We start from the raw sequence: 288,358 nt of genomic DNA, 5'->3' as shown, positions 1-288,358 counted from the left end.
ACTTTCTTGTGTATGTGTGCCATTCTGCCCATCTCCCCCTGTCCCCCTAGTCCCTGGTTGTTACTCACCCTGTTGCTGTTGGCTCAGGTCATGTAGTGCCATGTCTGGAAACCCAACTCCTGCCACCGTCTCCCCAATGATGGTCCCAGGCTGGTCCTCGGTAGGGCTTGTGGGGTTCTGGTTGTCCTCTATACTTGCTCCGGCTACCTCCATTTGGGTCTTGTTTGTGTTTTTGGTTGCCACTTTTAAAATGATTTTGGCCGCCTGACTTGAGGGACTTGCAGGCTGGCGATGCCTTTCGCTGGATTTTTTTATCGCAGTCGTGCCCATCGCAAGTTTTTTCATGTTGGGGTTTAGATTTTTATCGCCGTCCAGAGACTTTTATTGTGGACATTTGACGCGTTGTCGGGAAACTATCGCATGTTACCGCCGTATTGAGAATACGACGTTGACACTGAGTTATTTTCCACGATAGATGGCGATATGAAAGATTGCGTTAACCGATTTTGGCTATGATTAGCGCACGTTCTTGAGAATATCCCCCTAAATGTTACTTTGCACAAGCGCCCCCATTTCTCCCATGCCGTTCAAATTAAACTTAAGGGAGGAGGTCATACAGACGTGAAGAAGGTGGGGGAGGGGGCACCTAGTAGCATATTTATATAAAAGTATTGTGCAGCTCAAGTCACCTTGCTGCACTGTGCTGGGTATGCTCAGACGTGAGTCCCAGGCTCTCCAAATCACTGGAGTCAAGCTATCCAGGCTGAAGAAGGCTGATAGCCAGAAACCGGTCCTTGGATGCTTGATTCCGGTCTAGGAAAGACATGGCTTGGTAGTTCGGGCTGGACTGTTCCCATGAGGCACAGGGTCAAGGCTGATTTGCATATAGCCATTGTCTGACCTAGGGTGGTGTGGAGTGCAAAAAAACGATGGATTTAGGCCCAGATCTTTGTACTGGGGTGAATGTAAGACATTGTTCTGCATTCTGTCCATCAACTGTGTTTTTGGCAATTTTCACCCTGAGTGGGCTGGGTATGCTCAGACGTGAGTCCCAGGCTCTCCACATCACTGGAGTCAAGCTATCCAGGCTGAAGAAGGCTGATAGCCAGAAACCGGTCCTTGGATGCTTGATTCCGGTCTAGGAAAGACATGGCTTGGTAGTTCGGGCTGGACTGTTCCCATGAGGCACAGGGTCAGGCTGATTTGCATATAGCCATTGTCTGACCTAGGGTGGTGTGGAGTGCAAAAAAACGATGGATTTAGGCCCAGATCTTTGTACTGGTGTGCATGTAAGACATTGTTCTGCATTCTGTCCATCAACTGTGTTTTATGCGTGTTACAGGGAAAGGGCAGGAATGCGCAGGGCCTTATTATGAAGGCCTTGAACCGCTGGTACGTCACTTTTTCCCATTTTAATAGTGATGCACCAGTGACACAAGGCCTTCATAAATAAGGACCACAGTATTTATTACAATGCAGGCCATTCCTGCCCTTTCTCCAGCGCAATGTGCAGCCTAGCGCCAATTCAGGCACCCTTGAACCAGGGAGCAAGGGTGCCTGCTTTGCATTCAGGATTTTTTTTGTGCAGGGAGGGGCACCTTCCTGCACAAAAACAATCCGCGGTGGCATATTCCTCTGTCTATGTGTGCTGCTGAATGCAGTACACTTATAAAGAGGAAGTAACAAGGAGAAATGAAGTTACTACTGATTTAACAAGTTACTCAGAGCCACACAAAGTGACCCCGCTTGGCTTGATAAATTGCATTTTAGGGTTTGTGTCGCGCATGCACCATGTTGCGTGGTGCAAACCCTTGATAAATAGGGCCCCTCATGCTTTAAACCAACATTATTTGATGCAATTAATAGAAAAGCTATGTCCAAGGGCCTCTCCTTGAACCGCATACATATTTACTGAAGTGACTATTTCTTTGGCAGAGCAATGCTGCCACCCTGTGTCGTATTTGCAGATAGTCTCTGACAAGCTGCAATAGCAGAAGAAATCAGACCAGGTTATAACGCTAAACATTTGAATTCATTGTTAAAAGGGAATCCTGTAAGTGAAGCCGGGATCAGCGTTTGCTGGGCTGGGGCATCCTGCCCCTACCACTAGTAGGCACACCAGTGCCCAGTCCCAGTGCAATGGTCAGAGGCAACAGCAGCTGCAGGAACCAAAGCGTTATAAATGCTGGCTCCACCCATACTTAAGTAGAATCTGTACATCATTTTACCAGTACTGGTGGTCTCCTTCTTCTTCCTCACGTGCCCACTTCACTTGGATTCAGTACTTGGGACATTAGTGAGCTGTGACTATGCCAACACTATGTCTGAGAGAAAGTGGTACTGGTAGCTTAAAAGATGAGGGGCATGTGTATGAAGGATTTTGGCCGCCTGACTTGAGGGACTTGCAGGCTGGCGATGCCTTTCGCTGGATTTTTTTATCGCAGTCGTGCCCATCGCAAGTTTTTTCATGGTGGGGTTTAGATTTTTATCGCCGTCAAGAGACTTTTATTGTGGACATTTGACGCGTTGTCGGGAAACTATCGCATGTTTCCGCCGTATTGAGAATTCGACGTTGACACTGAGTTATTTATTTTCCACGATAGATGTCGATATGAAAGATTGCGTTAACCGATTTTGCTATGATTAGCACACGTTCTTGAGAATATCCCCCTAAATGTTACTTTGCACAAGCGCCCCCATTTCTCCCATGCCGTTCAAATTAAACTTAAGGGAGGAGGTCATACAGAGGTGAAGAAGGGGTGGGGGGCACCTAGCAGCATATTTATATAAAAGTATTGTGCAGCGCAAGTCACCTTGCTGCACTGTGCTGGGTATGCTCAGACGTGAGTCCCAGGCTCTCCACATCACTGGAGTCAAGCTATCCAGGCTGATGAAGGCTGATAGCCAGAAATCGGTTCTTGGATGCTTGATTCCGGTCTAGGAAAGACATGGCTTGGCAGTTCGGGCTGGACTGTTCCCATGAGGCACAGGGTCAAGGCTGATTTGCATATAGCCATTGTCTGACCTAGGGTGGTGTGGAGTGCAAAAAAACGATGGATTTAGGCCCAGATCTTTGTACTGGTGTGCATGTAAGACATTGTTCTGCATTCTGTCCATCAACTGTGTTTTATGCGTGTTACAGGGAAAGGGCAGGAATGCGCAGGGCCTTATTTATGAAGGCCTTGAACCGCTGGTACGTCACTTTTTCCCATTTTAATAGTGATGCACCAGTGACACAAGGCCTTCATAAATAAGGACCACAGTATTTATTACAATACAGGCCTTTCCTGCCCTTTCTCCAGCGCAATGTGCAGCCTAGCGCCAATTCAGGCACCCTTGAACCAGGGAGCAAGGGTGCCTGCTTTGCATTCAGGATTTTTTTTGTGCAGGGAGGGGCACCTTCCTGCACAAAAACAATCCGCGGTGGCATATTCCTCTGTCTATGTGTGCTGCTGAATGCAGTACACTTATAAAGAGGAAGTAACAAGGAGAAATGAAGTTACTACTGATTTAACAAGTTACTCAGAGCCACACAAAGTGACCCCGCTTGGCTTGATAAATTGCATTTTAGGGTTTGTGACGCGCATGCACCATGTTGCGTGGTGCAAACCCTTGATAAATAGGGCCTCTCATGCTTTAACCACATCGATGCTGATGACAAGCTCAGCTCGTCATCAGGCTTACCCTCCGTGTGCTGATGACAAGCTGAGCTCGTCATGTAACGCGGTATTTCGAAAAATGCCGCACACAGCGGGAAAAGCCGCCGCATCGATGCGGTTAAACCAACATTATTTGATGCAATTAATAGAAAAGCTATGTCCAAGGGCCTCTCCTTGAACCGCATACATATTTACTGAAGTGACTATTTCTTTGACAGAGCAATGCTGCCACCGTGTGTCGTATTTGCAGATAGTCTCTGACAAGCTGCAATAGCAGAAGAAATCAGACCAGGTTATAACGCTAAACATTTGAATTCATTGTTAAAAGGGAATCCTGTAAGTGAAGCCGGGATCAGCGTTTGCTGGGCTGGGGCATCCTGCCCCTACCACTAGTAGGCACACCAGTGCCCAGTCCCAGTGCAATGGTCAGAGGCAACAGCAGCTGCAGGAACCAAAGCGTTATAAATGCTGGCTCCACCCATACTTACTGTAGAATCTGTACATCATTTTACCAGTACTGGTGGTCTCCTTCTTCTGCCTCACGTGCCCACTTCACTTGGATTCAGTACTTGGGACATTAGTGAACTGTGACTATGCCAACACTATGTCTGAGAGAAAGTGGTAGTGGTAGCTTAAAAGATGAGGGTCATGTGTATGAAGGAGTTTGGGTTGATCTTGCATCACGCACCTTGGTACATGCACGACGCAAACCCAAAATGCAATTTATGAAGCCTCGCAAAGCCACATTACCCGGCCCTGAGTGGCTTCATAAATTAGGTGTAACTCAACACAGTGCAAATCGCTGCGTTGCTCTGCCCAGGGAAGGTGTTCCACGGGCATTGCAGGGGTAATCCCACGCAACTTCAATGGTTTTCATACATTCCAAAATTTACCAGAACTGGTTAACCTGGGATGCACCAAAAAGATGCACTTTCCCAGGAGAGGCATAAAGAGGAGAAATATCTTTATTTATTTGCAGAGTTTTATACAGCGCCAACAAGATCCTTGCGGATATCAGAGCGCTTTACACACAGATGGGATACAGAAACGAAGGAATAATAATTAAACAAATCATTTAGTGCAAGGATGCGCAAAAGTTCAACAATAGGGTCAGGCAAGGTAGTAACAGTGAATAGGTGTTCAGGCTGGACATAGTCATGCGATGAGAGATAATGAGTCGTGAGATTACTTTAGTCAGTATTCAAGTGTGTTTAGATAAGAGGAGTGATTTTACTTCTTTTTTGAAGGATGCCGTGGATGAGATGAGTCTGATTTCTGGAGGGAGGACATTCCAGATCCTGGGTGCCATCCCTGAGAAGGAACGTTTATATGTTTTTTTCTTATGGAATCTTTGAGGTTTCAGAAGAAGATTTTCTGTGCTTCTTGTGGTTCTTGAGCCACCCGAGATTGTCAGTTTGCGAGCGAGGTAACTTGGTGAGTTGTGGTGTATAGCCTTGTGTGTCATACATGCGATTTTCAGGTGTATTCTAGCTTTGTATGGCAGCCAGTTCAAGGATTTTAGGTCGAGGGTGATGTGAGATCGTTTTTTGGAGCCAGTGATGAGTCTTGCTGCAGCATTAATAGAGGCTCTTAGGGGTGCAGTTGTCGATATAGGAGGCTACAGAGGGCAACACTTCCATAATCTACTCGAGGGATAACTAGGGCTTGGACTGCAGTCCTGAAGTCATTGGCTGGGAGGAATGGTTTCAGCTTCCTCAGTGTGTTGATTTGGAAATTAGCTCCCTTTGTTGCAATGCTGATATGATGCTGCATATTGAGATTGCAGTCGAGGGTTATGCCTAAAGATTTCGCTGAGTCCACAATGGTAGGTTGCACATTGAATGCAGTGAGATGATTCGGATATATGACGTTACAACGCGTTATTTTACAACGCAGACCGTTACATCGCAATTTTTACAACGCAGGATCCATTACAATGCATGCCATTACAACGCATGTCATTACATAGCAGATACTATTACAACGCATGCCATTACAACGTAAGTATAGGTAAGTATATCTTTTTTAAAATAATGTATTTTAGTTAATTTAATTAATTTAATTTAATTAATTTAATTTTATTAATTTAAAAAAAGTAATTAATTTAATTTAATTTAATTATTCTAATTTAATTAATATTAAAATTGTAATTAATTTAATTTATTTAATTTAATTTAACTAATGTAATTTAATTATTTTATAAATTGAAAATAATATAATTTAATATATTATAATACATTTAATTTAAATAATTTTAAAATAATAATTAATATAATTTAATTTAATTTAATTAATGTAATTTAATTAATTTATTAATTGTAAATAATATAATTAATTTAATTTAATATAATTTAATTAATTTAAGTAATTTAATTTATTTAAAGTCGTGTTTTTAAAAAACGTGAACACTAAAAATACCCCTGTACCCCAAAAACCAAAACCCAGCCCTAAAACCTAAAAATTCCCCTGTACCCCAAAAACCAAACCCAGCCCTAAAACCTAAAAATACCCCTGTACCCCAAAAACCAAACCCAGCCCTAAAACCTAAAAATACCCCTGTACCCCAAAAACCAAACCCAGCCCTAAAACCTAAAAATACCCCTGTACCCCAAAAACCAAACCTAGCCCTAAAACCTAAAAATACCTCTGTACCCCATAACCCAAACCTAGCCCTGAACCCTAAAAATACCCCTGTACCCTCACAAACCAAACCCAGCCCTAAAACCTAAAAATACCCCTGTACCCCAAAAACCAAACCTAGCCCTAAAACCTAAAAATACCCCTATACCCCAAAAACCAAACCTAGCCCTGAACCCTAAAAATACCCCTGTACCCCAAAAAACAAACCCAGCCCTAAAACCTAAAAATACCCCTGTACCCCATAACCCAAACCTAGCCCTGAACCCTAAAAATACCCCTGTACCACAAAAACCAAACCCAGCCCTAAAACCCAAAAAATACCCAAACACCCCAGAACATATACCTCAGTACCCCAAAACATATACTCCTATACTCATACTAATTTTTTTTAAATTACTTAAATTAATATATTTAATTTATTTTATAAAAATACATAAATTAATATATTTATTTATTTTTAATATTAATTAAATAAATTAAATAATGTAAAATAAATTATAAAATAAAATTATATACTTACCTATACTTACGTTGTAATGGCATGCGTTGTAATAGCATCTGCTATGTAATGACTCGCGTTGTAAAGGCATGCATTGTAATGGATCCTGCGTTGTAAAAGTTGCGATGTAATGGTAGTGCGTTGTAAAAGTTGCGTTGTAACGGGTGTTTCCCGATGATTCAGCCAAGCCTGAGTGGTGTGGACTTTGGCGGGAGGTGCTATTATTAAAAATTCAGTTTTTAGAGCGTTAAGTTTGAGATGATTTTCTGCCAGCCAAGTCTTTGTGTTCCTAAGCGTTGTGTTGAGTAGTTTGATGTCTTCAGGGGTGTGTATTTTAAGGTAGAGTTGGGTATCATCCGCGTACATGTGAAAGTGCACATTGGATGCTTGAAGGAGTGCGGTGAGTGGGTCCATGACTAGGTTGAACAGTGTCAGGGATAGGGCGGATCCTTGTGGGACACCTAGTGATACAGGAACGGGTGTGGACATAGTATTGTTAATCTTGAATTTCTGAGTCTGATTATGTAGAAAGGAGGTAAACCACTTGAGTACTGTCCCTGATAGACACATTCTGAGACTCAACAGATCGATTAAGTTCTCGTGTTTGACCGTATCAAAGACTGATAAGAAGTCGAGTAGGATCAGGAGGCAAGCACCATTCTGAACAAGAATTTGAAGCACGTCATCAATTATGTGTGTCATGACTGATTCCGTACTGTGGCCAGATTGGAAGCCTGATTGGTGTGAGTTGAGGAGGTCAAAGTGCTCGATGTGTTTTGTCAGTTGGAAGAGTACACATATTTCTAACAGTTTGGCCAGGGTAGGGATATTGGAGATAGGGCGATAGTTGTTCAGATCTGTAGGGTCTGCTGTGGGTTTCTTTAGTATCGGCGATACTTGTCCCACTTTGAGGGAGTCCGGGATGCATCCTTGTTGAAGTGAGCTATTAATGATATTGGTCCAGAGCGGGAGGAGTAGTGGGATGAAGTCTTTTACGGCATTTGCGGGTAGAAAATCAGTTAGGTGATTGGAGGGCTTCAATGTGCTGAGAATCTTGCCTATAGATTCCTCAGAGTAGGTTTCGAAGGAAGACCACGTAGCATTGTTTTTTAGAATGAGGGGCATTTTGCTGTGGGGGCTAGAGTATAGGCTTAGATCGGTGAGGAGGTCTTTCTTGATGTTGTCTGTCTTTAGATTAAAGAAAGTAGAGAATTCTTCACAAGTCAGTAGTGTGCTAGAATTGTTTTGTAGTCGTTGAAGTTCATCCTTGGATTGAGTTTTGATAAGCTCAAACTGTTTTTTTGATCGGTTTCTGGCTTGGTCAAGCTGGCGGCTAAAGAAATCTGCTTTCGAGCGTTTGATTTTTCTGAAGTAAGCGTTTCTTTTTTTCTTTAGTGTTTTGAGGTGCATAACTGAAGGGACTGATTTCCAATTGCATTCTGCCAATCTCATAGCTCGTCTGTCTTCGTTGAGCAGCCCGTCGTCCGACAGTTTAGAGTTTTTAGAGGAAACTCTCTTTAATTGAAGGTGGGCAACCTCGTTGATAATGGAGGTCATCGACTTGAGGTAGTGGTCAGTGAGGACCTGTATGTCAGAGGCGCTGGTAGGGGATATGAGAAGATTGTAGCTGGGAGAAGGTAATGAATTGGGATAGAATTTCTTCAGGTCTCTCTTCCAGAGCTTTGGTTTGGTGGGTTGAAACGGGTTAGATTTAACGTTTTCATTGATGAAGAATGTGATAATGTGGTGGTCAGACCAGTCACAGAGTTGGATTGAATCGAGTTGAATGGAGTCGTCTTTGGAAAGGATTAGATCCTGGAGAGAGCCTTTATCGTGAGTAGGGCTGTTGCAGAATTGGGTGAGGTCTAGCGCACTAAGGAAGTTTTTGAGACTAGTGACCACCGAGTCGTTGTGAGCAGTCCAGTGGAGGTTGAAATCGCCAAGGAATATTTGTGTGTGTTGCCGTCCAGAATTTGTTGAGATCATGTCCATGAGGTATTCAGTAAAGGTGAGGTTGTCCCCTGGTGGGTGGTAGATAATATGTAAGGAGCAAACAGGATTGCCATCGCTGTTGATGTCGAGGCAGAAGTGTTCACAGGAGGAGAATAAAGGGGATATGGCTCTAGTTACAGAGAGGCTGCACCTGTGAATACATGCGATTCCACCCGTGTCTTGCCACTCCTATCCAGTCTGATGATGTGGTAATTAGGGGGTACAAAAATTACAATGAGTGGCGAGGAAGATTCTGTTAACCATGTATCGGTCAAGTCTAGGTCAGGGGTGGTGGGTGACATTTGAAAGTGGTGGGGCGCAAAGTGATTTGCATACAGCACCGTAGCGAGCGAGCGCAGCGAGCGAGCCCGAACCCCAAAAGGAGGGTTTGGGGGGATAACCTCCTCCCCCAAGAAAATTTTGAAAAAAAAGAAGAAAAATCGTGCATTTTCAAGCAAATTTGAGAAAGCAGGAAGGATTAATAAAGCAATTGTGAAAGTGCAGTTATGACATTAATAGATGGCATAACATAGGTAGCTGCTTATTCAGTATAACCACAGAGCTTCATACATTCCGTCCTATTACGCTCAGGTGCTGAATTCAGACTATAAGACTTTCATGGAAATCTCAGCTCTAAGAGTAGAAGAAGTTGCACAGCCTTCACAAAGCATTGGGAACCACAGCCCACACAGCTCTCACAGCCCACACAGCTCTCGCAGCCCACACAGCTCTCACAGCCCACACAGCTCTCTCAGCCCACACAGCTCTCACAGCCCACACAGCTCTCACAGCCCACACAGCTCTCTCAGCCCACACAGCTCTCTCAGCCCACACAGCTCTCACAGCCCACACAGCTCTCACAGCCCACACAGCTCTCTCAGCCCACACAGCTCTCTCAGCCCACACAGCTCTCTCAGCCCACACAGCTCTCTCAGCCCACACAGCTCTCACAGCCCACACAGCTCACAGCTCTCACAGGCCTCACAGCTCTCACAGCCCTCACAGCTCTCACAGCCCACACAGCCCACACAGCCCACACAGCTCTCACAGCCCACACAGCTCTCTCAGCCCACACAGCTCTCACAGCCCACACAGCTCACAGCCCACACAGCTCTCTCAGCCCACACAGCTCTCTCAGCCCACACAGCTCTCACAGCCCACACAGCTCTCACAGCCCACACAGCTCTCTCAGACCACACAGCTCTCTCAGCCCACACAGCTCTCTCAGCCCACACAGCTCTCTCAGCCCACACAGCTCTCACAGCCCACACAGCTCTCACAGCCCACACAGCTCTCTCAGCCCACACAGCTCTCACAGCCCACACAGCTCTCACAGCCCACACAGCTCTCACAGCCCACACAGCTCTCTCAGCCCACACAGCTCTCACAGCCCACACAGCTCTCACAGCCCACACAGCTCTCTCAGCCCACACAGCTCTCTCAGCCCACACAGCTCTCACAGCCCACACAGCTCTCACAGCCCACACAGCTCTCTCAGCCCACACAGCTCTCTCAGCCCACACAGCTCTCTCAGCCCACACAGCTCTCTCAGCCCACACAGCTCTCACAGCCCACACAGCTCACAGCTCTCACAGGCCTCACAGCTCTCACAGCCCTCACAGCTCTCACAGCCCACACAGCTCTCTCAGCCCACACAGCTCTCAAAGCCCACACAGCTCTCTCAGCCCACACAGCTCTCACAGCCCACACAGCTCTCACAGCCCACACAGCTCTCACAGCCCACACAGCCCACACAGCCCACACAGCTCTCACAGCCCACACTGCTCTCACAGCCCACACTGCTCTCACAGCCCACACTGCTCTCACAGCCCACAGCTCTCACAGCCCACACAGCCCACATAGCCCACACAGCCCACACAGCCCTCACAGCCCACACACTCCTCACAGCCCACACAACCCTCACAGCCCACACAACCCTCACAGCCCACACTGCCCTCACAGCTCTCACAGCTCTCACAGCCCACACTGCTCTCACAGCCCACACTGCTCTCACAGCCCACACTGCTCTCACAGCCCACACTGCTCTCACAGCCCACAGCTCTCACAGCCTACACAGCCCACATAGCCCACACAGCCCTCACAGCCCACACACTCCTCACATCCCACACAACCCTCACAGCCCAAACAACCCTCACAGCCCACACTGCCCTCACAGCTCTCACAGCTCTCACAGCCCACACTGCTCTCTCAGCCCACACAGCTCTCAGCTCACACAGCTCTCTCAGCCCACACAGCCCACACAGCCCTCACAGCCCTCACAGCCCACACTGCTCTCTCAGCCCACACAGCTCTCAGCTCACACAGCTCTCTCAGCCCACACAGCCCACATAGCCCTCACAGCCCTCACAGCCCACACTGCTCTCACAGCCCACAGCCCTCAAAGCCCACACAGCCCTCCCAGCTCTCACAGCTCTCACAGCCCACACTGCTCTCACAGCCCACACTGCTCTCACAGCCCACACAGCTCTCACAGCCCACACAGCCCTCACAGCCCACACAGCCCTCACAGCCCACACTGCCCTCACAGCTCTCACAGCTCTCACAGCCCACACTGCTCTCTCAGCCCACACAGCTCTCAGCTCACACAGCTCTCTCAGCCCACACAGCCCACACAGCTCTCACAGCCCACACAGCCCACACAGCCCTCACAGCCCACACAGCCCTCACAGCCCACACTGCCCTCACAGCTCTCACAGCTCTCACAGCCCACACTGCTCTCTCAGCCCACACAGCTCTCAGCTCACACAGCTCTCTCAGCCCACACAGCCCACACAGATCTCACAGCCCACACAGCCCACACAGCCCACACAGCTCTCAGCCCACACAGCCCACACAGCTCTCACAGCCCACACAGCTCTCAGCCCACACAGCTCTCACAGCCTACTGCTCTCACAGCCCACACTGCTCTCACAGCCCACACTGCTCTCACAGCCCACACAGCTCTCACAGCCCACACAGCTCTCACAGCCCACACAGCTCTCACAGCCCTCACAGCCCACACAGCCCTCACAGCCCTCACAGCCCTCACAGCCCACACAGCCCTCACAGCCCTCACAGCTCTCACAGCTCTCTCAGCCCACACAGCTCTCTCAGCCCACACAGCTCTCTCAGCCCACACAGCCCACACAGCCCTCACTGCTCTCACAGCTCTCACAGCCCACACTGCTCTCACAGCCCACACTGCTCTCGCAGCCCACACTGCTCTCACAGCCCACACTGCTCTCACAGCCCACACAGCCCACACAGCTCTCACAGCCCACACAGCTCTCTCAGCCCACACAGCTCTCTCAGCCCACACAACTCTCTCAGCCCACACAGCTCTCTCAGCCCACACAGCTCTCTCAGCCCACAGAGCTCTCTCAGCCCACACAGCTCTCAGCCCACACAGCCCACACAGCTCTCACAGCCCACACTGCTCTCACAGCCCACACTGCTCTCACAGCCCACACTGCTCTCACAGCCCACAGCTCTCACAGCCCACACAGCTCTCACAGCCCACACAGCCCACATAGCCCTCACAGCCCTCACAGCCCTCACAGCCCACACAGCCCACACAGCCCACACAGCCCTCACAGCCCACACTGCCCTCACAGCCCACACTGCCCTCACAGCCCACACTGCCCTCACAGCCCACACAGCCCCACAGCCCACACAGCCCACACAGCTCTCAGCCCACACAGCCCACACAGCTCTCACAGCCCACACAGCTCTCAGCCCACATAGCTCTCACAGCCCACACAGCCCTCACAGCCCACACAGCCCTCACAGCTCTCACAGCTCTCACAGCCCACACTGCTCTCACAGCCCACACTGCTCTCACAGCCCACACAGCTCTCACAGCCCACACAGCTCACAACCCACTGCTCTCACAGCCCACACTGCTCTCACAGCCCACAGCCCTCACAGCCCACACAGCCCTCACAGCTGTGGACCCCGGAAACACTATATTATATGTGCCCCACATGTATATAACCATATATATATACATATATAAATAAGCATCTGCAGCCTACTAAACACCAGAGCTGAATCATGCTGTAAAGAATTTCTACCATACATGAAAAAACATGCATTAGAAATATGAGGAACAACAACAAAGTTTGTTTTAGAACTGTTTTAACCCCTTCGAAGCTAATGACGAGCTGGGCTCGTCATGGCGCTTACCTGCCGTGCGCTGATGACAAGGCCAGCTCGTCATGAAATAATGTAAAACAATCATCTGCAGCGCAGGACGGGGAAACGCCTAGCAGCCATGTGGTTAATGCTCAGAAAGCAGTAGAAATTCTTATAAAACACTGAAAGCATAGGAAGCTCCCAGGCTGCATTGCAAACCCCCAGTCTAAAAAGACTGAAAAGCTAACCTGCAGCTGTATGCAATAAACTGACACTGTGCCTTTAAGGCACCCATGATCCCCAGCTTCCCATCATGCCTCAGGGGTGATAGTTAGGTCAGTTGTTCTTTGCGGAGACTGAAAAAAGCATGAAACAATTAGATTAACAATATCTCCAAGTTAAAGTCGTCCTTTGCCCGGGGAGGCGGGAGGGTTGCTTATGACTTTGATGAGGATACCCCTGGAAGAGAACTAGGATTACAGGTAAGTAACTAATCCTTCTCTTCCAGGGGATCCTCATCAATAGTCATAAGCATTACAATAGAATAACGAGCCTCACCTCATCACCCTGCGGGCAAAGGATCAATAAAAACAGTATATCATCCATAAGCCTAGACAAAACTAAGCTCGAGCAGGCAGCAGGCTACCCAAATAGATTGCCTGCCCTACTTGAGTAGGACAGTAATGCCTTGTAAAGGTATGAACTGGTCTCCAGGTTGCAGCCTTGCAAATCTCTGACATAGGGACATCATGTAAGAAAGCTACTGTGGCTGCTTTCCCCCTAGTAGAGTGTGCTTTAGGTGTCAACAGAAAGGGCTTGCCCGCTAGCTGATAAGCCAATTTGATACAGGAGACGATCCATCTGGAGATGGATCGTTTGGCAGCTGGAAAACCTGTTCTCATGGAACCATAATTGACAAAAAGCTGATCCATCTTCCTAATACTCTTAATGTTTTCCAAATAAAAGGTAAGCACTCTTTTGAGATCCAAAGAATGCAGCGACCGCTCAGCCGGGGTCGTGGGGTTTGGAAAAAAGGATGGAAGAGAAATAGACTGATTAATATGAAAATCAGACACAACCTTTGGTAAGAAAGGTGGATGTGTTCTTAATACTACCCTGTTGTGGTGGAAAACAGTGTAAGGCTCTTTTGTACACAACAATTGGATTTAGCTTACTCTGCGCGATGATGTGATAGCAACTAAGAAAGCAGCCTTCCAAGATAAATGTTGTAACGTTGCTTTGTAGATGGGCTCAAAAAGAGCTCCCATCAACTTGGATAATACTAGGTTCAACTCCCAGGGAGGAGAAGGATTTCAAACAGGGGGGTAGACTTTCTTTAACCCCTGGAGGAAGTCCTTAACCACTTGAACCTGGAAGAAAGACATTTGGTTCGGCGATTTCCTATACGCCACAATGGCTGACAAGTGCACTCTAATGGACGCATACTTCAAACCAGATGCTGCTAAGAAAAGAAGGTATGGAAGAATAACATCCTCCTGCCCTTTAGTAGGGTCAAGATGATGCTCCGTACACCAAATATAAAACCTCTTCCACTTGAACGCATATGACGCTCTTGAGGAGGGCCTCTTAGCTTCCTTTAAAATGTGCATACAATCAGGCGGCACATTCAGAAGTCCATACTGCAGGACTTCTGGAGCCATGCTGTCAAGTTCAGAGAGGGAAGGTTGGGATGTAGAATCCTCCCGCTCATCTTTCTCAACAGGTCCGGCCTGCAAGGTAGACGTCTGTGTGGACACACAGACAGATGAAGAAGATCCGGGTACCACCACTGCCGTGGCCAGTCCGGAGCTATTTGGATCATCTCCATGTCCGATCTGAGGAGCTTGGAAACCACCTTCGGAATCAGAGACAGGGGAGGAAATGCGTAGGAAAATGTCCCTGACCAATCCATCAAGAGTGCATTCCCCTGCGTCCCTGGGCGGTGGAATCTGGACGCGAAGGCGTGGCATTTTCTGTTTTCGTCGTCTGCAAACAAGTCTATAGTTGGACGACCACTGCAGCATGAAAAATGGGACCCCCTCAAGGAATTAATTTACGACCAAGGAACAGAGGGGAAGAGAGAAATTTGTTCTAGGAAGTTGTTCCTTCAGTGGTCATATGTATCTATAGGCAGTATACATCAAATAATTTAAGAAAGGTGACAGAATTATATAACCGTGTTTACTTTATCATAGTTTTTATTTTCATTTAATTAAGTTTTTTTCATTTCAGTTTGTCATATACAAAATACATGATTCATCATAAATACATTTTTCAAACTCGAATTTTTTACTTTTTAGAACACACATTATTAAGAACTTGAGACCCCCGCACATGGTCGGTCGACGCGCGTTTCGGTGGATGAACCACCTTCCTCAGGACCTTTTTTTCTCTTGTGGGTCAAAGATATCAGGGGACAAGAAAATGTAGGCCGATATGAGTTCCTTGTGTGTTCAGTTGCTAGATTTATTAGGACCGGATACTTGTTAAGAGACACCAATTCGCATTGCTAGACAGGGTTCAATTACTCCAACCTGTTCAGAGACGGTTATCTGTTCTCCAGGGAGTCAATTAAAAACTTTTAGTGGCTGATGATGTCCTCTGTGGTACAAAACCAATCGATACGATATGGTCTCAACAGTTACGGTGTCTTGATAGTAGCACAGATGAGGAGATCATTCCTTTGTTTAGCTAGAGATGTGCCGCCATTCTCCAGACCGGGAGTAAAGATATTACTTATTTCAATTTGATAAATAACCCCGTTCTTTATACTGCATCCATCTGCGCAAACGTGGTCTCGGAGTCAACATGGAGGTCGGCTTTGACCCACAAGAGAAAAAAAGGTCCTGAGGAAGGTGGTTCATCCACCGAAACGCGCGTCGACCGACCATGTGCGGGGGTCTCAAGTTCTTCTGGGACCCTAGAATTTGACAACTTAAGAACTTGTCAATCAATACGTAGTTTCTCCCTTTTTTCCCCTTTTGGTAGTGTGGTTGTGGTATGCATGTGTGTATGTTTGTAAATTGAGTAGAGTACTGAAATATCAGGTGGCCTTCTTAAAAATTAATTATTTATTATAAATTGTGTATAAAAAATCTTTTTCTACTACTGGTGTGTTATTAATAATGTGTGTTCTAAAAAGTAAAAAATTCGAGTTTGAAAAATGTATTTATGATGAATCATGTATTTTGTATATGACAAACTGAAATGAAAAAACTTAATTAAATGAAAATAAAAACTATGATAAAGTAAACACGGTTATATAATTCTGTCACCTTTCTTAAATTATTTGATGTATACTGCCTATAGATACATATAGTTGGACGACCGCAACAATGAAAAAGTTCTGCCACTACCTCGTCGTTTAGCACTGTCTGGTTTATCTTCGAAGTGCCTGCTGAGTGCGTCTGCCTTGATGTTTAGCTCGCCTGGAAGGTGCACTGCTACCAGCGAGAGGTTCTGAGCGAGGAGACAGTGCCAGATCGCCTGGGACTCCAGAGAGAGAGGGCGAGATCGTGTGCCCCCTTGTTTGTTCAGGTAGAACATGGTGGTCATATTGTCTGTCTGCACCAAGACCGAGTTGGCTTTGATTGCAGGGAGAAAGGCTTTGAGAGCGAGATGCACCGCTTGGAGCTCCAGCATGTTGATGTGGAAGGTCTGTTCTTGAGCCGACCACCGACCTTGTATTTGAAGGCACCCCATGTGTGCCCCCCAGCCTTGAAGAGACGCGTCCGTCACTATTGACTGAGTCGGGAGAGGTTGGTGAAAAGGAACTCCAACCAACAGATTTTGAGGTCGGGTCCACCACTTGATGAAAATCTTCGCTGCCTGGGAAAGACTGATCCGGTCTTTCCAGCGTCTTGTCGATTGGTCCCACTGGTCCTCCAGAGACTGTTGCAAAGGACGCATCCTCAGCCTGGCGTGTGGTATAAGAAAGATGAAGGACGCCATGGAACCCAGCAGGGAGGCTACCTGACGGACTGTTGGACTTCGGGTCTGGAGCAGAATCCTGCACTTCTGTTGCATCGAAAAAAGTCTCTCCTCCGAAGGAAACGCTCTTCCCAAGCATGTGTCCAGAACGGAGCCTAGGTAGTGGTTGGACTGGGTTGGCTGTTAGACTGACTTTTCCATGTTGACATGGAGGCCGAGATTCTGCAATTGTAGCAGGCAAAGGCGTAAGTCGCTCTCTACTTGTAGAGGAGATGGACCTTTTAGGAGCCAGTCGTCTAGGTACGGATAGACGAAGAGCCCCTTTTTGTGAAGAAAAGCTGCCACCACTGCCATGCATTTGGTGAAGACTCATGGTGCTGATTTGAGCCTGAAGGGTACTGGTAGTGTTTGTTGCCGACCACAAACCTCAAGTACTTGCGATGATGCGGTGCAATTGGAATATGAAAGTATGCAGCTTGCAGATCCACCGAACACATCCAATTGCCTTCCTCGACATGTGGACATATTTGGTGAAGAGCCAACATGCGAAACTTCTCTTTGACTATGACCTTGTTTAGTAGACGAAGGTCTAAGATGGGACGGAACTTGTGCTCCTGATCCTTTTTGGGGACAAGAAAGTATCTGGAGTAGACTCCCTTTCCTCTTTGTGAGGGAGATACTTCTTCTATAGCTTGTTTTTGAAGAAGAACCTTCACCTCTCTCCGGAGCAGATCTAACTGGTGAGGACGAGATTTCTTTGGAGGAATGTTCTTTGGGGCGCACGGAAACAAAGTGTGTATCCATTGCACAGTATATTCAGCACCCAAAGATCTTTTGTGATGCTGCACCACTCTGCCAGATGTTGTGAAGCACTTCCTCCCACTGGAGTGGGCAACGGCGCCAGAGGAAGGCACTGCTCATGACTTCCCCCCTCTTGTTGATGTAGAGGATTGTTGTAGCTGACCTTCTCTACCTCAGTTGGATTTTCCCCCTCGAAACTGAGTCTTGCCCTGATTCTTGTTTTGGGACCACTGAGAGGTTTGAACCCTCTGTTGAGCCCCTCTGCCCTTGTTGGTCTTAAAACGGCGCTTGAACTCCTTTTTCTTTTCCAAACTGACTGCTTTGACTGTTTCTTGCTCAGCTTTCATTCTACTCATCTCTTTGTCAGTGTGTTCACCGAAGAGAGAGGAACCAGAAAAAGGAAGGTTTAAGATGCGTTGTTGTGCATCGGGCTTGAGGCCTGTCAGGCACAACCAAGACGACCTTCTGGCGCAAATTCCATGGGCATACGAATGTGCCGCAAGGGCTGCGCCGTCCACAACCAGACAGCCTTCTGTCATTGTCTCTTCAAAGTCCTTCTGGTCTTCTTTCGGCAGTTTGGACTTGAAGCGCTCCATGGAGTCCCATAAGGCTCTATCATATCAATCAATCACAAAATTTGTAAAGCGCGCTACTCACCGGTGAGGGTCTCAAGGCGCTGAGGAGGGGGGGACGCTACTGCTCGAACAGCCAGGTCTTGAGTTGTTTCCTGAAGGAGAGATGGTCCTGGGTCAGCCGAAGGTGGGTGGGGAGGGAGTTCCATGTCTGGCCGCCAGGTAGGGGAAGGATCTTCCTCCGATGGTGGGTTTCCGAGCTCGAGGGACGGATGCGAAGGCGAGAACGGCAGATCGGAGCTGACGGGTGGGTGTGTAGAAAGTGAGGCGGCTGTTGAGGTAATTTGGGCCTGTGTCGTGTAGAGCCTTGTGTGCGTGTGTGAGGAGTCGGAACGTGATGCTCTAGTTGACTGGGAGCCAGTGCAGGTCTCTCAGGTGGGTAGAGATGTGGCTGCAGCGAGGGATGTTTAGGATGAGTCGTGCTAAGGCATTCTGGATGCGCTGCAGTCTTTTCTGGAGCTTGGCTGTGGTTCCCGAGTAGAGGGTGTTCCCGTAGTCCAGGCGGCTGGTGGCGAGGGCCTGGGTGGCCGTCTTTCTGGTGTCGGTGGGGATCCAACGGAAGATCTTGCAAAGCATGCGCAGGGTGTTGAAGCAGGAAGACGAGACGGCGTTAACTTGCTTGGTCATAGTGAGGGAGGAGTCCATGATGAAGCCCAGGTTGCGTGTGTGGGAGAGTAGGGTCTGCTATCCTATGGTCACCCCAGATTTTTGCTTTTTGTTTCACTGGTTTACGACTTAATGTAGCTGTGGGCCTTCCATTCAGACCCACAGCCTGCTGTTCTCTCTCTAAATTTATGCCAAGGCACATTAGGTGCCTTACCAATTGGAACATGGATCACCTTGTGAGCCCCTGTACAGTGTACCCTAGGTACCCAGGGCATAGGTGCATCCAAGGCCTACCAGGGGCTGCAGCATGTATTGTGCCACCCCTGGCCTGGCCTTATTATTTGACACAACTGGCTGATCACTCAGCTGGGGCAAGGTGGTGTAATCACCCTTTGCTTTAGGTATACTATCTCTATATCTAACACATACAAGGACACACAGTAACCTATAAGTCACTCCTATGGCAGGCCTTATCAATCCTGGAGGCAGAGTGCTTGGTTATGTGTGAGATGGTGCTCTAGCATGAGCTGAGCCTGTCTGCAGCTTTCGGAACCATGTCCTTTAGCTGTTTCCTGATAGCGTCATACCATATACTCTTAAGTGCATTATGAACCTCGCGGTTAAATGCTAGCTCTGGTTTGACATTATCAAAACATGTCGAGTAAGGTGTCATACGAATTGGAATACTACCCGCTTGCCAATTCTGGTGACGGGGGTAGCATTCCACCCTTCTAGAGGGACACATCATGTACAGAACCTGAACCACGGTTGAAGTTAAACAGAGCCTCAGCATCACAAAATGGATGCTGCCACCACAGACATAAGTCTGACCTCCTGCTGCTGGGAGTCCTTCCAGCGAGGGAGGCATGGACAAAGGGTTTCCTGCCTTGGGAGGTGCTAGCACCACCCCAGACATGATTTTGTGTATCTGGCTAGGTAGGGTTGAATAGAATCAGACATGCCCGGGGCACACAAGGTGTCCCTGTGCATAGGCCAGTTCAAACCGGTGCTGGGGCACTCCAGCCCCAGCTCTGGCGCAAAACTGAACAAAGGAAAGGGGGTGTAACCATCCCCCTTCCTGGTCCCACCCATAGGAGGGACCTAGTAGGTAGTCCAGCCCCTAGAATTAGTTTAAAAGTAGGAGCTGAGTCCCAAGATGGCAGATTACCCTGAAATTCGACTACAAGAAGAGGAAACTCTGGACCTTCGACGTTCTGATGCTCAGAAGACTGAAGAATCTCCCTTGTGGCCAAGGAGTGGCCACCCTGTGAACACAGGCACCATCCAGCTATCACGGACTGCTTTGCCGCCACTTCCTGAGCCCAGAGCCTGACGAGAACCAGACTCCCAGACATCTAACAGCCCGATCCACAGTCCCTGCTAAGCTGAGACGAGTGGAGGCGACCTGAGACGTGGGACCGGACCTCTTGAAACGTCCACAAGAAGCTGACTGCGCAGCCCCTGAGGTATCCTCATCGCTGTGCTTGGGGTCTTGAGAAGCCCCACCACCGAGCTACATTTGCACCAAGGACCAGCCCTCCAACTCTCACGAGATCTGCGTGGGGCCCTTCTGCTTTGTTCCACTCGACGCGCCTATCCGGTTACTAGTGGCCATTTTGGCGACCAAACGACAACTTTGGTTGCTCCAGACTGGCCCTTGCTGCTCCCAAAAGCAGCAACCCCTCTGACCTTGCTGGTTAGAGTGAGAAGCCTTCTCTGTTTCCTGCGTGGCTTGCATTAGCCAAGGCCTGTTTTCTCCGATCAAGAAGCCGACACCGCCATCAACTAGAGCCTTCGTGGGACAGCTCGTGAGTGACTCCTGGTCGTCGTCATCGTCGCCTAGTCCACGCTGCTGAAGAGACAAGCTTCATGAGATCACCTGTTGGCACCCGACAATGCCTGGTTCCTTCCTGGTTCCATGGCGGTCACTGGCTAGTGGCTGTGAACATTGTCCCCTCTGCTTTCAGGTCTTCACCTCTTCAGATCCAACCTTGGATCCACCGGAACTCTTCACATCAGGTTGCCTGCAGCATCAACACTCCAAGGCTCCAACCGGACTCCTGCAGAATCCCGACACACTTTGGCACCACTGCACCTGCTTCCTGTGGGTGAGGTAACGCTGGCACTCCGATGCCTCCGAGTAGCTTAACACTCCTAGTCTCCAGATTCCAGAGGGTTAAGTCCTAGATTGACCGGAAGATTTCCTACTTTCACCTTTTAAACTTTTACGCATCCATTGACTTCAATGTAACTTGCTTCTAACTTTGCGCACTGCAAACCAGAACCCGTGAACCTCCGAGATCCTAACTTGCAGCAGTCCAGCATAGCCCCAGCGATTCCCAAGGCCCTAGGCCTTACTTCCTTTCGACTCGTGGTACTTATAAAACTTCCTTAGTATATGGTTTTAGGGGCCACCCGGGCCTATCCATATTTGTGCTACTTTTGTATATTATCAAGTGAATTGTTTTAACGTGTTTGCTCCTGTGCTCATAAAGAGTTCAGAGGACTATTGTAGTAATAAATACATATATATTTTGAATATATATCCTGTGTGGTGTCCTTTCACTTGGTGTTCAAGGGGGTTACATATGGTAATACAGCTGGCTTCAAATGCCAAAAGAGTTTAGCCTAAGACTGCTTTGTCCACGCTACCACTAGGATAGCTGGTCTATAAGGTTGACTTACAACCAATCTCCATAAGGGTTGTTTGGACTGATACAAGGTGGTCATTAGAACTAGTGAACATCATATATCAGGCCAACTTCTCACATTGGTGGGCAGCGGTTGGGATTTGAGCCTGCTGTTGTTTTACCATTGTAATCTTTGCCAATACCTTGTGAAAGATCATACAGGTACCTATAGGTACATATAAAAAACAAGATAGTATATTTAAGTTCTACTGGACTTAGTGTTGTACAGGATAGGGCTTAGCACACCCTGACTACAACTACTAGAGAGGGTTCAGTAGGTGAACATATAGAGTAGGTAAATTACAACACATCCACCTCACTAGAGCAAATGGCTGGCACAGAAGGAACCAGTGGGATTCCAAATGTGGAAGGTGACCAACCCCAGGCACCATCCAGATTTGCTTTTCTCACCTTTCAGGAGTTGAAAAATTTGTGTTCAACAAGGAAGCTGAAACAAGGGCCCAACCCTACCACTCAGCAACTCCTAGAGCTCTTGGAACAGTCTGAGGCTAAGGGTGATGAAGAGGTCCTGACTCCAACAGAAGATGCTAGGGACCCCCTTGTCCTAATTGAGGATGATGACAGTAGTCACCATGATGATGATGATGATTCGGATCAGATAGGGGAGGTGTCTGATGGAGGAAGGTGTAGCCAGGGTACAGTCAGGGGGCTTAGTCAGGCTAACCTAAGTCACCTCGGAGCTGAAGATGGGCCAGTCCCATTCAGGCCTCCAAGTAGACTTAACCAGGGGTATAGGAGGAACAGGAATCACTCAAGTGACTCCCAGCACTCCAATGGCTCTAATGGCTCTAGAGTCCCTACTCAGAGAGGGATGACTTCCCCTCAGAGGAGAGAACATGAGGCCAAAATAAAAGAAGCTGCTCTTAGGATACAAAGACAGGAACTTGAGGTTGCCCTGGCCAAAGAGAAGCTTGCTCATGCTAGAGAGCATAGAGAGAGTGGGTTAGAACCCACTGGTGGCAGCAATATCCCTAGGGATAAAGATAGGTTCTATGATAATAGAAACCTAAGCAAGATTGTGCCCGCCCACAAGGCAGGGGAGGACATCCACAAGTGGATAACTGCTTTGGAGAGGGCCTGCAAAGTACAGCAGGTACCCCAAAGTCAGTGGGCAGCAATCTTATGGCTCTCCTTTTCAGAAAAAGGTAGAGACAAGCTCCTCACAGTTAGTGATGAGGATGCTAACAACTGCTCTGTCCTGAAGAGTGCTCTGATTGATGGGTTTGGCTTAAACCACTGAACAATATAGGTTGTTGTTCAGAGAGACCCAGAAGACACAGACTCAGGGCTGGACTGACTTTGTTGATTGCCACTAAAGCTCTGGAGGGCTGGTTACTGGGAAGTAAAGTCACTGACTATACAGGATTGTACAATCTTTTAATGAGAGAACAGATTCTAAATAATTGTCAGAACCAGCAGTTGCATCAACACCTGATTGACTCAGATCTGACCTCTCCCCAAGAATTGGGAAAGAAGGTAGACAAATGGGTTAGAACCAGGGTTAAGTAGAAAAACCAGAGCCAAGGGGGTGATCAGAAGAAAGCAGACCAGAAGGGTGGGGATCAGAAACCAAAAGAACAGAAGTCTTCGACAGGGCCCCAACAAACCACGGGGGGGGGTCCCAAACTTCCAAAAAGAAGAAGAAGACTGATGGCCAAAGGAAACCATGGTGTTCTACATGTAAGAACACTAGTCACTGGACCAGTGATTGTAGAAAAACTGGAGCCCCTACCACTGCAGCCCCTAAGGCACCTGCACCCCCTAGCACAGTAAGCAGTGGTAGTTCCCAAACCAAGGGTGTAGTAGGGTTAACCCTGGGTACTGAGGTGGGTTCTGACCTAGTCAGGATCCCCACACAGGCTGTCTTGATCTGTGATGTGGGCATAGCCATGACCACTACTGTGAGTCCCAGTAACCTGGGCAAGTACAGGCAGACACCTTTAATCAATGATAAAATGGCTCAAGCCTATAGGAACACCTGTGCCAGTGTCACCATGGTGACACCAGCATTTGTGGACCCTGGACAGATTGTACTAGGTGGCAATTACCTAGTGACCAACGCCAGCAATGTCACTACTACACATAGTGTGGCTGTTGTTAATTACTCCTGGGGAGGGGTAACTGGCCTAAAAAGGGTTGTGGTAAGTGCAGACCTCCCAGTTGAATGTTTGTTGGGCAATGACCTAGAATCCTCACTATGGTCAGAAGTGGAGTACAGGACTCATGCTGAGATGTTAGGGATTTCATCACATGTCCTTGCTGTCACCAGGTCACAGGCCAAAAAGTGCCTCACTGAACCTCAGGTCTTGGATCCTGGAACAATGGACCAAGCACCTACCAAGAGAAAGATTAGAGGGTTAAAGGCAGTGCCTTCCCTCCTCCTCCAAGTGATGGTCAGCCTTCACATGAAGCTGATTGTGAGACCCCTGAAGGAACTGTCCCAGAAGAGCTTGAACCTGACCAGGCTAAGTTTCTTGGGGCATGGGGACCTTCAAGGGCAGACTTGAGGCAGACACAGTTAGACTGCCCCTCTCTTGAACCCCTCAGACAGCAAGCTGCTGCTGAGGTTGCTGGGAATGCTCAAGGTACCCATAAAGTATATTGGGATGATGGGCTCCTTTATTCAGAGGGTAGAGACCCCAAGCCTGGTACAGCCAGGAGGTTGGTCATACCTCTGAAATGTAGGGGCTTCCTTCTAACCTTGGCCCATGATATTCCCTTAGCATGACACCTAGGCCAGAACAAGACTTGGGACAGGCTAGTCCCTCACTTTCACTGGCCTCACATGTCTGAAGATACCAAGGGGTTTTGTTGCTCCTGTGTGACCTGCCAAGCCAGTGGCAAAGCAGGTGGCACAACAAAGGCCCCCTTGATACCACTACCTGTGGTGGGGGTACCCTTTGAAAGAGTGGGAATTGATATTGTTGGACCAATGGATCCTCCGACAGCATCTGGGCACAGATTTATACTGATGGTAGTGGATCATGCCACCAGGTATCCAGAGGCTATTCCCCTAAGGACCACAACAGCACCTGTTGTGGCAAGAGCCCTCCTGGGAGTATTCTCAAGAGTGGGCTTTCCAAATGAGGTAATATCTGACAGGGGTGCAAACTTCATGTCAGGATACTTAACAGCAATGTGGAAGGAGTGTGGTGTTAACTACAAATTCACCACTCCTTATCATCCACAGTGTAATGGCCATGTTGAAAGATTTAACAAGACCATGAAGGGTATGATCAAAGGGTTACCTGAAAAGCTTAGGCGAAGATGGGACATCCTTCTACCCTGCCTTCTGTTTGCTTACAGAGAGGTTCCACAGAAGGGGGTTGGCTACAGCCCTTTTGAGCTTCTGTTTGGGCATCCTGTAAGGGGACCCCTATGTCTAGTGAAGGAAGGATGGGAGTTACCTCTCAAACAACCTAAACAAGATATAGTGGACTATGTACTTGGTCTCCGCTCCAGGATGGCTGAGTACATGAAGAAGGCCACTAAAAACCTTGAGGTTAGCCAGGAACTCCAAAAAGCCTGGCATGACCAAAAGGCTGTATTGATTGAATATCAGTCAGGACAGAAGGTGTGGGTGTTGGAGCCAGTGGCCCCAGCAGCACTCCAAGACAAATGGTCTGGACCCCACACAATTGTCGAAAAGAAGGGAGAGGTTACCTACTTGGTGGACCTAGGCACTCCCAGGAGCCCCCACGGGGTACTCCATGTCAACAGACCAAAGGCATATGTCGACAGGGAAGACATGGGCTTGCTCATGGCTACAGATGAGGGGCAGGAGGAAGAGAGTGACCCTCTCCCAGGCCTGCTGTCTCAGAACCCTGAGGATGGGTCAGTTGATGGTGTGGCCTTAGGTGGCAGCCTCACTGACCAACAGCAAAATGACTGCAGGCAAGTCTTACAGTCATTCAGACATATGTTCTCATTGACACCCAGTCAGACTAACTGGTGTACCCATGTGGTGGACACTGGTGACAGTGTTCCTGTGAAAAGCAAGATTTACAGGCAACCTGACCTCGTCAGGGACTGTATAAAGACTGAGGTGCAGAAAATGCTGGAGTTAGGTGTCATTGAGCCTTCAGAGAGCCCCTGGGCTAGCCCAGTGGTTCTGGTCCCCAAACCTCACACCCAAGATGGCAAGAGAGAGATGAGGTTCTGTGTGGAGTACAGAGGACTCAATGCTGTCACCAGGACAGATGAACACCCAATTCCAAGGGCAGATGAGCTCATTGATAGACTGGCTTCTTGTAAGTTTTTGAGCACATTTGATTTGACAGCAGGCTATTGGCAAATCAGGTTAGCTGAGGAGTCTAAGGCCAAGACAGCATTCTCAACCCCAGGAGGTCATTACCAATTTGTGATGATGCCCTTTGGTCTGAAGAATGCACCTGCAACTTTTCAAAGGTTGGTGAACCAAGTCCTTACTGGGTTGGATGACATTTGTGCAGCATATCTAGATGATATAGCTGTCTTTAGCTCCACCTGGGAGGATCCCCTGATCCACCTGAGGAAAGTACTCGAGGCTCTGCAAAAGGCAGGCCTCACTATCAAGGCTACTAAGTGCCAGGTAGGGCAAAGTAAAGTTGTATACCTCGGGGAGACAGCCCAGAAGGATGTCTGGAGTACCGACCGGACGTGCGGGGCTCCATGTACCTGAGCTGTGGCCAAGTGGGGTGGAGCGTTTCTCTCCTACAACTTTGGTAGGAGAATGATGTACTGCCAAAATACCCAAGTGATAGTTTTCTCATGTTTTCACTTTTACTGAGCAGTCAAGATTAAGGTCCTGAAGAAAGCAGCAGGATACCTTAGAGGATCCATAATTCAGTCTGCAGAAACATGTTGACCATATACAAGGATTAGTGGCTATTTGGTAAAACCACTAGCATCGCACGCTTTTTTATTATATTGGGAATAGAAAGATGTATATTAAAATTGTTTGTCCATTCTATTACCCAATTTTATCTGTTCACATCACAGTTCACACCCTTTCACTCTTAAACATGCACTGCTCTTGAGTTGTCTATCCACACCCTGACATATGAGAACAACAAAAGGTTTCCATTTCCATCATTAACATTGGCTTGAAACCTACCTTCCCGGTGTGAAGGAAACCCAAATGATGAACAGGGCGCCCAAGATCGACAACTGATGGTGTTTTTCCACACAGGAAAGATGCTTATTATCTAAGTAGTTTAGGTCTACCTCCAGATCCCAGACACATACTCGAGCCAACTAATTAACTGACCCACTGCTACTTTCTGTTGTGATAGGGCTCAGCACACCCTGACTACAACTACTAGAGAGGGTTCAGTAGGTGAACACATAGAGTAGGTAGATTGCAACACATCCACCTCACTAGAGCAAATGGCTGGCACAGAAGGAACCAGTGGGATTCCAACTGTGTAAGGTGACCAACCCCAGGCACCATCCCGATTTGCTTTTCTCACCTTTCAGAAGTTGAGTTATTTGTGTTCAACAAGGAAGCTGAAACAAGGATCCAACCCTACCACTCAGCAACTCCTAGAGCTCTTGGAACAGTCAGAGGCTCTAAAAACCTCTGAGCCAGTCCCTAAGGATGATGAAGAGGTCCTGACTCCAACAGAAGATGCTAGGGACCCCCCTGTCCTCATTGAGGATGATGACAGTAGTCACCATGATGATGATGATGATGATGATGATTCAGATCAGAGAGGGGAAGAGTCTGATGGAGGAAGGTATAGCCAGGGTACAGTCAGGAGGCTTAGCCAGGCTAACCTAAGTAACCTCGGAGCTGAAGATGGGCCAGTCCCATTCAGGCCTCCAAGTAGACTTAACAGGTGTATAGGAGGAACAGGAATCACTCAAGTGACTCCCAGCACTCCAATGCCTCTAATGACTCTAGAGTGCCTTCTCAGAGAGGGATGACTTCCCCTCAGAGGAGAGAACATGAGGCCAAAATGAAAGAAGCTTCTCTTAGGATACAAAGACAGGAACTTGAGGTTGTATGTATGTATTTGAGCTTATATAGCGCACAGCTACCCACAAAGGGTTTCCCGGCGCTTGCTTAGGGAACCCGTCCTGGTATACCCCTGTGAGATAACCCCGGCAGGGTATCCACAAGGTGAAAGCCAGGCATCCCGCCGCGAGGGGCCGTTGTGGAGATTAAGCAAGCTATTGCCCAGAGTCGCAGAGTGTGAACCCATGAGTTGAGAAGGTACCGGAGCGAGAATTATCGAGTCCGTGGAATTTTTTGAGCCCAAGACCCGCCGAGGCAGGGAATTGAACCCTGGTCCAGGGCCGATCTCAGCTTCCGGGTCTGCCGCCTCTAACCCCTGAGCCACACTTCTCCACATATAGGAGGTTGCCCTGGCCAAAGAGAAGCTTTCTCATGCTAGAGAGCATAGAGAGAGTGGGTTAGAACCCACTGGTGGCAGCAATATCCCTAGGGATAAGGATAGGTCCTATGATAATAGAAACCTAAGCAAGATTGTGCCCCCCTACAAGGCAGGGGATGACATCTACACGTGGATAACTGCTTTGGAGAGGGCCTGCAAAGTACAGCAGGTTCCCCAAAGTCAGTGGGCAGCAATCTTATGGCTCTCCTTTTCAGAAAAAGGTAGAGACAAGCTCCTCACAGTTAGTGATGAGGATGCTAACAACTACTCTGTCCTGAAGAGTGCTCTGATTGATGGGTTTGGCTTAACCACTGAACAATATAGGTTGTTGTTCAGAGAGACCCAGAAGACACAGACTCAGGACTGGACTGATTTTGTTGATTGTGCCACTAAGGCTCTGGAGGGCTGGTTACTGGGAAGTAAAGTCACTGACTATACAGGATTGTACAATCTTTTAATGAGAGAACAGATTCTAAATAATTGTCAGAACCAGCGGTTGCATCAACACCTGATTGACTCCGATCTGACCTCTCCCCAAGAATTGGGAAAGAAGGCAGACAAATGGGTTAGAACCAGGGTTAAGCAGAAAACCAGGGCCAATGGGGTGATCAGAAGAAAGCAGACCAGAAGGGTGGGGAGCAGAAACCAAAAGACCAGAAGTCTTCCACAGGGCCCCAAAAAACCAAAGCTCAATGTACCCATAAAGTATATTGGGATGATGGCCTCCATTATTCAGAGGGTAGAGACCCCAAGCGAGCTACAGCCAGGAGGTTGGTCATAACTCTGAAATTTAGGGGCTTCCTTCTAACCTTGGCCCATGATATTCCCTTAGCAGGACACCTAGGCCAGAACAAGACTTGGGACAGGCTTGTCCCTCACTTTCACTTGTGGAAAATTAATACGGTTTGGTAAACATTATCTGCGCCATCTTGCCTTTTTCCCCCGATGCCACACTTTTTGTCGTGCACACCCGCCATTTTAGGTGCCTTGGTCAGAACCGCACTCTGCACGCCACTGACCCCTAGCACGGCTCTTCGCCCTCACAAGCACATCCCCCGCACGCTGACAGCCCCCGCTCTCACATGTCTTAGGTCATAAACCCCTCTTCCACGCAGCTCTGCCTCGGAACCCCATCCTGTCCCCAGCGCGACACTTCCCTCCATCCCTTTCATGGTCCCGGCTCCCTTGATAACACCCCTCTTTCCTTTGTGCCCGTTTGTCTCACTCGTTCCCAAGCCGCCACCTGGCCCTGCGGATACTGTCATTGCCCCCTTCCTCCTGTACAGTAGGAAACACCCCCCCCCATCAAAGGATCCTTGAGCTGATCAAAGCCCCCACCCCATGAGATCCGATCAACCTCACACATTCCGTGAATCGGCGGAATGTCCAGCTGCGCGATAATTATCATCTGTTGTGACCGGGGTGGGGACTTCAACTGTAAATGTGTGTGGGAAGGAGCCTGAAGCGGGGATTCCGAGGATGTCTTTCCGTACATCAAAGGGTTGACAGAGATGTGTTTTATGCAATAAAGTAATAAATCTGTGTATAAGAGGCCAGGCCTCAGAGATGCAGTTAGAGCACCTCGTGACGATACTTGCTGTCCGAACTGATGTGTTCTCCTCCGGAGAGAATAAACCCTTGTTTCCAGCCTTCCAGTCTCCAGCGCCTGCCTCTTCATTGATTAATATTTTGTGGGTTAAAGAGGCGACACCGCCGGGCAACACTTAAGGATCTTTGTTTATTGGTTGCTTCCTACCTTTTTACAATTGGCGTCCCAAACGTGGGGCCCATCAGCGACACGTGGATCCAGTGGGAGAGGTCCTGACGACAGAGTGAACGACTGCAACGATCGGGAGAGCTCCTGCCCAATAGACCCTCGTCTGGCAGCCGATCATCCGAACTTCACTGGTTCCGAATTGACCTCTCTCGAGTGATCTACGGTCCTGACTGGGAACCCTCAGGAGTGCCGTGGCAATATCGGAGATTGGAGGACGATCGGGCGCTGGACGCGGAAGACGAGAAACAGCCCATGTGGTCCGGGTAAGGTCGTGTAAACACGACGAATTGCGAAATGATTGTTTGATTGTTTGGAAAATACTAGTATTACTCTTTGTTGATTCGTTTGGAGATTCGCTGTCTGCAAACGGAGAAACAATAGGCTCTCCCTTTGCAAGCAGTGAAGGATAGGTAACGCAGACTTTCGTCCCCATTGTAATCCATCGTGCCTATCTTTCTCCCCCACTGATTGATTGTTTGAACCCGAACTACGGTTCGTGGATTGTTCTCTGGAGATTTCCTTCTCCACCACTGATTAATTGATTGAACCCGAACTACCGTTCGCGGATTGTTTTCTGGAGATTCTCTATCTACAAACAGGAAAGAACAGATTCCCTCTTTGCAGATGGTGAAAGGGTAGGTAACGCAGACCTTTGCGGGCCTACTTATTCTCCCCACTGATTGATTGACTCATTGACTGATTGATTGATTGTAAGGGTAGCTTCCTGTTTTATTGTCAGAATAGATTTTGCTTTTGAGACATTCACTATTTGCAAACAACGTAGAATAGCAATATTCTGTCTAGTCTTTGCAGGTAGTGAAGGATAGGTAACACGGACCTTTGTCCCCATAGTGATCTGTCATGCCTATCTTCTCCTCACTGATTGGTAGCTGGTTCAACCCGGACCGTTTATTAGAGGTGGACCATCTAGCTCCGCTGGAAGGCACCCCTAATAAAGACATGTTCACAAAATATGGATTAGTTACCATAGCCTATAGTAAGCTGTGGCATAAGTATACCAAAGAAAACCAAGAGAAACAGTGGCCACTGATAGGATCCTTCGACCTTGATAAAATAGAAACGTTAGAAATAGCCCTTTGTAGTAGTAAGACAACGCCTATCATGCTCGACAGTCTCGGTATATGGCGCAAAGAAGCAATGCAACGAAAGGAAAGAGACGAAGTCAGAGTAGGTAAAGAAACGCGACAGACAAATACCTCCGCATCTGGTAGGCCAAAGGAAGGGATAGCGGCGACACGGTTCCAAGGAGTAAACACAGGAAGGGAACGGTGTAAAGGGGTATACCGACAGGACAATCCCAAGACACAACGACCCGAAAGTAATCCCCCGACACTACGCACAGGACGAACAGACTTAGGGCAAAACCAATGTGCTTTTTGTAAATATTCCGGACACTGGAAAGCCCAATGCCCGACTCTACTGAACACGGGTAAGAACAGAGGGCCGACAGAAATAACAGGCCGGCAGAAAGGGAAAAGGCGTGAGACAAAGACGAATCACACTGACACGGACAGGCCGGATAGAACCACCACGTTTGATTACGCCCGATGGCACAGATTTCGCCAGACAGATTTCAGCAACATGTTTGAGTTCTCATAGGTCGAACAGCGCTAAGACGGGAAACCCAGTCAAGCTCTAGGTTACCCGGTGACGAACCCCGTACTACCGCTACTGTTCCCGAACACAAAAGCCACCCTTTCGGATAACATACAGAAACAACACACAGAGTAGTTTCGGACAGATTAGTACACATTCCATTAATGAACTCAAACTTTGAGCGCAATGGGACTGATTACTCTCTGCTGCCCCCACTCTGTGGACAAAAGCAATTACAGGCCTGCATAGACAACCCCCCGTTCAGGAAAACTGTTCTTGTGGACACCCCACCCCCCCATTACCCAGGCATAAATACCTACCCCCACTGCAGTGAGATTCTCGTAGTAAAAAGATTCAAGGAAGCCAAGTCTCTGTCATATAATTTAAGATTTAATTCCAGTAAAGTAACACCATACTAATAGGAGCAATACAATACATATTACACCCACTCCGGAAGTTCCCAAAATGCAACAGGTCACCGGTCACGCCCATCCGGAAGGTGAAACACTCAGCACGTGTGGGGCGGGGTCCTGCCGACAGCCAGCAATCACGGAGGTCGCCGGTGGGATGCCCAGGAGGCACCATGGGCCCGGCATGTCCCATCCTCTTCTCCCTGGTGGTCTAGCGGTTAGGATTCCTGGTTTTTCACCGCCGCGGTCCAGGCCACGAGTAGGGAGGGGGCGGATGCAGATGACCCCCTCCCTCATATCTCCTGGTCCGGCGATCTCAAATACCTCCGCTGAAAAATTGGTGCAGGGTGGGCTGGGAGAGGGAGGCGGCGCGAACGAGCCTCCCTCGCCTCCCCAGGTGGAGGTTTCCCAGCCCCGGCCCGGCGCAGAAATCCTCCAGCCGGGCGACGACCCTACTTGCGCAGCACAGAACATGGAATGGCTGGCCACCCTACTTGCGCAGCACAGAACATGGAATGGCTGGCCACCCTACTTGCGCAGCACCGGACACAGAATGGCCAGCAACCATACTTGCGCAGCACGAGACATATGATGGCCCTCAAGTGTACTGGTGGAGGCACCACAGCTGCACCCTAGCGCCCCGAGCTGAATGTCCTGCTCCTACGGCACAGTTCCATTTTTTTTCGCCCTAAGAAGTCTATGTAACTAGGACGCTTGCCCACCTGGGCACGAGTCCCCACCTCCGACAGCATCTCCACGACCTTGAAGATTCTACAAGAGTCCCAGGAGCCCTCGGCCCCTACAGGCTTCCGGTGGGGAACGACTGCTTTGATCACTAACGACGTAGCCACAAGATGGTGGTGCTCTCGTGTCAGCGCCAGCTTCAGTCTGAACCATCCAGAAAGATTGTGGGCTAACAAATTCGAGCAAGTTCTGGCTGAACCTCAACGTGACCCGGTAGGGGAAATTTTGCTTCCCTCCCCCTTTTTTTTGATTGATGGTCCACATTGCCTGCCCCTTCTGTTAGCACAAGTCTTTTTGAACTACCGAAAGGGACTCTGGTCCAACCGCCGGTTGTTGGAGACATTTTGTCCCTGATGCTGCTTCCGGACTAACCCGGCCTCGCCCAAAATGGCGCCGGTGTCAACAGGAACTCACGAACACCTCGTGGTGTTTTTAGCTAATAAGACTTGATGTTCTGAAATATGTATATGATCCTTTGTACACTTGACGAAAAAGTGGGAGGGTTCACTTGGCGAACATGTAAAAGGATCCCGTTAAAATGTTGTTTTCAATGTACGATTTATTATGATATTACTCTAACTGATACATAACGTCGCTTATGACACACGCCCACGGTATGCATATAGGAAATTTGATTACAACTAGTCTGACTATGCTTCCAATAATGAAATGAATGCCCCCTGATCCCTCACTATTGATAGATGTTTTTAGTTTCCTGCAAATAACTAATAAAAGCTTTTAAAATGTTTTTAATACTGCAAAATAGCCCCCCGCCCCTACTGTACGCGCTTCAGCCAACGCCGTGTCCGGCCGAATACGATTACACTCTCATATATACATGCTGAACAATTGTGCAAATAAAGGTTTCTCAAACTATGAACAGGTATCGTATACTTTTGTAAATGTGGGATCAGCGGGAGGGTTTTCTGTGCGATCTGTTTTGTTCTCTTTTTAAGGTTACTAGAAAATGGTTGCTCAGCCCCGGATTGATGATCGAATCTAAGGCACGATACGCTGCCACCAAGTGTGCGACTGGCTCAGGAACAAACGCATGGGGAAAGGACCTCGACTTCTGAAAACGGGTAAAGTAAAGCGGTATGAACGATAAAATGTTATAAGGGTATAGTACTCGAAGGTACTAGGGAACAGGGTTGGCTGAAGAGCTGGTATGCCTTAGGACATCGCAGCATTGGAAATGATTTAAGGATCCCGATAGCTAGTTACATCTACAAACTAGGTACCTCGCGCTAAGCGCCTCTGATTTCTAACGTTTCCCTATACAAGGCCTATAATGCCACACTCGGACCGTCTCCCTCATGATCAACTTATCGGGCGCCATCCTTACCACACTACCCCCCCCCCCCCCCTGGCTGCAGAAACCAAGACCCCAGGGATTACATCCCGAGGAGATAAGATGAGTATATGGTAAGTAAAGGACTTTCGTGCCCGTACATTTGATATGCGCGAATGCTGTCCCCCTCTCCCCTCCCCTCTTTTCCTCCCCCTACAGGTTACATTGGAATCACGACTGGGGTATAATGAAGATCTGAAGCCACGCCATGTCTGATACATGAAGCGGACTAACGCTGCAAGGTGGCACCTAAGGACACCCACGAACTACTCTTGCAACGAAAAGGGCCAATAGTTGTATGATGTGATGGGACGTGATCACCCCTAACCCGTGTTGCGTGAATGAGCACATGTCACGTATGTCTGAAACTATGAGAAAATGCTTTCTAATGCGACTGAAGCATTGACCTAACTAGGCAAAGGACCGAGAGTGCGAGAAGTGCGACACAATGGTGCCTTATACTCAATACATGTCCCTTTGTACCCGGCTTAATGCCCGTCCGTCCCAAACTGCATGCTTTCTAAATTCTAACACAGACCCGTAATGTCTCATGTTGTGTAATGCGCTGAATAGCCAATCCTAGTACACGGCCACTCTCCATGTCTCACGTGTACTGTTTAGCCTATTGTTGCATCTCTCTCTCTCTCTCTCTCTCTCTCTCTCTCTCTCTCTCTCCCTCTCTCTCTCTCTCTCTCTCTCTCTCTCTCTCTCCTCCACACTCTCACTCTTCCTAACGACTGGCACCTAATTGGCAAACCACCATCCATGGTGCCCCACCCAATTGGCTCCAAATACCGCAAGTATTTGCACAAATTTGTCTTAATAAAAATCACATTGATGCCATGTTACTACCTCTCCTTTCTGCTAAATATTGATAAAAAAAAAAAAAAAATAGATTGGCAAAAAGGGAAAGGACAGGTAAGACGACTGAGGTTCCCTAATCTGACCAGTAATCAGGGAATCACATGTCAGTGGCTTTTATGATAAAAATGCCTCAGGTAAACGCGACCCTCCCCGTCCCGAATTGTCTCAATGCCCAAACAGTGAAAGTGATCGAAGCATCCCCGACTTCCCAGAGCACCCCCAGTTTTTTAATGAAGTAGCTAGGTTGTGAGAGACTATGTGGAAAGTGGAATGATGTTTGCGAAGTTAAGATTAGATCGAAATGAAGAAATTGTTGCAGTAAACCCTGTTGAAAGTAAAATGTTTAGCTGAAAGATAGGATGCATCGATATAATGGAAAAATTGTTTAGCCCATGTTCATTCCTCAGAAAGATATCTATCAGGCCATGGTGATAGCACGTTGCACTTTTTCGTAAAATACAGAGCCCTGAAGAGCGGTATAGCTTTGCAAGACTCGTACTAGAAAAGCGGGTCTCTGCCAGAGGAACTGATGTGACGGTAATAAACAAATGCAATGAATAGGTATCAGACCTCGTACCACGACAATGAATGTAATACCAACAAAATGCCAACGAAATAGTTACGATGGAAAGTTGTAGGGAATCCAGCAAACCTATCATCAATTATTTATACGTTGGTTGTAAACCCCAATGCAACGGATGTTTCCCCAGTTGCTTGGAGTTGGGAGAGAAATAGACTTATGTGATTACCTTCCTCTGCCAGTTCTCTAAAGACTGTCTTTTCAAAACTCATTTAAGGGTACCACTGTCGGAGGAGAGAGAGACCGGATGTGGGAGCACGCGGCCTGACTGCAGATCGCGGAACACCTGCGACATCGACCAAGGCGGGACTGCAACAGTAAAGAGTCGCAGGACGAGGCACTGTTTCCGACAAAATGAAAAGAAAGGGCTGACCTGATACCCCTGCTCGATGATCGACATGTGCCGAAACGTCCCCGCCCTCTGAGCACGGCCATGGGCCCACCTACCTGAAATTTTCCGTCCCCTTGGTCTGTTCCCGATCTGGCCCTGCTCCATCCCCTCTTCCCCCGACCTACCACAAGGACTACCCACACACCCCCTTCTTCCACCTGAACTCTTTGACAATCGACTTGAAAAAGAGCAAAAACTGCAGTCCGATTGAATAGGGTTTTGTTGCAAACTAAATTGAAACTTGGGTGCCCTGTCTAAGGTACCCATGAAAAGAACAGTTAGGACACAGGGCGACAAAGGACCTTTTTGACCAGAAAAACGAGGAAAAGGTCATGCCCTGCAACGCAGGACCCGGAATAGAGCTGAACGCATAGCTCCACCGCCGGTGCTCAACAGTGCCAACAGAAGACGACAAAGAATGCTGAGAACTCACTAATAATGGTCCACGACAATAAGACACTGGAAAAAGCAACACCCCTCCTCTTCGAACAGTGACACCCCTGATTATCGTTTTTACTACGTCTCATTTCTCTCCCAGCCACCATTGTATCGATTATGCTCCAACCGAGTATGAAATGAACTTACATATGTAATAACCTATCAGTTCATATTCCGAATGACTATAAGCATCTATGAAATGTACCCAACGCTATCACTACAGGATCATTTTTTTTGTCCGACATTGCATTACTATGACTTTCCTGCAACAAGCTTAACGATGGGCCCGCCTCCTAAGATGAAAGATCTTAAATGTAATGTTTATGCACAGTTCCTTCGCCTAGGTTCCTACTTCTTTACTTATGACTGCCGCAGTAGACATAGATAGGAAATAGGCCAGCAAGATGTCTTGTGAATGTTAAAGGGAGGACTGTGGAAAATTAATACGGTTTGGTAAACATTATCTGCGCCATCTTGCCTTTTTCCCCCGATGCCACACTTTTTGTCGTGCACACCCGCCATTTTAGGTGCCTTGGTCAGAACCGCACTCTGCACGCCACTGACCCCTAGCACGGCTCTTCGCCCTCACAAGCACATCCCCCGCACGCTGACAGCCCCCGCTCTCACATGTCTTAGGTCATAAACCCCTCTTCCACGCAGCTCTGCCTCGGAACCCCATCCTGTCCCCAGCGCAACACTTCCCTCCATCCCTTTCATGGTCCCGGATCCCTTGATAACACCCCTCTTTCCTTTGTGCCCGTTTGTCTCACTCGTTCCCAAGCCGCCACCTGGCCCTGCGGATACTGTCATTGCCCCCTTCCTCCTGTACAGTAGGAAACACCCCCCCATCAAAGGATCCTTGAGCTGATCAAAGCCCCCACCCCATGAGATCCGATCAACCTCACACATTCCGTGAATCGGCGGAATGTCCAGCTGCGCGATAATCATCATCTGTTGTGACCGGGGTGGGGACTTCAACTGTAAATGTGTGTGGGAACGAGCCTGAAGCGGGGATTCCGAGGATGTCTTTCCGTACATCAAAGGGTTGACAGAGATGTGTTTTATGCAATAAAGTAATAAATCTGTGTATAAGAGGCCAGGCCTCAGAGATGCAGTTAGAGCACCTCGTGACGATACTTGCTGTCCGAACTGATGTGTTCTCCTCCGGAGAGAATAAACCCTTGTTTCCAGCCTTCCAGTCTCCAGCGCCTGCCTCTTCATTGATTAATATTTTGTGGGTTAAAGAGGCGACACCGCCGGGCAACACTTAAGGATCTTTGTTTATTGGTTGCTTCCTACCTTTTTACACACTGGCCTCACATGTCTGAAGATACCAAGGAGTTTTGTCTCTCCTGTGTGACCTGCCAAGCCAGTGGCAAAGCAGGTGGCACAACAAAGGCCCCTGTGATACCACTACCTGTGGAGGGGGTACCCTTTGAAAGAGTGGGAATTGATATTTTTGGACCAATGGATTCTCCCACAGCATCTGGGCACAGATTTATACTGGTGGTAGTGGATCATGCCACCAGGTATCTAGAGGCTATTCCCCTAAGGACCACAACAGCACCTGTTGTGGCAAGAACCCTCCTGGGAGTATTCTCAAGAGTGGGCTTTCCAAAGGAGGTAATATCTGACATGGGTGCAAATTTCATGTCAGTCTACTTAACAGCAATGTGGAAGGAGTGTGGTGTTAACTACAAATTCACCACTCCTTATCATCCACAGTGTAAGGGCTTTGTTGAAAGATTTAACAAGACCATGAAGGGTATGATCAAAGGGTTACCTGGAAAGCTTAGGCGAAGATGGGACATCCTTCTACCCTGCCTTCTGTTTGCTTACAGAGAGGTTCCACAGAAGGGGGTTGGCTACAGTCCTTTTGAGCTTCTGTTTGGGCATCCTGTAAGGGGACCCCTATGTCTAGTGAAGGAAGGAAGGGAGTTACCTCTCAAACAACCTAAACAAGATATAGTGGACTATGTACTTGGTCTCAGCTCCAGGATGGCTGAGTACATGAAGAAGGCCACTAAAAACCTTGAGGCTAGCCAGGAACTCCAAAAAGCCTGGCATGACCAAAAGACTGTCTTGATTGAATATCAGCCACGACAGAAGGTGTGGGTGTTGGAGCCAGTGGCCCCAGCAGTACTCCAAGACAAATGGTCTCGACCCACACAATTGTCGAAAAGAAGGGAGAGGTTACCTACTTGGTGGACCTAGGCACTCCCAGGAGCCCCCACAGGGTGCTCCATGTCAACAGACTAAAGGCATATGTCGACAGGGAAGACATGGGCTTGCTCATGGCTACAGATGAGGGGCAGGAGGAAGAGAGAGACCCTCTCCCAGGCCTGCTGTCTCAGAACCCTGAGGATGGGTCAGTTGATGGTGTGGCCTTAGGTGGCAGCCTCACTGACCAACAGCAAAATGACTGCAGGCAAGTCTTACAGTCATTTAGACATATGTTCTCATTGACACCCAGTCAGACTACCTGGTGTACCCATGTGGTGGACACTGGTGACAGTCTTCCTGTGAAAAGCAAGATTTACAGGCAACCTGACCTCGTCAGGGACTGTATAAAGACTGAGGTGCAGAAAATGCTGGAGTTAGGTGTCATTGAGCCTTCAGAGAGCCCCTGGGCTAGCCCAGTGGTTCTGGTCCCCAAACCTCACACCCAAGATGGCAAGAGAGAGATTAGGTTCTGTGTGGATTACAGAGGACTCACTGCTGTCACCAGGACAGATGCACACCCAATTCCAAGGGCAGATGAGCTCATTGATAGACTGGCTTCTGCTAATTTTTTGAACACATTTGAATTGACAGCAGGCTATTGGCAAATCAGGTTAGCTGAGGAGTCTAAGGCCAAGACAGCATTCTCAACCCCAGGAGGTCATTACCAATTTGTGGTGATGCCCTTTGGTCTGAAGAATGCACCTGCCACTTTTCAAAGGTTGGTGAACCAAGTCCTTACTGGGTTGGATGACATTTATGCAGCATATCTAGATGATATTGCTGTCTTTAGTGTCAGGTCCAGGAGTCCTTAGGATCTTACGATGCTCTATGGGGTCCACCTCTCGACAGCCCCTGGGTCTGACTGAGAACAGACACACAGGAATGATCGAGCGAGGGATTTTCAGGAGGGGTAGGAAGGGAGCTGCTTGGAGGGGAAGCTGAAACGAGAACAAGGCACCAAGAGACAAGCACAGACTTATAAGTATAACACACAGCTAAGTAACACTTCACCCCCACCCTATTGTGAAGTGAAGGCGGTATACCTGGAGAGGAATAAATGGTTGGCTTTGCCTGGCAATCAGAATAGTTGAACTGGTAGCTCAATCTAAAACACAAGAACCATGTGGTCAGTTTTCCTCTTTGATTTACTTGAACCAATAACACCTGTAGTGATTCACATACCAACGTAAAGGTCTAATATGGCTTCAACAGGGGTCAATATGGTAGGTAGCCAGCCAGGCGAAGCTCATAAGCCCCTGTTGCACAAAATAAAGAAAGGAAGACAATAGTTATTGTCCAATGCCCCGGAAATGCAACGCCTGGTTACCTCACCAGACATATACACGATGCAGCTTAAGTGAGCCACACATAAAGTTCCTGGTCCTTAAGTAAACTTATATTCTGCAACCAAATAATGCTGAATACTTCCTTAGCTTGACAATACTCCCAAGGTTAGTTGAGCACTTCTTGGCAATCAAAGTCACATACACGTAAATCCAAAATTCCCATACTCCGGTGGGAACTTGGGCAAGGAAACAGACATTTGAAACGAAATTACTCCTTAAATCAGGTAAGTGAGTCTTTCAAAGGAGCAGAGGAGGAAACTCCCCTGAACACTTATGCTCTCCCGGCCATCCGATCATTCAGAAAAGAACAGATGAACCCGCTATGAAAACGGCGGACTTCAAAGGAGTTTCAAGAAAGGAGCCTCAGCCGAGGGCTCCTCCGGAATGGAAGGCACTGCAAAGCGCAACAACACCAGAAGCAGCAGAGCGCTCCGACTGTACTCACCAGCCAGGATCTTCAAAATACACAAAGGATACGCTGGAACGCTCGGAACAGCCTTACCGTCTAACCACGAAACCAGAATCAACGGCGGGCGCTGTTGTTTCCACTCCGGTAATGTTCCTTACGCGTGTGACGTCATCAACACGGGCGTCGCACGCTGAACCTGGAAACATGGGAATTGTAGTTGCAGTTACCGCAAGGCGTCTCAAGGCAGGGTTCGAGACTAGACCCCGCCGTGAAACCTGACAGTACATCCCTCTCCCGAAGAACACTGACAGAGACATGGTTTGTTCGGGAAGCGGTGATGGAACTGCTTTACATATTTGGGTGCATGAACATTTGAGGTAGGCTCCCAGGAGTTTTCTTCATTACCAAAACCCTTCCATGCAACCAAATACCACAATCTGGTGCGGTATATTTTAGAGTCTACAATTCCTTTCACCTCATATTCTTCTTCGTTATCCACAGCGACCTCTGCAGGAACAAATTTTCTGTGTGTTCGCGTGGGTTTCACCAAAGAAACGTGAAAGGCAGGATGGATGCGCAAGGAGGATGGCAGAGCCAGTTTAACCACCACTGGATTGATCAGTTTGATAATCTTGTACGGGCCTATGTATTTGGGATTGAAAACACTATAACGTTTAAAGCGTATGTTCTTGGTGGATAACCAAACGTAATCACCCATTTTGTATACAGGCCCTGCTTGTCTGTGCTTTTCCCCATAGGCCTTGTACCTCGCCTTGGCCTGTCTTAACTGACTCTTGACATGCTGCTATGTCTTGCGAATGGTCTGTAGTCTTTCCTGTACTTCGGGGACAGGGGTGGCTGAGGCAGGATGGTGAAAAGGCAAAAAATTAGGATGAAACCCATATGTGCTGAAATACGGAGCCGTCTTGGTGGAACCATGTACTGCACTGTTATATGCTATTTCAGCTAGCCATAATCTGTCTACCCAATCTTCCTTAGTGACCTCCACATAACATCGCAAGTACTGCTTTAGAGTCTGATTGACCCTTTCAGTTTGCCCATCGGTTTGGGGATGGAAACTCGTAGATGTGCTAAATGTTATTCCTAAGGCCTTACACCATGTCTTCCAGAACCTTGCTGTAAACTGACTGCCTCTATCTGAAATTATCATTCTGGGTAATCCATGTAACCTCACTATGTTGGTGAGAATTAATCTGGCTAACAAACTAGCAGAAGGAACCTGTTTACAGGCGATGAAATGAGCCATTTTGGTTAAGTAATCGACCACTACCAGGATGGCGGTGCACCCTTGATCTCTCGGCATGCCCACCACAAAGTCCATTGAAATGTTTTCCCAAGGCAACTCAGGAGTGGGAAGTGGTTGTAGCAATCCTGCTTGTCTGGAGTGTTGGACCTTCATTTGACTACAAACAGGACACTCAGTCACCCACTCAGCCACGTCCTTCCTAATGTTAGGCCACCAGAATTGTCTTTGTACTCGTTCTAGTGTCTTGCTGATTCTGTTGTGGCCCGCACACGGTGCACTGTGGCACCACTGGAACACTTGTTTTCTTAATGCTTGGATGGGCAGCAACAGCTGTTTCTGTCTCATCGGAAGACCCTGAACCATCTTCCACTCCTTGTGTTCACATAACCATTTCTTCCATTCATCTTTCTGGATATTTCTGATAACACTTCTGAGAAACATCTGGGTACAGGTGACGCCTATCACCTTCTTCGGGTTGATGATGGACTCCTCTCGTACTTCAGTTGGTTCCGTTTTGGTGAACTGCCTCGATAATGCGTCCGCCTTTCGGTTATCCTTTCCTGGTCGGTATGTGACAATGAAGTCGAAGTCCGCGAAATGCATCATCCAACGCATTTGCCGAGGTGTTAAATGGCGGGCCGCAGCCATGTATTGCAGATTACGGTGGTCGGTATACACAGTTACTACATGTCTCGCTCCCATTAAGTGATGTCTCCATTCCAGAAAAGCGGTTCTTATTGCCAACAACTCTTTTTCGGCTATTACATAGTTCTGCTCCGCCGAATTCAGAGTGCGAGAGAGGTAAGCTACGGGATGTAACTGGCCGGTATCTGAGTGACGTTGGGACAATACTGCTCCTACAGCAGAATCGGAAGCGTCCGCTTCTACGATAAAAGGTTTACTGGGATCAGCGTGCACCAGCACAGGAGCAGAAACAAAAGCCTTCTTCAGGTCATCGAAACCCCTCTGCGCATCCTCCGTCCAGTCAAAGGGCACCTTCTTTTTTAACAACCTCGTCATTGGGGATGCCATAGCCGAAAAATTTTCAATGAACCGACGATAAAAGTTCGCAAACCCAATGAAACATTGAATGTCCCTTACGGTTTTTGGTATGGGCCAATTCTTCACTGCCAGGATCTTTCTCTCAGACATTTCCTGACCATTTGGTGTGAGCATTACTCCTAGAAACTCCACCGAGGTAGTGTTAAACTCGCACTTGCTGAGTTTGCAGTACAGACGATGTTCCATTAATGTCCTCAAAACAGCCTTCACATGTTCCACATGTTGTTCTGTGTTGTTGGAATAGATCAGTATGTCGTCTATATAAACTACAACGAAGCGATCTAAATAGTTCTTGAGTACGTCATCCAGGAAAAACTGGAAGGCGGCAGGCGCATTACAGAGCCCGAAGGGCATTACCAGGTACTCGTAGAGTCCAAAACGGGTCTTAATGGCCGTCTTCCATTCGTCGCCTGAACGCATCCGAACCAGGTGATAAGCGCCCTTGAGATCCAGCCTCGTGAAAACCACCGCATCTTTAACTTGTTCCAACAACACGTTGATGAGGGGAAGTGGATATTTATTCTTGACTGTAATGGCGTTCAAAGCCCTGTAGTCTGCACAAGCGCGAAGTTCTCCATTAGCTTTCGGGATGAAGAACAACGGGGAGGCCGCTGGGAATTTGGATTCTCTAATAAACCCGATCTTCAAAAGCTTGTCTAAGTATTCACGGAGGTGTACTGTTTCCGGTTCAGTAAGCGCATACACACGCCCCGCTGGGATCTTAGCTCCTGGAATCAGGTCAATTTGACAGTCGTAGGACCGGTGCGGTGGTAGAGTTTCTGCCTTTCTTTCACTGAACACCTCCGCCAATTCACGATACTCGAATGGTAGTTCTACATCCTGTTCGATAGCGGTGGCTATGTGATGTATGCTAGCTAAACCAGAAGCAGGACCTGATTTCACAGGATAACAGTTTTGTTGACAGTAGTCCGACGTGAATTGTAGGGTTTGACCTTCCCAATCTATGATTGGGTTGTGTCTACGCAACCATGGAAGACCCAGAATCACCCCGTACTGAGGTGCATGAATGATGTTAAAAAACAACCTTTCCTGATGTTCAGCACCCATCGTCAAACCAAGCTCCCTGGTCTGCAATCGGATGGGACCCGAATCCAACTTTCTACCATCCACGGCATACACTGCTTCTGGAGTCTCTTTTTCTTCTAGAGCAAGTCCTAAACCAATAGCCTTGGCATGATCCATAAAACAACCTGTTGCTCCAGAATCCAACATAGCTCTTATCGCTAACGTCTTCTTTTGTACTTCCAACCCAACATCTACAAAAAAATGTAGACCTTCCTGTCTCTCATCTCCATCCAATGAAGGGATAATGAACTTACTTGAAGGAATCCCTTCATCCACCTTCAAGCCTTCTCGTTTCCCGACCCTTGTTCAGAGGCCACCACAGACACCTTCTTGTAATCGGTCCTTGTTCTGTTTCTATTAGGGCATTCCCGAATGAAGTGCCCTTTCCGGCCACAATATAGACACCAGCCCTTCTTTCGTCTATATTCCCTTACGATCACTGAGGCGATGATCCAGTCTCAGAACCAGGCTGATCATGTCTTCGCAGGTACTGGGCTGAGGATCGATCTGTGCAAGTACATCTTTCATCTCCTCTGTGAGGCCGGTATAGAAAATGGCGTGTCTTTTTTCTTCAGGCCAATCGGTTTCCGCTATGAGCCTTCTAAAATCGTTGAGGTATGCTATCAAATCTCTATTACCCTGTTTCAGGCCTAACAACTCCCTGTCTGCTGACAGTGTAGCTGATCTGCGGTTGAAAGTCTTCTCAAAATCAGAACGAAAGGCTTCCCAGTCTCTTAAAAAGGGGTCATCTCTTTTCACTAATGGCACTGCCCATTGCGCAGCATCTCCTGCTAGGTATGAGATGAGAAAAGCCACCCTGGCGTGATTGGTGTTAAATACCTTGGGCTTACAGGAAAAATGTAACAACACCTGTGTAAGAAATACCTGCACCTTACTACTATCCCCATGGAAACGTTCTGGGGGGGCCAGGGGTATCGGGGCGGGAACTTCTACTACAACGGAAGATGCCTGCTGAGTACCAGCACTGAAGGGATTACGACTCAACCTATCCACCTGAGCCTGCAATGCAGCAGTCTCCGTTCTAGATGCTTGTAACTCAGTTTGGACCAGCGCCAAGGCTGCCAAGATATCATCCATAGTGGACATTGTATCGTAAAATCGGGAGGACTAAATTTCTTGGGCCGTTGATTCTGTCAGGTCCAGGAGTCCTCAGGATCTTACGATGCTCTATGGGGTCCACCTCTCGACAGCCCCTGGGTCTGACTGAGAACAGACACACAGGAATGATCGAGCAAGGGATTTTCAGGAGGGGTGGGAAGGGAGCTGCTGGGAGGGGAAGCTGAAACGAGAACAAGGCACCATGAGACAAGCACAGACTTATAAGTATAACACACAGCTAAGTAACACTTCACCCCCACCCTATTGTGAAGTGAAGGCGGTATACCTGGAGAGGAATAAATGGTTGGCTTTGCCTGGCAATCAGAATAGTTGAACTGGTAGCTCAATCTAAAACACAAGAACCATGTGGTCAGTTTTCCTCTTTGATTTACTTGAACCAATAACACCTGTAGTGATTCACATACCAACGTAAAGGTCTAATATGGCTTCAACAGGGGTCAATATGGTAGGTAGCCAGCCAGGCGAAGCTCATAAGCCCCTGTTGCACAAAATAAAGAAAGGAAGACAATAGTTATTGTCCAATGCCCCGGAAATGCAACGCCTGGTTACCTCACCAGACATATACACGATGCAGCTTAAGTGAGCCACACATAAAGTTCCTGGTCCTTAAGTAAACTTATATTCTGCAACCAAATAATGCTGAATACTTCCTTAGCTTGACAATACTCCCAAGGTTAGTTGAGCACTTCTTGGCAATCAAAGTCACATACACGTAAATCCCAAATTCCCATACTCCGGTGGGAACTTGGGCAAGGAAACAGACATTTGAAACGAAATTACTCCTTAAATCAGGTAAGTGAGTCTTTCAAAGGAGCAGAGGAGGAAACTCCCCTGAACACTTATGCTCTCCCATCCATCCGATCATTCAGAAAAGAACAGATGAACCCGCTATGAAAACGGCGGACTTCAAAGGAGTTTCAAGAAAGGAGCCTCAGCCGAGGGCTCCTCCGGAATGGAAGGCACTGCAAAGCACAACAACACCAGAAGCAGCAGAGCGCTCCGACTGTACTCACCAGCCAGGATCTTCAAAATACACAAAGGATACGCTGGAACGCTCGGAACAGCCTTACCGTCTAACCACGAATCCAGAATCAACGGCGGGCGCTGTTGTTTCCACTCCTGTAATGTTCCTTACGCGTGTGACGTCATCAACACGGGCGTCGCACGCTGAACCTGGAAACATGGGAATTGTAGTTGCAGTTACCGCAAGGCGTCTCAAGGCAGGGTTCGAGACTAGACCCCGCCGTGAAACCTGACACTTTAGCTCCACCTGGGAGGATCCCCTGATCCACCTGAGGAAAGTACTCGAGGCTCTGCAAAAGGCAGGCCTCACTATCAAGGCTACTAAGTGCCAGGTAGGGCAAAGTAAAGTTGTATACCTCGGGGAGACAGCCCAGAAGGATGTCTGGAGTACCGACCGGACGTGCGGGGCTCCATGTACCTGAGCTGTGGCCAGGTGGGGTGGAGCGTTTCTCTCCTACAACTTTGGTAGGAGAATGATGTACTGCCAAAATACCCAAGTGATAGTTTTCTCATGTTTTCACTTTTACTGAGAAGTCACGATTAAGGTCCTGAAGAAAGCAGCAGGATACCTTAGAGGATCCATAATTCAGTCTGCAGAAACATGTTGACCATATACAAGGATTAGTGGCTATTTGGTAAAACCACTAGCATCGCACGCTTTTTTATTATATTGGGAATAGAAAGATGTATATTAAAATTGTTTGTCCATTCTATTACCCAATTTTATCTGTTCACATCACAGTTCACACCCTTTCACTCTTACACATGCACTGCTCTTGAGTTGTCTATCCACACCCTGACATATGAGAACAACAAAAGGTTTCCATTTCCATCATTAACATTGGCTTGAAACCTACCTTCCCGGTGTGAAGGAAACCCAAATGATGAACAGGGCGCCCAAGATCGACAACTGATGGTGTTTTTCCACACAGGAAAGATGCTTATTATCTAAGTAGTTTAGGTCTACCTCCAGATCCCAGACACATACTCGAGCCAACTAATTAACTGACCCACTGCTACTTTCTGTTGTGATAGGGCTTAGCACACCCTGACTACAACTACTAGATAGGGTTCAGTAGGTGAACACATAGAGTTAACCTACTGAAGAGTAGGTAGATTGCAACACATCCACCTCACTAGAGCAAATGGCTGGCACAGAAGGAACCAGTGGGATTCCAACTGTGTAAGGTGACCAACCCCAGGCACCATCCCGATTTGCTTTTCTCACCTTTCAGAAGTTGAGAAATTTGTGTTCAACAAGGAAGCTGAAACAAGGGTCCAACCCTACCACTCAGCAACTCCTAGAGCTCTTGGAACAGTCAGAGGCTCTAAAAACCTCTGAGCCAGTCCCTAAGGATGATGAAGAGGTCCTGACTCCAACAGAAGATGCTAGGGACCCCCTGTCCTCATTGAGGATGATGACAGTAGTCACCATGATGATGATGATGATGATGATGATTCAGATCAGAGAGGGGAAGAGTCTGATGGAGGAAGGTATAGCCAGGGTACAGTCAGGAGGCTTAGCCAGGCTAACCTAAGTAACCTCGGAGCTGAAGATGGGCCAGTCCCATTCAGGCCTCCAAGTAGACTTAACCAGGTGTATAGGAGGAACAGGAATCACTCAAGTGACTCCCAGCACTCCAATGCCTCTAATGACTCTAGAGTGCCTACTCAGAGAGGGATGACTTCCCTCCATAGGAGAGAACATGAGGCCAAAATGAAAGAAGCTTCTCTTAGGATACAAAGACAGGAACTTGAGGTTGCCCTGGCCAAAGAGAAGCTTTCTCATGCTAGAGAGCATAGAGAGAGTGGGTTAGAACCCACTGGTGGCAGCAATATCCCTAGGGATAAGGATAGGTCCTATGATAATAGAAACCTAAGCAAGATTGTGCCCCCCTACAAGGCAGGAGATGACATCTACACGTGGATAACTGCTTTGGAGAGGGCCTGCAAAGTACAGCAGGCTCCCCAAAGTCAGTGGGCAGCAATCTTAAGGCTCTCCTTTTCAGAAAAAGGTAGAGACAAGCTCCTCACAGTTAGTGATGAGGATGCTAACAACTACTCTGTCCTGAAGAGTGCTCTGATTGATGGGTTTGGCTTAACCACTGAACAATATAGGTTGTTGTTCAGTGAGACCCAGAAGACACAGACTCAGGACTGGACTGATTTTGTTGATTGTGCCACTAAGGCTCTGGAGGGCTGGTTACTGGGAAGTAAAGTCACTGACTATACAGGATTGTACAATCTTTTAATGAGAGAACAGATTCTAAATAATTGTCAGAACCAGCAGTTGCATCAACACCTGATTGACTCCGATCTGACCTCTCCCCAAGAATTGGGAAAGAAGGCAGACAAATGGGTTAGAACCAGGGTTAAGCAGAAAACCAGGGCCAATGGGGTGATCAGAAGAAAGCAGACCAGAAGGGTGGGGAGCAGAAACCAAAAGACCAGAAGTCTTCTACAGGGCCCCAACAAACCAATGCTCAATGTACCCATAAAGTATATTGGGATGATGGGCTCCATTATTCAGAGGGTAGAGACCCCAAGCCAGCTACAGCCAGGAGGTTGGTCATAACTCTGAAATTTAGGGGCTTCCTTCTAACCTTGGCCCATGATATTCCCTTAGCAGGACACCTAGGCCAGAACAAGACTTGGGACAGGCTTGTCCCTCACTTTCACTGGCCTCACATGTCTGAAGATACCAAGGAGTTTTGTCTCTCCTGTGTGACCTGCCAAGCCAGTGGCAAAGCAGGTGGCACAACAAAGGCCCCTGTGATACCACTACCTGTGGAGGGGGTACCCTTTGAAAGAGTGGGAATTGATATTTTTGGACCAATGGATTCTCCCACAGCATCTGGGCACAGATTTATACTGGTGGTAGTGGATCATGCCACCAGGTATCCAGAGGCTATTCCCCTAAGGACCACAACAGCACCTGTTGTGGCAAGAACCCTCCTGGGAGTATTCTCAAGAGTGGGCTTTCCAAAGGAGGTAATATCTGACATGGGTGCAAACTTCATGCCAGGATACTTAACAGCAATGTGGAAGGAGTGTGGTGTTATCTACAAATTCACCACTCCTTATCATCCACAGTGTAAGGGCTTTGTTGAAAGATTTAACAAGACCATGAAGGGTATGATCAAAGGGTTACCTGAAAAGCTTAGGCGAAGATGGGACATCCTTCTACCCTGCCTTCTGTTTGCTTACAGAGAGGTTCCACAGAAGGGGGTTGGCTACAGTCCTTTTGAGCGTCTGTTTGGGCATCCTGTAAGGGGACCCCTATGTCTAGTGAAGGAAGGAAGGGAGTTACCTCTCAAACAACCTAAACAAGATATAGTGGACTATGTACTTGGTCTCAGCTCCAGGATGGCTGAGTACATGAAGAAGGCCACTAAAAACCTTGAGGCTAGCCAGGAACTCCAAAAAGCCTGGCATGACCAAAAGACTGTCTTGATTGAATATCAGCCACAACAGAAGGTGTGGGTGTTGGAGCCAGTGGCCCCAGCAGTACTCCAAGACAAATGGTCTCGACCCACACAATTGTTGAAAAGAAGGGAGAGGTTACCTACTTGGTGGACCTAGGCACTCCCAGGAGCCCCCACAGGGTGCTCCATGTCAACAGACTAAAGGCATATGTCGACAGGGAAGACATGGGCTTGCTCATGGCTACAGATGAGGGGCAGGAGGAAGAAAGTGACCCTCTCCCAGACCTGCTGTCTCAGAACCCTGAGGATGGGTCAGGTGATGGTGTGGCCTTAGGTGGCAGCCTCACTGACCAACAGCAAAATGACTGCAGGCAAGTCTTACAGTCATTCAGACATATGTTCTCATTGACACCCAGTCAGACTACCTGGTGTACCCATGTGGTGGACACTGGTGACAGTCTTCCTGTGAAAAGCAAGATTTACAGGCAACCTGACCTCGTCAGGGACAGTATAAAGACTGAGGTGCAGAAAATGCTGGAGTTAGGTGTAATTGAGCCTTCAGAGAGCCCCTGGGCTAGCCCAGTGGTCCTGGTCCCTAAACCTCACACCCAAGATGGCAAGAGAGAGATTAGGTTCTGTGTGGATTACAGAGGACTCAATGCTGTCACCAGGACAGATGCACACCCAATTCCAAGGGCAGATGAGCTCATTGATAGACTGGCTTCTGCTAAGTTTTTTAAAACATTTGAATTGACAGCAGGCTATTGGCAAATCAGGTTAGCTGAGGAGTCTAAGGCCAAGACAGCATTCTCAACCCCAGGAGGTCATTACCAATTTGTGGTGATGCCCTTTGGTCTGAAGAATGCACCTGCCACTTTTCAAAGGTTGGTGAACCAAGTCCTTACTGGGTTGGATGACATTTATGCAGCATATCTAGATCATATTGCTGTCTTTAGCTCCACCTGGGAGGATCACCTGATCCACCTGAGGAAAGTACTCGAGGCTCTGCAAAAGGCAGGCCTCACTATCAAGGCTACTAAGTGCCAGATAGGGCAGAGTAAAGTTGTATACCTGGGCCACCTTGTAGGTGGAGGACAAGTTCAACCACTGGAGAGTAAGATCCAGACCATCAAGGACAGAGCTCCTCCAACTACCCAGACTCAGGTCGGACCTTTCTTAGGCCTGACTGGGTACTACAGAAAGTTTGTTAAGAACTATGGGTCCATTGTGACTCCTCTTAATGACTTGACATCCAAGAAGATGCCCAAAAAGGTTCAGTGGACCGGAAACTGTCAAAAGGCATTTGATGACCTGAAGCAGGCCATGTGCTCTGCACCTATCTTAAAGAGTCCTGACTACTCCAGAGAGTTCATTGTCCAAACAGATGCTTCTGAGTTGGGTGGGGGGGAGCTGTGCTTTCACAACTTAATGTATATGATCAAGACCAGCCCATTGCTTTCATTAGCAGAAGGCTGACCCCTAGAGAGAAACGTTGGTCAGCCATTGAGAGGGAGTCCTTAGCTGTGGTGTGGGCCCTGAAGAAGTTGAAAGAAGTTGAGACCATACTTATTTGGAACTCACTTCAAGATTCCTCTTGTGACTAAATCAGATGAAGGGTGAAAACCCCAAACTACTCAGGTGGTCCATTTCCCTACAGGGGATGGACTTTACAGTGGAGCACTGCCCAGGGACTGACCATGGAAATGCAGATGGTCTCTCCAGGTACTTCCACTTAGAGCAAGAAGACACAACTGGTCAAGGTTAGTCTATTGTCTCTGTGTTTGGGGGGGGGGGGTTGTGTAGGAGAGTAGGGTCTGCTATCCTATGGTCACACCAGATTTTTGCTTTTTGCTTCACTGGTTTACGACTTAATGTGGCTGTGGGCCTGCCAATCAGACCCACAGCCTGCTGTTCTCTCTCTAAATTTATGCCAAGGCACATTTGGTGCCTTACCAATTGGAACATGGATCACCTTGTGAGCCCCTGTACAGTGTACCCTAGGCACCCAGGGCATAGGTGCATCCAAGGCCTACCAGGGGCTGCAGTACACATTGTGCCACCCCTGGCCTGGCCTTACTATTTGACACAACTGGCTGATCACTCAGCTGGGGCAAGGTGGTGCACTCACCCTTTGCTTTAGGTATAGTATCTCTATACCTAACACATAAAAGGACTCACAGTAACCTATAAGTCACTCCTATGGCAGGCCTTATCAATCCTGGAGGCAGAGTGCTTGGTTATGTGTGAGATGGTGCTCTAGCATGAGCTGAGCCTGTCTGCAGCTTTCGGAACCATGTCCTTTCACTGTTTCCTGATAGCGTCATACCATATACTCTTAAGTGCATTATGAACCTCGCGGTTAAATGCTAACTCTGGTTTGACATTATCAAAACATATCGAGTAAGGGGTAATACAAAATGGAATACTACCCCCTCGCAAATTCTGGCGACGGGAGTAGCATTCCACCCTTCTAGAGGGACACGACATGTACAGAACCTGAACCACGGTTAAAGTTAAACAGAGCCTCAGCATCACAAAATGGATGCTGCCACCACAGACACAAGTCTGACCTCCTGCTGCTGGGAGTCCTTCCAGCGAGGGAGGCTTGGACAAATGGTTTCCTGCCTTGGGAGGTGCTAGCACCACCCCAGACAGGATTTTGTGTATCTGGCTAGGTAGGGCTGAATAGAATCAGACATGCGGAGGAGTGTGGCTCAATGGTTAGAGCGGCAGACCCTAATGCAGAGTTCTGGTCCGGGACCAGGGTTCAATTCCCGTCTCGGCGGATCTTGGACTCAATTTCCTCAGACCTGACAATTCTCGCCTCGGTGCCTATTCTAATCATGGGCCCCATGCTGCAATTCTGGACAATAGCTTGCTTAACCTCCACACCGGTCCAAACAGCGCTAGGATGCCTGGCTTCACCCTGGGGGTGCCCAGGAGTGGACACTTCACAGGGAAAGCCAGGAAGGGTTCCACAGCGGTATGAGTAATAGCGCCAGGAAACCGCTTGGTGGCAATGCGCTCTACAAATACCTTGACATTTACATTTACATTTACATTTACATTTACATGCCCGGAGCACACAAGGTGTCCCCGTGCATAGGCCAGTTCAAACCGGTGCTGGGGTACTCCAGCCCCAGCTCTGGCGGGAAACTGGACAAAGGAAAGGGGGTGTAACCACCCCCCTTCCTGGTCCCACCCATAGGAGGGACCTAGTAGGTAGTCCAGCCCCTAGAATTAGTTTAAAAATGGGAGCTGAGTCCGAAGACGGCAGATTACCCTGAAATTCGACTACAAGAAGATGAAACTCTGGACCTTCGACGTTCTGCTGCTCAGAAGACTGAAGAATCTCCCCTGTGGCCAAGGAGTGGCCACCCTGTGAACACAGGCACCATCCAGCTATCAACGACTGCTTTGCCGCCACCTCCTGCCGGAGCCCGAGCCCAGAGCCTGACAAGAACGAGACTCCCAGACATCTAACAGCCCGATCCACAGTCCCTGCTAAGCTGAGACGAGTGGAGGCGACCTGAGACGTGGGACTGGACCTCTTGAAATGTCCACGAAAAGCTGACTGCGCAGCCCCTGAGGTATCCTCATCGCTGTGCTTGGGGTCTTGAGAAGCCCCACCACCGAGCTACATTTGCACCAAGGACCAGCCCTCCAACTCTCACGAGATCTGCGTGGGGCCCTTCTGCTTTGTTCCACTCGACGCGTCTATCCGGTTACTAGTCCATTGGCTAGTGGCCATTTTGGCGACCAAACGACAACTTTGCATGGCTGGTCTCCTTGCTCCAGATTGGCCCTTGCTGCTCCCAAAAGCAGCAACCCCTCTGACCTTGCTGGTTAGAGTGAGAAGCCTTCTCTGGTTCCTGCGTGGCTTGCATTAGCCAAGGCCTGTTTGCTCTGATCAAGAAGCTGACACCTCCATCAACTAGAGCCTTCGTGTGAAAGCTGGTGAGTGACTCCTGGTCGTAGTCATCGTCGCCTAGTCAACGCTGCTGAAGAGACCAGCTTCACAAGATCACCTATTGGCACCCGACAACGCCTGGTTCCTTCCTGGTTCCACGCCGGTCACTGCCTAGTGGCTGTGAACATTGTCCCCTCTGCTTTCAGGTCTTCACCTCTTCAGATCCACCCTTGGATCAACCGGAACTCTTCACATCAGGTTGCCTGTAGCATCAATACTCCAAGGCTCCAACGGGACTCCTGCAGAATCCCGACACATTTTGGCACCACTGCACCCGCTTCCTGTGGGTGAGGTAATGCTGGCACTCCGGTGCCCCCGAGTAGCTTAACACTCCTAGTGTCCAGATTCCAAAGGGGTAAGTCCTAAATTGACCGGAAGATTTCCTACCTTCACCTTTTAAACTTTTACGCATCCATTGACTTCAATGTAACTTGCTTCTAACTTTGCGCACTGCAAACCAGATCCTGTGGGCCTCCTAGTTCCTAACTTGCGTTAGTCCAGCATAGCCCCAGCGATTCCCAAGGCCCTAGGCCTTACTTCCTTTCGACTCGTGGTACTTATACCACTTCTTTAGTATATGGTTTTAGGGGACACCCGGGCCTATCCATATTTGTGCTACTTTTGTATATTATCAAGTGAATTGTTTTAACGTGTTTGCTCCTGTGCTCATAAAGAGTTCAGGGGACTATTTGTAGTAATAAATACATATATTTTTTGAATATATATCCTGTGTGGTGTCCTTTCACTTGGTGTTCAAGGGGGTTACATATGGTAATACAGCTGGCTTCACATGCCAAAAGAGTTTAGCCTAAGACTGCTTTGTCCACGCTACCACTAGGATAGCTGGTTTATAAGGTTGACTTACAACCAATCACCATAAGGGTTGTTTGGACTGATACAAGGTGGTCACTAGAACTAGTGAACATCATATATCAGGCCAACTTCTCACAGAGTGCGTGGTCCGTTGGTTTGGGTGTGGTGCCCAGGGCAGGGGGCCACCAGGAGCTGTCCCAGGCAGAGGGAGATGGTCCTAGGTTGAGGACTTCTGTTTTGTCTGAGTTCAGCTTCAGGCGGCTGGTCTTCATCCATTCTGCGACGTATTTCATTCCTGCCTGGAGGTTGGCTTTGGCGGTGGCGGGGTCGTTGGTGAGGGAGAGGATCAGCTGGGTGTTGTCGGCGTAGGATATGATGTTGAGGTTGTGTGGCGGGCGATGGCTGCGAGAGGGCTCATGTAGACGTTGAAGAGGGTGGGGCTGAGCGAGGATCCTTGCGGGACAACGCAGATGACTTCGGAGGCCACAGATCGGAACTGGGGGAGGCGGACTCTCTGCGTTCTTCCGGTGAGGAACGAGATGATCCATTTCAGGGATGCTCCTCGGATTCTGGTGTTGCTGAGGCGCTGTATCAGGGTGCGGTGGCAGACGGTGTCGAAGGCCACTGAGAGGTCCAGGAGGATGAGGGCCACTGTTTCCCCGTTGTCGAGCAGGGACCTGATGTTGTCGGTGGCTGCGATGAGGGCGGTCTCGGTGCTGTGGTTTGCTCTGAAGTCGGACTGTGAGGGGTCGAGGGACCCGTTGGTTTCGAGGAAGGCGGAGAGTTGTCTTGTTGACGGTCTTCTCAATGACTTTGGCTGGAAAGGGGAGGAGCGAGATGGGGTAGAAATTCTTTAGGTTCGTGGGGTCCGCGGTGAGTTTCTTCAGGAGGGCACTCAGTTCGGCCTGTTTTCAGCTCTCCGGGAAGGTGGCGGATTCGAAGGAGCTGTTGATGATGAGCCGAGTTGGGGTGCGATGTTGTTGTCGACGTGGTGTGGGCAGGGGTCGGTGGGTGAGCCGGAGTGGATGGTGTCTTTCAGGCCGGTGGTGTCTTTGGTGTTGACAGGGGTCCAGGAGCAGAGGGTGGTGGTGGCGGGTTTCAGTTCGGTGGTGGGATGCGTGGTCGTTGTGGTTGGAGTGCCGAAGATGTTGTGTATGTCGGTGATCTTGCGGTGGAAGAACGAGGTGAGAGAGTCGCAGAGGTCTTGCAAGGGTTTGATGTCGTTGTTGCTTGCTCTGGGGTTGGAGAGCTCTTTGGCGATGTTGAAGAGTTCCTTGCTGTTGTGGGTGTTGTTGTCCAGTCGTTCTTTGAAAGCTGTCTTCTTGGTGGTGCAGATCAGCTGGTGGTGTTTGCGGGTGGCGTTCTTGAGGGCTTCCATTTTTTCTGTTGTCTGGTTGTGGCGCCAGGCTTTCTCGAGGGTGCAGCAGGTTTTCTTGGAGTTCTTGAGGTCGTTGGTAAACCAAGAGGCTTTCCGGCTGCCGGTCTGCTGGGAGGCCTCTTCAGAGGTGCGAGTTCGTCAGCGCAGTCGGTGAGCCACTGTGTGAGGTTGCGGGCTGCTTCGTCGGGGTCCGGTGTGTTGGTGGGCAGGTTCTGGCTGAGGGTGGTGGTGAGCTGGTCGGTGGTGATCTTGCTCCAGTTTCTGCGGGGAGCCTGCTGCAGGTGCTGGTGGGTTGTGGTTCTCCTGAAGTTGAAGTGGATACAGCTGTGGTCAGTCCAGTGTAGTCCGGTGGAGTGGCTGAAGGCGATGTGCTTGCTGGAGGAGAAGACCGTGTCAAGCGGGTGGCCGGCGTAGTGGGTTGGGGTGTTCACCAGTTGCTTGAGTTCGAGGTTGGCGAGGTTGTCCATCAGGGCGGCGGTGTTGCAGTCCTTGTTGGTCTCCAGGTGGAAGTTGAGGTCCCCTAGGAGGATGTAGTCTGTGGAGGTGAGGGCGTGCTGACTGACCAGGTCTGCGATGGCTTCGCTGAATTAAGTGCGTGGTCCCGGGGGCCTGTAGATGAGAGTGCCCCTGAGGGTGGTCTTGGGGTCGATGTGTATCTGGAAGTGAAGGTGCTCGGCGGCGGTGAGGGTGTCGTCTGAGTTGGTCGTGATGCGGCTGGTGTTTCTGTGGACGATGCAATGCCTCCTCCGGTTTGGTTGACGCAGTTCTTCTGGGTGATCTTGTAGCCATCCGGGATGGCTATGGCGATGTCGGGGCTGAGGAGGCGTTCATCCAGGTTTCTGTGAGGAAGGCGACGTCTGTTGATGTTGTGTCCAGGAGGTTCCAGAGTTCACGGCGTGCCTGTGGACGGAGCGGGTGTTGAGCAGGATGCACTTGAGGTGGTTGTTGCTGGTGCTTGGCTTGGTGGGTGCGGTGACGGTACGGAGGCAGGTGAATTTGCAGGCTTGGCAGGTGAAGGGTCCGTGGGTCCGCTTCGGGGTGGCGCGGTAGCAGGCGGGCTTTCGGTCGGCGTTGAGTCCGTGGAGGGTGGCGGCATCGTAAGACTGTCGGATGGGCTGGCGACGTTGAGGGCCAGTAGTCCTGGTGCTGGGCGCGGTCCAGGCGCCGACGGGCGCAGACGGACTTGCCTTTGGCAAGCCTTCGGCGCACAATCGGCACGCCTGCTGCGCGTACACGCGGGCTCCATATGAGGCCAAGTGAGAGGGAGGGGCAGCTGGGAGGCGGGAGCGGGGTGGCCAATTGGGATTTACAGAAAAAAAGGGGGGGCGGGGCAGCGAGGGAGGGGCGGCAGGAAGCGGGGGGCGCAGCAGGGGGTACAATACCACTGGGCAAAGAACTGATACCAGACCAGGAGGTACAACGAGAATTCACAGAAAAGAGGGCAGCGGAGTCACGAAGAGCGGTGGGGAATCACAGGAGGGCAGGAACACACACGGAGGGCAGGAATCACAGGAAGAGCAGGAAAAACACAAGGCGGACAGGAATCACAAGAAGGGCAGGAATCACAAGGAGGGCAACAGCGAGACAAGAGAACGAGCAGCAGTGAGGGCGCCGAGGTCAGGGGCGAGCCAAAGGCGCTGGGGCAGAGACGCGCTACAGCTGGGGAGCTGTGCAGTGTAGGGGGTGTCATATCTACCCAACAGTGCAGCTGCACTGGAGACCTTCAGTGTAGAAGAGACCCCACGAGATCTGTGACCTGCTGTCGTTATCTGGTGGGACTGAGGAGGTAGCAGTGACCAAGCGTGTTTTTCGTGCTGCTGCTACGATCACTGAGTCTGCAGGAGGGTCAGTCTTGATAAAGACCGGGTCAGAGGTAGCTGGCTTGTACTTTTTCTGGATGCGAGCCGGCACCGCTTTAATGGTCACTGGAGCCAGGAATATGTCTTTGACAGGGTCCATAATCCCTGGAACCAATGGCAGCAAAGGGCGTGAAGCAGACTTCTGGTGAATCACTGTTGTAGTGACTTGTTGAATAGACAGTTCAATGTTGAGCTTCTGAGTTCCTCTTTGCAGGACATCATGGAAAGTGTTGATGTCATCAACCGGTGAGATCCTAGAGATAGGACTATCCGAAAGTGTGGGAGAATAATCCCTTTTGGAAGATTGGGTAGAGGAGGTAGAAGAAGTTGATGGCGTTCTTTTACTCCTGCGATGAGCACTGTGCCTCCTATCGCGTGATCTTCCTGAATGTTCCTACCTTCTGGCGGAACGAGATCTAGTAGGCCTCCTCACAGGCCACCTTTCAGCTTGAAATCTGTGCCTGGGGGGGCTGCGTCTGTCCACTTCTTCAACTAGTCTCTGAAGAGGAGACCTGTGTGTAGGACTGGCGTAATCTTGCATCCGCCTCGTAGCCCCCAAATGTGAGGATGAGCGGCGGGAGGCTGATTCCGTCACTAGAATCACCGATTCTCCTCTGGATCTCCCTGAAGCGGAGTCCCCCGACGTCAACCCAGCCCGCTCATGATGCTTCGACGTCGGATGTTCTGATGTCGAATACCTCAACGGTGAGCGGTGCGAGGATCGTGATTTCTCGACATCGAGCAGCGATGTGAAGCCGATGACGGAGCCCTCGACGCCGAACGCCGCTGGGGCGACGGTGGAGCAGTCAATCCCGACGCCGAGTGTCTACGCGATGACGGCGGATGGGTATTGGACACCCTTGAGGCCGAACACCTACGCGACATCGACGGAGACCTCCTCCTCTACGCCGATCGAGGTCTGGTTGTCAACGGCGGAGGATTCTGTGCTCTCTGTGACGGCAGAGGTGAGCCTCTCCTCGACGCCGAATGTCGTGACGACGACGGCGGCGGAGGGTCTCTGCTCCTCAATGCCGATCGTCGCCAGGTTGACGACGGTGGAGCGGGCACACTTCTCGACGCCAATCGTCACCTGGTTGACGACGGCGGCGGATGTGTGATGGTCCTCGACGCTGATCGTCACTGGGTTGATGATGGCAGAGGGGTCTTGGTCCTCGACGCCGATCGTCGCCGGGTTGACGACGGCGGAAGGGTCTTGGTCCTCGACACCTATTGACGCCGAGTTGACGATGGCGGAGGGTCTTGAATTCTAGACGTCGACGACGTACCTGAATCTCTTCTTCTCGACGGCGAGCCCACCGTCGAAAGTTGTTTTTTACATAAATGACCCACCGGTAGTTCTTTCTTCAGCGCCGAGCCCGACGCTGAAGCTGAAGTGTGAAGACTTGTCCTTTGAAGGTGTTCTAGCCCTCTTGGAGCCCTTCTTTACCGGAGACCTTCCTCTGGAAGACCTTTGGGCTAGGCCATAGATGCAAATCCTCTCCCTGTCCTTCAGAGTTCTTCCTGTCAGGGTTTTGCAGTGAGGACAGGCCTTTGGGTCATGTTCTTCAGGCAGACAAAGAATACAGGCTTCATGGCTGTCTGTCTTGGCCTTCTTGTTGCCACAAGAAGGGCAGTTGTCAAAAAGGGAAGGCATTTCAAAGCAGAAAATACCCACCAAACTGTCAATAAAAGACAGATTCTTACTTGACAAAGTGTAAAAACTGTGAAAAGCGAAGTAAATTTCTGTCAGAAAAACAGAAATTAGTGGAGCTGTGTTGCCAGGACCCTTCCTGAAGGAGCCGGAAAGAACAACTGACCTAACTGTCACTCCTGAGGCATGAAGGGAAGCTGGGGGTCATGGGTGCCTTAAAGGCACGGTGTCAGTTTATTGCATACAGCTGCAGGTTAGCTTTTCAGTCTTTTTAGACTGGGGATTTGCAATGCAGCCCTGGGAGCTTCCTATGCTTTCAGTGTTTTATAAGAATTTCTACAGCTTTCTGAGCATTAAAACAGTTCTAAAACAAACTTTGTTGTTGTTTCTCATATTTCTAATGCATGTTTTTTCATGTATGGTGGAAATTCTTTACAGCATGATTCAGCTCTGGTGTTTAGTAGGCTGCAAATGCTTATTTTTTATATATATATATGTATATATATATATATATATATATATATATATATATGGTTATATATATGTGGGGCACATATAATATAGTGTTTCCGGGGTCCTGCGCATGGGTGGGAATATTCTAATGCTTATGACTATTGGTGAGGATCCTCTGGAAGAGAACTCTTCTCCTCTTTCTGTGAGTGCTGCATTCAGCAGCACACATGGACGGAATATGCCGCTCAGGATTGGTTTTGTGCAGGAAAATGCCCCTTCCTGCACAAAAACAATCCTGCATGCTACACAGGCACCCTTGCACCAGAATGCAAGGGTGCCTGCATTGGTGCTAGGCAGCCAAAATGGCACCAGCACAAGGACAAGGAAAGGAAGGCGTCATAGTCTTTTAAATAATGCACATTCCAGCTCTTTCCCTGTGATGCAGCACAGCCGTGGCTTTTTCACAATACTAGACTCGAGAGCTCATCCGCGAGTCATATGTTGGCGCATATCGTTACCCATGAATAATACTCTTTCTCGTAAAGATAATCTCTACAGCAAGAAGAGTAAGAGCAACATAACTTCAGGGCCACTGGAATTATGCGATTCTGTAGCTGCAGCACTTTCTGCATGAGTTTGGATTTCAGTATTGACAATTTATCTTCTGATGCATAATCTTTAGATTTTAACAAAAAATTGCTTCTAGCTCAAACGGATCAACAGTTATTAAAAACGTGCGACGTGTTGGCAGACCCTTTGCAAAGGCTGACTGATCACCTTTTAAATGCTTATTTGCTCTATTTGGAAGCTAAACTGGTAGTAATGATGTGAAAACATTTGCCTCTACGTTGTTAAGATGAGAAAAAATTGGAAAATAAATAGTACTATCACAAAATGTGCTGCATTACGCCGCATAATGTTATTTCATGCCACATACTTTAGTGAACCCTGCTGCATAATTTGGTCCTTCACAGCCGCAGAATTCCAGTGGACATGTTTTCATTTGGCTTCTTAATGAAAGCTAATTTTAGGAAATCTACATAAATCAATATGTGCGTGTGTGTGTGTACATACATATATAAACACATACACAGTGTGTGTATATATGTGTGTATATAGATTAAAATATGAATATACACACACACACACACCGTGCCAGATTTATCATAGTATTGCATTGCCCTTGCGCCACGCAAGGAGGCCCAAGGGTGATACAAAACTAGATACAGATTTATCAATCTACACAACCCAGCACAAATCGCTGCCTTGCGTTACTCTGCCCCAGGGAGGTGTGCCATGGGTGTTCCTACACATCCACCCTTGGATTTTGGTGCAATCCCAGATTTAGCATTAGTCTGTTAAAATGCTACACCTCTTCAGGAGAGGTTTAACAAAGAGAAATAACTTTATTTCTCCTCTTTTTTCCCCTCTTTCTACAGTGGAAAATCCCTTTCAGTATTATTTTTGTGAAGAAGCCTGCAGCGCAGGTACCCTTGCACGCAAAGGTGTCTGTGTTGGCGCAAGGGAGCCAAAGGTTTGCCAGCACAAGGAAAGGACAGGAATGCGCCGTATGATGTTAAATACAGCGTTTTCCTGTTTTTTCACGCAGCGCAATGCAGCAAGCCATCTTGCTGTGTGAAGCTTGATAGATATTGCCCAATAACCATACATTTCTGTGGAGTTCCAAACTATAACTGCCTACTGGCGACCACCTGAAGGTAATATATATACACCTTAGGCAATTATAGTTAAGACAGTGTTTCCATTAAAAAAGCGTTTTTTGACTTGACTATATCTCCCCAAAAAGTGTCATACTGAGTCTTGTTGTGCATGAAAGGTTTTGGGATGATCAAAGAAGTGGGGGCTGAGAACAAATGGTCTCAATAAAGTGCTTTTTCCAATGTTAATTCCCATAGGACTTTCAAACATGCTTGTAGCCCGAACTGCTGAATGGAATTACATGTAATTTGGCTGATAGGTAAATTTATTTACGCAGATTGTGCAGGGTTTATGAAATCCCCGAGGACCGCCACCCACAGGAGCTACCACGTCCCCAGGGCACGTAACAATATGACCGCCTCGAGGCAAACCTTTATAATGAATGCAGGGTCCCCCGTGGCCCCTGCCAGTCCCTGGGACAGCCACCTCTCTGGTGCAACTCATAGTAAAATAATGCAGGCAGGCCTCCACACTGCCCCAAGGACCACCACCTCATCGGGACTGTGGGACTGTTAACAAAATGTATGTGGGTGGGCCCACGCCGCCACCCTCTCCATCCCCCATAGTCCAGAGGTCCACCACCTCCTGATCGGTTGTGGACCCTCGGGACCACCACCATGTCATCAGTGATGTCACTGATCATGTCACGAGTGATGTAATATCTGAGGTCATAAACAGTGCATTTTGGCGATGTAAATTAACACTATAACTGCTAAATTTCACTGGTTTTGTACAAGTGAAATGTGAGGCTAACTATAACGTCCTTGTAACCTTTGGTGTTTCAGTGTGTGTATTTTTAATATTTGAACATATATATATATATATATATATATATATATATATATATATATATATATATATATATATATATATATATATATATATACTAGCAGCCCGTCCCGACATTGTCCGGGTATGAATTGCTGCCGGCCAGTAGTATATTGTTTTGTAGGATTTTGTTCTGATAGCATTTCTTATCTGTAACAGGCCTGTAAAAAACGCTCCGATTCACAGTGCCCTGCTGATGCACTTAAGAGTGCGCGTTCAGTAGTGTGTGAACTCGAGTTTCCCTACTTTATTTTTCTTTGCAATATTATATAGCGCGAACTCGACAACATGGCATGAGCACAATTTACATTACAGAAGAACACATTCATTTGTGGTAGGCTCGGGGAGACAAAGCGTTTTGCCTGGAATCACAGGATGTTGAGCTGATGCCGAGATTCTAACGTAGCTCCCCAGCTCTAAAGTTCGCAATTCTAGAACTTGTGGAGGGAGGTGAGTCTAAAAGTGTATGTCGGTGCTGGCCACCAATGAGAGAGACCTGTGCATTTTTCAAATCTGTGGCTAAAAAATATGAGTATGTTGCTGGAGATGTGGGCCGCCGTGCCACCAATGTACATACCGGGGGAGGGTAAACACCCATTATTCCGCAACTTTCTTTCCGCATACCATCACTCCGCATACTTTCATTACGAAAGTACCATGACTCCGCGATGCCATTATAACACATAGCATTACATTTTATATGCTTTTACCACACATACATTTACAACGAAATTCGTCGTTTTTAACGTTTGGATAAGGTAAGTATGGGTATAGGGGTATATGTTTTGGGGCACTGAGGTACATGTTTTGGGGTGTTTGGGTATTTTAAGGGTTCAGATATAGTTTTGGTTTATGGGGTACAGGGGTAGTTTTAGGGTTTAGGGATAGGTATGGGTTTTGGGGTACAGGGGTATTTTTAGGGTTCAGGGCCAGGTTTGGGTTTTGGGGTATAGGAGTATTTTAAGGGTTCGGGGCTAGGTTTGGGTTTTGGGGTACAGGGGTATTTTTAGGGTTCAGGGCTAGGTTTGGGTTTTGGGGTACAGTGGTATTTATAGGGTACAGGGCTAGGTTTGGGTTTTGGGGTACAGGGGTATTTATAGGGTACAGGGCTAGGTTTGGGTTTTGGGGTACAGGGTATATTGATAGGGTTAAGATGGGTTAGTGTTTAAGGGTGTTGGGGTATTTTAAGGAGTAAGGGTGGGTTATGATTATGGAGTGCAGGGGTATTTAAAGGGAGCAGGGTGTTGTGATTGGTGCTGTGGTTCCTGAGATTACCCGCCACAAAGGGTTGGGCTCTCTCTTTATTATATTACAGGGTTATTTTTAGGGTTCAGGGCTAGGTTTGGGTTTTGGGGTACAGGGGTATTTTTAGGGTTCAGGGGTAGGTTTGGGGTTTGGGGTACAGGGGTATTTTAAGGGTTCAGGGCTAGGTTTGGGTTTTGGGGTGCAGGGGTATTTTAGGATTCAGGGGTAGGTTTGGGTTTTGGGGTACAGTGGTATTTTTAGGGTTCAGGGCTAGGTTTGGGTTTTGGGGTACAGGGGTATTTTTAGGGTTCAGGGCTAGGTTTGGGTTTTGGGGTACAGGGGTATTTTTAGGGTTCAGGGGTAGGTTTGAGTTTTGAGATACAGGGGTATTTATAGGGTACAGGTTTGGGTTTTGGGGTACAGGGTATATTGATAGGGTTAAGATGGGTTAGTGTTTAAGGGTGTTGGGGTATTTTAAGGAGTAAGGGTGGGTTATGATTAGGGAGTGCAGGGGTATTTAAAGGGAGCAGGGTGGGATTAGCACACAATATGAGACATGGCATGAAGGGCGGAACGTACCACACGCCCCCAGCACACGCCCACAGCACAATGCAGACACACCCACCAGGAATACTTTGCTGGCACGGTTCTTTTACCTTTTAAATGTATATGGTGGGCGTCTGCATAGCCTATGTCGTTCTGCAGGAACTGCCTTTTCCAACGCTGTATTGGGTGTTGTGATTGGTGCTGTGGGTCCTGAGATTACCCGCCTCAAAGGTTTGGGCTCTCTCTTTATTATATTAGTACTAGCAGCCTGACCCGACCTTGTTCGGGAGCAATCAGGCTTCCCAGACCCCCGCCCGCTCCGACATTGTGCAGCAGCCTGGCCGCCCGCCCTGACATTGTCAAGCAGCTCGGGCCCCTGCCCGCACCCCGCGTGCAATGAGGCTTACCGGACTCCCGCCCACCCCAACATTGTGCAGCAGCCCGGCCCCCGCCCGCCCTGACATTGTAAAGCAGCTCGGGCCCCTGCCCGCCCCGCCCCCCACCGACCCCGACCCCCGCCTGCCCGGAGCCTTACCTCAGCCGCCGCTGCTCCTCCACGCTCCTCATTTCACCGCTCCGCCGCTCCTCGCCGCTTACCGCTCCTCCCACCTGTCCGCCGGTCCTCACCACCATTCTGCCATTCGTCACTGCTCCTCCCCCGCGCCATGTCCGTCGCTACTCTTCCGCTCCTGCACGCCGCTCCTCCCTGATGTCACCACGCAGGTCGCGGCCGGCGCTACTTGCAAGGGACTACTTTTTTTTTATCGTCAATTTTTTAGATAACGCATATTTGTTTTATTTATATAGCCTATGTCCATCTGCACACCCTGACGATTACAATGATGTATCGGGTGTGTGGATTGGTGCTGTGGTTCCCGAGTTTACCCACCTCAAAGTTGCAAAGTTCTTCCTTTATTATAGTAGTATATATATATATATACATATATATATATATATATATACTAGCAGCACGTCCCGACAGATCTAGTGGTAGATTAGCCACTAAACTATATTTCCTTCTGGATGTTAAAGTGATGTTTAAGTGAACTGCACCAAAACAAATGGCTGAATGTTAGAATGCCCACAATGGGAACAAGAGGCCTAGACTTTCAATTGATAATCTGGAAACCTGGAAATTATCCCAACAGGGTTATTTTTGCTTCCCAAAAATCAAATGGAAATTTGGGCAAGCAATCCTGACAGATGATAAATACTTGACTCCATGGTCCGGAAGCTGAAAGGAGCTGGTCTTTGCCCAGGCCTCATTTCTGAACTAACTGCTTACCAGAATTGACTACTCACCAGAACTAACTACTTACCAGAATCAGGTATATCTTCGTATGTGTACTCTCCCTGCTCGATGTTTGAGACCAAAGCAACAAAGGTTGACAGCTGTGAAATCCAGAAAGAGCAGAGAACCCAGTGACCCTCTACAGACACTCCTTGTACCTGAGAGTCTGTCTGCTTTGAACTCTGCTTCTGACTGTGTACAGGGTACAGGTGGAGTGGGATCCATGTTATCCTGAAGATTTCTGCAACATCTGCAGCGACAAAAGTCTGGCAAAACTCATAGACGGGATTCCAACTAGCAGTGGGAGTTGAATATTTTCCTATCACGCCTCATGAGTTCTCTGTTCGAACCTATTAATGAGGCTTCTCTACAACTTATTTCATAGAAAAATGCTTTCGTGTGGTCATAGCATAGGCACACAGGGTCAGCAAGCTTTATTTCTTCACAAACTATATACAGAATTCCATAAAAACAGGGTAGTCATGAGAGCACATTCCAAATGTCTGCCTAAAGAATTTCAGACTTTCAAGTAAATCAGACTATTATTACTCCTACAGTTTTATCAGAACACCTCATCTCTGGCAGAAAGATCTCTTGACACACTCAAAGTTAGGATATTTCTAAAGTCCTAACTTTACAAGACTAGGCATATTAGGAAATCACAAAAACGTTGCAATATATGAGCCTTTAGGTACAGGATTAAATATATCCAAACATTCACTGGTCAGATGGCTAGTTTCATGTATTATTTTATGGTACCAAAAAGCAAATAAATACTTACCTGAAAGGCTGAAAGCCCATTTTAACTGAGGAAAAGCAGACACAGCTCTATTGCTCCGAAACATCCCCATTATTGAAATATGAAAGGGAGCTACATGTAGGTCTGTCTACACCTTTACAAGACACTACAATCTTGATTCAGATTCCAGAGCAGATGCCCAAGTGGAACAAGCCTCTTTGAGGAATGTCTTTGCTTAGCATTTCATAGGGTTCATTTTGTGTCCCTTCTCCCGCAGGTATTGGCAGGGCTTAGCGACTTATCATTATCAATTGTGAAGAAGAAGAAGGAAAGGTTTAGTACATGTAATCACAGTTCTGCTTCAGTGGAATATTAATTGAAATCATAGGCAACCCCCTTCCTCCCTGGCGGACGAGATAAATATGATTATTCTCCTATGTATCACTGATAATCACTGTAAAAAACAAAACTGAGGTAACTGCCACCTGTAAAGCATGACGGGATACTGGAAGTTGTGCGGCCCTTAAAGGTGCAGTATGGGTCTTCTAATCTACCCTAACTGTCACCAATATGGCTACATTTTCTCTTTTCATTTCCTTTAAAAAATGGTTTCTGAAAGAAGTTTTTCTTTTGCAATGTCACATCATTTTTTCAGACTTTTCAGTGCTTAAGTACATTTTCTTTTTTTTTTTAAAGTAAATGAATGGAAATGGCTAATATAGCCTGTTTTATTAGGCCGATAACATTTTTATGTCGTCCAAAAATTTCAGCCCTCCGAAGTAAGGTGAAGACGATATACAGACATATATATTATGTAGGAGTGCTCCGCGATCTTGCACATGGGTGGGACTATTCAGTGCTTGTGATTATCAATGGAGACTCACTTGAAGAAAAACCTATGTAACGGACAAGAGTGCTAGGGTGTAAGACTTCCAAAGGTCCGAAATAAACACACTTCCTATACACAGCCTTGCATCTTCCAGGACTAGTAGACTTAATTGATTATAACAGTTAAACCAACCCTACCCAAGCATACATTTTTAGGTCCTGAAACTTGCTTTGCACTGCGCAACAGTGCTTGCGCAGCACGAGACCTTTAGTAAGTCAAAAACGGGGAAATCAAGCTGACCTAGGAATCGCACACGCTCGTGCGTGTGCGTTTCTTTTTCTGCTACCCCATTGGTCTTTGCGTGCATCTTATGCTAAAAGACTGCACACAATTGGCCAGAGGAGGGCGCATTGCTCCTCCCACAGCCTATTGGTGTCTATTACGCGCGTAATAGACACCAATAGGCCATGGCTCGCAGTCAAGCGCGCACCCCACTTGCAGGCTTCTTCTTTATTTTTGGATCCATTTCACACGGAAGCAACAAAACCCAAAAGACTAGGAGTAAACACCAAATCTATTTTCTTTGCCAGTGCTTGTTTCCTCTGGAAGGTGTAGTAACTTCTAATAACCGCATTTCACTGTTCTGTTTCGGACTAGATATTGTTTTTTTGGCCGCACTTTGTAGGTTTTCATTGACCTTCTTGTTTTTTACTGTACAAAGTTACTCATTTTATCACCAGATGAATTGCGAAAGGCCGCCCATTAAAACCTTTTGTTTATGCCTGTGGTTTGCAGTTTAGACAAGAAATTCTCCCTTGAGTCCTCAACCCACTGAGGTATCCCACTGTGAGCTCCCTCTGCACTCTGACACTCGTATTCCCGGAGTAGTAATAGAAAAGCAAGACTACAAGAACCACAATGCTCTGCCGGACCGTCAATCAGAGTTCCGATTTTCATAGACGCTCGAGAACAGCTTTGTGGCATGGATGCCCGGGCTCTGGGGCAGGCCCAGGCAAATGACCCATTTGGCTGCTGTTGGTGTAGTAAAATCCAGACATTTTCAGATTTCAACTGGCCCCTCGGGACTCCGGGGCCCCGGTGCCACTGCACCTGCCTCCCCACTTAATAAAAATAAAACAAGGGCTCGAGGCCTTGAATGGCCGCGTGCTGTGGGCAGCTCTCTCAGTGGCACCAGCCTTACCAGCTCCCAACCCAGTGCCATGTGTGGCTGGTACCCCACAACAGATGCCCCGAGGTGGGTAACGGCAGCCGCTGTGCCAATGGGAGCCCGGGCTTGTGATAGGAAGTCGGGGATCAGACGTTTGTGGGTGAGTGGGCTTCCCTCTGGCTCCACACAGGCCTCGTGACTCTTACTGCAAAATAATAACAATCGTAATAATAATAAGAGTATGCCTGACGACCCGCTTCCGAGGGCAGTAACACTTGCCTGGTTTGAGCAGCTTTGCCAGGGCTGCGCGTGGCTGCCAGCCTGGACTGGCTACCAGTGTGGCTTGACCCTCACTAGTCATTCATTGACGTGGCCAGTGTGATTAGCTATCCGGCAGGTGAGCCTGCCACGTGACCAAGTGACTTTGCAAATCTAGCAGATGTCATGCATGTGAGTCTGGCATGTGATGCCATTGTAGCAGATGTCATGCATGTGAGCCTGGCATGTGATGCCAGGGTAGCAGATGTCATGTATGTGAGCCTGGTACGTGATGCCAGTGTGGCAAATAACTTGTATGTGAGCCTTGCATGGGATGCCAGTTTGGCAGATATCATGCATGTGAGCCTGGCATGTGATGCCAGTGTGGCAGATAACATGTATGTGAGCCTGGCATGTGATGCCAGGGTAGCAGATATCATGCATATGAGCCTGGCATGTGATGCCAGTGTGGCAGATAACATGTATGTGAGCCTTGCATGTGATGCCAGTGTAGCAGATATCATACATGTGAGCCTGGCATGTGATGCCATTGTGGCAGATAACATGTATGTGAGCCTGGCATGTGGGTCCAGTGTAGCAGATATCATGCATATGAGCCTGGCATGCGTGCCAGTGTGGCAGATAACATGTATGTGAGCCTGGAATGTGATGCCAGGGTAGCAGATATCATGTATGTGAGCCTGGCACGTGATGCCAGTGTGGCAGATAACATGTATGTGAGCCTTGCATGTGATGCCAGTGTAACAGATATCATGCATGTGAGCCTGGCATGTGATGCCATTGTAGCAGATGTCATGCATGTGAGCCTGGCATGAGATGCCAGGGTAGCAGATGTCATGTATGTGAGCCTGGTACGTGATGCCAGTGTAGCAAATAACTTGTATGTGAGCCTTGCATGGGATGCCAGTTTGGCAGATATCATGCATGTGAGCCTGGCATGTGATGCCAGTGTGGCAGATAACATGTATGTGAGCCTGGCATGTGATGCCAGGGTAGCAGATATCATGCATATGAGCCTGGCATGTGATGCCAGTGTGGCAGATAACATGTATGTGAGCCTTGCATGTGATGCCAGTGTAGCAGATATCATACATGTGAGCCTGGCATGTGATGCCATTGTGGCAGATAACATGTATGTGAGCCTGGCATGTGGGTCCAGTGTAGCAGATATCATGCATATGAGCCTGGCATGCGTGCCAGTGTGGCAGATAACATGTATGTGAGCCTGGAATGTGATGCCAGGGTAGCAGATATCATGTATGTGAGCCTGGCACGTGATGCCAGTGTGGCAGATAACATGTATGTGAGCCTTGCATGTGATGCCAGTGTAACAGATATCATGCATGTGAGCCTGGCATGTGATGCCAGTGTGGCAGATAACATGTATGTGAGCCTGGCATGTGATGCCAGTGTGACAGACATCATGGCATGTGAGCCTGGCACGTGATCCCAGTGTGGCAGATATTTTTTAATTTTTAATTATTTATTGCAATTTTATATAGTGTGAACTTTACCCAAAGGTGTCAGAGCGCTTTACGTAAGAACCAGTTGAAAAACGTAAAGCCTTAGGATTACATGCGTTACATAAAAGATGCACACAGACAAAGAATGTTAATCTGCTGGCCTTCAGGAAGGAACTGAAGTCCTGGTTGTTTGTCCAATAGTTTTTGCTGTCTGTTCATCTGCTCCTGATTTCTGCATCGGGTTTTGAAGTGCCGGGACACTCCTCGGAGTAGCTGAGCACTATATAAGACCGATTTTAACATAACATAACATAACAAAAAATTGCACATGTACAAGATGTAAAGTCACACAAGGAGGAGATACAAATAGAAAGAAACATTATAAATGTACAAGGAGTAAAGTCACTCAAGGAAGAGATACAAATGGATATACTCTAAGAGTCACATAGGAATGGTAGAAAGTACAAAGGTCTACTGCATATACTAGTGATTAGAGCTATCTCTATATACATAGGGCAGGGATATGACTGGATATACTCTAAGAGTCACGTAGGAATGGTAGATAGTACAAAGGTCTACTGCATATACTAGTGGTTAGAGTTATCTCTATATACATAGGGAAGGGAGAGACATGGATATACTCTAAGAGTCACATAGGAATGGTATATAGTACAAAGGTCTACTGCATATACTAGTGATTAGAGTTATCTCTATATACATAGGGCAGGGATATGACTGGATATACTCTAAGAGTCACATAGGAATGGTATATAGTACAAAGGTCTACTGCATATACTAGTGATTAGAGTTACCTCTATATACATAGGGAAGGGATACAAATGGATATACTCTAAGAGTCACATAGGAATGGTAGATAGTGCAAAGGTCTACTGCGTATACCAGGGAATTGAGTTATCTCTATATACATATATACACATAGTTGATTTTCTCAGGTAAAGACCAGAAAAAAAAAATAAAAGCAGGAGAGCAGAGTTCCATTAAGTGGGGTCGGGGGATCGTCAAGGGGGAAACGAGGGAAAAGGGTAAAGGACGAGGGAATGGACAAGATGGCGGGTCAGAGTTCAGAGAATAGTAGCCGAGAGAAGCAGCAAAATGGCGGCCAGGACAAAAAAAAAAGTAAAGAGGTCCATGAGAGTCCGTGCTGGTTTGTTGAATGTCGGTCACTGACGCTTCTCGTTCGGCCGCTTTATAAATCAAGAGTTGGATGTACCGCGGTTCTGCTGCCACGAGCTACAGCTTGAAGGAGGCTTTCCCACTGTTGCCACGCCGCGCTCTCTACCGTGGCTAGAGAGCTCACCGGACCATCAGCCATGCACCGCACACACTCCCTGCTTGCCCGGGAGCCCCCGTTACCTGCTGCACGTTGGGGTGCCTCAGCCGCTGCAGCAGTACCATCTCCTTGACGATCTTGTAGGAGGCCAGCCGGTAGTAGTCCCGGCCCGCCCCGTACTGCCGCATGCAGCTCTCCATGTCGTGCCCGCCCAGGCCCACGGTCTTGAGCGCCGCTGTCATTTCGCCCTCGGATCCGGGGACGTTTGCCATGTCGGTGCGGGCAGCGTTTCTGGCAGGTCCACGAGCAGCAGCTCCGAGTCGCTGAAGTAGAGAGAAGTCTCCTTCGCTCTCCTCAGTGTTGGCCTGCTCCTTCGTGTCCGCCATTGCATGACCACACTTACTCCTGCAGAGCAGCGGGACGGACATGAAACAAGGAGACAACTTCTTGTCATGCACTGTAGCCGCACCTCCACTGGTTCCCTAGGCTCGCTTTCTCTTCCAGTAGCACCCCCCATCCCGCACAGCGCCTCACAGTGTAGGCGCTTTGGTGCCCCCTAAGATAAGCACGAACAACTGAAGCAGTTTAAACCAAACCAGATACCCCAGAAACGCCTCCTTGCACGCGGCTCCCGCTTGCTGAGGCTCCAGGAGAAAATAATGGGTTTTCGAGAATCTCGCGGTAAGAGGCCACACGCTCTTTATTTGTGGCCCCACCTCTCAGCCTTTATAGCTTCCTGACTGTGGCACGGATGAGCGGTGCCCTCTCCCCCTGCAGGGCAGTCCCTGCCCCCCCCAACCGCAGATGTTCAGCACAGATACCCCGAAGGAGTTTTCTGGGAGGCGGCCTGGGAGTTCAGAAGCTGTTATAATAATTTAAACAAGCATTTGCAATGCAATAAGTCTCGCATTATTAAAGTTTGAGCTATTGGCATTGCTAAATAATGCAACACCAATAGCTCAAACTTTAATAATGTGAGACCTATTGCATTGCAAATGCTTGTTGACCTGAGTGGTCAGATTTGATACTGAAACAAAATTGCACTGCCTCATGTTTATTGACAAAAGCCAAGCTGCTCTGTGGTTTCTGTGCTCCTCTTTGGGGTTGGGCCTGGGTGGGCTTGGCAGTAAGAGCTGAAATGTTCTTTTGGGGGATTTTCTGCTCTTAGCACAGAAAGGTCGCCGCCATTTATGTCTCCGATCATTCCCACTGACCCTATGACACATGCGCCAAGATATTCAAAGTATTCACTTTTACTAACACTCCCACCTTCATAAACAACAGTTTACAAATCAATACGTTTAGATTGGTTGGTGTTTCTTACTGTAAGAAATCAGGGGCTATGTTAATCCCATGTTCAAATTCCTGCAGGGAAATCAGGTTGTCGTTATTCAGGTCTGCCTCTTTCATAATCTGCAAGAAAAAACAGGGTATGGAATTCAAGAAAAATGTATTTTGCCAGACCTAAATGCTATAAATTGTGTAGCTCCCAAGTTATTATATGTCATATATAGTAAAAGCAATGTGTTAGTGAATCGGGCCCTTTTATTGCAATATAATATTACATAAGAGTCATATTCTCATCAGAAATCATTTTTAATTGTTTGCTTGGAGTTCCTCTTCGGATCAAGTAAAAAGGAAAACATAGGATATGCTCAATTCTCTTTGAGCCCTGTTTCACAAAGCTCTGCACTTTTCCCTCCAGGAACCAGATTTGCAAGCCAAGCAGCCTTTCCTACAATCCTATATGTGATATCTACTCATTAACAGGCACATGCATCAAAGCTTTTTGTCAGTGCAAACGGTGGCCCCTTTTAAATTTAGAAGTTCTGTGCTTTGATGTTGAGTCGGGATTGGGGTAATGAAGATAGAACCAGGCAACAAGAGGATCTGCTGGTCCATGTGGTGATCTGGGCAGTGGGAGAGCAGAGTAATCCTCCCTAGCATCTGTCCTGCTCTCTCTTGCCCTAGCTCCGCTACAGAAGGCAGGAGCCTGGTGTGAATAGCTATGTTTATCATCCATAGCACCAAAGCTGCTTATGTAATGCTGCTGGGACAAGAAACACACTGGGCTGGGAATGAGAGAGAGGGATCATGGATCTTGGAAAGCCCTCTTTCCTTATAATCTTTCCTTCAGTTCAGATCTCTAAAATAGAGGTCACAAAGGTAACACAAGAGGATGTAAAGGCAGAATGAACAGTAGCACCTGACAGGTCATGGATGCCTGGAGACGCTATGTATGAAGCATGTACCGTAACCACTTAGCATGCAGGTTGACATTGCAAAATTCAGAAATTCGTAAATGCAAATATATCGTCAACGCCTCGTCAGGAGTAGTAAGCGCTATGTAAATACAATACAATATTTATTGATACTTTATGAAGTACATTGGGTAAAATTGGAGAAGAAAATAAGTTGCATACAGGCAGCAATATGTCACCAAACAGAAGTAATGAATTTAGGCGCCCATAATGATGTATTACCCCTGGAGAGCCTCAGTGGGTACGTCATGTAAGTACAGGTTTAAAAAATATTTTTGTTACATGGAGAAGGGGTGGTGAAGTGGTCGGTCCAGTCCAGATGTGCTGTGTTCTTGTACTGAATTAAGTATTGTTAGACCTGGCATCATTGGCGTGAGTCTCTCTTCCATTTTTGACGGATTGCCTCCTCTGTTTTGATATGTTTTTGCTGGACTTGTGCTTTGGGCACTGTGCCACTGCTAATCGTTGCCACAGTGCTAGTGCTCTCTATGTTGAATTAATGTACTAATTGGTTATTCCATGATTGGGTTATTTGATTTATCTGTCAGCCCCTAGAACCGTGCACCATATGTGCCCAGGGCTTGTAAATCAAATGCTGCTGGTGAGCTTGCAGCACTGGTTGTGCCACCCACAGAAGCAGCTTGTAAAGTGTGTCTCAGGCCTGCCATTGCAAGGCCTGTGTGCAGTCTAGCACTACCATGTCGACTTGGCCAAGTGCATCCACTTGCCAGTCCCTACACCTTCCCTTTGCTTCATATTAGACACCCCTATGGTAGGCCCAAGGGCAGGGTGCATTGTAAGTATACGATAGGACATGCTCTGATGTGTGTAGCATGTTCTGATAGTGAATTACAGCCATTTTCATTTTTCATTATTGAAGGCTACCTGTTCTCATAGGCCAGAATGGGCAGTTAGATTATTACATTCTTATAATCCTAACTGACTCAGGGAACATGGTAGAAATTTGAATTTAGTATGCCTGAACTCAGAATAATAAAATACATCTTTTAAGGAGGTTTATTTTAATATTCTGTGTTTGCAAATACTATTTTTAGAAAGCAGGTATTTGCTTGTCTAACCATCCAGGTCTGCCTCTGCTGGGTTGTGTATTCCTTGTCTGGGTTTGTGAGTGACAGGGCTGGGGGATTCCAGGAGACAGGCTGGGGCAGTCCGGTGGTGAATAGAGAGATCTGCATCTAGATGGGAGAGAGGAGTTGCACCTGGGACCTGAATAGGGCTGGGCCTTCCCCCTACAATGCTGGCTCCACCCCCTGTGGCTTGTCTGATGTCTCTGCCCTGCACTGTGAAAGGAGAGGAGGAACCAAGTCAACAGAGTGATCCAGAGCTGTATCTTCCCTCCCCTGTGCTGGCTCCACCTCCTGTGGCGCGGCTGATGTCTCTGCCCTGCACAGTGAAAGGAAGAAGAGAGCCATGTAAACAAAGTGCTCAGGAACTGGTTTGGACTAGGCAGAGGCCTCTCTTCCTTCAGAGAACAAATGATTTTGGGGTATAAATATTGGGACCCTGATCCCAAGAAATTAGATCACTTCTGGAACAAGAAACCTTTCTGCCAAGGAGAAGAACCAAGGAAGCTGCAGGAGTTTGGACTGCCCCTCTGCCAGTGTGCTGTTTGTGAGGTTGGCCTGCAGTGGTTGCTTCATTGCCAAGGGAAAGGAGAAGTAATTTTGTAAGGACTTTAATCTACAGAATATTCTCCAAGGGCTTGAACTGTGCTTGCCGCCTGCTGAAGTCTCAGGGACAAAAGACTTCACCTCCAGCTCCCTCCTGAATTTACTTGCTGGGAATTCTGACTCCAGACACGTGCGTGCCGCTGCGAGCTGGAAGCGCGAAGCATCGAGAAGAAGCGTGTCGCCGCCACAGCTGAAATCATTGCAAGGCCAGAGAAGTGAGCCTTCGCCGCATCTCCCTGGAAGCGATTGTTCATCAAAGCTGTCTGCTGTCGCATCACCGGAGAAGCGTGACACCATTGTGAGAGTTGCCATTGAATCACCGGAGAAGCGTGTCGCAGGGCCTGTCGCGGCTCCAGAGTACAGAGCCGTCGCAAGGCTGCCAGGGTGTCATCGCATCATCATCGCATCGCCGCATCAAGGGCGCCATCTTCTCGCATCGCAACTGGATCGTCACATTGCATCGCATCAAGGCGCCATCTTGTGCACCGCAACGGGCCCGCAGGCCGAGAATCTACGCATCACCTCCGCACCGGTAAGGCTCACCACGAGTCCCCTACTCTGCGCAAGCATTGAGGAAGGACTCAACCGTTCCCCCGGGTCACGGAACCGACACATCTCCCATTTTGAAAGTCTTTTGTTCCCTTCTAAGCAATCTTAAGTGTAGTATTGTGGATTTTTGTTGTTTGTGATCTTGTGTTAAGTCTATATAAAGAATATGTATTTTTATAAAAACCTGTGTTGTGTCCATCTGTAGTGTTTTCACTGTATTACTGTGTATACTCACAAATGCTTAACACACTGCATCTGAGATAAGCCTGTCTGCTCGTGCCAAGCTACAAAGGGGGTGAGCAGGGGTTATTAAGGAGTGTAATCCCCTTATCCTGACTTAGAAGTAAGGGCCCCTATTTGGACAAAGGTGAATGCCATTGCCAACTAGAGACCCCCAGATCTAACAAGTATGATGCCATTACGATTTCTTTTTATTGATTTTGAAAACACAGAAGAAAAGTACAGTCGACAGTGTGGTATAGCAGGTATACATTTTTCCATACAGAGCCAATGTGACACATGTCATGAGGTCTATAATATGGAAGTCAAGCACGCAAATTCAGTGAGAATAATTATGAGATATGAGATGTACTATCATGTTCATATAAGCAGCTGATAGACTGTCGCTACAAAAGGTTGCTAACAGCAGAGTACAAAGTTCCCCGGGGAGCGTGTGACAGTGTGGAGCAAGGAGTTGGTATTGTCAATACCGTGGATACCAATGAAGGGTTCCCTAGTCGGAACTTAGAGAGCCTCACACACCCAAAGTAAGAGGCGTGAAACACACCCTTACTGGAGGGTGTCCGGTGTCATCATCGACTCACTGCCCCTCGTCAGACCGGCGCTGCAATGTCTGACGGAGTCCCCAAAGGTACTCTTTTGACGGGGTTCTTTTGTTCCTTGCCGATGGTTGGTGTAGATGAGGATGAAGAAAGGTGTAGTCAGTGTAATAGTGAGTGAAAGTAATAAAAAAGGTAATCAGTCCACTTTCAACTTTAATAACGTGGCTGATTCCTTAATTAAAAGGGGTGGGAGGGGAGTTTAGAGACCGTAAAGCTATACAGAACAATAACTCTACCCCCTAGTGTGGTCAACATGTTTCTCGCCAAGAGGCGATTCGTCAGGACCTCAGAAAAGTACTACACAAAAACAAATGTGGACTCAATACTCAATCTCTATGAAGAAAGCAAATACAACCTCACTGGGTCGGAGGACAAGAGGGCCAAGGGGTCCTGCTCTATTTAGGCGACCCTAAAAGGATTAAAATAGGGCCTCGCAGCATGCTCCCGTGAGGCCAGCGTTATAAGGTTGGGTGCACCTTGACGGAGACACTGGAACGGCGGAACACCTACCCCTCACGCTCGCGGCACCTGGTCAGGGTGCGGAGCAGCTGGTGACATGCGAAGGTGGGAGGGGGCGTCTTTTCCAGGGGGGTACAGCGGGATTTGTTTTATCCATGGAATCTGTGATAGGAGAAAGGTAAGAGCAGCACAGGCGGGATCTACTAGCGAGGAAAAAGTAATGCAGCGCACAATACCTATGTGGAGGGGGGATGTCAGTATAGGGAAATAAGTAGCAGTAGTCGCTGGGTCTTCATGGACGAAGGTCGTCATTACTAGTGTGTTACACAAACTACGAGAAACGAGTGCCCCATCCCAGGCCTCAACTGGCCATGCAAGGTGAGGGTACGCTTGGCACGGAGAATCGCGAAAGAGGCGAAACATGAGCGTATTTGGGGGTTCGGGGAGCTCCGTGATTAGATGTAGGATATTGTGTACCTTCTCCCAGAATTGGTGTAGGGTTGGGCAGGACCAAAGCATATGTCACAAATCTATGCCAGGAGCTGGCATCTGGGACAGCTAGCTCCTGCTTGGGGGAAAATTGGTTTCTTTGGGCTAGGGTGAGGTGGGCGCAGTGTAACATAAAAAATTGAAGATTCTGGCAGCGAGAGTTGCAGGACAACTGGCGTGGAAACTGCAAGGCTATTTCCCATTCCTTATTGTGTTACATGCGACCAAACTCCTCCTTCCACCTATGTCGGAGAGTGTTGAGGGAAAGCATGGTGAACTCGTGTATGGCTTTATACAGCCAAGTAATTAAATGACGACCAGGATCCATCATTAAAATCCTCTGCAATACAGGGTGTGTTACAATGAGAGATATTGACCTGCTGTGTGGATCAAGCGTTCTGTCCAGAGGGTCAGGTTGAGCCTCGTATAGAACTAGGGAAATTTGGGAATACCAACCAGGTGCAGTGCAGGGGCATGCGCTGTAGATTTCAGGGACATGCAGTGTATGCCGCTCTTGCAGATGTGAGCCAAAGCTACTTGTATAGGTGATGAGGTGGGGTAGTATTTTAGGAAGTAGGACGTGATGGAATGCTTGGGGTCATCACGCTATCTGCATTGCAGATCTCCCCAACGTATCTCCCATCAGTCCACGGCTATACCCACTGCAATTGTGCAATGAGATAATACGCATCGAAAGATGGGGCCTTCAACCCTCCTCGGTCCCGCAGGAGCTGTCATTTGCAAAGTGCTACACAACGCCGTCCGTTGCCCCAGATAAGATAACCCAGCAGGGAATCGAGCTCTTGGAAGAAGAATTGAGGCAGGATCACAGCAAGGTTAGTAAAGTGGTAAAGGTGGCGAGGCAGTAAAATAATTTTTGCCAGGGCATGAGGTAAAGAGTGCCAGAGTTGCATTTGTGCCTTGATGCCTTGCAGTGATACCCGGAGTTTCCCATTGAATACATCCAAGGAGGTGTGGTAAAGACGGATCCCCAAGTAACGAGTGGGGGTACCCTGCCAGTGTAACGTGGTATTCACCGAAGATAGTTAGTCAGGGTGAAGGGAATGTATCGCTGATTTGTCCGAATTCACCTGGAGTCCTGCGGCTGTTGCAAACTTATCAAGTGTTGTGCTTAGATGGGTAAGATCTGATGTTATGTCCTTTAAATAGAGGAGGAGGTACTTGATGTACAGGGACACACTTGCGTCCTATCTTCCCCCGGTCAGTGCCCTCATGCCGTAAGCGGATGGCAAGGGGCTCCACAGCGAGGGCGAAGAGCAATGGGGAAAGAAGACAGCTCTGTCTTGTTCTTCTGCCCACTGTAAAAGGGGCAGAGATGAGGTGACCCAGGCGGACACTGAAAGTCAGACTGGTGTAAAGAAGTCGAGTGAATGCAAGGAGCTGGGTACCAACACCAAATTGAGTCAGGACCTCGAAAAGCAAACCCCACATTAGTGAATCTAATGCCTTCTCCTGGTCTAATATCAGACAAGTCGCTCTCGGATAACACCCTCTAACTTGATCCTGTATGCGGAACAGCCGGCAAATATTTCTACATATATCTAGGAAAGCATGGAATAATCATAATCCTTACTTGCAGAGGTCCACATACTGTACAATACTTGGCAGGAAAAGGCTAAACAGACCTCAGCACATTACATACCGTTTATTTTCAAAAACCTTTTTACTTGAATGTAGTATTATATTAGACAAAAGCTAGACACATACAACGTTTAGATGTACATTTTGAACGCAATTGGACTCTGGCAGACCTGAATGCAATGTGAAGCACAGAAGTAAATAGATGTGCCGGGGACAAAAATCTATGCAATGTAAAACAATGTATAATAAATAAAACTTCTCTTTAAAAGAGTGACAAGGGACCCTGTATGAGATGTTTTTATCTCCAGAATACAGTGTTAGTGTTTGGGGCTACTGTACATATACTTTTTGGTATTGTCCGTATAAGGGTCTTTTTAGAGCAAGAGCAGCAGTAATAAGAAAACATATTTTACAACTGTCCTACATTGCTCTCCATAGTTTCTTGTGTCTGTGCGACAGGTCCTCTTTATTATGCTAATCAATGTGGATTGTTTAGACCCAGGGGACTGGTTTCTTGGGTCTTCGTCTGGACTGGGGTCTATACTGGCTTTGTAATGCACAATGGGTGAAACTCTTCCTGAGCTGCAAGGATTCACAATGGGCGCTCGCGAGTCTCTTTCTAAATCATACATCCCTTATTTCCTGGTGTGACAACTAAGGTTGACTTCCAGTATGATGTTTCTCTCCATCACTCTCCCAAACTGATGTGCCAACTAAGGTTGACTTCCGGTATGATGTTTCTCTCCATCACTCTCTCAAGCTGATGCCCCAACTAAGGTTGACTTCCAATATGATGTTTCTCTCCATCATTCTCTCAAACTGATGCGCCAACTAAGGTTGACTTCTGGTATGATGTTTCTCTCCATCACTCTCTCAAGCGGATGCGCCAACTAAGGTTGACTTCCGGTATGATGTTTCTCTCCATCACTCTCTCAAGCTGATGCGCCAACTAAGGTTGACTTCCGGTATGTTGTTTCTCTCCATCACTCTCTCAAGCTGATGGGCCAACTAAGGTTGACTTCCGGTATGATGTTTCTCTCCATTACTCAAGCTGATGCGCCAACTAAGGTTGACTTCCGGTATGTTGTTTCTCTCCGTCACTGTCTCAAGCTGATGCAAAAAATAAGGTTGACTTCTGGTATGTTGTTTCTCTCCATCACTCTCTCAAGCTGATGTGACAACTAAGGTTGACTTCCAGTATGATGTTTTTCTCTATCACTCTCTCAATCTGATGCGACAACGAAGGTTGACTTCCAGTATGATGTTTCTCTCCATCGCTCTCTCAAGCTGATGCAACAACTAAGTTTGACTTCCAGTATGATGTTTCTGTCCATTGCTCTCTCAAACTTCCTCCCTTTAGAACTCTTTTCTTTGAACTCTATCCTTGAGTTGGACCTCAGTAACTTCTGAAGACTCGCTTCATCTGACAACGTTTGGTCTAAAATGGTGGGAACATTACTGTCACTTGTTTTGACTCTCTGATGGTTTCCATTACTCTCCTCTCTTGCTCATGTCGTGCAATGAAGCACATACCAGTGGTGCTATGCCAGAACAAAAGTGATAAATAAACGTAATAAAATTCAAAACGAACCTCTCCCGAGAACTTTTAATTGTTTGTAAACCCTGTTTAGAAACAAAAAAAAACCTGTTTCCGGTGATCTTTTGGAACCAATTCTATCGAACCCAATGAACAAGTGTTTGTATCTCCTGAATAACTGCGGAATAATGTTTACGAACATTGGCAGAGGTAAGAAGGTGTAGGCCAGGCTTATTTTATGTACAATTTCTGCAGTCAGAATCTGTTTGTTATATGGTGGACAGATTCACTTCAACTGCAATTAAACTATGAAACATGGTGGGCAAATAATGCAGAGTACCCATATGATTCATGGAAATGATCAAGTGTAACTGTACTTCATGTTTTTTTATTATGTATTATGTATTTTTTCGGTAATTGCTTTATTGAGCTGATCAGACGTCATAGGATTTATACCCATGTGTCTCTCCTTTTTTAAAAATGCCCAAAATCACTTTATGATCTTCCCTGTCATGATTTTAGGGGTGTGTGCTAGTTGAGCTGCCTACATAATATTGGGCTTACTCCCACAGCCTTTACGTTTGTAAGTTTGTTGATAGAATCTTCCCCAACTCTCTGCACAAAGTCACTTTATGACCAAAATCATAGAATGTTGCTGTATTGCTGGAGTGATTGCATTATGTATTGATGGATTTTAGACTATATACTTGTTTAATTCATTTATGGTAAGTTTTAAAATCATATAATGTGATTTTTAAATCTCAAATGACATTTTGTATTCTTTTATGGTTTTTTAAACTGAATAAAGATTAATGGACGATGAACTGCAGAATGATTTTTACAAATGTTTGCAGAGATGACAGAGGGAAGATGAGCAAACATCGCTTTGGTATTGGAAACTGTTACTTGGTGCTGCTTGTGTGGCGTTTTGTAGATGCCGTGAGGCTTGGCATCGCACTGTGGCTGTGTGTTCCTAATAGTTGCGGATATTAGAACTAGCTTCCAAGGAAGAAAAAAATGTTGCCTTCAGATAAGTCTGCACTATTTTTTGTTTGGAACAAAATCAGTTTTTCTTAAGGTTTTTGAGATTGGACTAGGGGACATTCTTTAAGTTTGTATCTTTGAAAGCTTGAGAACATTAATAGCTGTGATGCATGAAGACAATACAAACAAGCTTGACAAAGCCAATCACTCTGGCTTGCATTTTAAGTTATAAGCTGAATTCATATGCTTTGGCAATGAGTGCTGGTAGCTGGTATTTATATAGGTCAGAGGTACATATTCACAAGGGAATGTCAAAGCATGGTGTTTAGCAAACATTGCTAACGCCATGCTCTGCCATTCTGAAAATGCAGGGATGGGCGTGTTTACAAATATACGGTGCAACCCCTGAGTTTTGTACCTGCGCTGGCGCTAAATTACGCTGCCTAGCACCAACGCAGGCCCCCTTGCACAGTAGTGCAAGGGGGCCTGCATGGCGGGAATGGTTGTTTATGTGCAGGAAGGTGTCCTTTCATGCACATAAACAATCCAGAATGGTGATTTGTAACTTCTATGTGTGCTGCACAATGCAGCACACATCGAAGTTGCAAATCATCATTTTTTTAAATGATTGTTTATGTACAGGAAGGGACACCTGCGTGCACATGAACAATCCTTCATGGCAATTTGCTGTTTCTATTTGTGCTGCACAAGGCAGCACACAGAAACAGCACAAACAAGGAGAAATTAAGCATTTCTCCTCTTTTTGCCATGTTAACACCAGGTTTTCCCTGGTCTTAATTTTGGCGCTGCTCTTTTTTATGCCACCCTTGTAAATAGGGGGCAGTGTCTCTCGGAAAACTCAGATTCATTGGTTCCTAATATTTTTGATATATTTGTTCCAGGCTTTTTTCCATGTACACGAATTGTAGCACTTATTGTTGCAATGATAAAATATTTGAACCTCTTCACCCATCAGTTTCAATCTTTTGTGAACTTTATCTTGCCGTATTTCTACAGCATCTCAAACTCTCTTCTGTCCAGCCGTTGTTGATGTTAGCTTTTCTTTCGGATTAGTTTGGCATATGACACAGATTCTTTGTTGAAGGAGTCACCAGATTTTGTAGTTAGCAACATTCTGTTAGGAGGTGAAGATCATCTCCTACCACCAGCTTCTCTAATGCTTACAAATATAATTCAACGGAAAACCAGAAACAGAAACAATATTAAAATGAATTACCAATGTGACGGCTGAAACTCATCCTTATAGAGCCGAGCATTTTGGAAAGTGGGGGAAGGGTTGCTCTAAGGAGTTATTTTCTGTCTCTATAAGACCACTTGATCCCCTAAACTTATGTTTCAAAGCAGTAATTAATTCAGTTCTGCTGGGCTTCCCCCTTGACCGTAATAATCATTAACCCGTTGACCACGGCGCGAATTCCGCCGATGTGCTGACATTTTAATCAGTGGGTGGGGTTTGGACGGCCCCTGGCTATCCCCCGCACACGCCCACCATCATGTGGGACGGCCGGGGGCCATCCTCAGCATGGAACGGGTTAATATAACATGAAAAGCGACTATGCCAGTTGAAAAATAGGACAGCTTCCCACAACCAATGGAAAGGATTGGAGGACTTATCTCTTGTCACTGAATGTGCCAGCTGCAAGTAGACATGAACGGACAGGAAATTTAATGGGCAAAGTCAAGGCTTGGCCTTTGATATGGTTATGCCAAGTAGGGCCTGAAGTGAAAGCACTGAAGAAAGCCTTTCATCAATGGCACCCTCACCACCAATTCTCAGAACTAGGATAGGACTAGAAGCTCTGAACAGGAGAGCCAAATTCCATCTTGAGCAAATGTAATGTAAAAGGCATTTCTAAAATGCACTGCTACTCCGAAGAGTGTCCTGTGGCTCTGCACTATCAATGGGGAGAACTGAAAGACCAGAGAGAAACCATATTAGTCATTCAGAAAAACCCATGTTTTCAACTTTCTCCGGAACTGAGGGGGGTGGAGGGGGCGGGGTGGATTTCCAAAGTGAGTTTATTCAAAAGAGAGGAACCTGCTTTCCATTCTGGAACTTCAAATACGAGGGATTTGGGACAGAAAAAAGTTGGCTGAGCACAGACACCAGGAGGAAGCATAAAAATTAATTCTTGCCCTCAGGTACCCTGCGCCTGACTGATGCAGAGCTCTGTGGATCAATAGCAAGGTCTTGAAGATAATCCTCTTCCTAACAGGAAGCCAATGCAGCTCTCTAAGATATGGGGAAGCCAGAGTTCTCAGAGCCAAGCTGAGAAGCGTTTAGGCTGCAGCATCCTGGACCACCTGCAACTTACTGATCAAGTAATCAGGTAGGCTCAGGTACAGTGCATTGCCATAGTCAAGTCTAGATGTTATCAGAGCGTGAACTACCAGTTTCCTAGCTGAGAGGGACAGAAAATGGAGAAACTTCCTGAGCACTCACAGCAGACCAAAGCAAGTCCCTACTACTGCATTAACCTAACCTGTGCCAGCAAGGAGAGCCCACCATGAAACTTAATGTCTAGATTATTAACTGAGCTAGTATGGCTTAGTGGTGGGGCAGCATTCTCCGCCCAAAAGACTGCCACAGCTCCTCCAATTTTGTACCAAAGAAAAGTAGCTTCATTTTGGCTGCATTAAACTTAAGCTAATGGTGAGAAAGCCACCGAAAAAAACATCAGACAAACAAGTTCTGAAGTTTCCGCCAGGGAATATTTCATCCTTGCTTCAGGAGAAAAGTCAATGGGAGTCATCCACATTTAAACTATTTTTGCACCTAGAGTCTCAGCCAAGCACAACAGAGGAGTGAGGTAAATATTGAATAATCATGCCAAAAGAGGAGGGAGAAGGAGGTTCTAAAGATCAGGTCGTCCTCCTAAGAATACATGTAAAAAGGAAGCCAATATCTGGGTTCGGGGACCTGTCTTGTGTGAAGGCTACCTAACAAAAGTATGTTGGTGTAGCTTTTAAGAAAGAAAAAATGTTCTTTCTTGTTTTCCCCTCACTCACCGGAGTTTCCTCACGGTGACATTCTTCATCATCGGGGTCATCCCAGTTCTCTACGAAAAGGGGCGTGCTACGACTTGCGAACTACGTAGGAGCACTGTTAAGGTGAAGGACTATGTGTGGTATGAGAAGAGTGGAGTGGATGTGTGTGTGAGTGTTAAAAATACCGTGCTAGTGGGCCTCAATGTTTTATTCTGCTCCTAGACCGGTATGTTAAAAGTGGGGTTTATACTGTGTACCAACCAGTGATGTGGGTAGGTTCAGTATATGGTCAACATGTTTCACGCTACCCCTAGCGTTTCGTCAGGACCATACAGGGACCAGCCCTGTATAATGCCACTCCTACAAAACCTAGATTTAGGATTTGAAGAATATATTAGTGCAAAGAATATTTACAGTGAATGACGCCATTCCAACTTGGTACAGGCGCAGATGTATTGTTCAATGGTGTACATTTGTTGGTGCTTAATGGCACATCATGGTCTCTTAGGGGGGCGGTATCGCCTCGATGGAAACAAGAATATATACACAGTATAAACCCCACTTTTAACATACCGGTCTAGGAGCAGAATAAAACATTGAGGCCCACTAGCACGGTATTTTTAACACTCACACACGCATCCACTCCACTCTTCTCACACCACACATAGTCCTTCACCTTAACAGTGCTCCTACGTAGTTCGCAAGTCGTAGCACGCCCCTTTTCGTAGAGAACTGGGATGACCCCGATGATGAAGCATGTCACCGTGAGGAAACTCCGGTGAGTGAGGGGAAAACAAGAAAGAAAATTTTTTCTTTCTTAAAAGTTACACCAACATACTTTTGTTAGGTAGCCTTCACACAAGACAGGTCCCCGAACCCAGATATTGGCTTCCTTTTTACATATATTGAATAATGTCGGGCTCAAGGCGGGTTCTGTAGCACACCCACCTGTAGATCACAAGGCCTGAAGCAAACTGTGGACACCACGCCTCTTACCCTCCACCTTCCAGGAGAGAATCCAGCCATTTCCACCCCTGCCGCTGATCCCAAACTTCTGGAGACGTGCCAGGAGTGTAGAGTGGGGTACTGTGTTGAATGCTGCTGACAAATACAGCTTAATCAGCGCAACCCTGCCCCAACATCTAGAGAACCCTGATGTAATTGACCACCTCAACCAAGGCCGTCTTCGTGCGCAGCCTGGGAGGAAACCTGATTGACTTGGATGCAGCAAATCATTACTTTCCAGGTAGTGGGATAGCTGCTGATTGACATGCTTTTCCAAAACTTTTTAAAGGGCCGGAAGTAACAAGATAGGCCTATAATTAGATGGATCCATGACAAATGCTTGGGGCTTCTGCACAACTTTAGACTGCTTTCAGTCCCTGGGTACTGTAGCTGAAGAGAGCGAGGCATTTAGGAGATTGTTGGCCAAAGGTTTAATAACATCTGCTTTTAGCGCAAGAAGGCTTGTGGGGCTTGGGTCCATGGGAGAGCCTGATTTAAGATAGCAAATTGCTGATAGTTATTCTTTCAAAGAGATTGGATCAAACCTATCCAGTGAGAGGGTCAAATCATAAGTTTGGCTAGGCTGCTGATTGTCCCCCATTCTCTCCTCCACCAGCAAAGGAGGGGGGAGACGAGCTTGGATGTTGGCAATCTTATCCTGGAAGTCGTAAGCAAGTTGTTCACACCATTCCACGGAGGGTACCTGATGTCCTACACAGGCCACTGGGAACAAAAAGGAATCCACTATTTTAAAAACTATCTTGACTTATTATCAGAAATTAAAATTCTATTCTCGAAATAGGATTTTTTGCCATTTGACCTCTTTATGATACATTTTTAAACCCACTCTATACCTGGCTTTAGCTATTTGGGCTACATGACACCCACCACTGTTTTTCCAGGTATTTATACTCAGTCTAGACCTCTTTGAGGGAGTCTGTGTAGCACGGAAAGGAAGGCTTAACTCGACACGACTGCTGTGGCAGTTTGGGAGCTAAATCATGGCTATTAGAGCCAAACCAGGTATCCAGGATGCCAAAATCGGTGTCCACATCACCTATGAGAATCGGCCTTTTCACCTCCAACGTCCTACAGAAAGCCTCTGGTTAAATTTATGAAAAGTTCTCGAGCAAAGACTTTGGGATCGTTTGCAGACAGGCAAGACAGGAACTGCTGCAAATGTGGAAGGACTGATGGTGGGAAGAAATGGGTCAGGAATAGTTTATGAGATGAGGTCTATCCTGCTCTTCACTTAAACCAAGGAATTCGAAGTGACCTATAAAGGCCAGTTGGCTGGCCTCCTGGTAAAGCCACAGGGAGACGAAAAGACTGCAGAAGTGTTCCATTCTGTTTGGGAGAACCAGCTGTGGGAGGGACCAGAAGTGACTTTTACAGCATCTTCAAAATGCTTACAGCAAGCCATGGGGTCCTGTTAAACAACACTATATTATTGGTATAACTCATTTTGGATGATTTCTTAGATGTCTCTGTGGCCTTTCAATTTGATGTCATTTTGGCCAGCCACAACCAATGCATCTACAATGCGTATTAAGCATCTTCGAGCCTGCCAATGACTAAGCACTAGCACTTTAACATTGGGGGTCTACTTCTTTGTGTGGTCTTAACTTGCTTTGGATGGTCTGTTATATGTCTCAGATGCCTTTTAATTAGATGTTATTTTGGCCAGCTGCAACCAATGCATCTATTATGAGTGCTAACACCTTGAGATGGCTGATGATTAAGCACTAGTACTTTACCAATGGAGCGACACCATGTTTATTTGGCCTCTCTCAGCATTCTGTTCTGTTTTTCTTAAAACAAACCATCAGAAAGATAAAAAGACAAACAAACCTGGAATAATAGGACGCTTTTTCCCACCACCACGTATTTACTTCTGGGTATCACCATGCCTCATATTGCATTCATGGGAAGGAAATATCTGTGCAAACACAACGGATGATGGACGGAGCGCAGAAACTTTTCAGACACTCACCCCCAGTCACAGATCTGGTTTGAATCAATCATCTTTATTTAGCTCACTTCGCCACCCCAGTTCAGACCTGGCCATATGCAAATCAGTATTGGCCGTGCCTCTTGGGAACAGTCCAGCCTGAACTGCCAAGCCATGTCTTCCCTGGACCGGAAACCAGCATCTTGGGACCGGATTCATAATTCTCATCAGCCAGGCTATCTTGAATCCAGTGGCCAAGTGAGCAAGGGACTCACGTCTGAGCATACCCTGCCAACTTAAGGCGAACAAAGCAAACACAAAGAGCTGATGGACGGAGCGCTGAAACTTTTCAGGGACAGTCACCCACCCTAAACAGGGCAAAGCTGCGGTCCTTGTCGTCTGGCAGTCAGATGGCAGACAGGCTGATCTGTCTAGGGTTTCTGCTATCAGAGTTACCAAAAGCTTCACGGCAATAGGGGGTAGGGAAACCAAGAGGTTGACACATAGGGTGACACTTTGTTTTTATCTCTCTTTTTTTACTTCTGTTGTTATTTTTTATTAGTTATTGTATTATTTTAGGTATGTATTGTATATGGTTTTGATTAACTTGTACAATAAATAAAATTATTCATCAGACTGTTCACTTAGAACATTGATATTGCTGACACAGGTATCAAAGATGGTTTTCGACACTAGTGTGCTGGCAAATTAGTTCCCAGAGTCTAATACCCCCGTTAACAGACACTGTGATCCGCATGTTACATAATTTAATTACTGCAAAGCCAATTAATTAACCCAAAATCAGAGGATCAGTAAGTTGAATAACTAATGAAGCCCTCTCTGGAAAACAAGTTATAATGAGGACAGTGTCATAGAAAGGTGACTTTGCATAGCTTGTAGTGCATACCTGTTGAACCGCAAAGTCCAATATTTCCACAGGTGTGTCATTCCTGTTTGTCACACGCTGGATCAGAGAATGAATGTCGTCTTTTTCAATGGAACCACTGTCATTAAAATCTATTTCGAGGAAGACACCAATGACAGTGATGAAAAAGTACCCGTCACAGCAGCAGAATCTGATGCACGTAAAACAGATAGGCTATAAGTCTTAAGCTCAAAGTGTCTTGATTTGACCTTTATGTCAGTATAAAAGTCATGGTAAGATAATTGTAAGCCTAATAAAACTCTTCAATGTACATTGGCCTAAACTTGTACATATCAACATCATGCAATATTTTTTTTTTATGCAGCTACATTTGTGCGTCCATGGTAATAAACATGTTTGCACAGTAACAATTGTGTGTAATGCACAAGTACACAGTAATAGAAGTATATTTCTACAGAACAAAAATGCTTCTACGGTATGACAAATCTGCAGAAACATTAATAGTAGTATGTGCACACAAGAATCTATGTAGACAACATAAAACACAAATGTCCAAACTGTACTATACTGTGTACTGCATGGCACATGCCTGTAGATTGAAGCAACATAAAATACCCAACACGGGTGCATGCACAGGGGTTTCTTGATCCTATTGACAAATAACATGGCTGGGCTTACCCAAGCTAAGGGTACTTATTGTTTCGACCTTAATAGGATGACAGACTGTGTGCACTCGCCAGGATTTGAGTCTGTGCCCATGGTGTTCAAACAGGGATCACTGTAGTGGATGCACCTGTGCTCTGAACCATCAGACCCAGAGTAGTACACACGTACTCAGTGACATAGCTGTTTCAAGATATATTTGTGCTCAGTAATAGAAATGGGGCCTCATAGTAAACATGGATAATAATTAACACTACACCACAGCTTGTGACAAATAAGGAAGAAATGGTTACTTACTGCAATCACTTGGCCTTCACCAAACCCACCATACACCACCACGCCCACCTCTACCCTCGTAGAAGCTGGGACATGGTCACCGAAGAACAGCTCACCACTGCCCTCAGCGAAACCCCTACCCTGACTCCAACACAGTGGCAGGCAACCTACACTGATGGATCTCAGAATGTGCCAACACTTTGTCTCCACTGAAGAAAGCCCCAAGCAAGTGACATTCCAAGAAATTCAGCTGTTCTCTCCCGCCCTTCATAACTCCAGTTTGAGAAGAGATGGAGGAGCAGCAAGACCTTGGAAGATCAGTCAGCCTTCAAGACATCTGTCACCGCACACCACCACCTCATCAGAACAACGAAAAAAGCATTCCTAAAAGAGAGCATCAACCCCAACGCACTCAACAACAAGGCACTCTTTGTCATGGTAAAAGAATTCACCAGATCCACAACAGAGACAGCAGACGTCCCACCACCTAAGAACTCGGCAACAACCTCGGCACCTACTTCCATCTCAAGATCAGGGAGATATACGACAGCTTTGACAGTTTCATACCCTAGTCCCTTTCACCCCACCCACAAAAACCGCACCCTATGGCGCCGGACTCCAACAGACTCTACTCAGCTAGACCCCTCTCACAGAGAATGACACCCTCAAGATGATGAGGAGCGTCCCCTGCCCGCATCACGTCTTCAACAGAGCAGGCACCACCATCGCCACCGAACTCTGCTTCACCATCAACTGCTCCTTCAACTCCTCCACCTTCCTGGAAGACTGAAAACATGCAGAGATCAACCCCTTCTAAAGAAACCCTCTGCTGACCCAATGTACCTAAAGAACTTCAGACCAATCTCGCTTCTCGCCTTCCACCCCAAGGTCATCGAGAAGGCCCTCAACGCCCAACTGTCCAAGTTCATCGAAGCGAACTACATCCTGGACCTCTGCCAACCCGGCTCTCGAAGCAACCACAGCACCGAGACTGCCCTCCTCACTGTCACAGATGTTGTCCGTGCCTTCCTCAACTAAGGCAAAACTGCAACCCTCATCTCCCTGGACCTATCGGCCACCTTCAATACCGTCTCTCACCGCACCCTATGCACAAAACTCCACAACTCTGGCATCTGCGACAAAGCCCTGGAATGGATCCTCTCCTTCTTCACCGGCCGAACACAGAGTCAGACTACCTCTGTCCCTCTTGGAAACCACAGAGATCAGCTGTGGAGTGCATTCTGAGGCACACATAGAAGGAGAAAAAACCCATCAATAATTGTTTTTGTGCAGGACGCTGTTTTTCCCCGCACAAAAACTATTATCCGCGCAACGCAGGCACCCTTGCAAGGGTGCCTGCGTTGGCGCTAGGCAGCCAGTTGTGCGCTGCGCAGGGGAAAGTACAGGCATCCTATTGCTGTAAATATGACACATCACTGCACTTTCCTAATAATGAAGTGCGGCGCAGCAAGATGGCTTGCAGTGCCACGCTACATTATTTTCTTGTAAATATGCCCCTAAGAAAGAGCAAAAAAGGAGGATAAATAAAGGTATTTCTTCTCCTTGTTGCACCACTTCAATGCCTCCCTTGGGGAGGCTTTAGAATCTGACACATTCCCAGGTTTATGATACCTTGTAAATCTAGGAATGTGTCAGATTCCATGAGTGTTGTGTGGGAACACCCACAGCAACACTCATGGAGCCACTTTCACGCAGAGTAACACGTGAAAGGAGGCCATATTTACAAGGCCATGAAAAGTCACTCATAATGTCTTTGCACGGCCTTGTAAATGGGGGCTAGCAAAGAGCGCCACCGGAGCAACAAAAAAAGTGATGCAACGCGCTTGTAAATATGTCCCCGTGTTTGTATGACATGGAGGAAGGTTGTCACCTTACTAAGCATGAGCGGGGAGAAGGTTAATTCTGCCTGAGCTACGATAAGCAGGGAAATAATCATGAAAAACTTTAGTAGAATGTATTACTAACTACCAAGTGAAGCAGACGAAATACAGCTTTTTGAATCTGAATAAACTCAGAAACACTAGAGGACTTACCAAATATACGGAATGCGTACTGAAGTTTAACATCGAAAGATGCCTGCTTACTAAACACAGAGGCCATTTCTAGAAAATGTTCAAAGGTAAAGAACCCATCCTCATCAGAGAAGATCTTACATATTCTGTCGCGGTAAGGGTTTACCTGAGAGCAAAGCAAATGTGAAAGGTTAATACTTTTCCCAAATTCTATTTCCACCCTCACATATTTACCACTACAATCCTTCTTGCCCATCTCACTGTTTACCCCTTCTCCATCTATGTCCATAGCAGCAGAAATGCCCCTGTTCTTCAGGGCAGTTATCATGAATTCTACTCCTCCTTGTAAATGCGGCGCACCATGGGTGGCGGAGCAGCGGCGCAAAATAACTGGCGCATCCCTGGGGATGCGCCAGTTATCATAAATCTGCCCCTTCATGTTTAGTTGTTCCTCCATTTCTTTTCAGGCTGTTTCTCTCTTCAGCGTGACTGCCATTCAGTGCCACAGTCTGTGTGTTATGCCCGTAAACATATAAAATTGGTAACTCTCAAATGGCTAATTAAGTTTGCAGTAAGAATAACACGCAGAAAAGGGAATAATTCTGCTTGGCGCAAGATTATGAAAAATTATGAGAGGGGAGTAACCCAGCACTTAGCGCTATTTATTTTCTTAGCACAAAATGCACCCTTTCGTCCAAAACTGACCTGTGGATGCATTTGTTTACAACAAAATGTGTAATTTTGTAATTTTCTGAAATTTTGTGTAAAAAAAGTAACACATAATTGCCGAAACACGGACAGCAGCCACTTATTCGAAGTGCATTGTTCTTTTGCTCCTGTGGTCGAATTTTGCGAAAAATATGAATAGGTATAATTGGGTAATTTTCGATCATTTTTGTGTCTAAAGAGTAACACAAAATTACCAAAATTACTCCAAATACATAATGGAAATTCCGCCCAACCCTAGTTTTTGTTTCTAATTCAATTGTGGAATCTTGTAGCCATATCGGGTACTGCACAAAGGCTGACACCACCTTTATTGATTCTGTAAGATTTTTTGACCATTTTCCTTAAAACCTAAATTCCGTATCTCTTGTTCCTCTATTCTATTTTTTACTTTTTTGGGTCTTTTTGCTTGTTTAATTCCTCTTGGTTTCCTTGGTTGGGAAATGTATTGCATTGTGATCTTCATCTTAATGTTGTTTCGTACTGCTGGAGTATAGCACACCTTTCTCTTGGGAAGCACCTAATCTTTGTGCCATAGCTAGCAGGTGTTGAACTGGGTTGTGGCATAATCTGGTTGTGTTTATTAAGTTGGTAGTTGTAACTCTCTCAAATAACAGCCCATTTTCTGTCCAATACTGGTGGGAGAAAATGAATTTCCTCAGTGCATTACTTCTAGACATATTCCAGGTTTTCAGAGACAGAATATTGTACCGCTAGAAGTCATTTTACACACAACTTTGAAAGGCTAATAGAACTGAAGCAGTTTGCACATTTCAGAGTGACTCTTAGGTAGACACTGAGTTGGCCGTATGTCAGGCTAGTGGCCAGGACCAGCGCTTCATTAAAGCAAGAGTGTCTAACTGCAAGACTTGGCTCTAAAAACAAACTTGTTGCTAAGTGAGGAACCTTGTGTTTCATAAATGAAATGGAGCTGCTTGTGGCTTTGTAAGGGCCTGCACCAATATCCACTTTCTTACTGTAACGTAGTGACATGAGAGACTTGTAGTTAATTGGGCAGCAAGGCCGGATCAGATTTAGCTGTATGACAGGCCACTATGTCCTAAAAGTCAAATGTCAGCTTAATGTTTGGTGAAAGCAGTGCTTAATTTGATCTGGTGGTTTCCTGTGCTCAGCAGCGGCACTTAAATTGCTGAAATCTGCACGTATGACAGCTGCCACATGGTGGCTCTGTTTGAGCAATTTAAAGATGAGCAGAAAAACAGTTGTTTGTTAATTCAGTATACATTAAAAAACAATTAGTACCTGCCACCCAAGCCACTCTTAAAGCTTTTGCGGCCTTGAACAGTCTGAATTGTCACACTTGTAGCAGTGTGATGGTTAGTAGTTGTGTAAGTACAGTGCCAATGTGTGGTGCAAACTGCGGTGGCCTCTTGACGAGGGCCCGGCACTTATTTGTTTTACAAATTAAGCACTGCTGGTTGAACTTTACCTACATTATACTAAGTCTAGAATCCCTTGGCCCGAAACAGAAAAAAATATTGGACAGTTTAATCTATTGAAACAAAGCCTTTTTTCCGTACCCCATTCTTAAAGAATATTGCAACTGGCCTTTTTACGCGTAAACTCAATGTGGCTATGATACACAGGGGCATATTATCAAGGGGGTTTATCTCCGCTTTTTTTTTATTTTAAAAGCCAAGAAAGCGGAGATAAAATTATCTCCCTATTACCTAGCTGTCGCTAACACCAGTTAGCGACATGCTAGTAGGAGATAGCGACCATCTTGGGCCCGCTTTGCATGTCAGTGATATTTATCACTAATGACATGCAAAGTGGGCGTGCCAAGATGTTAGTGACTGGAAACAGTCGCTAACATCGCTATCTCCTATTACCAACTTTTGGAGATATTCGCGCTAAGCGCAAATATCTCCAAAAGCTAACGCCTGCCCTGAGCAGTTCTTAGCCATGTTATCCAATGGGAGGTGGATAACATGGCTAAGAGCATTAGCTCGGTGATGCATGAATATCGCTGACTTTTCAGCGATATTCATGCATTGCGGCCGATTTCTATCGCTTAGGGGATATACCTTGATAATAGCAAGGTTCCTAAGCGATAAAAATCGCAGCAGCTCAGCGATAAAAATATCGCCGCTAAACCAACATAGCGGTAATTATCACTAGTTGTTGGTAATATGCCCCTCAGTTTATTGCACAATAAAATGTACAAAACCACTTGTTTCTCTGTATTTGAACGTAATGCTTTATTAATAACTGTTTAAATGCAATGAAATAATTGAAGAATAAAGTAATTACTTTAGGATGATCAACTAAATGGAAGTGCTTTTGATCTGTTTATTTAACTAAGCATTATTATTTCTCGACGCGAGGTCTCCTCTCGATGTTTTATTTCAAGATGAATCAGTAGCATGTCAGGTTCAGCTCCGAAAGGCCAGCAGGTGCATCTACTGTGCAGTCAGTAGCATGGCATGCACAAATGTGAGAGAGCTGTAGGGCTGTCTCAGGGTCCGTCACATGTCCGGCTCTGAGCTGTTCATTATAAGTGGTGGTGTCCTTCCATGTAAGCCGGCGTATCCAGACGCAGTAGTTCCGGGACCAGCGGCACCGATCGCAGTTTCACCGGTGCATGTATGCACCCAGTGAAAATGCTGGAAGAGCAACACAGGGGTTGCAGGCAGGCACACAGCCCTGCTCCCATCCTACCCCTGCAGCAATGTGGGGGGGGGGAGGGGGCAAACAGCACTCTCCTGACCTATCTCTACCCTGCCCTGACCGGCCATCCAAACCCCTAGCCCTAGGCCTTCACCAGCCCTCCGGGAAACTTTCCACTCTTGTTAAACATCTGGAAAACATCGGATTAGTATCTGGAAGTGGGAAAAACCAATGAAAAAGTAGATGTGCCTGTGTTTGTGTGTTTTTCAGTAGTCCAGAATCAAATCTAGGGGCTTATTTACAAGCCCCTTCTGCTGCCGGTGCATCACTTTTTCACATTGTACAAGTGATGCACTGTTGGTGCGAAGGGCTTGTAAATAAGGCCCCTAGTTGCCAGATTTAGGAGTAAGAATATTGACTGTAATTCCCTGCTATCCCCGAACTGGAGGGCAAGACAAGGCATTGGTGGCTTTGTTGCACCCCTAAGTGCCTTTGGCCATTTGATCTGAATCTTAAGAAGACATTTTATTTATTGTGATTTTACTATGAACTGGGGGCCTCATTCACAATGATTTTGTGTAGGCAGCGCTGCAAGTGTTTATGCTGTGCCTTCCTACACCAAATTGAAAGGGCAGAAATGCACCGTATTTACAAGATACATTTCACTACTTTCCTTTTAGCCAGCGCTGGTGCACAATTTGGAGCCTAGCGCCCACGCAGGCACCTTTGCACTATGGTGTAAGGGTTTCTGCGTTGTTGGCAGGAATGTTTTGTGCAGGAAGGGATGCCTTCCTGCACAAAAACAATCCATGGAGGCGTTTTCCTCTTTCTATGTGTGCTGCATAGAAAGAGCACATATAGAAAGAGGAGAAAACGAGGAGAAATAAACATATTTCTCCTCGTTACACCTCTCCTGGGGAGGTGCATAGTTTTGACGCATTCCCAGGTTGACAGATCCTTGTAGATCTGGGAATGCATCAAAACCCATGGGCGCTGCATGGAACACCCACCGCAACACCTATGGAACACCCACAGCAACACCCACCATGGAACACCCACCGCAACACCCATGGAACACCCACCGCAACACCCATGGAACACCTACCGCAACACCCATGGAACACCCACCGCAACACCCATGGGACACCCACCGCAACACCCATGGGACACCCACCGCAACACCCATGGAACACCCACCGCAACACCCATGGAACCCCCACCGCAACACCGATGGAACACCCACCGCAACACCCATGGAACACCCACCGCAACACCCATGGAACACCCACCGCAACACCGATGGAACACCCACCGCAACACCCATGGGACACCCACCGCAACACCCATGGAACACCCACCGCAACACCCATGGGACACCCACCGCAACACCCATGGAACACCCACCGCAACACCCATGGAACACCCACCGCAACACCCATGGAACACCCACCGCAACACCCATGGAACACCCACCGCAACACCCATGGGACACCCACCGCAACACCCATGGAACACCCACCACAACACCCATGGGACACCCACCGCAACACCCATGGAACACCCACCGCAACACCCATGGAACACCCACCGCAACACCCATGGAACACCCACCGCAACACCCATGGAACACCCACCACAACACCCATGGGACACCCACCGCAACACCCATGGGACACCCACCGCAACACCCATGGAACACCCACCGCAACACCCATGGGACACCCACCGCAACACCCATGGAACACCCACCGCAACACCCATGGGACACCCACCGCAACACCCATGGAACACCCACTGCAACACCCATGGAACACCCACCGCAACACCCATGGAACACCCACCGCAACACCCATGGGACACCCACCGCAACACCCATGGGACACCCACCGCAACACCCATGGAACACCCACCGCAACACCCATGGAACACCCACCGCAACACCGATGGAACACCCACCGCAACACCCATGGGACACCCACCGCAACACCCATGGAACACCCACCGCAACACCCATGGGACACCCACCGCGACACCCATGGAACACCCACCGCAACACCCATGGAACACCTCCATGATGCAGTGTAAGGCAGCGAAGCGTCATGCTTCAATGGCGTGAGAGAGGCGACCCACTTTCCTGACGGATTTGGATACTGAGTTCCATATGTTATGTTATGATATGTTATAAATCATTTATAAAAGCGCAACATACACCGGGTAGGTTTCTTGGCGCTAGGGAGCGGGGCACTACGAAAAGAACTGAAATTAGGTGAGGTAGACGGACGTCAATAGCCATGTTTTAAGCTGTTTCCTAAATTGTAGATGACTATCTATGAGTCGAATAGACTGGTGAAAGCTACTCATGCAGACCTTTTCTGAAGTGAGGAGGTAACAATAGTATTTATTAACTTCGGATCCATCAGGATCCCTAGATGGGCCAATCGATCCATTTCAAAGTAGTCAAGTACAGGACACTGTGGGTTAGGTAATCTGTTTTGTATGAACATCTTGTGTCCATTGGACGCCATTTCCTGGAGGATGACATTAGCTTGATGCCTCCATGTTTGTAAGTGTTAGGAGAAGTTTTCACGTGGGTGTACATTTTTTAATTACACCACAGACTTCTTTCCCCAATAAAGCTTTCAATGAGTTTTAGGCAGAGTCTTTTGTGAAAGAAAAAGCTGAAACTTGATGAATTTCACAAAACATGCACACATTTCCCCTTAATGCATTGTCAGATCATATTTTTATTAATGCATACGAGCCGGGCAAGTCATGACTGGACATGTGATTGTCGAGAAAACTAAACTAACTAGTATTCCCTGTCACACCTTTTCGTCAGTGATGTATGTATGGATTGTTTTGTCTGGATGGCACAGAACACTGCCCCTAGTTTCTACAATCATTTTATCTGAGTGGTACACTGAACTGCTTCATTTTATGAAATACAGCATGGGTGTACTGTATCTGCCCACTGTGTGTTTCTCTCTACCTGCCCCTCTCTGTGTCTCCCTACCCTTCCTCAACTCGTTCTCTTTCTCTATGTACCTCTATGTCTTACTCACGTTTTCTCGCCTTCTTTCTCTTTCTCATTGCTTCACTCTCAATACCATTTCTCTCTTTCCCTCTTCTTTCCAGCTCCATGAAAAGACCATGCCATTGTATTGCATTTTTTCAATGTTAAATTGGAGAGGTAAGATCAGGCTATTAGTAAATATATACTAAGCTTCTACATTTCAAGTGTACATGACGTCTTGCCATACGTACCCGCAATCCTGGTACAGTGCAGATCTGCTCTGCAGTTAGTTTAGCCTCCCTAAAGTTTGCTCCCATAGGTAATATCTTAATGAACACCTTATGGACACTGAAAAGAAAAAAAGAATAATGCTGCAGAATATTTACACGTACAGAAAAGCATATGAGGCTTAAAATGCAATATAGTAAGGTTAGGCATTGCCTGCAGTGCATGCGACTGAGGGCTTCTCTGGCTTCATCACCACACATTTAGAATTTTAAAACAGCAATCTCATTTTTTAAATAATACTCCACGTTATGGGGAGGACCATCACACATGATGCAGCCAGTGAAGAAGATGGAGTGTTGTCTGTGTGGAGTGAGATGGTTGACGCAGACATAGCGTGTGTCATAGCAACAGGATGTCTGGGCAGCCCCCCCTGACAGTAATAAAAACAAGCATTTGAAATTCAATCGGTCTCACCTTTGGAACCGTATAAGTATTTAGCTATGCAGCACATTATACTGGATACTGCAACATCTACTGTTCTTTAACATGGAATTCTTTCCCAAGTTGGGGGTTGCCTAAAGCAACATATTTAAGGGGAGAATGAAAAATAAAAAAGGTATTGTTTTCTTTCACATGTTCAAAATGTCGAGGGTCACTGGTGATGGAATGTATCAGATAGGGCAAGCTGAGAGTGGGCGTGAGAGAGTGTGCGTCTGTGAGGGTGAAACTGTGTGAGAAGGGAGGGATGTCCGAAAGCATGTGCAAGAGAAATGTGTGTGTGAGTATAAATTGGGTGCGTGGGTTTCAGAGAAAATGTGTGCATGAGAATGTGTTTGATAAACAACTTAAGAAGCATTATATTTCAGTCCCTTTAAAAGCCCAGTTTGCTCTAAGAGAGGCCTGAAGTTTTCTGAAATGTGTCAGCCCGTTTCTCGGTTATTCCACACCCAAGGTTAGCAGACCCCACTATAAATCTAGAAGACCCCAAATAAACCTTTTATGAATTTTCCAAAATAAAGTTGGTAAGTGATTGGAAGAGATCAATGGCGCAGCACGAGACTGCTATTTACAGTCTCTGAGGCCAGAGGTCCAGATTTTATTAAAAAAAGGAGCCGCTTTAAGACAAATGGACCCACCGGAGAGCACAGATGAGTACAGGACACTAAGGGTAAAGGGCAGGCCGAACAACACCCCTACGGGATGTGCACATTCATAACAGTACCGTGACACCCCCACTCCAATCTGCCTCCAACGCCCTGAAGCCACTGTGTTTAACAACTGCTAACCCATATGGACTGGAGACATAGCGACAACATAAACCTGCACCCTAACACCGATATGTTATCTGCAAGATTAGAGTTTATTTTCAACTTCTTTCTGCGTCAGCGTTTCAGTGCATCACAATATTAAAAAATACATCCCTTCCACAGTTCAATGAACAGAAGCACACTAGGTTACAATATAAGGTAAGTACACAATTCAACATTCTCTATAAGATACTAGGCCTGGGCACTAAGGTATAAGGTGGTAAATTGTTTAGAGGAGATGATATGTGAATGAAGGGTAATAGACTGGTAGGCTGAGAGCCCTCTCGGCTCTCGAAAACTTTCTCCAAAGGTTTAAGGGGGCATATTACCAAGGGCCATTATCGCCGCCTTAGCGGGACTTTTCCCTGCTAAAGCGGCGATAATTTTATCGCCCTATTACCTAGCAGTCGCTAACACTAGTTAGTGACAGCTAGTAGGAGATAGCGATCATCTTGGGGCCCACTTTGCATGTCAGCGATATTTATCGCTAATGACATGCAAAGTGGGCGTGCCAAGATGTTAGCGACTGGAAACAGTCGCTAATATCGCTATCTCCAATTATCAACAAAGCCTTACTTTTGGAAATATTCGCGCAAAAGCGCGAATATCTCCAAAAGCTAACGCCTGCCCAGAGCAGTTCTTAGCCATGTTATCCAATGGAAGGTGGATAACATGGCTAAGAGCATTGTCACGATAATGCATGAATATCGGGGATTTATAAGCGATATTCATGCATTTCGCAGGATTTTTACCGCTTTTGAGATAAACCTTGATAATATCGAGGTATCTCAGCGGTAAAAATCGTCGGAGCGCTGCGATGTAATTTTAGCCGCTAATCATGCATAGCAAAAATTATCGCTATTGCTTGGTAATATGCCCCTAGGACATTAATGTTGCATGGAGGATGCCATGTCTTAACTCCGAAATGGGGTATCATATTTTGGACCCATCGTTGGCAAGAAGAGACACAAATGAAAGAAAATTCCTTCTACAACAGAATTAGCACATCTTCGCCCCAAGATTAGTGTTTTATTTTGGGCACTGAAGTAATCTGGAGCCACAGAATGTGTGACTGGGCAGGTCAGCAAACTTATTCAGGGTACAGCATTGTGGTTTTTATTAATGTTCAGGAAAAGTGTGAGATTCGCATTTCTGCAAACTTGACACTTCTCAGTCCTTCATTATTCCACCACTCCTTAATCTGAATCCTTTGAGCTGTTCTAAGATCATATGATTTGTGCATTTGTCTGTCTAGCCATGCCCTTAGTTTATTAGGGTAGCTCTCAATTCTTTTTTATAGGGCTTAGGTTTCTTCTGTGTACAATTTCTTTTTTAGGTTTCGCCCTGGCCGTAGCACCTGCGAAGCAGGTGCTCCGCCCAGGGCGAAATCTTATGATCCTACAGTATAGGGCTTCGTCCCGCCTCTGTCTTCCATTGGCTAGCTCCATAAATGGAGGCTAGCCATTGGAAGATATTGGCTGTCAATCATGCTTTCCCCTTGAAAACGCGATTCGGGGGCGTTTCTGACTCTTTTTTTAAGTCCCGCCCCTTGTTGCCATGTGTCCCGGGCCGCACCGTGACGTCATTCCCCGGGCCGCGCTGTGATTGACTGCCGGCCCGGGACCTGACTTGTTTTTTTTCATCTTGCAATGTACTAGTTTCCCGCAGCTGTAAAAAGACATTACTGTTTAGATGCATGTAACTAATCTCTGTTTTCGACCCAAGGAAGGATGGAAGGTGGAGCCGGTCTTACCAGATTCGAGCTCATGATTTACTGATCACCACAGATGCCGGCTTCTTTCTCCTGGTTGCCTGCTCAGACCTCTTTCTCTTGTTTAATATTTCACTTCCCGCTCCCCCCCCGCCATCCCCCTTGATGTGCTGTGTTGTGAGCCAGCTGCAAGGCAGAGGGAGAGTGGAGTACCTACCCACTCCTCCGCTCCCTGCGAGCAAACGTGACTGGTGTCTGAGAGAGGGCTGGCCGCCCCCAGCGCCAGCCCATGCCCCAGCGAAGTGAGTGAGAGCGGCTACGGCGACTGCATTGGGTGCGGGCACAAGCGGAGGTCACCCGCGACGGAGAAGTGCCCCGACTGTTGAAGAGGCCAGCATCTGCGGCAACAGGTGAATTGAAATGTGCGCATAACTCAGCCTTAAGTGAGCAACCCAAAGAATTGCGCCAACACCTCCCCACCCCCGCCCAGTGTGTGTAATGTGAGGCTGCGGCGGCGGGGTGGAAGAGAGACAAGGCTGCGGCCGAGTGGAGCGACACCCGCACCCCCTGCTTTTGCCCGGGAGGAGTAAATGCCGGCTGCAAGGGGCGGGAAGGCTCTATAAATGAAAGTGACTTACCGCATCGAAGCGGAGTCCTCCCGTTGTGCCCCGGGAAGCAGCCGTGCATGTAGCTGCCACTGACTGAGAAAGAGCTTCCTGAAGTGCAGCCGCCTACGTGGATTGAAAAGAGGTCCCCCCTCCTCGAACACTAAACGTGAAGTGTGGCCCCCCCAGCATGGCCGGGGAAATAAAAATAATAAAAAGACTCACCATGCCAAAGAGGCTAGGTCCACAGCCGGGGCAGAGGTGCTGAAGCCGGCTACGGCAATTGGGGCGTGGGTGCATCCCAGAACCTGCACCCCAGAACCAAGACACAAAGAGCAACTCACCTGCATTCATGGACATGGCGTTTTTCGCCTAGAAACAAGGTGCAGACTGCATGTAGAGACTCATGTCCCTGAGTCAAGACACATGCAGGATGTGGGGCTCTGCTCTTGTGTCCTTAGAGTTTTGGCCCGGGAATCAAGACATTCATCAGCAGGGCTGTTTGCATTACGAATGTAGACTCCAGCATAAAGTGGGGGGCTGCAGTCATGTATCCAGAGTTCGCACCTCCGAATCGTAGAAAAATGTAGGTTTCTCAGCAGTCGCAACCAAGAAGGCTTTGCTCCAAATTAAGAAGCAGAGTGCACTTTTCTGAGCCGTTAATCAAAAGTTTTGGCTCAGATTCGAGGCAAGGATAGGTGGACTGGGCCGGCAGGTATTTAGCAGAAGATACAGATGTGCACCCACAATTAAAAACACCTCACTACAAGTCCCAGAATGCATTGTGCAGTTCACTAAAAGCATGCATGCCATGGGGCCACTTGGCAGGTAGGGGACCCATCTCGAAGTCAGAGAGCAGGGTCACTGTAAACCCGACTTTTGTCAGCCAGAGACTGGCCTCGCACATCACAAACCCACTCAGGGGCAGTTAGAGTGACCAGAAGTCTGTAAGGCACCAATTCCCCTACGTAGGGTTTCAGATAGCAAATCAGTGCATTCTGGTAGCTGCAGTCGTCGTCTGCTTCGCCCCAATAGAGTTACATTAATAATTCTGAAACGTAGATCGCAGCGTTGTACTGCATTAGAAATGGCAGTAAAGACCTCTGTAAAAGCACATAACATAAAATACCCGAGATCGCGATGTCATGATACACGGAGCGAGCAGCCCACTTTTCTGGGGGTGCCCTTGGGAGGGTGTGGGGGGGGGGGCAGAACCGTGATCAAAGCGATCTGAAAGGTGTCTAAGGAAAGGTAAATTAACTCCCTATCTAAGGCCGGGCCGGGTCTGACCACTGGGCATTAACAGCAGGGACTGTGAAATACAGCTAATGGCCCAGAGTGGGGAGGAGGAGATGGGGGCTTGAGAAGAGATTATCAAAGTACGCTCCGCAAACGGCCTTCCCACCGTTAAACCTTTGAGGAGCTACCAAAGCCAGGCCCCCTCCTGCTGTGTGCTAATGGAAAAAGCCCTCTCCAGCCGCACGACGTTCCCTGAGCCTGCCCCGCATTGAGGTGCGACAACCACAAGCCCCTACCCGTCCGTGTGCCCCCAGACCCCACTGTGGCTCTGCTGCAGGCCCCCAGTCACGGAGGTGGAGAGGGCACCTCCGGGAAGCCCTGTCTCAGCCGTCCTCCCATCGTATTTGCTTTTACTTACCAACCATGTGCAAAGCCACCATTACCGCCAAGATTGAGTGCTTTGTGGGCAGGCCTGGTGGAAATACACTAACTTTACACTTCCCGAGAGGTCAACGCTTCTGGTTGCACCTCGTGTTTCAAACAGTCTTTGTAAAGTGCTGTGCTGCACCCGGGAACCGGGTGTGCGCTATATGAGACACCTTAGATGCATTACAATATAGAGGGTGACGTACATAAGCTGAGACGGGGGTAGGGGGGTTCGGAATCTGAACACGCCGGGGTAACGTGGATGCAATGCAGCCACAAGGCGCATGTTCATGGGAACTAGAAAAACATGTGCATCTTATTCTTGACACCAAGTTGCACGAATGTTTGACGCTCCATTGCTTGCACGTGTGCAAATTAAATAGGCAGCCTCTGATTTCCTAACCATGCGCTTTCCCGGACTTGGCGCTTGTAGCTGCGACTTAGGCTGCCCGGTGGCACGAGCGTGAGGGTTGGGGGGCAAAGGGGAGAAATGTCACAGCCTCGCAGAGGAAGGAATGCAGCCCAGGGCTTCTCCGGAGCTGCCCAAGAGGAGCGTTTATTTGTAAAATAGGAAAGTAATCCGCCGCCTGAGCCAGTGCCATGGTGCTCACGGTGTTTTGGCTTGATTTGAATGTAACTTTTTTTTCGCCTGGTAGTTGTGCGGACCAGCCTTGGTTCCCTGGCTTGTTTACCTAGCTGGCTTTGGTTTGCCTCCGTGTTTTCACAAGTGGTGAATGGTCTGGAAAGGGGATAGCTGGGATGCGGAGTGCGGCTGAAAGAAAGAAAGGCCTTTTTTCCCCTCTTGGACTCTGTACTTAGGTATTTGAATTTCAAGGCAGGAAATTCTGTGGGGGTTGGGGGATTGGAATGCGCACATTCTGCAGCGCCATATTTTCGGGGTAGATTATCCTTTGCCTGGTGTTGTTATTTGCATGTAAATGAATCCAGGTCACCTCACCTCTGTAGGACAGTAGCTGAAGGGCGTTTTTGACATGAACCTGTCACGTTGCTTCTAGATGCTAGAATAATTGAAAAAAAATAAAGACTCAAACGTGTTAAGGTTTTTTTATTGTTTTAGAAGGCTTTATTGAAAAAACTGATGACAATCAATTTTTATTAATCATTGCAATGTGTGGCTCTGTGTGTGTGTGTGTGTGTGTGTGGCTGTGTGTGTGTCTCTCTGTGTGTGTGTCTCTCTGTGTGTGTGTGTCTGTGTGTGTGTGGGTGTCTCTGTGAGTGTGTCTCTGTGTGTGGCTCTGTGTGTGTGTGTGTCTCTGTGTGTGGCTCTGTGTCTCTGTGTGTGGCTCTGTGTGTGTGTGTGTGTGTGGCTCTGTGTGTGTGTGTGTGTGGCTCTGTGTGTGTGTGGGTGCAAATGCAATAGGTCTCGCATTTGTGAGAGATTAAGCTATTGGCATTGTAAATGACAATGCCATTTATTTATCTGTTTTCAAGACCAACACAAATAAAAATGTTGTCATTTACAATGCCAATAGCTCTAACTTTTGCAAAGGCGAGACCGTTGCATTGTAAATGCTTGTTTAATTACATGCGCCATATTTTCATAATGTGTTCATCTTTCAGGATTGGTATTGGGCTACTGGTTTCTAACAGAGTATTTTTCTGTGTTCTGCAAGAAAAAACTGAACACCTCTTTCTTGGTATACTTTGAAGGCCAAACCTCAAATTCTCAACAATTTGGTTAATTCAACACTGCCCTGCCCTGAAACTAGGCTCACAGCCATTCTTGGAAGGACACAATTTCTGCGCTCGTTTATGTTCCTGGCGATGTCAAATTTTCATTATCTTATCTTCCCATCTTTGGTTTTTCCTACCTACTCTTGTAAGTGCAGTATGGCTACTGCTTGGGTATGGATAATGCCTGAAAAGCCATTTTCTGTGCACATTGCTACTGACTGCGCCAGCTTCAGTTTTTCACTTTGGAGATCTTCACATCCCTCTGCTAAGGCTTCGCCATGCTCTAAAATGGCCTAAACGCGATTGGTTGGGGGCAGACCATCCTTACCCTGGCAAGCAACTACAATTCCCCATCTCCTGGCTTGCTCCCAAAGCAGCACCATAATTTGGTAAACATTGTTTTAAGTCCCCTGACCGCTATGTGGCTGGACTGTTAGACCCACAATTTTTTTAATTGCTCAAAAAACATTTCCAGAACTTTACTCTTAGCCATTCTATTGGGGGCGGAAGTGACAATTGGTGGAAATTCACAGGCTGAGAGACTGTATTTTGGTTATTATTGGTGGATAAACAGCCATTTTGGATTTAAATTTTCTTCCCAGCTTCAGTCTGGTCTGATGGCACCTCTTCTCCCCTGATGGGTCCAGCCCTCTTTCCCTCTCTTCTAGAAATAACACAGCTACCGTGATGACTCTGAACTTGCGGTGCAATCTCATAGAAGTAGAAAATGTGCTTCTAGATAGCTTACACAACACAACACTTGGGGCTAGATGTAGGTGGCTTTATGTCGGTAAAGCCGAAATTCAGTAAATTTCAGCCTTACCGACCGGTATTTAGCCCTGTTCGATGTAGGTATTACCGAATGCCATCGGTAATAACGAATCGGTAAATTAAAGGGAAACAGTTACCGATTCCTTATTTACCGATCGGTCAACACCAAAACATCAAAATACAGAATCAGTAAATAATGAATCGGTTAAATGGGTTCTATGCTCCTGAGGCGGAAGCCGGGAGACGCTGCATTTTAAAGTGTGTAACTTGTGTTTTTATACCTTACCTGCTGCTATTTGCTGACTTGCACATCGAGGGCTCCGTGCAGCGGATCCATCGCTCACGTGACGCCCTCCCAACGGCTGGCCACGCCCACCTCCAGGCCACGCCCCCTTCCCGCCCTTCTTAAGCGCCAGCTAGCGAGCGCTCATTTGGTTCTATGCTCCTGAGGCGGAAGCCGGGAGACGCTGCATTTTAAAGTGTGTAACTTGTGTTTTTATACCTTACCTGCTGCTATTTGCTGACTTGCACATCGAGGGCTCCGTGCAGCGGATCCATCGCTCACGTGACGCCCTCCCAACGGCTGGCCACGCCCACCTCCAGGCCACGCCCCCTTCCCGCCCTTCTTAAGCGCCAGCTAGCGAGCGCTCATTTGGTTCTATGCTCCTGAGGCGGAAGCCGGGAGACGCTGCATTTTAAAGTGTGTAACTTGTGTTTTTATACCTTACCTGCTGCTATTTGCTGACTTGCACATCGAGGGCTCCGTGCAGCGGATCCATCGCTCACGTGACGCCCTCCCAACGGCTGGCCACGCCCACCTCCAGGCCACGCCCCCTTCCCGCCCTTACGGCCGCCTTTATCTATGTGTCAATATAGAACGCGCAGCGGACGAGCGCAGCGGGAGCGCCGACTTCGCGCCGAAGTCGCGCATAAGTCAAGCCCGTCTGCGCCCGTCCGCGGCCGAACGGGGCAAGGGGCACGACGCTATGCCCAAATTATATCATATTCCTCCAAAGACCTTATCGCCCTCCAAGGCACCTGGCCACTTCCGGACCCTGTCCGTAGACTCGTCGATTCATTGGGCCTTGCCCCCACCCTCCCTGCACTGCCGCACTCCCCGCCGCAATCTCCCCTCCCACCCTGCCTCCCCTGCCCTGACCCACCCCCCTCCACCCCAGCTCTGTCCGTTATTCTACTCAATACCAGGTCGGCGGTCAAGCATCACCACGAGCTGTTCGTCCTACTCGATACCGAGAAACCTGACCTACTGCTCTTGACCGAGACCTGGTATTGCGATACCTCCCTTCCCGCTCTCCTGGCCACCCTTCCACCGTCTTACGTGGCCCTACGTGCCGATCGACCGGCCGGCAGGGCGGGCGGTGGGGTCGCACTAATTACTAGGTCAGACCTGCACTTCCAGTTACTTCCCTCTCCCCCTATTTCCCCTGTCGACTTCCTGGTGGCCCGTTCCCTCCAGACCGCCCCTCCCATCACTTGTCTCCTCATGTACCGCCCCCCTCAGCCCTCGCCTTCATTTCTACCTGCCTTCCAAGACCTGCTGGCAAATCTGGCGGTCAACTTTGCCTCGGTTTTGGTGCTGGGGGATTTTAATTACTGGCCCTCAGACCCACACGAGTGCTCCGCCTCAAAAGAATTTACCGAATCTCTGTCTTCCCTCAACTTTGTCCCACACATTTCTGTCCCCACTCATTCTCACGGGCACACACTTGATCAGGTCTGGGCTCTTAACCTCCCTCTGGCTTCGGTGGCGGTCTCCCCTTGCCCTTGGTCCGATCATGCCCTCATCTCTTTCACCATCCCCCACAACTCATCCCCCAAAACCCCGCTTGCCAAAAACACCTGGGCGCGGAACTGGAACAGGTTGGATCTCCCCTCCCTGACCTCCCTGCTTCACAATTCCATCCCCCCCCTCTCTGGCTTATCATCGGCCTCACAGGCCAAGGCCATTAACACCTGGCTGGCTGGAGCCTGTGACTCAGAGGCCCCCTTACGACGCATCTCCATCCGCCGGCTTAAGGACTCTAACCGATGGTTTAACGACCATCTAAAAGAACTTAAGCTGAGCGTTCGGAGGGCGGAGAGGCAGTGGAGGAAGAACTACTGCCCGTTATTAAAAACCCACTTTCTGACACTGTTGGCTGATTACAAATCAGCAATTCTAGCTGCTAAGACCGACTACTTCTCTACGAGAATAATGTCGGCCGCCAACAAACCCAGGGCTATTTTTGACATCGTAAACGACCTGGCGTTCTCAGATCGAGCCTCGCCCCAAATCCCTCCTTCCCAGCTTCTCTGCGACCAATTAAACAACTACTTCGTGGATAAGATCACCAATATCAAGGCCAATATCCCTCTACCCTCGCCTACCTTCGTCGATCCCTCCCCCCCCCCAGTTCAAAATCATCTCACTGTCATCCCTCCCCTCACTCAGGAATCCTTTCTGTCGATTCTTCCCAAAGTTAAATCTGGGTCACCGGCGGATGTCTGCCCTGCTCGCATCCTACAGCAAATCTATTCTAGCTGCCCTGATCCCCCGATTGCCTTCCTCAACAGCGCCTTGGCACAGGGTGTGGTGCCCCCGGTACTAAAAGCAGCCACCATAGTACCCCTGCTGAAGAAACCCGGCTCGGACCCTTCTATCTCGTCCAACTTTCGCCCCATCTCCCTGCTGCCCTTTCTGGGCAAGGTGATGGAACGCCATGTTACCGCGGCTCTGAGCACCCACATTGAGGCGAATGGGGGGCTGGCTTCTCGTCAGGCAGGATTCCGCCCCAGGCACTCAACAGAATCGGTCGTAGTCGCCGTCCTAGACAACCTCAGAAAGGGCATGGATGACAACAACCACCAGGCACTGGTCCTCCTCGATCTTTCCGCCGCCTTTGACACGGTGGACCATACCATCCTACTCACCCGTGTCAAGGCGGCTGGCATCGGGGGATCAGCCCTTGTCTGGCTCTCCTCCTTTCTGAGGGACCGCACCCAGGCGGTCCGTCTAGGCGACTTCACCTCCACTCCCCTCCCTGTCACTTGTGGTGTTCCCCAGGGTTCCTCTCTCTCCCCTCTTCTCTTCAACCTTTATATCTTTCCTCTCATCTTTGCTCTCCAGCAGTTGGAGGTCACCGTCTTTAACTACGCGGATGACCTCCAGCTCATCTTTGATCTGTCCCCCTCTTCTCTCTCGGTCTCCAATTTCCAGTCTACTATGACATTCATCAGGGACTGGATGAATCACAACCACCTTAAACTGAACCCTGATAAAACTGAGCTGGTTCTCACTGGTGGTTCGTCCAGTCCCTGGAACTCTCTTTTCTGGCCCCCCTCTCTTGGCCCTGCACCCTCCCCCTCCACCACTGTCAAAACACTGGGTGTAAAAATGAACAATCAGCTCACTCTTCACTCTCACATCAGCTCCGTGGTCTCCTCCTGTTTCCTCACTCTTCGAACTATCCGCTCTGTCTCCCGTTTCTTCACCCCTCAGGCCCTCAAGACCATCATGGCCGCCCTGGTAATCTCGCGTTTGGACTACGCCAACGCTCTTTTCCATGGCATCCCTGCCTATAGTTTGCGTAGACTCCAAGCCATCCAGAACCAGGCGGCCAGACTGATATTTGGCCTCCCACGTTATCACCACTCCACCCCCCTCCTAAAGAAACTCCACTGGCTCCCCGTGAAACAACGTTCCCTCTTCAAAATCGGGTGCATGGTTTTCCAGGCCCGTCAGGGCACTGCCCCTGCTTTCATCACTTCACTTATCAAACCCTACGTCCCCGCAAGAAATCTCCGGTCCTCCTCCAAGTCCCTTCTCCTGATCCCCCGTTTCTCGCGCAAAAAATGGGGTGGATCCAATTTCTCTACTCTGGCCCCTTCCTTTTGGAACTCTCTCCCTGATAACCTCCGCTCCGCAACTCAGTACCTTTCTTTCCGTGGAGACTTGAAAACTTTCCTATTTAGCCAGGCTTTCCCCGCCTAAATTTTCTCCCCGGTCTTCCTTCCCCTCAGCCACTGAACCTTCAGCGCCAAGAAACCGCAAGGTGTATGCTGCGCTTTACAAGCATTTTAAATTAGAAATTAGAAATTAAAATTCAGTAATGCGATGTAGCAAAATTCGGTAATACGATCCGCTTATTACCACTGACCCAGAGCAGGTGGTAATCAGGTGCAGTGCATAAAAACAGCCCCAAAATGCAACAGTGTGAACACAATGGCGGCCCTCTACGTCATAGCAAGGCGGCTACATGTGCGAGCAGCAGGACTGAGGGTTTGGAGACGGGAAGAGCGTGTGCACAGACTGCGTGTCACACTGTTCCAAATGACTGAGCCAGAAATCCAGGACAGGTGCACGCTACACCCACACACCATCCTTGACCTGATACGGGACCTGCAACCATACCAGGAGCATCAGACACCAAGGGAGCGCGCAATACCCACCCATGTACAGGTACTCTGTTGCCTGCACCTCCGGGCATCAGGAAGTTACCAGAGTGTGAAAGCCGCAGCAGGTGGTGTGTCACAGAGCTGCATGTCCCGTTTCTTCAACTCCTTTCTGGACGCCATGATGCAGAGAGTGCATCACTACATACGTTTCCCCAGCACACAGGCGGAGCTGCAGCAGACCAAGCTGGATTTCTACCAAAAGGCACACTTCCCACATGTAATAGGCTGCATTGATGGGACTCACGTACCAATCTGCCCACCTGCAGCTACAGAATACATATACCGCAACCGCAAATCCACTCACTCCATCAACGTGCAGGTGATATGTGATGCAAACTTCATCATTACTGACATTGTGGCCAAATTCCCAGGGAGTACCCACGACTCCTACATATTCAGGAACAGTGGGATCTATACACGTCTGGCTGCTGGTGAATTCGGAGAAGCATACCTACTAGGTAAATCAATGTGACACACCCTGATGTATACCTTGGATTAATGTATCGGTGACCCAAATTAATGGCACTTTCTTTCCCATTTAGGTGACAGCGCATATGACCTCCGGTCATTCATACTAACTCCATACCTCAACCCATCCTCCCCAAGGGAGAGGAGATACAATGTGGCACATAAAAGCACGTGCAACGTTGTGGAGTGCACCTTTGGACTGCTAAAAAGCAGGTTCCGTCGCCTCCACAAAAGTGGAGGGGCAAGTCATCTGCTGCAAAATAATAGCAACGTGTGCAATGCTGTATAACCTTGCCACAAAGAAACGAACAGCAGTGGAACTAACTGACTCTGAGGACGTGGATGGGAACAATCCACTGCCAGATCCCTGCGCAGCTGGTGTGCCAGCAGCACCGGATGGGAGACACAGACTGGCTGAGATAACACGCAACTATTTCTGAGTCAGTAATGAGCCATAGCCAATTACTGTATTTGAATGATGGTGTTTAATGACCAGTGCACACCACCAAGATATGAAACAGTCTCCATACACCCATGGGTTACATCACCCATAAATGTACAACCATGGCTGGCTCTATTTTTTGCGCCCACGTGCTGCACTGCCACGTTCCTTGACCCCACTGTCTGCACTGCCAGTATGTTCCTGGGCAGCGCTGTGGCGTTCGCTGCACCTCCTGGTCTCGGTGGAAGAGGGAGTAATGCTACTACGGCTAGTAGCCTCCTCACTGACACCACCCCTCCTCTGCTGTAGTGGCCACCTTCTCAGTTTTCAGCAGTTCAAGTGCTGAGGGCATTGTGACCATCCCCATAGCCACATCGCGACTACAGTGTGCCATCTCATCCTGCATGGCAATAGAGCGTCTGCACATGAGGGAGGTAGCAGTGGATAGGCGGTTCACCGCGTTGGTGTTTGCATCCAGTCTCTGCCTCTCCATGCGCCTAGACAGGCGGTCCTCCTCAAACTTGCTGCAGAGCTGCCTCACAGCCGACGCCACATCACTCATGCCCTCAGACATGGTGTTGTTAATTGCACTGATGCCTTTTTCGATGCGATGCATGTGCGCATTTATGTGTGACATCTCCCGCTGCACTGACCGCAATGCTCTCCATTGCAGGCGCTGGACCTTCAGCATGTTGCCTTCCAGCCCAGCAAACACACTGTCACCTTGGCCCGGGATTTGAGGACTGGCTGCCCTTGCCCTGCGGCGCCTGGAGGATGTGTGGGCGCGCTCTGATGGGGACTCTGATCTTTCCCTGTTGCCGTCCTCCGCCACTGTTGACTGTTGGCCCCCTGTGCTCTCCTCCGACGACACCTCCATTTGCTGGAGAGTGGCCAAATATGCCTCCTGCCTGACTGTGGTGGTGGTGTTGATTGTGGCAGTGGTGATGGTGTTGGTGATGGCAGCGTTGTCTGGAGCTATGGTGATGGGGGGGATGGAGACGTTGCTAGTGGAGGTGGTGGGGTTGTGTGCCCTGCAGGCGACTGCTCCTCCTCCTGTTGTCTCCCCTCTGGCCTGGGTGCCTTCCCTCTGCTCCCCTCTGCTGCACTGCGAGATACCTCGCCTGTAAAGACAGAATGTAGATAGACTCACTTATCTGGCAGCATTTGCATTGCATTAAACATTATGCCTGCCAGTCACACTGACTGTCCTCTGCCTGCTAATTGCTGTCACATGACTTTGGGTTTGCTAGACTGACTGTTCTTAACATGTGTTACTTATGACTACATCTCCCATAATGCATTGCAGGTTATGAGTGAAACATGGACTGGAGTGGGAGTCCCTATGCCTCTCTGGGGATTGGGGTTGGAGAGTAGGGTGCACAGCATGCTGTGCATGAAGCTTACCTTGTTTGCTGGCAGCTCTGGCAGAGCTGTCTGCATCACCGATCCCACTCACACTCTCCGGCTGGAGGGTGGACTCAACCATGAGCTCCAGGGCTGTTGGTGCAGGTGCTCTGCTCCTCCCTCCACCAGTTTTGCTAGCCTGCCTCTGCCTCTTCGCTATCCTCGCCTTCGCAGTCTTCCTCAGTTCATACCACCTTTTCTTTATGTCCTCAATGGAGCGCTGGGTGACCCCAATGACATTAATCTTGCTCTGAATCACAAGCCAGATCTGTCTCTTCTGCCATTCTGGGACATGGAGGGACTGCTTCCCAAATAGCTTCTCATGGTCCTTGGTGACTTCTTCAATGAGGACCTCCAGCTCCTTTTGAATAAACTATTGTTTTTGTTTTTTTTCACCTCCATCCTTCTGTGTTGCTCCTGGCTCCTCTGCTCAGTTACCTGCCTCACAGTCAGCTCCAGGTTCAGTGCAGGTGCCTGGGTATGGCCACTTCCTGTTTGGGAGATAATTGGGATGCACAGGATTGGCTGATTCAACAAATTCCGAATTTTTAAATTACCGAATTGGTATTTACCGATTCGGTATTGGATTCAGTATTTACGAATCGGTATTGGGGTTTCGGTATTTTTTTTATACCGAAACCTTCCGAATCGCTATTTTTTACCGAATTATACCGATTCAGGATTTTTAATGAATCTTTACGTACATCGGAGATACCGATTCCTTAATACTGAATCGGTAAAATTCGGTATTAAGGAATCAGTATTTCACGTTTACCTACATCTAGCTCTGACGCTGCTAAGAATTATTCCAAAGTCGGATCACACCACCCTTCCATAGTTCTTCCTCTAGAAGCTCTTACTGATTTCAAGTGAACCGCCTGTCCACTGCTACCTCCCTCATGTGCAGACGCTCTATTGCCATGCAGGAGGAGATGACACACTGTAGTCGGGATGTGGCTAGGGGGATGGTCACAATGACCTCAGCACTTGAACTGCTGCAAACCCAGAAGGTGGCCACTACAGGAAAGGGGGGGGGGAGTGAGGAGCCGTAGTAGCATTATGCCCTCTCCCACTGAGACCAGAGGCGCAGCGAACGCCACAGTGCTGCCCGGGAACATAATGGCAGTGCAGAAAGTGGGGCCAAGGTACGTGGCAGTGCAGCCTGTTGGCGCAAAAAATAGAGTCAGCCATGGTTGTACATTTATGGGTGATGTAACCCATGGGTGCATGGAGACTGTTTCATATCTTGGTGGTGTGCACTGGTCATTAAACACCATCATTCAAATACAGTAACTGACTATGTCTCCTTACTCACTCAGAATTAGTTACGTGTTATCTCAGCCCGTCTGTGTCTCCCATCCGGTGCTGCTGCCACACCGGCTGCGCAGGGCTCTGGCAGTGGATTGTCCTCACCCTCGTCCTCAGAGTCAGTTAGTTCCACTGCTGTTCCTTTCTTTGTGGCAAGGTTATGCAGCATTGCACATGTTGCTATTATTTTGCAGCAGATGATGGGGCGGTACTGACGTGCAAATCCACTTTTGTGGAGGCAACAGAACCTGATTTTTAGCAGTCCAAAGGCACGCTCCACAACGTTGCACCTGCTTTTATGTGCCACATTGTATCTCCTCTCCCTTGGGGTGGATGGGATGAGGTATGGAGTTAGTATGAATGACCAGAGGGCATTTGCGCTGTCACCTAAATGGGAAAGAAAGTGCCATTAATTTGGGTCACCAATACGTTAATCCAGGGTGTGTCACATTGATTTACCTAGTAGGTATCCTTCTCCGAATTCACCAGCAGCCAGACGTGTATAGATCCCACTGTCCTGAATATGTAGGCATTGTGGGTACTCCCTGGGAATTTGGCTACAATGTCAGTAATGATGAAGTTTGCACCACATATCACCTGCACGTTGATGGAGTGAGTGGATTTGCGGTTGCAGTATATGTATTCTGTAGCTGCAGGTGGGCAGATTGGTATGTGAGTCCCATCAATGCAGCCTATTACATGTGGAAAGGTTGCCTTTTGGTAGAAATCCAGCTTGGTCTGCGGCAGCTCTGCCTGTGTGCTGGGGAAGCGTATGTAGTGATGCATTCTCTGCATCATGGCGTCCAGAAAGGAGTTAAAGAAACGGGTCAGGCAGCTCTCTGACACACCACCTGCTGCGTCTATCCCACTCTGGTAACTTCCTGATGCCCGGAGGTGCAGGCAACAGAGTACCTGCACATGGGTGGGTATAGCGAGCGCCCTTGGTGTCTGATGCTCCAGTCATGGTTTCAGGTCCCGCATCAGGTCAAGGATGGTGTGTGGGTGTAGCCTGTACCTGTCATGGATTTCTGGCACAGTCATTTGGAACAGTGTGACACGCAGTCTGTACACACGCTCTTCCCGTCTCCAAACCCTCAGTCCTGCTGCTCGCAAACGTAGCCGCCTTGCTGTGACGTAGAGGGCCGCCATTGTGTTCACACTGTTGCATTTTGGGGCTGTTTTTATGCACTGCACCTGATTACCACCTGCTCTGGGTCAGTGGTAATTACCGATTCTTTAATACCGAATTTGTACAAATTCGGTATTACCAAATTTTGCTACATCGCATTACCTACTTTTTACCGATTCAGTATTTTGAGGTTTCGGTGTTGCCCGATCGGTAAATAAGGAATCGGTAACTGTTTCCCTTTAATTTACCGATTCGTTATTACCGATGGCATTCGGTAATAGCTACATCGCACAGGGCGAAATACTGATCGGTAACGCTGAAATTTACTGAATTTCGGCTTTACCGACTGGTATTTAGCCACCTACATCTAGCCCTAAATGCTTTAAGTGGCAAGCAGTTTGGCATCTAAACACAACCAAGACAAACATCACACAGAGTCTAATTTAAATGAGTGTGGTGAAGGTACGCATCTCCGTCTCATGGCGTTAGCCCTACTTTCTGGAATACGCTGAAAAATCTCAATGGCTGGAACAGCCAGAGCGAAACATGCGTCAGCAGACTAGTCATGCACCTTTTAGTTTTGAGTCAGGGTATTGACCTATTTGGATCTCAGAAATAAGTTTGAATGAAAAAGTGGTATGGATCCCACAAACAATCCATAAAAAATAGGCTAAAATCACCACTTGTCCGAAGTTTAAATCAATCTAATCCCACGGAGTATGAAGGTCACTCCCAGGGAGGTGTAAGCACCCCCCTGCAGCTTTGCAATACCATTACCCATTAGTGGTTGTGCTGCCCTGATTGCCAGCTAAAGACCCTTTACACTGCTCAAGACAGAGACCCTCTTCAAACTGCGAAAAGCTCAAATGCCATAATCACACCTATGAGAAACTCCACTTAATTTATAGACTTCCAGAATCTGTGATCCAACACCCCCCCCCCCACACAAAAAAAAAAACTGGAAGAGCACGACTGGCACAAGATTAAACGGAGAGTCAGCGAACGCTGAGCTTCACTAGAAATTCCTTTGAAGGCTCACGACTCAAGATCAATTCCCATCAAAAGCAGATGAAGGCGCCTGCAGCCTTTGTCTCAAAAAGAGATACCAACTGCTGCCCCAGATGCACTGCTGAGAACAAGTCCGAGTTACTGTGGCGATTACAGGAGGGCAAGAACGAATTTCCAAACGTGTACGGTGCTAAGAGCTATGAAAATATCCCCTAATTGTTCCAATTGTAAAGTTGAGGCGTAGTAAACCACAAAGAAGCGCCAGCCATTCCCAATGGGGTCGCAAATTAAAAGTGCCTCATGAATATTGATGAGGCATGCAATTTGCGACCCCATTGGCAATCGCAAATAGGGTCTCAGACACTGTTGTACATGGCATTTTGCGACTCGCAAATTATGACTCGCAATTGAGTGCAATTTGTGAGTTGCTAAATGTCATGGTCGTACAATTGGCCCAAAGTCTACAATACAATGGAGGAGGACTACTCTGCCTCCAGATAACCAGGTGGGGAGACTAGTTCAGGGTCACCTAATCTTATGAATCCATAATGATGTCTCTAAGGAGCTCTCAGTTGGCAATTTAGGTGATCCTTTGGGATTAGGGCGTACCACAAAATGTGCCAAAAATAGAAAAAAACAGGGAAACTTCCATAATAACAGAAGAAGGAATGATGGTGATGGAGCAGCTGCGTAGGTGGGCGTGGATGTTTATTTTTGCAATCATTCTGTCAGTGTGAGGAAAGGAGAACAAAACAGAGGGGAAGAGGCTCCCTCAGAGGAAGACACTACAAACTCATTCATGCACTCATTCAGCCAATCACACGTCAACAACACCCATCTATAATCCATTCATCCACCTACACTCATGCAGTTATATATTTACCTAACCACATCCATACGTTTACATATCCATGTGTAAACATTTATGTATTTATCCAAGAATCCACCAACACCCATGCATTCATCCTTACACAACCACTCATCTGATGCTTTCACTGATGCCATATTCTAGTATTCTCTCTTTGATTCAGATAGCACGTTTCTTTATTATATGGTACAGAGCGAGCTGTTAGATTAATAGAATTTGTGTTTTCTAGATACAAATCAATCATTGATTTTCTCATTCGCCAGCACCATGGGGCCTTCAGAGTAAATTGTTCCTGACAGTAACAGTAAATACTCATCATTCAACTCAGCTTTAAAATAGGATTGCCTATGGTCCCATCCTAAGCACAGGTCTAATGGTCCATCAGGCTTATCAATAAAAGAATTACTCACTGACAGATATCCTTCTTGTTCAGAAACGTCAGCTCCTACAATAAAATAAAGTATAAATGCGTTATGATATACATAGATCTCTCTTTGACAACATTCACCTCACCATAGGCCGAACATTGACCATTTGACAGCTGTATTATTCTACATACATTATTTATTTTAAGGCCTGTTTGTTTGACAGAGTGTAGTGATGACCGTTTTTGGTGTTAAAGGCCTGCACCTCAAACCAAGGTTAGACACATCTCCCCTACTGCTGGCCAATGGCTAGCTAAGTTTCAAATGCAACTGACGAATGCCTCGCTTTTAGCACCTTCAGCGCGGCGCGAATTTTCGCTCTGTGCTGAAGGTTCTATGAAACGGGCATGGCCGTGACGGAACGGTTCCGTCATAAGCACAGCCCAACCGGTGCTCGTGATGGAACCGTTCCGTCACAAGCATCCAAGGGGTTAAAAGTAGATCACCCTTGTATCAAGGTGCGTGGCAGGGCTTCCAGTGCTGCCTCTCGCACTTACTCCACATCTCTGTTTGACCAACTTCTGCAGTAGTGTCTTGTTACTTACCAGTAAACTTCATTACCCCGATTAGCATCCTCCTCGTCTCAGTCTTTAAAAAGTGAGGCAGTCCTGCCTCCAACCAGCCAATCAAAACGCCAGAAACACAATGCCAAAGGTCACATAGACCCCTCCCTCCCACCCACCGTCATCAACAAGTCCCAGACACAAACACAGTAGGAGGGAAGGAGGGAAAAGGACTGGGACAAGGAGGACCCTAATCGGGATAATGAAGATTACCCCCTCATGGGTCCTCCTCGTCATAGTCCTTACAAAGTGAGGAACTCACAAGCAGAGAACCAGGAAGAAAAACACAGGACACCAGGGATCCATGCCAAAAGTACAAAACTTTAATCAAACAAATCATCAATGAACAGCAGCGTTCAGAACGCCAACAGCATAACATTCAACAGACACATGCAAAACATCAAGTTGATAATGCCGAACAAAAGTGCGATGGGACTGCCAAGTGGCCCCTCTATAAATATCCTGGATAGAGACCCCCGCCACCTCAGCCCAGGAAGCGGACACAGAACGTGTCGAACAACCCTGAGACGGAGAAGGCAAACCCACAGACTTATAGGATTGGCAGACCGCCAATCGCACCCATCGACTGAACGTAGAAGTGGAAACCTTCATCCCCTTAGCCACACCCCCACAGGAGACAAAATGGGCAGGAGAAAGCCGAAACCCCAGCGAACGTTGAAGTAAACCTGAAGAGCCCTTTGAACACCCAAAGAAGAAGGAACAAGGGAACCCCCTTCCTGTATGCAAATCAGGAAGTATCACCTCCTGCTGCAAATGGAACTTGTAAGAAACCTTAGGCAGAAAAGCTGGATCAAGCAGCAAAACAACCTGGATGTATGACGTTACAATGCATACTATTACAATGCATGGCTTTACAACGCATTTTTTACAACGCAAATACTTTTACAACGCATGTTTTTACAACGAATACTATTACAACGCGAGATAGTGTTAATAATAGTAAAGTGCTATTACAACGAAATCATTTACAACGCATGCCTTTACAATGCAAAAATAACGGTATTTTTTTTTTTTTTTTTTAAATAAAACCTGGCACGAGATACAGGGAAACTAGGGGTTTTGGGTGGGGAAGTGTCTTAAAATGTTGAGAAAAACTGAACGTTAATTTAAAGAAATGCAAGGATTTTATTAAATTAATACTCGGGTATTTAAATTAATACCCGAGTATTAAAAATTCATACTCATGTAATCGTAACTGATGAAAATTTTACACAGGCAACGAAATTACAAATATAATAAACTTAAAATATATTACTATGAAAGAAAATAATTATTCGTAAACACAAACATTATACATACACATAGTGGCCATTTTAAACTGTGTAGTTCCTAAATGGATTGGTGTCAGTACAACGCGGATTTTTACATCGCATTCCGTTACAACGTACCCCAAAACCCAAACCCTGCCCTAAAACCTAAAAACACCCCTGTACCCCAAAACCCAAACCCTGCCCTAAAACCTAAAAAACACCCCTGTACCCCAAAACCCAAACCCTGCCCTAAAACCTAAAAACACCCCTGTACCCCAAAACCCAAACCCTGCCCTAAAACCTAAATACACCCCTATACCCCAAAACCCAAACCCTGCCCTAAAACCTAAAAATACCCAAACACCCCAAAACATATACCTCAGTACCCCAAAACATATACTCCTATACTCATACTTATTTAAAAAATTACTTACATTAATAAATTTAATTTATGATATTTAAAAACATAAATATATATTTTTATTTATTTTTATTTATAATTAATAATAATTAAATCAATTATATAATATTAAATAAAATAAAAAAAATTATATACTTACCAATACTTACGATGTAATGGTATGCGTTGTAATACCATCTGCTATGTAATGCCATGCGTTGTAATGGCATCCGATGTAATGGATCCTGCGTTGTAATAGCTGCGTTGTAACAGCATTACGACGTAAAAGTTGCGTTGTAAGAGATACACACCTTCCTAAATATGTCCTACAACTCTTTCCATGAAAATAATAACACAAGACTACTTTCAAAATGGATGCCAAAACGGAACTAAAAAGTGAAAACAACATCTCTTTAAACGAAGTTTTAAATTATAACTTTCCACAGTAATAATTTGTATTACAAAAAATAATACCAACGCTGTGTTTCTAAAAAATAACAATGACAGTGACTAAAACTTATAAATACGAGCCAGACACCATTTTTAAATCAGTTGATTCTCAACTCCCAGAGTGACCAGACGCAAAAAGCTGACCCTCTGACCTCTTCATCAAGATAAGACCCGAATCGATTTCAGGAGCATTATTTTTTGTAATACAAGTGAGTTAGTAAAACTAATGTTAGAAATGTTTTCTAGAAACATTTAAAACGCTGCCCCTAATAAGTTTGTTTTTCCAATTTAAAGCAAATAATATAGCACCAAGATATTACTATAATTATGGATACATATATCCATAAATAAAAAGCCCTACATATTTAAAGCAGACTAACATCTAAATAAAATTGTTTATTAATTAACATTATTTTCAATGAAATAAACATATATTATTTTTCACACATCACAAAATGTTACATTTTTTTCTATACTCGAACTACTATAAAGTGTGAAGAATAAGCCAAGTAAAAATAAATTGGATTTTACTACAGAAGCCACACTCCTCTTCAAGAATAATTTGAAGGTACTTTTCTAATTTTTTAAAATGACAATTCTAAATAAATGAAACGAAAATACATTTTCTAATCCACATATATTTAATCTGATTTTCACAGAGAAATTCTATTTCGATAAAATAAAAAAATACTTTCTTCTTTGAAAATTGAAACGTCGACTTTTAAAGAAGGTAAATATTTTATTATTACCATAACTGCATTTTTAAAATGCAGTCATTAATGAATAAAAGATTCAGAACAAAGAACTCCATGAAGGTGCAGCAGTAAGGAAAGTGTGAGATGGTGTAGGGGTAAGAATAACTATTCTAACTCCAGGAATGTGCAACAGTAGGAAAAGTGTTGGATAGTGTTGTGGTAACAAATACTATTCTTACTCCATGAAGGTGCAGTAGTAGAGAAAGTGTGGGATGGTGTAGAGGTAAGCATTACCATTCTAACTCCAGGAAGGTGCAGCAGTAGGGAAAGTGTGGGATGGGGTAGAGATAAGCATTACTATTCTAACTCCAGGAAGGTGCAGCAGTAGGGAAACTGTGGGATGGTGTAGTGGTAAGAATTACTATTCTAACTCCAGGAAGGTGCAGCAGTAGGGAAAGTGTGGGATGGTATAGGGGTAAGAATTACTATTCGAACTCCAGGAAGCTGCAGCAGTAGGGAAAGTGTGGGGTAGTGTAGGGGTAAGAATTGCTATTCTAACTCCAGGAAGGTGCAGCAGTAGGGAAAGTGTGGTATGGTATAGGGGTAAGAATTACTATTCTAAGTCAAATAACATGTAGCAGTAGGGAAACTGCGGGATAGTGTACGGTAATAATTACTTTTCAAACTCCAGGAAAGTGCAGCTGCAATGAAATTGTAGAATGGTGTAGGGGTAACAATTTCTATTATAACTCCAGAAAGGTGAAGTAGTAGAGAAAGTGTGGGATGGTGTTGGGGTAACAATTACTATTCTAACTCTATGGAGCTGCAGTGCCAGGGAAAATGTAGTATAGTATATAGGTACCGAGAAGTAAAATGTAACTTATTCACAAAAATGTTGATATTTTTTACTGTATCACAAACAATGAAATAAAAAATTTCATTTCAATTTCTTTGTCATTTTTTCAGAAACTCCCATAAATATTCTCAACATCTAATCAAAAGAGAAATCCCAGAAGACCAAACAACAAAAAAGACCAGCAAAAAACGAGAAACTAGACCAGAAATCAGAGCCCAAAAATAACATCTTAATCAAAAGGTATTGTAAAAGAAAACTCACAAATTGGAAAAAAATTCTATAAGCAAAACTTCCAAAAACATAATCAAGAAAGCAACATCAGTACATAAAGTGTGGGATACTGTAGGGGTAACAATTAATAATCTATCTTCAGGTTAGTGCAACAATAGAAAAAGTGTAGAATGGTACAGAGGTATCAATTACTATTCTAACTCCAGAAAAGTGCAACAGTAGGAAAAGTGTGGGATAGTATAGGTGTAAAAATTACTTTTCTCACTTCTGAAAGGTGCAACAGTATAAAAAGTGTGGGATGGTATAGCAGTAAGAATTACTAATCTAACTCCAGAAAAGTGCAGCAGTAGAAAAGTGTGGGATAGTATAAGGGTAAAAATGTATTTTCTAACTTCTGAAAGGTGCAACAGTAGAGAAAATGTGGGATGGTATAGGGGTAATAATTACTATTCCAACTCAAGGAAGGTACAGCAGTAGGAAAAGTGTGAGAAAGTGTAGGGGTAACAAATACTACTCTTACTCCATGAAGGTGCAGCATTAAGGAAAGTGTGGGATGGTGTAGGAGTAAAAATAAATATTCTAACTCCATGAAGGTGCAGCAGTAGGGAAAGTGTGAGATAGTGTAGGGGTAACAATTACTATTCTTACTCCATAAAGTTACATTAGTAGGGAAAGTGTAGGATGGTGTAGGGGTAAGAATTACTATTCCAACTCGAGGAAGGTGCAGCAGTAGGGAAAGTGTGGGATAGTGTAGTGGTAAGAATTACTATTCTAACTCCAGGAAGATGCAGCAGTACGGAAAGTGTTGGATGGTGTAGGGGTAAGAATTACTATTCTAACTCCAGAAAGGTGCAGCATTAGGGAAAGTGTGGGATACTATAGGGGTAACATTAACTAATCTATGTTGAAGAAGGTGCAGCAGTCTAGTCAAGTTGGTAGGTACTGAAAATTAAAATGTTAGTTATGCACAGAAATGTAGACATTTTTCACTGTAGCACAATCATTGAAATACAAAATTACATTTCCTTTTCTTTTTCAATTTTTCAGATACTCACATAAATCATCCCAACCCCAAATCAAAAGACGAATCCCAGAAGACCAGACAACAAAAAAGACCAGCCAAAAACCAGAAATAAGACAAGAAACCAGACCAAGAAAATAGCACAGAAATAAAAAGGTAAATAAAATGAAAACTCAAAAGTAGAAAAAATAACATTAGTCAAATCTTAAATACCATATTCCAGAAAGCTGCAACAGAACAGAAAATGTGGGATAGAGTAGGGGTAACAATTAGTAATCTATCTCCAGGTTGGTGCAATTAGAGTGAAACTATCGTATGGTATCTAGGTATCAATTACTATTCTAATTTCAGGAAATAGCAGCAACAGGAAAAGTGTGAAATGATGTAGAGTGAACAAGTTACTATTCTAACTCCATGAAGGTGCAGCAGTAGACAAAGTGTAGGATGCTGTTAGGGTAATAATTACTATTCTAACTCCAGGAAGGTACAGCAGTAGGGAAAGTGTGGGATAGTGTAGGGGTAAGAATTACTATTCTAAATCCAGGAAGGTGCAGCAGTAGGGAAAGTGTGGGATGGTGTAGAGGTAAGAATTACTAATCTAACTCCAGTAAAGTGCAGCAGTAGGGAAAGTGTGGGATGGTGTAGGGGGAACATTAACTAATCTAAGTTGAAGAAGGTGCAGCAGTAGGGAAAGTCTAGTCAAGTTGGTAGGTACCGTAAATTAAAATGTTAGTTATGCACAGAAATGTAGACATTTTTTCACTGTATAACAATCATTGAAATACAAAATTACATTTCCTTTTCTTTTTCATTTTTTAGATACTCACATAAATCTTCACTACACCAAATCAAAAGGGAAAACCAAGAAGAACAAACTACAAAAAAGAACTGCAAATAACAAGAAACTCAACCAGAAACCACACCAAGAAGCAAGCACCTAAATCAAAAGGTATATACATTTTACACTCCAAATTAGAAAAATAAACAAAAGGCAAAACTTCTAAAAACATTTTTTAGAAAACTGCAACTTTACAGAAAGTAAGGGCTAGTGTATGGATAAAAGTTACTAATCTATCACTAGGTTGGTACAACAATAGAGAAAGTGTCGGATTGAAGTGAGGAATCAAATTCTATTGTAACTCCAAGAAAGAACAGCATCAGAAAAAGAGTGATATGATGTAAATTGAACCAATTACTATTCAAAGTCCAAGAAGGTACAGAAGTAGGGAAAGTGAGGGATAGCATAGGTGAAACAATTACTAATCAAACTTCAGGAAAGTGCAGCAGTATTGAAACAGTTGGATAGTGTAGTGTATCAATTACTACTTTTACTACAGGAATTTACAACAGTTGTCAAAGTGTGGAATACTGTAAGAGTAAAAAGTACTATTCTAACTCCTGGAAGGTAAAGCAAAAGGGAAAGTGTGTGATAGTGTAGGGGCAGAATTTACTATTCTAACTCATTAGAGGTGAAAAGTGAAATTGGAGGATAGTATAAGCCCTGCATTTACTATTCTAAAACCAAGAAAGTGCAGCACTTAGGAAAACGTACATTATTGTTCTCTCTTATTTCTCATTTTAATCTAGATATTAAAGTGAAACATTTTTTCTTCACAGATAATGTGTGCTCAGGAAACAGCTTCCTACATAAAATCCAGAAAAGCAAACTACTTAAACATGCAGGATACATATATTGTAAAGAAAGGATAAGTTTTCCAAGAAATCATTGGAGGTGTGTGCAATACTACTCATCCCATTGCAGCAGCAGAGCGGTTACCCTTGAAGATATCATTATTAAAACAACTGATCATAACCACTTTGCCTCTGCAATGGAGATGGATGTATGAGATTAAAGAACTTGCAAGCACCTCCAATGATTCTACAGGATCCATTTTAAGAGAGGTTGCACAGCATGTCCCCAATCATGTTGCTAGTAATATGCCTATAATTCCTAATCTGAGGCGAATTATACAAAGACAAAAGCAGGCAAGTAACACACAAACCACAACACCTCATACCTTTTCTGACATTGTTATTCCACATGAACTCACTATTTCTTTTGCTGATGAACCCTTCCTTCTCCATGACAACGAAAACCCTCAAAAACGTATTCTAATTTTTAGTACACCCCGCAACCTTGTTAAGTTAGAAAATAGTGAAATTTGGATGATGAATGGGACGTTTAAAAGTACACCCCATCCTTTCACCCAAATTTACACTATACACGCTAAAATTAACCATAATGTGATCCCCTTAGTATATAGTTTCTGCAACCTACACTGAACTTTTATCAGTTAATAAAAATACAACAACCAAAGTCCTAGGAAAATAATTGTTGATTTTGAATTGAGCATGATCAATGTGATCAGTAAAACGTACACGGATACCAAATTCAGGGGTGTTTTTTCCATATTTCCCAGGCATTCTGGCGTAAGTTACAGAAAACATCCCTGGTTGCAGAATACTCAACAGATAGCAAACTACAAGTTGAATTAAAAAAATTAACAGCACTTTGTTTTGTTTCTCCCGAAAGTGTAGATGAGTACTACACTGTCATTACAGAATCAAATTATTACAATGTAAATGAAGGCAAATTAGCACCCATTCTAAATTATTTTGAAGACACATGGATTAGGCGCCTAAGCAGATCAGGTCGCAGGAGAAAGCCACGTTTCCATGTGGAGTGGTGGAACTGTTACCCAAGCTGTTTAGAGGGAGAAGCTAAAACAAATAATGCCATTGAGGGATGGCATAACTCCTTCAACCACACAATTGGAAAACCACACCCTAATTTCTACTCTTTTTTGGAAACTTTGAAGAAGGAGCAAAGTTTCCAGGAAATGAGACTTTCACAAACATTAGCTGGTAGTCTAAACCCACGAGTTACACATACAACCAAGGAAATGTCTGAGAGACTATTGGGTATAATGCAACAGTTTTCGTTGTCTGTGGCTCTAGACTACCTTGAAAATGTTGCTAACATTCTAAGCTTCTAAATAACTTTTTCACCTTACTTTCCTGCTTTGCCCTAAATTTAATCAAACACTAATTACAATTGGCAATAACATTTTTCAAAAACATTTTTATTAATTTTATGTCGAGTCAGCCTAATTTTTTTTTTCCTTAAGTCTTTTTGTCCTCCTTTTTCCATCTTTATAAAACTAATGTTTGCAACATCAAAAATCCCCAAACAAAAAAGAATTTTTTAAACAAACAAAAAATTGTAATTTTTTTTACAAACAGAAAATCCATTTGAATTTTGCATCCATCTGAAAGCATAATTATTTTCTAAATAAAATGCATTTTTACAAAAAAAACAATATCTGCTATACTTTGTTCAAAAAAGTAATATCTTTAAAAAGCTTCTTAAAATAACCATGTATTTTTCAATTATATTTTGGTTATATACGCTATATTTTTTCGAAATCCTAAACTTTTTTGAAAACCAAAAATTTCTTAATAACAAATACCTTTTTTTCAATCAATTTATTAGACCTCCCTTGAAATTTTTCATCTCCATATGTTAATGCAACAAAAAATATCTTTTCGAAAATCTATTTCAACTTTTTTTTTCTTTCTTAAATTTTCCAATAAAAATACAACTATAGAAAGAAGACAAAAAAACACACAATTATTCTTCTTTTTTGTAAAAACCAAAAATAATCCTTCTCGATAAACATCCAGATGAAGACCTCGATAAAGAAAAAACAAAGGGCCCCATTACGATATCGGGCGGATTGCCTCCGCCAGGCCACCCAGCAATCCGCCCGACAACCACTCTCGTGTTCCCCTCCGCCTGATTAGGATGGCGGAGGGGACAGCGGCGGACGGAAAGACCGTCTGCCACTTTACCGCCGCGGTCGGCTTACGACCGCGGCGGTAATAGATTAATATGGTGGCGGTGTCCAATGGACACCGCCAGCCATATTACAATTGCAAAAAGCAGAGGCCTTTCCTTGGCGGCAATGCCGCCATGGAAAGGCATGCGGTAATTGCTGCGGGGCCCCCTGCAGGGCCCCCAGGTTGGCGCCACTCTCTGGGGGGCACATTGGGGGTACCTATGGTACCCCCCCACATTTGCATATGCAAAGCGGCAGGCACTGCGCGGTGCCTGCCGCTTTGCATATGCAAATGCAAAAGAGCATTTTTTACATTGTGGCGGGCGGTGCAGAGTGCACCGCCCACCACAATGCAAACACTACAGGATGTGCCCGCCACTGTGGCGGGCACATCCTAATTCCCCCCACGGGACCCCCGCCCTTATGGCAGGCGGTCCCGTTCTACGATAGGGTGGCGGGCGGACAATGTCCGCCCGCCATCCTAATGGGGCCCCTAGTCTTTTGGACTCCTTGTTATTTCATTATATTGATCCATCTTCTTGTTTTTTCTAAAACATAGTGCAGAAATATGACAGTACTATTATTACTACCAAAATAAAGTACTACCTCCTAGCAGAACATTTTCTCACTATGTCACCCTATCTATTAACCAATTTAATTCTATAATGAGCTTAAAATATTTTGAAATAGATACAAACCAACCTACAAATTAAGCATATTCTCCCTATCTCAACCTCTACCAAATTGAACAATTATTCCCTCCTACCAAATCATAATCTGTCTCTATCAGCTATAAACCTTTTTTTAAATAACACAAACAAAAAAATGATATATCCAAGAAGTGTTGGTAACCAAAATTACAGTAATAAGTAAAAGAAGCTTTTTTCAAAAGATGATTAACAACATTTCTTATTATTTTTTTGTGCAAAAACAGCAAGAAATTTTTAGATAAATGCATTTTTAAATACAGCTTTCAGAAAACAAATTCATTAAATATAACATTTACATCACATTCCTTTACCTTTTTTAAAGAAATAAAATCTAATCACAAATTACTTTTCTCTTTAAGTTTTTGCGACCCGACATAGGCATACTCTAATAACACGATCGGCGACATGCTGTTTAACAATATTTACTTTTCATACTTAACACCTTAGCTGCGTGTAAACATTTCTCCCCAGTGCTGCGCTGTCCATTAGAACTAGTGCTGAATGGACGTTCAATGGTCGTGCGCAGCACTGGGGAGGTAGCGCTGCTGACGACCATTGGCCGTCAGCAGCACTTAAGGGGTTAAACCGCAACCTCTCCTTATCCTTTCTTTACAATATATGTATTCTTTTTTAACTAAACATGTATTAATTTAAATAAAATTGTTTCCTACCTGGACGTAGATCAGCTTCCAGCTGCTTCCTCCATCGATGCTCTTCAAAATGGCCGCTTACGTTCACATTTACGTGCTTACGTCATCGAAAGCTTCAAAGATTAAAAAAGGACTATTTTTTCATTATTAAATGAAAGATTTATTTATTGTAAATAATATTAAATTACATTAAAATACAGTAAAATATGTGAACATTTCTAATTATAAAGGCTATTTTTATATATTTTTGAAATAAAAAAATAATAAAACGCAACTATGTTGTCTTTATTTTTATTAATGTATTTATTCATTCAATACATCTTTTAAATAAATAATTACTTGTAAATTTATGTAATATTATTCTTACCTTGATACTTATTCCATTTCCTTTCTATAGATCTCCTTTCTTCTTCTTTAACACCTTCCTTTTAATTTCCGCGGGACAACCAGCTTCAACTATAGAAATAAATAAAGGACAATTTTACCCATTGGATACAATGCAAAATCGTGGGAACTTTTTTAATTCAATATGTAAAATTAAATTTATCTACTATTAAATTAAGTTAAAAATATATATATTGTAAATTTCACTTTCAATAAATTCTAAATATAAAGTAATACATTTTTAAAATTTTCAGATTTTAAAAATACCTTTACACTACATTTTTTCAATTAACATACACAATAAAATATTTCTCTCACATTTTTCATGAATTTATAAATTTACCCAAAATATTTATTAACAAAAATACTAGAGTATTAATTATCTTAAATAATAGTTACTTTAATTTAAAAACATTTTTTAAAGTCTATTTAATTATTTTTAATTCCCTTTTTTAAAAAAAACATTTTGTTTACTCACTCGTAAACAATTTCTAACCTAAATAAAAAAATTCCATGACAATATAAAAATAAATACTGTTTTTTAAATAGTAATACTAAAGTATTCATTCAATATACGTGTGTATTTGTATCATTTGATAATATTTAATACCAGATTGTTTTACAATATTATTAACACTTTCATGCATTTTTTCAATATTAATACTCCTTTATTTTATACACTGCAGTATTTTTTCCATTTAATTATATTTAATACCTGAATTAAATAACAATATTTTATCCACACTCTTAAAACTATATGTTAGAAAAAATAACAATTTCAATTTACATGACAATATAAATTCTCTTTTTTAAATTAATAAAACAAAAAGAATTAATTTTAAATTCTATAGTATTTTTTCTATTTATTAATTTAATAAAAAATATAAAAATATAACCAACTTCATTTACTAAAAATAGTATTAATACTCTTTTTTAAATTATTAATACTAAAGTATTATTTTTTTAAACGTGAGTATTTTTTGCATTTATTATTTTTTTTAATTAATTAAACAACTTCAGTTAATAAAAATATTTTTTATCAAAAAATATAATAAATCACTAACATAACTTTTAAATATAAAATGTTAATAAAATATAATAAAATAAATATAATACATATTAATTGCGTTGTAAAGGTACTTGCGTTGTAAAGGTACTTGCGTTGTAAAAGCATGCGTTGTAAAAGCATGCGTTGTAAACCCACTTGCGTTGTAAAAGTTTTGTTGTAATGGTAGTACGTTGTAAAAGTTGCGTTGTAAAGGTTGTTCACCTGCCAGGGAAAAAGCCACTTTAGCGGACAACCACAACAAGTCTGCCTCCAACAAGGGCTCAAAAGGGGGCAACTGAAGACCCTACAAAACAGTAGGCAAATCCCAAGAAGGCACAATCACAGTAGAGACCGGACGGCAAAGCCTAAAGCTCTAAAGAAGCTGACTAACCAAAGAGACAAAAACCGCCAAGGAAGCCCACCGGACCCTGACAAACACGAATCGCCGCCCAATGAGCAGACAATGTGGAAGGGGAAAGGTCCTTCAAAAAACCACCCCGGAGAAAATGCAGCACAGAAGCAGGATCCCCAATCACAGGATCCACACCATACGAAGAACACCAAGAGACAAAAGAGCCCCAATGTCGACAATAGCATTTAAAGGTTGAAGGCCGACGTGACAACTGGATGTCACGACCAACACAGAAGAACAACCCAAAGACTCCAATTTCAAACGCTCAAGAGCCAGGCCATCAGTTACAAATGACGAAGACAGCGCAAACACGGGAGTGGAAACTGAAGCGGAGCTGGAACCAAAGGAAGCCAGACAAACTGGCCCCCGCCAGCCACAACAGGAGAGGAAAGCAAAAGGGGCGTACCCCAAAGGGAGCAATCAACAGGGCAGACGCCCTCTCCACCCGAATCTTCTGCAGCACCCTCGGGAGGAGGGGAATAGGAGGGAAGGCATACAGAAGGCCCAAAGGCCAGGGAATCGAAAAAGCATCCACCGCCCAAGCCTGAGGACACACCACCTCCGAACAAAACCGGGGGAGAAGAGTGTTGTGAGGGGAGGCAAAGAGATCATTCCAGGGACTCCCAAACTGACGACAAAGGTCCTGAAACAGAGAGATGGGATAGAACAAGGGAGGGAAAGTTGCGGCTCAGAGTGTCCGCATGAAAAATCAACTGTGCCAGAATGTACACAGCTCTCAAGGCCAACAGGTGAGATTCCGTCCAAGCACAAATCATGAAGGCCAGCAGATTCAGAGACACGCTCTTGGTTTCCGCCTGAGGGTTCAAGTAACAACGAGCCACCTGATTGTCGGTACGAACCAACAGATTCGTCCCTTGGAGATGAACCTGAAAGAACTTCACCGCCTCCCAGATGGCTGCCAACTCCCGCCAGTCGAGGAATGGGCGCTGTCCCTCTGAGACCACTGGCCGTGGGGGCTGGACTCTGTGTGAAAACCCCCAGCACCGGAACGACCCGGGGATAGGACATCAGGAAAGCTCCCTGCCCCAGCCCAGCACATGCAAGGGGAGCGTCCTGACCCAGGAGCGCAGCCAATCAGAGCGCCAGTACGGCCGCGCAGAGACAAAGAGTAGAATAAACAATTTCAAGACCTTTGACAAAATAGTTTTGAACAACTCACAGCACCACAACACATCCTGCAACAACTTGAACCAGCATCAGGATACAGGGAGCACCAGTGTTCCGACCGCCGTCGGAGCAAGAAAAAAACAGGCATGGCTCTGGGTGGGAGGGGTTTATGTGACCTTTGGCTTTATATTTCTGGCGTTTTCATTGGCTGGTTGGATGCGGGGCTGCCTCACTTTCTAAGGACTGGGACGAGGAGGCCCCATGAGTGGGTAATGTCCTATTTAGCAAGCTCAATCCACGGTTTTAGGACAACTATACAGGATAAATGTGCACACAATTAATCTAAATGGAACTCGTTTACATTGTGGGGCTTAATTTGAAAATGTGACATGATGTGGTCCTCTGGGATCTGTACTGCACATCCCTTGTCTACACCCTGCCCTTGGCATCTCTTTAACTGCAAAAGCGGAACTTTCCACACACGCTCCAATTCCTTTAACTGACTGGTGTGCAAATGAAATTACTAAACCAGTCGTAACCAAGGTACTGGAGACTAAATGTATCACTTTGTATGGCAAGTTTACTCGAAAACTTAAGGCTGCAAGGTTTTTGTGTATAGAATTAAACAGATAATAAAAACATGGCAGATATAGAAACTAAAACATGCCATTCAATTTAAATAAAAATGCAAGAGTGACCAAATTGATACTATCACTTAGAGCTGCTTTTATAAAGAGAATAGTAAAATGGATACTAGAGAGAAGGAGTTCACAATTACCATTTTCAAATGTAGTAAAAACAAAGTAAATGTGCAAGAAAGATGCCTTGGCAATATCCATACCAGTAAAACACCCTCCATCAGATTTGAGGAAAAGTCCAGTTCTTGTCAGTGAAGATTTCATTTCAGAGCCTAGACTTAAATCAGGTGGATCCCAAATTATGTTCAATGTTGAACTCTTGTTTCTTAGTTTCCTGTTAATCCACAGTGATTAATGAAGGTTCTGACCTCTACAACCCACACTGATGCAGACTTTATCTTTTACAATTCAGCATTTTTCAGATCCGAAGTCATGACCATTCCCAGGCCCAATCTGTCACTCAGCCTTGAAAGAAATTTGTCCTGAATAAACTGATAAGGCTTTCTTACTGGATCGTTTTGCTGGCATTGGTGATAGTAAAGTTCCCATCCATCCTTTCCTCCCTTTTTTCATTCCTCTCATTTCACCCAAGACATTTCACTACCTTGTAGTATAGTTTGATATGACTTTGTTACCTGTGAGATTCTTCTGTGTCGATCTGTTGAATTGTTGCTCTTGTTCCAATTTCTTTAGATTTAGATATCCTCACTCTACCCAGCTCTTCCCTGAATCTCGCAATCATAGGCTTCCATTCATGAATCAAGGTAAACATACTGTTTACGTGCGTGCTCGAGAGCCCGACGGCAAGATGGCCGCCACATCGTGAGGCTCTGCTGGCCGAAGTTTTATATCTGTTATTTATCTGTCCCCTGAGAGGCCATCGGCACCTACTGACTACAGCTGTATTCCTGCTACCACTAGGGAGCAATGTGGGAGCTCTACTTTTATCACCCCGACCCTGCTTTTTTGCCTTCTGGGCGGCCTGGTGATGGCTGGCAGCGGGGCTTGCCTTATGGGTGCGGCATACCGAAAGGGAATGTCAACCCTGGATCTGCGGCGCGCCTCTGTAGGCTGTTCCTAGGTCCTCAAAGTCTGCTTGGACTCTCCTGGCTGTCCATTGCTGTTTGGGCATTGGCTGGGTGGGTGCTGGTGCCGGCGCATGGCTTTTGCTCTCACCACGGCTTCTGGGCACACCTGGGCGCTGGCTCCTTGCAGCCTCTGGCATAGGCTGTTCCCTGCAGGCCACTCTGCGGTCCTGGGGGCAGCGGCGTGTTGAGAGCCCACTCCTGGCAAGTGCCACTGAGCGCTTGAAGCGGGTAGCCACTGAATTGTCATTGCTGCAGGGCTGCGGACCACCATGAGATGGCCCCTAGAAGGGCGGTGGTCCCCAGACATTGGGTGAAGGGCCTGACCCATCAGCTCTGCTTCCATTGACTGATTGCATTTAACAGACAATCCTTTTAGTGAAACCTGCTTGAGTGGGGTGCTGTGAAGGGGGCTTATTGTATTTTATCTATGTGAGGCCTGAAGTTCGACGCCTGCTTGTACTTGTTCTCAGGCCCATAGACCCAACCTTGCCATTGTGCTGCGGTGCAACACTTCACTGCACATTGGGGAGGCCCGTGGTCCCATCTATATCATTGATCTCTGGTAGGTGCATCCACACATTGAGGGTTGGTTCGCTCCCCTGGTTGTGCCCCTGTGAAAGTTCTCCCTAGTGTTGGGTGCACTGAATGACGCAACTGCATTGAGGCTGAGACGACGGGGACTGAGGGACGGGCTGACACATTTGGCACCACTGAAAGAGGATACCTGGCCCCTTGGCTGTGCAACCGATTGGGACCCATGCAACCCTGCTGGTGCCCCCTGGAATGGCTTGGTGGGGTGAGGAGGGGCTAAATATATCTTTAGCTTCTGAATTGAGGATTATGTGACTTCACTCACCAGCATGTGCCAGTGGGAGGGGGCTGCCACTCCACTTAGAACGTCATGGAAGTTGGCCCTTCGGTGGCTGGCTGCTCGCACCTCCACCTGCTGGACTCTTTCCGGGGGTGTGGCAGGACCGGACATTGCTGTCCACCTTCTTGGCTCCACTTGAATGGCCTGACAACACTCATCTGTTTACTATCCCTTGGTGGAGGAAGCAAGATGAGTAAGACGGACACAAAGCAGTCCAAGCTCTACTTTGAGCAGCGCAGACAGACAAGGGGTGAACTTCACACCTGAGAATTCTCAACTTGACCCACCTGAGGAGAACCTGTCCAAAGCCAACCAACCGCGAAATGTTTTTAGATCTCAAGCATAGCCTCACCACTGTAGACTGAAAAATAGATTCACTGGCAGACAGACTAGACCGCCACAAGGAAAAGGTGGACGGTCACAGGGGTAGCCGGGATCACATCAAACAGCGGATGTTGGATCTTGATGATGGCCACCACACGATGCAGGAAAAACTCCTACAGATGTAAAGAGTGCTGGAGCTCATTCACAGTAAAAATGAAGATTTGGAGGTGCGATCCAGGCAAAACAACCTGCATGTTAATGGAATCCACTGATATGGGTTGAATGCTTCACTCGCTTTTCGGGTAAGCCAAGTCTACTCTACTAGTGGTCGAGAGGGCACATAGATCTCCGAGTCCAAGGCCTGCGTCAGGCACTCTTGTCTGACCCATTATAACTCAATTACACAACTACAGGGATGGGATATCGCCTGAGGCTGGCACGAGACAAGAAACACCTCCAATACCAGGTAATGGAGTAACTCTTTTTCTGGACTACACACTTGCCCTTCTGACAGACAGGCACAACTTTGCACCTGTCAAGCGCTCACTGCTGAAAACCAATGCCTCTTACTCACTGATCTACCCTGCCAAGCAGAGGATTTCTCACGGAGGCAAGACCCACTTTTTTCACTGATTCCAAATCGGCCACTAAATTTGCTAAGACCTTACTGACTATCACCGGCGACAACAAGACTGTGAATCGACATGCCTCAAATGGTGAACTCAGATTCAACGACTAATGACTTCTGTAGGAGAGTAGGGTCTGCTTCCTATGGTCACCCCCACTTTTTGCTGGGATTCTCTGGTTTTTCGACTTTAGTGTGGCTGTGGGCCTGCTAATCAGACCCACAGCCCAGCTGTTTTCTCTCTAAATTGATACCATGTACTTTAGGTACATACCAGATTGGTTACTGGGTCGCCCTTATGAGCCCCTGTATAGTGTACTATAGGTACCCAGGACATAGATGCACCTTAGGCCTACCAGGGGCTGCAGCCAGTATTGTGCCACCCCTGTTTTGCCTTTCAAACTGACACCACAGGTCTGTTCACACAGCCTGGGTAAGGTGGTGTAATCACCCCTTACTTAGATATAGTATACCTATATCTACATTTATATATTAACACATATACACCTAAAAGACACTCCTATGGTAGGCCTCAACAATCCTGGGGGCAGAGTGCTTGGTTTTATGCGAGAGGGTGCCCTAGCATGAGCTGAGCCCCTCTGCAGCTTTTGGAACCATCTCCTTATAGCTGTTCTATGATATAGCCATACCATATACTCTTGAGTGCATTATAATCCTTACGGTTAATGCTAACTTTGGTTTGGCTTTATCGAAACATGTTGTGTAAGGTGTCAAACACTTTGGAATACTACCCCACCACCAGTTGTGGCGGTGGGGGTAGCATTCGACCCTTCTAGAGGGAGAAGACATGTAGTTACTGCTTTACCCGGTTAAAGTTAAACAGAGCCTCAGCATCACAAAATGGAGGCTGCTGCCACAGACACAAGTTGGACCTCCTGCTGCTGGACGAAACTCCGGCAGGGGAGGCCTGAAAAATAGATTTCCTGTCCAGGGAGGAGCTGGCATCTCCGCAGACAGGGGTTTTGTGTATTGGGGCAGGGAGGGCTGCATTTAGTGAATGCTTCTAGACACTGCCTGGGGCACACAAGGTGCTCCATGCATAGCCCAGTTCAAACCGGTTGCTGGGGCACACAGCCCTAGCTCTGGCGCAAAACACTGGACAAAGGGAAAGGGGTGTAACCACCCCCTTCTCAGGTCCACGTATAGGAGGGACCTAGCCAGGTAGTCCAGCCCCCACCCTTATTATAAGTATAGGAGCTGTGTCCCTAGGACTTCAGATTACCCTGGACGAATCTTTGAAAGACATAACCTGGACCTTCGACATTCCATTCTGACTGGAAGATGGACGATATCTCCCTTGTGGTCAAGGAGTGACCACCCTGTTCAAACAGGCACCAACAGCAACTTTGCCGGTCTGCATTTTCGAGGCTCCCGCCGGATCCCAAAGAATCTGCGACACAGGAACTGGACTTCCAGACTTCTCTGAACCGACCCACATCCACAGCAAAGCTGAGACACATGGCGGACACGAGAGACGTGGGACCGGAACTCCTGGACATCCTGCATTTTGCAAGCTGCACTCATTCAACGGGGTATCTAAAAGTTGTGCTTTAGGGTGCTTGAAGTCCCAGCCCCGAGCACCATTTGCACCGAAGCCCAGGCCCCCACACTCCGCGAGTGTTCCGTGGGCCCCCCTTTTGCATTTGAGCTTGACGCGTCTTCCCGGTTCCTAGTCCGTTGGCTAGTGAGCCCCCTGAAGACCTTTCTTTCAACTTAACTTGCTTTTCTGGTTGCTCTAGGCTTGCTTCAGCTTCCCCAAAAAGGAGAAGCGCCACAGACCTTGCTGGTCTGCAACAGAGCCAATCTTGACATCCTGCGTGGGTTGCAGTTGTCAAGGCTTGTTGGGTCCAATCCGGATACCAACACCGCAGTCAACTATATCCGTTATGGGAAAGCTCGAATCCAGCGCCTGGTCATCATCGATGCCTCCTGGACCTCGTGGCTGTAGAGACAAGTTTGACTACTTCACCTGAAATCACCCGACCGCCTGGTTCATTCCTGGCTCCTTCCTGGTCACTGGCTAGTGACCCAGACTCTGTCCCTTCTGCTTTCAGGTTCTTCAGATCTCTGATCCACCTTGGGGTCCACCCGGACACTTTTCCTCTGGTCGCCTGCAGCACTTCTTTGCAGCTCTACATAGAAAATGATTACGAAACCCGACACAAAAAGACACCTATGCACTCGGCTTCCCTGGGTGAGGTAACACGAGTACTCTGGTGCTCCCGTGGGTCTTGACTCTCGAAGTGTCCTAGTTTAAAAGGGTTCCATCCTAGTCCATCCGGAAGTGTCCTTAAATTGTATATTTTTAACTTTTACAATCTCCATAGAAAGCCAATGGTAACCAATGGCTGTGTTTAGACACTGCTCACGTCTCCCGTGGGCCTCCTACTTCCTAACCTTTGGTCAATTAGAGTAGCCCCAGCGATTCCACAGGCCCCAGGCCTGCTGTCTAACTCTCTCGTAGTACTTATACCACTTTCTTACTATATGGTTTGTGAGTCCCCTAGGGCATAACGCATACTGTCCAACTTATCGTATAATAACTGTGTGACTTGTATTTTATATTTACCTCTGACCTCATAAAGAGTGCAGAGAGGTTGTGTTTAGATTAAATACATATATATTTGATATATACCTTGTATGGTGTCCTTTTATTTGGTACTCAAGGAATTATAAATGGTAAAACAACTTGCTTAACTCGCCTACTGAAGTCTTAGCTTGAAGACTGCTGGTTCATGCTATCACTAGGATAGCTTTCTAAAAGGTTGACTTCACAACCACCATCAATAAGTGTTTATTAGACTGGTGCAAGGTGCCCACTAGAACTAGTGGACATCATATGCCAGGCTAACTTCTCACAACTTCTACTTGGCATCTCTCTTTTACTAGAGCCCTCCCCCTCACTGGGGCCTGCCCCTGGGTAGGCTGACCTATCAGGATGTGCTGGGCCTCTCTAAAGCTCCACTTCAGCCACCAGACTACCCAGCCTTAGCCGGGCACTGCAGGGCCTCAAGGCCCCCCTACTGGCGCCATGTTTTTGATATTCTGTTCTAGGATTTGTGTGGGGTTGGTTCAATCAGGTCTGGTTCGATTGAGGGCTAACATGGGAGGTTACGTGGGATCTTTTTCTCTGTTCAATGCACTGTTTGTTCTGTTGTTGCTTCCTTCTCCCTCCCCTCCTGCACTCACTGTGGTCCTGAGGTCATTACACCCCGGATTAGACAGTCTTGTGTCCGGTGCTATCATTGTATTGATGTGCTTCTAGATGCGTACAGTCAAATGCTTAACTTGGAATGTTAGAGGATTGAACAATGCATGCAAAGCCAGATATGTTTCTGCATATTTACTGAGTCATAAGCAGGTTTCTGGACCAGGGTCAGCGGACTCGATAATTCTCTCGCCTCGGTGCCCACTCTGATCAGCGTTCACACTCGGCAACTCTGGGCATTAGCTTGCCTCATCTTCACTAACGGCCCCACCAGACCGCCGGGGATGCCTGGTCTCACCCTGGAGATACCCATTAAGGGACCATCTCTCAGGGAAGCCAGGAAGGGTTTCGCAGCGGTCGAAGCGCCTTGGGACCCTCCGGGTAAGTAGTGAGCTATATAAATGCCTATACATACATACATACATACATAATATAGATATATGTATGCTCAGAGAACTGCGCCTTACTGATGCCACTAAATCATGACTACACGTGGGCTGGATTACAGAATGGCATGTGTCCCTATATTCCAATTACCCAAATAGGGTGACAATAGTTATCTGCAAAAGACTGCCTTGGTGCTCACGATGAGTGATCAGGGACCCTCAAGGTTGCTATGTACTATTAGCAGGCACACTGTGCGATCGCCTTCTCCATCTCATATCAATTCATGGTCCCAAATTCTATTGCCCTGATCTCTTCTCAGAAGTCTGCTGACTGGTGGGCATGCTGGGTCCTGGTACCCTGTTGTGGAGTGGGGATTACAATGTGGTAATGGACCCGATCGCTAGTTGCCACAGCACTACCAGTGCGCCGCACCCAGGAGCTGCTTCATTGCTGTGATTGCCTGTGACTGACAATTGCCTGATAGATCTGTGGCGAGCCACACAGGGCTCTGACAGGGAGGGTAGGTACTTGTGTTACCACCACGCACAACATATGGTCCCGAATAGACTTTTGGCTTAGCATTCAGGATGTTGAGTCTTGGACGTTTAGAGGAGATCATTTAGTACATACAATGTCTGATCATGCCACAGTTCTACAGCAGCTTTGCCTCCCTGCGGCTACATTCAGGGCCTTCACCTAGCGGCTTCCGCATGGGGCTCTTAGAGGTCAGGTTTTTCGCAAGGAGATCAGGGAGGCCGTAGTCGACTACTTCACGCACAACAAAGCCTCAGCACAATGCCCCTCTATAGGCTGGGAGGTGTTCAAGGGGTTACCAGATGAGTCTGTATAGCAAAAGAGACACAAATATATAAATCGCTGTGTAAGGACCTTTCTGAACTTGAGGCTGAGATACGTGCTCTTGAGCGCTGGTACTTTGCCTGCTTCACTCAATCCATATTAGCCAAAATTAGGTCTAGACTAGACCGTTTTGAGAAGGTGACAGGGAGTGTGGTGTATTTTCTAGGCCACAAGACTTGGGCCCAGAGATACGATGAGGGGGACAGAGCAAGCAAGATGCTAGCTAACCTCCTCCACAAACACTGAGACATTATTGAATCAGTTAATCACCAGGAACAATCGCATGTAATGTAGGAACAGAAGCGGTCCAGCGGGTGATGTTTTCTTTCTTCTCTTTGCTCTACACTTCCTTCCTGAGGCCTTTGCCAACTAATTTGACTTGATCCAACTCCTGTGGATTAAGGGGGGGATAGGTGATTTTGAAATTAATCATTTACTGTAGAAGGCATAGTTCAAACTATTAAAGAGTTACCTGGGGACAAAGCTCCTTGGCTGTTTCGCCTCCCTGCCGCCTTCTACGAAGGGCATGCGTCAGAACTGGCACCTGCTTGAGATGTATGCAGAGGCATTCGAGATGGGCTTGCTTCCCGCTTTCTTGCATGAGGCGTTGATTGTCGCTATCCTCAAGCCTGATTGGGACCTGCGTCGGTGTGAGTCCTACTGCTCGCTCTCTATGACACACATCTACAACAAAATACTCACAAAGTTAATAGCTGCTCATCTCCCACCACTTCTACCCTTAACCACTTGGTCTGACCAACCTGAGTTCAAGCCGGGTAGATCCACGGCCCACAATCTGCCAATGTTTTTGCTATTGTGCAGATGACTGACCTGATTTGTAGAGCTGCAGCTGTTTTCTTGGACGCCACTAAGACTTTTGACATGCTCAAAAGGACATACCTGTTTTCCCAACTGGCTCGCCTGGACGTCAGCCCAAAGTTTCTCTGATTCATTGGTCTCTTATTATCATCAGCCGATGGTGTGATTTCAGACCCATTCTCACTGACGAGGGGCACATGTCATGGTTGTCCACTCTCTCCCGTTTTATTTGTAATTGCTATGGAGCCTCTTGCAGCAAGACTGTATCAACATCATACCCAGAGGGATCTGATCTTTGCTCCTTGGGCTGTACTAGTATCCATGTATGCTGACGATGTCACACTATATGTAAGCAATCTGCTAGGCAACGTAGACACTCTGATCCAAGAATTCATTGGCTTTGGAGGCCTTTCAGGTATCATGATTAATTGGGCTAAATCTATTATATTTTCACTTACACATCTGACTGAAGAGTATACTACTGAGGTCCCCTTATGTTGGGCTAGTGAGCCAGTTAATTTTTTAGGTGTCTGGCTAAGCAGAGACCTTGACAAATTGTGGCGTACACATTATGGGCGAGCACTTACTTGGCTGGAAGATCGCGTGGAGAAATTGTTTAGACTGACACTTTCCCTAATGGGCAGGTTAGCCTTTGCAAAAATGGTGATATGTCCTAAATTTGTAGATTTATTTGTGAATCCTCCTCTTCCACAGGCACTTGCTTTCCTCCAGAAACTGTGCTCCTGCCTTGTTTCACTTGCTTGGGCTGATAGGCCCCCTAGAGCCAAGTGGGAACTGCTTACGCTTCCCTTTCAACAAATAACTTACCATCAGCTGAGGACTGCACTGCGAGCACAGCACAGCTCTTTTCCACAAGCCTCCAAGGCATTACATGTGTTGGAACTGATACTTATCACGCCCTCTTCAGGCCACCTAATCACGAACCTGTATGCAATGATGCAGGCGCCAACGTGCAGACCCCAGGCTCAAACGCAATGTGCAGAGGTTCTGGGTTCCCCGATCACAGACGCTCAATGGATGTACTGATGCACACAAACATGATCCCCCTCCCCCAATTACAGTTTGCGCTTGCTTCACTTTAAATGTATACACAGACTACACTACTCCCCCTTGTGCCTACATGCCATGGGACTGCACGTAGATGCACACTGTATACGCTGAATGTTACCCCACGCTGACTTTCTTCATCTTGCTTGGAGCTGCCCTGGAATACATGCATACTGGGTGGAGGTCTTTGACAATATTACAACTATAGTTAGATATTCTGTTGAATGTTTTCCACTGCTTGCTTTATTGGGCTATGTTAAGACTGTTCCGGGCGATGAGCGCAAACAGGTGGCAATGATGCTTCTTCTGGCAAAAAGACGGGTGGCTATGTGCTGGGGTAGACGTTGATTGCGGCTAACATTCAAATGGCTTTGTGACGCAGCATACTGCCAAGAACAACTTCAAACTTATTGGGACCTTATGCCGGCGAGCTTCTGCCCTCAGGATATTTGGTCTCCACTAACATCCTATTTACCTGCAATGGCTGTCAGTCCAACAACACCTACGCCCCCTTGAACTGCCAAGCAAGACTGTGTTGCTGGCAGTAGATGTATAATACTGATATATATGTTCAGATGGTGCTTGACCTAGGTCGTCCTGTCTATTCGATTTCGTAGTTTATAAAATGAGTGCTCTCCCTCCTTCTAGCCTCCTCTTCCCCCCTCCCTTTTCCTCCTCCCATTCCAATCTTTTCACCTCCTACCCCCCTCCTTTTTCTTAAGCCTTCCCCCTCTACTATAGCTGCATTGCTTGCATGGCTATGTAGCTCCATATTTGCTATGTAGCACAGCTGAAGACGCCCACAGGCCCATGTTGTACCCTTTCCTGTTGAGCTGTCTTTGTATGTTGAATTTTTGCAAATACCAATAAATGAAAACAAAAAAACAAAAAAACACATCCCACTTACAATTAATTTTTCTGGTACATAAATATCTTAGGATCGTACTTAAAGATTCTGAATTGTTGCCCTTCTCTCCTTAACACGTGGAAACACCATGTCTTAGTTTCATGCAAGTAGTTGGCTGACAGATAAGCAATGACTATTATAGTGTGAATGTAATGCCCTGTATCTCCAGTCACATTCTTCAAAGGAGACTGCCTCCACGGCCACCAACTGAATGCTCTGCCTGAAGACAATGTCCCTTAGATTGCCACTTGTCTGAACTGGACTGTTGCCAAAATGATTGGCTTTCCTTTGTTTTCACACCAGGGCCACTGGCAGTCTCTGCCCTACTGCAACAAATTCAGAAGAAGTGTTCTATGAAGCAAGGAAAGCTACAAGAACAGATGCAAAAAGCACAGGAAATGGTGGAGAAGTTGTCAGTAGTACTACAAGCACTGTCAATACATCTGGGTTGAATTCTGATGTTGAGCGAGCATTATTGACTTTGCCCCTTATTGTTATTAGGAGTCCAGTCACAGGATGAGAGAAACCATGAAGTGCATTGAACAGCAACAGTGAACTAGCATAAGTATGAAAAATAGCCGTTAGAAACATTTGGCGTTGCTGGAGCCCAAGGATGGAGTAGGATCTTTTTCAGGTACCTCAGGGCAATCAGAGGTTACTGGGAGGAGATTGTGCGAATCCGAGCAGTTTGCTGGCAGGTCAATTTAAAACACAGAAGATGTTGGTAGGCCACTTTCCTGGCAGGCAACACATGAAAAGGTCTGTCTTGACAGTGAAACGATATCACTGTTGAAAGAAATTGAGGTTATTAGCCATGACCCACTTTAACCAATAACCGCAATCCTTATCAGGGTGAATCAGTAAAGTCGCTAAATTAATTTGAGTTCAACCCCCTGGTAGCTATGACACAGAGCAGACAGGATTAACTTAGAGGCGAAGTGTAAAGTATTTATGCAGTACCAACACAGTATAAAGCCAAAACAAATCACAAAAAATCCCACACTAATATAGAAAATAGAGAATATTTTAATAAATAAAATTACACCAAAGGGACAACAATCCAATATGGGAAACAAGAGTTATGAATGTTTCATTTTGAAATATGTCAATAGTGCCAAAAAATCTAACCATGGTCATCTAATTGTGCTTGGGTGACAGCGATGGAGCGCAGGTCAGATACAGGAAAAGGTTCAATCCAGTCAGAAGAATTACCTTCAGACTTAGTTCCCTGAAATGGAAGTAAAAAATCATTGCCGGGTAGCCATTGAACGAGGTCTCGGTGAAGCCATTGGCTCTTAGAGGGAAAGCTCAGTGTGGGAAATAAATGAATTTCATACCTAGTAAAGTTCTCTCGCTGGCGACATCTTTTTTGTGCCTTCACTTTGCTAGGTCAAGATTTCTATCTTCGGACTTATCCACTTTTTTGGATTTCAGATTCTTCCAGCAGCGCAATGCCTCAGGCTGTAGACAAACAGGGCTCCATTAATCTGATTTCCATCTCTGCAAGGTACAGCTGAATCGAATTTGTTGCTGCTCAGAGCGGAAGCAACCTGAAACTTTGGCCCAGCGGCAATGCACCTTAGTCAGATGCCTAGGAGGTTGGTCCTGGCCCACCGGAGGTCTTTGAAGCCAAAACATTTTCAAGTCCCAGGTTTTATGCAACCTTAGGTGTACACACTGAAACCAATCGAAGGTCCAGGATCCTTGAACCACAATACAGTACAATACATTTGTAACGCTCACAGCTTCCTAAAAATGTGTCCCAGCGCTAGCAAAGAGAATATCCACTTAGTTCAAAAGCTTAAAACGCTTCTTTTTGACTCTGCAATAACTTTCTCCTAAGTCTGTTTCTGAAACAGACTTAGAAGAAGGTTATTGCAGAGTCAAAAAGAAGCGTTTTAAGCTTTTTCCTGAAAACCATTTCAGATGGACAACTTCTCAAGGCCAGTGGTAAGGCATTCCCGGTCTAGCTGTCAGGTTGGCAAAGGAACAAGCACCTCTTCTGGATTTAGTAATACGACGGGTTTGAAACAACTTAAGGTTATGTGAACCAAGGGATTGCACCTGGAAGGATATTTTGAACCAGTGCCTAAGATAGAGAGGCCGCTAAGCATTGAAAACTTGAAAGCAAAAGTGAAGGCCTTAAGTTGGATCCTTCTATTGATCAGCAACCAGTGAAGCTGATGCAAATGATTTATTATAGCGCACCAGGGAGGGAGTTTCAGGATATATCGGGCAGAAGTGTTTTGAATAATCGGAGGTTGTTGAATAAGAAAGGAAGGGAGCTCGAGGTACAGACTACTAGAAAAGTCCACTTTAGAAGTAATCAAGGCATGTACAATGGTTTTCTGCTGTTCCACTGGAATAAAATACATCATATGTCTCAGAGATCTAACATTCAAGAAACAGGAACAAGACAGCCATTTTATCTGAGATTTAAAGGTGAGCTCAGCATCAAATGCTACCCCTAAATTCTGACCAGAGAGGAAGGAGAAGGGGGATTACCCATCTCTAACTGCCACCAAAGGTTGGAGTCAGGTATAGATTTAGAACCAAAAAAGAGAATCTCAGTCTTATCTGAGTTAAACTTCAAAACATTGGTATTCATCCACTCTAAGACAGATCTGAGACACAATTGAAAAGAGCTCAGTGATGAAGTAACATTTTTGTGAAATGCCTAAAACAGCTGAGTATCGCCAGCGTGCGGAACTACTCTAACTCCAAAAGATTCAACAGTATTAGACAAGGGTGACATATATACATTAAAAAGGGTAGGGCTAAGAGACTAACCCTGTGGAACACCGCAAATCAAAGGCTTTGCTACAGATGTAAATGGAGAGAGAAAGACCGCCTGTTTGCAGTTGCTGACAAAGGACTTAAACCAAGACAAGGCACGGTCAGTAACGCCCATGACTTCCAGTCTCTCAAGCAAAATAGCATGAGAAACCGTATCAAATGCTGCTGAGAGATCTAGCAGCATTAACACACCTGGGAATTTCAGTCAAGGTTGCTTATGATATGCTCAGAAACCTCAAGAAGAGCGCTCTCAGTACTATAACCATGATGAAAACCTGATTGCGAGCCATGTCGTAGAAGGTTTTCCTCCAAAATATGAGTGAGCTATCTGTTAAAACATCTTTCTACTAGCTTTTCCAAAGTGTGCAGAAGAAAGATGGGCCTGAAATTGCTGGAAATCTTAGGGTCGGCGGAAGGCTTCTTGAGTAAGGGAAGTAGCAGGGCCTGATTCCATCCAGTGGGGACCCTGGCCTGAGCAAGACATTCAGTGAGCAAGTTGTTCACCAAGAGGTTAATCACTGATACTGCCCTTTTAAGAATAGTTAGGCATGGGTCAAGTGGAGATCCCGATTTACAATTGACAAGGTCATTAGCACATGTTTCAAAGGAAATGGAAGAAAAACAAGACAAAGGTGGAGCAGAGGGAAGGGAAGGAAAGCCTTAAGAAGCTATGGAAGGCTGAAGAAAAGAATAGTAAATAACCAGAAATTTATCATGAAAAAACAGAGTGTTCTGCACAAAGTTTCATTGAAGGAGTAAGCATATTTTTAGCCGTCAGTGGAAAAAGAAAGGCGTTGATCACCTTAAAAAATTCTTTGGGAGAATTATCTGCCTCAGAGATTGACAGAGCAATGAAAGCTTTATGAGCCATGTACATGGCTTCATGATATTTCTTGAGAGCATCCGGATGGGTTGCCTTGGTTTCTACATCATAATTAGTTCTCCAGTGTCTCTACAGCTTCTTACAGCTAGATTGAAGAAGTTTTAAAGAATCGGAGATCCAGGGGCCGAAGGCTTAAGTTGCTTAGCATAGTACAATTTCTTGGGGGCAAAAGTGTCAATAGCCTTCTCTACCAAAACATTGAAAAGCTCTGCACTTTTTTTTGGGGGGGCAGGGGGATTTACAGAGTGCAAACTAGACCCGAAGGTATCAGAGCGCTTTACATGAGCACTAGTTGCGTTAAAGATGGACACATTCATTTTTGTTAGGCATGGGGAGATTAAGGGCCTGATAACGATGACGGTGATACCGACAGCCCATCGGTGGGGGTCCCACTGCTATAGTGATACTGTATATCGCTTGCCACATTAGGATGGCGGGAGGAGGCCTGGCAGTCGGGGAAACCAACCACCACGCAACCAACAGGCTCAAGGAGCCCGTCGGAGAGGGCGTTGCAGCCCTACAACAGTGGTGGTGCCTACCTGGCACCGCCGGAGGGATTACAATGTCCCTTTCCGCCTGCCTTTTCATGGCGGAACATCATCAAGGCCTAAGGAGTGCCCTGAAGGCCCAGTGCCCTTAGCCTTTCCGGGAGGATGGAATGTGGCTCTGTATTAAAAGCTTAATCTTGAGTCATGAAATTTAATCCATAGATATTATATTCATATCAAATCTTGATTTGGAAACGAATAGAAATGAGAGGGGAACGCCTCCGATGCATTTCGGGCTGGTGGCCCTTTATCAAGGAGCGCTGAAAGGGAGACAAAGAATGCCGTGAGGGCAGAGGTCTGACTGAAAGAGTGACCATTAAATGTTATCAGTGCCGATCAATTGTGTGGGCGGAATAAAATAAGGGATGGTGAGAGGAGTGAATGGGTCGGGTAGCGTCAGCGCGTGATGAGGGTAAAGGCAAGTGAGGGAGTAAGGTCACAATGCTGCCGGCACAAGCAGTGCGGTTAAACACTTACTTCTTTACAAAGGTGGTAAACCTCGCATGATTCGTGTAAGTCCGGGCGGGACGCCTAAACTGTGTGAGGACGCGGGGGAGTTAAGAAGGGGCAGGTGGATATAAGAGTAAAAGAAGGACTAACAGTGAAGGGTGTCAGGAATCAAGGTCTAACGTGGGGGCCATCTTGGGAAGGTGTGAGAGAGCAGGCAAGAGCAATGCATATCAGGTAGAATACAGTAGAGTACATAATGTAGCACGAAAAAAGACAATTAAAGATAACAACTAAATTCAATGCGGTCAAAGCGTTCTAGAAACTGTTTCCAAGAAAGAAGGCACTGACATACGTAAATTCCTTCTTCAAAGAGAATTGGAATGGATATACCGTCTCCATACGCTTAAGCCACACGGTCTCAATGACCGCATTGAATTTAGTTGTTATCTTTAATTGTCTTTTTTCGTGCTACATTATGTACTCTACTGTATTCTACCTGATATGCATTGCTCTTGCCTGCTCTCTCACACCTTCCCAAGATGGCCCCCACATTAGACCTTGATTCCTGACACCCTTCACTGTTAGTCCTTCTTTTACTCTTATACCCACCTGCCCCTTCTTAACTTCCCCGCGTCCTCACACAGTTTAGGCGTCCCGCCCGGACTTACACGAATCATGCGAGGTTTACCACCTTTGTAAAGAAGTAAGTGTTTAACCGCACCGCTTGTGCCGGCAGCATTGTGACCTTACTCCCTCACTTGCCTTTACCCTCGTCACGCGCTGACGCTACCCGACCCATTCACTCATCTCACCATCCCTTATTTTATTCCGCCCACACAATTGATCGGCACTGATAACATTTAATGGTCACTCTTTCAGTCAGACCTCTGCCCTCACGGCATTCTTTGTCTCCCTTTCAGCGCTCCTTGATAAAGGGCCACCAGCCCGAAATGCATCGGAAGCGTTCCCCTCTCATTTCTATTAGTTTCCAAATCAAGATTTGATATGAATATAATATCTATGGATTAAATTTCATGACTCAAGATTAAACTTCTTCAAACCGACATCAACTCTCTTTGAATCATTGTTTGAACTTCACCGTAGTGCCTCCATTGGGGATGTATTTGCATCACGATGCTTACACTTCTTACCATTAATTAAACGTGCTTCGACGGAAACACGACCCACGAGTGCACACGAACCCATACTACCTTATCTTCATTTTTTTGAAGTCACAGTACCCTAAACCGCTGTGCCCCTCCAAACCTATATCATCTGTATTAAAAGCCACACGAAGATGTGATAAAATCAGCACAGCTGTTCGGCCCACATCCAGGAGTCATCTCAGATGTTCTGTGACTACTAGGGGGGAATTCAGTGCTGTGCCCTGCCCTGATACCCAACTATGATGGATGCAGAGAGTTTTGGACTTCGACAGAGGTTGAGGTTCCGTAATGATCGTAAGTGGTGTTTTTGACTCGCACGAATATGGTCGAGTCTGATATCTATGAACCGCAAATGACGAGTTTAGTGGGTGTACGCGGTTTCGCTGTGCTAGCCTAAACCGTTCGTTTGTTTCGTGGGTTTCTCTATCTGTACCCACGGGTTCCATCTTAGATACGGCATCCATTTTGTTTCTTGCCCTCAACTAGCCAGCGAACGGACGCTGTCCGCTTCGCGACCCTGGGATTCCCAAGACTTTTGCGGAAGACACGTTTCCTTTGAAAGTGTCTTTATGATGAGGGGATGACACTGTAAGGCAGATGGCCCCGCTCGAGGCTCATCTTGCCGTGCCGGTTCATTGTCTTAGTCGTGCATCTCATTAGGCACGTCCCTTTGATGCCTGCAGCTCGTGTTTCCCGATACCACCCCCTTTTACACCCTTTCCGATCTCCCCACTGTTTCTGTCTTCCTCTGCACCTGTTTCTGTTCCTTCTTCGATCTGTTTACTGCCAATTGGAATGTACTAATGGTGGGAAGATGGGTTTTTACAGTTGGGAACCACCAAATGTTTCCGTACTTATGTTCCGGGCCCTGAATACATGAAAGCAACCCCTTCTGGTGATTACGATGGGAACCAAGTTGTAAACCTTTGTGTATCATGTTAACCTATGGGAGAAATGTCTATAAAAGGAGCGACCTACAGTAGCAATTCGAATCAGGCTCCGTGAACCTACATGCTATGTACTTCTCGTGACTTCTGTGTTCCCTGCAGTAAATAAACCTCGAATCTTTGACGCCGAAGGAAGTGTCCCGTGTCTCTGTCATTTGTACGCCGGAACAGGTTACCCACAAAGGTTTCAGGTGTTGTCCCCTGGCACCGCTGGGTCTTAGAATAAACCCAGTCCTTCAGTTGGCGCCCAATATGGGGCTGCATCAGTGGTACCGGTCCAAGCTCGACGATCGTGAGGAACTTCGTGTGAAATCTCCGAGGGAAGGTGCACCCCGCTTCATCGATCCTGTTGTCGAAACAAGTGGCCCGACGACTTTTCCCGCGAAGATTCCCGCCTCCTGACGGCTGCGACGGACTGCTGCCCTGACTGTAGACCTGTTTTGGCGCCTGGCGTAGACCTTGGTACAGCGAGACGACTTGACGGGCCTTCCTGGTGACGCCATCGATCTTTGAGTTAAGTATTTGTGGGTCGCTCCCAGAGTCCTTAGTTGTGGGTGCTTAGTTGTTGCATGGTTCCATTGCATTTGTGGTTCTTAGTACTTGGTTCTTTGTTGTGATATTTGACGTCTGCAGTCGCCAAAAACCGAGGGTTTTTGCTCTTTGCAGGGACTTGGTAAATCCCGTAACCCTTGAAGTTTGTGAAACTCGGCTAGTGTGCAAGATGCCTGGTCGCAGTACTTTGTTTAGTTGTTTTAGACGTTGCGGTACGGATTCCCGACTGGAGGATTCGTGTCCGATACCTCCGGTTGGAACTCCAACTTATGAGCTCTATAGTAAGCACGGGTTAGGTCCGATTACCTTCAATGAATATTGGATTCGCTATACTAAAAAGGATGGTGTCCTTAGTTGGCCACCTCATGGTAGTTTCGAGACCCCGATTTTAGATAACCTTGAGGCCAAATTGTTTAAAAGAAAATCAAGGCCGGCCATGTTTGATGCCTTTCGGTTGTGGCATAAAGAAGCCAAACAAAAAGAAATCAGACTGTTCAAACGTAATCAGAGAGATGGAGTTGCTACCACGGTAAGAAAAGCAGAGCAGTTTCAGCGAGATAAGGAGGAAAAGGAAAAGGAAGTTTTCGATAGACTTCAGCGCATGTCTGTAGATAAATGTTATCCCGCTTTACCGACGGGTACGGATAAGAAAGAGGAATCAGTTGAGGACCCCGTACTATCCTATCTTTTGAAGTCACCACCTCCGTACGCACAGGGTACCACAGTTCCTGTGGTTCCTCCTGTACCTGCTCTTGTACCTGCTCCTGTACCTGTTCCTCAACCTGTTCCCGTTCTTCCGACTGTTCCTGCACCCTTGCCTACTTCTGTTCCTACTGCTCCTCCGTTTGTACTTCCTCATACTCCTGCTCCCGCTGCTGCTCCTGTTCTACTTACTTCTGCTGTTTCTTCTGTTCCCGATTCTTCTCTTGTTAGTCCCCTAAGTTATACTTCTCCATCTACCCGACGTCGTACTCCCTTAGTTGCTGCTAACTTTTTCAATTCTCTTGGACCTATTTCTGAGTCCGCTGGTTTGGACGGTCCTCAAAGACGTAGTCAGCTTCCCGGTAATAGGGAACGTGCCGCACTGTATAATATGGCGATGGCTTGGATGAAATACCCCATTAGGAATCCTCCACGTTCGGTATTGAATACGTTTTGTCAATTCAATATACCGACACAAAGATACGTTTTTGAGGAAATATGCAAGGTATTACGTGACCAAATATCGGCTGATGCATCTGACGATGTATTGACTGCTTTGACTAATCTACAGCTCCAGTTTTCGAGTGGAATGATAGCAGATTCTAATGTTCGACGTGCTGTTAAGCAGTTGTTATCTTTTCGTCCCTCTATAATGCCTCGAGCATTGTTCGTAGAAGACATTGAGGGGCCGCTAGAAGCACCTGGTCAGTATCCCATGCGTGAAGTTCCACCAGTGTGGATGCCAGGTGATGCTACTCAAGCTCCACCGATCTTGCCACATTTCCGGAGGGTGTGGATCCATCTTCCATGGAAACGATCAGAAGTTTTGCAGGTAAAGCAATCTTTGCCTGACCCTCGCAAAAATCCTGCAGGGTATTATAAAGAATTATCGCAGCTCGTAGATGCTACGATAATGAATCTTGCCGATATCGATATGCTGTTTGGCAATGTCGTACCGCAACCGGTATGGGCAAAGATTCGTCAGGAAAATCATGCAAACGAATTAGGGGTGATTGGGCTGCTCTTATAGCGGCTGATGGTTTGCAAGTTGGTGGTGCTAAACCTGAACAGTTGATTGCTAATCTCCCTCAGAGAATAATTACCCTAATGAAAACACTTATGCCAGCTATGAAGGTGAATTGGGATAAGTTGTCCGCTTGCAAACAGAAGAAGGACAAGAGTGTCTCTGATTTCTTTACGAGATTTGAGGAGGCATTCATCGATCACAGTGGTCAGGATATGGGTACCGAGGGTGGTCAGAGGTTGTTTGTGGACAAATTTGTCTCTAACTTGTTGCCTGACTTGAGCAACAAATTGAAAAATTCTGAGAGTGCGTGGGCTGTCTCTACTTCTGCTCAAATATTGGCTATGGCACAGTATTATGAGAATAGGGAGAAAGAAGAAAATGACCGCACCGATAAAAAGACGAAAGAACTCAAAACTAAAGTGTTGTTGCAGCAGGCGTATCCTCCGCATTCGAATCAGAATGATTCGCAACAGCGTAATCGATCGCAGTCTCAGTCTAATAGATCGCAATCTCGAAATGACTCCTCTTCGCAGAGATCTTCGTTGGGGTACAATCAGTGTGCCTATTGTAGAAATGAGGGTCATTTGAAATTTGATTGTCCAGTCTTACGTGATCGAAATAGTGGCAGTGCATCTAGAGAAGGTTGTAGTGGTCCGCAACAGGCATCACGTGGTAGGGGTCGGGGTGCTCAAAACGATCGTTCAGATAATTCGTCAGATTCAAACAATTGTTTTGATCAACGTGGATCATCGCAAGGAAGATCTGCGCAGTACAATGTAGATGATTATTACGTCGATCAGGGAACTGACGACGGTAATTACTAGGACAGCCATAGACAAGGAGAGGGAGTAGTATCAGTTCTGGTTGATAAGAGAGGGCCTTACGTCGCAGTTGCCACCTCGGGCGTCGTTGAGCCTTTTCTGTTGGACACTGGTGCAGCGAAAAGTTCTATCATGCGTTCAAAACTCCCTGGCGCACCTTTGTCTGGCTTAACAAATGTTTCCGTTGGATTCTCTGGCGCCCCCGTTAGCAATCCAGTTTCGCGCCCTTTGCCTCTTACCATTGGGCCTCGTGAGCTGAAAGCTCCTTTGATTTGGACCACTGGTTGTGGTGAAAATCTTTTGGGCCTGGATTTGCTAAAACATCTGTATGCGACTTTGTATTGTTCTCCTGCGGGAGTAAAGCTTACTTTGGGTGAGAGAGTTATCTCTCCAATGTACTTGTCTCTCGATAAGCTTCCACCGGAATTGAGTTCTCTTCCTGCATCTTTGTGGGCAACAGGTCCCAATGACGTGGGCCTGCTTGACATCTCCCCTTATGTTGTTCACTTGAAGTCTAACGTGCGATTGCCACGTATTCCCCAGTATCGTATCTCTCTTGACGGTGAACGAGCATTGTTAGCGATCATCTATGACTTGATCGAGAAAGATGTCATTGAGGAGACTCGGGGAAACGTGTGCAACAGCCCTGCACTGCCCATTTTGAAACGTACCGACCCTTCGAAACCACCTGTTTATCGTTTTGTTATCGATTTACGGGAGGTGAATAAAATCGTGATTCCTCAGTTCCCTGTGGTGCCTGACATTACGGCTCTACTGACTCTGATTCCAGCTTCTGCATCTTGGTTTTCAGTGATCGATCTGAAGAATGCGTTCTTCAGCATTCCGATTGCTGAAGAGAGTAGAGACCTTTTCGGTTTCTCTCTTGGAGGCCGCAGTTTCCGGTTTAAACGTGCTCCTCAGGGCTACTGTGAGAGTCCATCGATATACAGTCAAGCCTTGAAGGGCCAACTCGATGCATTTGTGTTGCCGGTTGGTGCAGCCTTGATCCAATACGTCGACGACCTATTGGTGGCCGCAGACACTCAGGACATTTGCAAAATTGCTACAGTGTCATTGTTGCAACATCTCTGTGACTTACATCACAAGGTGTCACCTTCTAAACTACAATATTGTTGTCAAGAAGTAACCTATCTAGGTCACTTATTGTCAAAGGAGGGAAGAAGGTTGACCCCGGAGAGAATTGCAGTGATTGCGCGAATGACTGTGCCAACGACTCAGAGAGATGTGCGTGCCTTCCTAGGTATCACGTCATACTGCAGGCAGTGGATTCCAAATTTTTCATTGCTAGCGAAACCATTGGTAGCTCTTACGTGCAAGGATGTTCCAACTCCTTTACCATGGACGGAAGAATGTCAGAAAAGTTTTTCTGAATTGCGTGACGCGTTGTGTTCGGCTCCTGTGTTAGGTACCCCTGACTACAGCAAGCCGTTTACATTATACGTTCACGAGAGGGAAGGTTGTGCGTTGAGTGTCTTGACGCAACCTTTTGGTGGTAAGCAGCGTCCATGTGCATATTTTTCCTCGACCTTGGACCCGGTAGCTAGAGCATTGCCGAGTTGTTTGAGAGCAACAGCGGCAGCTGCGGTGTCCATCCGACAATCTGCAGGATTGGTCATGGATAATATGCTTACGGTGATGGTTCCGCATGCAGTTGACACTCTTTTGAATCGTACAAAAACCCAACACTTGACGAGTGCGAGGTTGTCTGGGTATGAGTTGACGCTGTTGGCAAGTCATATTCAGATAAAACGTTGTAATGTCCTGAACCCGGCGACTTTATTGCCAATTAGTATGGAATCAGATGAAGTAGCACCTCATGATTGCTACTTACGGACTGAGGAGGAAACAAAAGGTCGTGTGGACCTTAAAAACACTCCTTTGGAAGATCCCGATGGGACCTTGTATGTGGATGGTTCGTGTTTTAAACTGCCGAATGGTGATGTGACGACTGCGTATGCCGTGGTAACTTTGAATACTGTTGTGGAGACTGCGAGATTGAATCAGAATTCTGCCCAAGCTGCAGAGCTGATCGCTTTGACTAGAGCGTGTGTGTTGTCGAAAGGAAAACGGGTGAATGTGTTTACCGACAGCCAATATGCTTTTGGCGTCGCCCATAGTTTTGGACGATTGTGGAGAGAGAGAGGTTTTATGACGTCGCATGGCACTAAGATTCAGCATGGACAGCTTGTGAATGATCTTTTGGACGCACTTACATTCCCTAAGCAGGTAGCGATTGTTAAATGTAGTGCGCATCGTAAGGTGACAGATGATGTTGGTCGTGGTAATGCGTTTGCGGATGAGACTGCTAAGGAGACTGCCCGGAACCTTAGCACTAGAATGTATGTGACGAGTTCGGTTAGGTGGCCTACAGAGACTGGTATGTGTGAGGATACTATCGAGAGTGTGAAAGCGATACAGAATGAGGCCACTGAGACTGAAAAGACGAAGTGGAAAGAGAGTACGGGAAAGTTGGATGCAAATGGTTGTTGGGTTGATTTGTCGGAGCATAAGAGATGGATGTTGCCAGATGCGTATGTGCTAGCTGTTGTGACGATGGCACACGGGTTAGCGCATATTAGTGCGAAAGGTATCTGTAAGTTGTTGTCCCCTGTGTGGAAGAATGACGGTATTACTAAGAGTGCTGAGAGATTGGTCAAGAATTGCATGATATGTATGATGTACAATCCTGGTAAGGGAACCCCTACACCTCCTGGCCATTTTGCTCCCCCTTCATGTCCCTTTGAGGTCATCCAGCTAGACTTCATCCATATGGAGCGATGCAATAACCTGAAGTACGTTTTAGTGGTGGTTTGCGCATTCTCCCGATGGATTGAAGCCTACCCTCTCAAAGACAATACTGCTCTGTCCACTGCGAAAATCCTACTGAATGAATACTTTCCTCGGTATGGAATGCCACGGATTGTATGGTCTGATAACGGAAGTGAGTTTGTGGGGAGTGTGATGAAGAATGTGTGTAAGGGCCTTGGAATTACTCAAAAATTCCACAGCGCCAATCATCCCCAGTCAGCAGGTTTAGTTGAAGGGTATAATGGCACCCTTAAACTAAAACTAGCGAAGATTCAGGCTACGACTGGTCTTTCGTGGCCTGACGCTTTGCCTCTAGCTCTGTTGTCACCAAGGGCGACTGTACACTCCCGAGTAGGGCTCAGTCCCTATGAAATAGTGTTCGGCCATCCTGCGAATGTTTGGGGGGTCCCTAGACCGAGTGTGTTTTCTGATCTTGAATACCCAATGTTGATCGATTATCTTCATGATCTGACTGCTAAACTGAGGTTAATTCACCAACAGGTCTTTGAAGCACTGCCGACGCAGACGGAGGGTCCAGGCCACCAGCTCCAGCCCAGAGACTGGGTGGTGACGCGGAATTTTGGACGCAAAATAAATCTTGAGCCCCGCTTTACTGGACCCTACCAAGTTCTTCTCGCCACAAGGACTGCTGTCCGTTTGGAAGGTCAAAAGCACTGGGTGCATGCTACCCATACTAAAAAGGTACCTATACCTTTACCAGCGGACTCGTGGGTGAGGAAGGGCATTGCCTCGTCTGAAACTGAATCATTGCAGACCTTTGTACCTTTTAGAGACGCTCAGCTTGTTGGAGAATCCTCAGTGCAGCAGAACGACATTGTTGAACATTTGCCATCACAAGATTCAAGATCTGAACAATTGACTGATCAACAGAACTCTGTTCCCTCATCGGATCCATTGTTTGACGAACAGACACGTCCTGGGAGAAGCCGCTACTTTTTGCGATCTAATACCAAGGACAAATAAAAGTTTTTGTTTCTGTCCCTCGACATCTACGTTACCTCCTTCGTCACGATCAGTCTAAACACACGTACAACTGTGATTTTTGTAAATATTGAGTTTTTTTCCATACATGTGTTTTTGCTTCCACAGCTGAGAGACTTTGTACATATTTGTGAATTAGGATACCTTGCATCCAGGTGAGCCGTAGGGCCGCGCGTGTACTTCCTTCTGGTTAGTAGGTCTAGACACTAGGTCAAAGACCGTCGGTTCCTGGGAACTCCTGGGGATTGACTACTGCTACACAGAACAAAGTGCGTCAAGAAACGTTGCGGACGGTTTTAGAGGATGGCGTTTTCAAAGCTGATGGACTTGGAAAAAGCTCAGGCGCAAAGATTCAAACTGCAACAGATTACTCGTACAAAATGCTTTATGCTTCAGGTGTTCCTTTTGTTTCTAATTGTTTCTTCGTTATTGGCGGGTGGGGTGTATTATATGATACAGTACTTCCTACCTTCTGCCATACCTACTCCTACTTCTGAACCTAAAACTATCTCCACTGTGTCCCCTCATTCCTTCCATATCCTACCCCAACACGAACAGGCTAGACGTGCGGAATTCAGAAATAATTCTTTCATTCAGCTCCTTCATCAGCATCAGTTGGTGGTTAATACTACTAATGTTGGGTGTGTGGGTTAATGCCACATACCACGGATAAAGGAATTCCATATCTGGTCCTTCCTTATAGTTCCCAGGGTTCAGCTCGAGCATTACAAACAATGTTTCGCAGTGCACTAGATTCCTACCCCAATCGAGAGCCACGTCCTCCGCACTTTGGTCCCGGTCCGTACCACAAGCCTTTGGCCATAGCGATCGCTGATTTAGATAGGGATATCTATGAGCCGTCGCTCATTCACGAGGAGGAGGTGCGAGCCTATAGGGATCTGAGTGAGGCTGAGTATAGTGCGCTCGTGGGTGAAAGACAGCTTAAAAGCTCGTCTCCAATATGGATCGTACCCCACCTTGGTAATTTCTGTCTAAAAGGTCGTGGCCGAAGCCCGAGAGCTCATCTTGGAGAGAGTGCTTGCTCAGAGACGTATGTCCTGCCGATGCTCTCTTCCCCTGTGTTTCTGACTGCCAAGGGTACGTACTTTGTCTGTCATGATCATGCGTATACGTGGTTGCCCTCCGACTTTGCGGGCATATGTTATTTTGCAAATTTGTTGCCTTCGACGTTTATCGTTGATGCAGACTACCACAAGACTAGAGTTGTGAGGGGCGTGATTAGCGAAGAGGACACTGCCGGTCAAGAGGCAGGAGACTTTTTCAAGGGTTTCTTTCCGTTTTGGGGGCCTATGGTTAATAGTAGGAACCTGAGACAGTTGACTCGAGTAGTGGAATCGACGGCTAATATCACTGCCAGTGCCCTTGGTAATATCACTGCAGAACTTCAGGCGGACAGGCTTATGACGCTACAAAACCGTATGGTTTTAGACGTTGTTTTAGCAGATCGAGGTGGAGTATGTAAAGTGATCCATTCGAGCTGCTGTATTTTCATTCCAGATAACGCTCCGACTGTCTATCAAGCCATCTCAAAGTTGCATAAGATCTCTGAGTCCATACACGTGGACGTAGGGGATTGGACGCTACTTGGGTGGTTTTGGGGCCTAATGTCGACTTGGGGTTGGAAAATTCTGATGATCATCGGAGTGGTTGTAGCATTTCTGTTCACGTGTTGCCTTTGTGTGCAGTGTGGTCCTGACTTATGTGGCCTCTGTGCTACAACGTGTATGAGACAACCGCCTGTTACCAAAGGAGCTCAGATGGATAGAATTATGCTGCAGCAACATCTAGATGGTCTGATGAATATCGAATATGATTCCGACTAGTGCTTGCCTACATGAGGGCAAAAGGAGCGTCTGAGGTTCCGTAACGATCGTAAGTGGTGTTTTTGACTCGCACGAATATGGTCGAGTCTGATATCTATGAACCGCAAATGACGAGTTTAGTGGGTGTACGCGGTTTCGCTGTGCTAGCCTAAACCGTTTGTTTGTTTCGTGGGTTTCTCTATCTGTACCCACGGGTTCCATCTTAGATACGGCATCCATTTTGTTTCTTGCCCTCAAGTAGCCAGCGAACGGACGCTGTCCGCTTCGCGACCCTGGGATTCCCAAGACTTTTGCGGAAGACACGTTTCCTTTGAAAGTGTCTTTATGATGAGGGGATGACACTGTAAGGCAGATGGCCCCGCTCGAGGCTCATCTTGCCGTGCCGGTTCATTGTCTTAGTCGTGCATCTCATTAGGCACGTCCCTTTGATGCCTGCAGCTCGTGTTTCCCGATACCACCCCCTTTTACACCCTTTCCGATCTCCCCACTGTTTCTGTCTTCCTCTGCACCTGTTTCTGTTCCTTCTTCGATCTGTTTACTGCCAATTGGAATGTACTAATGGTGGGAAGATGGGTTTTTACAGTTGGGACCCACCAAATGTTTCCGTACTTATGTCCGGGCCCTGAATACATGAAAGCAACCCCTTCTGGTGATTACGATGGGAACCAAGTTGTAAACCTTTGTGTATCATGTTAACCTATGAGAGAAATGTGTATAAAAGGAGCGACCTACAGTAGCAATTCGAATCAGGCTCCGTGAACCTACATGCTATGTACTTCTCGTGACTTCTGTGTTCCCTGCAGTAAATAAACCTCGAATCTTTGACGCCGAAGGAAGTGTCCCGTGTCTCTGTCATTTGTACGCCGGAACAGGTTACCCACGAAGGTTTCAGGTGTTGTCCCCTGGCACCGCTGGGTCTTAGAATAAACCCAGTCCTTCAGTGTGGTAACCTGTGAGTTTATGTGCTTCTCCCAAATCTTGGAGAAGAGGGGCAGTATTGAAACTGGTCTAAAATTAGCCCAATTGGTGGGGTCGAAGTAAGGCTTTTTTATAAGCTTGTGGGGTCAGTCCCTGCCATACTGAGGAATTGAGCAGTTCAACCACCATTTGAAGAAGATCTGGGTCCTAGAGAGTGAGTTTTGATTGAGGGAATCACTACGGTAATCCTAGTGTCCTCCCACATCTCACACTAAAATCCAGTTTGGGGCAGAAGCAGTACCTACAATAAACCCAGACGCAAATGTCTGCTAGAACAAAGCAGGGTTTTCCAACAACCAGACAGTAAATTACACAAGAACAGAATTAGGATACTGTTCCCCGCCCTTTCGTGTGCACCCACAGTGTTATATGTAAACTTAGCAGACCTATGAGGCAGGATTTGACATTCAGGCAGGATTTGACACTAATGTCAAAAAAGATGCTCCTAGCCCCACTTTCCATATTCTGTCAGGCTTAGAGGGGTCATCTCTCCCATTTAAGTCAGCCTATTACTTGCTCCTTTGAGGCACTTCAAATCTTTTCCACACCTATTTAAATGCTAAATTCTTTGTGGCCGAAGTGGGAGAGCAAATGTAAATTTGGCTTCTAGGAACTTCACCCCCAGCTATGCCACTGATTGCAGAGCCTGTCAGAAAACCAAGCTTTAGGTCCCAACCAAGGTCAGAGTAGTGCTACAATTCCATTGCCAGAGTGGCACATCTAAATACTCCACTCTGACATCCTCTTTGGGAACAGTTTAACAGAGCAGCGGCTCTGCTGCTGCATACAGGCCAACATTTTTTAGCAAGTTAGTGGGAGATTTTAAAAAGAAATCGGGGGAATGTATTTTGTCCATTCACTTATATTGAAGCAGAGCTAATGCTAGGAGGGAGACACATAAAATAAAGCAATTTTTGGCATTGCCTAAATGGGGCCTGTTGGCACGCATGTCTGCTAACACTGCACCTCGTCTCATGGCTTTATGCGTATCTGTGCCAACCTTTGTGAGAGGTTCTGGAAATCAATGAAAGAAAATAAATAAGTCCCATAACTCACTACTGGTGATTACAGGCCCATCTAAACCACCAATGTCTGGAAAATCAAAGCCATTTTCCATACGTCCAACCCTGTTTTCATGACCTCACTCACTGGTAAATTTAACCTCAGGGCTTTAAGTGGGTCAGGTACAGCCGGCGCTGTCAGAAAAAGAGGTCCTGAGATGGGTCCCTATTGGGCTCTCCATTTCTGCACTTACCCTCAAAGTGAGAAAAACAAATCTTAACTCTACACCCAAGTCACCCATCACTGCCTTTGGTGTAACTTCAAAGAGACTCATTTTAGTTCTTTCAGTCTCATCAGTTCAGAACTGAATCATTCAATATGCTACCCAACAAAGCGACAATTGTTGCTTATTTATCTTATGCAACTAACAACCATTGACAATAGTCCAGGCTTGTTGTTGGTGTAATGTCACTTGTATTATATATGCCGTGTAGACAGCATATTGGAAAGGAAAGGAGGAATGATATGTCACGCAGAAGGGGCTGAGATGAGCTTTCTTTGTCCCTCTTTCTGCGCTCGCCACAGACACACCTCAGGTAGGACGTGGACAAACTCTGCCCTGGGAGGCGGCGGAGGCGAGCACCCTCAAGATGGCGCCTCAAAAGTGAACAACGGCCCTGGACTGTGCCGTGAGGCCTGAGACCTGCGAAGACACTGTGGCCGAGTTCAGAGGGGCTGCGGGGGAAGAAGAGAGGCCGGCGCGGTGACCTTGGGGATATAGCTAGCGCACCCTGGACAGTAAGGAGTTAGTAGACGGATTGAGGCCTGGACCCGGAGATCTGAGGGCGGTGAACTTATCCAGTTTCCATGATCATTACTTAGTGGGGCCCAGTTTGGAAAACGCAAGCTTTGCCACAGTCTGTTAACGTTTTAGTGAATTAGAGACTCAAGTGTGCCGCCGTGAGCTAGCGATGAACTGCCTGACCATAGTGCCTGACCCTGACGTGGCGGCTGTGTTCTGACTCTCAGCCATTAAAACATTATGTATAATAGCTTTGTGTTTAACAGGTTGGCAACACTTGGGTATAATTCACTGATTTAAAAAGTGGCCAATTTTGCTCAGTCTTTGCCTGTAACCCTTACACTCCTTACCTCTTTTTCAAGCACGTTTTTTCCAGGTACGGTACAGGATTGTGCCCTACTGTTATTGTTTTTCAATTTTGTGAATTACTACAAAATAAACACCTGTGTCCGGCTGGATACAGAAGAAAATATAGATTCCTATTATGGCCTATATTCTATTCTTTGCATGATAATTTAAATGCTAAGGACCACTGTTTCCTATTTAAAGATTGATACCCACGGTCCTAAGCAAACTGACTGGGTTCCCTGGTTCCATTAAAAATACTGACTCTAAGCGTGCGGAGAACGAGTCCAAGGAAAGTGCCCTGGGTATTACGCCTGCCCTTCAGCATGCTGCTTGCCCGCACCACCATACGGCCTCTACTTCTATTGACATCTCCAACTCAGTGATTCCTCCAGACCCAGGACCACCACCCTTGAGTGCAACACTACCTGAACACCTGGCTGAACAATGGCAAGAATTTCCTGCTCTGTAAATATGCAATATATAATTGTCCAAGCCTAATCGCTGTTAAAATGTAACGCTGAGTGAATTTTCAATTTGTACATATATAATGTAACCACTAGTATATGTAGTAGACCTTTGTACTTACTACCCATCCTATGTGATTTTTGAGTTTATATGCTTGTATCTCTTCCTTCCGTGACTTTACAACTTGTACATTTGCAATTTTTTCGGTTGGTATCTCTTATGTAACTCATGTAATCCAAAGTCCTTATGTAACGCAACTGATTCTTTTGTAAGCGCTCTGACACCTTCAGGTAATGTTTACGCTATATAAAATTGCATTAAATAAATAAATAAATATATCTGGATGCTATGACAGAAGCAGTAAAACACTAGTGGGTAGCCCACTATGCAAAGCACTGATTTTCAATTGAAGTGTTTTTAAACTACAGCCTTAATTACATCGACCACGCCACTTTAACGCCTTAAACCGCCGCGATTTTTCCGCCGCAGGGTGGGCGTTCTAAAGGGTGGGTGGGCTCCGTCGGCCATTGGCCGACGGCAGCACTAGCCAGGCAGCACGGAACAGGTTAAGAGTCCCCCCACCCAACCCAGTTTTTTCACTCCACCCAACCCAGTTTTTTCACTCCACCTAAAGCCCTGTCTAACCTGGTACTCTCGGAGTTCGCCTGCTGTCAGGTACCTGCTCGTCTTCACGTCCTCTACTCTCGATGAGATCGCCTGCCCCATATTATGTACGGTATCTGCGTTCCCTTCGTTTGAAAGGTGATTTATAACACACTTGGCAAACACGACGTCGTCTAGCCTTAAAAACATAAACATGGCGGCCAAATACAGTGAGCGTCACGCGGCTTTGATCCAGAAAGAGGCTCGCAACGCACGTAGACGCTAGAGGGCGAAGAACGTCAGTTTCGGAGCCGTCAGAAGTCCGTCCTGCCGTTGCTATGGTTATCAACGCTTGCCTGACTCCGGAATGAGTGCAGGGGACGGAGCGGGCTGGAGCTCTCCTCGAGTTCTGTTAATCCCGGTGTGCGGGACTCCCGGCGGGCGGCTTGAGACTTCTGCAGCCGGCCCTGCCAGAGGCCGCTTCGGGAACTGCTTCTTGGCGTGAAAACTGCCAGTAGCTTCCCGGGCTAAAGCATGGTCCACGAAGAATCCTAAAAATCCCCAGATTTAAGGTGGGATGGCCTTTGCTGCATTTCCGTTGTAAACAATGCTGCACAATGTCTCTTTCGTGAGAAAATGTAAGAAAGTTAACTAAGCAGGAAGTTCGTTAATCATTGTAAATTTGTTATATTTATTTATATATTTTTATTTTTTTTGTACATTCCTTTCTTGCTGGTTTTATATTGTTTTCCTTTTGCCTGCTGTGTTTTGATTCTGTGCCCTGCTATTTTTGTACGTTACATTTCTGTCATGTAACGTAACTCGTTCTATTGTACAGTGCTCTGACACCTTCGGGTAAAGTCCGCTCTTTATAAAAATGCATAAAATAAATAGGCTAAGATCCTGTTTTCTCTAATCCTTTGCATTCTAGTAAGAATGCTTTGGAAGCCTGACGTCTGGCTGTGACTCAGCTTGAGGTCCTGAGAGAACCTCGAGCCCATAACGAGCCGAGCCTTCACGTGACTTCCCCTGCCAACCTAACTTTAGCCAGAATGTGGCATTCCGGCAAAAGCTGCCTATTTTGGAATTGGGGAACCAGGTGCGAGTCTCGATGTCAGCTCTCCATATTATGATTCTTGGCAAATCAGTTAGCCTCCCCGTGCCTTTCAAAAATTAACGTGATCTGGTGTAATATAACTGACTTTCACATAAAGTTCTCCAATACCTTTAGGATTGAGTTGGTGCTGCATAAAAACTGCAAACGAATGCAGAAAAAGTTAAAAGAAAGCGTTTACATGAAACGGAAATGCCACTATGTAGCTGATTCGTACAAAGTGAAACCAGAAAACCTAGATGAATGTGTGATTTTAGGCAACTATTCAGTGATACTCTTCCTTTTGTTCTTATTTCGCCTAATAAAGCACTTTCAAATATGTGCGTTCAGAATACTAGTTAAGGTACAACACTTTTCAGATCAAGAGCTATACAGCAAATTGGGGAACACAGGGAGACCACTGCTGCACTCTATTCACTTTAGGGGCTACCGAAAATACAGGACATATCCTGTTCTTCTGTCCAGCATATGCCCGGGCAAGGAAGAAATGCAACTCACTGGGATTTAGGAAGCACCAACATTCATTGAGGGTGCTGACAGCACTGTACCATACGTAATATTTGCCTTACCCCGATATTTGTTTGTAGTTGGATTTTTAGGAAATAAAATGGGGCTAAAGCTGTGATGTTGCAATGAACAACGTACTTATAACTGGGAAAGCACTTTGAATTGCATAAAACAATCAGTTATTTTAATAATACTATAAAAGTTTTAGCTGATTTAAAAAATGTATACACAGGGGGATGCACTGGAATGCTTAGTGACCAGTTTATATTGTTTTATCCTGAGATCGATGCTCATTTTACCGAGAATATTTTATATATATATTGCTTGATGCATTTTAGATCATGTGGTAGTTGTTATCTCCGTGCACTCCTTTTATTAGGAATTGATTTTATATAAACAGTTTTGTTTGGCGCAATCCTTGTCGCACTGTGCCTTGCAGCGCCTTGAATTGATAAGAGAGAATATGATGGAAAGATCACGAAGGTTGCGCTCATTCAACATGAAACTACAGGGTTTCTTCACTTATTTAAGTGTCTTCCAAGTAGAGATTCAAACATTGGTTTAAGTCATCCACTTATTTTATTCATTTCAAATTGATGTCATTATCAACTCTTTTTACAGATTCATTGTAATCGTGAGAAATTCATTTACATTACTTCATGCCCAATGCATTTCGGGTTAAGCAGAGCAACCCTTCGTCAGGGGCCTGTGAATAGAAACATACAGGACCTTAACATTCAGAAAAGCAAACCAAGTATTCATATAATCACAAAGTAAAAATACTTAATGTAATGTATAACATGTGCCATTAAAAACCAGCATAACGGACATGAGTTAAACTAAACATATCATTGTTGTGTGGAAACGATAATGGTAACTGGTAAAAAGGTATGGTGCACGAGTGGGAAACTAAATCAAGCTAACGGTATAGAGCAAATTATCAATCGACATCTGGTCTTTAATCAAAGACGAACCTGATTTACAAAATCTGTACAGTCACCAAATAACTTTTGCCTATAAGAGATCAAGAAATCTGAAGGAGTTTCTCACTATCAAAAAAGAGATCAAAACACAACATAAAGGAATGTCTAAATGCTTAAATTGCATACACTGCAATAATGTCATAACAGGAAAAACTTTCATGCATCCTACAAAAGGCTACAAAATTGACTTACAGTACACTGGAACTTGTGACTCTAAAAATCTGATTTATGCCATCAAATGCCCATGTGGCAAAATATACGTTGGTCAAACTGAAAGGAAGATTAAAATAAGAATGTCTGAGCATAAAAGTAACACCCGGACTAAAAACATGAAATCTGCTGTGGCCACACATTGGCTAGAATCCAACCATCAAATAGCTCAATTGAAATTTACCATTCTGGTGATACTCCCACAGCGCTGCGACATGGACCCCGTTAAACAGCGCTTACAGGCTGAATTTTTTTGGATCAAGAAATTAAATACTCTTCAACCGACAGGGATTAATGACAGAATTGAATTTTCATGCTTTCTTTGATATCGTTGCTCATCATTGGATCTTGAGGCCCTTTTCTGCCCTCACTTAATTCTATCATTTAGCTGAATGAATGTACACCCAATTCAGGTTCCATCATTTTTTTTTCTTCATTTATGAGTAGTATTGCCTGTATTCTTTATCACATGTTGTCTATATGTATTCATTATATTTTCGTTTTTTACATGTTTCCCTCACATTCAGTTAATTCACTCATTCCCCTCTATTGTTGCAGACTCTTTTATCAGGTTACCTCATCCCCACACTTGCCTTCCATGTTATTTGTCCTCCCATTTGTATTCCTTGACAACAACGTGTTCGTACCCTGTCATTTGACTGCATACTCTACGGCACTGTTTACTTTTTGGTTCATCACCAACGTGACCTGAAACCATCCTATCAGCATGCAGTTCACATTGCTTTTCAGTCCGTATGGTCTCCATACCGCTACTTAATTCCTTTACTTTTTCTTTTCCACGTCGATTTATATATGTAGACCACAAACCACCCTTTATTCTTTTTGAATTAGCGTATTCGAATTTCTTCCAAATCCGTATACTTTTTCATTGCGTCATCACGTGACCAGACAACTGCACAATAAGTAGCCTCGTGATTGGCTCTCATTGTACTCGATCGGTTCCGAGCCAGGAACGCCGTGAGAATCCCGCGTTACTTCTTCAAGTAAGTTTGATATCCCGCTTCTTGACCCCGGTTTCCTTTCCCTCACCAGTCTTTGTTCCACACCTTTTGCATCAGCTTACTCAGCCCCTGTATGTTTCTTTCCGTATTTAGGAGTCTGCTCTATTCCGTTAGCTTGATTTAGTTTCCCACTCGTGCACCATACCTTTTTACCAGTTACCATTATCGTTTCCACACAACAATGATATGTTTAGTTTAACTCATGTCCGTTATGCTGGTTTTTCATTGACACATGTTATACATTACATTAAGTATTTTTACTTTGTGATTATATGAATACTTGGTTTGCTTTTCTGAATGTTAAGGTCCTGTATGTTTCTATTCACAGGCCACTAACAAAGGGTTTCTCCGCTTAACCCGAAATGCATTGGGCATGAAGTAATGTAAATTAATTTCTCATGATTACAATGAATCTGTAAAAAGAGTCAATAATGACATCAATTTGAAATGAATAAAATAATCGGATGCCTTAAACCAATGTTTGAATCTCTACTTGGAAGACACTTAAATAAGTGAAGAAACCCTGTAGTTTCATGTTGAATGAGCGCAACCTTCGTGATCTTTCCATCACATTCTCTCTTAGCATTTTAGATCGTATCATGCGGGTATTCAACACATGTATATAACTATCAAGTATAGGAAATTGAATATCTTGTGAATATTTTGTATTGCTATGAAACTTTTAGGGCCTATGGCCGAAATAAAGGTTTTCAAGAGATAATAGTTATACAAAAGCTATTGTGTTTGATTTAATAGGCTGTAATTTTGCTCTATAATATTCAGGGCAAGGGCTTTAAGTGGGTCGGGTCTCACAGGTGCTGAGCACCAGCAGTCTTTTAAAAGGGGTCTCGAAACAGGTCTCAATCAGGCTCTGTTTGGCCTGGCAAAGGCGGTCTGTTTTTTTAGGGGTCCCTAGACACGGAATCTGTGCATTCTTTCTTGCCCGGAACTCACCTGCCTCCACGAATTGGTCCATGGGACTGCAACGGTGTTCTTGCTGCGCTAGCTGCACCGCACCTTCGGCATTCAGGATGCAGGCATTGGGGGACTCCTAATCCCAGCATTCCCCTTGGGCGCCCACTAACAGTGTAACCAACCAAGCTCCAGGAGGCGCTTAAAAACGATCCAGGGCTCCAGCAGCACGGGTCCCTAGACACAAAATCTGTGCATTCTTTCTTGCCTGGAACTCACCTGCCTCAACGAATCAGTCCACGGGACTGCAACGGTGTTCTTGCTGCGCTAGCTGCCCGCACCTTCGGCATCCAGGACGCGGGCATTGGGGGACTACTAATCCCAAAACTTCCATTGGGTGCCCACTAACAGCGTCACCATCAAGCGCCAGGAGGTGCTTAAAAATGCTCCAGGGCTACCGCAGCGCGGGTCCCTAGACACGGAATATGTGCATTCTTTCTTGCCCGGAACTCACCTGCCTGTACGAATCAGTCCACGGGACTGCAACGGTGTTCCTGCTGCGCTAGCTGCCCCGCACCATCGGCATCTAGGACGCGGGCATTGGGGGGCTACTAATCCCAGCACTTCCTTGGGGCGCCCACTAACAGAGTCACCATCAAGCACCAGGAGGCGCTTAAAAACGCTCCAGGGCTACCGCAGTGCGGGACGCGCGCAGGCGAAGCCTGGGCCCATCCGCACCCGTCGAAGCCAGGAGGAGGCTGGGCCACCCCTCTTTCTTCGGTTGCCAAGTATCCTCAAGGACTTGGTCAGTGGACTTCGTATTTTAAACACTGCCCGTAAGACATTTACTTTGAGTATTGTATCACATTGATAACTATCAGTCATGAGCAAGGGTAAACGTAAGGGGGTAGGGGGTCCAGGGGTTGTAACATTAGATGCATTTCTTATGCGGGCTGAGTCTGTTCTAATCCACGAAATCGAGCTCACCCAAAGGAGACTCTCTCTGGATCCCCGTTGAGCCTCCACCGAAATAACCCTAGTAGGCCCTTGATTTATCTCGGATCCACCTACTGATTGTATGTTGCAAGTAGTCCCAACGTCCCCAGTACCTATAGCCAACGATACATCCAACCCAGTTAGTGTCCCTACCCCCATTCTTTCCCCACTGATAAAGATCCGCACATGACAGCAAAGATCAGCGCAGTCAAAGGTAAGGGAGGGTGTCAACATAGCAAAGAAAAACTGGTGCACTGCCCCTATCGACACTTCAGGCCAGAAAAGTGGCTAAAACAAAAGGGGCGGCCCGCGGTAACAAAGGCTGCTCTTCTGTGGCCGTAGACACAAGTACCTCCAGTCCACCAGACAAGAGTGCACAGGTCCAATCCCGACGGGTGTCTAGTGATTTTGAAGACCGCATCCTAGCCAAATTTGAAGAAAAACTCACAGCAATGCTTGACCCTTTAATAACCAAACTGTCAAGCATTGACACAAGATTGAATAAAATTGAGCAACACCTTTTTCTTCCAACACCAACCCCATGTAGTTGAACCCTTAGTGGCGCTAACGAATCTGCATTGGTAACAGTGCACTCAACACAATTGCCCACTACCGGTGTTGGTGTTAGTACAAACACTGATGCGCATGCTTCCTCTGCAAATCCCCGCATAACCCTTGACACTGCAGCAAAGGCTGGCCCTATGGGGAACTAACTGGGGGTAAAGAAAGAGGGGCGCTCCGGGGTGGTATGGAGAGCCCTTGTGATTCCCTTAATTTACCACCAGAAGCTACACCATACACTGTTATACTCACCAACGTGCCTCCCTTACAATCAGACACCAGGGAGCACTGGTTATCACTCAGGAATAAGGCCCTCGACTTGTTAAACAACATAACAGGGCTGGGTAGCCATTATTTCCAGGAACTCAAATTGATGTGTAGCATTCCATGGATAGGGAAATCGATGAAAACCAGTAGAGATGACTGTGTTGTGTTGAACTTTGGGTCCCCCATGATTGTGAAAACAATCCTAGATATGGCTGGGACAAGGCATTTGACTAGGGATGGCATTAGCATATTACCATTGGGCTTTTTCTATCGAAGCGTCCCTATGCAAATATCTGGGAGGGGTGATCATGGGACACACCCCAAGTTCAGGATATGTATGATTTTAATGATCCAATTCTCAACAGATTTGAGATTTTTTCAAATCTGGAAGAAAATGACTGACTGGGTCGTCTATCCGCTTCTAAAAAGACCTCACCCCGAGTGGTAGAGTTAGGTGCCGACAACGTTGTACCAGGCCGCACCACAAGCGAGGTTTCACTACCCCATATATCAAAAGGGTTACAATTTGGTATAAACCTAGGTTCGCCTGGAGGTGATAGAGAACTTGTCTGTGGCATGGCACACACAGGTAATTTTAATACCAATGAGGTTGAATCATCTGTGGCAAGGTGTAGCCCAAGTCCTCCGCCAAGAAACAGTGGCCCCAATAACGATACAGTTGGCTCAAAACTAGCTTCTTGGAATATCGCTGGGCTTGTAAACAAAACTGCCTCTATCGAATGGTCTACATTCATCGAGGAGCAAGACATTTTATTCTTTCAAGAGCCGTGGGCCGTGGACCAGGTATTTCACCCTGGTTATATCAATTTCTCTAAAGCCGCTGAACAGGGACAGCGGGGCAGACCCAAAGGGGGTCTGACAACCTGGGATAGGCAGTGTCACCAACATAAGTCTGAGGAGATTTACATTGACTGTAGGGACATTCTTACTATTAGGTTACACCAGGAAAATTCCCTTGATCTGCTACTTATTAATGTTTATTTTAGGGGCCTGCCAGGAGGGAAAGCCTCGAATACAGTAGCACTTTTAGATGCTTTTTTAACAAAACTGAGAGGTCAGAGTAATATACTTCTAGCTGGTGATTTTAATTGTACATTCGAACCCCTGGATTTTCAGGATATGAATCTTAGTACAGAGGAGGACGAACAGTGGTCGATACCTCCGTTGGAACTTCCTGCAATAAAAAGGTGGTCAAGTGCAGCACTCCAATTAAAAGTATTTTGCCTGGAACAAGGGGTGAGAGCGGCCAACGGGAGAACCAGATCTGATAAATTTTGGTTGCTCACATTTAAAAGTGGGCAACGTACTAGTCGCATAGACTATTTTATGCTCAATAAGGAGTTTTGGCCTAATTTATTAGATATGGTGGTCTGCGACCGACCAGAATGTGACCATAATCCTTTAATACTTTCTTTATGTTATTTGCATCAAAATGGCAGAGAAGGGATGGTATCACCCGTAGATTTTGTAGAGGCCCAAAAGACCAACGACACACGACGTGCCAAATGGGCAAACGTGGCTAACAAAATAGAGCTTGTGAATCAAATGAATAGGTTGGTAGCTAACGCCATAGTCACTCTCCAAGCTGATGCTGCACAGGAAGTACAAAATTTTAAAGATGTGCAGGTTCATGAGCACCTTTTTAGTAAGCTTAAAAGCTTTTTTATTACTAAAAATAAAAAACAACAAAAATTCCATGCCACAAAGCTGCCACCTGGTATAATTCCTTTTGCCGTACTGTTTATAGGACCCTAGCAGCAGCAATTAGGACAAAAAAATAGGGAATCCATAAGAGAGAATAGGTCTGCATACAAGGCAGCACAATCCAAGGCCAAAAGGGACTGGGATGAACAACATTGGGCGGATCTTCTTAAAGCATGTTCTGGGAGAGACATGACGGCTTTTTGGCATTTGGTGAAGTGGGGGAGTGGGCCTCTAAGTAAAGTACCTACGAATCATGTGGAGCCAGAACAGTGGGTTTTACATTATAAGGGCCAGTTCGCATGCGATTTAGATGCTCACAACACGTTTGTAATGCCGTCTCCCATCCCAACTTTACATATAACAAAGAAAGAAGTGGAAAATGCTCTTCTCCTGGTCCCAAAAGGCAGGGCTCCCGGGCCTGACTGCATCACCGCCGACTTGTTCCTGCAAGATTTAGACACCTTGGCATTATATATTCAGCTCCTAGTGAACGCCATCGCCAAGGGAGCAGTGATGCCCGGCTCTTGGGCAGGAGCAGTAATATTGCCTATTTTTAAAAAAGGGGATCGGTCGATACCGGGAAATTACAGGCCCATAGCCTTATTGACTGCATCCAAAAGGTGTTTGCAAGGGTTGTACTTGGTAGAATCCAGGCTTGGATGGAGGAATATGACATCTTTTCACATCTCCAGGCAGGGTTTCGCCTAGTACAAGCACAATAGACCTGGTCTTAAGGTTTATTCTTATATATTGGCGCACTGTAATCCTAGGGAGAGGCACCATCTATGCCGCCTTTGTGGACCTCAAGTTATGTTATGTTATGTTATGTTATTCGGAATTTATAGAGCGCGAACTGCCTCTCCGAAAGGAGCATCCTGGCGCTAAGGAGCGAGGGAGTCAACAGAAGTGAGAACTAGATGGCAGCCAATACATATACATCTGACAAGTTAAATATCCAGGCTTTACGTTGTTTACGAAAAGGGGCTTCTCGATCTAATAGTCTTAGCTCCTGTGGCATAGCATTCCATGCCTTGGAAGCCAGGACACTAAGGGTTTTTCCCCCTTTGGTCTTGTAGTGAAAAGTGGGAGTGTTGATTAAGTTACCACCTGCTGATCTCAGAACTCTAGTGGGGTTATAGCGCGAGCATCTTTTTGAGAGTTACTTAGGGCCAATAATATTTAGTGCTCTAAAAGAGGTCAGTAATATTTTTAAAAGAATCCTTTTATGGAGAGGAAGCCAATGCAATTTCCTGAGGGTCGCAGATGCCGAAGATTTCCTAGGCAGTTTTAATACTAGGCATGCAGCTGCGTGTTGGACGCTTTATAGTTTTTTTAGCGTCAGCTTTTTTACTCCTGCCATCAGGCCATAGCAATAATCGAGGCAGGAGAGTATAAGAGCAACAGCCACAGACTTTCTTGAGTCAGTGGGAAGAAAATCAAAGAATTTTTTCAATGATTTGATGATATTAAAACAGCTACCTGCTACACTCCTTACTTGGTGGTCAAAGGATAGAGATGAATCAAAAAGAATGCCCAGGTTTCTGGCCTTTTCTACTGAACTGGGAGGTGGAGTGGCCCCCTTAGGCCACCATTTACTGGGGCTGAAGTTGACATTTTTCCCAAGGGGCAGTATTTCTGTTTTACTCGAATTGCATTTAAGATGATTGTCATTCATCCATTGGAAGACCTCAGTAAGGCAATTCTAAAAATTTAGTTCAGCCCTTGTGGAATTTATATCGAGGGATACAATCAATTGGGTATCATCAGCATATGATGTTACCAGTATCCCATAGGATTCAATTAAATAGATAAGGGCGCCATATAAATATTAAAGAGTAAAGGGCTCAGGATGGAGCCCTGGGGAACTCCAGAGGTGACACTTTTCTCCTTCGAGAGAAAAGGCCCCAGTGAAATAGTTTGAGTTCTCTCTGACAGGAAAGATCTTAAGTTAAGGGCCCCATCTGTTATTCCACTCATTTGCAATCTATCAATAAGGATTTTATGGGAGATGGTATTGAACGCCGCTGATAAGTCAAGTAAAATCAGGACGGCGTCTTTCCCTTCATCCTGTAAATTTTTGATGGAATCGGTTAGTTCCATAAGGGCCGTTTCCGTGGAATGCTTTGGTCGGAAGCCTGATTATTGGGGATGTAGGATATTATGTGTTACCACAAAGTCCGTCAGTTCTTGATGAACCATATGTTCGGTTATTTTACCGAGGACTGGGAGAAGGGATATGGGACGAAGGTTAGAAAGGTCTGAAGGGTTTTTATTTTGCTTTTTCATCAGAGGTTTGACTATGGCTTTTCCCAGTCCACTGGCACAATCCCGGAACTGAGTGAATCATTAACTATTTGATTTATAATGGGATTCACAACATCAACTATCTGATGAAAAATGAATGGGGGACAGGCATCAGATGGTGATCCTGATTTACAGGCCATAAAAACTTCATGGGTTTGTGCGAGGGTTACAGGCTTAAACATACTGATGGTATTCAGCACGGGTGGGGCAGAGTCATTTACACTCTTTGTGGTGGAATACGCAGTGGGTGAAAATTCGTCCTGTATAAGTTCTATTTTTTCCTCAAAATAGTCAGCGATTTGATCGCAAAGACTTTGGGACGGGGGGATTTCTTGTTTTAAGGCAGTTGGCTGGGTGAAAGACTTTACTATGGAGAAGACTTTTTTTGTCTTTGTTGGGCTTCCCGAATTATTTTTGTATAGTAATCCCTTTTAGCGATGTGTGGGACCAAGTCTGCATTTGACTTTGTCCCACGCACCAAGAAGTGGCATACCCTCTTAAAGCTAGGCATGCCACTGGATATTCTGGCGCTAGTGATTAAACTACATACTGACAATTACGCTCAGGTGAGATGGGATGTGGGGGGCAGCAGTACAGACAAGTTTCCGGTTCAGATGGGGGTGAGGCAGGGGTGCGTCTTAGCACCCACCCTCTTCTCAATGTATATTAATGGGGTAGTGCAATATTTTGAGGATTTCCCCACAGATGCTCCATTTTTAGCTGGGACCAAGATCTCGTTACTAATGTTCGCCAATGACACTCTTATCCTTTTCAAAGACGAGACAGGTCCTTCAACGTGCCTTCACAAGATTCGAGGAGTTTTGTGAGTTTTGTGAGGACCACGAGTTAATAGTCAACGTTGATAAAACAAAGTATATGGTCCTACACAACTCCAAAAAAGTAATCCGGATGTTAGAATGAAGTAAGGTGTCTTGGAGCAAACAGAGATTTTTTCATTTTTGGGGGTAACTATAGATAGAAAACAAAGTTGGAAGCCACAAATAGATTGCCTTAATGTTAGGCATGCCCAACCTATGGGTGCTTTGCTCAAGGAGCATAGACTTTCACAAACAAAACCCATAGCTCCTGTGCTACAGATTTACAATACTAAAATTGGCGCATTAATTCTATACGGGGCAGAGCTGTGGGGATATGCCAATCTGGATTCTCTAGTGGTGGCCCAGAATAAATTCCTACGGTCCATAATTGGCCTTCCCCAGTCCACTCCATTAGTACCCCTTTATTTGGATTTGGGATGCCATTCATTCAGGGACGTGGCACATTATAGGTCAGTAGCATATTGGAGGAGGCTTTGTGTGACTCCTGAGCTTTCAAATTACGCCCGGGCTCTTTTAGAAATTAGGGATCTAGATGTAAATAGGAAAATCAAGTTGTTCAGGTGTGTCAAAAATATACTCTGCGAATTGGGGATGAGCCGCTTGTGGACCTCCCCAGACGGAAGTGTATTTCCAACTAAAATCGAAGTAAAGGCAGCCTATTGGAACCTGAGACTTACGAAGCGCTTTCCCACTCTGTCTAATGCTTTCCTCAATATCATGCACGAGCCAAAATATGAGCGGTACTGGGATCTAATTTCCTCGACTCGAGACAGGAAACTATTCCATCAGTTCAGAGTGGGAACACTCTTTACTAATGTCTTTACTTCTAAATGGTGTGACACAAACATTAGCAATTGCCCCTTTTGTCTGGACATGACTGACATGTTAGGTCATATTTTCTTTGTCTGTCCAGCCTAACGTAAACCAAGATCCAGTTGGTTGAAACCTGTATGTGCTAACCTGGGTACTAGATCCAACAGCGGATGGGCCAACTGTAACTGCTACCGCAAAGTTTCTGGGTTGGGTGTGGGTGATCCGATGGAACGAAAGGTGGCATAGGTAATTGTCTCTGTTATGTTCTGTGGATCTGTGTGATCAAACTAGCACTTTGCACTGTATGATGCTGTAATGATGTCTTTCTCATAAACCTAAAGCTCGAAGGCTGACTTTGTATGTATCCATTTTTATATGATGAATATCCAGGGTGCTCGTTCTTATTTAAGTTAATATATAAAATCCCTGTCTTAGAAATATATTGGATTTTAAATTCTTATCTGCCCTCCACGTTAATGTTGTCTTAACTTTTGTGATTTTCTTTCAAAATCGAAATAAAGTTTATGAATTGAATTGAATTAATTATACTATAAAGGTTTTAGCTGATTTAAAAAATGTATACATAGGGGGATGCACTGGAATGCTTAGTGACCAGTTTATATTGTTTTATCCTGAGATTGATGCTCATTTTACCGAGAATATTTTATATATATATATATATATATATTGCTTGATGCATTTTAGATCATATCATGCGGGTGTTCAACACATGTATAAAACTGTCAAGTACAGGAAATTGAATATCTTGTGAATATTTTGTATTGCTATGAAACTTTTAGGGCCTTTGGCCGAAATAAAGTATTTCAAGAGATAATAGTTCTACAAAAGCTATTGTGTTTGATTTAATAGGCTGTAATTTTGCTCTATAATAATCAGGGCAAGGGCTTTAAGTGGGTCGGGTCTCACTGGTGCTGAGCACCAGCAGTATTTTAAAAGGGGTCTCGAAACAGGTCTCTATCGGGCTCTGTTTGGCCTGGCACAGGCGGTTTGTTTTATTAGGTACTGCAGTGACAGCAGGCACATTGATGTGCGCATGCTCACACTGCTCACTAGTGGAGAAGTTACAACATGACGACATGCCAGGTGAGCGTTGTGGGGGAAGGGAAATCCAGAGAGAAAATTACTCTTTTTAAAGGATTTCCCTTCTCTTTTTGAAACTCAGGAGCATCATGGTGTCACCAGGACTTTAAGTGGAAGCTATTTCAATTTTCTATACAATCCATAGTTGCTGCTTATTTATCTTATGCAACTAACAACCATTGACAAAGCAGTAGTCCTGACTTGTTGTAGGAATTATGTTACTTGTTGTATCATATATCTAGATGCAATGACAGAAACAGCAAAACACAAGTGGGCGGCATAATATGCTAAGCACAGATTTGTAGCTGACATGGTTTTCAGCCACGCCCCTGAGTGTGGATGGTGCAGGAATGTGAGATATTTAACAAGCTCTAGGGTTTATCGTGAGATGAATGTCGGATTAAAATCTGTGGAGGCCCCAAAGCAGTCGAAATTTCCGTTCGCAAATTATCTCTCAATACCCAATGCATGAGATTTGTTTGCAAACTAACAGCTGCCAGAAGATGAGCGTTTAAGAGGCAAACAGTTATGTGAATCTAAATGTACATTAAAACAGTATTTTCTTAAAGTTTTTGTTTGTTTGAGTTCATTTTCTTTCTATCTTTTGGAAGCAATTATTTAAGAAAGCTTGATTTGTAATTTTCTTTCAAAATCAAATCCATATTATTTTGATCTGTTGTCGCCGGCCCCCTAAAAGGAGTGGGGCCAATAGGCTGGTGCCTACATTGCCTATTTGGTAATTCGGAACTGCGTGAGGCATGCAACAGTTTTAACGTGTTATGCCTTCTGAGATGAGTGAGTCTTAGTAAATGAGATTTTATATGGAGATAATTCAGACATGTCAGATGAGGATTTAGGACAATTTTCCTAATGTATTGTTGGTGTAAATCCAGGAACCAATAAAACTATTTACAAACCATGCGCATGACAAATATTGTGTTATATTCCAAAGCATAACCAGTAATTAATGCAAAATTGCATCTTTTACTTGGCTCACACTTGGGTTGTTGTGATTGCGTAGCAATTTATGCTGGAGGATGTACCATTAGTACAACTTTCATGTAAGACTTTGCTATCTTACCTTGGTGCTTTGGCAGAATGCTTAGCATTACTTTAAAACAGTGCTTCCATAACATTTTAGAACCATGACCCAATTTGTAGAACAGCAACTTTTCATAACCCACCCAGCTTTAATGGACATGAGGTGTGTTTAGAAAATGTCTACAGGCATGCAGTTTTACTGAGTTTTACTGATAAAACTATATTGTGCACAAATCATAGTGTGTGTGGAAAGCGGGTTTCAGTGAATATCATTTGTGCACCACAAAGTAAAGTACCATGATTTTTTTATGATCCTACTAAAATCAGATTGCAAAAAAGTGCTTCATTTTTTCTTTGCTAACTGCTGATTGTGTACAGTTCATTTACAAGTATTTACATTTTGTAGTGTTACAACAATGACATCCTACAGCCTTTCCTTTCACAGTCCCTGAACCCCAGCAAGATAGTCATATAATTACCATATTTCAACACGTTTTTAGTCAAATGGTAAGTGACAAAAGTTTCCCCATCCTATATTGAACCTGACTTTACAGTGTTTACTTGCACAAGCATCTGCCCTACATCTTTTCCAATCAGTGACTAGTAACCTGATGCTTGAACTTCATATGAATGATGCAGAGTTGCATTGAAATGTGTAGAAGCCTAAGATTTTCGACCTTAATATAGTTGTAATTGTTATAAAATATATATATATATATATTGCGATGTTACAGATATGTTAAGACCTAATATCACAGATAAGAATGTAGTTTTTTTGTACATAATATATTTTTTATTGTATGCAATATCTAATATTTTTTGGGGAAGATTTTATTATGATAAGTTATTACAAATTTACTAAGTTTTCAATTCTTTTTGGTACAGTTTATTTTTTGGGATAATATATGTAAATATTTATAATTTATTTTTATGTATTGGTGGGTGTTGAGCTTGTCGGGAAGTAGGGTGAGAAGTGTGTTAAATTGTTTAATGACATTTTTTTTCTCCTATTTTAGTATATTTGTAATGTTTTAATTTTCTTTTATTTTGTAAATATTAAATATGTTTGCTTTTTATATTATATTTTTGTGTTAATTGCATATGCATGGAATGTTGGAATGTAAACCAACTCTGTGTTTACAGGGTTTATCTGCTGGGAGTGGCCATTTACAATGCTATGCAATTATACACTAGGATATCAGTAATTATAGTTAGGATGTACTATACAGGCATGCTTACTCATCTTTACTCTGTTAATTTTCTTACAGCAAGGTCCCAGGCCCTGAAGGTATACCAGCTGACAAACTTAAATCTGATCTTAGTTCTTGGGTTCCCAATTTAACTTCTGCCTACAAACCTGGATCCAGGGGATGGTACAGACGTTGTGGAAAACTGCCATAACTGTTCTTCACATGAAAGGCCCACAGAACGATCCCGCCAACTATCGATTTCCCTGCTCGATACAGTGTGGAAAATGCATACAAAGCTTTTACACACTTAGACAATTAGATGTGTGATAATGGCATCCTCAATGCTTCACAGGCAGGTTTTAGAAGAGACCAAGGAACAGTTGATCAAAAAATTAAGCTATTTAACATCAGCATGAAATATGCCAGTGTTTAAAAAAAAAAAATAATAATAATAATAATTGTCTTTGATTTTTATCAATCTCAAAATGGCCTTCAACACCATAAAGCCTTAATTGCTTTGGCAGCCACAACAATCCCTCGGTTACCCAGAAAAAATGGTATCTGCAATTATACTCCTGTACAATAATAGTACATCTTCGGTCGGACATGGCCTGAGTGGAAAAACAAATGGCTTTGATATCAATGTTTGGGTCAGGCAGGGGTAAGATGTGGCCCCAGCTCTGTTTAATATTTTTACTAACAGTTTACAGTTACCTGAAGGCCCTAAACTTCGATGTGCCAGTCTGAGGGTGCCCAAAAACTGCAATCCTGCTTTTTTGCTAACGACGCAGCGCTTCTGTCCTGTACTGAATTGGCCATGCATAAACTCTTGAAGCCATTAGAATGTTATTTGTGATTTAAAGAATTTAAAGATTGACACTGCAAAAATGAAATACTTAATCTTAAAGACAGTACTATGCTGAAGAGGTCCTTCAAAATCTATTGCTTTTATTTAGATCAAGTAGAACACTATGATTATCATGGAGTGTGAGGGGAGGATTTCTGTCCTCGAGGATCGTATGAATCTAGCCTCGGGGGAGGCCAAGAAAGCAGCAAAGAAGAGGATCTCTATGGAGAACAAGCTGGAGGAGCTCGAAAATCACTCACGAAGATTGAATTTAAGGATTGTGGGGGTTCCGTAAGGAACAGAAGGCTCTGATACTGTCCAGTGGGTCAACTCCTTCATCCAGAAATCAGTTCTACCCGATTTTGAAGGAGACCTGACCATAACTAGGGCCCATCGAGTTCCAGCACAGAGGTTCGCAAATTCAACATTCCCAAGAACTATTTTACTGAACTTTGCAGATTACAGGATCAAGGAAAGGATTCTTTCAAAGGCCTATCAGCAACGCCAATTTGCAGTGACTGAAACTACAAAATGTAGGATCTTTTCCGATATGACAGCGGCAGCTGCAAAAAGAAGGAAACAATTCGTAAAACTTCTGCAGTTATTCAAAGCAAACGGTGCTCAAGCCTCGATTGCTCAGCAATCAAAGCTGAAAGTTTTGGTCAGGGGGAAGTTTTTCTTATTTTCAGATTTAGATGAGGCGCAGTCTCTCTTGAAGGAGATATCAGGGGGTAGGGAGTGAAATGGAGGGAGAGGAATTTTCCTTTTTTTTTCTTTTTGTGCGTTCACCTTCTTCTTCTTCCCCTTTCCCCTCCCAGCCCAATGGTTTTTTTCTCTTCGTCTTCTCCTGGTATCTTGTGGGCATCTTGCTGGGAAGGAAGAGGCATAGGTTGAGCTAGCGTTCTATAAAAGGGGAAAAAAATCTTTTTTGTAAAAAACAGGGTGGGTCCAGTCAGACGGGTCACTCAGGGTGTAGGAAGAAGACACCCAGTTGAGAAGGAAGGGAGGGAGGAATGTGGTCAGCGTGGAAGTACAGGGTGTTACCACATTCCTGGGGTGGGGGGGCGCAGGGGGAGGGAAATGCAGTAAAAAGGTACATAAGCAATGGATGTAATAGTTATTTTCTCAGTATTTGGTACTTAACAAGGACAAGACACTTCATTCAAGATGAATCATGATATATGTAAGATACTGTCAATCAATGCTAATGGTATATTGAACAAACAAAAGTATGGGGCTCTCTTGAAATGGGCAATCTCACTAAATCCTCAAGTAGTCTACTTTCAAGAGACACATCTGAAAACGAACGACCCTAATTTATATATTCCGAGATATTTTAGTCAAGGTGTTTTTTCATCTGCAGGGGTTGCCCAGAGAGGGGTAGCAATTTATTTCTCTAGGAATCTACCCTGGGAGTTTATTCAGACCAAAAGGGACTCCAAAGGAAGGTGGCTTTGGGTTACAGTTAAACTTCATGGGAAGGCTCTAAATTTTGTGAACTATTACGGCCCAATTCTTGATGATGTTTCTGCTTTGAAAGAAATTTATGAGGCGTTAAGAGGTGTCCCAGGACAAATTATTTGTGGAGGGGATTTTAATTTTATCCAAGACCTGAAAAGGGACACTTCAAATAAAAATAAAAAACAGTTGAAGCCCAGAACTAAAGGCTCTCTCGAAGCATTCGTAGTTGAATACCAACTAAGGGATCCCTGGCGCTCCAAGAATGTAGAGAGGCAGCTGTACACATGTTATTCTCATCGTTTCCGGACTGCATCCAGAATAGATTTTTTCTTGATATCAAGATCTCTGCAGATCTCAAATAATCTGATTGGATGCAATCCTTTCTCCGATCATGGCAGAATCGAATTGGATCTCGTTCTGGGAGGGACCGATAGGGAGCGCCCAAGATGGCAGTTAGATCGTACTTTGCTTCAAGATCAAACCTGGGTATCTGGATTTAGATCATGGATTGTGGAATATTTTGAAATAAATCAAGATTCAGCTGAACCCTTCTCAGTCTGGGGCGGGTTTAAAGCAGCAGCACGGGGCAAGATAATCGCTTTCACAAGCGCCCAGGCGAAGGAAAGGAAACTAAAAATAGCTAAATTACAATCTACTGTCGAGGAGCAGTATTTATTACAGCTTCAGTCTCAACCAAACCATTTGGAACAAGCTAAAGCATGCTTAAGGGATTTTTTTATTCTCGAAGAAATAAATAACTCAAAAACTTTCCAGCAAAAAATCTATGAAGACAGTCAGATGGTTGGGAAATTACTAGCCAACTCTGCAAGAAAAAAACAGGAGTCTTCCCATATACTGAAAATTCAGGACCCTCTGAGTGGGATCGAAGTGGTAGAAAATGAGAAGATCTCTGGGATTTTCCTAGACCACTTTAAGAGAATCTATTCCACAAACTACCAGGTAGAGGAAGAAAAGATTCATGAGTATTTCTCGAATTTAGAGATTCCTAAAATCTCGGAATTTCGGAAGACACAAATAGATAGGGAATTAACTGTTTCAGAAATTCGTACAAGTGTTAAGGCAACCGCTGGGGCAAAGGCTTGTGGCCAGGATGTATATAAAGTATTTCTTGCGGAATTAGAACAACCTCTATTAAAATTATTTAACCATATTAAATTAGGAGGTACCGTTCCCGGGGTTTTCAAAGAATCGACAATTATATGCTTTATAAAAAAAGACAAAAAAAGGATGATGTAAATTCATACAGGCCAATCAGCCTTTTGAACTCTGATTATAACATTTTTATGAAGATATGGGCAGAAAGATTTGTTCTGGCAGCTCAGGAAGTAATCCATTAAGACCAGACCGGGTGTATAGCAGGACGTTATATGGCCACAAACACGGAATATCTAATTCAGGCATTGGACTATCTGAACACCAATTTGGTGCCAGCTTGTATTTTAATGGTCGATGCCGAAAAGGCATTCGACCTGGTGAACTGGGACGCCCTATTTTATTCTCTCGGCCAATTTGGATTCCCGGTTCAAATAATTAAGATGTTACATAATATATATTCTGGAGCCTCTGCTCAGGTAATAATTAATGCACAACAGGCCGGGAGGATCAACATAACTAGGGGCATTAAGCAGGGCTGTCCCTTATCTCCCTTGCTTTTTACCTTTTTTATTGAGCCCTTGGTGGCAAGGATTAGGGATAATGCAACTATCACGCCCCCCATCATCGGCATGTCTAAACTAAAACTATTTGCCGATGATATTATTCTTTATCTTGCTCCTGAAAAGGAGGTAGTTGAGAACTTACTGAAAGAGTTTAAAGCCTATGAAAAGATTGGGGGATATAAGATAAATGCTAAAAAAACTGAAGTCCTTGCTTTAAACACAGATACAGGATTTCTCCCTAATTTCTTGCAAGTTCAAGCCGCGAGAAGAGACCCAATAAGATATCTGGGTATTTTTGTAACTGCAGAGTATCATATGCTTTTAGTTCTAAATTACATTAGAATGAAAAATAAAATCAAGCATATGTTAGATAAATGGCTCTTGCTACCTTTGACAGTGATTGGTAGGGTGTCAATAGTTAAAATGTCAGTTCTGCCTCTACTTATATTTTTGTTCACTAATGTACCGATAAAAAATAATCTGTCTTTTTTTAAAGAATTAGAAACAATGTTAAGAGGATTTATCTGGGGTAATAAAACTCCTAGAATTAAGCTCCCGGCGGTTCAACTCTCAATAGATCAAGGAGGGTTAGCGTTACCCCACTTAAAAACATACTACGAAGCTGCTTTTTTTGATATAGTGGCAGGTCTTTTGAGGGTGTATCAGACAAGAGACAATTTTTTTTTGGAGAAGATGGTTCAAGAAGCAGGTTCTCAAATCCCAATTTTTTTAAAGACTGCTAAACTTCCCAAAAAATCGATGTATAAGACGTTGAAAGAATATACAACGCGCTTATTGCTGCTTTTTAAAAAACATGGTTCTGATGGTTCCCAATATCTAAGTTTGTCCGAATGTAGTAAAATAGGCCTTCCGTTAAGTTTGTCGAAGATTAAAAATGGGATTTGTGTGGGTTTCGGGAATTGAGAGACTTGTTAGTCCAAAATAGGGTTGTTAGTTGGCAAGAGGTGACAACTAGAACCAACATTTTAAGGCGACCGTCCTTTTTTGAATATCTTCAGGTTATTCATTTTATTAAAAAGGAAGTAAGTGGTCTGTTGAATACCCCTAATAACTTACTAAATAACCTTTATGGAAGGAAGAGCAGCGGGATAGGGCAGTGGTATAAATTGCTCCATTGCTCTTGTCAAACCCCACTCATTGTTAAACATTTGAATAAAGTAAGTCTCTCGACCCAGTGCTTTTTTTCCTTGAAAGATTGGGAGGCCCTCTGCTTACTGGGAAACAAATCCTTGCGCGCTGCCAACTATAAGAGGATGGCCTTCCTGTCTCGTTGGCTAGCCTATTATACGCCTGAGGCTATGGAAAGAATGTTTCCTGGAACAGAAAACAAGTGTTTTAGATGCTTAGCACACGGCCAGGGAGGATGGCATCATATCTTTTTGCCTGCCCGATGTTGGAGTCTTTCTGGAAAGAGATATTCGCGGAAATTGAATTGGCCATTGGAAAATCATTTCCGCCTACGGTAGAAGTAGCCTTGTTTGGCATAAGCAAGGATAGAAGCAATATCAATAAATCGGAAGAGGTATTTATATTTATATCATGTGCGGTCGCTCGTTCTTTAATTCTACAAAACTGGAAATCAAGGGAAATTCCATCACAGATAAAATGGTTCAATAAGATGAGGGGAACCTGTCTCTTTGAAAAAGCATATGCGGGCAGAATAGGTTGTATTAGGAGATTTGAAAGGAATTGGAAATATTTTGGGGATTTGGAACAACTGAAGGAGGGAGGAGCAGCAAAAGAAGGATGAAGATAAGGAAAGGGTCAATACATTTGACTGCACTAGCACATTTTTTAGATATCACTTTATCATAGTTTTTTGCACATGCAGTAGCACTTTATTGCAGGTTTTTGCACTTTTTTTGCAGTGTCACTTTATAAATTGCGGATTTTGCACAGACCCTTCTTGATAAAATTGTTGTTTGTATTCCTTTTTTGTGCTTGATGAATCTCTTCCCCCTTTCCTAATTCTCATGTCTGATATATATATATGTATATAGATTTCTTTCTTTCTTTTTTTTTTTTCCTTTTTTTTATTTTTAATGTTTTTTAAGTCTGTTTAATCATTGAAATGATTATTGAAAAAGAAAATTGAAAAGATACGTTGTACCATTGATCATCCATTGCTATGTTCAATAAAAAATTTATTAAAAAAAAAAAAGATTATCATGGAATGTGGCTTGACTCAAAGGTGCCTTGGTCGTTCCACATGTTAAAAAGTGAGGCCATGCTGAGCCAAAACGCTGGCGGAGTCCTCAGCTTAGCTAAAAACCAGGGCCGTAAATTGATGGGTCCCGCTCTTGTGGCATATCGAGTGCAAGCTCTTGCTGCAGGGGTTTATGGAGCAGAGCTGTGGGGCTATAAAAAGGCCAAGGGGTTTGCATGGTCAGAGAATCGTTTTTTTACATCATCTACTTCTCCTTGGCCCAGTGAACCGAATGGACGCTTTGAGGCATGAGCTGGTCCTTATGCCTATTGAGCAGCATAGTAGAATATGGACACAACCTGTGTTGAGGATTTATACAAACATTATGCAGGAAATCTGGTCGCAAGCTAGCAAAACTAACCTGATACAATCATGTGACAACTGCTTTGATTGCCATATGTTGTGCCAAATGCTGTTTGGAACCAGATAGGATGACCACAGAAAGCGGCAGGATTGTAAAGGTAAGGTTTTGGCTTCACATTCTCCACAATCGGAAAGGGAAAAAGATAGCCCAGCTCTGGATTCTCAAACCCAACTCAACTTTCGACTGTACTTGCACATGCTTTATCCAGCTCTTAAAAGATCTTTATTTATCAAATTTAGACTAGGTACGCTGCTGGTCAAACTGCATGCTAAGACCATTTAAAAAGGAGGAAGTATTTTGTCCACCTGCGGATGCAAGTTTTGGGGGATATAATTTGTAATGCATTTTTTGTTGTTTTGCGCCTTTTCCCTGAAGGCTAGAAGAGTCTACCTCCATCCGATTTTTATTGCTCATGGTATAGGACACTGTAAGGATTCCTTGACTTTATGCATGTGCACAGACTGAGCTAATCTTTAAACGGCTATCCCTGCGTATGTATGCATGTGTGTGTGTGTGTGTATATATATATATATATATATATATATCTATATATATATATATATATATATATAAAAACAAAGTTGCCCTTGTGGGAAGCTACACACTGTCGGACTCGCACCAACATCGGCGGCGGCAGTGTAAGCAGCAGGCGCCATGCATTCCAATTGCTATACGCGTTTCGAGCTGTCCATCGCTCTTGTTCACTGGCACGAGTAAGCAGGAAACAGGTTTTGAAGAACTATTTATTTAAGTAATATGAGTCCTGCCCCAGTGGGCGTGTTAACGGCATGCTGGTCGTGGTAGTCCTATTATGCTGCCAAAGACTCGAAGTTCTCTTCCCAAGTGGCCCCAGTCCTGCCACTCAATATAATAAGTAATCCCTGTAGGGAGGAAGTCTGTGGGCACCCCGCTACTCAACACCGCCAATATCTCCACAAGTGAGCCTCCAACAGTTCCAAGGAGTGCCGGTGTTTACCAGCCATCAGGAGACACCATCCGGTGTCGGAGCTTCCCGCTGCCGAGCAGACCGCTAAATTTAAAAAAAACAAAGTTGCCCTTGTGGGAAGCTACACACTGTCGGACTCGCACCAACATCGCAGGCGGCAGTGTTAGCAGCAGGCACCACGCATTCCAATTGCCATACGCGTTTCGAGCTGTCCATCGCTCTTGTTCACTGGCACGAGTAAGCATAAAGTAGGTGTTGTCATTTGTTGTTGACAGGAAATTGATATTTTTGTATACTGGAAGCACTTTATTGGTAATTTAACATTTTATCGGACCTCTGCAAGAATCACTTGCATCTTTGTAGCACTGATCTCTTAATTACTAGTTTTTGGATACGTTTTATAAAGCATTTTAATTGCGGCTTTTCCTATAATTAATTAGACAGCACTTCAGCTGGTTGTTGTCAATGCAGGTCAAAACTGATTTGCAAATGGCTGGATCCAAACTGGGGTGGCGTGGTGAACAAAAAAACAATGGTTTAAACCCAGATCTGTTAATGGGGCTGAGTGTTTGATTTGTTCAGCATTCCATCATTTTGTTCTTTTTACTGTTTCTGCTCCTAGTCTTGTGTGCCTGCATCTGTCTCGGATTGCATGTCTGTGTTGGGTGACAGTTGGACTTTGTGTATTCCCTCTAGACAGCCACACCCAATGGGAGCTTAGGTGGGACTTGATGGGCTATCTGTGTCCTGATGGGCCATCCTGGACAGGATGGGAGGGAAGAGCTGGACCCAGCCTCACACTTACACCTGAATAGGCTGTGTCCTGTCCCCACACAAAGGGCTGCATTACCCACGGTAGTGAGTCTGAAGCCAGGGCAGAAAGAAAGGACTTCAAAGCACTTCAAAGACCCATCTTTGAAGCTCCCCCGCCACTTCAGAGGCATGACTGGGTATAAGAACTGGACCTCAAACCCCACCACTTCACTACACTCCTGGGGCTCTGTATACTCTGTCAGGAAGAAGGACTGCTGTGCTGCTGAAGGATTGACACTAAGCTGGACTGCTGCTCTGGAACAACTGCTGTATTGCTGTGCTAACTTTCTGCCTGCTGCCCTGTTTGCCTGGGTGAGAAGGACTGAACCTGGATAATTGGATTGCCTCCTGATCTGAAGCCTGAAGGGACATAAGACTTTCAACCCACCTAATTCTGAATCTGGACTTTGCCATCTGTCAGCCTGCCCAGCCAAGTGATACCACTCCAGTTTTGGACCCTTGGAAGTGGGTCTAAGGTGTTGCTCCAGCAGAACCAGTGCATCAGCATTGCTGTAGAGATCAGCACTGGCTCATCGCCATCACTGTGAGGGTCAGCACAGCCACGTCGCTGCTGTTGTGCTGATCGGAACTGACACATCGCCTTCGTTGCATGAATCAAAGTCAACGGATCACCGCTGTTGCGCAGATTGAACTGGTGCATTGCCATCGCTGCACGAATCTGACCCAATGCATTGCCTGGCCTGCACCTCGCATCTTCCTCATCGACAGGATCCTCAATGTAGATTCATTTCTAACCCTACCTGGTCCCTGTAGTTGGCCTGAGTTCCATCGTGGTCGGCCTAAACTTTTGACTTTGCCCCCCACCAGCACAACTAGATATCCCTTATTGTCGCTTTGTGCTTTTTGACTCTATTGTCACTTAAATCTTTTTTTAAAAATCTCTCTAGTTCTACGTATTGAATTTGTTGTTTTGGTGTCAAATAATTTATTAAAATGTACTCTATCTTTCTAAATTGATTTGGGATTTTTCTTATGTGGTGTTGCATTTTATTACTTTAAACATTGTCTCTAAGTTAAGCCTGACTGCTTTTTTGTTTCAAGCTACCCAGGTATTAACACAGATTATTTTAGCGACTTTTTGTGGTGCATCCTGCAAAGGATTGTGGCTGTTGCTTTTGCTTGACCAGGGCGCCCCCGCGCCACTCTCCCACCAATCACCCACCAATCACCCAACAACCCAATTTCTCAATTTTCCTTGTCTCAACAATGTCATTTGGCTTAGTTATTTTCCATGGAATCAGTAAATCATAACTGTTACTGATGGTGTAAATGGCTTTTAGAAACTGTATTAATCGTCTCTAGTTCAATTTCTTTAAAAAATGGAGTCCATAACAATCAATATAAAATGTAAATATCATGTACCACTTTTTGAGAATGGCTTTATATTGTTGTGAACAAAGGGGGATCATCAGTAGACAAAGGTAATTGGTCCTGCTTCAAGTTTGATGAAGTATTTAGCTTTGAAGAGTCTCTGTGTGAAGAAGGTACTGGCTCTTGTTGATAGTTTCCATACAGTGAACAAGGATTATATTGACACTGTGAGCTCCCCCATTACCATCATTATGGCCGATGCATCATGGTGGGACATGTGAGAAAATACCAGCTGTCATACTTTAGTTGGACAGTATTTTCCAACTAGGCTGCTATTTTTTGAGTAGGACACTATCATTCCTTGTTTATTATGTTTTTTGTACTTTATATAGCGCTTAGTGACTCCATTTACTAACAGGACTACTGAGGATTAGTATCTCAGTACTAACACTTATCACCAGAGCTTCTGTTCTTTCTAATGTTATCTGTAACCGTTGTAGGAAGAGGCCTTCTTAAGATCCCTACACTTTGTTCCAATCAGATACTAATCTGTTTCGATAGGTCATGGGAACGTAAGTGTCTTCTAGTCAATGCTGAAGTAACAGATTTGCGAAGTAGAAAATATATAAAGCTTCATTGATTTAGCTCATAGGAGCTGCAAATATTTGTTTAGCTCTTAAGAGCGTAAATATTTCCACATCTGCTACTGACCTCTCACATGACATAAAAAATGACTTCACTGAAGACATCACTTGTGACATCACATATATTTTGAAGAGCATCAATGATGAACTTTTGACAGCTGCAAATATTTCCGCATTTTCGCATCCTTCTGCTGACGATATTCATCCTTTTGTTTTTGCACTGACCTCTTGCTGTTGTCAATAATTCTTCAGCCTTATATCTACAGCTAATGTGTATGGCATGGTCCCCAAAATTATTGGAGTCACACCTAATAGATTTCATAAGTGCTAAATAAAACTGCTTTTCTTTTGGAAAAATTGGTTATTAGCCTAAGGCTTCAGCCCTCCGCAATTATTATTTTTATTATTATTGTTATTATTATTATTATTATTATTGTTATTATTATTATTATTTTTATTATTAATAGGATTTGTAATGCGCAACAAATCATCCCCACAGGGATCTCTCGGCATCCTTGGCTGCACAGTATCGGTAGCTTATGACGGAGTAGCAATTAGAACAGCCAAGTGTTAAGCTGCTTCTTAAACTGCACCAGAGTTTTGCAGGCTTGTATCTCATCCGGTAGACTGTTCCAATGGAAGGGGGTAAGATGAGAGAATGCAGGCCCACCCATTTTGACTTTACTAATTTTGCAGGGACAGAGCAATTTCCGATTGCTCAATCTAAGTTGGTGTACAGGGACAATGACGTATGTTCATTTGGATAGAAGTGCTAGGAGTCAAACAGTCCTGTCAGATCTCACAAGTGATTTTTCAGAGCACTACTCTAATCAATTTTCTTTTCAATAAGTTAGAAACCAATAAAACTAACGCAAATCGGTACAGTTAATTGCATTCATGTCACCACTGATAGCACATTGCATGGATTTATTACGTTCAGTCATCCAGTGCCAAATCGCAGTTTTACCACCATTTATATCAAATCTTCCCATGTTTCTATGGACTGTCTTGCCACATAAATAGGTCCTTCTTGTTGAGCACCCGAGCCCACCCCATGTGCCACTCAGCCAGTACAGAGGCGTTAGCAGATCTCCATTTCCATGCATTGTCCCTCTTGGCGACCAATATTGCAACTCCTGTGAAGACACACTCCAGTCTCGGGCTTTCCAGCCACCCCAACAGGGCGACCATGGAGGAAAGTACCAGTGAAATGTCTAGGACCTGTGCCTGCTTTCATTCTATTTTACTCCAGTCATGGACCGTTGCTGGACACAACCACACCACATGGGCAAAGAAACTGCTCCTGGCAACGTACATCAGAAGCAGTTAGCTTGGGGATTCGTACCAGTTGGTGGAGTCGCAGTTGGGTCATATAGTTTAAGTGCAAGTATCTAAGCTGAATTTGCCTCCGGTGTGTTTACTTAGGCCAGGCCAGCCTCCCGGGAATTAGCTATCTCCAATCAGTGTCATTCAGCTCGCCAAGCCAGACCTCCCATCTTTGCTTCTTTGCTTCTAGTGTACTGGTCCGATGTATTAATGACTAGGGATCGATATACCTGTGAGTTTACACCTTTAGTTAACTTACTGGTCAACAGCTTTGCCTCCAGAGAGCTGATGTCAGGGATTGCAGTGTCTGGGGTAATACTATCCCCTAACTCATGCTGCAGTTGTAAGTACTTATGGAACTGAGTACGGTAGAGATGATACAGATCTGCAGCTCCTGGAACTTTTGTAAGTGACTACCAGACCTGAAATCCCTGAGATGAGTGATTACTATCTTGTCCCAGCTTGAAAACCAATCCAGCCGTCCTGCATGGAGCAGCCGCCTCCCTTTCCGGAGGGTAGGGGGGGGCGACATCAGTGTCTGCTTGTGAACCCAACCTGTAAGGTGGAGTGCTGTCCCCTAATTGAGGAAGATTCTAGAGTGAGAACTGGGAGAGTCTGAGGGATTGTTTCTCCATATAGAACTGTCATCCTGTCAAGTCCCTCCAACTCCCCTTTATAAGCTGGATCGTCCTTTAAGCCCATCATTAATCACTGTCGCCTGTTAAGCTATATAGTAGCACTGCAAGTCTGTCATTCCCGTACCTCCGTAGTAGCAGCATTCCCGGCAATTAGTACAGGCGATCCTAAGGTGCTCAACTACTCATAGGTACAAAAAGATGATGGAGGTGAGGTTTTGGAACCACCTTTTTTCAGATTGGGAAAGAAAAATTTTGAAATGCATAACTAAAGCTCGGCAAGATCATCATCTTGAAGAGGCTACCCACCACAGGACATATAGAGGAAGGCTCAGCCACCTCTGGAGATCTTTTTCATATTGGTGACCAAGGAAGTCAAATTGAGATTCCATGTCAACTCAGGATGTAGCAAAATGTGGATACCCAAGTATTGGAAAGTCAAACGGTGTATTGGTACACCCAAGACACATAACGGGAAGGACTTGGCTCTACTCACTTGGAAAGTCAAGGCTGCCTCAAAAATATCATGAATTTCCATAAAACGTGGACTGGTATTTTGGGGGTCCATTAGGAAGAGCTAGACCTCATCTACAAACAAGGCTATGCATTTATCAGGGACATTGTCACACGGCATTCCCTACCAGGGCTTCAGAGCTATGGCGAAGAGGAAATGGGAAAGAGGACAGCCCTGCTGGGTACCCTTTCTGATTGGAAAGGGGGGGGGAAAGGATCCATTAATTTGCACCTACGCCACTTGCTTTTAGTGCAAAAGCCCAACATTCTTTCGGAAGTAGGGTCCCAGTCTCACCCATCCTAAAACCATGGTTAGGAAATAGCACTCTACAGTTGCAAAAAGGCCTTTTCAAAGTCTATTATGAGCAGGGCAGAGGGTCCTCGAAGACTGTGTGCTTGGGAGAGAACCATTTGACTGTACAAATGGAATGTCGGGTGCCATGAGCTAGCACGAAGCCAAAATGATCAGAGCGGATCAGGTAGCGTTGGGTCCATTACAGCTTGGGGCCCGGGTCTTGACGAACAGTTTTATATTGGCATTGATCAATGAGATTGGCCGATTGGAGACTCATCTATCTGGTGGCTGACCCAGCTTAAGAATCACCATGATCATGGCTTTATCAAACTCCAGGGGAAAGGCGCCTGTTGCCACTGGTAATACTCAACAGGGAACCTGTCGGGCCTTAAGGTTTACCATCCATTCCTTCAAGTGTAATTGGCTGATCCAGGTTGCTAGCTAGCGACTGGAGGGGGATCTGAGGCAGTGGGTTGTCCTTGAGCAAGGGCACATTGGCGCCTACAGAGTTGTGGTCTGTGCTCATACAAGGCTTGATAGTAGTTTGCAAAAGCCTGCACAATATCCGAGGTATCGGTCTTCAACTGCCCCTCATCCATCATGATGGCGGATCCACCCTAGATGCAATCTCTCTACTGGTCAACTAATATAGGAGCTTCCCTGTCTTGCGTACAAGCTCTTAGACCTGCCTTATGGACGCTCTCCAACATTTTCGAGCCTCCTCCAGCGAAATTTCTCACCCTTGTTCTAGCCACTATGAGGTGATGGTTGATCTCCCCAGAGGGTGCTAACAGCACTTGCCGTTCCAGGGCTAAAATTTGGGTCTCCATAGTCGTGATTTTCTCCAATTTCTTCTTCTCACCACCCTGAATATACCCTTTTACAAGACCCCTACTCGTGAGTTTGCTGCCTCCCAAAGGGTTCCGGTCAAGCTCACTGTATCGCAATTAATCTCAAAGTAGGCTTGGAGCTCAGATTCCACATTGTTGGAGCAGTCCCTGTCCATCAAATACCATGCATTAGGATGCCACATGGGGCACTGGGTGGGTGCTGACCACCATAAGCACATCGGAAGCGGAGCGTGATCGGAGATCCCCCCCAGTACCCCCCACCCTCCTCCATCGGCAGAATATCAGCCATGCAACACTTGGGGGACGTCCTTTGCCAGCAGCAGCAGTAGGTCAGTGCACAACATTTTCTTGTGAGCTGCCGATGTGTGGGTGTATGCAGAGTCCTTGGGGTGCCATACTATATTTGCATCACGGAGCCCAAGGGAGTTAGTCCAGGTGACAAGGTTCATAGATCGGACCATCTCCCCGTTGAGTCACTCTGGGCCCAGGACCGCGTTAAAGTCCCCTCTTATAGTGGTGGGAGTGTCAGAAGGAGTTTTGTCTCTGTGTCTAGTGGGGGGAGAGCAGCTGGTTCAGCATACAGACCAACACAAAGTTCCATAGTTTGCCTTCGAGTGAACCCTCCATCCCTATGTATCTCCCTTGGGTGCCTCTGTGCAATAAGAGAACCACCCCCATGGGAGCCTCAGGGTATACCGCTGTGGGTACACTTATCATATCCGAATCGCTGAAGGAAGAGGCAGTGCCCACCCAGGAGAACCGTTTCTTGTAACATAAGAACAGAGGGCTGGAAACGTTCTGCCTAATGGACTACTGCAGACTGTTTGATGCGGTCCAGCAGGCCATTCACATTCTAGGACAGTATGTTAACCTCTGTCATGGAGGGGTTATGTGCGGTATATTGTGTGTTGGGGCTGCGGAGCTGTGCTTGATGCCTTGAGTGTGCTGTGTGTTTGCCACATCCAGGATTATGTCCCTGAGGGAGCTGCACATGCAACTGTGGTGTCCTTGACTTATTTAACAGCTGATAACCCACTTAACTTCCACTCCCGCGACCCATATGTCTGCCCCTGAAGCATCTGTTGCCCTAAAACAAAGTATTATAAAGACCTCAACCAAAACAAAATGGAGACCTCCCCTGCTACAGGATGCATACCAGACATTTATTCACTTTGTTCTTACTGTACTGTATCTAATTAACACCCCCTGCCAATGGAGGTGATCTACCACCAGCTGAAGTGGACTGGGAGGAGGTCCCTGGACCAGCGGCCTATGGCCTTCCTCCACCGCAAAGCACAGTGGCAAGTTATCACTGGGGACCCAGGACCACAGACACCCCTCCAGGAAGCGCTCTGTCAGAAGATTCTGGAATTAAATCCCATGAACCGTAGATTATTCCTACATAATGTATTTGGACACACTTTGCAAAGCCTGCTGTGGCAGGGGCAAATTGCTGCACTGCTTTTGGAGGGAAGTCCCATCATCCTACACTAAATATTTGATTTCGGCTTCAGTGACTCGACTTGCAACACGCCTGAGAACTTGATGTAGCCAGGAGACAGCAACCTTAACTTTGCTTACTCTGGCCTACACTGCGTCGCATGAATCCTGGATTGCGAGATCAGGTTGCATAGGATTTCGGTGCGACACAGGAGGGTTGCGGGCGGTTCCTCTGTTCCTTGAGGCTATCGTCATGAACCGGTCCATCCTGGTCTGCGTGGACACAGGAGGCAAGGGTTTATCCCTCTTCATCTCATCAACCGGTTATCCAGCCCTCAGGCAGACCCAAACGGACCATTGCCCGCTTACCTCGAGAAGCAGCAGTAGCAGCTGGGTCTAGGGCAATGGCGGGAATGGCTCTGGTGTTACCAGGTCGGTGTCCCCCATCCAATGAGGATGATTTTGCAACAATCACATTCATCTTTAGGCAAAAGAAACACCTTTAAATTGTATTCCTAGCACTGAAAAGAGCACCTGCGAGAGGGGGATATCACGGCCATTGTCAGAAAATCAGAGTTTGAATGAGGAAAGGGAAGTCTGAACTTTTATTATCACTTGCTTTCAACACACACAGGAGACACAATGCATATTTTCGTGTGTACTTAAAAGAAAGCACATTGAAATGTGTATTATTATGTTTCCAGCTGTTTCGCTTCTATGTTTTATCATACCTGTCTCTGCTTTACTGTCTATTTTATAATAGTATTCTGTGAGCAGTAAGAGCGACTTCTTTTAAACATCGATTAGGGCGAGCCACAAACCAACGGGGTGAGCTGAGCCAGTGGTCTACGCTTGGCTCCAAGACCCTATGCGCAAGCCGAGCCTTGAAAATACAGACCAGTAAACCATGCAGCAAACGTCATGTAAACATATGATACTCTCTTAAAAAATCAAAAAGGTGTATTGCTTTAATCTGCAGAAGCTTGTCACCTAGTACATCCGATTATATCACTGCACTTGGAGGTAACTTTGAAAGGTAATAGTTTTTAAACATGAACTTAGAAACATTCCCCCAACCCCTGCGCTAACAATGCCTTTAGTGAACCAAGAACCTAGTCACATACTATGTGCACCCTATCTGTGGTTTAGATTCTTAATACACATGAAATCAACCATATGACGGGTTTTGTACTCCTTTTATCCTGAACTCACAGTCCCAGGTGGTCTCAAGCGCTGTAATAAAAATAAAAGGAGTCTCGCTGAAATGAAATATTCCTGTTGGATGAAAACCTTTTGGTTAAGCAGGGACACTGGCATTGTTCCCAGGTGTTCTACTTTCACGATGTACAATTTAACAACTCAAGGGTATATTTGTCTCTCCAGTTCTAACATCAAATGTTAATGCTTTGTCTTTGGCCATGAGATTAGAGCAGTGGTCTTCAAACTTTTTAATGCTACTCTCCCACCAATATTAAACAAATCATCAAGGCCCCCCTCAGAATTTTTCACAATTATCCTATTAAATTGGCAAAGTGTAAATATGTCTAGACTTTTAAACATTGCTTGGAGTTCACACAGTTTTAAAAAATGCAATCAAATACATGATTGCCAAACATACTATTCTGGTCTGACAGGCCTTACTAACGTGTAAGCATATCCACAGTGTCATTATTTGAAATGGGGGGTGGGGGTTTTGAAGAATATTTGGAGTCCCTTCCCTTTTGACACATACTTCCAGCCAGGATATAAATGACAACAGTTGTTAGTGATGGGCCATTACAGAGCAGTGTAAACCTGCTTTCTGAAAACGAAGCACTGTTATCAGCATAATGCTTCTTTAGGCTAGAGCCTAGTGCCCCCCTCGCCCCTAGAATCACTTGAGGCCACCATTAGGATTAGGATGGTCTGACCCCAGTTTAAAGACTCCTGGGCTAGAGATTGGGGAGCAGCAGAAGCCACACGGAAGATTATCTTGTTTTAGGCTCAAGGTTCCAAAGGTCCCTCGTTCAGAGCAAAGGGGTTGGCTCTAGTTTCCAGACCTTCTAAAAACTGCATGCAATGTAAACATTCATCTTTTAATAGCGCTTAGTACCAGAAAGCTTCATAGTGTTCCAGATGTTGCTACATAGGGCTATTTAGGAGTAGTAGTGTAACGTCATTTGTCCCGGCTAATACTTAGAGGGATCCAGGATTAGCTCTCAGCTGAGACCACAGTTAAACCTATTCGTTTGACCTCCTCTCCAAAGTAAAAGTGTTTTGCCTGTTGATAAATGTTCTTTTTACCCACATGCAGTTAAAGTTCTTTAACCGCATGCGCGCTAGCGGGTTTTCCCGCTGCGCGCGGAAATGTGAAAATCACGGGTAACGTGACAAAGCCAGCTCGTCATGCGTGCAGCGCAGGTAACGTCCATGACAAGCTGGCTTTGTCATCCGCATCGAAGGGGTTAGGGCTTAGGAAGAGCCCATGATTTGCTTGCTTTGCATGTGACTGAATGGTTCTCACGTTTAAGTTTTGACTCCATTAACTAGCAAACCTTTCGGAAGAGAGTGAGCCTGAGGCCCACTTAAGTGCATTTGATTTTGGTTTTTGTATATATTCTGTAGATATGGCTCATACACCGTGGTTGCATAAAGCAGCTCTTATTTTGTTTGTGTGTGTAGTAACTGTGCTTAATGTCTTCAATAAAAGTGTGGTGCAGGATTTTTAGGTCTCGTGACCTATCGATGCGCGCAAGCGCATCGAGCGTAGCGAGAATTCATGTCGGCGAAAACATCTTCAAACCAAAGGGCTTTCAGCCCCGCGGTTTTCATGCAGTGCCCGTCAACATGCACGCGCATCGCATGCAAGCCCAGCCCAGTCCTCCCCTCATTCACGCCCACCCACCAGGCTCTCCCGCCCCCATCAGGCTTCTCTCCCAATCCGCATGCAAGCCCAGCCCAGTCCTCCCCTCATTCACGCCCACCCACCAGGCTCTCCCGCCCCCATCAGGCTTCTCTCCCAATCCGCATGCAAGCCCAGCCCAGTCCTCCCCTCATTCACGCCCACCCACCAGGCTCTCCCGCCCCCATCAGGCTTCTCTCCCAATCCGCATGCAAGCCCAGCCCAGTCCTCCCCTCATTCACGCCCACCCACCAGGCTCTCCCGCCCCCATCAGGCTTCTCTCCCAATCCGCCTGCCTCCCCTCGCGCATTCACGCCTCCCACCAGGCTTTCCCGCCCCCATCCGGCGTTTCATTTTTTTGTTTCTGGTGCACGTCGCGTTTCTCCTGTCCGAGTGCTCGTTTTGGCTTCCCAGGTCCCAGTTTATTGATCGCCTGTTTTTCCGTTTATCCTGCCCCCTTATCAGTTATTGTGCAGTGCAGCGTCCTGGGAGCTTGTTTGTCTGATCCCCGCTGCGTGGTATGTGCCGTCCGGGACTCCTCTGGCCGAGTCTGTAATGTGAGCTTCCAGGGGTGATTTTGCCAGGGCCTCCTTCCGGTCTGTTAAGCCCTCTTCACCTGCACTTCCGCCCAGCCCGCTGTGTACTGGAAGCCGCTGCTCACTGTCGCGATGCAGGCCGCTGATCTCTTCCAATCGCGCTATGCGTTCCCGTCGTCGGTTCGTTCCTGGATATCTGGTGCATCAAGCAGGCATGCATTCCTGAATCAACACTGCATGACCCAGTTTGTGGTAATTGTACCCACTTTGAATTCTCCCAGCTCTGCCCAGAAGAGAAACTTTTTCCTTTCAAACTGATTTGCCCAGTGCAGTTCTATTCACTTTAATCCTAAATGTGAATTCCTGCTTGCATACAATAATATTGTATTTGTGCACACAAACGAAATGGATGTGTTCCTAAAAAGCAGGGAATACATACATGAAATAAATGCACATTTGAATCGTTCATTAAGGATAAAAGCATATTTGGAAATTAATTTGCCAGAGTGCCTGTGTCAACCAGGGAGGCCTTGAGGACAAATAGCTGGGCTTTCAGAAACTTGATCCCAAACACGACTTGCTCATAATATGAATGTCTCTTTTTATGAGTGCCTAAGTTCATTGTGTTTTGTGGCTCACCCTCAACCCCCCACTCACCCTCACTCACCCTCAACCCCTCACCCTCACTCACCCTCAACCCCTCCCCCTCACCCTCACTCACCCTCACTCACTCACTCACCCTCACTCACCCTCACTCACCCTCAACCCCTCACTCACCCTCACTCACCCTCACTCACCCTCACTCACCCTCACTCACCCTCACTCATCCTCACTCATCCTCACTCATCCTCACTCACCCTCAACCCCTCACCCTCACCCACCCTCAACCCCTCACCCTAACTCACACTCACTCCTCACTCACCCTCACTCATCCTCACTCACCCTCAACGCCTCACCCTCACCCTCACCCACCCTCAACACCTCACCCAAACTCACACTCACCCTCACTCACCCTCACGCTCACTCACTCTCACTCACCCTCAACCCCTCAATCACCCTCAACACCTCACTCACCCTCAACACCTCACTCACCCTCAACACCTCACCCTCAACACCTCACCATCACTCACCCTCAACACCTCACTCACCCTCAACTCCTCACTCACCCTCAACACCTCACTCACCCTCACTCTCACTCATCCTTACTCACCCTCAACACCTCACCCTCATCTACGCAACGCCACTCATCTACTAAAAGACACTCAACTACGCAACGCCACTCAACTACGCAATGCCACTCAACTATGCAACGCCACTCAACTATGCAACGCCACTCAACTACGCAACGACACTCAACTACGCAACGACACTCACACATGCAACGCCACTCACACATGCAACACCACTCACACATGCAACGCCACTAAACAACGCAACACCACTCAACTACGCAACGCCACTCAACTACGCACACATGCAACGCCACTGCCACATGCAACGCCACTCACACTGCCAACGCCACTCACACTGCCAACGCCACTCACACTGCCAACGCCACTCACACAGGCAACGCCACTCACACAGGCAACACAAATCACACAGCCAACGCCTCACACACAGGCAACACCTCTCACACACGCAACGCCACTCACACACGCAACGCCACTCACACACGCAACGCCACTCACACACGCAACGCCACTCACACACGCAACGCCACTCACACACGCAACGCCACTCACACACGCAACGCCACTCACACACACAACGCCACTCACACACAAACAACACTCACGTTGCCAATAGATCGCGCAGTACGACAGGTGGAACTATTACAATGGCAAATAACAATGCCTTTCACTGTTGTTATCATTTAGAATACATAAAGGGCTTTGTCATTTACACAACCAATAGCTCAAACTTTCCTACTGCGAGACCTATTGGCAACGCCAGTGCTTGTTTTGTTAGGAAATGCTGGGGTTGCTGAGTCCCCAAGCTGCCTAGACTTGATTCCAAATCCAGTTTGTGTCTCCACTACCTTCTCTTCATGTCATCTTTGTCTCACTAGTGCGGGTTCTTCATCTCTTCTCTCTGTTGTGACCGTTGTCCTACCTTTTGCCGTTCATACTCCCTTTTCTATCTTTGTCTCGCAGGCTCCGTCAAAGTCTAATGATGGAAAAATAATTTCCGTTTTGGCAAAATTAAGGGCCAGATGTAGGAGACCAAATACCGGTTGGTAACGGCCGATTTCGGCTGTTACCGACCGGTATTTGGGTTTTGTAAATTTACAGAATTGGTAAAATGCCGAAACGGTAAATTTACCGATTCTGTAAATCAAGATGTAGGTGGCACAGTAAACATTGCCACAGGCCCCTAAGGATTCGTTATGTACCATGTAATACTATTGCATGGTAAATAACGAATTCCTGTGTACATGCACATCTGTGCATTACACCTGTGCCATGTGGCACACAGACATGCCCTAAGGGCATGTTTGTGTGTCACATGGCACACAAGCCAGAAACCGGGGCGCAACAGGGTGTCAAAGTAACACCCTGTCCCCCTTGGCAATTTGGTATTTTTACCGATTTGGTTATTACCGAATCGGTATTTGCCATTGATTGATGGGGTTCTCCATTAGAGGTCTGGAGAGAACACTGCTCCCAGGTGTGCTCTGCTATCGTCCACTGGGATCAGCACCCTCTCTATCAGACTTTCTTGACCTAATATATGATTTATCCAACACTCACTCTAAGCTGCTGGTCCTGGGGGACTTCAACTTATTGGAGGGGGGTTCCACTGGATGGGGCGTTCACAACACTTTGCCAGGCCTTTGGTGACATTCAGCTGCAGCAACTGGTCTGCTCAGCGACTCCTAAGGGCGGTCATGTCCTGGACTTGATTTTTGCTGACTCTCAATTAGCAGTGATCACCGATACCTTGTGCCAATGCTGGACGGACCACGCACTTGTGGCCTTTTCCCTTCGTATAGGTGATTACTCCTCTGAGACAGCCGGGGTAGGAGTGGCGAAACTGGGTAGACCCTGGTCTCGATTACTCAGCTTATCTCCTCTGCCTTCTCTACTACCAGACAATTAATGTCTGAGTAATTCAGTGGAGGAAAGCTACTTGACTTTGTGCTGGTCGATTACTAACATGCTGGACAAGGTGGCCCCTTTTCGTAAGTCTCGTGGGAGAGTGAACCGGGCTTCTCCCTGGTACACGGAAGAGCTTCGACTGCTGAAGTTGAGCTGTAAGCGTGCTGAGAGGGCTTGGAGGAAGCAATATTCACCATCAGCAAAGGCCTCGTTCAGGCTCGCATTGCAGGGCTACAAAGCGCAGATTAAGCATGCTAAGGCGGCCTTTTTGGAATCCACCTTGAATCAGGCGCCCAATAAATCGCAAGCACTGTTTAAAATCGTCAGGGACATGTCCCACCCTATATGCGTGGCTAATACGGTCCCCGCATCGCAGGCCCTGTGCGATTCCCTGGCGGGTGCTTTTGAAGAGAAAACTGCTAAGATCTTGGAGGGCTTAAAACATCCCTTGCCCAATACTCTCGGTCTGGGAGCTCCGGTTAGCCCGCTCAGTCGATCCCGGCCAGTTGGCTCTTGTCCTGGCTTGGGAGCTCCGAACGGGTTATCCAGTCGACCCCAGCCGACCGGATCGTGCCTTCTAACAGCAGCTCTTGTCCTGGGAGCTCCGGTTGACCTGTCCAGTCGACCCCAGACAGGTGCCTTCGGCCCTGGTCTGGGAGCTCCGGACGGCTCATCCAGTCGACCCCAGTTGAGTACTCCTGCCTTTAGTTTGGGAGCTCCGGTTTTTCTCTCCAGTCGACCCCTACTAAAATCTTTTCCTCGTTCCTCTTTGGAGGAATTCTGCAGTTTGGCTAACACGGTGCCTCTGGTTCTCCGCGTGATCCACTGCCTCCCAAATTTTGGAAGGCTTTTCAGGCGGAACTCTTTCAACCGTTGCACTCCATCTGCCTCCAGTCTCTGGAGTTGGCATCCGTCCCCGAGTGTTGGAAGTTAGCAGTAGTGTCACCTCTGCTTAAGAAGCCAACGCTGGACCCGACTTGCCTGTCCAACTATCGGCCAATTTCTTTGCTCCCCTTTCCTATTAAAATCATGGAAAAATGGGTGACCCACTCGCTTTCAGGTTTCCTGGAAAACATCGGTTGGTTCGATGAGGCACAGTTTGGCTTCCGCTCCGGGCACGGGACGGAGTCCGTGCTGGTAACCGTACTGAACAACCTCCGCTTGCGTGTCGACAGTGGTCGGGCAACCTTTTTAGGGCTGCTCGACATGTCAGCCGCGTTCGATACGGTTTGCCATCGAAACCTTATCAGGAGACTTGAAGAGTGTGGGGTCACAGAGGACGCAAGAGACTGGCTCATATCCTATCTTGACAGTCGGCAACAGCTGGTTTCGCTTCCTCCATTTTGTTCTGAGCCAAGTAAAGTAGGGCAGGGGGTGCCACAGGGCTCGGCCATCAGCCCAATACTTTTCAATCTGTACCTCCGCCCCCTGGTCCAGCTTATAAAATCTTTTGGGGTCTCGGCTTTTAACTATGCCGATGACACCCAGCTGGTCTTTTCCTTGGAGGGCAATAATGCGGTCTCGCTGGAGACATTCCATCGCTGCATGGCAGCCACAGCGGATTGGTTACGGGCCAACTCCTTACAATTTAACAGCGCTAAGACTGAGGTCCTCTACTGTTCCACAGATCGGATCTCGCGGGCACTTCCAGAGAACTTTTGGCCTGCCTCCTTCCCCGAGCCAGTTTCGGCTGCGTCATCTGCTCGCAACTTGGGGGTGATCTTCGGCCCAAATTTACAGCTTGACATGCACGTCAATAAAACCACGTCTACGTGCATGATGCTGTTACGCATGTTGCGTAAAGTTCTGCCTCTTATCCCCGCCCATGCCAGGCCGGAAGTAGTTCGCAGTACTATACTAAGTCGCTTAGACTATTGTAACGCGCTACTTCTGGAGACCCCAAAAAATCTGGTGGGGAAGTTACGAGTGCAGAAAATGGCCGCCAAGTTGGCTCTCTCTAGTCCTAGGTCTAGCTCTTCTACCCTAGCTTTAAGAGAGTTACACTGGCTCCCGGTACATCTGAGAGTGCTGTACAAAGCCGCTTGTTTAGTGTTTAAAGCTGTACATCATCTGGGCCCGATACCTCTGCAGCATATGTTCACCTGGTACTCTGCCCCGCGACTTCTCCGCTCCTCTTCTGCGCATTTGCTGGTAGTCCCGAGGTTTCAGAGAGTCAGGATGGGTGGCCGCTCATTCAGTGTGGCAGCGGCCAAACTTTGGAATTCCCTGCTTCTCTCCTTGAGAAGCCACAGCAATTACCTTCCGTTCCGGAAAGCGTTAAAAACGCACTTGTTTCCTAAAATTGCTGTGTAAGTGAATAGTGCTGTCGCTCAAGTTCAAGCGCCAGGATGCCCTCTGGGTGACAGGAATGCGCTCTATAAATATACTAAATAAATAAATAAATAAATAAATTCCTGTGGGTTTCACGGCCCATAGGAATCAATGGCAAATACCGATTCGGTAATTACCGAATCGGTAAATACCGAATCCCACCAATTCGGTATTTGTTACCGAATAATTATCTACATCAGATTTACCCAATTCATGAATACCGAATAGGAAAAATTCGGTATTTATGAATCGGTAAATCTGATTTACCGACATCTAGCCCTAAGTTATTGAGATTTACGAGCATACAACTGTTGTTTAAGCGCTACCAGTATTGATGTAGGAAGGTAAAATCATTTTTTGACAAGGACAACAGCCAGTGGGAGAGTAGGGGCCACCTTGGAGTGATTTGCCCAAGACTGATTCTTTTGAAAGGAAGGTGGGGCTGGTGAGGGCTAGTCACTTGTACCTCCGTCAACTTTTTCGTATTGTCCAAGTAGTCTGAGTGCCCCTGAACAAGAGCCAGTAGCACACACTTTACATGTGTTCAGTACACATTGCTTTGCATTGCAGATCTGGACTGGTTCATATGCACACGAGCTGGAGGATGACCACACGTTGAGTTCAACAGTTGTTGGCGGGTTCTGCGTGTGGTCCACACTTTGCAGCTCTGAATCCCACCACCGACAACTCATTTAATTAATTGAAGGTCGATCAAATCCCTATTGTGAACACTAATGTAGTAAGAGCTCTGCAAAACTATTTGTATACTAATCTTCATTCCAGTGGAACACGTCTCATGTGCCAGGCCTGATTCTACATGAAGCAGCTCTGATTTTATAAAGAATCAATCCTTTACTCCTAATAATCGTATAGTGTTTTTGCAGCACGAACAGATTGTTTTGGCCAGAATGAGAGGCACGATTAAGTCCCTATCAGGGGCACAGATCCTACTTCTTTACTGATGCCTTTGATGTCCTCTGTAATCCCATGTGGAAGGTCTCGAGTCATGGGTTGGTGGTGTTTTGGGCAGGTATACCTAGCCAATTTCAGTGTTATTCCTCCAATCGATCTACTTTTGTTTGAAATAATGGTGTAGATGAGATGTAATATCACTAAATATTGAACCAATTACTGCAATAACTTGTTTGCAATTTACGCAGTGTTATCTATTGCTTTATGTTGGCAGTTGAAAACAAATTTCTTTCCTTTTCCTCTTGAGTGCATTCATTCTTTATTTTGTCCTTTTTTTCTGACTTCTCTCCTCCTACCTGTCACTGACTTCCATCTCACTCTTCTCGTTTTAGCTGCTATAGGTAAATTCCGGCTAGCATGTCGCGGCGACGTATAGAAGAAGCCCTGTGTATATCCAAGGAGCTAGAGAGCGGAGGGGAGAGTGCGGACGAGTATGTATCCGATGAGGACGTCTTCGACAAAGTTTCAGAACTCTTTGTCCGGTGCCACATACCTCTCCCTAAAGATAAGCACAGTATTTACAGCGTACAATTCTCCCCCGACGGAAAGCAGCTTGCTGTTGGCTTTGGAAATGGTGGCATCCAGGTAAGGAGACTTTGGCATTGCAAAAGATAGGGAATTGAAGGGAATATTCAACATATAATTGAGGTTGGTCTAAAAAGAGATAGATCAAAATGATGTATCCGCTTAGAAGCTGAGACGCTTACAGGGTGCACTTTGGTACATACTGGCAACACTCATACAATTCTAAAAACAATCCAACAAATGGAAACATTGTACTATTGTGTTTCTGTGTACTTGTCAATGTGCCCTGCTACTGTTGGAGTACTCGTCCTCCAGTTCATTTAAATGTGGTACTACTTCAATAGATGTACGTACGTATTGTGTGAATTAAACCTAATTATAGCTTTGAATAAAGACTGAGCCAACAAACTTAGACGGAGACCACTGTCCTACTTGAACTAGCTAGATCTATAAATGTTGCTAAGAGGCACTGGGCATATTCATAGCTCCTCTCAAAGTTGTGAAGGTTTGCCAAACTTCTGTAATCAGAAGGTGAACCTTGCTTTTTGTACCCACTAAAGAGACTCCCTTCATTGTGGCCTGCAGAGGACGCGGTTTCTATGCCTGTGTCTGCCCACTTGTAGATCTGCGTGTCGAGTAATGAGGCAGTGCCACCTGCACATAGCACACAAGGTTGCCTTTAGTTGCTCCCTGGACGGGAACCCTTTTGCATCCTGTAAGTTTACCTTCCAGTGAGAAGGGACGGAGTCGTCCTTACCTTCCCCTCCTGCTCTCATGGGACACCTCATGATCTCTTCTTGCCAATCACAATTGACCTCATCTAAGGGGCCATGGGGGTGTTTACTTCTCAAGAAAAGCAGAAAAGCTACCTCTTTGTTTGTCATCCAGGTTCTCAAAGGTTCTGCCTGCATCTTGGCTGAGGAGGCAGCAAAGAACATTAATTCATCAGCACCTAGTATTGAAGGTGGTTGCTCCTGGCGTTGACTTGGGAATTGGCAGTTGAGCTTTTGTTATTGGTGTGGTTTTCTGGTTGGCTTGTTACGTCACTCACACCGTATGAGGTTCCCTGGTAACTGCTCAATTCTGCTAATCTTATTTGATCACTCTTCTATTATACTGTGAAGTCTGCCATAATTGTGCTGGCGTTATGCCACTGACCCCTTTGAGGGATATACAAATTGTTGCCATCATATGGGGGATTTAAACGGGAAATTGAGTATCTGATTTGCTACAATATTAAAGTACATTTACTTTTGAATATTTTGAATATCAAGCTTGTTTAAACCAACTGAATTTATTGGCATTTAGAATTTTTAAATGCTGTTGAATTTTTATGCCTTAAAATTAATGGATTTGTGATTAAATCAAGCTACTTCCATTTGACCACTTCTAGGGTCTGCCTCTTCGTCATTTCACCTACGCAGAGAGTTGGTGGTGTGGAGTGTTGAGGAAGTGGGGTTTTTGTTATTTAGGGTGTGTTGAAGAATTGCATGTTGTAAATGAACTATTATAAATTGCAGTCAAAGGTTAAATATAATGAATGAATATTATATACAGATCTGTACATTAAAAATAGATGATCACATAAGGTAGGTTGTGCATAAAATTGTAAAACTGTGTCATGACGTAACACAGATGACTAGCGACTATCTACAAAAGCAGTTTAGTCAAGGCTATGCAGTGTTGTATAACAAAGGAAGGCCATTCTAGAGCACATTACACAATATAAAGAGGGCTTCAAAAAATGTTTCATGTGTGTTACATCTGTGTTTCAGATTGTGAACGTGGAAGAGATGAACATAAAACACACTTTGTTCTCTGGCCATAGAGCCAGCCATGCTGTCACTGCATTAAGCTTTCATCCAAGAAGTCGAAAAAGCCTGTTGGTTGCCGCAGGGGCAGATGGGATTGTGTCCATATACGACATTGAGGCCGATATGAATGTTGCGTCTCTGCCAGGTGGGTCAGAAACACGTTTATTCGCTTTAGCTTGTTGTTTAAAGGTATGCACTTTCAGATTTCTCATAGGCCATAAACTATTGAGACATTGTTTTCAAGAGAAATCATACAAGCTTTTTGGTTATTAACATTATAAACCAGGTCCACTGCCGCCACACCTACCACATTTACAGCAACTCTTTTAATCGCCTCTCATCCATTGGGCAATTTAGAATCTTACAACATGACCCACATGCTGCACCACCAACCCCAAATCCCACACCTTCCACCCTAAGGAGACGCAAAAAGAATAAGCAACATTCCACTCTTCACAACTTTGCATCTCCATGTTTTCTACACATTAAGGTTCTCTACAAAAACAACACAGCTCACCAAATCACCCTCCACCACAATCTCCACCACCTACACACAGAGACCCATCAAAATGCTTTCTTAGCCTGTTGGACGAGGAACACGATCCAGAACAACTACACTATTGCTATCCTCCTGCAGATAATACTATTACTAAGGACACACTTGCTACAAGCCCACAAAATACTGCTCACTGTTCTGCAAAACAAAGTCACGCCATCACCAAAGCACATTCTATAAACTGCCTTCTAATAAATGCTCAATCCCTATCCATAAACAAGTCTCACATCTACGACCTTCTCACTGACACACAACCTGACATAATCTTCATAAGTGAATCATGGTTGGCAGATGATGTGGCTCCAATCTTGAATAAAGCTGCTCGTCTAGGCTATCAAGCTATCACTGAAAATCGTATAGGTAAAAGAGGAGGTGGTCTTGTTGTTGTGTTCAAGCAAACCTTAAATATCGCTAAAGCTGACGACGTCTCCATACCAGGTTGTGAGTTCCTCTTCACTAGATGTATACCCAAAACCACCTTCCTCCTGTAGCTTTTTGCTCCTTTACAGACCACCACTTAGCAATGCAACATTCCCAGACACACTTCTAGACACTGTTACAAACCTGATAACAATACACTCCAACCTATGCATTTTGGGTAACCTCAACATTTGATTTGACAAACCAAATATGCCCCATCCAAAAACAATCTTCAACAGCCTAGATGCACTTAACCTACATCAGATCATCCACAAACCAACCCATTGCGGGATACATCCTAGATGGCCTTTTTACAAGTCCAGAACTAGTTACCTTTCAAAGAATGACTCCAGTAACATGGTCAGAACCACCATTTGCTTGCTTTCCAACATAAAACAACAAAGCAACGCACTTAAAACCACCTTACATTCATCCACCTAGTGACTGAGGAACAAACACAATTTGGAACACTTACAAACACAGCTAACATTCAGTACAGATCTAGACACAAACTCTGTTCAAAAACTATGAGTGGCTACAGGAAGCTTTTGATATCCTAATACCTCAAAGAATGACACAACCGAACAAAAAAAAAATAGGCACCCTGGAGAAATCCAGAGATAAATCCGTAAATTAGAAAGCTGCAGCGTACCTAGCTCAAGACAAACTTTGCCTACAGACATTTAACAGATTATACAAGTCAGTGACCAAAAAAGCTAAAAAAAGATACTATTCAGACAGAAATCGAAATGCTAAATGTGCAAATAAAGAATTCTATCAAATTCTCACCGAATTTCGTAAACCAAATTGCCTAGAAGGAGCTCATTCCATTACTCAAGATTTCACAGACAAACTGGCAAATCATTACATGACCAAAGCAAACACCTTGGACTCCTATTTAAAACAACCAGCAGCACCAAGCTTTTTCCAAAACAGCAAATCCAAGAGTATGCTAACCCAGCCAATCCATTCCTTCCAACACATTTCACATAACGAATTTATGGACCTGGTCAAAGCATGCAGGCCTGCCTGCAGCCCTTCTGCCCCTTGTCCACTACAAACCTTCAAGAGAATTCTTCTAACTACCTCTGCTGCCCCACTGGTAAGAAGAATCATCAACAATCCCTTAACTATAGGAAAATTGCCAGAAGAACTTAATAAAGTCTTACATACACCCATTACTGAAGAAAACAAACCTGGACCCGCTTAACTCCAACAACTACAGAACCATTATAGATGGACCTTTCCTGAGCAAATTGATAGAAAGAGCATCATTCGCCCAGATGTCACAATTCATTGAAGATAATTCCATACTTTCAGACTTCCAAAAAGGATTCCGTCCAGAAAGAGGCACAGAATCTGCCCACATTGCCATCTGGGATGACCTTAAGAACACAGTTGACCAGAACTGGGTTGCAGCACTACTTCTCTTAGACTTCTCAGCTGCCTTTGACACTGTTGACCTTGGCACGCTAATACAAAGACTCTACGAAGTGGGGACTGCTCTAGACCGGATCACATCCTACCTTCACAACAGAACTAATGTCATCCATACCCCCCTTTCTCTTCCAAACCGTACTTCACAAAAGTAGGAGTACCTGAAGGCTGTATCCTTTCACCTATCATTTTCAACATTTACATGAAGCATTTACCAGCACTAATCAATAAATTTCACCTCACATGCTATAACTATGCAGTTGACACACATATACTCTTTCACCTGTAGTCCGCATACTATGTAAAAGTTTCGAATGGATACCCTTCGACTCCAGGAATACTGTCACTCACGCCCTCATCACCAGGAGACTGGACTACGGCAGCTCCCTCTACGCTGGAATCAACAAAAAACTCATCTGCAAACTCCAGAACACCGCAGCCAGACTAATCCTTGATATCCCACAGCACATCCACATTACTCAACACCTCTGTGACCTCCACTGGCTACCCGTTGAAAGAAGGATAACTTTCAAGCTGCTCATGCACGCCTACAAGGCCCTCCACAACATCGAATCACAATAGCTAAATAACCGCCTCTCTTTCCATGCCCCCAAGAGATACCTTCGCTCGGCCGACCTCTCCCTAACCACCGTCCCACGCTTCTACAGGAACAGAGCAGGCGGAAGGCCCTTCTCCTACCTCACAGCCAAGACCTGGAACGATCTCCCCCTTTACCTACGACAAGGCTTGACACTGAACCAATTCAAGAAATACCTCAAGACCTGGCTCTGCGATAGACCCCATCAAAGCTGCGTACTCTACACCCCAGTGCCTTGAGACCCTAACAGGTGAGTAGTGCGCTTTATAAACTACTGATTGATTGCTTCCAAGACCTTTATTCTTGGATGCTACCCGTGAATTCACAATCCTCAATAAATTATAAATAACCTGAAATATCCAGAAATGTATGTAAGATGTTTATGAAAATATTCTGAACCATAGTTCAGATTTATATATTGGAACCTTCGATTCTATTGCAATTGAATTTAATAAGCCTTGAAATCGGCTTCCTAAGTTTTCACCAACTCGAAACATTTACCATGAAGTGACTGTCTGAATCTCATTCTGAAATAAATGTTCATAGTTTGGAATTCGCCAAGCTAGATGTTTTCACTTGAAACTAAGTAAACATTTTGGAGAAAACAAACTGCAACAGAACAACCTGTATTTTGATTTGGATATGTTTATCAATCGAAGTAGATTCTTTCCTTGATGTTTGTACTCCTGATTGTTGTGTTGATGCTCATACTTGGCTATCAAATGTCACACTGACTGCAGAAATGCTCTGCAGAAAATAACCTGTTGTAATTGGATAATTCAGCACATTTAGTAGTTCTGATGCAGGCCTATGAACTCGAAACCACATTCCCAAAGTAGTAATAGAGAATGAGATTTGTATATAGCGTTCTATGTTTCATTTTTTTTTAGCAATTACTAATGTTTGTGTGCAATAATTCTGTTGCCATTGCTACCTGTATACCAGCCAATCTGTATATGTAGATTTCTGAAGTCGACTTTCCAATTGCTTCTTCCTCAGAGAAGGATAACGAAATAAATGCCCTGGATTTCTCTATGGATGGCACTGTATTCGCCACTGCTGGCAAGGATAAAAATATTCGTCTGTATGATAGCACTACTAATCAGGTAAGATGGGGCACTGAGGTGAATAGGAATGTGAAACACTAAATGTAAGTCGGAGTGTGAGGTGCCCTACACCCAGGGCGGCGTTGTAAATGTTCAGACAAAAGAAATGTTACTGCTTTGATCAATTGATCAATAATTGAAAAAACAAAAACGTGAGGGATGGAACGCTTGAAGTGATCCCAGAAACGAGTAGTTACTCCGGTTCCAGTCGAGGTTTTGTGTTGTTTTTTTTACCGCTATGCCACTCTAGGAAGCAGCCACATGGAAATCAGATCTGGTCCTGCTCCAAAGGGAAGAGTCCAGAGCAAAGAGTCAGTTCAGGCCCCACCAGCAGGAAAGCATCAGAAGGAAATGACACCCTGGGTTTCTGGGTATAATTGCACTGAGGTCATTGGCGAGTCGAGATTGAAAAATTTAAATGTCTTTAGTATCTTTACATTGATCAGCTTCTAATTCAGGGGGATGATTGTAGAAGTGGTGATTGCTTGCACAACTGGAATCCTCCCTCTGATTCCGCTTCAAGCTGGCTGCCAAACAAGTGCGCTTTGAGGGATGCTCTTTAGTTTGCCTTTGGCCTCCTATGGTCTCCTAAGCGGTGCTAAGCCACTGCAAACCATAGCCCCATGGCAGCTGTCTGCTCACCTGGATTCAACCTATCTTTTGAGCCCTCTTGATGAAATTCAGCAGACGCCAAGCACGGTGAGAATACCCTTGGGATTTTCAACTTTGAGTACCCCACTAAAGGATGATGGGGCCGAGGGGGAGATCAACAAGTGTTTATTTGTCAATAAGTGTGGCATTGTGTGATGAATTAGCAGAAACATTGGCAGGATTCGTTTTGAAAGGAGTCGTTTTCTATTGGCAAGTCAGGGTTGGTGTCAATCCATGAAGAGGGGGACCAGTAAAATCTTCACGTGCCATAAACTGCAGACTGTCTGATGAATCTGCATCAAATGTGGCAGCAAGTTACACCCTGTGCTTGTATTTCACGTTTTGAATGACCCATTGAGCGAGGGCGGGGGCAATGTTTAAGTAGGGGATCGAAAGTATTATTGATTACTATGGACTTCGGCATACATGTGATGGATCTGCACGAGATTTGGCAGAAACTTACAGGTACATGCATCAAAGGATTTTGCGATCGCAAACAGTGCGAATCGCAAAAATCGTCCGTTTGCGATCGCAAAATCTGCTTTTGGAATGCATGATGGGTGCAGGCCCTCGCAATTTGAGAATTCGCAAATATTTGCGAATTCTCAGTTTGCGATTGCATTTAAGGAATCGCATTTTGCGATTCCTTAAATGCAATGCATGAAACTTAAAAAAATTGCAATTTCGCAATTAGGGGGAGCAAATTACCATGAGGTTGAACCTCATGGTAATTTGCGAAAACTTTGCGAAAAATTAGCGAAAACTTTGAAAAATGCACTATTGTGCATTTTTCAAAGTTTCATGTTGTGCCCACACATGCCCTAAGGACATGTGTGTGCACAACATATGTGCACCGATTGATTTCAGGGGTGCAACAGGGTGTCCTTTGGACACCCCTGCACCCTTGAAATCGCATACTCAATTTGCGATTCGCTAATTACTAATCGCAAAATGAGAATGTCTTCCCATTCATTTCTATGGGCCTTTAGGCCCATAGGAATGAATGGGGAGGTATTCTTTAATTGCGACTCGCAATTTGCAAGTCGCAATTAAGGAATATTAAGAAATCTCAATTTATTTAGCGATTTCTTGATGCATTGCATTTTGCAATTCCTTAATTGCGATTCCTTATTTTTCGCAATTAAGGAATCTCAAAAAGCAATATTGATGCATGTACCTGTTAGCCCATTAACCTGTCTCTTGGTATTTTAAACTTTGTGCAGCTCCATCAAGAGGACTGTAGTTAAAAAGGGCACAAAAGTGTTCATTTCCTAATAACATTGGCACTGTGTGACAAATATGCACAACATTTGGCAGGAACCGTGAAGGATTGGTTTTCTATTTGTATGTCAAGTTTTTTGTCAATCCATGAAGGGTGAGGGTCAAATCAGAAAAGGGGGCCTTTACGTTTGCATATAACTTTAGTCCTGTTTGATTAATCTCCTTAAAATGTGGGTGGCAAGTTTCCTCCAGTGGAGGTATATCCGGTTTTGAAGATCCAATTGGGCGATAGGGCATCAAAAGTGGAAGGGAGTCAAAACCTTTTTGATTTACTAACAACTGTGACACAGGTTGGTGGATTGTCACGAAACTTGGAAAAACTAAAAGCTTAGCATGCCTACTTTTCGTTTTCTCGATTTCATGCAGGTCAGTCCGGGTTCAGCTTTCAAGATGGCAGAGTGTGTCAAAAAGCCTTAATTGGCCGAATCTAGAAATGTTAATGATTTGTCAAGTTTTGAGCAGATCCGTTGTGGTAGGCAAGGACATTGGGGGCAATAAAAGTTTCATTCACTATTAACTTTGATTCTCTTTTATGAATATGCTTGAAATGTGGTCCAAGCATATACTGGCCCTGCGACAACACCTCCAGTCTCACTCTCTGCCTATAGCTGAAGTGGATTGGCGCAGCCCTGGCCAAAGGCTCTGCACAGCATAGAATGGGTATGCGGCAAGTGAATGTGGCACATCATTAATGAAATAAAAACTGAAAAAATATAGTTAAAGATCAGTTTATTTTAAGTGAACCAAAACAGAGAAAGTCGTAAAATTCGCCAGTTATGGTGTGCTGTGCATAAAGCACATCATAATTAATGCCCCATACATGCATAGTACACCCCTTGTTCGATGGCATATGGAAAAAAGTCTGTCTAAAAAACGTGGTAGGGGGTGTGAGCAAGGGTGGGCATTGTGTAATGCACACCATAACTGGCAAATTGGCTTTCTTGGTTTTGGGTTCACTGTACAAGAATTGTAAAAATATATATATTCACTGAAAAAAACCAAAGGTTAAAGGGACATTATAGGTAGGTGAAAATGTCAGTTAAAACATACGAAACAAATGTCTGCTTCCCTCCCGGATGGGTGCAGATAAGTTTTTCCTGCTCTCACTGGTAGGGAAATGGTGTCCCGCACACTGTGAGTTAGCCTACCCTGGGGGATAGGGTTCCAGGGCCTTTTCAGTCTCACAGAGGTGAGCCGTGAACCCTCCCACTTTATTATTTTGGCCTGGGAGTTTGGGAACCCAGAGTCTCCTAGAGGCTCAGGGAAGAGGGCCACATACTATTTCCCCTCCCCTCCTCTAAATAATTGAATGTGCCCTGGACACCTGGCCAACTGAGGGAGTGAGAGTGTTTTTTTGGGCGGGGGGGGGGTTATAGCATGGGAGCAAGAGCTTTTTGTCTTTGTGGTGGATTGATTTTGTGGTAACTATTTTAGCCCTGGGGGATGGTGGTGGTGGTGGGTTAGCTTTCCTCCTGGACTCCACCCTATCAGGCTTAGGAGGGCAGGCTATCCCTAAACTTGTTGTATGGTTTGTACCTCTCTCTGTAAAACTGTTGGACAACATAAACATCAGGAGTGTGCCATGCTGATTCAGTGCACACCCTCCGGATATGTTGACCTATGTACCTGCTAGCCATTGTGCACCATCTGTACCCCTAATATTACAAGGCAACAAATGTATATGCAAACTTAGAACATGACAACCCTGATTCCCCCAAAGAAATCGTGATTACAGAACAAGAACCTTTTCATTTGCACTCTCATGCATATCCAAAGAAGTACATAAGAAATACTCAGCAAGGCTTTTCAATACTTATTAAAGTGTTGTGACTCTTTCATAAAAGACGCGTGCTGCGATAATTAGTAAAATGTATTTATTTAAAAAGTTTTATATAGCTCGAACAAGACCCATGAGGGTATCCGAGCGCTTTACAGTTGAGCGATAAAGAGGAGGACTATAAATCAGACAACAGGGTGGTCAGAAGTGCAGGAGGAGGAAAACTCTAGGCCGGCATAACAATGCAACGATTACAGAAGGATTAACAGAATGAAACGGAGTAGCATAATTAGCATCACAAGAAGAGGGAACAGAATGAACATTTCCACTATTGTGCCAAGACAGTGAATGTATGCAGGCATATAAGTACCTTGTTAGACTTGACACCATTGGTGTGAGTCTCCCTTCCTCTTTTTGCTGTTGCCTCATCTGTTTTTGCTGGTCTACTTTACCAATGCTGTTCAGTGCCAAAGTGCCAGTGCTCCCTATTATAAATTGTTGTATGGATTAGTGATTCCATGAGTGGTTATTTGATTTACTTGTCAGACCCTAGTATAGTGCACCATGTGTGCCAAGGGTCTATAAATCAAATGCTGCTTGTGGGTTTGCAGCACTGATTGTGCCACCCACAGAAACAGCTTGTAAAATGTGGCTCAGGCCTGCCATTGCAGTGCCTGTGTGCAGTCTGGCACTGCCATGTCGACTCTGCAAGTGCACACACCTGCCAGTCCCTAAACCTTCCCTTTTATGCATGTTAGTCCCCCCTAAGGTAGGCCCAAGGTACCCCTGTGGGCAGGGTGCATTGTATGTGAAAGGTAGGGCATGCCCTTATGTGTATGGCATGTCCTGATAGTGAAATACTGCCAATTTCGTTTTTCACTATTGCAAGGCTATCTGTTCCCATAGGCCAGAATGGGCAGTATTATTAAAACATCTTATAAACATAACTCACCCACGGAACAAAATAGGAAAATAAAGTTTAGTATGCCTGAACTCAGAATGTTAAAGTTGCATCTGTTAGTGTGGGTGATTTTAACATTCTGTGTTTGAAAATACCACTTTTAGAAAGTAGGTATTTTCTTGCATAACCATCCAGTATGCCTCTGCTAGGTTTGTGTATTGCATGGTTGGCTTGTGAGTGACGGAGCTGGGAGAGGGCTGCGGCTCCAGCAGTCTGATGAGTCAGGGCTGGGCTGAATGAGACCTGGGTTAATTTTAGAGTAGGGGGAGGACATGCCCTTTCATCTGCCTGGACCCGGTCTGCCTTCAACAATGCCGTCTCCACCTCCTGCGAGAAAGCTGCACTAGTAGGACAGACCTGGCTTTGAATGGGTAAAGGCATTCTCTGCCTTCAGAGTCAAAGGATTTGTGTGTATAAAAAGGGGGACCCAGACTCAAGAACTTTAGATCACTTCTGGGCAATCAAGAGGAGCCTTTGCGAAGGAGAAGAACCGGAGAAGCTGAAGGAAGATTACTGCCCCTGTGCTGTTTGGTGTTGGCCTCCAGTGGTTATTTGCTGCCAAGGAAAGGAGAAAAGGACTTTGTTGTTTGCTTTATCATCTTGAGGAAGATCTTCAAGGGCTTGAAATTGAGCTTGCCTCCAGTCTGAAGTCTCAGGGATACAAATACTTCACTCCCAGCTCCCCTGAATTCCCTTGCTGGGAATTCCAACATGCAAATACTGCCCCTCCTACCTGAGAGCTCAAAGAAAAATCCTAATCCAAGCGCTCATTTTATTGGGGTTGGATCATGGAAACACCCTTTATTTAGGAGCCCCCATCTGAGTTATCCACAAACTCCAGGTAGTCCAGAACTCAGCAGCAAGACCCCTTACAGGCACAAACAATCGTTCCACAGCCAAACTTGCCCTAAAAAACACTCCACTGGCGCCTGATGCAAGAGCAAATACACTTTAAATCTCTGTGCATCGTACACAAAACTTTGCAGGGCAAAGGTCCTCCTATCCTTAACAACCTTATCAAACCCTATAAAGCAATCAGGAGTCTCCGCTCTAATGTACTACATCTGGCCGAAGTCCCCAGAATCAGGAAGTCCCACACAGGATGGAGGCTTTTCTCCTACAACGCATCCAAGCTCTGGAAATCCCTGCCTCTTCCCATCCGTCAGGAAACCAACCACCTCTTGTTCCGCAAACAACTGAAGACATGGCTTTTCTCATAAAATTCTATCTACTCCTCACCGCACGTCCGCAGGACTGGGATGCCTACGGGTAGCCATGCTCTATATAAGAGCATATTCTATTCTATTCTAAAGAGGTACCTGCTGCTGTTTAGGACCTCTAGAGACTGTTTGTTGGTTGGAGCGGGAAGATAGACTCTATCAATCCGCCATTTTGTCGCACTGGATCGTTCCCATGCATCGAGGCTCCATCCTGTTGCATCGTAACCGGAACGCAGTAAGAAACTGATGCATCTCCTCCTCTCCGGTAAGGAACAGACGCGTCGCCTCCCCTGCGCTGCAGTAAGGAACAGGTGTGCTGCCTCCCACAAAGCAAGGAACTGGCACATCGCCTTCCTTGCAACCCTTTTGTTTGTTTTGTGTGACGCATCTAAGGTACTTTGTTGGAAAAGTGTCGCATTTACAACTTGCATTGAGCTGAACTATTTCTACCATTGAAGAGCCTTATTTTTGAAACTGTATTGTGGATTTTTGCCGTTTGCTTTTTTTAAAATTTTTTTTTATTTTTGGTGCAAAACAAAAATAGTATGTACGGTTTCATCCATCGCGTTCTCACAAATAAGGTACTAGGTGAATGAAGTGATACAGTATTTACAATGATCAAACTTATAACATCCACATTAGTGCAAAGCATTTCAGGTCATATCGACGATGCGATGAATAGGGATATACCTGTGTCGTAGAAATACAGTTTGCGATTTTGTGTTTTGTTGGCTACTATTAGTCTGAGTTTTGCCTTTTACACCTTGCAACAAACATAAAACAGTGAAAACAGCACACTTAGTCCGGCACGTACTTGAAGTAGTAGCTTTCGGCACTCGTAGCACAGTCCATCTGTAAGGAGAGCAGTGTATTGTGTCAAAGCCCCCTAATTCCCACTCCCTCCCATACTACCTCCCACGGCTGGACCCACCCACTTCTGTTGCGCACGCCCCAAATACATTTTTATAACCCAATCAACGCTCCTCGTCACTCTCAGATCCTTCGTCATCATCCTCCTCCAGTGGTTCGCAGATATCCCCTCTATAGGTGTTCCAGGATTGCCACACCCCATTCCATTTACGTGGATTGCCCCTCAATTTGTACACCGCCCTTTCAGTCAACATAAGCATGTCCACGTTGCGGAGCCATTGGGGCAGCGTGGGGGGATCAGCCGACCCCCACCTCTGTGCTATGTCCCGTTTCGCTGTTACCATCCCCACTGTGACCCAGGTCCTTGCATAAAAGGTGAGGTCAGTCGGCTCCCAGATGTTTAGCAGGCAGAGCCGTGGGTCTAGGGTGAGGGTGGTGTGAAGTGTTTGGGCCATCGTGCGTACTACCCGTTGCCAGTAGCTGACTATCAACGGACATTCCCACACCGTGTGTATGAAGGTCCCTTCTGCCCCGCAGCCCCTAAGGCAATACGGATGATCCGCCCTGCGCAGTTTATGAAGCAACGTACGGGTGTAGTAGATTCTGTGAATGAATTTTAGCTGCACTAGGCGAAATTTAGACGATATGCCTGCTTCACGTGGGGATGCCATGGCTGTGTTCCAGTCAGTGTCATCCAGGTCACCCACTTCCGCCATCCACTTGTCCTTCAGTTTCCCCAGTGGATCAGGCATATTGTTAATCAGCTTGCGGTATGTCAGCGATGTCGCCCCTTCTTGCATGAAGTCGGTAAGTAGACGATCCTCCAGAGGGGAGGATTCGGGCAGGGATGTGTCGGGTGAGATCGCTGCCTGTAGCGCGTGTCGGACCTGAATGTATCTGTAGAGCTCTGTGTTCCCCAACTCATATTGGTCCTGTAAAGTGGCAAAGGAGATCACTCCTTCCCTTGTCCACATGTCCCCCACCGTGGAGATGCCGATGCTGTCCCATTGTGTGAAGCCCTTAGAGCGCCGCAAATGGCCCAACGCCTTTGCGTCCCACAGGGGCGTAAGTTTCGTAATGATGCCATCCCACTTCAACTTTGCCTGTGCCTTGTACCATATGCGGACTGTGTGTTTCGTAGGTCCAGTGAGTTTTGCCGCCACTCCACGGTGGTACAGTGGGGCCAATAAGGTGTTTGCACCCAGTTGCGCCCTGTCAGCCTTGAACGCTGGGTCATCCTGCGGGGCATGTATCCACTGGTTAAGGATTTTGAGTTGGGCCGCCCAGTAGTACAACTGTACGTTTGGGAGGGCGATTCCCCCGTCGTACCATCCCCTGTTTAATTTGGCGTGAGAAATGCGGGCTGGCTGGTTGCCCCATAACAGGCCCGAGATCTGCGCCGTTATCTTCTGAAGGAAGCCATCTGGCACCAGGTACGGGGCGTTCTCCAGCACATATAGGAAACGTGGCAGAGCCATCATTTTAAATAGTGCTGCACGGCCAAGGAGCGTTAGGGGGAGATCCTTCCAATGGCGCACGTCCTCACGGAGCCGGGCCAAGGGAGGTTGTAGGTTGAGCCGTCAGAAATCCGCCTCATTCCGGGTAATATGAATCCCCAGGTATTTAAAGGACGTGTGCGCCGGTTCCAGTGGGCAGGAGTCCGGGAGAGGCGGGAGTGGCCCCCGCAGTTCAAAAATGATGGACTTGGTCCAGTTAATGGTGTAACCCAAGACTCGACCGTGTGCTGTACAGAGAGCCAGGAGGTTAGGGAGACTCTCTTCCAGATCCGTAAGATAGATCAGCATGTCGTCTGCGTAGAGGGACACTCTGTCCTCCCATAACGGGGTCCATTGTATCCCTTTCAGGAGTGGGGTGGTGCGTATCGTAACCGCCAGCGGTTCCAGAACTAAGGCGAAGAGTAGGGGTGAAAGCGGGCAGCCCTGTCGTGTACCTCTGCCTAGGGAGAAGGTTCTTGAAATGTGGCCATTGGCCGTCACCTGCGCCACTGGGTCTCTGTACAGCATTCGTATCCAGGAAAGGAACACCGGGCCAAAACCCATACGCGTGAGCACTGCAAAGAGGTAGCTCCATTCCACCATGTCAAACGCCATCTTGGCGTCTAAGGAGAGGATGGCGGCCGGTTCTTGCAGTAGTGGAACTCGCGCCAATACCCCATGCACCCTGCGGAGGTTTAGAGCAGTGCTGCGGTGGGGCATGAATCCGGACTGATCCGGGTGGATTAGGTGGGACAGAGTCGGCAAGATCCTGTTTGCCAACACTTTGGCAATAATTTTGGCCTCCGGATTCAAAAGTGAGATCGGTCTATATGATGAGCATTCGTTGGGGGGCTTACCTGGCTTCGGTATCGCCACAATGGTAGCCATCCGCTGATCTAGCGGCAGCGTACCCTGTGCTCTAGATTCCTCATACATATTGAGTAGGGGCGTGCTTAAGGATTCGGCCATGACTTTCAACCATTCAATGGGAATCCCGTTGGGGCCCATCGCCTTGCCTGGATGGAGGGCGCCTATAGCCATCTGGATCTCCTCCACCGTGAGAGGCGCGTCTATGTCCTCGGACATCTCTGGTGTCACCTCTGGCAAGGGAACGTGTTCAAGGGCAGTCTGTACCTCCCCCTCCTCTACCACTTTCTCAGGGGTGTAGACTGAAGTGAAATAATCGGCGAGGACGTCTACTATCTCGTCGGGGCGGGTGTGGTTGTTGCCCTGTGGGTCCGTAAGGTGTAGGATATTCTTCCCCCCCCCCTGTCTCCTGTCCAGCCACGCCAGCAATTTACTGGCCTTGTCCCCAATATCATATACCCTGTGCTGTGTGGCCGCAATATCTGACATCGTGATCTTGCGCATGTGATCTGTAAGGCGGTGCTGGTGGACCTGGAGGTCGTGAAGTGTGTCGTCTGAGGGGTTCGCCATATGGGCCGTGTTGGCCCTCTCTAGGCCTAACTCTATCTCGAGGGCCTCTTGTCTGTGCGTCCTTTTGTGATTTGCGATCACTGCTATGGCCTGACCCCTGAACACTGTCTTATACGCCTCCCACAGTATGGAGGGGGAGGCCACCGAAGATTGGTTTTCCTCGAAATACAGCCGGGTTGTCCTCTTCAAGTCCTTGGTAATCCGAGGTACTTTGAGGTAGCCTGGGAAAATCGGGAATAATCTGCGCCGTGCCATGGTCGTAGTGGTGAGTGTTAATGTGAGTGGCGAGTGATCGGAGACCCCCCGTGGTTGTATCTCAGTTTCGGCTACAGTAAGGTGACCATTAATCAAAGTAAAGAAGTAGTCTATCCTGGACAGGCTATTGTGCGTGGCTGAGTAGTATGTGTATTGTTGCTGAGTGGGGTGTAGAGCGCGCCAGACATCCACCAACCCCTGTGCAGTCAAGAATGTCTGGAGCCTGTTGGGCCCCCCTATGTGTGTACGTGGGGGAAAGCGGTCCTCGGAGTTTGTGAGTGTCATGTTGAAGTCCCCACCTATGAGCAGTTCCCCATCGGGGAGTGTTAGCAGGAATTTGCCCAGATCCGGCAAGGCCTCAGAGTGTAGTGCTCGTGGTATGTAGACAGAGACTAGATTAAAGAGCTTCCCCTCCCACTGGCCATGAACTGCCGCGAATCTGCCATGGTCATCCGTTGCAGTAGACTTGACAATGAATTTGGAAGATTTTTTTTGCAGGATGCCCGTGCCACGGGACCCCGAAGTGAACTCAGCATGCACTATCATGTGATAGCCTCTCCTATCTAGGGCCTTCGTGGCCGCTCCCGACAAGTGCGTCTCCTGTAGGAGAATGAGAGCCGGTCCCCGTCTCCTTATCCCCTGCAACACTAGCCCTCGCTTAATCTTATCCCCCAGGCCCCTCACGTTCCAGGACATGACAATTAGTGAGTTCTTCGTGGTTGGGCTATCCGTTGCAGCCATTGCTAGTCCCCCAATCAGGCCTCCCTGCGCCCCGAGTGTACCAGTGGTTCTTAGTTACATAAGACATGCCTAGATATTTAAGTGTGCATAGAACATAACCTTGTAGGACCGAAAAATCCCACAGAGAAAACTTATTCAACTTTCCCCCCCTCCCTACCCCCCTGCTATACGGACTCAAAACTGCCCGCCCCCCCAACTTAGCAGAGTGCATACCCCATCCCCAAAACAGTGTACTTGCGCGTTGGGGTGAGGGACTCTCCGCAGCCGGCAGTCTCTCATTCACACCCCCGGAGGCCCTTCACCCAGTGTCCAATGGCGGGAAGCGCTTCACAGCTTAATAGTCTCATTACAGAAGCAAAAAATGAATTGTTCCCAAGCGTTTATTGTTCCTCTGCCTCGTCCCCGCCGCCTTCAGCTCCCAAAGAGTCACTGTTGTCTGGTCCACCTCCGGAGGCCTGTGAGTCTCGGCGGTGGCCGTCAGCCCGATCTTTTCTGGAGCGATTCGTCCGTCTGTGGTTCTGACCCGGCCTCCACCCCTCGAGCCATTCCTGCACGTTTTCGGGGCTGTCGAAGAACCAGGTTTTGTTCTCCGCTACCACCCTTAGTCTTGCTGGGAATAACATTGAGTATGGAAGTTCCCTGGACCTCAGTTCCTTTTTCACGTCGAAAAATGTGCGTCGCCGACGGGCGACTTCCGCGGTGTAGTCGGGGAAGATGGCAACGGTGGCGTTCTGGATCTTGAGGGGGGGGGGAGGACCTGGCTGCCTGCAGGATTGCGTCCCGGTCACGGAAGTTAAACAAGCGTGCCACTATGGGTCGCGGGTTAGCCCCCGGCTTTGGTTGGCCACCCGGGACTCGATGGGCCCTCTCCACCGAAAAGAAGTTGGACAGTCCCTTCGGCTTTAGTTCGTTAGTGATCAGGTTCTCTACGAAGAGATCCATCGCCTTCACACCTTCCGATTCCGGTACCCCTATAAGGCGGATATTATTGCGCCTAGAACGCCCCTCCTGCTCATCCAGCTTTTCCCGAAGCATTCTATTGTCCTGCGCCATCTTCCCCATTTCTCGCTGGAGTTCCGCGACGTCTTCCACCAGTGATTTCGTGATCACCTCCATACTCTTGACCTTTTCCGACATTTTGTGGAGGTCCGCTCTAAGTAGGGTGACGTCCGTGGAGATTCCACCAACAGTAGTTTGTAATTGTGCCAATGCAACCATGACGTCGTCCAGTGTGGCCTTTTTTCCCCCAGGGGAATCGGCCGTCTTGCTAGGCTGTTCCTTCCCTGCCGGGGATCCAGCGGGCTTGTCGGAGGTAAAGCGATCTATACGAGTCTGTGTGACGCCGCCCTTAGGACCTTTCCCCGCCATGCCGCCGAGTGTCGTGCTCCTCGTGCCCTTACGCGCCAGGATGTGAGGATCGGTGCAAGCCTGACCGGTCCGGTTCAGCAACGATCAGGTCGGGCGTGCGTCTTCGGGGCGCGAGGTGCTTCGTTAGTCGCCAAGTGCGTAGCGACTGATCAGGTCACAAGATGGCGGGCGTCCACTCCGTCGTCGATGCCCAGGCTCTCGGTACGTTAGGTGATGACCTTCAAGGCTTTCAGGACTCCAGCGACCCCTCCTGTAGGCACCGCTTCCTTGATTCGCATGTGCCGCTTTCTCCGACTTCCCGAGGTGCAGTCGATCTATTGAGTCTACCCCCGCACGGGCACTTCCGGTCTAAGTTCTCCGGTCAGGATGCACTTCCGGCGGGGTGAAAGTCCGGGGAAGGTCCCGGCTCTGGAGGTGTTGGTAGGCCGGTCAGAGGCTTCGACGTATCTTTGGCTACGGACGTCGGATTTTCTCGCTGCTTGCCGCTGCTCACTCCGCCCGGTCCTGGGATCCGGTACCTGCCTTTGGGGCTTGTAATTGTGACGGATTTCTGTGTCGGATCGACGAAGAGGCCGCTTCAGCCGCGGAGCTCGTCCCTTATGCTGCCGCCATGATCGGCTGCTAGCCACGCCCCCTTTGCCGTTTGCTTTTGTTTAGATAAAGAATACTTATTTTTGTAAACTGGTGTGGTGTCCACTTGTAGTGTTTTCACTGTGTTACTATATGTGTTCACAAATGCTTTACACACTGCCTGAGAGAAAAGCCTGTCTGCTCGTGCCAAGCTACCAATGAGTTTGAGCTGGGGTTAGTTTAGGAGTTTATTCCCCTTCCCATGACTAGAAGCAAGAGTCCCTATTTGGACAAAGGTGAAAACCAATACCAACTAGAGACCCCCCATTTCTAATATATTGTGTATAGTTTTACTTATCCTAGTGCTCCCTAACCTTTTTTTGTCTAGGATGGGTGTGCTGCCAAATCCCTACTGGTTGGACTAACTCCCCGTTACCCGTGGGTAAGTATCATCAGTCTGTCCGTCTTGGTGTAGAGCTTGACATCCCTCGTGTTGGTACGCAGGAATCAGCTGAGCTGGAATTCAGACATGAAGTGACCTCGCTGTGTCAGCTTAGTGCTCCTCGGCCTAAACACAGATTTGGGTGTGTATTGATAATAACAAAACCCATGTGGCCATGTTGCAACCCCTGTCAGACCGCAATTGTTTATTCTAGGTGGATAGCGGAGTTACAACCAGACAAATGACAAATATGACATGTGCGCAGATGCCTGGCTCCGCTACCTGCCCTGCAACCTCGGCAGTCACGCTCGCCCATCCTGCACAATAATGCCCTAACTGGATTGGAGTTATGGAAATGTAGGCAGAAAAAAACCCAAAACTTAAAAGGATTCCTCCGCTCTGCTGGATTATCATGGATTGCATTGTCGTAATTTGACGATGGCTGGGTTAGCGCTTAGCTTTGCTACAAGTTATTTCCCTTATCTTGGCCTTACTCGAAAACGCCATTTTGTATGTTACGGCGGCCATTTTAGGGATTTAGCGGCCTCGTAGTCAGCGTGCCCTTTAGTCCTTTGTCCGTGCCACTGACCACTCGAGTTTGCCCAGCAACAGGCTATTTTTAGTAACGGTCAAGCCTGCACATGCGCAGTTCCGACTGACCAGTCACCCCTTAGGAATGTTCCGCCAAACTGACCAGTGGTGTTGTAACCCCTCCCATGAGTTGGCTGTGTTCCAAAAATGACCATATATGTACCGAAAACTCTGTAACCATGTACTGCCTACCTTTCTTATGTTTGAAAACTGTATAAAAGAAGGACTCGCACCGAAGTTCAGGGTGATACTTCTTGCAATGCCGAAGGGTGCTGTAGGAATGTACCACCACCCCATGGGGTCTTAATAAACTTGTCTTTTGCATTTTCCAGTTTCCGTGCCAACAGTTCTTTCGGTGTAGTGGGTATTGTATGTAGGCCTGGGGAACCCAATACCACAAATTGGCGACCACGAAGGGACTCATCGGCGACTCGGATGCCCGAAGGAGAGGTTGTGACGAAGGATTGGAAACTCGCCATGGACGCGTACGCTGCCACTGAGTGACCCGAGTCTTGGCACCCACGGTGTTTTCTTCCCTTCCTTCTGATCTGACCTTCCAGGTGGGGCCGGTCTCCGACTGAGATCCTGCTCGTCTGCTTTGCTGTACAGTGCCCGTTTGGCTGATTCGATCAAAGACCTTGACAGTTGGAATCTGGATATTTGAGATTTGGGTAAGATTTGTGATCGGTAAGGTAGTCTGCGGACGCTTACTGAAGTCCTATGTGACTATGATTTGAGTTAGCTAACATTTTGACTTTGTGAATTTGAATACATATGTGTAGTGCACTTCACATAGGCAGGCATGTAGAGATGTTTCTCTAACTTTGTTCGTACTTTGAGCGGCACATTTGTGTGAAGTATCGTAAGTGCCATTTTTACGGTATCACGTTTTCGTGGTACTTTTTGAACATCCCTGTTTTAAGCACACTCCAAGGGATGTGCTGTCTTGGAAATGGTACCACATATAGGTTAAACGAATCTCAGCCGGCTCCCCCAGAGGGAACCCCTAATCGTGATATGTATGTCAAATTCGGCCTTCCCCCTATACTGTACAGTAAATGATGGCATAAGTATACCAGATCTGATCCCGAGTTGCAATGGCAACTACATGGGTCGTTTGATTTACGAAAGGTTCAGTTTGTGGAGCAATGTATGTTTCAGCGCAGGTCTAGACAGGATATGTTCGATTTGTGTGCGAATGTGGGAGAAAGCAGTGCGTGAACGAATGAAGCGTGAGATTGCCTTGGCGGAAAAAGAGCAGCGCAAGGCTGCTCGAGATAAAGCTTTACAGCTGGAGGAGAAGGAGGCGCAGGAGAAGAAAGAGAGGGAGGCACGGGAACGTAATTTGCAAACGACCGGTCAATTTCCTATTCGACGTCCGCGTTATCCTGTCCTTAATAATGAAATTGATGATTTTTCGTTACTAGATCGATCTCCGCCTCCGTATGTTCAGCCTACGGCCCCGTCCGAGGATTCCGGTGATGAAGGTTGGGATAAGACGAGTACGAGGTTAACAGCTGAGAGAGACGCGGAATTGCGTGGTTTAGCCAGGAAATTGAATTTGAATAGAATAACTATGTCAGAGGTTATAGCTGAAAAGGATAAGTGGTCGGAACGAGAATTGATGTGTTTTTTAAAATACCTTTGCAGATGAAGTTATTGATCGATTCCGTAAAAATTCAGTGGATTTAGAACCCAAGGATATGTCAGTCCATCATGAGAATATGCGTAAAGGTTTATTTGTTCTTGCAGATGCAGATGGTTTTTTCTTACGATTGCTCCAGATACGGGATGAGGCGTCCAAATTGCGGGAAGCACGAAAGGCATCAGAGCAGCCTGGGCCGGAGTCGACGGAGCAGTCCAAACAGTGTTCTATCCTGGGAACAGATAAGAGCTCTAAAGTTCATGTTATGCCTATGTGTGAAGCTGCACCTTTGTATGTTCCCCCTAAAGGGCAAGGTACAGACGACGATAAAATGTCAGCAGATGCAAAAAGGTATTTTATATATAATTGGGTGTATACGCCTTGGAATAGAGCGGATGTTATGGCGTTGAAAAATGCTTTACCTGATCCCCATAAAAATCCGGCAGCTTTTTATGAAGGAGTAGAGGGGACTATTTCTTCTTGTGTTATGACGCTTGTTGATATAGATCTTTTCTTTGGATTAATTCTCCCCCCTGATATGTGGAGAGCGATTCGTAAGTTTGATGATCAAGCAATGTTTGGGGCAACCTGGAAAGAGATAGGCCAGGCTGATTTAGATAGGGAGCCTGCATGCAAACCATGCCAGCTAATTTTAGATCTTCCAACAGCTATTTTTTTTATTTTTTTTTATTTTTGGTAACCTTTATTGTGCATAAGCAGCAAACAAATACGGGCCTACAACCACCTGGCCGGCCACAAAACTGTAGGCACTTTTGCAAACAATACGATACATCGACAGTGGGATGTCATTAATGAGTAAACACTTGAAGTTACACTGGGTCATACTACACTGCCGATATGCAGGATAAATAAGGTTAGTTTAAAGTTTTATAAAACTATAACGAGAATTAGGTCCAGGAGAGCCATTGTCCAGTCAGACCCACTTCAGAACAGGTTGTCCGCGATAAACAGGCGAGTCCCATGGGACAGAATAGCGTCACAATCAAACTAGCGGCATCATGAGGATCACAACAGGATGACTAAGACAGCAATATGGCGAATGTCGACAGGAACCCACCCAGCTGCAAACCAAACAACAGCCCAAGGACAGAAAAAAGACGAGAAAAAGTGAAAAAAGAAAAAAATGAAGGCCCATAGAAACAAAAGAAACTGACATTTAAACCCCCCACCCTACACGCATGCAGAGGCTACGGCCTACCCCCGAACCCCCCCCTTGCGGTGTGTCTGTCGCCCAATAGAGTGCCCGAAATATAGAACAAGAGACAAAGGAAAAAGAAGGAAAAAAGTAACCCTTACTAGAAAGCCTGGGGAGGGCCCAGAATTATCCTTCCCGGTCATGCCCGCCATGCGGTCCCTTCCCACCCCGTAAGATTGCAAAACAATCGCAGTCTTATTTACTGTAGGAAACGGGGTGAGACATTTCAGCATGCACAATCCAAAATACAGTCGTTAATGTTCCAATCCGAGTTCCCATCAGCCTGTCAGTCCCGATCTGCAAACTGACGTCTTCAGCCCTGGCCAGAGCGCAAAAGTCCCCCTGGAGACATCAACCGAGGAGGGCCCGATCCATACAAAACCAGGATGGAAAATGGCCGCCGCCGATGAGAAAACGGGAGACGGGGACAAAATGGAGGTCCCCAGGCAGCAGCCGAGCCACAAGCAGACAGGAGATGCACCCACATATCCACAGACCGACGCACCTTCCTTCGCTGGGAAAAAGTCACTTGAAAAGCAGCAAATGCAGGGGGATACTGTTGCAGCATAAATGGAGGTCGGGGAAACAGTAACTGCTCCACCAGCAAGGTCTCAGACTCCGGCGATGTTTGCAACAATGTGTCCCCGGTCCAAATGTCGAACTGCCATGCACGGGAAACGTGGCGTAGACTAGCATGCCTCGCCTCCCTGTCAGTGATCGGTCCCACGACTTCCCCCTCCGTGCCCATCAATGCCGAGGCAGTACATCGCCGAGAGGCAGCCGGTTGGACCCACTCTGACCGCCACGCCGCGCCGCCTCCCACCATGTCAGGGAGTGCTCACATTTCTGCCCCGAGTTGAAGCAGTTCCATGAAGACGTCACGGCAGGTCGGTTCCGTCTGTGCACCATGCTGCTCCTCAGCGCAATTCCCGGGTACGCTGCATAACGTCCCATTTGTTGTCTGGCAGGGGGTCGCCGGCGCGAGGCGAAAGGACAGTCTCCGCGTCAGTGAGGGCAGCCGCCATTTTCGGTGCCTGGTGGAGCGCAGCACAATAGGGGGGCAGAGTCGGCCCCAAGGAGTTCAGGATCGGGCCACAGTGCTTCGCAATGCCGGAGCCTTGTGTACGGAAGGGCACTGCCGCCGCGGTGCAAGTCCGGGCAAACCTGGAGCGGTCCACTTACTTCGGACGGCGCAGGGCAGCTCCAGCCGGGGAGGCGATCTCAACAAAGGAACGCTGCACCCTCTCGCACCGATCGCGCAGGCTGGGGCGCCAGGTGCTGCAAAAGGGTTCCGTCCGACTCCCCCAACGACGTCGCTGCCAAAAAATGGATCCCCGCTTCCAGGACTCATCAAACGTCTACCATACTGGAGGTCCACGGCGGCCAGGAGCAGCGCTGGTCACAGCGCCCGGGCATGGGGGCCGCCGCCCGATGTGACGATATCTCCGGAAATCTGGCAGGTAGGGATCCCGGTGGAACACTGAAAGCATCAGTGCAATCGTAGCTATGGTCCGCTGCGGTGCAAAGTCGAATTCGAGGTCAGGATATAGATGCGGACCACACAGGCTTGCGGAGCCGAGAATCGAGCGTCCGTTCAGTCCAACAGCTATTTTGAACAAATTGAAAACGCTTGTTCCCCCTAAAAAGATCGATTGGACTGTGCTAGCTTCGTGCAAACAGAAGCAAGACGAATCGGTATCTGACTTTTTCACACGTTTTGAAGAAGCGTTTCATGATTACAGTGGTCAATCGTTAACCGATGATACGGGTAGGCATTTGTTTGTAGACAAGTATGTGGCTAATCTTCTACCGGAGATTGCAAAAAGATTGAAAACAAGTGAAAGTTCCTGGACCACAGCGACCCCTGCGTCTTTGTTAACTATGGCTCAGTATTACGAGCGGCAGGAAATAGAGGCTAAAGAAAGTGTTGATAAGAAAGCGAAGGAATTGAAAACAAAGATGATGTTGGCACAGGTTCGCGGTGCGCAATCTAGAGGGAATGATAGAGGCAGTCGAGGAGGGGGTAATGCGTCGTACGGTCGTACCGATATTGCTGAGGACCAATGCGCATATTGTAAAGAGTTTGGGCATTGGGCTGACGATTGTCCAGTGCTTCGTGAGCAACGTAGTCAGCGTGGTCGAGGAGGTGGAAGGTCGAGGAATAGTTATTCGGGAGCGAGAGGTGGCGGAAGTGATCGTGGTAGGTTTGAAGCGAGGGGTCGTGGTCAGGATGAACAAAACACCTTTGATAGACGGAATCAGTATCAGATATCGGAGGGTGAGAATGTGGAGCATCAGGATTATGTGCATGCATAGGATTGCGTAGGATGGGGTGTGGAATCGGTTGAAGTGCCAGAAGCAAGACGAATCGGTGTCTGACTTCTTCACACGTTTTGAAGAAGCGTTTCATGATTACAGTGGTCAATCGTTAACAGATGATACGGGTAGGCATTTGTTTGTAGACAAGTATGTGGCTAATCTCCTACCGGAGATTGCAAAAAGATTGAAAACAAGTGAAAGTTCCTGGACCACAGCGACCCCTGCGTCTTTGTTAACTATGGCTCAGTATTACGAGCGGCAGGAAATAGAGGCTAAAGAAAGTGTTGATAAGAAAGCGAAGGAATTGAAAACGAAGGTGATGTTGGCACAGGTTCGCGGTGCGCAATCTAGAGGGAATGACAGAGGCAGGCGAGGAGGGGGTAATGCGTCGTACGGTCGTACCGATATTGCTGAGGACCAATGCGCATATTGTAAAGAGTTTGGGCATTGGGCTGACGATTGTCCAGTGCATCGTGAGCAACGTAGTCAGCGTGGTCGATGAGGTGGAAGGTCGAGGAATAGTTATTCAGGAGCGAGAAGTGGCGGAAGTGATCGTGGTAGGTTTGAAGCGAGGGGTCGTGGTCAGGATGAACAAAACACCTTTGATAGACGGAATCAGTATCAGATATCGGAGGGTGAGAATGTGGAGCATCAGGATTATGTGCATGCATAGGATTGCGTAGGATGGGGTGTGGAATCGGTTGAAGTGCCAGTAGATCAAAGAGGTCCATATGTATCAGCGGGCATTTTGGGTTCTACTGATCAGTTTTTAGTTGACACAGGAGCTACTCGTAGTGCTTTGTCTAAAAACTTGGTTCCAAGGGCTCCCCTGTCTGGCGAAACGATAACATGTATAGGGTTCGATGGCACACCCTCTCCAAGCCCATTATCACAACCTCTTGCATTTTTTATTGACAAATTTTTTAGCTTTTGTCCATTTTTGTTGTCGCCCCACACTCCAGATAACATTATGGGCATTGATTTGCTCAAATATTTTCGAGCAACGATACGTTGCGCTCCTGAAGGAGTGCGGGTTATTTTGAATGACAATTATCCAGACTCAGGCAGATTTTGTACTATGAAGGAAATTGAAGCATTAGCCTCTCTCCCACACACGTTATGGGCGACCTCAGATACGGATGTGGGACAGATGCTCATTCCGCCTATTCGAATTACTGTCAAGGAGGGAGTACTTTTGCTACGTGTACCGCAGTACAAGATCTCTAGGGAAGGTGAAATTGCCCTGACGCACATCGTTCAGGATTTGATCATTGCAGGAGTAGTGGAGGAAGTTCCTAACAATGTCTGTAACAGCCCTATTCTTCCGATTCTTAAGAAAGACACTGACGACAAAATCTATCGATTTATTATTGATTTGAGAGAAATTAACAAAATTGTCATTCCCCAATACCCGGTGGTGTCTGATATCACGACATTGCTCACCTTGGTCCCCCCAACTGCAACAACCTTTTCTGTTATTGACCTTAAGAATGCGTTCTTTTCCATTCCCATTCATCCTGACAGCAGATACCTATTTGCCTTCACGTTGAATAATAAATCGTATAGATTTTGTCGTGTTCCCCAAGGTTACACAGAGAGTCCTAGCATCTATAGCCAGGCTTTGAAAAGGCAGCTTGACTCTTTTGAATTGCAATCCGGAGTAGCCCTTATACAGTATGTTGATGATCTCCTGTTGGCTGCAGACACCTATGCACAATGTGAGGAGAGTACACTTGCTTTGCTTTCCTTTTTGGCTCAGAATAATCATAAAGTCTCTAAGAAAAAGCTACAATACTGTAGACCCAAGGTGACCTACCTCGGTCATCTTTTGTCTAAGGAGGGGCGTGCATTAACATCAGATCGAATTCAAGCGATTTTAGATACGCCAGTCCCCCACACTCAGAGAGATGTACGCGCCTTCATAGGATTAACGTCCTTTTGTAGACAGTGGATCATGGGGTTTTCGCACATTATCAAACCTTTGTTAGCGTTATTGTCCAAGACTACACCAATGCCCCTTGATTGGACAGATGAATGTCAAAATGCTTTTGATCAATTGAGACAAGCCCTTTGCTCTGCACCCGTGTTAGGTACACCAGATTACACAAAGATTTTCACGTTGTACGTGCACGAAAAAGATGGGTGCGCGTTATCAGTGTTAGTGCAGACACCTGGGGATAAGCAGAGGCCATGTGCGTACTTTTCAGCCATTCTTGATCCTGTAGCTCGAGGGTTACCTGGGTGTTTCCGAGCGGTTGCAGCAACAGCAGTAGCTATACGGCAGAGTGAGGGAATAGTTTTGTCGCACAAATTGTTGGTGCTAGTTCCCCATGCAGTAGATGCCCTGTTAAATCAAACGAAAACACAGTATCTCACGAGCGCACGTTTAACAGGATATGAGCTCACACTCCTGGCGCCACATATCACACTGAAAAGATGCGCTACCCTGAACCCTGCCACTTTATTGCCATATCCGGTTGAGGAGGGCCAGGAGGAAAAGCACCATGATTGTGTTTTCCTGACCGAGGAACAAACAAAGGGTCGTGTCGACTTACAAGATATGCCACTTCCAGATGTGGATGGGGAACTGTGGGTTGATGGATCGTGTTTGAGGCTGCCAGATGGCACAACTTCTGCAGCATATGCGATCACGACACTTAAGACGGTGGTAGAAACAGCACGAATACCCCAGAAATCGGCCCAAGCAGCGGAACTGATAGCTTTGACAAGAGCCTGCGAACTGAGTGCTGGCTTATGTGTGAACATCTACACAGACAGCCGCTACGCCTTCAGAGTAGCGCATGACTTCGGCCTACTCTGGAGAGAGCGTGGGTTTTTGACTTCGCATGGAGTACACATTATGCACGGAGAACTAGTGCGTGATCTCCTAAAAGCGCTGCTTTGTCCGAAGAAAGTGGCGATAATCAAATGTAGTGCACATAAAAAGATCACCGACAAAGTGGGACAAGGCAATGCCTTTGCAGACAGTATAGCAAGACAAACAGCTATGTCACGAAACGACTCCCCCATGTATGTAGTGAAGTCGCAGGCCGAGCGATGGCATGCTGCTAGAGCAGAGATATTAGACATCCAGAAATCAGCGACTGAAGCAGAACTTGTAGCATGGGCAGCAGAGGGGGTGCTGGATGATGAGGGTTGTTGGAGGAGCAAGGATATGGAACGATGGAAATTGCCTGCAGCTTACTTGCAAGCGATGGTCCAGATGACACATGGGTTGGAACATGTTGGAGCTCTTGCGATTACTCGATTGTTAACACGAGTTTGGGAGCATCCTGAGATTGCCAACACTTCCAAGAGAGTAGTGCAGACCTGTTTGATATGTTTACAGCACAATCCTGCTAAAGGGACGCATACTCCGAAAGGAGGGTTCGTTCCACCTTCTGCACCATTCGAGGTACTTCAAATGGATTACATCCAGCTTGAGCGTTGCAATAACCTTAAGTATGTCTTAGTGGTGGTATGTGCTTTTAGCAAATGGGTTGAGGCCTTCCCCACGAAAGATAATACGGCTTTGACAACGGCTAAGGTTTTGCTCAAAGAGTACTTCCCTCGATATGGCGTTTGCAAATTTTTGTGGAGCGATAATGGTCCTCATTTTGTTGGGAAAATTGTGGAATATGTGTTGAAGGGATTGGAGATTCAGCAAAAGTTTCACGCTGTGTTCCATCCTCAGTCAGCAGGTCTTGTTGAACGGTACAATGCCACTTTGAAACTAAAGTTGGCTAAGATTGTGGCATCCACGTCTTTGAAGTGGCCGGATGCTTTGCCGTTAGCATTACTCTCTATTAGATCAGTGCCCCACTCTCGAACTGGCCTCACACCTTATGAAGTGGTGTTTGGAAGGCCAATGAATATATGGGGAGTTCCTAAGCCGCGATTGTTACATGATGTGCCTTGTATAATGATGAACGATTATTTGGCACGATTAACAAATGATTTACTTTCTATTCACCAACAGGTTCGAGAAGCGCTCCCTGACAATTCTATTGGAGAGGCTCACAATCTTCGTCCTGGCGACTTTGTGATGGTCAAATCGTTTGAGAGAGCGAACAGCTTGGAACCGAGGTGGCGTGGCCCCGAGCAAGTCCTGCTTGCAACTCGAACGGCTGTGCGAGTGACCAACAGGAAGCGGTGGGTGCATTCAACTCACTGCCGTCGTGTCTCTCCGGATCTGGTGAATCCCACCGTGCTGTCTGATTACAGAGACATCTTGGACGAGGAGAAAAGCCCAGCTGTGACGTCGGCCGAATCTGAGGGAGCCTTCCCGGACCACACTGTTTCTGGACAACAACGATACAATCTGCGGCCACGATAGGAGGAAGATTTTTTATTGGTGCGAGACTGGTTGAGTTACCGCTCCAGGTTTGTGAAACGGAAGCCGGGAATCTCAAGGGGGGGGGATCAGTTCTGCCAAGAGTAGCGACACCCGTCTTGACCCCGGAGAAGAAAACAACGGCTACCTCCGAGCTCAGCACTCACATTTTTATTTTTTAGTTGTATATTTGAGACATTGTGAACTCTTTTGAACTATGGCGTCTTCTGCATCACGAGACAAAAGAATTCTTGGTGCTATATTGTTTGTATTGACAATTGTGGTGATAGCAGTGATAGCCTGGGTAGTAGAACTTGTGGTGCCTGTACGAGAACATTTGCTGCCGACTACCCCGGCTCCATCTGAACATTTTCATTTCACCTTACCCTATCACGAAGAACGGCACCGACAGACTTATTTGAACAATAGCTTCATTCAAATTTTGCATCATATTCACAATATGACGAACACTTCTAACTGTTGGGTATGTGGGATGTTGCCTGGGCATCAGAAGAAAGGAGGCACACCGCTAATCCCACTCCCGTTTTCTCACAATGGTTCCTGCAATGCCTGGTATACTCTTCTGTTCACTCTGCGATGGCCAACAAAAGGGGGGGTGCTTTTCCGTTTAAAAAAGATATGTTATCATGATCGGGACGGCTATCCACAAGCTGAGGGTACTCTATTCGAATGGGAAGAGTACCGCCCTGATAACGTGTCTGCACCCCGAATTTACAGCAATCAACGGAACATTAACATGTCCAGCTCTCATGTTATTAATGTCATAGATACTACGGCTGATCTCTGTATACGTAATAAAGGTACAATCCCGGTTGGCAAAAGTGAATGTAACACCACACTTACATTTGACAGTCCGAATGGTATATCATTTGTGGCATCCCGAAATACATATTTTATCTGTGGCAATAAAGGTTATCATCGTCTCCCGTTAGGATGGTTAGGTACATGTTATATCTCTTTTGTATTGTCCCCTGTATTCATCGCCCCACCAATGTACCATAATGATTATGTCTTATATCATGATTTTGTGCTAAATAGAGTCAAACGTGCTGTAGTCCTTAAAGATATTGATCAGACCGATACTGCTCTGCAACAATATGTGGATTTTAATTTGGGTTTGTTTTCCTTTGTGGGAGCTGCTCTGAACAGTCGAAAGATACAACGACTGACCCGTGTTGTTGAGGCTGTAGCTAATGATACTGCTTTTGCATTGGGGAATATAACTGAAGAGCTTCAAATATCTAGAATTGTAACGCTTCAGAACCGGATGGTTCTAGATGTAGTTCTAGCCGATCGAGGGGGGCATGTAGAATTATCGGAAGTAGCTGCTGTGTTTACGTGCCAGACAATTCACCATCTGTATATGATGCCATATCTAAATTGCATAAAATTGCTGCTGAAATACATCCGCACAATGGTACATGGACCTTTTCAGGGTGGTTCTGGTCAATGCTTAGTACATGGGGCTGGAAGCTACTGACAATCTTATGTATCATAGTTGGGATATTATTCTTCTTGTGTCTATGTATACAATGTGGCCCTGCATTATGTTCTATGTGTTTATCAGCTTGCATTCCATCCAGACGAGCTCTTGCCCAAAATGAATTAATGCTTCATAAAGAAGTGGCTCAGATTATGTCGATTGATATAGAAGATGAGTATCCTGACTATGTTCACTATGAGGTAGCTTCAGCTAAACGCTAAAAGGGTCGTCTGTCGTAATTTGACGATGGCTGGGTTAGCGCTTAGCTTTGCTACACGTTATTTCCCTTATCTTGGCCTACTCGAAAACGCCATTTTGTATGGTATGGCGGCCATTTTAGGGAATGAGCGGCCTCGTGGTCAGCGTGCCCTTTAGTCCTTTGTCCGTGCCACTGACCACTCGAGTTTGCCCAGAAACAGGCTATTTTTAGTAACGGTCAAGCCTGCACATGCGCAGTTCCGACTGACCAGTCACCCCTAAGGAATGTTCCGCCAAACTGACCAGTGGTGTTGTAACCCCTCCCATGAGTTGGCTGTGTTCCAAAAATGACCATATATGTACCGAAAACTCTGTAACCATGTACCGCCTACCTTTCTTATGTTTGAAAACTGTTTAAAAGAAGGATTCGCATCGAAGTTCGGGGTGATACTTCTTGCATTGCCGAAGGGTGCTATAGGAATGTACCACCACCCCATGGGGTCTTAATAAACTTGTCTTTTGCATTTTCCAGTTTCCGTGCCAACAGTTCTTTCGGTGTAGTGGGTATTCTACGCAGTATGTAGGCCTGGGGAACTCAATACCACAGCATCACCCACCTGCGAGCAACATGGGAGACAGCATTGTGTCATTCTGAGGCCTACCACATACCTGCGCCCTGCAGTGCATTCCTCGAACTCTGCAAGGACTGTTCCTGTAAGTAAAGGATGCTCACACAATACAAATTGTGACATTAATAACCGGGCCACATCGCTTCCATCAAGTTAACCATGGCACCCTTTAACCTAGCGCTGCTCCCGCGCAATGCCTACATACCCCAGTCACAACGCACTCTAATACGGCGCTAGCTACACTACATAGGCCAATTCAACACGGAGCAATGACATAGTAGTGCTGCAATCTAACAAATCAATGCAGTAACCTCATCCTGCTTCCACAAGTTCTGCCTGCTTCGAAAGACATTCAAATGGTGCTCACAAAATCCATAAAGATGGTCACTCATGCAGTCATCACCAGCAGACTTTACTACGTCAACGCGATCTTCCCCAAAGTCGCACAGAAACAGCTCGGAAACTACAGAACGTCCAAAACCCAGCAGCCAGACTGGTCCTCAACATCCTTTGTCACAGCCACATAACACACCTCCGACAGATCCAGAATATCTGAACCACTGCCTCGCATTCCACATACCCGCCAGACAACTCTGCTCCACCCAACTTGCCCTGGCCTCCGTCCCACGGATCCACAGGACCAGAAACAGAGGAAGATCCTTCTCCTACCTCACCGCCAAGACCTGGAATACTTTGCCCCTCCAACTCTGGCAATCCGCATCAATGACCCAATTCAAGATGGACCTCAAGACCTGGCTCTTCCAGTAGACCTCCACACCCAGACAGATCAGCAGCCCCCCTCTCAGTGCTTTGAGACCTTCGCGGGTGAGTAGCCGTGCTATATAAACTCCTGATTGATTGATCTCACACTCACACCACACTTGGCATACCGACAACCAAGTAGGCCTGCAGCGCTCCTCCCTAAGCCCCCTCCTGCCCTCTCTCCTGGGCCCCCGGCAGTGAGGCGGCACTGCGCCCGCTGACAAACAGCGGGCGCAACTTTGGAGGTTGTTTGACCAACAACCTCCGAAGACAGAATCCAGCAGCAGCCATCCCACCTTCTCAATGCTGCATGGAAAGTCCAATTCACAGCCACAAGTAATCGCAGCAGCACTGCGGTGTGCCCCGTACTATCTACGCTGCCCCTGAGTGAGCGCATGGCACAGTAACCTTTGTTTTTATCAGTGAAATCTTGTGTATATATATATATCTATTAGATTCACTGAAAAAAAACAAAGGTTATAGAGACGTTCTAGTTGGGTTCACACACAAATCCATAGAAATTCAGCAGTTTTAGTTAGTTATCTGAAGGAACTATAACTCATGCCGTATGGTAACTATAATTCATGCCCCCACCATGCACAGTTTTCTCATCAATAATTTTATTGAGAATGTTTCTGTGATATTATCTATGATGTCATAGAAGATGTCATTTGCGATGTAATTTGTGGGGTAATTAGCAGTGCATGGTGATAGTAATCGCATGAGTTATAGTTACCTTAGGCATGAGTTTTGTTTCTTCACATACCTTTAACTAGAACTGTTGAATATCTTTGGTTTTGTGTGTTTAAAATGCAAATCTAACTAGTGCGTCCCTGTAACCCTTGGATTTTTTGGTGAAGTTCTATGTTTTTTAAAATTCTAGATCGTTCCTCTAACCTTTTGTTTTTTGCCATGCACGGGGAGGGTCAGCCACAGGGCATGGCATGCTGCCAGGCCCTGTGGTCCCCCCCCCCTACACATACTTGGGCTTGGCTGCAATTTAGGGAGGGGGCCTTTTGAGAAGAAGTCCATCAATCTAGGAAATGGGAGGAAGAATCTGCACGCAGGAGCAGTTTTTGCAGCTGTTTCCTAAGGAGCATTTTTTTTGTTGCTGCCACCCGCTGGGAGTGGACTATTTGCTCTCGCTTGGTGGATGCTTTAAATATCCGCGGGACCTGGCCCACCTTTTTTTAATTGCTAATTTGTGGGTTTGAGTTCTCTGTGAAATTGTGGCAAATAAAAACAAAATTTTGGGCCCCCTGCAGACCCCACCACCAACCATAGGGGGGTCATGGTATTCATACCCTGCCTGCTTTTTTTTCCCAACGGAAGTGTTGGCAACCAATTAGATCTCTGCATGAGATCTGTCGGATCCTTGGAGGATGCACATCCCTAGATATGTATAATTATTTCTTCTTTAATACCTCCAAAACTACTGAATGGATTTACACCAAATCACAAAAAGGGCTCTTTCTGGACCAAGAGCTAGCTTTCTGCCAATGTTTGTGTGATACCATTCAGTGGTTCGGGCTGTGGTCGTGTCTGAAATCTCTATGGATAATTGCATGGGAAATGCACATGTTTTGACCTCATTTTTTTCTTGGCCCCCGCTTGATGGATCACCCTGAAACTTTCAATGCAGAGCTCAACAAAGTAGGCCACTTTTTTTGTGGAAAATGTCTTGAAGATTTGTCAAACACCCCAAAGTTATTACCAAAACAAAAAACACTTGGATCTATGGGAATTGGGTCCTAACTATTACTACCTACTGGCGACCACCAGTAGGTAATATATTTATACTGTACCTTTTTAAAGAGGAAAAAAGGGGGGGTCTTTTATTCTTTTGTACAAGCATTGTTCAGATGGATTTGGTCCTTGATTAGTCGCAAAATAAGGGCAGTGGCCTTCTAGTCCTGTGTTCGTCGTCACGGAGCACAGGAAGCACTGATGGGAAGAGATAATGCTGATGGGAAGAGTCACAAACCAAATAAATCTAATCAGTCAGTCAAAATATCTTTTTTCAGCCAGACAACAGCCATAAAAGAACACAAATTCCCCAAAAAATATTATCTCCATCAATTAAAAACATACAGATATAAAACAGTTTGTCTACAAAAAATAATTTCTATCTTTTTACAGTACTCATACCACTAAAGATCGACAACTTCTCCTTATTTTCAGGGCACTTTGAATGAAATTAACTACAGTCAGATAGCTCATTTTCGACAAAAGTTGTTGTAAAGACTGTGTGGCTCTTAATTTTAAGGCATGCAACACTGGCAATAAATGATGGCATTTCCTGGGAGAAGAATTAAATTTACAAAAGAACATAAAGTACAGTGGGCTCTGAAGAGTTGATTATCACATAGACATTGCAGCAGTGTGGTAATGTGGCCAAAAAGTGCCAAGTATTCTGTCTCAAATGCACTAAATAAAACCAATGCTGAGAATTTGATACCATCAAAAGGTAGGATTTTGGCTCTTTCTGTGTCAGTAAATCTGAGTGGGTTTGCACTGTAGATTTGCTTATTTCCCACACTAATCTAGCACCTTTAAGGTATGTAGTATGCAGTTTTTTCATCTTGTCCTTGCATGATACTCTCAATGATTTTTGGTTGTTGAAATATTGTGGTACTACCAGTAAATAAATGTTCTCTTTTATGTAAGCAAGCAAAGGGATACCCACATCTTTAGCCGGGACCAAACAGTCTCTTATTTTTGCCTGTGTGAGGCTCCATTACTGTTTGTACCATGTAGAGACCCACAGTAATGGAGGTTGCATTTTTATTTGGTCCGAAACAAAAGACAATCCCATCTTGTTATGGCACACGTAAGTGGAACAGCTCTGAGGGACCACTAAAACTCTGTGCAGAAGTTTGTTCTCCATCTTCTGCAATCGATCTACCCATTCATATCTCCATAGCCCTGCTCTATATGAGGCTGCAGACCAACACTATTCTATCACCCAGCGTTCATTTAGTAGGCTAATAGCCCAAATTTTGTGCAAACCTGAATATATCCTTCAACGATCTAGAGAATTTGCTGCTGTAATATTTATCAAGTGGCTTCAGCCAAGTGAAGATTGCCAGGGATACATAAATAAGTAAAAGTCTTTGTGCACTCCACAGCACAACCCTCTATGAAGTGTGATAATTTTTGGGGTATTTTCTCACCCACATATCACACTACATGTTTTTGTTGAATTGGTGCTCAGCTCTAAATCTCTCAGAAAAAGACTAACATGGTTTAGGAGATCCTATGGATCATTTGAAGTTCTGGCAAGTACAACTGCATCGTTCGCATACAAGACCACAGGAATCAGGCCTTTATCCACAAAAGTAATGTCCTTTCCCACTCTTTTGACAAAGTAGTCCCTCAATCCATTAATATAAATCATAAAATTAAATGGAGCCAAAATTCATCCCTGGTGGACACCTCTATCTGATTTAATTAACTCAGTGCATTCCCCATTTGGGCCTTACCGAACCCTTGATGAAACATTCGAATTCATATCCTCCAATATGGTAATCATTGGTTATTTCACCCCTATCCCAGCCATATAAACTAAAGCTTTGATCTAATAAATGTGTTGAATGGACCGAACCGGTTCATCAATGCCAGGTGTAAAGCTGTACTCTTGGTTTTGGTATATTTTGCTGCTAATAAATACCAGTTTAAGAATTCTTCCTCGGTGTTCGGCCCAAGTTACTAATCTACACAAAAGGACTCTACCTAAGATTTTACATCCAGCAACAAAATCTACTCCAGTTTCTTCCCATGATATTTCAGTCCCTAAGGAACCAATGCAATATTTAGTTGCCTCTTTGTCTGATGCTCTGGCTAAATCGAAAGATATTTCCAGCAGGTGTTATTCTCTTTCCTCTCCCACTTCTTCATTTTCTTCATTTAATGTGTCTTCAACTTCATTGATTTCTTTTTGGCCCTCTCTTGAGTATGAGAAAGATGTAGTTCAGGTCCCTGAGACTGCTCAAAAAAGCAAATCTTTTCAGAAGTCTGAACTTTCTTCGTTATTTAGGTGATAATCTGCTCATACCTATGGAGGAGAGGATGCCAAGCACTTGCGCCGGGTTCTTTAAGCAATTACAGTCCCACTTCCCAACTTGCTTGGCTATAAATAATGGGTTTAGAGAGGACAGAATGGAAAAATCCAGAGAAGGCTGAACTTTCTAAATTCCTAGCATGTTTTTATCTTTTGGCTAAGGGTGACATGGAAAATCCTTCAGCCATTAAGATGGACCCAACGTTGGCCAGTCATGCCGGGCATTCCACGGTGATCGCTGAAGAGGTCCCAGTTGTAGACTTTGTGGATAGAAAGGTTGAAAAGAGCTATTTGGGGGTTTAATCTCACCTTGAAACCTGCAATTTCTGCAGTGTATGCCTCCCAATTGTTTGAGAAGGATTTTCAGGCTATAACTTCAGCTATACAGGATGGTACTGATATGACAATACGGGGCAAATTCCTGTCATACTTCTCGTGTGAAATTCTGAAGGTGTCTGCCTCCTCTAGGCCTTTCAATGTACCTTGCAGATGTCAAATTTATTTGAGGGATTGGAGAGCTGAAGGAGCTCAGAAAGCGGGCTCCTTTACATGCCTTTTTCAGGAAGCAGGTTTTTTGTAGACCTGCTTCGAATGGCTTTTCAGAAACAAAAATGTGCACAGTTATTTAGAGCCCAGGTTAAACCCGACCCCCCTTGAAGAGCTGCTAGAAGGTGACAAGAGACACGTTCGGTTCAGTTTTCAAGCTGGAAAGAATAAATTACACCCGCCCTATTCTCACAGGGGTCCAGACTCAAAGCTTCTACCCCCTCCTCCAAAGCCCAGTTAGCGCTCCTGACTATGCTGAGCTCCCGTCGGAAGAAACCTATCTTTTTTTCCTACCAAAGTGGCAAAATGTTTCAGATGCCTGGGTTCTCCAAATTATAGAATTGGGCCATGCTTTGGCATTTGAGGAGAATGCTCCAGACTCCTCTATCATAGTCAAGAGATCCAGCAAAGGCTCTACCTTTGTATGAGGAGATATCTCGGCTATTAATAAAGAATGCAATATGTCCTGTACCAGAATATCAGAAAGATCTCACTCCTCGAATTGAAAGGAAATGGAGGCTGTTCTTTATACTCTTCTACATTTTTCCCACGTTCTACTGAATCTGGTGTAATGAGAACAGACAACACACTCTCCAAGTCTTTCTTGAACAAACAGTCGAGCATGGGATCTCTGTCTTTTGAGTATCTTTGCTTCCAGATAATCAGTTAAACCGAGTCTTATCTGATGGCCCTATCGGGAACCTACATTCAGGGTAAAACAATGTTCTGGCGGACAGGTTAAGCAGGATATTTCCTTCTTCCCATGACTTTTGTCTAGCTCCCTTTGTTTTTGAACAAATATGCTAGATGTTTGGAGCTCCTTAGATAGATCTCTTTGCCAGTGCAGACAATACTCTTCTACCAGCATTTCTGTCAAGGGTTAAAGAGCAGGGTTTTTGCAGACATGTCCATGATCTCCTGTTCTTTTGCTCACCTTCCTTCCCCATGATACTCAAACTCCTAGACAGATTGCAGAAGGAGAAATAGGACCTTGTCCTAGTAACCTCATCATGGCCAAGATTGGGTTGTTTCCTTTACTGAGGTAGATGGCAAATGTTCTAAAATTGATAATTCCAGTGCATCAATGTCCCCTTCTGTCTCCAGTGCTTCCTCTGAGCACTTGCTGGAGGTTGGAACTTTCTGAAAGGTTGTTGAGAACAGGGGGTTTAATCAAATTGGGACTTTCATCTTCTGTGGGAAGCTCTGTCCAACACTAAAGAAAATAATCTTCTAGAAAATCTTATGACCACCATTGGTCATGTTTTTCTCAATGGTGTATGGAGAAATCTTTAAGGCCTCCTGATTGTGAATTCAGATAGATAGCTCAGTTTCTACAGGAAGGTTTTGACAAAACTCTGGCAGTTACTATTTTAAGGGTTCAGTGGACTACATTAAGGACAGTTAGGGTACCCTGGGGTGTTCCTGAAATGTATTCCTTGGGTTCAGGATTTCTGAAGGGCTTCTATATAGCAAGGCCTACTTTTAGATACATTTTCTCCTTCTTAGGAGCTTCCTCTTGTCCTCAAAGGGCTCAAAAATCTAATCCTACGGAGATTCTGGGAGATGTAATATTGACCTCTGAAGGTATTTTTTTTGTTGCCGTAACGCTATTCCATAGGCTTAGAGAACTGGGTACCTTGTCTGTTAAGCCCCCACATTTAGGATTTTTTTTTCGTTCCGAGACATTAGTTCTTACAATAGGGCAAGGTTTCTGTCCTAAAGCATGGTCTTCATTTCATGAGGATCAGTTAATAATGTTGCCTTTATTTCTAAGTGTCCACTACTCCTGAAGAAGAGGTCGGTATTTCAGAATCGGTAATTGGTATGTAGGTAAGTATTCGGTAAAGTTTACCGAATCGGTAATATTCGGTAATTACCGATTCGGTAAATACCGATTCGGTAATGGGGGAACACATTCAAGGGTGGCAGGGTGTCACATAGACACCCTGTTGCACCCCTGAATAGTGCATGGATGCACATGTGGCACACATACATGTCTGCCACATAGCACTTTTGTAAAAGCACAAATTTGCTTTTTCAAAGGTTTTCGATATTTACCACCAACTTTCATTTGGTGGTAAATACCGAATCCTTAACCATGCAATGCACTCACTTGAGTGCTCCCTACATTTCAGATTCGGTAATTTACTGATTCGGTATTTTAAGGAATCGGTAAATTACCGATTCTTTAAATTACCGATTCGGTAAATTACCGAATCTGAAATGTAGCCACCTACATCTCAATAGCCTAATACCAGTCGATAACGGCTGAAACTTGGTAATTTCAGCCGTTACCGACCGGTATTGGGCTACCTACATCTGGCCCTAAATGTTATAAGGGCTGTGAAGATTTATTTGGGCAGATCAGAGTTATAGCCAATGTGGAAAAATTGTTGGGCAAAGGCTTCTACTAAAACCTTGAGCAAATGTGTGAAAAAACGAATTTCCATTGCTTATGATTTACAGGACACTGGCCTAGATGTAGGTAATTTCATTTTACCACTTCTTAAAAACCGAATTTTACCGATTCGGTATTTAAGAAGTGGTAAAATAGAGGGTGGGGGATGTAGGTATTACAGAATCTGTAAATACCGAATCGTTAAAATTCGGTATTTACCGATTCTGTAAATACCGATTCGGTAATGTCTATTGATTCCTATGGGCATTGAAGCCCATAGGAATCAATGGGCATTACCGAATCGGTATTTACCGATTCGGTAAATACTGATTCCAGCAAGGGTGCAAGGGGTGTCACTTTGACACCCTTTAGCACCCCAAATACAGGCTTGTGTGCAATGTAGCACACATACATGCCCTAAGGGCATGTCTGTGTGTCGCATTGCACAGGTGTGCATGCACAGATGTGCATGTACACCTGAATTCGGTATTTTACCACACAATAGGATTGTGTGGTAAAATACCGACTCGTAAGGGCCTGTGGCACTGTAAACTGTGCCACCTACATTTGTAATTACAGAATCAGTATATTTACCGATTCAGTAATTTACCGAATCGGTAATTTTACCGAATCGGTAAATATACCGATTCTGTAATTTTCAGCCCCCTACATCTGAAAACCCTAATACCGGTCGGAAGCGGCCGAAATCGTCTGTTTCCGACCGGTATTAGGGCTCCTACATCTGGCCCACTGTTTCTACCAGGTAAAATACAGGTAGCTCTACCTAGGGAATGACTGCCTACTGGGCTGAGGGCTTTGAGGCTGTGGATGTATGTAAATCTTCTATTTGGGCCACACCATCTACCTTTGTGTCTCATTACAGATTGGATGTAGGAAATGCTGTATCCATGATCTTTGATTTCAGAGTATTAGTCGCCGCTATACCCTAAATATATGTATCTCCTAATTTTTGAGCATTAAAATATTTATTTGCATTGTTTGTGAGTTTGTCATTATATATCAGGGAATCAGGTTGTGCCCCATAGCTCTGGTATATGCTCATATAGTAAATAGTGGTGCAAGAAAAATAGGGTTGAGGACATAATGATTACATTACTTACTGATACCCTTCATTACTCTGAATATCTCTTTTCAGTGGCGGCTGCTCCCAAATAGCATTAGTGGGGCGGGGTGGGGGGTAAAAATAAGAAAAAACACTTACTTGTCATCTGGCTAGCCAGCCACCGCCTCTCCTTGGTCCTCTACGTCCTCTTCCTTCTTTCTGCTTAGCAGGAACAGGAAGTACCCACCCATGCTCCCCTGACCAATCACAACGCTGCAATGCAGCATTGTGTTTGGACTGAGCGCCATGGTTCAGCGCTCAGCCAGGGAATGGGAGCCTGGGGTATGTTCTCCACCCAGGATGTAATGCAGCCTGGATGGAGAACATGCAAAGTACGCATGACTGTTTAGCTGGCCCAAGAGGGCCGGCCAACATTCATGCTCACTTAGGGTGGACAAACCACTCCTCCCCTGCTCTGTGAGCAGTGCAGCCCCACCCACAAAGCTGCCCCAGCACGGAAACTTTAAATGATAATAACATTTAGTTATTATAGTTTTATTTTTTCCTTTTTTTGCAGTGTTGAAGGAAGTGGGGAGATGCTCCTCAGCGGGTGAGCCGCCCCTGCCCCTTTTTTTCTCAAAGTAGTACTTACAACCCTCCCGCTCGGTCCCATTTCACAACCTAGATTCCCTTGTATCGTTTGGAGATATATGGGAAGAGTGGTGGGCTCCGGCCCTCTTTATTGCCATATTGCTATGAGGGGCATAGAAGAGTGACCGAGGGTATCTTTGGTTATCCTTTTTTATAGCTTCATCTAGGTCACGTGGTGCCTGAGTAGCGACTAAACACCTCATATAGTAAGTACTGGTATGAGAAAAAGGGATAATTGGAGTAGGTGTCTGTTCTCCACCTGGTGAGCAGTGTGTGTTGGAAGGGGGTGGGATGGAAGAGCCCACACTACTACTAAAGGACAGACATTCTGGATTTTTTAACTATTATTAAAACTATGTTCTGTCAAAAATCTCTATAGGACCAGTGTGCCAATGCAGTATTTAAAAAAAAAAAAAAAACACACGACGACAAACCTAGGGAGTATATTCTTCTTTAGTGGTAATGATAGTTGGTGTACAGAAAGAGAAGGCCCTGGGGGTGGCAGGATGTACATGGGCCCGTGCTAAATATAGGAGGTGCTTGTGAGCGAGGAATTCTAGATGAATGGGGGTAGTCGCCTGTTTTGGTCCACTGTTAACTCCCCTTTCCTCCAAGACGATAAAACCCCACATCTTTCATCTAATGTTGGAAGCGAAGACTGGGTGAATCACTTCTCCACAATCTTCGCAGATAATAATATGACGCCCAACGAAAATAGGATGTGGCCTGTAGTGCCTTTAGATATTTCATTGGGAGAGGTGGAGAATGGAATCAAAAATAGTAAGGGCGGTAAGGCCCAGGGGCCAGATGGTGTCCCGATAGATGTCTACAGGGCCCAGCCGCAGCTTTGGGGACCAATACTTACTTTGGTACTCAACGCTGCCGTAACCACCATGATTCCACCAACATGGGGTGACTCCATCATAGTCCCTATCTATAAAAAAGGGGATAAAGCCGTGGCAAGTAATTACCGGCACATCAGCCTGCTCGACTCGTCTGTTAAAATCATGAGCAGAGTTCTGCTTTTCAGACTTGAGGAGTGGGCTGATGAGAATGGAGTTCTTGCAAACTCCCAATACGGATTCAGGAAGGGAAGAGGGACCCTTGACCAATGCCTGAATCTAGAGCTGTTGATAGGCAAGTACACCAGAGCCAAATCCGGTAACATCTATCTCTGCTTTGCTGACCTTAGCAGTGCTTTTGATTTAGTTAATCACTCACTTCTTTGGTCAGTTTTGCTTGACATGGGTGCCCCGAAAGAAATTATCTTTTTTCTCGACAGACTCTATAGCAAGCTAAAAACATGTGTACGATATGGTGCTAGTGGGGAATGTACTAGAAATTTTAATGTGAAACGGGGAATTAGGCAGGGTTGTGTCCTTGCTCCCCTTTTATTTACCCTTTTTATCAATGGGGTCGAAGCCGCCCTGAAAATTATTAAGGCCGATGCCCCACAGGTTGCAGGGGATAGTGTACCAGTTCTGCTATACGCAGACGACGCGGTGCTCCTGTCACGGACACCCGTCGGTCTGCAACGTTTAATGGACAAATTCACTGAATTTATCGGGAGCAGGAGACTGTTGATCAACAAGAATAAAACTCACACGATGATATGTGGAAATAAGGTGGGCAGAAATCACTCCTTCTTTATCGAAGGGGTTAAAGTGCAGAATGTGAATAGTTTTTGTTATCTGGGGGTAACTTTTACCAGTGATGGTAGGTGGGGGCATGAATTAATGAATGTTCGAACTAAGATGAGCAAAAGCTCTTATGGTATTTTTAAATTTGCATCTAAGCTGGGGGACAGACGTATCAAGGACATGCTGGAAATCTACAAAGCACGCAGTGTATCCATCGCCCTTTACGGGGCGGGGCTTTGGGGTTACTGCAAAACCGACTGTCTACAGGTCGAAGAAAATAATTTTCTGAAGAAACTATTGTGCCTCCCTAAGTCCGCTCCAACAGAGCTGATTCACAGAGAGGCAGGGGTTTTTCACCTGACTGAGCTCGCCTCACTTAGGCCCTTATTGCTTTATCGTGCACTTTGGCTTAAGGAAGGGACCGAGTTCAATCAACTTATTATCAGGGATTGCCTTACATTAGACAACTGTATGCTGATACCGTGGCTCAAATATGTTGTAGATTGTTATAAAAGTATCTTTGATATTAATTTGTCAGAAAACTGTCCCCCTAGAGGCCTTGTGAAACAGGAATTTAAAAATATCTTTGTTACATAAAGCCCAAAAACGTTCAGTAATAACTAATTCCCTCTCTACTGTTAAAATTTACAATAAATATATTTCTGTTGAGGGATTTCAATGTTATCTGAATGTTGTAACTAGGCCAACGCACAGGTTTGTACTAACCAGATTAAGAGTTGGCATTGCTCATGTATTAGTGGCCTTCCCTCATCCTAAAAAAAACCCTGTGGGCCCATGCCCATGTGATGGACATTCCAAACAAAGCACAATGCACTCTATGCTTTTTTGTCCCCTATTTCAGAATGTTAGGATCTCCTTTTTAAAACCATTATTTCTTAAGTATGGAGTTTTAAATGTGGAGGATGCTATGTGTTTGTTATATAACTTGGACCACCCCGACGTATGTTTTTATACTGCCAGTTTTATATGTAAATCGATGGCTTTTAGGAAAGGTATGAGTTTTTAATCATGTTTGTATTTTTAATTCTGTTGCCTGCGTGCTATGCTTTTGTGGTCATTTTTATCATGTACCGAATAAAGCTTCATGAACTCAACTGAATGGGGGTGCACAGCTTGGAAGAGTGACCGTGGTAAACTTGAAGATGAACAGTGGCAGATTTTATTATGATGGCAGTTGTGTGCAACGCTTTGGATAGTCTTATGTTTTTTTCTGTACTTATTTCTCTACTTGTCATCTTGTTAGGTGCTCAATGTGTTGCTAGCCCCGGATACTATGAGTAGTGATGACCTCACACTGACAAGTGGGCATTCTCGTCGAATATTTGCCCTAAAGTTCCACCCTGCTGAATATCACATCTTTCTGACAGGCGGCTGGGATGATTCGATCAAGGTATTGGCGGTGCTAAATGTGATGTAGCCTGGGGTGGAGTTTGGGACAAAAGACTGTGTTTTTGATTGTTGGGGAGAAATATTTATTATGTAAGTGGTTTCCAAGGTATATTGTGTGGATCTAGCTCCACATGTGGTATGCAGAACTGTGTTAGTATAATACAACAGTAAGACTGTTAGCTTTTTAGTGGTTAGGAAAAGTGGAAGAGAAAAAAATACTTCTGGTCAGACTTCTATAACAACAAGAACTTTAAAAGCACCTTTATGGTGTTTCACCTTTTTAAAAAATAAGAAGCCAATAATAATCTCTGCAAGAGACTATTAATTATGGATTCCTTACCTTAGAATTACCCCCAGACTGGATCCAGGAAATGTATCTTCAGCAGTACCCCTGCACATCGATAGGGGCGCCGGTCGACTCTGCGTTCGTTGTTGGTGTCGTGAGCATCTGGAATGATGTTGCGGTATCTACTTAGATGCCAGCCCTGCACGCTGACGTCAGTTCTGTCTTTTCTGAGCTATCCAGCACAGTTCCGGAGAGGGCAGTACCATTAGTCTTTTTTGACTTGAGTTTCTTGTCAAGAGGGAGATCGTGGAACCAGTCGCGGAGTCACCATCAACACTCCTCTCTGAGGTCTTCGGGTAAGTCTAGGCACAAGAAGAAGGCAAAGAAGCACTGTAGCTCTTCGCCTTCTCTCTATCCCTCGGCCATCACGGCACAGGTTGCGGAAGGTACTTGTCCCCTCCGAGCCTCCCTTCTTTCCCGGGAGCCGGGGTGACCCCTGCCCAACTTTGTAGCTTTTACAAAGCCCTCCACTCCATCTTTGGGCAGCCCGACTCCGCCGGCACGCCTTTGGGCCCCAAGGACTCGGCTGGGGGATCTAGGCCTTCGATGCCAGTAACTTTGGGTCCGGTGCCGCAGGGCCCCCAGCATTCCAGGCCTGGATCCGGATCGGCGTTGGTCGACCTTACGACACCTCCTCAGGCATTAAATCCATTGGCAACACATCTGCTCCTTCTGACGCCTGTTGTGTCCCCAGCAGGCGCCGACCCCGCCCTCCACCTTGACATGGACACAGAGCCAGACCTGTGCCGACCGGTACATTTGCACCTCTGTTCTATCTTGGCACTCCTTATCGCCATGAGTCTATTGACCCTCTGGCAGACCGGCTGGAAGAGCCGGACTGGAGAGAGACACTGGGTGAGGCTAGTGGTCTGGATACATCCCCAGACCTTGACGAAGACTTCGAAGAGGAGTGATGGTGGTGGTGACTTCGCAACCAGTCCTGCTGCTCAGAGCTGACTGCTGGACTTCGAGAAGCTTTCAGGACTGTTCCCACAAAGACTTCGGGTCATGGCCCGGCAGTCTGAGCACGACTTCATGTCATGGTTGCGCCCCAAACACCAGAGGCACAAGATGTGGGTCCGTGACCGACCACAACTTGTGACAGGACTCACAAGGTTTGAAGCCAGTACGTCAATGTGACATCCCTTGCACCAGGAGTCGAACGACTCCAAAAAAGCAGTCACCAAAAAGTCGAAACAACTCTAGTCAAAAAAGAGTAAGGGGACTGCTCTCTCCGGATCAGCGCTGGATGGCACGAAAAAAGAGAGAACTGACCTCAGTGTGCAGGGGTGGCATCTAAGTAGATACCGCAGTCATTCCGGCTCTCACGATGCCAACGACGAACGAGGAGCCGACCGATGCCATCCACCGACGTGCAGGGGTACTGCTGAAGAAAAATTCACCGGATCCAATCTGATGCCTGGGGGTAATTCTAAGGTAAGGAATCCATAACTAATATATGTCTCTTACAGATATATTATTACCAAAAGTAAGTCACTTGTTCAATGTTCCCCTGTTCAAAATACACACTTGAACTAGTAATCTCGTCCAGCTTTAAAACATTTGGTATGCTGAAAATTCTAAATATACAGTGAAATATGCTGGTATACATTATGAGCTCCTTATTAACACTTGTCTGTAACTTTTTATCTCATAATGTCTGTTTGTGCTATTTGTGTAGCACATATTTTCTACCAAAAAACAGTGGAGCGCTCTACAGGATCAAAGGCTCTTATTTGTATCTATTTTTCGGAATTGATGTGAAGGACATACAGACCACTAAAGATGAAGCAGGATGTACACTTAAAGGAAAGTATAGTTCATGGGTGTCAGAAATTGTGTTAATAGGTTGAATGAGGTAAGTACCCATCTCAAGTAATAATATGCTTGCATAAACCTTTTTAAATTCAATAAGAAAAAAATCACTTACGGTTATAATAGAACAATGTAGATGCTTCATAGCAGGCACATGCACATTGAACCGGGTTAGAACCCCTTTTTAGTGTTCCTGCATAATACATACAAAAATAATTGTTGCAAAGAAAAGATTCTATTGACTATGAATTACTATAACCTGAAGGCGTAGTTTACAAACACATGGATGATTAGAAAGGAAATAGATACGCGTGGAAAGAAAAAAATACTGGCAAAGTAAATCATTGGCCTACCAGCCTTGGAATTTAAATGCACTACTTTTAAGGTAATCGGGGACAACGCTGGTTTTCACTTTCAAGAGAGAGTGCTGCTGAACTGGGCTGATCTACTGCCCAATGCTGTATACTGTGGTGGGCAAAATTCACATGTGAATGACAGATCATCAGATCAGCGGAAGAAAATCGCTTACCCAAAGCTGCTCCTAGTATGAATCTTAGTGTGTTTTTTCTTCTATTTTTTTTTTATTGCATAAGGTTTACGAGATGCATTAAGATATCCTTAATCTAGACTTAAAAATCCCTGTTCTTCAAATAAAAAAAGAACCAAACAACATTGCAGCAACAATGGATAAGATAGACTTTAATGAATCCCTGTGTACTATAAATAACCAATATTAATATAACCCAAAGTATTTATTATAATCTATTTCGAAACATGGAAACCAGGAAACTGATATGGGCTTGCTAGGTCTTTTGCATGTTCTGCTGACCTGGAAAGAGAATAATGTACTGAGCAAAGACATGAAGTAGAGAATTGAGCCACATTTTATTGCCACCCTTTGGACATCACAGTTCCCACTGTACTACTGTTGAAAGAAGAATTGTTTAAGCCCCAGTTCCAGCTCTCCGGTGTTGCTGTACCGATCTTTTTACTCCCTGTTCTTCTGAGTGTATTCTCTTGCTTTTCCCTCATTTTATACTGCTTTTTCCTTCTTTCCACCCATTTTTCGGAGTGCTTTTTAGGTTTTGCCTGGCGTAGCACTGCGCAGCAGTGTTCGCGCAGGCGAAATCTTTTGAGAATCAGTATGGGGCTTTGTCCCGCCTCTCTGTTCCATTGGCTAGCTCCATAAATGGAGGCTAGCCATTGGAACAGAGATGAGTCAGTCATTGCCCGAGCAGATTCGTGGGCGTTCTGGTGATTTTTTTCGCTCTCCGCCCCTCTGTGAACGTCATGCGGCGGTGGGCGGATGTTTTTTTTTTCTTTCCTCCGCCATGTTTTGGTCATTTCCACCATGTCTCCAAGGAGTGCTGCTCGCTGCCCGGCAAGCAGAGCTCGGCCGAGAGGGACACCTGGTTTTATAATGCTTCCATAGGAAACAGATTTTAACTATACCATGTGGAAGAGTGCTTAAACTGTGTAGAATCAGTACCAAACAGGAGGCGCGGGGACATTTTATAGTTCAGGTTTAAACAGACCGTCCCTTCTGAAATTAATGGATTTGTTTTGTTATCGATGTATCCCTTTTATGTGTTTACATTTATATAATTTTAAACAATCACCAAAGGGGGAAGTTATGTGTATTAATTGTTATATATGCATACATATACTGATAGGAAAAATCGACTGCAGACAGATCCGCCATGTTCTTTTTTTGTGAATCTCTGCAATTTGCCCAGGCCTTCGGAGGCGAAAAGACAAATGTGTTTTTGTCGGGCTGTGGAAGCCGAACATTTCTGCCTTCGCAGGCCTGGGAAAGGCAGAAGAAGTGCATCAGATTTCGGCCAGCGCCGTAGCTCTGAAAGCACTCCAGGGGTGAGTCATGCTTCGGAGGAGGGGAGAGGAGCGCGGGGGAGCTGCACAAACAGGCCACCCCCGTCTGTCTGTATCTGGCACTGGGTTTGTAAAAGCCCTCATGTGGGCCAGCAGGTTCGTTTTATCTGGTTACAGAAAAGGGGGAACCAAAGGCAAATTTGGAAACATGATTTTAGAACAGCATTTCTATTACAGTGCTTTCATCAGGCAGTTGATGTACCCGGAGTGCACCTACAGCCCACGTCCATTCAGGAAAAGACTACTTTTGAAAGGCAGAAACAATGATTTTTCTGAGGTAGAAAAAAAAAATGTTGCAGCATAAAATTCACGATGACCTCGTTCATTAGTGTCTCTAGGGCGTCTGAAATGGGCATCCCTTTAAAAAAATTGCGAATGATTATTTTTGCTGCATCCGTAACAGAGATAGCCATACTGGCTAACTGCGTGTTTCTCCAAGTAATTCATTAAATGGCTGACAGTATTGTAGACTTATGCACACAGATCTTGTGCCTCTCTCTCAGCCGCACACAGGCTGCTGAGACTGATCACCACTAGTCCACTTTCTGTGATTGATAAGGTTTGGAAACGCATCATGTTTGGAATATATTTTTACATTTCTAAACAATAAAGAATACACACTGTGAGTAAATTATGTATATAGGAAGCACTCGTGTATTTTTAAGCAGTTGTAAATAGTGCCACGGGCTGCCTGGATGCCTCAGAGCTTTGTGTATTTACTCGCCTTGGGAAGGATAACTTTGAACTCTTTCCCTGAGGTAGTCGGCTGTTACTGGGTGCAGTACCTGGAAGGCAAGAGTGCTCTTGTTTATTACCATTGGTGTCCCAGAGCCCTAGGCACTTTTACCCTCCAGTTGCCTAACCAAGTTTCTCCATATATACAATATGTCAACCATATTGGTGCAGAATGTGGAAGAGGGTGATCCTTAGAAACAGTTTGGCACAGTGATCACACTCAATAATTCCTACAGTCAGACCTATACCCTTTTTAAACAAACATTGGCAAAACAAATAGGTCTAACATATAGACTCCCCCAGGGCTCCCAAGAGCGTGGGAGAGCCCCGGGGAGTGAGAGGAAAGATAGAAGTCCAGCCGCGAGAGCCGCGAGGCTCCCAGAGTAAAGGGAAAGCCCCGCAGCCAGTGAAGGGAGACGCCGCCTCAAGGAGCTTCGCGGGAATGACGAGGAGCCCCTGCCAAAGCAGCCCGGTGAGTGTGGGCATCTGGGGAGCTCAGCAGTGGTTCTAGAGCGGCTCCAGGGGGCAGAGGGTCGCTCCATCGTTCCGCCACAGCATCCTGTGACATTATTGTTTTAAAGCCTGTGAGAGCCTCTTGGGCAGTTTCTGATTCAGAGTCCCCCGAGCGGGACTCCAACGTTCCAGGCATTCCTTAAAATTGCAAGCCGCGTTGCTCTCTGCCCTCGCAGGTGCCCTCAGCTCTGAATCCTCTGCCATCTGATCTCACGCCGTGCCCTCACTCACTTCTTACCCCTGTACGGTCAGCTCTTACCCCTCTGCCTTCAGCTCTTACACCTCTGCCCTCAGCTCTTCCTAGGCCCTCACTTCTGGCACCTGTGCCCTCTCATCTCAACCCAGGCCTCCAGCCCTCACTACGCTGCCCTCTGCCCTTACCTTTGCCCTCACTGACTCCTGTGCCCTCAGCTCTTACCCCTGTGCCCGCAACTCTTACTCCTGTGCCCTCAGCTCTTACCTGTGCCCTCAGCTCTTACCTGTGCCCTCAGCTCTTACCCCTTTGCCCTCAGCTCTTACACCTTTGCCCTCAGCTCTTACACCTTTGCCCTCAGCTCTTACCCGTGCCCACAGCTCTTACCCTTCTGTCCTCAGCTCTTACCCCTCTGCCCTCAGCTCTTACCTGTGCCCTCAGCTCTTACCCCTCTGCCCTCAGCTCTTACCCTGCCCTGTGCCCTCAGCTCTTCCTAGGCCCTTGCTTCTGACTCCTGTGCCCTCAGCTCTTACCTGTGCCCTCAGCTCTCACCCCTGTGCCCTCAGCTCTCACCTCTGTGCCCTCAGCTCTCACCCCTCTGCCCTCAGCTCTTACCCCTGTGCCCTCACCCGTGCCCTCAGCTCTGACACCTGTGACCGTCGCCGGTGACCATGGCCAGTGCGCCGGGGGAGATCGTGGCCTTCCTGCTGGCCCTGTCGGGCTGGGTGCTGGTCTGCTCCACGCTGCCCACCGACTACTGGAAGGTGTCGAGCATCGACGGCACGGTCATCACCACGGCCACCTTCTGGTCCAACTTGTGGAAGACCTGCATCACCGACTCCACCGGCATCTCCAACTGCAAGGATTTCCCGTCCATACTGGCCCTGGAGGGTGCGTCCCGACGGTGGGCTGGTAGGGGGCTGTGTGTGTGTCTGTGTATGTGGCTCTGTGTGTGTGGCTCTGTAGGTATGTATGTGTGTGGGACTCTGTGTGGGTCTATGTTTTTGTGTGTGGCATTTGCGAGAGATTAAGCTATTGGCATTGTAAATGACAGTGCCATTTATTTATCTGTTTTCAAAACCAACACATAAATAAAAATGTTGTCGTTTGCAATGCCAATAGCTCTAACTTTTTCAAAAGCGAGACCGTTGCATTCTAAATGCTTGTTTTACTTACTTTTCGCTCCTGCCTGCCACCTGTTGTCTCGCCTTCTGCCTAGCTACCCACCGCCTCCGAGCATCCTTCCTTCCTCCCAGGACCTACATAATGGAGGCTGCAGTGTGAATCCATTGAGCAGGCCCAGGTCTTGTGTGCTGCTGCACCGCTCTTTTTCATCCTGGTTTTTCTGAGTGCTTTCTCTTGCTTTTGCCAAGTTGTTTACTGCTTTCTCCGTGAAGCAGCTACCAGCTCCAGCGCCTTAAGACACTTGCGGGTGATTTGCTGCGCTCTATAAATCCTGGTTGACTAAAAATCTTGGTTGAAGGCCCTTTTGTCTACTACTGTCGCATGTGTCAAAGGTGCTCTGCCATGACAATGACTCTGAGATGGGACACATCCTAAGAGTCTGCTATATAAATGTGGCACTAGGGAACGATTTGTATTGTTCACTAATGCAGCATTTCCTAAAATTGCAGTACAACTACTATGCTGCAGAGAATCCACTGATCATTGAGCAATCTACGGTAGGTGAAATGAGTTCACCACCTGTGGTGGTGTTACTTTATCAACCTAAACCTGTGTCAGGAAAAGGAACTCATAATTGTTTGACATTCAGCACCTGAAAATCAGTACAATAGTGAGTTAATGGCAGACTAAGAAAAGCTAAATTTACAGAGTGCCATATATATGAGGCATGTGACGGTGAAAGTAGATTTCTCTGTTTTAATCTCAAACTGTAAGCTAGGTATAATTGTACAGGTTTCTGTACATAATGCATTGGCATGCTGCACTTTCAAATCTTTTTCAGAAATCTTTTGAGGTACACGCCAGCAGTATTGGCGTCCCTGGGATGCAGTACGAGTGAACTCTTTGATTGCTCCATATTGATCATCTGGAAGATTCCCACTTTTGTTTTTTGCTTTGTATTGTGGCACATTTCGTTTTTAGGTTTAGCCAGGCCGAAGGCTGCGCACTTGTGCTTTTCGGCGCAGGTGAAATCTATTGTTTACTATATGTGCTTCAGGTACATGTCCCCCTATTGGCTAGCTCGATAAATGGAGGCTAGCCATTGGGAGCCGGATCTGTCCGTCAAGACCCGACCAGATTCGGGGGCGTTCCCGCAATTTTTTCCCTTTCCGCTCACTTCTGATCGTCATCGCGGCGGTGGGTGGGTGTTTTTTTTTTTTCGAGTCGGCCTGTTTTCGTCTTTTTACAAGTGTCTGTTGTTAGAGTTGGCTGCAAGATTCGAGTTCCCACGAGGCGATTAGGTAAGAGGTAAGGAGCATTTGTTTATAAATGTGTTTTCACTTTGTAAGTTTACGCATTTTGTCCTGTGCGCCGTTCCCGCCCCCCGCTGTCCTTTGCAAGGCTAGGTGAGTTAGGAGTCCACTGCGCGCCAATTATGCAGTTTGTTATAATGACCCAGTGTAAAATAGTCTGCCAGTCTTTTAGCTTAGTCAATGCTTGTTTTGTCGTAGATTTTGTAGGGCCCTAATAGTTAAAAAAACAATGGCTAAAAGCAACAACAAAAATGTGTTTTCGGTCGTACACAGCCTCAGTAGTACTATGGACTGGAACTGCTTTGTGGGCAGATGTGCTGCTGCTTGTGAAAGAGCAGAGTGCAACTACCGCTTCCTCACCCATCACACCACCAAGTGCTTCGTCCTATTACATGATAACCGCACCTCAGGGAACACTTCTCACGTAGGCGCACAGCAAAGGCAGGAAACTTCAATCTATATTCCACACGGCGTATGAAGTGTGCTATCCATATGGAGTAGCTCTTCGGCAACTCGCATAGTAAGAGCTATACAAGTGCTATAATACAATCCAGTGGGAGGCATTTTCCTTGCATGCACTATTGCAAACCGCACTACTGCCATGCTAGTAGATGCTCTCGTGTGAAGTCTTCTGCAAATTTTAAAGCTTTTCTTTCCTTCTAGACCACAGCTCCAAAATATAGCCCATTGAGGGGGCTGAATAATGGAATTTTCAAAGTAACGATCACCCGTACTGTATAGTCTAGATCGCAGATAATATATAAGGGCTGCATCAGATACTCATAATCCACTAAGAAAACATGAGCTCTGGACATTATAGGAAATGTGGTCTCAAAGAATAGACTGAACTGTGAAAGGAGCAGTGGGAGAAGGTTCAGAGGCATGATCATTATCCAATGAAGTTAAGGTAATAATTAAGTAGCACAAAGTGGTGTCGTACAACGAACACTGTGTGAAAAAAAGGTTATGCACTTGTACCATGGTGTTAATAAAGATACCAAGTAAAGCAAAGGCATTGGGGGGATGCTTGACAAGTACAATGGCAATGACTGTTACCAAACTGTGCAGTGGGGAGTGTGCCTTGCAGTCTGATTCACAGGTGCCTGACCACCACTGTGTATTAATGGTGGTACCAGGTACTTTCACTGCGATTACAAGGCACCTTGCACGTTCTGCCTGATTTTCCCAGGTAGTCCGGTTCTAGGGAAATCTATGTCAAGTGGTAAATTTTAAAGCACATTAGCCTAGTAATAATAGAAAATGGATAGGATTTTTGAAGGTGCCGTTGGAGGAGTGAGAAAGACTAATTACCGAAGGAATGTTGGGGTAACTTAGTAGCACATTTTATGACTCCTCAATGAGCTCACCCAGTCTAAGCTGCACGCCGGTTATTATGAGTTACCACGCAAATCAGCATCTTCAGTTCCCATAGTTGAATGCACTTATTATTAAGAGACTACCCCACCTTAGTCCAGAAGAGAGGCCATCTTGGACCAAGAAACTGCACGATCCTGGCTATTTGGGATATGCTTCCGCCATATTGCCAGAGAGGCAAGCCAATGTCTGTAGGCCCGCTACACTTACAGTGTTGTGAAAGAGGGGTACCCCAAAATGAGTGCATTGTGAAAGAGAATTACTCTGCAAGTGTGGCATTTTCAGGAAGAAGGGCTCCACGGGTACAGCAGTACAATACATTGGGTTACGAGGACTTAATTGTGCGGGAGCGGCTTCCCCCAGGTGCAGTGTTGTGAAAGAGAAGTGCCTTACAAGTATTGCAATGAAAGTGAAAGATGGCTTGCAACAACAGTGCAGATGAGAGAAGTATACAAATGTGGCAGAGTGGCTAAACCATGCTGTACTAGTGTTGAAGATGGCGGTCAAACTGACCTTATATCACAGTGTTAGGTTTACACAATTTCCTAAAGGTATATACCGCAAAACACAATGGCTACTCATTGAAGATGGCGGTCAAACTGACCTTATATCACAGTGTTAGGTTTACACAATTTCCTAAAGGTATATACCGCAAAACACAATGGCTACTCATTGAAGATGGCGGTCAAACTGACCTTATATCACAGTGTTAGGTTTACACAATTTCTATGTGGATCTAATTCATTCATCTATTATTTTAGATGAATCTCACCATGTTCATTTTTTAATCGAGTGAACTGCTTTAATGGGGGGACAAAAACCGAGCGTATTATGAACATAGGTAGTTATTTAGGAATGTTTAAGCAGCAGAGCTTTAGTGCTGGAGTCCTGCTGCAGAGCATCAACCAGTCGCACTCAGCTCTAAGTGTTAACACTCAGATATAGGTGACCCTCAATGTGCAGCTTGCCAGTGTTGCTTGAAAACATTATTACACTCTCTGATTCGAGACTGATCTGCTTTTTTTAAGAGAGCTACACTAATCAAGGCTTGGTCTTCCAAACTTTGTCAGGGGGTTAGGAATGAAAGTTGTATTTTAGTGAAGCTTTAGTTTCGAGAGGCATTTTTGTGTTGATATGGGGGGGGGTATATATAGGCACACACAGTATATGTATTGGTTCATATAACATTTAAATTAAATCTAGAAGAGAGGCAACTGGTTTTCTGGTTGACTGGCCATTATTTGTACCAGAGGGGAAGCGGTGACTGGTGGGTCATAATGTGAGAGGGAGGTGCTTTTTATTGAGTTTTCCAGCTCCTTGGGGGCTGAGTATGGGGATCCACCATGGAAGAGGCTAAGTAACAAATAGAAGCCACTGAGAGAGTCCTAGACTGGGCTTGGATCTTGAGGGCGCGCCAAATTGCACTTTGTCCTTGATTTGATGTAATTATTTTTATATTGTACATATATAACGTCGATAAATCCAATGTTTTAACTTTTTAACCTGTGGTTTTATTGATCTGATATCTTCTCTTTTTTATTGGGTTTTATATGAATTCATGCCAGCCATCTGTTTTAAACTGTATTCCTGATGTATTGCTGGTTGTATATGCTTTTATGATTGTAAAAAATCGAATAAAGCTTTTTGAATGGAATGGAGTCAGCAGTTTTGACATTTAAGAGAACAGGATTATGTAGACTTGGCAGAACAGCAGTAAATCCTTCAAGCACTCTTGATTTTTTCTGACACATCATGTTCTTATCACAGCTGACTAGTGATGTCATCACTAGATTGTAATAGGTAGGACAAATAGAGACTGGATTCTTTAGATGGACTGCAAGCTCTCATGTATAGTAGTGTTACTACACTGTCCTTAAATGTGCAGCTTTGGTATGCATGTTCTCTCTCATAGCAGCTTGACAGGTCCCATCAGAGTTAGACATGTCCTATTCTTTTCTATTCACATTTTTATTCTGAACCACTCAGACCTCAAGAAAGCACAACGTTGGTTCTCCGATGACGTAAAATTTAAGAAACTTGCTCTGCGTCAAGCTGAACATAGCTGCCGCCAAGAGCAGTGGCTTTAAAGGACAGCCTGGATGGGGGTAGGCGAGGGCGACATGCCCTACCCTTCACAGTCCATGGGGCGCCTGCCATCAGAGATAGGCAGGGAACGGTAGCCTTCATACCACAACTGCCGCTACAGGAGAGAGTAAACTGGACACTATTACCAAATCTACTTGAAATGCCTGTTGACTCAACCCCAGACGGATCTTTTCTTTGGGAGTCCGGCCTCTCGCCCGTTTGTCCTCCGCTGGCCTCTGCCACAAATATTTGGCTATTTTTCACTTTTCTCTGGCGCCCGTGAAGCCTGCGCCTATTGGTAGATTAATCATTCTTTTTGAAGAAATTCGCCCGGGGTGCATTTCTTAAATGTTTCCCAACCTCGGGGCGCACAGAAGCAGCCGGCTCACGAGCGTGCATGTGCGCAGGCTGCTCTCACAATGGGGTGTGCCAGTACTAGCCTGGATCGGGGGTACAAGATTGCATGAAGATACAAGCTGAGGTGAGCAGTAACCCCCCCCATTCCCCCCCCCCTTGTCGGAGCTGGGATCGAGAGCCTGCGGGCGTGCGGTCTAAGTGTGGAGTGGGCTAAGGAACTGCTTCTGGAGGCCACTCAAGCGCCTCGTTGTGCAGTGAATAAATAGCATATAAAGAGCCCAGGCCTACGTGAGGTGCACTGGTCCTGCCAGCAGGGGGAGTCTGGAGCTGGTGACTGCGGCGGCTGCAGTGAAGGCGGGCCCCTGTGTACCCAGCGCCGGAGGTGGTGAGTGCAGCGCGGCCTAGCACCAGTTAATGGTGGCAGAGGCGGATGCAGGCCGGGTGCGGGCGGCGTCCCGTGAGCTGCAGAAAGGTGCTAGGGGGGCGTGGGTGGCACCGGAATTCACTGCGTGCGGCTTTTGGAATTATGCTCTGGGGCTCTGTGTGTGTGGGTGTCTGGCTCTGTGTGGGCGTCTGGCTCTGTGTGGGCGTCTGGCTGTGTGTGGGCGTCTGGCTGTGTGTGGGCGTCTGGCTGTGTGTGGGCGTCTGGCTGTGTGTGGGCGTATGGCTGTGTGTGGGCGTCTGGCTGTGTGTGGGCGTCTGGCTGTGTGTGGGCGTCTGGCTGTGTGTGTGCGTCTGGCTGTGTGTGGGCGTCTGGCTCTGTGTGTGGGCGTCTGGCTCTGTGTGTGTGCGTCTGGCTCTGTGTGTGCGTCTGGCTCTGTGTGTATGTGTCTGGTTCTGTGTGCATGTGTCTGGCTCTGTGTGTGTGTGTGTCCGGCTCTGTGTGTGTGTGTCCGGCTCTGTGTGTGTGTGTCCGGCTCTGTGTGTGTGTGTCCGGCTCTGTGTGTGTGTGTCCGGCTCTGTGTGTGTGTGTCTGGCTCTGTGTGTGTGTGTCTGGTTTTGTGTGTGTGTGTCTGGCTGTGTGTGTGTGCGTCTGGCTGTGTGTGTTTGTGTCTGGCTGTGTGTGTGTGTGTCTGGCTCTGTGTGTGTGTCTGGCTCTGTGTGTGTGTGTCTGGCTCTGTGTGTGTCCGGCTCTGTGTGTGTGTGTGTGTGTGTGTGTGTGTGTGTGTGCGTGTGTGTGCGTGTGTGTGTGTGTGTGTGTGTGTGTGTGTGTGTGTGTATTTGTGTGTGGGGCTCTGTGTGTGAGCAATGCCAATAGCTCTAACTTTTCCAAAGGCGAAACCATTGCATTGTAAATGCTTGTTTCTCATTGCAGATGGCACTTCACATAAAAAGAATAGAACTAGAATGCCAGCAATGGACAAACTACTCACACCTGACTTAGGTTACCCTGTAATGTGAAGTTGTAATGAAGGCACATACTGTAGGGAGGGTGCTGGACTGTGCTCTTGGGTCTTCCTCTTGCCTTTTTCTCTTCGTTCTTAGTTTATTTCCATTCTAATTGTTCTTATTTCCTCTCATACATTTTCTTTTCCATCTAAAATGCCTTTTCATATACCCCTTTCATTCCATGGTTCATTTCTTCTCCACTTTTTCGTATTTTTCAACTTGTCTTTTTTGCCATTCATATCTTTACTTTTCTTTCTTCTCCTCTTATCCTTCCATTGTAAATATGCTGTATTTGCATCCCTTAGTGACATGCCAACATCTCTCCTTTATGCACTGGTTCTGATATCTTGGCCCTTCCCGTGCTGCCTTCTCCCCACCTCACGACAAGTCCCTTCTGTACCCCAGTAACCAAGCACTAGAAGTAATGAAAAGCGGGTCAGCCATCCACTATCCCAGAGTAGTTCCTTCATCCTGAGAAGCATCCGTATTCACCCCTTGATACGTACTGGATCATTTTCTGGTGAATAAAATCACTACAAGTTGACACAGCCTAGCTTTGATTGCTGTTTAATGCACATGCAAGGAGCCTCTTGTACCCTGGTACTACTCGGTCCCCAACTAAGCATCTCCTAAACGTGTACTATGATGTCCGTGATGTGGCACCCCCTAAAATCCTAACTCTGATGAGGCGCACTTGTACTCCTTCAGCCATTAGCTGAGTTGCGTGGCTCTAGGAGACCCAGGAGGCATTATATTTAGGTTAGTTCATATGCATATTTTTGCAAAGCCTGACCTCGTTTTCAGTTTTATCCTCTCAAAGCCGGATTTGAACAAAATGATAAACTCCGTGTTGTATTCGTGAGTTCTATCTTCTCCTGAAGGACGTCTTTCGCTTCCTCCAGAACATTCTGCCACCTACTGATCAGAAACGTCTCACCTTTGAGCAACAACGGATGTCATGTGATCAGACTCCATAGACTTGTATTGAGAGAAATCTTGTCCTAAATGTCAAGTCTATCAGCGTTGGGCTCCAGCTGACCCTTTTCAAGCCAGAACTTCGGTCAGTTGAAATGACATTTGTCTTTTAATTATGTGCTGTGCTGCTTGCTATTCTTGTATTATTAACATGGAGAGAGTCAATCAAAAAAACATAACAGAACAGGTGTATTTGTGAAGCGCACGATTACCCGTAGGTGGTCTGGCGCTGAATAACAGAAGTTTATTGTTACCCAACTCAGTGGTACTCATTTTAGCGACCTCAGATGGATGAAAGGCTGAGTGGACAGCCGGGATTTGAACCTGTGACCATGATGTCGAACACAGGCCCCTGCAGTGGCTGCTTTAGTCCACTGAGCCACCAGACCCGGTTAGGACCCAGTTAGGACTTTTGTTCTCCAATCCTACCAGCCTCTGCGGCAACGAAAGTGAAGTCACTTTTGCGCCATCTCCCCTCCTTTTCCCCCTCCATGCTGTCTGCTCTACACTGTACTTTAATTAGTGTAACAACAGTGACACTGGAGCAGTATTGAATAAAGTTGAGGTTCGTCAGATTGCAAAGAGGGCGGAAGGGCGAGGGCCGTACCTGCTGGTCACAGTAGCACTCCAATACTACCTGAACTCCCGGACACCAAATACAGCATCTGATGAAGCATCTTGAAACGAAGCCCTTTTTGTAGAATTAATATTATGTATTTCTAACTGATATTAACAAGTTCCTTACTTGAGCCCCTTCCTTAGTGTCGGAGCATATTGAGACCAGTTTGCACAGCTCCTCTCCATCATTAAGATACATGGTGCAGGTCAGCGTCGCTGTTTTCAGCATTATGGCTTTCAATGACGTGAGGACCTTCTTGAATATAAGGAGCCACAGTCATTGTTGACATCAGCTGTTGAGTTGCTCAGTGATTTCATCCAAGGTTTTTCATTCTAATTCTAAAGGGACTCAGAAGTATTTCTGACACTGTTACCCCCTAGATATTCGAGTTTCAAACCATGCAAGACTTGTGGGAGCCATATGTTGGTTACTCGCCCTCACGCCTCCTGCATAATGTGACTGATGTCAACCGATGCATCTCAAGGTTTTGAGAGATAGTTGGGCCGAATCCTATATGGCTTTTTTGAGGAAATGCCTAAATATCCTTCTAGATCAAGCACCAGCTCTTGTTCGAGCTCCAGGTCTGAGAGGAGACCTAAAAAGCATAAAAAAGAGCACTGTTCCCCTGACTATGGTAGGAAAAAGTAAGGTAGAGGTTGGAGCCCTCTAATTCCTTTTTGGAGCCAGGTCCTGCACATCCGCCTGTCTCCCGTTAATGAGCTGTCTTATGTGTGATGCTGCATGAGAGCAGGTTGAGACTTTTAAAATGATAACGCAGATCTTCATGCTACTTTGTTTGGGATTATTTTGCCAACCTCCAAGAGGTAGCTGCATCATACGCTTGTCGCCGCTCATCAGCCTTCCATTTTGATGGTCTGAAGTCTGTGCCGAAGTGGGTTTCAAAGCCACCTTCAAAGCCTGCCTGACAGCTGGGGTTAAGTTGGATTATTGAGGCACTGATATCGACTTCTGTCAGTCAATTCAGAGACCATATCTTGCAGTTGGAATTATATTCTTAGGAATAATTAAAAGATGTAGAATTTCCCCAAGTTCCTCATGTCTCTAGGTAAGATTCTTTTAAGAGATTTATGATTTGTTTGGATTGCTTTAAGATGCTTTGACATTCGCCAGTTCTCCCAGGAGTCATGGATGATTCAGAGGCAGAAAAGAGTGTTTACCTTCTTTAATGCTCCTATGTTAACTTTTTAGGCAATTTACGCGGTGCTGGTGGGTGGAGGCACATTCCACAAAACTAAGTTGCCAACCCATGAAGGACTGTGTCCGCTGTACAAGCCTATTCTTCTTCGGCAAGTAAGAGCCTTGTTTGGTGGTGTAGGGTGTAAACCGCTGTTAAGCAGTGTACGAGTGCCTTTGCGAGGCAGCCGGGCGGTACAGATACCAGTGACTCCCATCAGGCAGTGCATGCACACTAAGGATAGCCCTGGATGCTCAGTCGTTGTGGGACTCCTTCCCTGGCTCATCCGGGTCTGGTTTTGCGATGTCTGCAGCTCCTTCTCCAGTAAGCTGTCTGCTTTTTTGCTGACCCTGTCCCTCCCTTATGATAGTTCTAGGTTTGGCAGCCAGCTATGAGTACAATTGCGATTATTTGAGGCTTTGATAAAAGGAAAAGATGGTGCTCTGATCACACTTACTATTTGCTTTCAAGATGTGGACTGTGCCTGTATTTCATCACAATAAACTCATTACAGTAAATAGTTATGGAGAACCCCACACTGAAAAGCCATTAAAAAGATAGTAACAACGTCATTGCCACTATCTATTTTTAATTATTTTACATTGTGGTCAAAATGCAACAAATTATGATTAGGATTATAATTCTGATTCAGTACAGTATTATGTGTCGGGTTTGAATAAGTGTTGCAGTTAGGTTTGGGGAGACAGGACGCATATAATTCAGGAACTTTAAAAAGAGGAGGTTAGAGTACGGGTTATGGTTGGGTAGGGCTGGCAGTTAGCTTTCTGGTGTGTGCTAAATGAAAAGATAGGAATGAGGTTTGGGTCCTCAAGCTTCAGCGAGAGAGAAGGTTGCAATCAGCATTTCCAATGTGAAAGGCGCATTAACTGTTGTAAATTAAAATATTTGTAGTATGGTGTTTGAAGAAAGGGATTGACTGCCATGGTGGTTTGTTGTCATTCAAAGATGACAAAGATCCATTGACTCAATTTCATCTTTTTCCTCTGGGCCATCAATTCACATTGGCTGAGTGGGCTTTGCACAACGTGATGTAAGACATTCACTCATATATTATAGGACCAGAACAAGTTCTTTGTATTTCCATAATAATTAATTTGTCACCAATTCCAGTAAAATTGCTGGTTAGCCCACACCCAAAAACACTTTTTCCACATGGGTATCTTCCATTATTATACTCTGCATGGGATAATCCTGCTTCAAATGTTCAATACCGTTCCATGTGAGACAGTGTTGTATCCATGGTTGTTGTCCGAAATATGTCATGGGCAACCACGACAACCACCCATTGTGGATTACATAAGCACTATATTCATGGTCTTTTTTTCAAGGCAATGTCCAATTTAGCCAAAAGATCTTAATGGATTTTTCATTCTCATCTCTGTCTGTCCAGTGCTGTTCATTCTAGCTTTACTTTTTTTCTGAATGTCGCATTTACTGTGTAAATAGGAATGTCCTAGGTCATTGAAGTAGGAGAATGTTATCTTTAAAATGCCTACGCTATTCACATAGTAGATTACCAAAATAATATTGATTTCACACCCTCTCATTTGCCAGACCAAAAAACTGGGTTGCAGTTCTTACTTCTTTTATTGATTCAGGTCTTGATGACGTATCCTTGTTCCTGCAGGAGCACTGTATGTGGGAGTACTACTGGAAAAAATACTGCAAATGGTTTCTGATAGAGACTTCTAACCACAGATTCCTCACCTTTTGAATACCTCACGGAATCAGACTAGATCCCTAAGCTATTTAACAGTGCTCTGCAGCCAGTAGGTGGGACTATGCTGCTTCGCACGGATGCTGTTTTGCTCTGGAAATTATATGTGGAGCCCATGTCTGTTCTTTTCGCACCGCCAGAAGCAGATCTGGAGCTATCTCTTGCCTTTTTGAGATCTCCGATCCCTCAAAATGTGTGCAGTGTGGAAGGGAAAACTCTGCTCTTAAGATCACCGGGTTTAAACCTTGTAAGAACTCTTGCAAACAAATGTCGGTGACAGATCCTCAGCTGGTTTGCCTGTTGTGCCTGGGGTCGAGCCATGATTCTAGGGCCTGCATTGACTGCGCATCAATTAACCTAAGGCCGTACATAGCCTTGTGTAAAACTCCAAGTTGCCAAGCACCAGACGTTTGCTTGTCTAGATGTTCTGAGTCTAAAGGTCAATCTTGGTTCTGTTCCCGATTCAGATGTAACAAGAGCCAATCCTGAGGTCGAAACAACAAAAAGTGGTTTCAGCACTCCAAAAACAGTTAAAGATATCCTTCAAGTATCACATTCAATATTACATTTTTTATCTGTTGACAATAGGCACATAAGGTAGGAAGAAATCCAAAATGAGTCGGTGTGTTTTCTTGTTTCAAGACTTTTTCTCTTTATTGTTCATAAGACAGAAACTTCTTCCAGAATTAAAATCATCAAAGACATAGCCAACGCGTTTCGTCTCACTAGGAGACTTCTTCAGGGCTTCAAATCAATAATGTAAGTAATCCTCAAGTCACGGAATTGAAAGGTCTTCCCAATAGTAGTTCCACTGAAGCGTTCATTTAGTATATTCTTATCACCGCGAACAGTGGCATAGTAACTACGTGATCTCCCATGCATTTGAGGGTACCAGAGATACTGGACCCCTTGCAGCAAACCAAGACCATGAGAGTCCAATCAGGACTCCAACAGGACGTCTGCCCCACAGAGACCCACTTTTCAGTGTCCCAGCTGTCTTGATTTTGCACCCTGAACCGAAAAGACCGATGACCGCAAGGCTTTAGCATGCACAGAGCCAAGCCAACCTTTCTGCTTGGAACCTGGGTACCAATGAATCACATATGCTTCTATGTCCCCCGGACCGTGGTGACCTGTGCCCCTCCTATTGCAAGCTCCTGGACGTGTCCCAATGTAGTGTAGTTCCTATATTCCCAATAGGCTCTGCGCATTGGAATAATATATACTATAGATGGGACGTAGTACTTATGTCTACTAGGTCTCTATCGACTATATTAAACTTAATTGTGAGTGCCAGCTAGCTCAGAGGTCACTAGAAACTTTCTCGAATTCACAAGAAGAGATTTAGTTTCTGACAACCGCATAAACATGACAACTTTGTTTCCCAAGATAAAACTGATCTTCAGAGTCGTGGAAACAATAGATAGATATTTTACTCAGTCATTCGTGCATGCTTCGGTTCATCAGAGGTGCAGAGAAATAGAGAGACGGGCGTTTTCAATAAAAGTATTTTTTGAACAGTCTTCTTTCTCATGCAGAAGAAATGAACTGCTACAATCGCAATACTGGCTGTAAAGTATAATGCATACAGAAAGAAGAGAATTGTAAAATAATACTGTAAAAGCATGGTATGGTTTCTATACCATAGATAAATACATACATAAAATAACAAAGGCTAAAAAGTACTCAACTGGTGGTTCTAAAATACGCCTACCCCTATGTATCTAACCTAAGTCTAGTACGAGGGAAGAAGTAAGTGAGGTGTAGCATAAATTTAGTATTCTTTGCCAAGAATCTATCCCTGATTTCTCTTAGGGTCTTTTTCAGCTCCATACCTTGGTTTAGAATGAAGGAGGTCTGGTATCTGTCTCGGGTCTCGCTTTCCCAACAACCTGCAAGGGTAGCTTGGAAACACTGGAGCTGGATTTCTCGGCCAGAGAAAAGACAGCGTCTCTCTCAGTGCGTCTGCTGGAGGGTCAGCTTCCTTCGGCACTTGCTGTAGCAGGATGCATCGGGTAAGTAGATAGTCGACCTGCTCCAAACCATCGTGTGTTTGCTAAGGCAAGTGTGGGCATATTTATACCTTGAAGGTGCTGGGATTGACGTAAAGGTGGTCATAATAACGTCATCAAAGAGTCTCAGTTCTTTGAAAACTCCATGAGTTCTTGGATAAATCAATATTCAAGCAAGGGGAAGTCCCTAGCTGCTGAAGCCGAGTTTTCCAAGAAATCGTTGTGGATTTTCGGAACTAGTGGAAGTAGCCATGCTGTATTTGGACTGCATGAGCGATGTCTAAATATGGTTATGATTTATATGCCTATATATGGACATAGTGATTTATACCTATATAAGGGCATGAATCAGGAAAATTACACTAGGGTCCTAAAATGGCTACAACACCAAAGTCCCTTTTTGCAGCCTGTTTCTAGGTGGCCCTCCTTCTCCTTACCTGCGTAGTGCATGCAGCTACCAGCTCGACCATCAACTCCGCATCTGGACACCCGGAGTAACTGCTGGTAGTGCTTTGGACCTTGGCCCTCTACAAAACGGACTTTAAATACCTGCATGCGATCTATGCCTTTTCTCTCATTGGAAAGCATTGTGCATAAAGGAGCATTTAAGTAACTGTTTTATTTACCTGCAAAATTCAATATTTTCGTTTCAATTCTTTTTTTATTGGTATTTCAGAAAACAAAGCGAAAGTGGTGCCAATATCAGCAATGTCGGCCTCTCGGAGGTTTGTGAGGAAAATTCAATATATTAAAAAGTACTTACTTGCTATTGAAGTTCTTTATATCAAAATGTATATAAAAAGATGACTTTTTTTCTAAATTGGTCTCAGATTGATTGTGTGTCTCATTTATTGGCTCTGTGAGTACAACAAATGCTTAGCACTACCCTCTGAAAAGCCAAACTGCTCACCCACACTACCACAAAAGAGAGCAATTCGGATATTAGTTGTGCTTCTGTAATCCAATTGGGGTTTTCCTGGACTCGTTACACAGTGTACCTTGTTTTGATCCACTATATAAAGAGCCAGCTTCTTACACCCATCGTGCCGTCCGACTCCAAGTCCACGCCAATACGACCGAGGCCACACTCTATTTCCATCGAACCACAACTTACACCTCTGCAGAGAAAATCCCATGCACTGCATTCCTTTTCTGGCACGGATTCCAATACTGGCCAACCCTAACATAAAAAAAATTGGCATGACGAGCTCCAGGAGGCAAGTGGCCTTGACACCCCGAGGTCCTGCTTCTGAGAGAGTGCTTCATTTACGGTGGTCATGCGGAGGGCGGCTAAAAGTCCCACATTGGAGGCCAAAACCCATGTTATGACTTAAGTTCTCCAAGTGGGGCAAGCCACTACTGATCCCCTGCTATCATTTAGGAAGACATTCACTCTACTTGGGCCTGGGCCAAACCTTGCTTTGGGCCTCCAGTGAATCATCACATTGCAAGACTCCCATCAACCAGCCCCCGGCAACCACACATTTTTGTCTCAGCACTCCTCTTTTAATAGCTTACTTGTGCAAGCATCTACCAAGTCGGACAAACACAAATCCTTTTTCAATCACTCCCCCCTGATAGGGAGTCCAAAAGAGAGAATACCTTTGAGAACAGGTTATTTTCTTCCACCAGCTTGGCCCTCTGGTCTGTCAATGCCAGTTGCCTGCTGGGCCACTCTTTGGGATTTGGGGGCTCAAGCCCACCCAGAAGACCTCAGATGTGTTGTGACCCAAGCTGTACAGGATGGTGATGATGTGACCGAGTTCAGAATTCATTATGGTCTATATCATTCTAGTGGGTGACCCTTTGCTCTGGTGTCGCCATTCGTTGCCACCCATGGCTGTGATCAACTGTTTTTTCAGGCTATGACAGTCTACCCCTCTGGACGTGCCCTAAAATGGGACTTGCCGTTTCGGAGTGCTTCAAAAAGAGCAGGGCCACAGCTCGCTCCCTGGGCATATCTTTCCCACTTCACCAGCCACCTCAACTCCAGTGTTCCTTTTGCATTTTCGGCAGAGATACCCTAAACTGTCTGCCACTTGGAACTCAGAAAGGAGATCAGCTGTATTGCGGCTGTGCAAACACCTACTCCACAGTTATTGAGAGTGCACCAGTCTTGTCCATGGCCCCTAATGCAGCCTCACCCACCAAGCCCCTTTAGCACACCCCTAGTAAAGCTATGCACACCTGGTTGGAGGCAGGATCAAATGATTTTTTGCCAGGTTGGCATAACATCAGACAGATAAGTCCCACATATGGTCTGGAAGGTATGCGCCTTTGCCTTTATCACCGCACCTTCCACTGTCTCCAGATTGACTGCCTGTCTTACAGCAGGAAGTGCCACCCCTTTTGACCAAAGGGGCTATCAAGAGGTTGCATGGGCAAAAAGTAGGTTGCTGTTATTCCTGCTACTTTATTGGTCCAAAGAAGGATGGAGATCTTCGCCCTATTTAAGACCTGCACCTTTTCAACACCTGCCTCCGGAAGGACTAATTAAAAATGCTCACTCACCCAGGTCTTGCCTCCCCTCAGTCCTGGATGGTAGCGATGGATTTGCAGTATGCGTATTTTAATATACACTACCTGAACAGGACCTGGGCTGGAGCATTTTATGCTCACTGTGTTCCTCTCTCACCAATGCCGCTTGTATATTTACAAAAGTGAGGGTGGTAGTAGCAGCACATCTTCGGGGGTCAAGGGTCCCAGTCTTACCCTACCTCAGTGACTGGCTGTTGAAGGCGGACCCATCCCTGGCAGTAGTCCACACCTCCAAAATAAGGCGAGCCTACAGTCACCTCTTGGGGTGCACTATCAACTCCTTCGCAGAAGTCGCCCCTTCATCAGACACCTTCTGAGTGCTTTGTGCCTTTCCCCCAGAATAGCAATTCCAGGACATTGAGGCTATGAGCTCAATATTTCAGCCTGTGTCCTGGATTTCAGTACGGTTGACTCTAAGGCTGCTGGGACTGATGGTGTTTTGCATCCTCCTGGTCAAGCACGACAGATGGCGTATGTGGGCTATGCAGTGGCATCTGAAATCTCAGTGCGGCCAACCTCCAAGTGACCTCTCCCACCATGTTCAGGTTTTAGATGAGACTGTAATAGATCTGCAGTGGTGGTTTCTGGACCGCATTTGGGTCAGGGGCAGACCCCTCTCCCTTCCCCCGAATAGAGCTGTCGGTGGGGACTAATGCAGCACTTCTGGTTTGGGTTGGCCACCAGGGAGATGTTGAGATCAGAGACCTAATGGTCTCCAATGAAGCCCAGCTCCATATAAGCCTTCTGGAGCTTCCGGCCACCCACTTGGTGTTAAAAGCCTTTCTTCAGGAAAGTTTGGTTCAGGTGCCTATGGACCGCACCACAGCCATATAGTATTGCAACAATCAGAGCAGAGTGGAGTCATTGACCCTGTGCCAGGAGACAATACTCCTCTGGTAATGGCCCATGAAGTATTTTTTCTAGTTTTGGACCACCTGGCAGGAGCTTTAGATACCAGTGTGTATGAACTCTGCAATCCACACCTAGCAGACCACGAGTGTCAGTCTCTCCTGCGAATGAGGAGATCCATGGCCCGATATATTAGCCACTGCAAAGAACTCAAAATGCCAGTAGTGATGCGTGTTAGTTTCTAAGAGGTGTGTCGCTAGGAGATGTGATCTGGACTATTGTATACCTTTCTACCAAATCCCCTCCTTTCCTGAGTTCTGAAAAAGATCAAGACTGACCAGGCCCAAGGCATTCTAGTCGCCCTGCATTGCACACAGAGAGGTTGGTATCCAGAGCTCCTGGGAATGAACATCTGTCCTCCAATCAGGCTGCCTCAGCAACGGGGTAGGGTCCTGCTCCCAGGCCTTCACAATATCTGCTTTCATGCTTGGAGCTTAAGCTGCAACAGCTGAGACTTTCGACCTACGTCCGGAGGTGGGTTATGTCATCTTGGTAGCCATGCATCCCTCAACAAAGACATAATATGCCTGTCATTGGGACAAACTTGTGGCTTGGTGCTGCACACAGCAGATTGACCTACTCCAGTCAAAGCTTTCTGATACTTTGTTGTTTGTTTAGTCTCTTGCCCGGCAATGATTTGCTCTGGGCATATTAATAGGATATCTTTTGGCTCTTTCAGGATTTTTGCATTGACAGATCAGCCCTCATTATTTAAATCGCTGGTTGTGAGGTGTTTATTTTAAAGCCTACTACATAAGTTTCCTCCCATGCTCATTGTCATTCACATATTTGTTGTTTACTCCCTTTGACCTGCTTCACAGATGTCCTTTGTGGCTACTCACTCTCAAGACCATATTCCTTGTCACCATACCATCAGTACAAGATGTATGTCCGCATTAAGCTCTCTGTTGCAACCACCTATACACCACCTGCTTCCCAGACAAACTTGTTCTGCAGCCGCGAGCATCCCTCTTGCCAAAAGTTGTGATGCCGGTCCACATAGGTCATAATATCACATTACTGGCGTTCTTTGGTCTGCCTCACCCCTATAACGAGAAGGAGAGACTCCATTGCTTGGAGCAGAAATGAGCACTGAACATTGATCATACCAGAGAATTATCAGGTGGACGATCCACTCTTTGTTGGGTTTGCAGGAACAAAACAAGGCTGGGATTTGCAGAAGAGGACCATCTCCCGCTGGATCATGCTCTGTATTACGATCTGTTATGCAAAGGCCAAAAAGCAGCTTCTGGAAGGGCTGCATGCTCATTTGACCTGGGACATCCTGCTATCACTGCACTGGTAGGCAGAGTTCATCCCTAGACATCTATCAGGCCCACTTCCAAACAGGTACTGCTTTGGTTATCTATTTCAAAGGTGAGGAATCTGCGGTTAGAACTCTTTATCAGAAGATCAAGTTACTTACCTTAAGTAATGCTCTTTCTGATTGAGAGGCTGTCTAACTGCAGATTCCTCACCGATCCTCCCCATTCGGTAAATTGAACTCCATCCTTTATTAAGATTCTAAGTTTAGGAATCAGGAGGCTAGTCAAAGTTAATTTGCTATTGCAGCTGTGCTGTTGGGGGTGGGGACAGCCTAAAAAGCAACTGACGTCGAAAAATGCCTCTATAGGCTTAGGATGTCACTGCCAGAGTGGAAGGGCAGCAGTGCGACATTTCCAGATCCAGTCTGACGTCTGGGAGATATTCCAAAGGTGAGGAATCTGTGGCTATATCTAGTCTGTACCAGAATGAGCGTTACCATAGGTAATTAACTTGTTCATTATCAATACCAGGGGATCTATAATATAAACATGATGTATTATTGGCGGATGAAAAGTTGATTCCTTATAGGCACCAATAGAAGGGGGAATAACCATTGTACTACAGCTACAATTTTTGCACATGAACCCATCATTATGGTATGGGCTTATACCGAAATAGACTGTTGACTATTATTCACATTATAGAACGGACAGATGTCAATTTTACTGTGCAGAATTATTCTCTCAATTTAGATGTAGCACTTTTGTTATCCTACGTGATAATGCTGCCTCATCCATACTTCAATTAACCCTTAAATGGCCCCTAATTGGTGCTGGGCCTCAGCAAGGCCTACCAGTGCTTGGGTTTCACCCTTCTCTGCACAGAGTCCTCAGACCATAGAATAGAAGTTGGCACAGAAACTGGAATAGAAAATACAAGATTTATTAAACCTCATGAGGTGGAACTACATTCACACAGCACCCTTCGTTAATGTATGAAGTAGCACACGGAATTGAAGGAGCTTGGTCCTTTTATACCCACACAGGGGCTCAAATGAAGGCGGTACAAGTAAAAAATGCTGGTTTTAGGTACATATATGGTCATACAGAAAATGCACAGTCAACAAGTGGGTGGAGCTAACAGTAGCTGTTTTTGGGAAACACATCCTGACAGTTACATTCTAGTGGCAGTTGCAAAGACCGCTGCAAGATCAACTGAGCATGTGCGAAGGTGGAAGATGCTAAATATATCTCGTCTCTAGGCAGATTTCAAGAGCAGTTAACAGAAAGGTAGGACAGAGCACATGGTAGCACACGGCAAACAAAATGGCTGACAGAAATACAAAATGGATTCCACAAAACAGACAAGATAGTCTCTAAATACAGGATGGCTTCTGCTAATGCTCACCTAATCGCTGCCAAATTACAACAGATGCCCCTTTTAGCATTAGCTCTAGACATTCGTTTGTCTGGTGTAATTTAGATATGCATCCTGTACATTGATGCTCATAATCTTAATGATCTCTTTATTTAGCATTTGTTGTGCTTTCATTTCTGCAATATTTTTCTTGGCAGGTGTGCAAGCAGTGATGCACAAGGAGCAAAGCATAGGACCACATTGTATACAAGTACAGCATGTAAATAATATCGCCAACAGTATACATAAAATAGTCAGTAGTTTCCAGCCCCAAAGTAGCAAATAGTGTTCAGAACCGGGTCAAAAAAGTCCTTGTACCAGTCTCTGGGTGAATCTCTGCAGCAATCTTATGCAGTTTTGATATTGCGTCGTATACTGAAGGTGAGTGATCCGAAATGAAGACACAACAGCTGCTGCCAATGATGCGGCATGCACCACATCGATCAGCCAAAATCACATCAAGCACCATTCTGTTTTGGAGTGCTACAATCCTTGCAATTTGCAGTTCCTCTGTAATGTTCTCAAGTGCCATTGCTGTCTGATTGGTAACAACTTCCACAACACGAGTCAATCGCCTTATCTTTCTGCTGTACACAGCACCCACAAAGAAGAACAATCCTAAGTTAAAATTGACGTATTGTTGTAGAGCAGTGTCAGTTTGATCGACTTCGTCCATACTTATTGTTCTCTTATTTTGGTTCTTAGAGATATCATTATAACGTTTATAGTCTCTGTGATAAGATGCAGGTGCCAGAAACACAGGGGGCAATAGAAAGGATACATAGCAAATCCTTGACCACCGAACAGGACGTTGATAATATCCCTTATTGCCACACACAAAGTAAGTATAATGCAAGGCTGTAAAACTGCTATTATTGGCACCTTCAATAGTCAGTACCACTAAGCATGGGCGGAAAATCCGTTTCGCTCGCGGATTTTGCGGATTTTTGGTAAATTCGCAATCCGCGAGATTCGCGAATCTCCCGCAAAATCCGCAAATCCGCGAGCAGCGGATTTTGCTCGCACTGTTCGCGTGAGTTCGCGGCTTCCCAGTACAACTTCGCGCCCCACGAATAAGCGCTAAATTGCAGAAATACGATCTTAGCAAAACTGAAACTACTTACCAGGTTCAAAAGTTCAGGCTCATCATTAGTAGCCATTTCCTGTAGTGCTTCCTGAGGGGCCCCTCCAGAGTTCAGTTGCCTACTTGCAACTATTATGTGACCCTGATCTGAACCTCAGAATAGTTACACATATGCCACAAAGGTCCTGAATTACAGCTAAGGGAGACAAGCAGGAGCCAGGCTGGAAGTTCAAATCCATTAATCAGCCCCTAATTCATTATTGTCAGTTGGGGCAGGGCAGGTGTTGTAACTAATTTTGCAACAATGAAAGCACTTAGCAAGTGCAAAAGATCACTAATCAGGAAGCACTAAGGAAGCAGGTGCCAGCTAAAAAAATATTCTGTGACACATTAATCAGCCCCAAATTAATTCAGGTCACTTGAGGCAGGGAAGGTGTGCTTTGCTTTGCCACAATAATGTACACTGACTGGACAACCAGAGGGTGCTGTGATGAAACAGAGGGTGGCATGGGTGGGCCAGAGGGTGGCATGAGTAGTCAGAGAGTGGCAGTGGTGACAGAGAGTGGCAGTGATGAAGAAGAGTGTCCCAAACAGGCTGGACACGTAGAAACAACAAGTTCGCAAAACTTGCGACCCGACAGGTAAGTTCGCGTTTGCAAAATTGTACAAAACCCTCGCAAACTGGCAGAAACCCGCGCGAACACAAAAAAAAATCCACAAATTCGCGAGAATTCGCGGATTTTGCGAATTGCGAGTTCGCAAATCCGCAAAATTCGCGAACGCGAGATTCGCAAAATTCGCCCATGCTTAAGTACCACTGTACACTCACTCCTTCCTACTGGAATTCTTCCAACACTACTAATACACACATCTGCTTTAGCTCTAGTAACAGAAATCACAAATAGTCCATTGGTCTGAATAGCTCTCATATTCGTGAAGACATACGGTGTCGAAATATTGTCAGGTTGATACTCTTCCCATTCCCATTTAGACCCTTTAGCTTGTGGCTACCCTTCTTTATCTTGGTAGCATACTTTATTGAATTGAAAGTTAATCCCACCTACTGAAGGATTTCCGGTTTGCAAACAAAAGCGCTTACCAAGCTTGACAAGAACTATTGTGAGAGAAGGGAAGAGGAATGAAAGGTGTTCCTCCCTTCTTCTGGTGGGCAGGAATCATCCGACATACCCAACAGTTGGTGGTATTCGTGGCATTATGTGTATGATGCAACATCTGGATGAAGGTATTATTGAGGTAGGATTGTCGATGCTTCTGCTCATGGTAGGGAAGTGTAAAGTAGTGGTGTTCCACTGGTACTGGAGTAGTGGCAACAAAAAGTTGTCGAGCAGGAGCCACTTTCTCAACAAACCAGGTGATTATTGCCATAAACACCAGAGCAACAACAAACCTTATCACACAAATGATCCTTTTACTACAGATCCTGGCAACAACTGATCTTTCTGTAGCCATGATCACTTTGTCGATTTAAAACAATCGTTGGAGCTCTTATCCCTGGGCAGCCGTTGATTTCTTCACCATGGGCCAAGACGGTTGTCACTACACTACGCAGGACTGATCCCCCCCCTTGTCACATCGGCGTTCCGTTTCACTAACCCAGGGCGGTAGCTCAACCAGTCTTTTTCGGCAAAGCAGATTCTTTCCTTGGTCTCAGCTGATATCTGGATTCTCCAGAGTTCGTGTGGTCCGGGAAGACTTCTGCAGATTCGTCAGTTGAGATAGCTTGACCTTTCTCCGTCTCCAGAATCTCTCGATAGTCGGTCAACACAGCAGGTTCCACCAAGGTAGGTAGCAATCTCTTGCAGTGAGTACTATGGACCCAATTCTTTCGATTCGTCACTCGAACTGCAGTCCTTGTCGCAAGGAGCACTTGCTCTGGTCATCGCCACCTCGGTTCCAAGCTGTTCAATCTGTCGAAGTACTTGACCATCACGTGGTCGCCAGGACGGATTTCATGGGCCTCAACTGTAGATCTGTCAGGAAGAGCTTCTCGAACCGGTTGATGAATAGAGATCAAACTGTCGATTAACTGTGCCAAATAATCATTCATCAGAACACTTGGACCATCATGTATGGGGCGTGGCTTAGGAACTCCCCAAATGTTCATTGGTCTCCCAAAGACCACTTCATATGGGGTAAGGCCAGATCATGAATGTGGCACCGATCTTATGGACAACAATGCCAAGGGTAGGGCATCTGGCCACTTCAAAGACTTGGAAGCCAGTATTTTCGCCAACTTCAATTTCAAAGTAGCGTTGTACCTCTCTACTAATCCTGATGATTGTGGGTGGAAGACTGCATGGAATTTCAGCTTGATCCTTAATCCTTTCAGGACATGCTCAACAACTTGCCCAATAAAATGAGGTCTGTTGTCACTCCACAAAAGTTTACAAACACCATATCTAGGGGAAAACTCCTTTAGAAGCACCTTCGCTGTGGTGAGAGCAGTATTATCCTTTGTAGGGTATGCCTCTATCCATTTACTGAAGGCACTTTCCACCACTAGGACGAATATCATATTATTGCTGCGTTGAAGTTGGATGTAATCCATCTGCAAAACTTCAAAAGGTGCAGTGGGTGTAGCAAACCCTCCTGTAGGAGTTTGTGTTCCTTTTTCAGGTTTATACTGCCAACAGATCAAACAAGACTGTACTACTCTTTTAGCTGTGCTGGCAATTTCAGGATGCTCCCAAACTTGCATAAACAATGTTGTTATCGCTAGAGCTCCAACATGTGCCAGCCCATGTGCCATTTGAGCTATAGGTTGTAAATAGGCTGCAGGCAATTTCCATTTATCCATGTCTTTGTTGCGCCAACAAACCTCATCGTCCAATATTCCTTCTATAGCCCATTGCTCAAGTTCTGCTACAGAAGCAGATCTCTGTACATCTAACACTTCCTGTGTAGCATCATGCCATCGCTCAGCTTGAGACATCACTATGTACATGGAAGTAGTGCTTTGTTGCATTGCAGTCTCACGAGCTACGCGATCAGCAAAAGCATTACCTTGTCCTATCTTGTCAGTCACTTTCTTGTGTGCGCTACACTTCACTATCACTATCTTCTTCGGATAGGTCAGTGCAGTCAAAAGGTTATGCACTAATTCTCTATGCATTCTCTGCATCTCGTTAAGTGTAAGAAAGCCTCTTTCCTTCCAAAGCAGGCCAAAATCATGGGCCACTCCAAAAGCATAGGGGCTATCTATATAGATGTTCACACACAAGCAAGTGCTAAGCTCACACGCTCGTGTCAAATCTATTAGCTCAGCTGCTTGAACCGACTTCTGAGGTATGCGAGCTGTTTCCACTACTGTCTGAAGTGTCGTAATTTCAAGCAGGACCCATCAACCCACAGTTCCGCATCTACATCTGGAAGGGGCGTAGCTTGCAAATTGATGCAACCCTTTGTCTGTTCCTCAGTAAGGAATATACAATCGTAAGGCTCCTTTGACTGAGACTGAGTCGCAGGATATGGCAACAAAGTGGCTGGGCTCAGTGTCGCGCATCTCTTCAAGGTAATATGAGGTGCTAACTGTGTCAATTCATATCCTGTCAGGCGAGCACTAGTTAAGTGTTGTGTCTTAGTCTGATTCAAAAGGGCATCTACTGCATGGGGTATTAGCACCAACAGTTTGTGTGACAAAACTATCCCTTCACTCTGACGTATGGACACAGCTGTTGCTGTAACTGAACGAAAACACCCAGGCAATGCACGAGCAACAGGATCAAGGACAGCTGAAAAATATGCACAGGGATGCTGCTTGTCACTGTGTGTTTGTACTAGAACTGACAATGCACATCCATAATTTTCATGTACATAGAGTGTATAAGGCTTTGTGTAATCTGGAGTGCCTAACACTGATGCAGAACAAAGAGCTTGACGTAACTGTCGAAAGGCATTCTCACATTCATCTGTCCATGGGTGGGGCACTGGAGTGTCTTTCGTCAAAAGTGCTAGCAAGGGTTTGACAATGTGAGAAAACCCTAATATCCATTGCCTACAAAATGAGGTCAGACCAATGAATGCACGGACATCTTTCTGAGTGGAAGGTACTGGTGTGTCTAAAATTGCTTGAATGCGATCTGGTGTAAGTGCACGGCCCTCCTTAGACAGAGGGTGACATAAGTAGGTTGCCTTCGGTCTACAATATTGCAATTTCTTTTGTGACACTTTATGATGGTGTGTAGAAAGAAAAGAAAGCAAAGACAAAGTACACTCTTCACACAGTTCAGGCGTATCGGCTGCCAACAAGATGTCATCGACATATTGAATGAGAGCCACCCCTTTAGGTAAGACGAAAGAATCAAGTTGTCTTTTCAGTGCTTGGCTATAGATACTAGGACTCTCAGTGTACCCTTGAGGAATTCTACAAAATCTGGATGATTGATTATTTAAAGTAAAACCAAACAAATATCTGCTTTGAGGATGAATAGGGATCGAGAAGAAAGCATTCTACAAATCAATCACGCTAAATGTAGTCGCTGTCGAGGGAACCAAAGTAAGTAGTGTTGTTATGTCAGAAACCACTGGGTATTGTGGTACTACAATCTTATTAACTTCTCGCAAATCCTAGTATCAGTATCCTTTTTCAAAATGGGCAGAATAGGACTGTTACAAACATTGAAGGGACTTCCTCCACAACCCCCACTTTAATCAAATCATGGACAATGCGAACGAATGAGTGCTTCTTCGCCTTCCTGAGAAATGTTATATTGAGGCAAGCGCGGCAATGAAGTGCCCTCCTTGACACTAATATGCACTGGTGGAATAACCATTTGTCCTACATCAGTGTCTGAAGTAGCCCACAAGGCACTAGGGAGTGAAGCTAATGCAGTATCTTCTTTAACCAAACAAGATCTCTGTCATGGGGTAGTTGTCATTCAAAATAACACGCACTCCTTCAGGAGAACATCGTATCGTAGCCCTGAAATATTTGAGCATATCAAGACCCACAATATTGTCTGGTGTGTTGGAGAGAGCAAAAATGGACATGGAGCAGTAAACTTATCAACATGGAATGCAAGTGGTTGTGACAGTGGGCTAAGGGAAGGTGTTCCATCTAACCCTTTTGATGTAATGGTTGAGCCGGACAGGGGAGCCCTTGGAACCAATTGTTTAGATAAGGCTCTACGAGTAGCTCCTGTATCAACCAGAAACTGATCAGTAGAACCCAAAACATGTGCTGTAACACAGGGACCCTCTGTTCTACTGGAAATTCAACTGATTCCTTACCCCATCCTAGGCAATCCTATGCATAAGCAGAATCTTGAAAATCATCCGGCACATAGTCGAACATTTGATACTGGTTCCTTCTGTCAACAGTGTTAAACCTATCCTGCCCACGTGTATTAGCATCAAACCTAGCACGATCATTGGTGCTTCCTCTAGACCCTAGATATCCTGAACGATTTCTCATTTGTCCCAGACCACGTGGACACTGCTGAGCACGCAGCACTGGACAATCAGAAATCCAATGTCCACATTTCTTGCAGTACGCACACTGGTCAACAGACAAATTTGAACGAGTATAGGAAGGAAAGTTCGAACCATAAGTTCACGTCCACCTCTATGATTACCTCAGGAAGGCGGACCATAAGCCTGAGCCAACATAACCTTTGTTTTCAACTAGTCTTTTTATCCTCCTTACCCTTCGCTTCTAATTCCTGGCGTTCATATTACTGAGCCATAGTCAAAAGAGAAACCGGAGAAGAGGTAGTCCATTAACTCTCACTGGCCTTTAGGCAACTAGCTATTCCTGGCAAAAGGTTTGCAACATATTTATCGACAAGCAGGTGCATACCTGTGTCATTTATCAATGACTGGCCACTAAAATCGTGGAATGCCTCCTCAAAGCGTGTAAAAAAATCTGAAACCGATTCATCTTCTTTTTGCTTACACAACACTAATACAGTCTAATCTATCTGTTTAGGGGAATAATCATCTTTAGCTTAACTAATATAGATGTAGGGAGATCTAAAATCAATTTACACGGTTTCTGTGCTGGCTCCCGCTCTACATCACGCACGTCATCAACTTTACGCACAGTTCTCCACATGTCAGGCGGCAATATCAATCCGAAAAACAAATCAATATCAGGCAAAGTCATGGTACAAGAGCTAATAGCACCCTCAACTTCCTCAAAAAAAGCTGTTGGATTTTTGCACGGATCAGGCAATGCATTTTTAAGGGCCATAACATCCGCTCTATTCCAAGGAGTATAGACCCAATTATAAAAAAAGTAACACTTCGAATCAGCAGAACTTTTATCATCAGCTGTTCCCTCGCCTCTAGGAGGAACATACTAAGGCGCGGCTTTCCGCATAGGTTTTGCATGAACTATTATGGTCTTATCTGTTCCGATGATAGAAGCTTGTGCCATGCTGGTCTGAGATGTTTTGCAGCTGCGTCTGCTGTCTTTTTCTCCTCTCGCAAACGGACTGCCTCAACACGTAATTTAACCAAACGCCTGATAGTCAGCCACCTGAGAAAAGAGAAAAAGACCATCACGCATCTGCTTACAATCATTTGCTATATCAACAGGCTCCAATTCCTCAGAATGTTTCCTAAACCGTTCAACTCTGCGGCAAACACCTCTGTAAAATATACTTGCTCCCTTTCCTGCCAATTCTTCATGTCATCTAAAAGTTCAGAGGCAGAAGCAGTATTAAGGGCGGCTTTGCGAGCAGCAAATCTAGGCTCAGCAGAACGCGCAGTAGGCAACATAGAACGAGTTTCTCGCGCTTTATTTTGATCTGTAGAAGATTCCTCACTGGACGTATGAGGAGCGGAAGGGAAAATATACGGAGGTGGAGAACGATCTAATAACAAGAATTCATCTTGCGGTTTATTAAGGATAGGATACAGGGCTTGCCTAACAGTGTATTGGTTAGTTACATGTAAATGGCGCTCCCTATCCTCTCTCTCTTTTAGTTCTTTTGTTTCCTTGGTTTTTAACTCTAATGCTTTCGCATAAATGTTCTTTTGCTCTTTTTTTTACAATCAAGGCTTGCTCACGCTTCATTCGTTTACACACTTCTTTCTCCCACATTCGCACACAGTCAAACATCTCTTGCCTAGTCTTTCGCTTAAACATACATTGTTCCACATACTGAATCTTTCGCAAATCAAATGACCCATGCATAGGCCAACGCTACTCAGGATCCTTACGAGTGTATTTATTCCATAACGTGCTGTACATTATAGAAGAAATACCATACTTAATATACATATCCCTATTAGGCGTCCCTTCCGGGGGGGTGGGGGCGGTTGTGCTCCATCGAGTCTCAAACTGATACCTCTAACAAAAGCAACACATCCTATGAAGTGTGCTAGAAACAGGCATGGCAAAAATAGTGCAAAATATGCAGTATTATAATCAAAGTAGCACTTAAGGCACTCTTCGTACGTTGCGCCGTTCAAACAAATTCAAATAGAGAAAAATCTCCTCATTACCTGCCTATATAAATTGCAATTTATATATACCTTACAAACAAATACAAATATTGGCCAATCCTTCAAATCAAAAGCCACAGTAAGTGTTACTAAACTACCTTACCAATCCAAGGCATCAAAAACCAACAGCAAGTGCCGCAGAACGACTCTTACCAATCAAATGGTGTCCAGGTTCCAACTGCCAAGTTCTCAAATTGACCAAATGGTCACTGCACGGCGAATCAACAGAAGAGATCTCAGTTGAGGACCGGCACCACCTGGATGGTCAGATCAGAAAGAAAGGAAAAACGCTGTGGTTGCCAAGACTCTGGTCTCCTCAGTCAGCGATCGCGTCCAAAGCGAGATTCCAATCCTTCGTTTCGACCAGTCATTCGGGCATCCGAGTCACTGATGAGCCCCGCGTTGGAAGCGCCAATTTGTGGTGATGGGCCTAAGCAAGGCCTACCAGTGCTTGGGGTTCTCCCTTCTCTGCACAGAGTCCTCAGACCATAGAATAGAAGTTGGCACAGAAACTGGAATAGAAAATACAAGATTTATTAAACCTCATGAAGTGGAACTACATTCACACAGCACCCTTCGGTAATGTATGAAGTAGCACACTGAACGGAAGGAGCTTGGTCCTTTTATACCCACACAGGGGCTCAAATGAAGGCAGTACAAGTACAAAATACTGGTTTTAGGTACATATATGGTCATACAGAAAATGCACAGTCAACAAGTGGGAGGAGCTAACAGTGGCTGTTTTGGGCAAACCCATCCTTACAGTTCCATTCTAGTGGCCGCTGCAAGGACAGCTGCAAGATCAACTGAGCATGTGCGAAAGTGGAAGATGCTAAATATATCTAGTCTCTATGCAGATTTCAAGATCAGTTAACAGAAAGGTAGGACAGAGCACATGGCGAGCACATGGTAGCACATGGCAAACAAAATGGCTGACAAATACAAAATGGATTTCACAAAACGGACAAGATAGTCTCAAAATACAGGATGGCTTCTGCTAATGCTAACCTAATCGCTGCCAAATTACAACACCTAAATTCTCTAAACTATGCTTTCCCCATTAAATGGCTTGAAGGTTTTATCCCTGGAAAATGGGGCAGGATTACCTACTGGTGTCCCAGCTGGAGCAATGGTTAATTATAAGAATCACTCAGATAATGAAACCCTTTCACTAAGGTGATAAATATGTGGCCTTCCTCCTCATTTGCAATCCATGATGGGAAAATGTTTTCCCCACAGCAGGTACTGTTATCTGAAACAGAGGTGGGATGGCAGTGTGTTAAGGGGTAGGTGAAACATAAGTGAAACTCCACATATAACTGTATGATTGTTTTCATACCACATTGGGGTTCTCTGGTTTCAGGTTTGGGACAAGCGAGTGGCCAAGGAAGCCCGAAGAGTGATAAATGGACCTCATATCTGTGGACCAGGCATTGATATTAAGGTAATACTCTTTTAAAATAATTAACATTTAAATTGTATGTATCTTGTAAACTGTTCAACTGAATTCACTCTCTTAATTGCAGGAAAATATGGTCTTGACCGCTTCATGGGTCGCACGTAATGCTTTGCAATTGTGGGACATACGGTGTTCAAAGCATCTGAAAGATATCCCTTTTCCAGCAAATTTGTTACAGGGGGAGTTTCTTTATGCAGCAAAATTCTGTGAGAAAAATGTAGTCATCGCAGGAGGAAGTGGCACTTATGGTGCCAGCGCTGTGGATTATAAAACTGATGAGGTACATTTCCGTGCTTTTGTGAAAAATAAGTGTGTAATATATGGTTTTAAGTACTCTTGGAAGACTTATTCAGTTAGGGCAAAAATCTGCCCTGTGCTCCCTATACCATTATTTTGTGACTGCTTGTGGTTTATATATAGATGTCAAATGCATCAAAACATAATTTCAGGCAAATCACTAAATCCAACGTGGAATAACCAGGTAGGCGTGTCTCAAAAGAAAATGGAGAAGATTTTTTATAAAGTGCACATTTGTCCTCTCTCATCATAATGTTTCAAAATTCCAATTAACTGGGGGTCTTTAACCTTTTCTACAAAAAGAGCTCCTTATGTTTAATGAAAATCACCTGAGCTACTAACATTATTAGTGTTCCAATAGTGACCACATCAGACAAGATTACATTGGTAGCCATCCTTTGCTTAATTACTAGATGTGATAAGTTCAGTTAGCAGGCAGGTTTGCCAGCAGTAATGTTAAAATATTTATTTAGTGAGTTTCGAATGCTCGTATATAGGTAATACAGAACAGTCATGCCCGTGGTACCAAGGTTTTGATATTAGTAATAAGTATGCCCAATACCACAAGCTACATCCCTCAAATATCCGCTTTAAATGTGTTTTGAAAAGTGAGCCATTGTTCTTCAAACATCATCTTATGAGTTCTGGAAATACACACATTTACATCTCGAATATACATTCTCAATTTTGGTTTCCATATATTACTTCAGCTAAGCAAAGCTTCTAGCGTAATAGGCTGCGCTGCACATAAACAGGTAGCCGGCGAGGCTCTAGTATCACATGAGCTACTCATTGGAGAAGCCTACTCTACCATGTTTTCCCCATCAAGTGGCCTATGCTATATGGGGACAAATCATCCCTCTGCTAATGAACGATCAGGTTACACAAATTACCTCTCCTAATAGCTATCTCTTATTTGGTAATGCTGCAAACTGTACCCGTTTTGTTAATAGTTTACACAAACCCAGAATAACAACCATTTAACAGCTCCAGATAAAAGTCTAGACTTGTGACTAAAGGGCATAAGGAAAAAGTCCAGAGCCTAAGAAACCAACGAGAGAAGTGCATGTTAGACAACTTCACTACCCTCCTTTCCCAATCATGCTGCCACTTGTTTTACAAGTGATGTGATGGACAAGGACTCCCATTGCAAGCATGAGCACGTGCCGCAGCAGCAAGAAGGTTGATAAACACTTTTTAGGTCCCTGGTACTGGAGATAGCAAGTAACACATTTGTAGGAAGTTCCTTTAAGCTGGTCCAAAGTGATGATTCCCAAAGGAGACTGCACATCTAAAAGCCAGGGAGGGAGAAGGGAAGGGTTCATGATATTAATGGAAACAATGCATATGGCAAATTCAGCTCTCAACAAATACATCATTCATAGCAATAGAATCCTCTGTTGATGAGTGGTGTAATGCATGTCCCCCAAATTTAAACACCACTGTATGTCTGAAATAATGGCCTGGAGGAACCACTCTTCTGCCGGTGTTTCTCCTCAAGCTCCCTTTATTGTCTCTTTCTGCAGTACTGTTACAATGTCCAGTATGCCCAGTGTTTGTAATGCACGAACAATTACCCGAGGGTGTCGAGGCGCTGGGGGCCCTAGGGAAGATTAAGCGAGCTTTTGCCCTGGGTCACATGGTGCTGGACTGATCTGCCACCGGCGCCAGGGATCGAGCCATGAGCCCCCGGGTTCTGGAGTCCGATGCCCTGGCCGCCTGTCCTGAAGTTGTTCTCTGGATTCACCACCTTCCTCTACAGAACCTATAAAAACCTTTCCCATAAAAGTTAAAGTATCCAAGTTATGCCAATACGAGAGAATAAACACTCGGAGATCAGCAGAAGAGGTGACTTGGTTTTACCAATCAGCTCAATCATACTCCACCAAACCAGCCAACCACTACAACCAGCCACAAAATGGGCAGTTATCAACAATTAAGAACATTCATATCCAAGACTGCCATCCATGGAAACCTGAAGGCAGATTAAAGGATGTGACCATAACTTTCAAAGGATAGTGTCTTCAGCAGGGAAGAGCAAAAGAACAGGTGAATGTTCATCAAGCAGGCATAGTCCAACATAGCAAATCCAAAGGTTTTCTTGGAGGCAGCACACCTCTTTTCTGCCAGCTTCACCACCTCTAAAAGAACCACTGCTTCTTGTTGAGGCTGTGGCAGGTTTGTGTCAGAAGTAGAATAATCCAGATGGCCTGGAGCATTCGAGGATAGACAAATATAAGCAGAAATGCTTTGTACTCTGCAGTGCAGAGTGTGTTCCCTTTTTCTTTTAACTGAGACATCAAACAATTAGGCAGTCAATCAAAATATTGAATGGCTGGTTGTTTGCCTTTCAAATTGTCGGTGATAACGAGAGTAATGTGTTATGGAAACTCAACTTTGCAAATAAATACGTCTGTGATGTCATAGCGTGTGAACGTTTGGAGAAAGTAACGAAGTGTACTATCTTAGTAAATAAATGAAAGACATTGATTATCTTTCTGATGGTATTTCTATGAACTTTGGAAACTTCACAATGAAATTCTTAAACACCACATACCAGTGTAGTGTAGAAATTAGTGAATGCTACAAACTTTGTTGCATGTTATCTCAAGATCGACTCCTTGTTACTGTGCTTTCAGGTTTTTGCAATTGCTCTCAAGTAGAGTACTAGACAGCATGTGAGCTCCTTCATTCCACATAGGTGTTATTTACATAAGATCGGCATATTACATCATTTAGGGTAGGGGTCTGTGTTTGTTCTTGTTTTTGCTATCTTTTCCAGCTGATGCTTCAGATTCTGACCAGCTGGTGGGGCTGTCGACTGAGATTCCTCACAGTAATGACAACCACTTAATATTTGCTTTGCCCTTGGGTGTTCGGTTGTATTTCTTAAGTGAAATTGGTCTACAGTTGCTCCTGTAGCTTTTGTGTGTAAACTGTTAGTGTGCAAGATGTCCACCTGGAGTTCTTTATTGTATGTTGCTATCCAGCAATTCATGTTCACCTGTTTCAATAGAATTTCTAATTAAGTTGCTGAGATTTAGGTGTGACTACGTTGTCTGGGGAAAATGATTTTGTTTGTGACTTAGTAAATCACTAGCATGAAACGACATAACATTACTTATGGAACAAAGTGCCATTTTATTTAAAGAACAATGAATGTATTGTTTTCCTACTAATCACAGGTTCTTGGTGATGTATCCTTATTCAACAAAACTGTTCAGACCTTGGATGTGACACGCGATGGTCAGGTTGTAGCAGTGGCTGGAGTTGGAGGAAATCTTCATATTGCTGAGCTTTGCTGATGTGCCAGGACTTCAAGCACGGTGAAACAAGCTCCCCAGTCATTAATGTGTCTAATGATAGCCTTGTAAGCCAGTAAAAACGTTTAAGATTGGTTGACCTAAATGGAGCCAGGGGCTTGTAAGATTTGTTCTTCCAAACAATATTATTAAAGTGCCACAGTTCAGTAGTAGATTTGCACCGGCTATTTTTTTCAATATGAAAATAAAAATGGGTTTCAATAAATGAAAGCTAAAGAATGAAGTGTGATTATCTGAATGAAGTGTGATTATCTGAATGAAGTGTGATTATCTGAAGTCCACTGCGATACAAAAGGGGATGATGGACGGAGCGTTTGAGCAAATCACACACTCACCCCCAGTCAACTGATCTGGGTTTAATCCATCACCATTCTTTAGCTCACTCAGCCACCCCAGTTCAGACATGGCCATATGCAAATCAGTCTGACCCTGTGCCTCATGGGAACAGTCCAGCCCGAACTGCCAAGCCATGTCTTCCCTGGACCGGAAACAAGCATCCTGGGACCGGTTTCGGATTCATAATCCTCATCAGCCAGGCTATCTTGAATCCAGTGGCCAAGTGAGCAAGGGACTCACGTCTGAGCATACCCTGCCACACTTAGGGCGAACAAAGCGATACAAAAGCCATGTCTGAACTGGGGTGGCAGAGTGGGCTAAAGAACGGTGATGGATTAAACCTAGATCTTTTGACTGGGTGTGAGTGTTTGATTGACTCAGATGCTCCGTCCATCCCCACCCCCTTTTGTACCACTTTTGGCCGCCATAAGTGTGGCAGGGTATGCTCAGACGTGAGTCCCTTGCTCACTTTGCCACTGGATTCAAGATAGCCGGGCTGAAGACGGCTGGAATGCCAGAAACCGGTCCTCAGAAGCTTGTTTCCGGTCCAGGGAAAACATGGCTTGGCAGTTCGGGCTGGACTGTTCCCATGAGGCACAGGGTCAGACTGATTTCCATATAGCCATGTCTGAACTGGGGTGGCAGAGTGGGCTAAAGAACGGTGATGGATTAAACCCAGATCTTTTGACTGGGTGTGAGTGTTTGATTGATTCAGATGCTCCGTCCATCACCACCCCCTTTTGTACGGCTATCTGAAGTCCACAGCATACACCTTCTTTTTTGTGTTCACTAATCATTTTGTATGTTTTTGTTACATATTTGAGTCTTCATATATTTACATTCACCATATTACTGACACGTTACCAGCCCTTCATTCTCGTTCAGGAAACCCTTCGACCATAATGGCCAGCACAATAGAGTTCTGTTCCTGTTGACCATGAAATGTACGTTCAAATCTCAAGGAATATTTCTGGCTGCAATGAAAGCATCAGACATAAAGAACATGTCAATGAAATGTTGTGGCATTACAATATTCCATTCATAGATTAACAAACAAATGCACAATAGTTCATCTCCTCATACTCTGAACCACCTCAAGAGGGATAGATGTTATCTTTGTATTTTAAAGCATGTAGAATTCTACGTATGGTGGCTGGGGCAGAAAAATATTAATAGTAGGCAATGAGAAACAGAGAGCTGGCCACCTGAAACCGAGAATGAAGTTGGAGGAATTGACAGCTATTTAGAAAAGCATAGGATATAATGTCTTCTTTGTCCCCTTAGAAAGTAATCCACATGTGAACACTTTGGAAACTGCTAAAAGGGTTGGACAAAAAAATGCTGTCTCCCTCTTGACATTGCCCAAACTTAACAAATTTATTTTATTTATTTATTTATTTAATTTATATGGCGCGTTATAACCACAGGGGTCTCTAAGCGCTGTCTGACCAGATTTACGTGATAGATGTTGTATTCACTTGAAACCAGCTGTGCACCTAAGGTCTGCTCCATGCTTGTTTAAACAGTACAGTTTTTCGTTTTTTTCTGAAGGAAAGTAAGTTACTTTCCTTCCTGAGCTCTGGATCCAATTTGTTCCATAAAGCTGGGATCGTGTTGGAAAAAGCACGGCCCCCCACCGTGGTCAATTTGAAGCGGGACTGAGACAGAAGAGTGGCGTCCGACGAACGCAAAGTCCTACCCGGTATGTAAGGGGATAGTCGGGATTTCAGGTATTTTGGTGCTTTGCCATACAAAGCCTTGTGAGCAATGCACATTCCTTTGAAGATAATTCTCTGGCGAATTGGCAGCCAGTGCAACTCCTGCATCAGGGGAGAGGCATGGGCATTTCTGGGTTTTTTAAATATCAACCTAGCTGCATCATTCATGACTCCCTGTAGTTTGTCCAGCAGCCGCTGTGGCAAACCTAAATAAAGGGAGTTCCCGTAGTCCAGCCTAGCCAGAATTGTGGCTGAGACCACGTGTCTCAAGGTAGAGAATGAGAGTAGGGCAGCGATCTTCCTAAGTTGTCTTAACAGGCCTATACTGGTGCCTACTACGGTGGTAACTTGTTTTTCCATGGATAATTTATTATCCACATATAGGCCTAGGCTTTTAACTGCAACTGCCGGCTTTGGTGGTGCACCCAGCTCCCTAGGCCAAAATGTATCACTCCAAGGGTTACCCGAGATGGAAATGGGTAATACTTCCGTCTTATCCGGGTTAACTTTCAAGGAGTTCTCGGACATCCAATTGACTGTAGTTTTCAATATGTCCTGTAACCTGGTGGATGCTCCTGGACCATCATCCAGCCGGATGATTATCTGGGTGTCA

General features: G+C 45.8%; 2 protein-coding genes across 3 annotated transcripts; one reads left to right on the top strand and one right to left on the bottom strand.

Moving 5' to 3' along the window:
• Positions 1-69,528: 69,528 nt before the first annotated feature.
• On the bottom strand, positions 69,529-161,112 carry LOC147709511 (calcium and integrin-binding family member 2-like). Its single transcript, XM_086926015.1, has 8 exons — positions 161,032-161,112; positions 116,738-116,772; positions 97,515-97,611; positions 90,915-91,059; positions 87,943-88,052; positions 71,981-72,069; positions 70,740-71,061; positions 69,529-69,645 (listed from the first exon to the last, which is right to left on the bottom strand). Exons 1-8 carry the CDS (start codon positions 161,110-161,112, stop codon positions 69,529-69,531), a joined length of 996 nt encoding a protein of 331 aa, XP_086782141.1.
• A 164-nt stretch (positions 161,113-161,276) lies between these two features.
• LOC147709510 (uncharacterized) lies at positions 161,277-285,910 on the top strand. 2 transcript variants are annotated; one of them, XM_086925504.1, is made up of 8 exons: positions 161,277-161,561; positions 202,098-202,350; positions 204,066-204,249; positions 208,115-208,221; positions 246,110-246,256; positions 281,976-282,056; positions 282,139-282,351; positions 285,554-285,910. In XM_086925504.1, exons 2-8 carry the CDS (start codon positions 202,123-202,125, stop codon positions 285,671-285,673), a joined length of 1,080 nt encoding a protein of 359 aa, XP_086781630.1. In that variant the 5' UTR covers positions 161,277-161,561; positions 202,098-202,122; the 3' UTR covers positions 285,674-285,910. The 2 variants fall into 2 exon arrangements, with proteins under 2 accessions (XP_086781630.1, XP_086781631.1); XM_086925505.1 differs by having other exon boundaries at positions 161,498-161,627.
• The last annotated feature ends 2,448 nt before the right edge of the window (positions 285,911-288,358 follow it).

This window comes from Lissotriton vulgaris, chromosome 6 (assembly GCF_964263255.1).
Source record: "Lissotriton vulgaris chromosome 6, aLisVul1.2, whole genome shotgun sequence".
NCBI classification, from domain to species: Eukaryota; Metazoa; Chordata; class Amphibia; order Caudata; family Salamandridae; genus Lissotriton; species Lissotriton vulgaris.
This window is presented reverse-complemented; position numbering and strand designations above follow the sequence as displayed.

Bases quoted from the DNA above. Each gene is read 5' to 3' on its own strand.
- LOC147709511 (XM_086926015.1), bottom strand. From the start codon at position 161,112: ATGGGGCAGGCGATCTCATCGAGAGTAGAGGACGTGAAGACGAGCAGG. The intron at 97,612-116,737 runs GTGAGTAATTCT...TTTTCTTTTCAG, and splicing joins AACAAGAAGGATATCTGTCA to TGTCCATAAGGTGTTCATTA. The intron at 71,062-71,980 runs GTAAGAAACACC...GCTGCTCTGCAG, and splicing joins ATAGCCCCTGATTTCTTACA to GAGTAAGTGTGGTCATGCAA.
- LOC147709510 (XM_086925504.1), top strand. From the start codon at position 202,123: ATGTCGCGGCGACGTATAGAAGAAGCCCTGTGTATATCCAAGGAGCTA. The intron at 202,351-204,065 runs GTAAGGAGACTT...TCTGTGTTTCAG, and splicing joins TTGGAAATGGTGGCATCCAG to ATTGTGAACGTGGAAGAGAT. The intron at 282,057-282,138 runs GTAATACTCTTT...TCTTAATTGCAG, and splicing joins GACCAGGCATTGATATTAAG to GAAAATATGGTCTTGACCGC.